At 42.5% G+C, this 288358-nt stretch overlaps 2 protein-coding genes across 7 annotated transcripts; both read left to right on the plus strand.

Moving 5' to 3' along the window:
* The first annotated feature begins 20551 nt into the window (after nt 1–20551).
* pacrg (PARK2 co-regulated) lies at nt 20552–150438 on the plus strand. Its single transcript, XM_073484303.1, has 5 exons — nt 20552–20712; nt 41581–41712; nt 87905–88076; nt 94722–94871; nt 150248–150438. Exons 1-5 carry the CDS (start codon nt 20629–20631, stop codon nt 150412–150414), a joined length of 705 nt encoding a protein of 234 aa, XP_073340404.1. The 5' UTR covers nt 20552–20628; the 3' UTR covers nt 150415–150438.
* A 12694-nt stretch (nt 150439–163132) lies between these two features.
* qkia (QKI, KH domain containing, RNA binding a) lies at nt 163133–236355 on the plus strand. Of its 6 annotated transcripts, none has more exons than XM_073484300.1 (8): nt 163133–163588; nt 189725–189867; nt 201801–201917; nt 209084–209227; nt 229040–229127; nt 230478–230777; nt 232914–232988; nt 234241–236355. In XM_073484300.1, exons 1-8 carry the CDS (start codon nt 163444–163446, stop codon nt 234255–234257), a joined length of 1029 nt encoding a protein of 342 aa, XP_073340401.1. In that variant the 5' UTR covers nt 163133–163443; the 3' UTR covers nt 234258–236355. The 6 variants fall into 6 exon arrangements, with proteins under 6 accessions (XP_073340401.1, XP_073340397.1, XP_073340395.1 ...); XM_073484296.1 differs by having other exon boundaries at nt 163159–163588; nt 230478–230915; XM_073484294.1 differs by lacking the exon at nt 234241–236355 and having other exon boundaries at nt 163161–163588; nt 230478–230915; nt 232914–233126.
* The last annotated feature ends 52003 nt before the right edge of the window (nt 236356–288358 follow it).

A 288358-nucleotide genomic window follows, 5' to 3' on the forward strand; every position in this document is an offset into this window, starting at 1 on the left:
TGATCGGGCCGTATTTCAAGGTAGAACAACATAAGTGATAACCCATTAGCTGAGGTTAGCATTCGGCCACTTCCTTGCTCACATTACCGTTGGATTCACTCCCAGGCTTTAATATATGTTTCCAAACTTTGATATTTTAGAATAGCTTTGAGCCTTGCCTATTGTATTGTGTAACACTATTAAACACTAACATTAGCAAGGAAGTGGTTGAAGGCTAACATTAATTGTCATCTCACATTGACATATGGCCCGACGTCCCTCTGGATTTTCACTATCCATTGTCTTTTCAGTTGCTGATCAGTCAGGAAGTGGTGAAATGATAATAGATTTGTCAGATTCCCTACATGTATAGGACTTGCAAACTGGAACACAGCAGTAAAACATTTGAGCCATGAGGAAAAATGGCTGCTGTGAATATTGTCTAGTGTGGTTTATGTAGGTGTTTTGACAAGGAAGAGGAATATGTGGGGGGGGGGGGGAAGATGTTCCTGATTGTGCTGTATCGACTTTACCTTCTTTAAACTGTCCATCATGAGTCATACAATGTTGTAGGAGTAGAGTGCTAAATCTATGCAGTTCATTTTCAAAGAATCATGTTGTAGTAGTGTTTCCCATTTTTGCGTAAACTCACAAACACAAACACTGATGCAGATGCTCGAAAAAACACAGCTTTATTGACTGTATGACACCGTCACTAAGCACCGTGTTATTTATATTTACATTGCATATGAGATGTTTCGTGTCAGTGGTATGTTGCTCTTTTATCACAGACGCACACGCTGCACGCAGGAGCAAAACAGAGCGAGCCCGTCCCTCTACATTTACAAGCAGAAAATGACAGTTAACGATTACCTCAGCAAGGTTTTTTTATCGAATAAATAAAGACATTCGCATTTTTCTCCTCTCTGCTGGTTGTGGCACCTGGAGCAATGTTTTTTTGTTTTTTTTCTCCACCAACTGCATTCCAACTTTACATATTCATTGCCTTAAGAACAAAATAATTTATTACAACAAACAACCTATTAATAAAAAATCAATATGCGACTCCCAGAAGTGTTTTGCGCAAAACGTTAATGAATTTTTAAAAACCTCTTAGGTGAAACAAATTGAAAAACTGAAGAAAGTAAAGTAAGAGGGTGCTGGATGCCAGATACACTGAGGTAAATGATATGAAACAGGGGGGGAAAAAAAGGCAAAATTAGTTTTTTATATGCATACTGAGTTAATGATGAAACTGCTGTGTGTGTGTGGGTGAGAAAAGAGGGCCCTTCTGGAGGGGCAAAACCATTAAACAGCGTATTTATTGCTCCCCACATATCATTTTAATGTACATTTATGGGGTCGTTGATATGTGTTAAACATGTATTGATGCGTCGGGAGTTTGTGTTTCATATTGCCAGGCTCATTTCCTTTTATTTGACCTCCAAGTGCCTTTTGGCTGCTTCGTGTGTGCATTCTCATTTTTGTTTTTCCCCGTCCTTCATTCTTTCTGAAGCAACATCTCAGGTAGGCACATATTACAGCAATGAATAGGGAATGACTATTTGGATGAGAAGGACAGAAATTGTATGTTATGTTGTTGCAACCAGCACATCTTCCATTACATCAGGTGCATTTTATTGTATTTCAAGATCACGGTATCTTTCTACTGACTCATGCGTCATACCATCTTGATGTTGTGCTTTCTTGCTGTTGAGAATTCTTCAGTCATTTGTATTTTCTTCCAGAGCAGCTGGTCTTTAATGCTCAACAATGGCAAATTTCGGCGACTTTTATAGTCAAACCGTTAACTTGAACAAACAAGCAACCACTCACAGGTGCGACGTACACAAATGGGCACACAGCAGACTGCGAATTAGATGCTGCTGCTTCTGTAAAACCTCTTTGTTTGTACTGCAGGGCATCAGGCTCCATGCAGCCCTGTGTGTCATGTGTGTCTTGGTGGAGACTGAATCGCCCTCTTCCATCTCTCTCTTTCTCTCTCTCCGTACAGAGGCTTGGTACAGAAGGACACGATGAGGTGGCAGCTCCGCTTGGCTGGCCAGGCATAGCCGGAACAGGAAGAGAGATTACCTCCCAGAGGGTCTCCGTTTGTGGGTGTGTGTGTATGTGTGTGTGTGTGTGTGTGTGTGTGTGTGACATCCTTTTCCAATTAGGGACACATTCACCTCTTTGCCACGAGGGTCACTGGTGCATCATCCTCCTTTTGGAAAACAAAGTCATATCTCTGTATAGTTTCTAAGTGTTGGACCAAATCACATGACAGGATGCTGTTGAAGTATATTAAATATTGCATTGTGTACAGTTTGCCAGAACATGATACAGAGGCAATGCACTGAATTTTGTGAGAAACAATCAAAAGATATAAGGGGGTTGAACTCCAACATGCCATCCATTCATCCATTCACTATACAAGCTTGTCATGCAGGAGTCTGAAGAATATTGCTTTGTGCAAGAGGGGGTACAGATTCAATAGGTTGTCAGTATATCAAAGTGGAAAATATATGAATAATAATATTCACAGGGATGAAACGTTACTAAAAACTCACAGTACAATATTATATCACACACATTAAAAGCCAACAATCTTTTCATAAACACAACTAGGCAGTTTATGTCAAATTAATCAACCAGTACAAGCCTGAGAGATTTTTCCAATACTTGTTTTTGTTGCTAAGCCATCCAACTCCACCAGGTTGCTTGAAGTTCTACTTTTAAACTGTGCTGACTCCCTACCTGTTGGGGACCGTTTAAACAAACAGGTAAATTACAGTACCTTATCAGCTTTGCGTCGTGATTTAGTTGCTCACGACATTTGCTAAATTTGTCAGTTCAGTTCAGTTCAGTTCAACCCTTCAATATATGGGCAATATAATCCTGAACATCAAGTCAAGTGAAATAAAAAAAAGACAGGACACTGACAAGCACACGCAGCGTGAGTGTAGGAGTTACGCTTTCATAGGGGATAATAGCTACTCTTTAGGCTACTGTCTCTTTCTATGAAACACCCCCAAGGGTTAGATAGCACGCAACCCATTTCCTACTAACTAGATTTTCATGATCCCGAATATACATCTATGAGCAGCATGTAGACAAACAGACAGAGAGACAGAGAGCGAGGCAGACAGACGGGACATGTATCCGGAGGGGAGAGTGGTATTCTGTGAGGATTGATAGACTCCATATTGTGAGCTAATGATCTCCCTAGGGCGCTGGGGAGAAACGATGAAACCAGCCTGCATGACACTGTCACACTCCCTATGTCGCGCTGCCACCTTCATCTCTCAGTCTTTTCTCTCCCTCTCTCCCCCTCACTCTCTGTCTTCCTCTCAACCTCTCTTTGTCTCTTCCTCGGGGAAATGCATCGATTCACCTTTGTTTGTACTGTCACCCACACATATTCAACTGTCACAGCGAGGCGCGGAGTTCACCGACTGATGGAGCTGATTTAGAGTAAGAGGCATACGCTGTCCCCATTTCCCAAAAATGAAACTCCACAACATCTATTCTCATTTAGTTCAATCTGGATGAAAAATGCCAGAAATGTCTGGGGGAGGTGTACAAAAGTTAGTGGAGGGATGGTTGAGCATAGGTGGGAGATAGCATCGTTTGCAGACATAGGAGGAAAAAGATCTTTTTAAACCAATTGTCAGCATTCGTACAAGCGCAGGCACAATGAATGCATTCAGCGGGTTGTGTTGATGGGAAAGTACAATCATCTCCTGCGATCTGATTCTCATTTCTGTGCCAAGCTATTGCCGCTTCAAGAAAAGACAAGGGAGGAGAGGAGGTAAAGACACAAAAGTATAGGTTTGATGTTGAGTGTAGGTAGAAAGGTTACCACTGAGGCATTGTATCTGCCGGTAAATGGAGCTGTCATTTTGCTGCTCAAACAATATTTTGCAACCAAAGACCAAAGAGAGTGTTTGTGTGTGCCTATAGACAGATTATTAGACAACAGGTCCCCTGGCACAAACATAAAGAGGCCCGCCCACCCCTCTGGCTTAACAGCAAGACACTGAAAGAGACACAATTATAATACTTTGCATCTCTTTGTAGTTCATTTCGAAGTCATTCTGTGTCTCTGAAGTAGTTCCTACTTGTTTTTGTATCTCTTTGTGGTTGCTTTGTGTCTCTATTTAGTTGTTTTGCATGGTTATGTGGTCATTCCAAGTCATTTTGTGCCTCTGTGTTTTTTGTGTTTCTCTTTGCAGTCCTTTCGATCTCTTTATAGTTGTTCTGTGTCTCTTTGTAATTGTATTGCATCACTTCGTAATCAGTTCATGTAGTTAGTCTTTGTGGTGGTTTGATTGACTTTTTAACAAAAATATTAACTTTCGCATCAAGTGGTTCCTTGACCCTGACTAACTAGTGGTTTTGTGTCTTTATGTGGTCCTTCTCAGTCATTTTGTGTCTCTATGTAGTTGTACTGATTCTCTTTGAAGTTGTTTTGTGCCTCTTTGTATTCATTTTGCATCCCTTTGAAGTCATTTTGAAGTCATTGTGTGTCTCTGAAGTAGTTCCTAGTTGTTTTGTGTCTCTCCATGTTTTATTTTTGTTTCTCTATGTAGTTGTTATGTATCTCTTTGTAGTTGTTTTGTGTCTCTATGTAGTTGTTTTGTGTCTTTATGTGGCTGTCCATAGTCATTTTCCACTGCCCGGCACGGGGACTGTGGTGTATGCGCTAACACTATAGTCCAACTTTTTCTAACATCATGTAAACATAGTGTCTGTGTGTTTTTTGTGTTCCTCTATGTAGCCATTTTGTGTCTCTTTGTGGTCATTTAGCATCTCTTTGCATCTCTTGGAAGTTGTTTTGTGTCTTTGTAGTCATTTTCATCTTGGGCACCTGGTCGGGCAGTTCAGAAATCCTTCTATGGCTGTGTCTGTGCTTGAACAGGTTGTAATAAAAATGTTTTTTTTTCTGCCATCACATCATCTTTGCAGTTCTTAACATGTGACTTGCGCTTCTGCCCTCCTCCAGAGCTGAAAACAAATAATCTCCTTTTGATGCTGACACCTTGCCATTTTTGGTTCATTTCCACATTTCCCCTGAGAGGAAGTCTTTGTAGTCTAGAATTACAGTTTTCTCAGCCTCACCTCTCTTCACCTCCCCTCAGTTCTCAATCAAATGTACACAGCGAGGTCTTTGTTTTGATTGCTTTGCCGCCTTCACGTTGTTGACTCGTTTCGTATAGAGATAGATGCTAAGGGAGAGAGATGGAGTAGGTGAGCCACAGCTGGTGAATGGACTGAGATGGGGTTAGATGTGGGCAGAACTATGTGTTAGTTGGCTTTGAAATTGCAAAGACTCATCTGTCTGAATTCCACTGATATTCCAACCTTGTCTGTGCTGCACTGAAGTGTGGACAAGATTGACAAAGACAGTGCATCATTCCAGGATATTTATGCATCTGGGCTACTTCCTCTGTCCTTCTGACTCACACTGCCATTTTCTGATAATGGTTTGATTGCCTGCGTCATTCCCTTTGTTTTTACCTTCATCATGAAAGGGAATCAAGTAACAAGTGCCATTACAAATCTCAGAGGCAAAATAACATTGATTGAAGGCCCAGGGGACTGTGAATCACTTACTGAGGCAGATTCATCCCAGCAGCTTCATCTTGACGCACGCAGACGCCAGCATGCTGTCCTGTTTGTGCCAAGAAAATAATGGCATTTCTGAGTATCTGGAAAACATATTCTGTTTCACTTGGACATTGGGTTATTCTGCACTGCAAAGGGAAATTGAAAATACTTCTAGTAAAACAAAAAAAAAGGTTTAGGATCGCTGTATCAACTATTACATTTTAGCTATAAATGCTATTGAGTGGACAATAAGATTTTTATATGGTTTTTACAGTCACACAATCATCACAGCATAGCATGTCTGCTGGGATTTGACAGGATTATTGATCCAAACCAACTCAGTCATTATTTTGCTTGGCTTTCAAACATGACTTCTCAGATTGCGCTCAAGCTTGTAATAAAACCAGAACCATTAAATCTCCAGCCCACTCATGCTGTCATCTGCCAAAAGATGTAGCCTCTAAGGCCAATAAATTGCTAAAGCAAATGAAAAAGTGATGCTATTATTACAGTATTTAGCATTTTGATACAATCTCTCTTCCCCAATTTAAGGAAGGTTTCTATTAAAACCTCCACTAATAAGATACCTTGGTAAATCGGTTAAGGGAAACTAATCAATACATAGGATGTATCCTACATGGGACATATCCTGTGTGTTAATGCCTATCTAATTTGCTAGCTTTGTCATTTCTCGGCACTCTGTCAGAAGAAATAGCTTCCTGCGATGATGGATGGCAGAGATTCTTCTCGTTAGCAAAACACTGGTGGAAAAATTGATGAACAATTAGCATTTCCAGGTTTTTTTTTAGGATGCATAAAAAGAATACTGCACTTCATCCATCTTGCTTCTTTCTTATCTTTGTTGTGAGCTGCATGTGTGCAGTACCGACCAGGCAGCTGGCAAGTATCTGGCACTGACATGGAAGTCAGTGACAATGTTACAATGGTTCCTTTTTCAAATGTTTTACTTCAGTCTCTCTTTTAAATTCAGTGATGGCTGAACAATATTCTTCTGAAGAGCTTCTGAACGTAGACGGATGGAAAACTATTAACGCGGCAGCATCCTTAACTTCAACGCACATCATGGGGCGAAAATTTGTGTGTCCACCCATGTGTCACGTTTCCATCACAGCCGATCAGAGCTGGAGCCGATCATTTGGTCCGGGAATGAATACTGATTGTACTCTCTCCCACTCAAGGCAAAAGCCAGATGTTTTGTCCAGTGTTAAAGGGGAATAATTAAAGAAGCTTACATACTGTATTTCTTTGCAGAGTTAAACCCTGACCTCCTTCAAATCTGGGACACTGATAAAAACACCTGTTTTGCACTTCCAGAATTCAAATGTACAGTGAGGTGCATTTGTGGTACATTACAGGTGAAACAATTACAGGTAGTTTCCCCACAGTGTTAAGACAGCTCATGAGGTGTGTTCGTTCTATAATTACTGCTCTCATTGTGTGCATATCCCACTGCAGTGGCCCAGACCACCATATCTGCCTCAGCCACTTTGTTCAATGGATGTCGGATCACACCGTGTGGTCTATGTTGAGAGAGACCGTTATATTTAAAACACTGCAGGAACTTCTGAAACAACAGGGACACTCTCTTATAATTTCCTATCTTCCTCCATTTTTGACACTTTCCTTCTTGTGATTTTTTTGTCTTTTGTGCATGGCGACACCTGCTCCTTTTGTTCTCTTTATTTCCTCTTCTCCCACCTCCCCTAGTCTTTTTATATCTCCCCCCACCAATCTTTATGCCTCGCATGCTTTCACACTCCATTTTCCATGCTGGCTCTGGGTATCCCCACTGTGGAGAACTCTGCCTTTTTCATCTGAGTGTGGAAACAGTGTGCTAATATCGCCTGCTTATACCCATTGGGTGGGATAATGGCAGCCATCACTCACTGATGCAGCACAAAAACTGACATTTCGCTCTCCTTGTGCTGACAAACAGCATATACCTCCCGCTGCTCTGTCACTCTCTCTTTTGTTTCTTACAAGTGCTCCTTTTCTGTCTCTTCATTTGTCTCTCTGTCTCCCTTCTGTTGTCACCCTCATTTCACTCTTTCAAACTAGTATTGTACAACAAGGCAAAGGTCATCACCCCTGAAGGATGTCGTTGCAGAAATGGAAATAGCACTTGATTCTAAAAGCCTTACAACTGATCATTTTACTCATGCATAAATTATTCAGTCAAGTCCTAAACAGAGGGACACATTAAGAGTCATGGCTACGATTACAACTCAATCATCCTGCAGGGAATTTGTACTGCAGCTGAGTGAAGGAATTATTGGCAGGACGAACAGCCCAATACGTCTTTATCTCCAGCAATCGTATTACTTTTCTTTCTTTCCTTTCTTTCTTTTCTCTGTCACAATAACTCAGGATTGACGTACCGACCTGCAAACATTTACAGTGCATTTCATCAGAAAGTGAAACACAATTTTCCATTTGAAATTCAAATTCAAAGTCACCTTCACGTCATCTTTTTTGGGTTTATGTTCTCTGTAAATGCTTGAAAAACAAGCCGTTAAAACAACACTGACGTCTCACCTTGTAAAGCTGACATGGTAAACAAATCGAGCAGGGTTTCTGTAGTCTTTGTTTGTTTGTTTGCATTGGCCAAAAAGGTGTTGGTGAAGTTGAGGGCTGCAAAACCAAAAACTATGAGATGAAACAGGCTGAAACATCATTGCAGTTGACGAATCATATTTTTGAAATGTCATAGCTCAACGACGTGGGGGAAAAAGACTGTAAAAATACACATGTGGGAGAAGTTATTCTTTTTAATATGTGTTTGACGGTGTGAAAGGTTGTATTTCAACCCAAACTGTGTCGTCCTAAACCTAAACACGTCTTTTTGTAGCCTAAACCGAAGCAAACAGCGTCAGAAAACTGAAAAGAACCCAAAAATAATATGTGAACTTGAGCAACATTAATTACGATGTTCCAGGAACAACACCAATACAGTGATATCAGATAGACTGTTTATTTCATCAGACAAATTAATTTAACCAGTATTGGACTTGATTACCTTTATAAATAAGTACATATATTTTAAGGTGAGGTAAGGTGTCTGTTATTGTGCTTATTACTAGACTGATTTAAACTATATTTGGTAACAGCAGATTAGAGATTCCTATCACCATGACAGAACAACACATGAACAGCTTTTGACCTCCTTGTTTGTGATTAGACTGCCTTTTCATAAATAGCTAATTAATTACAGAAGTGATGTAAACACTTGACATGAAGGACCAAACAACAGCAGCAACAAACAGCAAACAGCATCCGCTTTTCTGCGACAGGGGCCCCTCGAGTGGGAGGCATTGTTAAGATGTGCGAGTCTGCGAAAAGATTTCTTTCTCTCACTTATAATTGGGAAGGTATCAGGCACGTCTGTTCGTCTCACACAGGAATGAACTGCAGAGGCTTATTTGTGTAATTGCTCTGGCTGTGGTTGGAGCCCAGAGGTGAGCCCAGCTAAACACTGGAATGACCAGTCTGTTCACGCGCCTGAACTCGGAGCAGAGACCAGAAACGAGTTCTTTATTTGATAATGTGTTTTTGCGTATGTCTGCCCTTACTGGCACAGCAAGATATACAAACACCTGTTGTTACTTTAAATGAGACCTATTATGCTTTTTCATCTTTTTGCTTTCCTTCAGTGTTTTGTATAGGTTCTTGTGCATGTAAAACATCTTGAAAGTCAAAAAAGATCAAAGTACTTATCAACGGAAGTTCCTCTCTCCCACAGAAAACACTGTTCTGGAAACGCCTCGTCAGTAGTCCTGCCCTTAATTCTGTGACTTCATGACATCACAGAGTCACACATTTGCGTAATTTATGCCTGGGGCCTGCTGGCTCAGGCGTGTGTGAGCTGACCAATCAGAAGAGGTATTCAGGAGGGGGGCCTTAAAGAGACAGGAGCTAAAACAGAGTGTTACAGACAGAGGGGGATTACAGTGCTGCAACACTGGACAGTATGAGAAAATCGATGAGTTTTTTGAGCATTAAAGCATGTAAACCTTTTCTAGTAGTAACCCAAAATAAAATTAGGAACCTGAATATGTCTCCTTCAAATTTCATCCCCTGTAAATGCTCAACAACCTGAGGCTTTTGATCTTTTTAAGCACTTTGCAAAAACATAATAAAAAATTATTCCCTTCACAATATAATTCAGAATTCCTCATTCCCTTTCCCCACTCGCCTCACCTCCTTTCTTGTTAATATAATGGTGACACAGGGACTTGCTGGGCTAGCAGGGTGCACTGTTGTGGTTGAGAAGCGATTAGAAGACAAAGGTTTGATTCCCACAGCAGTTTAATAATGGCCATCTCTTCTGTTGAAACAGTCTGTTGCCGAACTCTGGATCCCTAAACGCTTTACACATTGTGATTGCTGCAAATTAGCACTTTAGACAAACGTGTAGGAGAGGAGCAGTGAAACACACAAGCCTGCTTCTCCTCTGCCAGAAGTTCAGGTTTAGCATAAAATATAGAGATGTCTTCAATTTGTCACAGTGCACTTTTTGCATAATGCCTGAGGTGGAGTCGCTGCTAAAACACAGCTATTGTGGCAAAGGCTGCAATGAACGCACACAACATCGCTATTTTCACAAAGGCTGACACAAACAGACACAAAGAGGTACTCACTTGTTTGTCTCACAGGAAGCTCAAGTCTGTCACAAAATGTCATCTTCCACAGTGGCAGCATGCACTTTACATTAAAGCATAGCCCTTTCCCATTAACCCGACCGATCCAGGTGCGGTTTCGTCTGCCCTTTCAAATCGCTGTCTCCAGGGTAACTGAAGCAGTAGCTCTTGCACCTGTTAAGTACTGAACAGAGAAAGCAGATGATTCATCTGAAGCCAGACTGCAATCACCTCTTTTCATAGATTAATAACCTCCTGTGGTTCTCAACCTGCAGCATTTCAGTGGGTGTTGGTTGAGAATCTCACTAAACCGCATTCTACTCACTGAGCAATCAGCTTAAAATTATCGCTGATTTTGATGGGAGACGTGCTATTTGGCTGTTTTTGTACACACTTATCCACACATGCCTACACATACAATATCTTGTCTCCCCATGGTGCAGGCAAGAGTTCAATATATAAGGGATGAGCAGAAGGCGGCTGCCAGGCTCCAGAGGTTGCCAGTGGGGTTGCAGAGGGTCAGTGATCTGCAGCCCCACAATCCCGGAGACGGCGGCTGTTGTGTGGCTACAGCAAGACAGCACCACCCGGCTGCAGGGTCAGGGCACCAGAGACTACGGGTGCCCTCCCTTCAAATGTGACAAATACGATGTGACATGTCGCTGCATGAGAGAACATCGCCCCCCTTTCACTCATACTGCTGCACTATTTTTTTTTTTCTTTCTCTGGCACACAAACACCCACGCAGACAGGAACAGACATAAATACAAAAAAAACACACAAAAAAAAACAGTAGCGTTCTCTATTTCGCTCTCACAAAGCCAGACACAAAAACACAAAGACACTCAAACAGAGGAACGCAGTTACTCACTCTTGCATGAACACACACACACATCACTGTACTCCCCCTGTGGCTGTCATCAAAAGCAGCCACTCTGCCCTACACTATGTAAAAGTAACAGCTTGCTCTTATTCTCACTGGTCTCAGTCTTCTCCATTCCTCCCGCTTACTCATTCTCTCCTCTGCGCTGCCCCACAGTCACTCCACGCCATCCCACCTCTCCAACACCTCTCCTACCACCTAACAGTTAAGTGCATCTGCAGACCCTCTCAGATATGCTGCCATATGTATATTTCAAAGACATTTCAGAGAACATTCAGACAGATTGAATGCACATTTACCGAGGGGACACACAGGGCGCACTTTCCTGCTGTGGCTTTTTGGAATCATTCTTCGTACTTGAATAAGACATTTTTTAAATGCAATGCTCTCATACTCACTTTAGCATTAATCGGTACTTAAGACGGTCACAGAGGGTCAATAAAATATTTCACATGTCTTTTAAAGGCTTTAAGGAGATGTCTTACATGACCTGTAAACTGTCAGTCATGCATTCATCACATCCCATTTAGATAGCCGTGACTCACTCTACTCATACTTAAGCAAACACAGCCTTTCCAGACTTCAGTTAATTCAAAATGTTTCTGCCAAACTCCCCATAAATTCTTGAAGAGTACAAATAACCTCAATTTTAGTTTTATTTTACTGGCTACCTCTTCATTTCAGAATAGATTTTCAGATTTGAATTATTAGGCCTAGATTGGATGCGGGCGGGACGGAACCTGAGTATATGAATGATTTTTGAATCCCACCTGAGACTTAAGTGTAGCCTGAGATCAGTGTTGTGCACGTTCACACTAGTTCAGTACAGTACAAACAGATTAAAATGAAAGTCCACAGCCCCTCAAATGAAGTAGCTCACGTTAATTTATTCACTTTTCTTTCCTTTAAAACAACAAAAAAAAAACAACCTCATACCCATCCATCTCCAGCCCCGAATACTGTTGGAGATCACACGTTATAAAAGCAACAACAGCAATTTATCACTTTTAACAGTAAAAAAGTAATATTAAAAACATTATTAAAAGGATTTCGGGGAAATTTTAATTTATAATCCAGCTGGAGGAGATCAGGCAAGTCACATCTCTGTCCTCTTTTAAGTCTCTTACAAAAACACACTTTTTACAATGAGCTTTTACTTGATGAATTCCTTTATTGTTCATTTTATGTCTTAATGTGAAGTGATGTGTCTGCACAGAGCCCAAAGGATACTAAAAGACCACACCCGCCCCGGCCACAGTCTGTTCACCCTGCTGCCATCTGGAAACAGATACAGAAGTATCCGCTGCCGTATCACCAGAGTACGGAGCAGTGCCATCCATGTAGCACTTTGTTACTCAGGTGCTATATAAATAAAGTTCATTATTATTATTACATAGCTCTTGTAACAATTATACATGTTAATTCAACTGATGGAGCTAGTATAAATTTAGCAATAATCAAAATTATGCTATAGATGGGTGTCATTTTTGATACGTGGTTACCATTGTTTTCTATGTTAAATAGTTGAAACCTTCTTTGAAAATACTAATACAGCATACAGTATACACACATACACACATATGGATATAACATGATATGAATAGCGATGTGAAGATGAAATACAAACATGAAAAGGGTGGTTCTGAAAGAAATAAAGCACACACAAATCAAACACACAGACACAGTTTGTATTTCCTCCTTTGATGCTGTAATGGAAACTACGGTAATTTCACCTGCACGTCTGCCAGTCCACACACCCCCACCCAGGATCTTAGGATGCTGGGAAGTGTTAATAATATTTAAAGTTAAACGCCATCTGTTCAGGGGCCCTAACGTGAATACCAATACGGCCGGCAAACGTTGCAATTAACGGAGCCAAGATGTCAGGAACACCGGCAAGGCAGGCTTCGAGCCTCCTGCTCCAGGAAAAGAGAGGCAGATGTGATGTGAGCAGAGATGACTTTCCTCTTCTTGGGGAAAAAAAAATCCTCTTGTCCCCTCCTTTCGCTGCCTCCATCTGCCCATATGTGATAGGATCCCCAGTATCATCTTTACTTAGAGGAATCTGCTTTGAAATATATCGGCTTTATAAATGCCTGTCTCTCTCTATTTGAATGTTTTATACACAGCAGAGAAGCATCAGTCAGGTGAATGAGAGGCATGCTGTTTTTTTACCGGAATGAAAGCAAATTGCATTTGCCCTGCCATACATAGTTTGTCACCGCAGGGATGTTCTGTTTGTGTTTGTGTGTCTTTGCATGTGAGTAAGACGCTAATGCATTTAAATAGCTTGATAAAAAAAAGGTGTACGTAAAAAACAGAGAGACATTCAAACACTGCAAATGACACTCAGTCTGAAACCAATGTGGATCATTTTGAAAATGCAATTTATGAGTGGAAAGTTTTTAAATGCACAGCAGGGTTTTCAGATCCTTATCGAGAAGTTTTCTGTCAACATTGAAATCTTATCGTCTCCATCTCCTTCTTCTTGTTTTTCTTCTTCTCCTTTAATTTAATGGCAGTTGAGTAAACACAAAATGGTGCATTAAAGTTGTGATCTAAAGAATATTCATCTGTGTCTCCTCTGCGTTTCCTTTTTTTTCATTGTCTCCTGTATCTTAAGACTCATCTCTTTTCTTTAGAGTTTTGATAGTCATCATGAAGACATAACCGGTCACACTCCACCATTTTCAATCAAAACTAACTGATTATCTTCCCTTTAAAATTGTGTTTGTTGTTGTCGTCTCTTGCCGTCAACATTAATGTGTGTCTCTAATTTTAAAGCTGAATGATAACAGTAAAAACTGGGCAGTGTATTTTAACAGCCTAATGGCATGCGCATGCTTCATCGCTTTTCAAGAGACATTATATTGGCCGCTGCTCATTTACATAAAGTTGAGGGTTAGGTTACTTTATGCAAATCACAGGCATCGAGCGTGACTCGACACCTCCGGAAGCTCAACTTGTAAACTAATCATTGTCAATCTAAAATGAAGAAAGTGTGATGGTTTGGGTTTTTCTGTTTGATTTTGTAGGTTCTCTCCTCGTGTCAGCGTTTACTTTCCACTTCCTGTCTTTGTCCATTCCCCCGCCCTTTTACATGCTACCTCCTACCTCCAATCAGGTGTAGCCAGGAAGTGTTTGCGTGGTTATAATAGGGACCGGCCTGTGCCATCAGTCAAATCATTGTGCTATGGTTTATATACTTCCATCCACAGCTAATTACATCTGGGGAGCAGTGTTGGGCAGCATGTGCACAAGAACAGGGAATCGAACCCCCAACATTACAACTGATGGTCGACTTGCCCTTCTACCTGATCTGCAGCACTGGCAGCCGTCTGACAACACACATAAAAATCTTTCAATAATAACAAAGCCTAATCTCCTACAAAAATATGTTCATATACTATAAATTAGACATAATGCCTGCCTGGATTACATTAAATTACATCTCCTTAAACTACTGCTGATGCAAATAATTTGTAAATGTATGTAATGTAATGCAATGTAACCCAGAGTTAGACATCACAGAGTAAGATACACATTTCCCCCCCGGCCTTGTGTTCACATTAGGTTCTTTTTCTGACAGCCAATACTGAGCTTTTCAATTGGAGTCCCCTCCTCCAAAGCAGATACTACACATTTTCAAAACACCATTATCCCTTCACACTCACCTTCTCCTCTCTTGTCCTCTCTCTCCTCACTATATCTAACACCATGTCCACAGTGACCAGCTTTTGTGCGCCCCATCGGGATCACTGGTGTCACTGTTCACACATTCAGGTTCATGTGACATTGACCTGTGGGTGACGGGGAGGCTCAATTCTTTGGAGAGTTAGGTGTTGCCAAGGCTGCTGAAAGCACCACCAGTGAGGTCATACAGTGAGGCACGCAGCATTCAATAGATTTACTTTGATGATTCAGACCGAAAAAGGCTGACAGCCCGCAGTGACACAATGGCCTGTAATCTATTTAAGATTAAAGTCTGTAAGCCAGACGGTTTCAAAGAGACATACAATACCCATGAACCGACAGGGGATAAATATAAAGTGTGTCATGTGTAACAAACACGATCATGCAAACAATTATCAACCAGAGTGCAGTAATGTTTGATATATCATCCATATGTTCATCCTCTGGACCTGTGTCTGATTATTGCTGCTATGGTCCAGTGGGCATGTTAGAGTGTATGCTCCGAGGAAGAGCCAGCTATGCTTTCCAATATCAGCTGGCCTCAAAGCTGCTTCTATAATGCATGAAGATCAATACGCTGTGGCTTTGTGAGTGAGGCCTTGCAACTCTGCGCCCATATCAAGTATTCCCGCCAACTGCCCAGCCGTTTGAAGAGATCTATGCCCTGGATTTATCAGGGCTCAGGGGGGAGGCACACTACATTCTGGATACCCAAACTGCTTTTGTTTGAAAAAAAAAGGAAACAAAGCTGGTAGTGCTGCGCTCCTGACATTTGCAGTTTTACGACAGGATTTGATGACGACTTTCAGAGAGAAGTTTTTACAGAGATCAGTATTAAAAAGGCTATTTTCTCCAAGCTTACCTTTAACTGATTGCCCATTAAGGGATTTCGCGGCAGTGTTTATTGCATTACAAGTGTATTTGTCTGGATGTTGTGTTGTGTGCTCTCGCTCTGTGCAATATCAACAAATTCTGATGATTACATCACCACAAGTGTCAGCCAAAGAGTACAGAAAAATAAATTCTCAGAACATGTGGTTTGGGACTCTGCTTCTCTCACACACTCCTAAAGCAGTAGGCCTCACCCCCTGCCCTGGTGCAGTGACAGTTTTTTATTGCATGTAGACAGTCCAGGTTGGGGTGTAGATTACTTAGAGGTACCCTGTGGATTTTTCTATTTGGAAGAAACATGGATTTATTTACATTCAAAATTTCTCACCAAAATGCATTTTGTGTATCCCCCACGAGCCAGCAAAACAAATTTAATGCATAACATGTTTAATGCATAAATGTGTTTGTTGCAAAGCCTTCTGTCGAAAATAAAATTGTGCCTGATGTCTTCTTCTCTTCTTTTTCTACCATCACTGGAAGAAAATGCTACTTTGAAAATAAGTTAAAAATAAAAAGTTTTCTTGCTTCAAAAAAACAAGTGAAAATTGACTAAAACAAGTCATTCATTTGACTGAAATGATTTTTAAAGAAGAAATTGTTGTTGAGTACACTGCATCAAAACATTTATGTGCATCACCACAGGGGTCAAAAACTCTACAGAGCACCTTTAAGTGATTAAAGAATAAGTTTCACCCAAAAATGAAAATTCCCTACCTGATTTCCATCAGCATGGGGGTGACTAGATAATGACTGAATTTATCTGAATATCAATTCAGCGAGTGTCTTATTTATTTATTTATTCATATTCATATTCATACTCTTCCCAGTTCATGGTCAAGAGCTTATGCCTATTCCAGTATGCACAGGAAAGAAGGTCAGACCTGCATGTTGTTGGACTATGGGGAAAAACACCCAGAGGAAACTCACCTGCACACTTGAAGAACATGCAAACTTGACTTGACAGCCCTTGCAAGTGGGACTCAAAACCATATATACTATTACTAAAAACAGGTGAAACTCTCCAGCATTTCATAAGAAAAAAGAGCAAAAATTGTGAGAAAAATGAATAATAGTTTAAAATACTTGTTTAACTTGTTTATTACATAGTGACACTTCAAAATTAATCTCATGACTAGGCTAACCAATGTACCCCTGTGTTAAATTTACCAAACTCACTGTCAAAGGGAATCATAAAATTTCCAACACCTTTGTTTGTCCACGATTGCCAACTTTTGTTGGTTTGGATTTTTTCATATCTCCTTGAACACCCAGAGGAGACCACGTTGTGTTTTATTCAAACCTTTATTGAGCACCAGGTTCTTCCAGACTAGACATTAAACTATTGAAGGCCCTGTGCACCCACACAGGTGTTTTCACTTATTCAGTTTGATTACTGTAGATCAGTGCGGAGGCTGAAGTTGGACGCTGCCATGCAGGGAATTGTGTGTGGTCACTGAAGTCCTTGTGCTAATAAAAGCAGTAATGGCGTAAGTTGTTCAAGGCATAACAGGTGCAAGGAAACTAAACAAAGCGTCAAGCATAGTCTGTGTGAACACAATCCAGAGAATGGTGCTAATCAGGCAAAAGTGAAAACACCTGTCAAGGTGTACCAAGGCCATGTGGGGCCTTTAATTTAAAGTAGTTTAGTATAATCTCAGATCAAATTTGACAAGGTTAAAGAATATTGTTCAGCTTTGTTATCGGTCAGGTGCTGCCTAATATACACTTTGGCTTTACTACGTTCAAGCAACAGTTTAAAAGGCTGTAACACTTTTTACATGTATTGAGACCCCTCATAAGAAATCCCTACAATACTCCAATAATATTCCTTTTGGAGGGACTAGATCATTGTGCTGTTATAGGCACTTTATGAAACTATGGATTTCTAGCTTTAATATTAGGCCTGTATCTCTTCTATAGTGTCCCTACAGAAGAAAAAGATAAAATCTAAGGTTCTATCTTTCTTTTCCCGTTCAAAAGTCATAAAACATGTGGTAGGCAACCACACATACGATGATCCTGATTCACATTTTCCTTTTATGGCATTTATCACAGTCCCACACCTTGCAGAGCACACTTTGTGTGACTTTCACAACCTGACGAACTGTTAAACCCAACAAGCCCCTGGCTGCTCTCCCTGCAGCCTAATGGCCTGGTCTAATGGCTGTTTGTCTTGTTTCATGGTAATTGGGGGGCAACTGACTCTGCAGCAAAGTCTCCGTCGTCCTTTTTCCTGCTGAGAATCTTCTGCCGGTCCCCTCTAGGTCCTTTGCTTTGTAGGTACCGGTTTCCTGCTCTAATGATATCATAATTGCTGTTTTCCCTCACACTGGACAATGGCTGCCAAGCCCGAAAGTGGCCCGGCAAATGAGCTGCAGATCAAACCAGGGACGCCATGATGATGAAGGAACAGTGTAGATGCAGAAAAAATAACACAAATTCATCAAAGCGTGGTGTAGGTGTGGTCCCTTTTCGATGCCATTACTTGTATGTTTTCCCTTGATTCTTTCCCTACCTGCAGAACCACCTAGTTACCCACAGTACATCATTAGCAGCAATAAATGCAAATACATATCTTCACTGTGTATGATGTATGTACAATTTGGACACCGCGCACGTGTCCTTGAAGCGACTGAGATATTAACTTGACCCCTGTTGTGACTGACAGAGCTACAGATATACACACTTATACACACATGTTCAAACAGGAAGACACAGAACTCAAGGGACTGCCAAAACTAATGATACATTTTGTATTTCACACATTATTCCTGCAACGTCTGCTTCTACAATTCACAAAGACCAGCTCCCATCCTCGCCGCACACTCACAGGGGTGAGATAGTGCAGTGCTGTTTGAACAATCATTTCTCAGTCCAGCTGAATTCATGCTGACGCTCCAGTTTGCTCAGTTTGCTTTCTGAAAACTCCCCTCTTCCTCTTTTTAATCCTCTGAGGGGAAGCAGGGAGAGGGAGAGAGAGAGAGAGAGAGAGAGAGAGAGAGAGAGAGAGAGACCAGCATTGAATGCTGACAGGGACATAACTTGCCTTCCCTGCATACCTTGTTTACAGTCTCCCTCCCTGCTGCTATACCCTCCTCTCTCAATGGAGCCATAAAAAACAAATAGGGGCTTTTAGAGAAATTGCCTGTGCACTGAAGATTAATAACAGTTGCACCAGTTCACCCAAGAAAGTCTCCAGAGGCAAAAACGATATTGGAAGATTAAAAGTGCCACATCCCTAAATTGGAATGATTCAGAGCTCAGGCCGGCTCTCTAACCAGCTTATTGAGAGTCAAGGCCTTGGTCTTCCTGCCAGACAAAGAGCATCATTAAGTATTTACTTCTGGATGAGGATCCGCCGCATGAGCATAATGATGAGCTGAGGGTGTGATCGATCCTCTGTGTCTGAGATGGAAGTGTGGTGGCCAGGGAGCTGTCACAGAAGCACAAGACAGGTCACCCTGTGTGAGGGGAGGTCATTGTGCCACTGTTTGTAGCAGCCATTTGTTGAAGTAGCCTGATGGCAATAAGTAAGAAGAGCACCAGTTTGACCCATTACTGTCAAACACGAGAGTAAGGTGTGATACAAATCTTTTGGCCTGCTATGCTATGTTCATATTCCTCGCTCTGAGTGTGGCATTATTGCTCTGTATATATGTACATTTCTTGTATTTTTGTTTTGTTTTTGTTGATATTGATATGATTATTATGATGATTATTATGATTATTATGATTATTATGATTATTATGATTATTATTTCTGCATATTCTGAACTTTGAATGGGAGCAGCTGTAACACAAACAATTTCCCCTCGGGGATAATAAAGTATTTCTGATTCTGATTATAGCTGCACACCTTTACAAACAAAGAAACTGTAGGTCTATATACACCTCATTCCTCATGATGAGTTGGATTGGCTCACAGGATTAAGATATAATAATTGATACGATACAAAGACTGAGCTCATTTTAATTTTAAGTACTTTATATACAGCATCATATTCAATAGGATAATTATATGTTTGTAATGTGTGTAGCTGTCACCAACAGTTGCCTTTTCTATTTCAGCTTTGTGACAATGTATCCTCCAGCTAATCAAAGAGGGTTTATAGATAGCACTGATGGAATGTAACTAAGTACATTTACTCAAGAACTGTACTTAAATACAATTTTGAGGTACATGAACTTTACTGGAGTCTTTCCCTTTTCTGTTACTTTACACTTCCACTCCATTACATTTTTGAGGCAAATATTGTACTGCTTCCACTACATTTATTTGATAACCTTGGTTCGTAGTTACTTTGCATACTGCATGCCGCATCATATCCAGAGTGGAATTTTTAAAAAATTTATATTATTTTATTGCCAATCAGATTAAAAAACAAAGACTTGTTCCAGTAATCAGAATAGAATATCAGATCCGATAATTGACCAGGCCGATAATCAGTCGACCACATAAATATATATATAAATATATGCGTAATTTACTTGTACTTTTGATACTTGAGTACATTTCTTGCCAGAAAGTTACTTTTGATTATGAAGTACATTTAATATCAGAAACTTTAAAAGTAAAAATAATTTGACTCAAGTACAATTCGTATGGGTGGCTTTCACTTTCACCAAAGTAATATATTAACTTTCCTCTTACTCAAGTATCACTTTTGGGAGAAAGGTAAAAAAAAACCTGATGCTCATTGTGAACACTCATGTACCCTCAACTGACTAACCACGACACTTGGCTCCATTTCCAGCATTGCCCTGAAGTTTCTATGGTAACAAGGAAACACAACAAAGCGTCAAGTTACGGTTGCCGTGTTTGGAGACACACACACACACACACACACACACATACTAATTAGTCAGTTAGGATCATTGCGCTTCATTTTCGGGTCGTCCTCATCATTTAACAAGATGACACCTGTGCCTGTGTCGAGGGACACGTCTGAGCTAACAACAACAGGCTTCACAGTGAAGGCCACCATGAAGAACTACACGGTGAGTGAATATCGTCTTATAACGCCTATTTACTGCGTGTTATTGTAGAAGTTGTGACAAAATATAACGTCACAATTGTGATAAAGAAGTTCATATTTGTCGCGCACACGGTTACGTTATTGTCAACTTTTTCCTTTTTAGCTATTCCAGAAAAAATGAAAGTGTGTTTGGCTGCCTTCATCTTAGTTAATGTTAGCTAGCTATGAACCGCTGCTGTAGCCAGGCTTTTATAGACACTGAGGTCATGTACTGGAAGGAGCAGCATTAGCTACATTAAAAAGGAGTTGGGAAATCTTATTCAAATAATCTTGAGCAGCACACTGACCCAGAGGAGACTGACTTATTTATTGCCCTGATATGAGCCCTCATATTGAAGCCCATTTCTAGCAGTTAAAGGCATAAAATTATGAAAGAGATGAGACATAATTATGAGTTAAAAAGTCAAAAGTACGAGTTAACCGTTGACAATTGATCTCACAGTTAAGATTTCTTTTTTTTTGTGAACAACTTTTTTATTGTTTTTAAATGTAAACAAGTACAGCAGTCAGACAACAGTACAGGTGCATTGCAATCAAAAATATAGAAAAAGAAAAGTAGTTAATAGATTTCTTAATTAAGATTTCTGTATCTCAATTTCAATTTTTATCTCATACTTTTGACTTTTTAATCGCATAATTATGATTATTTGACCTTTTGAATTTGTATTTCATAAAGGACCTTTCATCTCATAATGATGACTTCTGTCACATTATTTTGACTTTTTTATCTCATAATTTCTACCTTTTTATCATGATTATGGCTTTAACTCTCATAATAATGACTTAGCACAGGAATATGTTTTTCATCCATCTTAGTTTTCATCTTATCCTCTTCTTTAACTGGTGGAAATGGACCTAAATATTTATCACCGTGAACCTCCCGCAAAGCCTGGCACGGGACACTTTTGCAGTATGTGATAATAACAGACAGCGTGACTGCAGCAGGTAGACTGCTTGTTTATTCATTCGCTTTTGTCATTATGTTTTTCCCACTGTGAATATGTTTGGCACTGAAAATGTCAGAGCAGAAACTTCCAGCAGACTCTGTGCGCAAAGCCTGGACTTGTCATTTTTGAGAAAGGTCCTAGATCCAGACCGATAAAGGGTTTTTAAGGCCGATACTGATACAAATATTTGGTGATTTAAAAATCCGATATATCGGCCGATATATATGTATATATATATATATATATATATATATATATATATATATATATATAAATCCAGAAACTCGTAACAAAACATACAACGATTTCCATAACATTAGTTATTTGTAGTTATTTATGAGTCCTCACTGAAATAATATGACAATGCAGTTTAAAAATACACTTGTTTGTTTTATTGTCACAACAGAACAGAAGAACATCAAAATTACTAGCTAATTCCGTTTCACTCTCGGCTAACACGTAACAGCAGCAAAGCTGGACATGGACTGAGAACTGATGGGGATGTTCTTTTAATTGTTATTCAAGCAATGTATTTCTCGTGACAGTTGCCAACTAACACACTTCACCGATGATCTCAGTCGTGGATAACTGGTTCGCTCTGCCCGACTCTGGCTGGATCAGCTGGTTGTAGGGTTTGTGGCGTTCTAAACACGTGTTGCCAACAGGGACGTTGTAGAGTGTTCTCTGGTGGACAAACTGCAACGCCAACACTCATAACATGGTTGAAGGGTGTTTCGTCCGTTTTTATTTTATTTTTTAAATATTCATTTATCGGCCATTATAAATGCCGATACCGATAGTTTGGAAATTGCCTAATATCGGCTGATAATATCGGCCAGCCGTTACATCGGTCGGGCTCTAGTCAATAGTTTGTTGGCTTAGGTCCTACAGTACAGTAAATGCGGTTGCTGCTTCTGTAACATAATATAACTAGTTGCACATGCAGAGCTGTTCAGCTTTGCTGATGAGAAGATGCCAACCTTTGTTCAAACATGCCATACAACGAATTAGTTTTAGCAATGCAATTCACCGGATTATGCAAACTGTGAATATTTTATTTCCCCACTTCGAGAAAAAAAGTGGCGGAGCAGTGCTCTGGTGCACTCCCGCAGGACTACACCTATACGTAAAAGCTATTTTAAATGGTTGAACCATCTCAGACAAGAGGCTCATATTAGAGCCAATGTCCACAGGTTTTTTTCGGGCAGAAAAGCGGACACAGGGGCTTAGTGTCAGAGGGACACAGAGGCTGAGTTGTGCTTTGTGTGGTAGGTTACATGAACACTGCCTGACTGGACTCCAACATGCTGCTGTCATTGTTGCACCACTATCTAGGTTGCGTTACAATTGATGGAAAAGGCAGCCTCTTACTTGCTGCTTTAAATGATCCTCTTACTGTTTTTTCCCTCTATCATTTGTCTATTGTTATTCAACAGAACTTATCATCTTTCTGCTCATTTTGTGTGGAGCAAAATGTCAACTCACTGAATAGCCCACAGAGATGGGATAGTAGCAGAAAAAGGAAAAAAAAAAACAGAATCCCTGAAGATATTCTCTCCAACCATCATTTTCATGTTCCTCTCTGCATGTGTGCTTGTGTGTAACTCTCTTGGTCGGACAAGCCCGGGCATGTTTCACACAAGTAGGAGGATTTGAGAACTCCAGAATTATCCAATAACTTTTATGGACTAAAATGACACTTTTAGAACCCATTCCGAAGCTATAACACAATGATTAGACACTATGAAACTCAGAGGCCATATGCTAAGAAAAATGCAAATGTCTGTTTTTATAACATCTTGGAGACATCACATTAACATGAGATGAAAATGTTTTATAGGCTAACATTTTTGTGGGGTACTTGGTTTTTGGAAGTGAACTTGATTTTTTACAAGTATAGCGTTGTGTGTTTGTTCTTCTTGCCACCAAAGCTTTTATGTGCTCTTAAGAAACTATTGTGAAATCTTTTGTTGTACTAGTTGCCCTTGGCTTACTCTGGGGCAAACAAACAGAGGCTTCCTGGAAGTGAATGAGCACTCTCCATCATGGACCTTCAGTGTAGTTCAACTGTGTTGAAAGAGTTGTGTTACGACCCCAGAGGTTCTTTTGATGTATGCGCTTTAATTCCTCTGTGCTCTATTGCCCCTCCGTTGTTTTACCTGTGTGAGTGTGTGATTGGCTGCAGGTGTGTTTGGTTAATTGAGTAACCATGTGAGTGTAGGTTGTCCAGGGAGCTAATTGCTAACCAGCTGTTTAAAAGTTGGCTCCTTCCAGTTTCTGTGGGCTCTCCTCTCTCCACTTCAACCAGACTGCCAGCATTTCATTTTCTTTTTAAATAAAACCTTTAAAATGGCTGCAAAAGCTTTTGTCGCTGGTGGCGCTGGGAGCTGGGAAGAGGGGAGTCTCATTTTCATGTTCCGCCAGGGTTCGCCCTAGGCCCTGGTCGTAACAGCTGACTAATTTCCAAAGACAATCACGTCAGGTCTTCCTCTCCTCATTTGCAGCAAATGAAGATGGATCAGGAAAGTGTAATAGGTTTGTATAACAGAGGACATCAGTCTTTATTGATGAACTGTATTGATTGGTCGGTAAAACGAGGTTTTGTGTGGTTAAGATATGGATTATTATTAGAAATCTGGTCTAGTTGTATCTAGGATAGGTCTTCAGTACCTGTATCTGTAAATGGCGAGGTGTGGGTGGGCAATCAGAAATTTATATCACGGTATTTTGTTTTTTGCACAGATGGTATTATATCTTGGTATTACAAAAATAGAAGGGATACTCCACTCCAACATGATTCAATGTAAAGGGATATATCTTAAGAAATACAAATTAAATAAACATTTGTGTTTATTGGCTTCAAATAGAAATAATAATGAGATATTGGCCAGCATGTTTTTTGGGAGGACTGCCCAATCATGTAGGTTAATTAGGTAAATGTAATGTGATTTATTCTCAGATTTAGACAGGGGTTAGGTCTAGGCATCTCAACAGCAATTATTTGGCAGAAAACCCAAAGAATTTATGGAAGTACATTAGTCAGCGTACCACAAGGCTTGCCTATCAAATACATTTACATACAGCAGCAGCAGACACACATACTGGTGAGGAACACGGAGCAGGATTTTTTGTGTAACGTTTGTAGCACAATGAACCATGTAAAATGAACGAGTTCAAACGAGACTTAACGTTCACACAATATCTCTTGACTGTTATTTAATACTGAGTACTCCAATATTGCACAATCCTGCTGGATTAGACGGAAAATGGCAACATTTACAGGTTCCAAGTTTGAACTCAGTAACCACCATCCTTTAGCCTGAGTTTTGAATCACATCCTGCTTTTTACGTTGCTGGCCCTCGTTGAGAAAGTAGTCGGAAGTAAAATGGTGAGCGCGCATAACATATAAGAGTTTTCTTATGTATATTTCCTAATGGCAAGCTTGGCAGCATGTCATCGTTATTGTTGCATTTTTTTTTGTTGTTGTCAGGAATACACTAAAATCTTCTTATTCAGGATGTTCCAGGAAAAAAAAACCCCTATATTTTGATTTCTGTTTTGTTTTGATGCTGTGTATGCTGACAGTTTTGACTTGGTTCACGGTGAAATGAGAGCACTGCATCAGAAGTTGAGGCATCCATGGTCAGCAGTAATTTAATGAATGAATTTAAGGAAAGTGTCAGTTCAATATTTTCTGTCAGCAATCCCCCGGCTCTCCCTTCCATATCTTTTCTACTTCTAAAATGTTGACAGTCCAGTCTTGGGTACTTTGATGCAAACAATATAACTAGGTCTTCCTCTCAGAGCCATTAAGTTTCTTGCTGACAGCTATTGCCTTATTACGTTCACACTGCACTTAAAAGAATTAGGCCTTTTTGATAAATAGAACAGAAATGGCTGCACAGTTCTGATGGCAAAAAACTGCAGCTGTATTTTTTCTATAGTGGAGACTGCCTTGAGATGCAAAAGAGGCAGTCAGAGCTATCATTGACTTCCTCCTCCCTTTTTGAAGGTCATAAACAAATCTCCTGTCAAGAGCCCTCACAAGGAAGGCTCCTGCAAAGCCCTTTAATATTCACAATCTCCCCAGAGGATCTGATACGACAGATATATGAATGATGCTCCTACACTGCCACACCACTGGCTAAATCCTCAACAAAAACCATTACATTTTTCAGAGGCTTGCTTGTGTCTGTTGCCTTCTGTTTTTCCCCCCTCCCCTGTGGTCACTGACATATCGCTCCAGAGAGGGCAGCTTTGCGGAGAGCTGTGATTTGTAGGTAACGACAAGGCCATTCCAAGCCTCGAAAGGGTATGGGGACTTGAAGCATAGGCTTATTATGCTTTAAAGTATTTGTGGTCATAGAAATTGAATCAATAGCACCGGCCTCTGAAACTCTCACCCTTTTTTTCTAATGATTCATACCCAAGCATTTAAAGAGAAAAAAAAAGATGCACTTTACATTCAGGTGGGAGGTCGTCACCTTGTGTTTCAGGCAGAGAGGGGAACAAAGCTGTTATTTTCTCTGTCAGAGGCTTATTCCAGCTTGGTGACAAAAAATAACAGGGGTTAGGGCGAGAGCACAAACACCTGCATAGTGCTGTGACAGGAATGGACATGAATTCACATACTGTACATGTCAACATTGCTGTTCACACAGATAAGGAAGAAGAAGTCTGAGTGAAACAAAAACAAAAAACAAATACCAACCAATAGACCTTTTTTAATGGAGGAGATGCAGAGTTGTCATAGCAGGAAAAGCACATTCCATCGCAATTAAGTGTCTCAGTAAGCCATGCCATTAAGTCACCATGCACAATAATAGAGCCCTGACAGGGTACCTAAATTAAATGCAGTCATCACTAGTGTATTTTAATTACCCCTGTGCTTCTCCTACTATGACATATGAAAAAGCCTGTACAAAAAGAGGTATTCAAGGTATATTATTGGTATGCCAGAATCTCTGATAGCTGTCTTACGCTATGCTTACATTATTTCCTCATATTAATTCTAATACCAATTCTGCAGTGTTTTGTTGCTTATTTCTAGCCTGATAAGCAGACAAAATAGCCATTTTGTTTAAGTATTCATTCATGTAGCCTGACATTCTGTTTATTTATGAGTGAAATATTCATCCCACTGATATTAATTTCAATTAATCTCTATAAACAGATATGATGGATATGAATGTAGTATCCGTAGGCAAGGGATAAGACCTTGGAATGCAATCTCAGAACCTATTGACTATGGTCTGACAATCTAGCTTTTTATTTGCTTTTTGAAAAAGATTTGTCGTCTCTCAACTCCAATTCTGCTTTTGTGTCTCAAGTTGCTAATTAGACTTTAAACCAGACCATAAGCACAGCATTAATATAAGATTGAAAGTTGGAACTACTGTAAAGAAACATTGCAACATAAAGCAATTTACAGTTTCAAGATATCCGTGGTCGCACATAGTCAATGTTTATTCTGGCAGTTGGGTTGGGTTATCCATTATCCTAATATCCGGATATCCCGGGCTACACTGGAAGCCCAGAAACACTGGCCCTTGCAGCCTGAGGCTAAATAGTTGTCAGACAATAGCCAATGTGCTCCGAGATTGATCGGCTGCTCAGGGCAGTTAATTTTAAAATAAAAGTGCTTGGAAGACTTTCTTTGAGTCATCTTAGGCTACAACAACTTATAGAGCTGTATCGATCTCATCCATGACCGTCAAATTTTTGCCATTCCTGATGAAAATTTCCAAAATTGCTTGCTATGCAGTTTTTTTTTAGTTATTTCACCTAGAAAGCTCTGATTTGTTGACAGTTTCTCCAACCAGTGGAAGCAGTCATTTGTGGCACAACACCAGGCCTAGAGTATTTAAACAAATCAGAGATGTGGGAGGCGACAAAAGGTGTGGAGCCAGGCTAGTTTCTTCCATCTCTCTGTTAACACACGCCTCTTAAAGTAAAAACATTTTGTCAATAACTATTGAGCTCAGTCATGTAGATAGGGTACAATTGATTTATAGGCTCTTGAATATGTGGAATATGTGACCTTAGATCATCATCATGCCCTCTAATTGATTTTCGTAGTCTGTTATTTGCTGTATGTTTGCCCTAACACATCCTGTATTATGGCAAACATACTGCTTTTATGCTCTGACAAAAAGTGTCATGAATCCCTTTCTCTCAGTTAAATGCATCTTTATGTCAAGACATGAAAGATGGGAAGGAAGTTTTAAATGTCTCTACACTCTCCTGTGTCCTGCACTACAACCTGAGCAGATGTCTCAGCCCCCCCATGCTGACTTCCTCTCTGTCTTTATCTTTCTCTCTATTTCTCTGCAGAACCTTCATTCAACCAGGCGGGTGCCTGGGTTACAAGACAAATTACTGTTCATTATAATAAAATCTTATGATAAATAATAACAATGATCATTTTCAATGTACTGTACTTCACCTTTAGCCAATAGTATAGAAGCATGTTTTGTTAAGATTGTGTCAGAGATGTGTTGATTAACATCTCAGCTCCTTGCCTTCAACGCTCTAACCACTGAGTGTCATCTTAATAAATTAAGCCATCTGATCAAATTAAACAAGTGACAGTTTGGAATTGATCCTTGATTAGACTTTAAATGAGTCTAGAATTCCAGTGCAACCTGATTAAGTGCAATCTCGCTTTGAATTGCAATATAAACCTGGTTAAAATGGCGTCTAAAATTTCATTTGGTTTAGAATTAATACAGATTTAAAGGTTTGTCTAATAGTCTGTTGTGTATCAGTTAAAGCTTGATTTAAAGCGATTAAATCCTTTCTGCCAATTGACTGAAACACTAAACAAAACATGAACACAACAAGGATAAAAAGTTTGAGACAGAAATAAGCCCCATTGTCAGTTTTATGGATTGCAGGCAGTTGTTGACCAAGATTGAATCCTTGAAAGCTTTTTATGGAGATGAATCTGTCTATTTATTATTTTCACTCGCAGTCAGAATCATTCTTTCCCATCTCTCAAAACACATTTACCTGACACAGGAACTCATAATGTGCACAGCGTGATACATAAATTGGCCATGAAGCCGTCTGGGATGTTTTGCGTATGTTTTGTATTGAAGCGTGCCTATGCAAGTAAAGGCAAATTGAGCAAGTTTCTGCTGTCGGATGCCATGCTGTAGATTCCCTCACCTCTTTGTCAGCCTGCCTCACTTGAACCGCCGCATGGAAGTGTTTTCGAAACCAGTGGTGCTTGTAGACACACAAACCCTCGCTCACACCAAAACTGTTTTTCTGCATCCATTTTTGCTTCCCTCTGCTCCTACACCCTCATCTTATCAGCACCAGAAGCCTGTAGTCCATCCCAGTAAGCAGCAGGGTTATTTGAGGAAGAATTGAGTCATGGTAAAACAGGTTAAATTGGCAATGGACTCCGGAGGCCTGCTGCCGTTTCCATTACTATCGATCAACCACGGAGCCTAAAGGCCTTGAGTGGACGGAGCATTGGCTGACTTGGAAATCTTTTTTCGTTTTCCCCCATAAGTTTTGAGTTTGTTGACTTTGGCTGTCTTGCTTTTTACTTTGAAAGCAGTGAAAAAAGACTGACCCAAATAGAAACACATCTCAAGTATTGTTGGAAGATATTTTTTATCCATGCAATGTTAATGTAATGTAGAAGGCAATAATGTAATGTAAAGGTGCAGTAAGCAATAAAGATAGTGAGAAAGATAATTGAGTCCAAATATCAACACTGGGTTAAAGTGTTGGTATTTGACAACCTGGCCAACACAAAGCGTATTTGACGGCATGAGAACTGACCTCAAATGTCTTTTTTGCAGAATCACTTACTGCACCTTTGTTGTGACCATTAATGGCGACATTGCTTTGATCTACTACAAACCAAAATTTTGCGCTCTGATCACATTAAAAATCTACATTTCAACTACAAATGAATCTGACAGAACTCATGAGAAGTACTCCATATGCACCATCCTCAACCCAGGTATCAACAGATAGATTAGGTTGTAATTGATGGCATACTATCTGAAGTCATGACCGTTGAAATGTCTGTGACCTTTTCCGCAGTTGAGGAAAACAACATCTGGAAACTTCAGTCAGATATGGAAAAGTACTTCCACAGCATTATATCATGACCTTATAGGAAGTGCTCGGTTGATTATGTCTATTATGTTTGCTTTCCTCAGAGCTTGGTTGACAATTACGCTGGCCTCTGTGTTTGTTATGTTCCCCTTCAAGCCCTTGTAGCTTGCATCCTAATTAGATGGCTTTTAATGGAGAATGTTTATTGCTCCTTGCAGGGCCTCTATTTTACGCTCTAGAGTTAATTAGCCCTATGTCATGTGATAACCAATGCAGAGGACATCTAGACCTATGCCTCTTCTATGAGCAGTGTCCTCCCTGAATCAAAATCAAGAACGCAGGGGCGTCGGCTGAATTACGTCCTTGTTTTCACTTAGTCTCAGTCGTATTAAAAGCACAGATAAATATGAGGACATACTTTGATGTTGCCATTAACCTCGGACACATAAACACACAAACACGGTGGTTGATGTTGTTTTTTTTGTCCATTACACACCAATTTTCCTGTAAATGATTAGGACATGAAATCAGTTTGATTATTATGTTGTCAGTTAATGATCTGTAAGCTTGGTGATGGTAAGACTGTTAAGTGTATGTCACCAAAACCAGGCAAATTTGTCCAGCTTCTTAAATGTAAAGATTTGCTGGGTTTTCTTTGTCGTTTATGATAAGAAATGGAGACTCTTGGGGTTTTGTTGGTTGGCCAAAGGAGCAATTTGAAGACCTCACTTTGGACTGAAATTATGATGATTAATCAATAATGAAAATAAACGTTAGTTGTAGCGTTAAGATGGAGTAATTAAAACAACTTTTTATATTGCAATATACAGTGCAGTATATTAGATATTTATAATAAAATATTGGCTGGGAAATGCTGAAAATTAGTTATCATCAGTAGTTAGTCAACAGTTACTTTAAGTAAATTTTCTGGATTTCTAAACCTGTTACTCTTGACTTAATAAATAATTTATATGAAAGTCCTAATAGCCAGACCCCTTTAAGAGCTTACAAATGTTGCTAATTGGCTTTAAAGCTTCAGTGATCTCTTTGTCTTTAATTTAAATTCACTTCCAAGCTAAGTCAGTGTTTACATTATATTGTGTCTATGTTCTTATGTAAATATACCAATTACAATTTGCACATAAAGCCTTTACTATTCATGCTGTGGACATAGAAGTCAGCTTAATATAAACCTTAATGAGGCTATGCTTAAGTGTATCAAACTGACAGGACATTAGTCATTTATTCACCAATTATCCATCAGTATCACCTGCCACACTGACTTGTCCTTGCTGGAGGAGAATAGGCCCTTCTTTGTGTTCGATCTGCCGGTGTTGGGCATGTGTTATCCACTATTCTACAGGGTCACATACTGCTTACATCAACATAATGGGAACCAGTAGCAGAAAATCAATGCATCTGACAATGTTATTCCATTCCAATAATGCCAAATGGTGGCCTTTGTTTCGCTGCCCCCCACTTTGAAAATCTTTTAAAATCACCATCAATGCAATAACACCAGCATGACCTTTTGGATTTTGCTGACCAGCGCAACATTCAAGGACGATGACAAAGTCCATTATGCATTTGTGATACATAGCAAATGCAACCTTGTAATAAATGTTAGAAAACAATTTTACAGTACAAATAATATTTCTCTCAGAATACTTATTAGCAGAATAGTCCCTCTAAAGAGAAGGGGCATGGGATGTCAGAGTAAAAGTGCAGCAGTGCCACCATCTTGCACACTAAATTCAGCTTCAGAAGCACAGCAGCCAACTTCATACCTAGATGCTGCTCCAGGGCTGTGGTGTACTTCACCCAGTGCCAAGAAAGTAAACCTGCAAAACCTTTGAGATTTGAAGTAGCGTGTACGTTCCCTTCTGGATCCCACTGAGGATTACTTTGCTATTTAGCTCATGCCTCGCATCCAGCTGAGTCAAAGTGCTCCCAGTCGAAAGATACGCTGGAGGCAACAGCTCTGCTGCAGCAAGCTGGGGAAGGCAGGGAATAGGGAAAGGCTGGAAGGCAAAAGTACTCTGATACTGTCAGAAATGATCCACATCACGGCCTGGCATCCCTCTGCCCCAGCCACCTCTGCTCATTACCCTCGCCGTTCAGAAACACCGAGCAAATTCTACTAACGAGTGTTTGACCAACACGCCTTGCTGTAGCAAAGGGAGACGGGCAGCCTGTTCATGACTCATTCTCTCTCTCTCCATCTTTTTCTACATCTCTCTCTTCTTCGTTTCTCTCTGTATTTTTCCTTTCTCTCCCTCCCACTCCCTTAAGACAGGGGAGAACAAAGGGAGAGGCAGAAGAAAAGCAATATAACCTCTTGGCCCTTATCTACGGAGCACACCAGAGCATTTGTGGCCTCAGACGCAGCTTTGCCTGTCCTTTGAAGGCCCTCATCTCCCTTTGATTTTGGCCAAATGGTTCAGCACAGTGACAGATGCTCAACTTTCCATCTGTCACTCTGACACTCATCTCTTTAGTGTTGGTGAATCTAACTGACTTTGTTTTGACTGTCTGTCTGAATAAGGTTGTGACATGGATGCTGATGTGAGTGCTAATGTAAGAGATTGTGAATAAGACCTTTTAAGTTGAGACAGATAAAAGAAAACTCCTCACCCTTATTTTTAAGGTCATCTGTACTGTCTTAGCTTAATGAACATTTCAGACATCCAGTTGATACTCTGGGAAATGGATACGGCTCAGGAGGTGGCACAGCTTGTCTGCTGATCACAGGGTTGGCGGTTTGATCCCCACCTCCTCCTGTTTACATGTTGAGGTGTCCTTGGGCAAGACACTGAACCCTCAGCCACTTTGGATGCACAAGCCAGTGCGTTTAAAATCAATGCAAAATCAAATATGACGATTGGCCTAACAGGCCTGGTTGAAAGACGGACAAGTTGATGCTCCGATACTGAGTGGTTTAATGAGGAGTCGAAGGGTCATCATCACATTACCTTGACAACATTCCTCTGAGATGGGTCACAAAAAGACATAAAAATTCAAGCCAAGGAGAGTCGTAGAAGGCAGCCTTTTTATGGGAGGAAATTGGAGTGAGTAGAGGGGGAAGATATTGAAGAGCGAATATGATTCAGGAGGGAGAGGATGACGTAGCACACCTCTTAAATAGATGAGTGCTCATTTTATGATTGAAGATGAAAGGAGTTTTGGCTGCTCAGACAGAACTTGGAAGGTCATCTTTAACTCTTGCCTAAATAATAAGCAGTAATGCACTCTTTTTAATCATTGCTTTGGTGTGTTCTGTTTTCAGTATTTGTTTGTGTCAAATGAAAGCTGTGTTGGAATGGAATTGTTGTTTGCTTCTGAGACTAAAGGAACGCTGGCTGTTATTGTACCCCTGATTCACTATTGCTCATTCACACAGGCTTGATTTATGCTTGTCATCAGCGTTGTGGGATAGAGGAGGTGGCACAGAAAGACTCTAATAGCCTAGACACCTGTTTCACTGTCAGAGCATCAGCGACCTGCAATGCAGAGCAAGAGGTGGAAAAGTGGGAGGGGTGATTGGGTAGATGGTTGGATAGATGAATTGACTGTAGGAGCAAGGGTTGATAAGAATGTTTTTTTTTGGGAATAATCCCAAAGCTTCAGTTTTTTGACGAGTTGGGAGTTGAGACAACTAAACCCTTTTTACAGTGTATGTGTCTTTGTGTGAGCGCCTCCCTGTAGCTCAGCTGAAAGTGTCGCCTCTCTGTCTGAGAGATCTGCTGCAGCAAGCACAGTGTGAGATTTGAGGCATTGGAGATGTTGCCTGTTTTAAAGGTATCCAGGAAGCAATGAATTTTTTTTTTCTTTGTCTCTCGGGCTAATTCAAAGGGTGAACTATCAGTCAGAACGTTATTCTTGCTTCTCTTTTTCATATATATCATTCACTGTTTCCTGTAACAACCTCTGCTGGGAGCCCTTTTCTCCCTTTGTAGTCTGTGGAGTAAACAAAATTTGGATTAAGAAAGCATTTCAGGTTACAATCAAGCAAGTAAAGGAGGGGGTAGATATAGTGTACGTGTGTGTGTTTGTGTGACTGGATGCGTGCACCTGAGTTTGGCTGAGTGTGTCTTGGGAATCTACTAGCAGGGATGTAGCCTTCGGTGTGCTTTCCCTCCCGTTTAATTTATGTAAAGGTCAGAATTCAGACCATGCCAGGCTTTGGTCTCTGCATGGCGTCTCTGTAAGCGAAACTCCCTCATCATTTTTAACAGACGGCCTTACAGGCAGCAAGACTGATTTCCAGGAATGGAAAGTCACACTGGGCGTGTGATAAGACCAAGGGCCTGGGGTTCATTTTGCAATACATACTAATCACCTAGATAATGCTCTTCACTGTTAAACAATATTCCCATATCAGAGGTAGAACCTGTATCTCTTCCCATGTGCAGTATGCTTATCTCCCCATGCCTCCCTCCACTCCTCAGGGATCTGTCAGTGCCAGGCTACCTGTGACACTTGTGAATGTGTGTGTGGCTGTGGGTTGGTGTGGTGAGGGGGGACTGCAGACTGACCTGCTCTCTCCTCTCACATTAGTGCAGCTGTCTGTCTGTGGCTCTGTGGTAAAATCGATGGCCTCCTGCTGCTCTGGGTGTGTCCTTCTCCTATTCCTTCCCCTGTGGGCCTGCTGCTGCCAAATCAAACCTTCCACAGCTCCCCGTGATGCTTCCTCACTAAAGTATGTGACCACAAATACATTGACTTGCTTGCCTGTCTCACTGCCTATCTGCTCATCTCCTCGCCTGCTTCCAGCCTGCTTGCCCATCTCAGCATCTCCTCGTCCGGCTCCCTAGTTTATATCGATGACCACCTCCTTATCTGCGTAGTTGGCTGTCTCCTTACTACCTGCAAGCAAAACTTGCTGTAGATTTCAACATTTGGATGAGTCATGCAGCTATTCTGAGCTGTGGCCAACACCCCATAACCAGTCTAAACCAAAGCATGTTGTTACTGACTTCAGGAACATTAATATTCTATGAGGCGGTTTTCAGTCGGCCATAAATTAAATGCATTTATGAGGATGTTTATTGACAGGAAGATACTTATTTGATGGGTAAAATTGGGAGGACAGTTAAATTCTTCTTTCTCAGCAGCAGAAGTGGCAACTGCAGCAAGTCAGGGATGTAGTTTTCCTTCTGTGTCTCATTAATTTCATGGCCCAGCGCAGTGTTTTAATACCTTCAGGTGTCGTCACTGATTGGGGCTGTAAAGACAAAGCATTGGATCAGTGCGTCCCACACTCTCTTAGCAGCCAGGACTAGAAAGTGTGTTGCTTTGGTCCCTTTGCAGACACTCAGATATACACATATGCTTGCACATGCATACAAAAATTAACCCACAAACAAATTGCACAAATTGAACAGCGGTCAGACATGTTGCTGCACAAGGGCATGTATTACATGGCGTTGTGGTAAACAACTGGAAAGAGAGATTGATAATTCTTTCTAAGAAGGCGTTAGATCAAATTGTAAAGTTTCACACTGGTGCTCAAATTATTAATCTTGAATACTTCAAGAAGTATTTCAATGCTGGAAAGATGGCCCTTGCATAAACTGGGCCGTCTATACAGTAGAAAGATGCAAATATGTTTTAAATTGGTGCTACATTACCAGAGAAAAACATAGAAAAAAAACTGTGGTATTCCCTTCTGCTCAAAGGTTAGAAATGTAAATCTTAGCATCCGACGACCAGTTTGTTCGAAAAAAATAAATAAAAGCTTAATATTCCTGTCTCTGTGAGACTGACCGAATACATGGGTCCAAAATAAAGTTCTATGTAACAGCATTTCAGCTAATTTGGTTGCATATCAATTAATGTATGAAGTAACAGAATTAACATTCCAACACTGATTATCCATTAATTGTGAACTAATCACATAAAGTCAATGATACACCCTGCATTAATATATGTATTAAATCATCACAAGTCATGCATTATTCAAGCATTGCTTGTATATAATTTGTACCCTCATTATAAAGTGTTAGGGATTATTTGAGTTGACCAGTTTGAAATGTTACAATTTGATGTGACAAGAATTAATTACCAATATCTTTGTTCAGTTGTTTAACCCATTGCAATGTAACACATATGAGACAAACCATATGGGTTTAACACAACTTGCACATTTGTTCTGTCCTGTATACATGTGTGTTTAAATGGCTTGAATCATTGTAGATGCACATTGAAACTGAATCTGGGTTTCAGACTTACGTGAGTCAAGCAATGTGCATGTTTAGCCTCATGCGGTCTGTGCATGTGGTTTTCCCGTTCACTTAACAAGTAGTAAGAGCTAGTATATTCTGCCTTTGCCATGCCGGCCGATTCACTCTGAGCCATCATCTCAGCTGTGGTTTGGTGATATGAATCAGCCAATAGGGCTCTGTAAGCACAAGGCTGCCCTGCTGCCTGGCTGATAAGTGGGCCACACAGAGAAGATGGAAAATACTCAGGGCATTCTGACTCCCTCTCTCCCTCCCCTCGCTCTGTCTTCCTCACTCTCTTTTTCTCACTCACACAGAGCCTCTTTCACTTCCACTCCTCCCCTCACACTCCTACCTCAAACTCTTTCTTTCACATCCTGTTAACATTTCCCTGTGTCTATGCTGTTCTTTTAAGTGATGGGGTTAAACTGGAGGAGACAGAAAACAGTGGGGTGCTCTACAACGCTTGAAGCCTCTTTTTGAAGTTCTTCTTTAAAGTTATCCCTCTTACGTGCAGTTCAATAGTGGGTGGCTGTCACCTGTTTCATCCCTGTGTCTTTGTAGTGACACAAGGTGTGTAGTGTTGTCTTTGCCTAGCGCTGTCGTCATTTTTCATTACAAACACTGCCCTGCCTTGTGCCCGTGTGTGTGTGCGCAGTACAGTCGATGCAAAAGCCTCTGACACAGTGACAATTGTAAAGCACACCTCTACGGTCCTGTGAGCTCTGAACAAAAGACTCTGTTACCTTTCATCAGTCTGTGGTTTTCCCGTCCAGTGAGAGCTCTTTACTCATTTGTTCTCATCCGACCTCGTCTCTCAGAACAGAGCTAATTTCTGCACATAATGAAAACCCGCTCGCAGACTGATTGCACTTCTTGCTGTTTGGTCATGAGAAATTAATGGAGTGCTTCACAAATATTGCAGATTTATTCTTCTGAAAGGAATCAGCCTCCCACCAGTCTGTGTTTTGCCCTGCAGAGGGAATGAGTAAGCAAAAATATCCTGTTGAAATGATTGTTTTGACCATATAGAGGAGATTCACTAACAGCTTAAATACCTCCATTATTTTGTTTGTGTCTTGTTCATTTGAATCTAGTTTGAGGGAGAAAAAAAAGCACACCTCTAGCCAGGCTTGTATCCCTGGTGGCTGAAGTGCAGGCAGCAGGCTGGGCTATTGCGGAAAATGCCCTGTAAATAAAGAGAGCTAATTTTGTTGCCTGTGGCAGTGATGTGCAAGCTGACCTTATCAGGAGAGCCTCGGCCTGTCTATTCCATCCTCTGTGACTCACATACCCTGCTCCCTCCCTCAGGAAAGGCGGCCTTCTGTACGGAGCTAGATTTCAATAACCTCTCAACCGAGAACAGCAGTGAAATGCAGAAAAAGCGAGCGAGCGAGCAAACGGGTGCCTACCCCTTTGCTGCCTCAGTAAACTGGTGATGCAATGCACCTATGTGCAGTGGCGCCCTTGTTCCCCTACTAATACAATGCAACCAAATGCATTTTTGGCCCTGACAGACCCTGACAGGCGAGAGGAGATGGATAGACATAGAAAGGGAGATTAAAGAGGGCCTCATTTGAGGAAGTGCAGTCGTGATGGCAATACAGCGTTGACAATGAATTGACAGCCGTTCACCAGACATCTATCAGAGGTATTCAGAGGTGTTTTGGGTGGTGGTACGGAGGCAGAGAGATGAGAGAGTGAGCGTCGGAGCTGGAGGCCCAGGCACGGTGATGGATCACCTACATGCTGCAGCAGCCCCGCCATGCTGAACTCACCCTCAGAATTGATGAGCCACACCTCTTGTCTCCCCTTCTCCCTCTTCCTGTCATATCTATTATTACTCCATCACCCTGCTCCACTCTCCATCTCTTGATTTCGTCACTCTTCGTCTCTCTGTTCTTTCTCACTCCTTTCCAGCTTGTTCCTGTATCTGTCTCTCTCTGGCCGGTCTCACCCTCCACCTCTCTCTTAATTTCTTTCTCTCCGTGTGCCTTTTGACTACTTCTCCCCTCTCTGTGTGTCCAAATCAGGCAAGAGAGCCGTGGAAGTGCCATACCAATAAGGTTAGAGGGAGCATCTCTGTTTCTCGCGGTGACAACTTTATAAATGACAGGAGCACAGGGCCCTGCTGGTGCTCAATCACCTCTGCAGGGGCTTGCCCATGGGGAGCTCAGCATGTGAGGTGTTCGAGCGAGTGTGTGCGTGCATGAGCGCGTGTTTGTGTGTTATTGCCTCCGTGGGTCTTGCAGCAGCCAGGTTTACGATAGAGCTAGTTGGAGCGGACAACAGCATTAGAGAGGAAACAGATTTGGAGGCAGAGTGAAGGCGAAGGAGAGAAATGACAGCCTGGAGCTCATCTGACCAGTACTGCCTTGTTATGACTCCCTGATGTGTGCACCAGGGGCACACAAAACAGACACTTCCTCCCTTTATTGCCTTACACCACCTCTATCTCTGTTCTGTAGGCTGTCGCCTCACAGGCTCGCTTTATGGCCTCCATTGAGGGGCGGGATGTTATCTGCTAGTATAGGTCTACGTTATAGGCTCCTTTTTTCTGTATTTTTCACTGTCTGTGTTTTTATTTATGCCAGTGTTTTAGAAGAGGGATGAATTTTGGATTACACAGGGGGTATGCTGTTCTGTATGGGGCCACTCTTAACCCTTAATATAACAACACAACCAGCTTTGTGGTTACTCACACCAACAAATGCAGGCAGAATAGGGGAAGACAGGAAATTCACATGATGAGTCAGATGTTTTTGGGAGAAGCAAAGCTAAAAACGATGGTGAGCTGACTAACAGTAGACTGGAAACAGCAGTAATACAAATGCATGCTCACCCATACATAACAGAACTTAGGGACATTGAACATGGACACTGTGTGCTTCTTATCTGAAATGTAAGTAAATTCATGTGGCTTCTCAGAAGGCTCCAAAACAGAAGAAACAAACTAATTTCTGTTAAGCTGCTCTTATACAAACTAGGTTAGTGGCTATTATTTTGGGATTCAGTGACAGTGGTTTTCTCTCGGCACGCAGAAGCTTGAGACCCAAATGTCATGATTGGCAGAACAGGAGCAGGCAGATCATTGGAACGGCATCAGGAAGCCGGCAGGTGATAATCTCCCCGCAACGCTGTTCCTATTACAGTTCTCCTTAAGCTGGAGGAGTGGCAGCCCACATCTGTAGCTTGCTTCTGGTTTGGGCTTTTTTGCAGTGTCTGCAGAGTCACAAGAAAGTATGCCGTTGTGTATGCATGCATATGTGCTTCTCTGGCTGTTGGTGTGTGTTGCCTGCCAGTGATGATAATTGGAGAGAAAACGGGGAAATAGCCGTGAAGCTTGCAACACCTCAGCCATGAACACAGGCCATGGAAGTGACTGCAGAGTCATCATTCCTGACCATAAAAGCTGCTCAGCCAGTCAATGCAGTCTGGGTTCATTCTCTCCCTGCTGCCCAGTCTGAGCTATTTTTAGCCTCCCTGTGCAGCGTGGCTCAACCGCCGTCGTAGCTACCTGGATATGAAGGCTTTGTCACTTCTGCTGGCTGGAGCAGCACTGATCTTGCAAGCTTTACAGCTTCCTATTTCCACAGCTGGGGCTGCAAAACAACTCCTGCAGTGATAGGAATGAAAAAAGACAGAGAAAAGGGGGAACACAAACAGATAACAGTGATGCATATTTCACAAGGTCTGAATGAAACAGTAAAGATGTTCTGTACTTGTATTTACTTACCTAGTGCCTGGTGTGAAAAGACAGAAACAGTACTGTAATGAGACAAGCTGACACTTAACTATTCAAGGCAATGCAAAGTTAAAACAACTCAAGCAATTATTGACTGACTGCTTAAAATCTAATGGAAGAAAAGGAAAACTGGGAGCTGTCTTATTTTCAGAAATGCACTGTTTACAAAACAATAAATGAACAATTTTCTGATAGCGTACATGATTAAACACCATTGCAGCTAAAATTGTGCTCAGAATAAAAGACAAGACTTAAAAGACAATAGCAGGCATGCATTTATAATTTGTTGTGATGGATTTCTTTCAGGCTATTACAGTAGTTGGTTCTGAAAAGTGCCTTTTCTTGTGTTTTACATGCATTGTTAGTCACAGACATTTTGTTAAGGTAGCCTTTCTCCTGCAGGTATACAAACCTGCGCCTATTAATTCGGCATAATATTATTCAGTATTCCCTAGCATGGTAAACAAATGCTCCAAACAGATTCATTTGAAATGACTGCGCTGCAATCCCACGGTGCATTAGGGCTGTTTGAATGCAGTGAGTGCTCGGAGACACTCGCTCAGAGTCCCTCATAATATTTTCTCCTCTCTTCTTGTTTCTCTTGAGCCTACAGTAGCTATGCAGGCACAAGCTACACACTGTCACATGTGCAACTTAAACTTTGTTCCATGTTACATCATTCCTTGGTGGCGGGTTTTAGCTACATTTGTGGTTCTAGGCTTTTTCGTATCTATTTGTCTATGAATTATGCAACAAACCGGCAACACTAGTGCATGATGTAACATAAAAAGAAAACTCCTGCTGAGTAACTTCATATTAATTGACTAAAACCCTTTAAAATCTCTCAAGTTGCATACCAATCTTTGGCAGTCCTGCCAAAGATAACACATCCTAGTCTCACTCTGCTCTGCCTGTGGGCTACTGTGGCAAAACTCTGTTTCTCAATGGGTGGTAATCTGAGGATTAATGACAGCAACACATCTGCCAGTCATGTGGCAGCGCGACACAGATGGCAGGGGATACACACGAGGGACACAGACAGGGAAAAGATTTGCTCCAACATTCTGTCATTCGTCCACTACAACATGCTGTAGCAAAGCTCTAATGTTTTCAATCAAATAAATCCAAATTCCTCAAGTACATTAATGGCTCCCACTCGAACAGTCTAACCCGTGGGTCCTCAGCGAGGAGTTGTTGGTGGAGTAGGAGTGTTTCTGTGCAGGTATTTCTGCCGTAATATGTCCCTTCAAGGGTGTTAAAATATGTCAGTATTTATTTCATTGTCTTGGGAGTATCATTCAACATGTTAATAACAACTTTTTTGTGAATTTAAAATAGTAACTCAACTTTTTCTCTTCACTCTCTCCTTTCTACCTCAATATGTTGCATCTACTTACATCTATTGTATGGCTACTGCCACCAATGGCCCCCACAACAAAAGCAGCAGACACTGTGGCTGTCGTGATAGGAGTCCCATTGGCTTTCAGTGGCAGAGTAATAGCACATATCCAAAATGGAGGCAGAGAAAGGATGATCCTAACAATGCTTCTGGCAGTGCCTCTGGCTACAGGGCCAGCGCACACACAAACGCACACACCGGCACACACTATCTGTATTTTTTTTCCTTCCTTAGAGACGCTGAGGAGCAGGCACATGTGTCTGCCTGAATTACTTTTAAGGAAAGGCAGTGGGAGAGATTGTATTCTTGTAAGAGAAAACACAGTCAATTCTGATTTTATAAGACAACATTCTCACTTGCTGTGTATGTCTCGTTCTGTTTATTTCTCTATTTGGCTCCTTTATCTTCATTCCCATTTTCTCCTTTGTGTCTGACCAGGTGGTGGGTCCCCCGCCTACAGGTGTGTTTCAGGAGCGCCCTGTCAAACCGACCACCTTTCGCAAGTTCTACGACCGCGGAGATCTCCCGATCTACCTGGTGCATGGCACCAGACCTACAATTACATGGAAGGTAACTAATGCATGTGGTCTTCACACGCTGTTAATAAAAGGGCTAGGGTACTAAATTTGCCATCAGGGAACGTTGAATGTCAGAATAGGGACTGGGTAGATTCTTTCAATTCCATTAAATAACCTTTTGGAGCGAATCTAAAGCTATTGGGGCCTAATTAAAAGCTTACGAAGATAAAACAGCAACTAGTCCATGTCTAAAATATCTCTCAGAAAATGCCCAAGAATGTTTTTTATTGATAATAACACTCAGCTCTAAGATGTAGAAGTCCTTCTTCACATCGACTGTTGCTGTCAAACAGTTGTGCTGGTTGAAATTGAAGACTTGATAGGTGCTATGCAAACACCATTTATCGTCATCATTATCAACTCGGCTGAAGGTTGTGATGACAGTTTCTCACATATGCCCGGGTCCAGTGTGTGCTGTTATCCTGTAGGAGGCAGTGTAGATTAACACACTTGAAGGCTCCACCTGTCTCACAGCACCAATCACAGAAGCCATCAATCATAAAACTCTATAAGAACTAAGGACAGTCCCAGCTAAACACAGAGAGTAATTGCATTTGTATTTGTTTTTGTGCTGTATGTGCGTGTGTTGCTACACACAAGGCTCCACAGATCCATTAGACTCCTGACTGGCACAGTGTGTGTGGGATGGATGCATTCTTCTAATCACCATGTTACTTTATTTCTGCTCCCACCATGCTGCCAGCTATTCCATAACTTCACAACTGCCATGCAGCAACCACTCTTAATGACATTTATTCATAGTAAGCAATGATAAATGAATCAAACAAATTATACCCTTTTCCTCCCTTTTTTTCCCACTTCAAAGAGAGGAGGAAGGGTGGGTGGGTGAGTGAGCCTTCTCGCTAGTTAGCTGTCTGTCTTCAGGTGAAAACACTGTAAAAGCTCCCTCTGTATGAATTATTTATGTAAAATGTTCAAATGAATCTTTGCATTTGCAAAAAATAATGGATTTCTTTTGTGCTTTGCCCCTGAAAAAGCCCTCGTATGAAAAATTGTTGCTGTCACATCCTATGCAGCTGTTATGCTTATTGATTTTCACCAATACTGATACACATGTTAGTCATTTTAAAACCTCCTCCAAAATAGCAGAGTTTATCACTCAAGCCCCACTGTACAATTGAATGTGAACACTGAACAAGTGCGGAATGTTTTTTATGAAGCAGCATCTGTTTTAGGGGTGGGGGATACATGATTCCTATATGATCGCTTCCTTAAAGTCTTTATCAGCATTCTGCTTGTACAAAACAGTCCAGGTGGAGATGGTTGGCACTCGCTGTGTGCATCTGTTGTGTGGGTTTATATCTGGGAATAGTGTAGCAGAGAGTGTAACCATGATCGGAGTAAGTGGAGAGGGGCTGCTGCATGTTTGCACTGAGCTGCCCTCAGGGCTCAGGTTCAAGACTGCAGCTCAGGATCAATCCCAGTCTGAGAGCTCAGCCCCCTAGCAAATAAAAAAGTCTGGGGAAAGTAAGAAAGAGAGAGAGTCTTTGGGAAAGGAAAATAAATGGCGTGTTGATTTAGTTTTGTCGGCTGAGTACTCAAGCATACAGAGTGTGCGCACATGTGTGCTTGTCTGTATATGTCTGTATACTGTATTTGTATATCTGTCTGACTGTCTGCATTGATTAGTATGTGTATTCAGGTCAGGAGTTCAGCTTCCCTCCTACAAAGATGCTGTCTGTATGTTTGCCTCTGTGCAGCAGCAAACAACATGGCCAATACAACCATGAAGAAGACAAATGGGGCTGATTGAATGTCAGAACTGTGCTCTGTTGCACCTGCCCCCCATAGTCCAAGAGTACTGAGCACACCCTGAATACACATGCAGTAAACCATTGGAAGGTAAACTTGGGAAATGACTGCTTTGTTTGCTGGATGACAGAGAGTTGACCCTAGCATGCAGGAAAAAGCTTGGATACGCTGCATTCACTTATCAAATCTTAAAATTTGTAGCAAATATTTTTATTTTAAATGTCTTTATACATCAAGCAGAAACAAAGCAAGATATGTTTTGTAGTTTATTTCTACCTGTGAAATGTGATATTATGTTATGTGTGTTGGTCTGCAGGTTAATTTGAATACAGACACACTGCCTTGTAACAGCTTCGCTATAACAGTCTTGTTGAAAAAGTGGAGTGCTCTAAAAGAAGTTCAGTGTTGGAATATTTCTTCTAGAAAAGCAACAAAGTCAAGTGTAAATCAAAACGTGTAAATTAAGTTAAAATCAGTAGTACCAGCACTATCATGTACTACATTAAGAACAAGCACTCTGTCTGAGCCATGTCTCTGCCATGTCTGAAAATGACTTGCAGCCAAAGATCACATCGTTTTTAATGGCCGTCAGGCTCAAAAAAGCAAAATTGACATCTCTACTCTTTACATAGTTCTTCTTACGAAGCTCACGTTACATCCAAAATGGAATATGCAACTAAAATATGTAGTACACTGTCTTTTACCCAAACACTGTCAACATTTGTCCTGTTGTAGAGATACATCAACAAATAAATAATACAACACAAGTTCTCATCCACATCACACCTCACACCTGTGAAAGAATCTTTTTGTAATCCTGATCTGCCACTGCTCATCTTCTGCATGTGTGTCCAGACAACCAGCATTTATTGTGTCCAAAAAGGATAAGTGGTCATGTGGCTTATGGTCATAAACTTACAACCTCCTATTAGGAAAAGATTTCATCAATGGGGTTTATGAATGAAGAGTAAGAATGTTTTCACACCTGTAGTTAAGTTAATTTGGTCCAGACCAGGGAAAAATTATACATTGTTGCATGCACCAAGAGAAGTAAACATGAAGGTATACAGACTGACAGGTAACTGGTTGATTAGACAGTTTTTGTGAAAGTATTCCTGCAGCATTAGTGCATCATCATAATCCACGTGGGGAAATCAAACTCCATAGCTGCCTGTACAGCACTTTAATGCTTCTGATGTCTATTTATGTTCTTCGGTGTCACAAAAAGCTCACAAACAAATAGCTAATTATTTGCATTATTAGTATTATTAGACTGTAAGTTGACCGCCTGTTATTAATTAATTAGTTAATTAATTAATAACTAAAAGGTAGAGACAGGACGAAAAGGAGGCTTCGGGTACAGTAATGATTCAGGACTTGTTAGTGTCGGACAGCTGTCACACACTTATTGTGGACTTTAATGAACTGACAAAATACATGAAGCAGGATACGGCACAGCAGTTTTAACAGCTTGACCTATAAATCAGGGGAAATACCTGCACTGACTTGCATACAGTATGTGTTACCATGAAATGATTTTAGATTAATTAACTGCTTGGCTACAAAAATCGATTGTAAGAACGCTTCCTGAACAGTTCACGACTGGAACGCATCACAATCTGTTTTAACTGAACCAAACAGGTTAGGTGTGAAAAAACCCTAAACTGGAAGTAAAGTGACAGCATCCCAGGATGGTCTGTAAACCACTCTATGACTAGAAGGGAATGGTGAATCATTACTGCACCTGTAGTCTATCATCAAGGTCTTCAATGTTATGCATTTTTTAAAAATTATTTTTGGTAATATAAGGTTTTAAACACAACTTTTATGAAATGTTTCATGAAATATGAAAATGAGGCCATTGAATGCGTTTTGGGTGAAAACAATGAAAAGTGATCCACAGTTTCGTCTTCAATGACTTGATGACTGATGTGGTGCTGACTGTGTGAATGCACTATAGAGAAATGTGAGTTAGCAATTATAAAAATAACTGTAACAAGGAGTAATTGAAATCAATGTTACTATCAAAAATATTGCCTAATGTGGTTTTGATTAAGTACATGATTAATTGTGAAAACAGAAAACATCAATTTCTAATTATCTGCAATTATTTGTGCAGCCCTAACCATATTTTATGGTTTCAAACATCCTGTGTTGTACATTAGTGTTGGTGGAAGGAGTCTCCTTGTATTTATTTCAATTTGGATGCAATAAGTAGAGAGCTGGGTCTAGTGTTACTGGATGAATATTTCCCTATCCGCTGTCGGACCAGTCTCTTCCTTTCTTAATAAAACTAATGTAAAGCGAGCCTTTCCTGTTATTGCTGAGTATGACATGCTTCACAGCATAAAAGAACATGTTCAGCTCTGTGATTTCAGTATGATCCTGCCTAAGCAGTGTGTTCAATCCTGCAAACATACAGGATTTGTTGAACACAGAGGCTACTGTAGAGGAAAAAGAAAAACGTGTGAGGTCTAAATGACACCGAATTATCAGCCTGGGGACATGCAACTTTGTGTGTGTGTGTGTGTGTGCACGTGTGCATGCATGTTGGTGGATGTGTGGTTTTACAGTGAGCCTATATGAACAGGGAAAATGCAAGTGAACTAAATGTCAAGGGCAAGTTGAAAAAGGAAAGGTTGTATCTGAAAGGTAATTTGGCTCTCTAGAGGTAAAAGCCTCAGCTGTAATGGCGCGCTCAGGTAAAAGCTTTACACATATGGGGAACATGTGCGGCAGATAGATAAGAGAGAGACGAGCGAGTTCCTATCCCTGTATGTGTATTTGTGTTCCTGCGTGGCTGTGCTCGTGTACATGCATTTGTGTGTGCATGCGCGCGTGCATGTTTGTGCGTGTATTTGGCCCCTGCCATAACGTAGAAGCCAGAGGCCTGGAACAGCACTGTAATCTACTGTGATCCCCAGTGCCAAAAAGAGAGAGAGATAGAGAGAGAGAGAGAGAGAGAGAGAGGGGGAGAGAAAAAGAGGGTGAGAGAGAGAGAGAGAGACAGCTCCACAGGGACACAGCAATCAGGAGACATGGCAGCCGCTTGGCTCTCAGTTATAATGGATGAGTTGAGGTCCTCCTGCGTTCCCTGTGGGGCTTGGTTTGACTCTCCCATCTCTACCCTCTGCTGTGCTCTGCAGGCTTGCAGCCAAACATCATGCTGCACATATACCCACCTCATATGTACTATTCACCGCCTAAACAGCCTTGTTTATTTCATTTCATTGATCGCCTATCTGCTTTATCTTGTCCCTTGATCTCCTGTTCAGCTCCGTGTCTCCTGTACGCTCCAGGTTGTTGTTCTGTCCTCTTTATAAATCCTGCCTGTCTGTTTCTGCAGGCCTCCAACCTTCCATGTTAACTCCCCCTCCTCCTGGCTCAATCTATTCCCCTTTGTCCTTTTACGTGAGTCTGTCTGGGGGCAGAAGGAAAAAGGCATTTTATAAAAATATCAATGCAAACTTGATTTCTGCACACCCTCCGCCACCACACCAGCCTCAGTCGGCAGAGGGGGCACAGAGATGGGGGGGGGGGGGACAATCAATTAATCTGATCAAGCGCTTTAGGAAATGGAGAGCGTAAGCGCTCCTAGGGGACGGATATCCATCTCCTTGGGATGATTGAATTACGCACAGAGTGAGAGTTGGAGAGGAGGGAGGGCTGGAGAAATGAGGTGGTTAGGGTGACCGAGGATGAGGGAGCATGTGCTTGAGAAACGCAGTGGGAGTGTGCACATGATATGAGAGAGAATGAAAGATAGAGAGACACAGAATGAAATGGAGCAAAAGCGAAAGAGTGTGGTAAAAGAGAGATGAGGTCATTGCAGAAACAGCAACGGAGAAGAGCCTTATTCCTCTACTCCCTCCTTTTCCCCCGTCTTACCATTTACATTTTTATGTGTCATACCTTATGTTTGATAACCCTTTCCCTTGACAGATATATTACATGGCATGGGTACATCATATTGCTTTGGAGTCAATTCACAGCTGATTGCTGCTCCTGACAAATTTATCATTTATTTCATGGCGAATGGTCATACAGTGTGCATATGAACCAGCAGTATGAAGGACGTTATTGCAAATTAATGGCATATATAAATTGAATTTATCATATTATCATACTGAAGTGAATGATTGACAAGGGCTTACCGTAACATTGTGCTAATATCAGTTCTATACAGAAACTAACCCATCTAAGAATAGATACTGTACCCAGCCAAAAGTACAGCAGAGTAGCACTTTCACAACAGCTGTTTCATTGAAATGCCTCAGTAAGTGAGCTCTTCCATTGTTTTTCAAGTTGCACAATATGGTGCAACATATTGCTTAGAAATGCTCTGCTCCTTCCGAATGCCACACTTTTTGCAGAAAATGACCATCCCTTCTCCTTCTGTTGAATGCATACCCTACCTTCTCTTCTGCTCGATGTGAATGATCTCTTATCTGCTGTGAGCGCTAGAGCTTTGTCGGGGAACCTTTGAATAGACAGAATAAAATGGGGTTAACCATGCGTTTTCTCCAGCTCCCTGGCTGAAAGCTGGATACTCTGGGGGGATAGTTCTGTGTCATAAGGAAAAAAGATGAAACACAATAAGAGGAGAGAATATGAACAAGCCCCCCTGGGCTTTCTCTGAGAGGAGAGAGAAGAGAGAAGGAGGGAGTTTAGATTAGAGAAGTGGAAAAAGCACCAGGCGTTCTCACTGAAAAAAAAATAGAGAGATGAGAAGAGAAAGAGGAGTAGAGGAGTGGAGGAAGGAGGTGGAAAGCAAAGGCTTCCAAACAAACAACACTGGCTAACCATCAAGGCTTGCATGGACTGCCTCCCCAGAGGGAGAGAATTGTTGGATGACTGCTGGGAAGGAGCCCGATGAGCTGCGCCACTGCCATGCTGCTGGTGTGACTGCAGGAATGGTGGGACTGTTGGAACGGAGACATCCTGCAGAGAGAGCTTGTCTGCAGATCTTGAACTGCCACACCGCCCGCCGCCCACAGCCATTATTCATAGCAGACGAACGCCACATGAAGCTGATGATGGTTGTTTAGCCTGTGGGCCTTCCACTCTTGCTGTGGTATGAGACAATAGCAAAAAATGGATTTCTGGAGAAAATAGAAGATCGTTGGAGGAGCTTTTCCTTTTGAAAACGGCTTAGATTGTGAATCAGTTGCAAACTGTTTACGTCTTTAGTGCTGTCGGTATGGAACAAAGTGACCCAGCTCCTCTCTGTGGCTCAGAGTTACATCCTAAATTTGTTGTCATGACTTCAATTTCCAGCAATAGTGAGTTTTCCACATGCAATGCTTTGACTGGAGGCCTGCTGCTTTCCCAAGATCATCTCTTCTCAAACCAGCATGCCACACCTTCTGAGGTCCTTTCGCCCTTTCAAAAAAAAACCCCTCTAACACCCACTAACATCTGATGTTTGGTTTCCTTGGGAAAGGTACAATTGGCATTCATACCCAGGTCAAATGGCTGCAGTAGTTACAAGTGTTTATCAACTCCAGCTCTGACCGGCAGTGATAGAAACATGACATGACACCTGGTTGGACACGCTAATTTTTGCCCCTTTACCGGCGGGATGATGAGCTTTGAAGTTAAGGATGTTGGCGCGTATAGTTTTTATTCCGTTCCCATCCAAGCAGCGCTTGAACATTGTTCAGATGGTGTTTGAAAGAGAGACTGAAGTAGAAGACATAAAAAAGTAACCACTGCACTCTACTGCTCCTTGTTTTCAGGCACGTCCGAGGTGAAAACAGGAAGGCAAACTTGTCTACTGGCAATAGGAAAGGAGTCAGTCGCCTATTTTTAGGTTTACCCATGTTCAAAAAACCTGATTATATGTGCTTATTGTGGTATAAAATGATGTAATAGACATGTAAAATTAGCTTTTCATACTGTGTTGTAATCTTTGTAACACTGTGCAGTCTCTCATCATGAGGCCCTTGCCTTCTGTCACACTGTTACTTCCTCTCCTGATCCCTGAGCTCACATCATCTATCCCTCTGGACATCCTGTTGATCTCAGCTCCACTACTGCCCGACGCCGTCTCCCACACCTCCAACCCCAGCTGCAACCGCTCACAGCTGGCTCCCCTGTGCAGATGGCGACTAAAACAAATGCACACTCGCTCTCGAAGGGAAACACAGGACTGTGACTCCTTGTAGGCAGATGGGAAAATCCGTGGATAGCTGGGGGTAAAGAAGGGAGAGCGAAGTGATAGATGACATCACGGTGAAGTGCGGGAAGGAGATTGTGGAAGGGGCAGGGTGGCTACCAAATTAGACAGAGACAGAGGACAAGACAGAGAGGGACATGGCTCGTCTGCCAAGGCTACAAATCATGTCCCTGAATGCAGCACCCGTCCTGTCACCCCTCCCTTCCACAAAATAAGCCAGAGATCTATTGATTGGCACTCGTATTTGCTAGCGGGCTCCAGCTCAAAATGGAGCCTTTAATTAACTTAATGGACCGGCTGCAGCTGTGTGTGAGCCAGAGAGGGAGGAATAGAAATAGATAGATAGAGGGAGAGAGAGTGAGAGCCAGCATAAAGAATAAGTGGGGTTAACTGCAGACCCCTTCTACTATCAGTCAGGATGGGCAGGGCAGACACAGGGAGAAGGAGGTGAGATTGAAAGCGGTTGCGTCCTCTCTGTTCTGTACCCAGTAGGGCTGGGCCGGCAGGGCTGACGGTCATCAACTACTGAGCCCTGCACAATCATAACACCACCAGAGAGGACAAAAAAGTAGTGTGTCCCCTCAGAGTTGCCGTAAGGCAGGAGTTGTTTGAAAAGAATTCTGTTGCTGCTCAATGCACTAACATTACATTTCCACACCCCGTTTATTATTTTCGTATTAAACCTGCCCAGTTAGGCAATCCCAAGAGACTCGGGGACATTGGTGGCTGCAGTGTTTCTTTTCTGCTGGCCACTGTAAGTCTGTTTCTCTCAATTGTGCCATTCTTATTTGCATTTTGTAAGCTAAGCTTCCTCAGTATAGATAGCTGGCTAACTTTGTTTCATGCTTTTGAGGGTGAGCACAGCAATGTTATGGACATGTGGTGCAAAGACGTAGACCCTTATTTACCCGTCACAGGGATGTATGTCCGACGCTCGCCAGGCCAGTGAGAGTTGATCTGACGCCCTTCTCTAGAAACGGGAGACAGTTTTCTCAGCTTATCCCCCTTCATCTTTGAAGATATCGCGATGTCTCGCTGTGGATATCATCTTGTGCCAGATCAGTAGACGTCACCCAACCCTTGTACCCATCTTAACTCTTGGTACCCACTATTGTTTCCTTTTTCCCACACAGATCAACAACCAACAGGGATTTGTACCGTGTCTGTGTTGGTATGAATGGGATATCTCTATGATCCCTCTTCAGATGCCTTCACTCCACACGCTCAGTCAGCAGTCACCCCGAAAAGCTACGTCTCTGCCAGCCAGACCCGTTTCTCATACTTCTGCCCGCTCTCCTTCACCTGCCACTTTCTCTCCCCTCCCTTATGCACCATTCTCATTCCTGTCCACTCATCCATTCTGTCAAAGGTTAATTGGTTTGGAAATGATTCGATTCATTCTGGACGTTAATGCTGTTATCATGCTTTTGTTCGAAAAAAAAGAGAAAGAAAAACTACCCCCCACATGCACTTAAGCCTAATTTAAAATAAAGGAGAAAAGAAAAAAATCCAATTTAATCTTTTTTTTTTTTCTTACTCCGGCCCAGGCTTGTCCCCACAAGTCTTTTCCTTTAAATTACGGCAGAATTTCATTACCTTGAAAGCTTTTCTGCCCCCTCCCTCTGCTCCCCTCCCTGTCTCCAATACTTTGAATGGATCAGGACTAATGTCTTTCTTGTAACCTCAAGGTCGGAATATTTGGATCCGTGGAAGCGCTCAAGGGTCCCTGTGATTAATGCACTGTACAAAGTACCTTGGAAAAATGCGGTAGCTGATGGCGGCACAGAGTGATCAGTTGTGCGCGCGCTCCCCCCCCACCACACACACACACACACACACACACACACACACACACACACACACACACACACACACACACAGATACGCAGACACACAACTACATCTGCTGGCTGTAGTTGTAGATAGAGGTGCCCCCGTCAGTGCCCTTGATGTGGATCATGGGAGGCATTCATATTCAAATAGGGTTACCTAGAGGCCCTCTCTCAATTCCCCCCAACAGGGCCATACAGTGCTTCCATCCCCAAAGAGCCTTATGCTTTTCTCTCCTCAGTATGTTACATCTTTACTTACATAGCTTTGTGGGACACAACCAGGTTATCACTTTCCTCAGAGCTGCTTATAGGATGACGGATTTTCATTGGAGCAAATCATTCTCAGTGGAGTTACTGTATGAAGTCCAATTGCACCGGAGTGCAACAATTTATGTTTTCATTTACTTATTAGTATGCCTCATCAGAGAATTAATTTGATTACTTCTAAATGAAAAGAGAGATACTGTTTTCCCCACTCTGGTATCTACAATAAAACAGCCCCCGCCTGATTACTACTGTGCTCTTGATGTTTTTTGTTGACACGGCTGCGATGTCTGATAAAAATGTGATTTTCTCTGTTTCTGTGGCCACCTTGCAGAGGTCCTCGTAGTGGCTGATATGCATGCTGTCCACGCCCTATTGATCAGAGACACAGAGGCCTCTGTATTGAAGTTGTTTGCAGTGCTACAGATGCTATCTGCACTTTTGTTAATTATTTACATTCGGTTCCGCAAATCTGATCAATAGTTAATTGAGCCAGCGGGAGCTGTCTGAGTGAAAAACAAAAACTTTGCAGAACCAAGGGACAAAATCTTCAGCGCTGCCAGGACTATTTTACCGCATACTCCTAAGCACAATTATGTTATATTGAGGTTACTGGTTTAAAGACAAAGGGAGAAAGCCAGGAAGATGCATCGAATGGCCTCATACTCTAGTCAAGTCTTCGCCCTCTTACAGCAGCAATAATTCTAAACGGTAACATTTTAAGGGAGTAGAACTCATGGCTATTCTCCTGATTGAAGTGCCATTTAAAGTGGCAGGTGGCTGACTAGAATACAATAGTGTTTGTCTCTGGTGGGCTGTAGGGAAAGAGAGGTCTGTGAAGTCCAGGGGCTGTATTTATCGAAGCGTGCATAGAATCGAGGTGTATGAGCTGCCCATACGCACAAGATAGTTAATGAAGCATGCGTATAGACCCCTATAAGCAGTAAACAATAATAAATCCCACCTGTTCTACATCTGCTCATGCTTGAACATGCTAATTTACAAATATATTTTCAATGCAGGTTTCCATTGCAGGTTTTCCTGCATTTGAAAATGGACTCACTGAAGGCAAAGATAGCAGCGACCTCATTAAATGTTTTCCAATGTCCAAGTTGTCCTGCATGTCAAAAGTACTTCAATAGCTTGTCAGTAATCAATGAATTCGTTCAGTCCACATCTGCCTGATTATGAAGCCATTTACAGCAATTGTTTGATCTCCTAATTTGACAAAATATGGTCTTCTGTCGGCTACAGCAGCAGGAATGCCTACAACTGGTTCATCAGCTATTCATGAAATATTCATCGGTGTGTGAGATACACAACAGCTGAATTCCTGACACCCGCCATGTGCAATAATGGTGTTAAAAATATATATCAACATGCAGATGATACCATTTTACACATGTTTCTACGACATGTTTCTTTCCACTTAACATTGAGAAATAAAAGTATCATGCACTGTGTTCCATAAGTTAACTTAGTACTTGTTGCAGCTAGAGAAATACATTATGGAAAAAGTAGTTAGAGAAGAATTTTGCATATATCTAGTCGAGTCTTATTATTACAAGGACAAACAAAAAGGAAATACAGTATTTAGGCATCTGACTTGATGAAAAATGTACATCTGAATACAGTATCATATATTTGATTCAACCCAGACCAAAGTTTGGCTTTTTGTGTATGAACAGAAACAGCTTCCCTCTGAGCTGTAGGCAAATAGGCTAAGGTGTGGGGATGTAATTTAAAGACATTTTGCAGCTAGCAATGGGAGAATATAACATGTTTCATCAAAGATTGGGATACAAAAACTCAGGATATGATGATCAAGGTAGATTTCCTTTGTCTGGATAATCGTGATAATGGTGAATATCATTGAAAAAGCTTGACAACGAACAACCCTCTGATTTCCTTTTTTTTTATTGCCTCAGAGGAGAGGATGTCATTGACAAACCCTGCCCACCATTTATTTATCTTTATTTAGGAAGGGAGACCTTATAATTCATGATTACCCTTTTTAAGATTGTTTGATTGTTTTTCACAAAAAAAGAAGATGTCCTGTCTTTGATGCAATAGAAATGCTTGTTTTTCAAAAAAATAAAAAAATAATTACCACATTCGCACCTGGCAAAGGAAATGAAACACAGCTCGGGGCCGGCTGACAAATGCTGTGAGCAGTGTTTCACTTATGATAAGAACTGTGGCAGAGGTGAAGAAAAAATAGCTTGACCTTTTAAAAAAAAAAATCGACAATTTGCAGCACACAGACATTATTGCCACAGATGGGGTGCAGAGTACTTCAGTGTCATCCATTGATGACAAAATAGCAGCAATTATAGGCTGAGCCAACCCTGAAACGCGTCATTCGTGATTGGTGACAACTCTGTCAACCACACAAGAGGCTCGACCAAAGAGGTGAGGAAATTATATACAAAAAACATTAGAGTTCAGCATTAAGTTGGCTTAGAAAAGGAAAGTATACGAGAAGAATATGTAAAAAGATGCACTGCTAGCCTAAAGGAGGCCCTGGAGGAGGTCAGTGTACATTTAAAAGAACAAAATTACACCTTGAAAGCAGCTACCTACAGCATTCCTTGAAATAAACAAAATGCTAGACTCTGCTACTAGGTGTAAATAAAACTTACCTGAAAATGTGGGATTATCCCATGTGTCTTAGCTGCACTAAGTCAACAGAATACCAATCAATCTGTCAATTATGCTGACATGATTGACAATTGTGTTTGAATTTGTAGAAAGATGATGTCTAGAAATGTGTACACAAAAGCTGTCAGTACACTTAAGTACTGAGGCCTCCACTTTCCAGACAGTGGGAGCAGAGGAGTGATGAAGCAGGCCCCGGTGTATTGGACTTTGTATGTATGTGTGCAAATGTGTGCTTGTGTGTCTCTCTGAGTGATTGAGTGACAGAAACTGATTAAGGTATGCAGCACCAGCTCCATTTTAGTAATCTGTGCTGCCACACCTCAGGGGACGAACCGTATGCGCCTGGATTTGGCTGTTAATGCTGCAGGGCCCATAATGCATTATGAGGAGAAATTCATCTCATTGTTTCTGTTGCCATTTACCAGTTTGAACGCCATTGTTAACTGTCCGACGTGTCAATGACTAATCTGCCTGGGTGTTCGACCACCACACCTTGTATTGGCTTAGGCGTTTCCTTATCTCGCTTCTGTTTCCAGCCTGTCAGTGATAAGAGAGAGGGAAGTGAGGGAGGTGTATGTGTGGAGCTGGGGAAATAAGTAAAAGGGTAAGAAAAAGAGAATGGTGGAAAAAAATATTATATATTGAGTGTTAGACTGAAAGAGAGAGAGACAGAAATAGGGCATGATTAAAGAGCGAGGTCTCTGTGGTGACACTCTTCCCCCTTTTTCTGTTTTGTGGTAGGTAGTTTGTTGAACACGCTACATTGTCATTGTCTTATTTCATGGGAGCAGATAAACAGCGTCTCACTTGTCCTCATCTTTGTGGGCCGCAGGCTCGTATAAAGTCTTGAGAGAAAATACAATACATCGGGAGCGCCCATCCATCCTCCAGCATGTTTGGGATAGTCACTTCTGTTTTGATTTGTGTGTGTAAAGAAAGTGCACGCACACACACTCGCACAAGGCACCAGTCTATATTTCACAGCGTAAGGAGGAAGGCTCAGTAATTTGTGTTCAGCTGGATGAGCAATGGAAGAGGCGAGCAGCGTGGTGCCAGCCGTGACTCCAACTTCAATCTGAGTCTGACCTGACCCAGCAGTATTGCTAAATCTGACTTGTTACATGACGGGCGCTCTGGCTCACCTCGCCTCGCTGAGACAACCTCTGGCCGCAATCTGGGTGTCTTTGTCAGCTCAGAGCGGCCCAGCCCCTGGAATCGCTGAGGTGGTGGATTTTCCTCTCCTCCCTCACTCAATCTAAACCCCCCCCCTCCCATCTTCCTTCCCAGCATCCCCCAGATCAGCATTTCTTTCTTTGCTGTCACCCATTCACACTCCCATGGACCTGAAGCTTCTTTCTCAACACCAGGGGACAGTAGTCTAAAGATGGAAAACCGCTGGATCATGTTCTTACTGGCAAGTAGCGGCATATGCACCTCACCGTATCCCGTTCAGTGACCTGACAGAAAAACTGAATAAAAAAAAAAAAGGAAAGAAAAGATAAGTATGACAAAAAAGAGGAGGGGAATGATGAGAAAGAGAGAATAAAACATACACACACAAGAGCTTGATTAAGTGGTCTTTTAAATGCGCGAGTGGGTAGCAATTCAGCAGCTCTTTAGTCTCGGGAGGACCTGTCTCAATTACCCTAATGAGTCAGAGTGACTCTGGCTTCCTAGGACAGTGATGGGAGACAGGGAGCCCTGCAAGGCCATACATGAGAGGCTGGAGGAGCAAGGGCCATAATGTGTGTGTATTTGTGTGTGTGTGTGTGTGTGTGTGTGTGTGTGTGTGTGTGTGTGTGAGAGCAGTGCAGGATGTGGATGCCCTGTGAAGTTAAATGGAGCGTGCCGGGTTCCCAATGAGCCAGTGTTAGCTGGCGGTCTGACACACAGTGACCTCCCACTGTGCACATCACTTTCTCATCTGGGCTGTCAGGGAATTGCAGTTAACCCCAGTGTGCCCTGAACCTTGGCCTCCGCTAAACCAATACATATCTTCAATAAAGGCCTGGCATGGAGAATGCTCATGTTCGGATATTTAGACCTTCCTCTATTCTTATCCTGCCTCGTGAAGAGAGAATTTAATCATTTTGCGTTTGTGACCAGGAAAGTCTGATTGTTGTTATGAGCTATGAGTCAAAAATGGTGCCAGTTTTCTGGTACAATGCATTTGGCTTTCTGCTTCTGACACAAGGTAATAGAAGCAGCCTCTGTGCTGTACATTAACCTTTCCCTCAACAAATGCACAAACATGTCATAACCTGCACTTTTGTGGAAGCTGCTTGCACAGTGTCATCATCACCATTACCCTCATGCACTCCAGCATTCCCCTTCACATGCCATTCCATTAGCAATTCAACACACAGCCACTCAACACCCTGTGGCCTCTCAGGAATACATGTCAGTGTAAGAGCACCGGGCTGTACAATTACTGTGTGTTATTCATACAACCCTTCTCCATATTCACCAGTACATGTTCACTCACCACATACACCCCATAAACATTCAGCATTCTGGTTATTGTTCTAATATTCTATCCGTCTTAAAGTGAAATACAGTGTCTTCTTGGATTTAAAGAGAATGTGTATTCTACATGAAATGGCTTTGTTATTCATACACTTGATTTCTAGTGCTTTTGCCCCGTTGGTAGATGGGCCACAGAATTACAGAATAATAAACAAACAAAATGAAGGCTCGGTTAGTTACAGGTCCGCCACAAAATAGTAAACAAAGTCTAAGAACGTTGGAATTGAGGCTACAAATAGGCATAGGAAAATAAAATACACTATATATCCTAAAATGCTATTAAAGCACACTGGAATCCCTTTATCGTGTATCTTGTTTAAAAAGAAACATTACAATGGAGCTTTCAGTCATGGTGACAGGCTTAGGAGTTTTTGTAAAAACGTGCAAATCAGGAAATCAGAGGACTGTACGGTATTAAGCTTTTTCCAAGTCAATTATCCCAATTATTCTGATTCATGATTATCACAATAAAGGAAATTCACCAAGATCAACTTGTGTGAGTGAGTGTTTTTAACCCAATCTGCGATAAAATCTGATATCCTCCCACCCCAGGGAAGTCATTGTTGTCAGAAAATTATGTAACTATGCTCTTTTTTTCAGTGTTGGTCTACCTATTGTCCAGTCTCTCTCCTTGTCTGTTTGTTTTGACACTTCCGGCTTCATTGCAAGATGTCTTGCAACTTGGTTTCGACCGATTCTACTCTGATGGCTGCATGATATTTTGTCTAATCAGTCAAACTTTCCTCATGACCAGAGTTTAGTCCATGACAAAGTATCACAGACAAAACACAAAAGGCTGTACTTCTGTATCAATGGACCCCAGAGGATTAATCTTAGCTAATCTTGTGCTACTCTTTTCTAAAATCTGCCCTTGCAAACAACACACTTAATGTGATAATCTGACAAGCCAGTGGCACCCTCCTCAAGCTAGAATTTTAACATAAACACAACAATTTTAGGCAATGTAATACGCTCATTGTTTTGTTATACCTTGTTCAGGTCAGACTTTTTTAGCTCCCTCTAGGCTCTAAAGCTAAGTATCATTAATTGTTTATTCTGCTTAACTTTAAACTTTTAGTCTTGTTTTTTTCTCAACCATTGTTTTTATCCCTGTATTTTCTGCTACCCGACAAAGTGTTATTGTGGGGCCAAAGCCCTCACTGATAGCCACGTCACCTTTCACTTTCAATTGCTGCAAAACAACTGAAATCATTTGTCATTCTTTCTGGGCCACTGAGTGAAATATGACTCATAGGCCTCAGAAATGTTGAAATTGAAAAAGCACATTGGCACATAGTGCCTTTGCCTGAAATCTCCTCCCTCTCCTCCTTCTCTCCTCCACACTCTCAGTCATACAGAAGAAATGGCTTCCATTTAGACACTCCTAACGGTCTCTCTTAATAGCTCTTTGTGATAGAAGTTATTTATGACAGGATTAATGTTAATCTGTCAGTCTGGGGAAAAAATTCTGCCCATGAAATGGCCATTCCAAAAGGCTGCTGACTACCAGAATGCTCCTCCTCTTATAAAGGAAATAGAGAAAAGTTGTATGCCAAGGCCAGGGATGATTTAGCTCATTGCAGTTAAGTTGGGGTTTGAATTGCAATACAGCTGGCAGAGCTTGGCTTTAGGTGTGAAAATGTCAATAGCCAAGAGTGCCGCGTCTCCCTTGTCAGCCCTGACGGAAGACCAACGACCAGCCAGGCTGCCATTCGTCTTCCTGAGTGAGATTTCTAATAACCGTAATGGCTGTGGCAATAAATTACCAGCAGCCTGTCACAGAGAACATAGTGCAGCATTTAAATCTAACAAAGAGCACCCGCTCCCGCTCCCCCTCCCTGTTTCAGCCCGATTTTATTCTTAAAACTTAGTGACTCCCTCATTCCCCTAAGGAGCACTTTAAGCTAATAGTGAATAGCCAAACCCCATCGCAGAGCTCAAGTATATCACGTCCTAACTGGACAGAAAATCCTTGGCTCTCCTCTTCCCCAACACTAAAATAGAATATTTAGCACGTCCCTGGTAGATTTTTTAAAATGTAAAGTGGTTCATGCTATATTACCAGATAACTGTTTGAATTATGCAGCAATGTCCTAACTGCATTGGTCACCTGTCTGCTGGACTCCCACTTTAGTGAAATAACAAATTAAGGCTGATGGCTGATTGGAACGAGATGTCATCTTACCCTTGACCCCATCATCATTTGCCCTCACATAAGCCAGTGTTTTTCCATCCCCCTCCCATGGAGTCGACTGCAGCCCCTCTGTGGGATGAGCGTGCTCAGTAATTGGAGCAGTGGGAGGCGATTTGTTCCCGTCCTTTCCTTCGGTAGCAGCAGTTTGCCGGTGGGCAGCCCATGGAGCTATGCCATCCTGCCATTTGTCAGACAGGGTGCAATTTCCCGGTCATCTGTTTCCATCCATATCTGAAGGTGAGGAAGAAAATGGTGAATGATGGAGGCTTTAATATGGCACCTCATACTGTAGGTGCTTACTCCTTGTAGCAACAGGGCAGACTCGCACACTCACACCCTTGTGGCAAATACTGCAGCACAGTGCTCATGGTCTTGAAATGCTCACTATTTACAAGTGACGCATTTCTCAGTAATGTGGGGATCTGCTGTTTTTGTGAGTAGACCTGTGGTGCACAGATGGATAGAGGATACGTGCCTCTGGGAGGGTGTGTCATGTTGAAATGAAAGCTGCCTAACACGAAAGATTTGCCCCTTAGCAACAGGCGAGAGATTCCAGTCATATTTGCCTTAACCTCTCGTCACTGTAGCTCCCCGAAGCAACGTGTATGTGTAAGCTTCTATTTCCACATCTCCCCGTGACCGACCTGAAAGGCGTCGTCCAAGGGTTGGAGAAAAGAATTTACTTTGAAACGGACCTGCTTTGGTGTTGTGTACTTCACAGTGCTCCATGTGTTCAGAGCTGTTTTCAACAGTGGTTTAAAACAAAGTAATCTGCCTCACTAGCAATCAAGGCTCTTCTTAGCGAGGCGCCGTAAAACAAAGAAACCCTGCAGTGTGCAGCTGTGCAGCATGATAAGCATGCAAACTCTGCCTCCCAAACTTGGCCGATCACACACTTCCATCTACCCATTTACCAAAACCAATTATTTTTTCAATCCAAAGGTGCACCTGATACCTCCCCCGTCAGACTGATGCAGCAGGGACGGAGGAGTTCTAAAGAAGAGCACTGGGTGGTATGGGCAGTGCTCCTCTGAATGTGGGGAAAGACGAGCCGTGTTATTTGTAATCACAAATTGATGTCCTTTGTAGCCATGGGTTGGTGTGATATGTGGGTTGGGTGAGGCAGGCGTCATGCGAGGGAAGGCAGCTGCTCTGCCTTTCTTCCTTCCGTGCAGTAAAGGGCTTCCATTCAGAGGAGCCAAATGTATCTCCTTTCAGCGAGGCAGAATGAAGTCACTGTAGTCCATTTGAGACCTCAGATAAGACCAGACAGGTGTTTTGATGTCAGCTGAGCATTCACACTCTCTTTGTCTGGAATTAGAAAATATAAATGAATAAGTTTTTGTGTGTTTTCAGTGTCACTTTGTAAGTTTTTTCCCCTCTTGACTCTGTTCAGGAGCTCCTATTCTTTTGATTATTGTCTTTGTTTATTCTCTTCAGCACACATAGCTCTGAGTGAGTATTTTTGTTTTATTTGTTGATGTCTTAAGGCATTTCTTGAAACAGTTTTTTTTCCTTTTCATTCTAATTGAGGACCGATTTATTGGAGTGAGCATAGCTGCCTCTAAATAAAAAACACACACACACTATTTTAGATGTTTATCAATTTTAATTACCACCATCAAGAGAATTGCATTGTCATTGTTGATTTTTCCCCCTGTTCTGTTTTTCTGTTTGTCTGTTGCCATTATATATTAAAATATTATGAAGCGGCTTTGTAAAAACCTTTTGTTGAATACAAGTTGTTGAGTGTGTCTTGTCACACTGAAAAAAACAGACTGTGTGCCTGTCAACAAATAAAACTGCCTGTTTTTCAGACATGTGCTACTAATGGTAGTAGGGCAACAACTACTGAATGAGGGTAATGCGGATAATGCTCATGGCTTTATGGTGTTGCAGTACTTAGTACTTGCAGTACGTCTATAACTGCTTAAAAGTGTTGAGAAACTGGACTCATAACTCATGTTTAAGCTACATTCAGAAACGTGTTCCGCCCCTGATTTAAAAACAAGAACGTACAAATTTAGCATATCCGTGGTTTGCAGAAACGCACAATGCCAACATTGTATTCTGGTGACTGGGCTGTGATAGGGCATGGTTAATGGTAGATTGCTTGGAAAGTCATAGCATTTACGAGCACCATTTAGTTGACTTTGATTTCAGTGGATCCGCCTGTGCATTACAGATGTAACATATGATAGCTGCTGCATTCATCTATGTACAGACGGACAGTATTGCTGCTTCAGTTTGAAAGTCCTGTTACTACCAGACCAAGTCACCGAACAGCCAGAAGTGAACCTCATATTAGAGTACACTGCCAATAAGGGTGAGAGACTGTTAGAGAGTGCATCTGTGGACAGGGCCAGGGTCTGAAAGGAAAGGCAGTCCCTGCTACTGCTGAAGCTATAACGATGCACTGTGTGCGACCCCCAGACAAGATTGATCAATAAGTCACTGCAATGAAGTGGCACATCGATTACACCAACGACAGGGCATTTACAGGTTTAATCTGTATAATGAGTGTAACCTTTTTCTTTCCGCCACCTGCTTTCTGCCTGGCACGGAGCTGTCCAAGGCCAGCAGGGACCAGGGAGGGGTTGGGAGCAAGATAAGATGAATGTCTGGGTGCACGGATGTTGTGGAGGATGGGGTGGTTTGGGGGGTGTGAGGACATGATGGTGATGCAGAAAACATAGGGAAGGGAAAAGCGAAAAGCCAGAAAGTGGGGAGAGGAGAAGAGAGTGGTTTTATGTGACACCAGGTCCTGTGTTTGTGTCACAGCTGTAGGTAAGATAGTGGTGCAGGGGGAGGATCATCATCATCATGCATTCGTATGCAGTGTGGAGAGGCCACCAATGATTAATGTGTGTCATGGGTAACTCGAGGCTCTGCAGTCTCTTTAGCATTTACAGTGTGTTCTCCTCCTTTTTGCCTTCACAATCCTTCCAGTGTCTGAACAGCTTCTTCTGCTCTTTGTTTCTGTCCTGTCGTAGCAGAAACATCTTCCTCTCTTGGCCCACAGCCGGAGATGTTGCTCACATTAACTAGTTTGCTCAGGACTTGTCTCCTCTTGCCTAAAAGTAGCTGAAAGTACAGTTAACTTGTTATATGTCGCCCATCATTTTCTTTTTTTTTTCGATCTCTTTTGCAACATGACACAAAAACCAATCAACATATAGGACATAACTGCCAATTAACCTTCACGCTTATCAGTGCAACACAGACTTGGTTTGGACTCTCTGAAGCTGAATGTGCTTTTTAGAAACAGCTTGTTCACTTGTGGAACGCGTTAAGCCGTCTTTGCACAGCTGTTGCGGCTGAAAATTCTGTAGCAGACAGGATAGAGGGAAATGATCGATTCCTACAAGTGTTCAACACATTTTGGGTAACTGATCATCTCTATGCTGTCAGAAGAGTATCTGCGCAAACATCGTGATTTGATTTTGATGAAGTGATTTCACCACTGTTTTTTTATTTTAGTTTGCCTGAACACATCAAAGCCAGATGATGATCAAGCTGGCTTTCATGGTTTTTATCAGGATTCCTTCTCAGGTCTTCAACCCTGGATATTTTCAAACACTTCTATCCACTTTTTTCCCCGAGCTTTATATTTTATGTGAATGTACAGTATAAATCTTGTTATAGCAGGCAACAAAAGATCCTTCAAGGGTGGTTCCAGAATGATTCTAGTCTTTGCTCAGTTGATTATCACATGAATATATCTTATGATTGTGTAAAATGGACTTTATTTTGAAGTCACTTTAGTGATCTTAAGTCTTGTTTTTCATGAGTGGGTTTTTCAGTAACAAAGAATGGCTTCTAATTTAACCACAGAGAATGTTAGATACTGTTTAAATATTTATTTTCTTGGGGAAAAAAAAGTGCCCCAGAAAATTAGAGAAGCAGACTGTGGAAAACACTCTCCTCTTGTCTCGCCTAAGCTCGCACTGTTCACAAATCTATGAAATATTACAATGAGATGAATGTGAGCAGGTTTAAAATATGTATAAAACCTTGTCCACAGTGATCGTCTTAGCTTCGGAAGTGAATGTGAGTGAATAAGCCCTTCAAGATTAACTATCTGTAGACAAAACGTGTCAAACAAAACATTATTCATATAAAGGCATGTATGTAAAAATTAGCACAAACAGTAATCACACTGGAATTACTTTATTCTTTAAATGACTAGGCCTCTAAAAGACTGTCTGCTGAAGAAGTCACAGCATGGTAAATGTTCTTCCCCGTGGATGGCTGCAAAAAATGTCTCTGGGGCACAAAGTGCTCCGAGCGTGTTGTCAAGGGAATATTACTGCGGTGTTATGATGTGTTTTTATTCTGTCAGCCTCATCCCCAAGGGCAGGAGCCCCACTCACAACTCTGCTGCCTGCTGGTTCACTTCAGCAGAAATGCTTCGACGTATACAGCACAATAGACAAAGCAGACACAAACGAGCACGGACACAGACATGCAGATACACACAGACACGAGCGCGCACACACATCCACACATACACACACACCATCACCTTCAGAAAGTTGACTGCTTGCAGCCGGAGCCAAGTTAAATGCTGCTTTGCCAGTCCATCTCTGCGTCCCCGTCCCCGTCCCCCCTCCCCGCCTCCGCTCTCCTCCCCTCTCCTCATCTCTTTGACTCCCAAGGACAAGGAGACCCACTGTACAATGGGACACCATTTATCACCGCAGGAACAATTACTGGAGACGTTTCATTGTCAGAAAATTTCAAGCCAATTCTTCCCCCCCATCTCTCTCTCTTTATCTTCCTCCTCTCGCTCCCTCCCTCCGTCTTTCTTTTTCACCCTACTGCCATCCCCTCCTTTTTCTCCCTTCCTCTAGTCTTTGCATGGCTCCCAATGAGCTCCATTGCAGGTCAGACTCCCATTAGCCCAAGCCCATCACTATAGATTACAGCACAGAGGCGGTGGAGCACTGTATTCTATCTCATCTAAAGGCCCTGACAGACTTTTCTCCCTCTGTTTCTAACAATGGGATTCTCTTTTTTCCCAAGGAAAGGCATGGAAAATTGCCTCTGATACTGTATCTCCAGCCCTGTGCTTTAATGAAGCCTTTCAACATGGCGCTGTGTGAAGGGGAGGGAAGAGACTCAGTTGTCCAATCTCCGTTTGATCACACATGCAGGCCCAGCCCCAGTGAGGCACAGCAGAGCAGAGCGGGGAGGGATTTAAATGCCAAAGACGTATTAGCTATGTAATGTGTTGCTTTTGCTCGGGCTTTTTTACTCCACAGTTTTGATTTGCTTTTTAAATGTTGTGTATTCATGAGTCACTTCCATTGCTCCATTCGCCTTTAACCAGCAAGTCTGAAAATACTTGAAGTCAGCCCTTTAGTTGGCTCTCGTCCTTCCTTTATTTTTCACTGCATGTCGCATTTGCTCCAAAGCAATATTTGCTTTCGCGTGTTCACAGATAAGCAGATTCAATCAAGTGTGAAGCAGCACCTCAAGTTGCCTGCATCGCATCCTTGACATCCATCAGCGCAGAATGGAAATGGGCTCTCGGTGTCAAATGTACTCTGATTTATTCGCAAGTGCTGATATGATCTCTATTAGATCGTTTTTAATGACTAATGACATTTGAAAAGTGCTTGGGTCCGTGCTGAGGCACAGAGGGCAAATTACCTCTCCCCGGTGCACTGCTGTGTTTTCCCTGTGGTGAAAGCATCAGGTCTAAGTCAGTTATGGAATCATGTATTGAGTATGTTGGTGTCTATCTGTGTCACCAGAGCAAGCTGGTAGGAGGGAGGACCCCCAAGGCAGTGCCTCAGGGTAATACACACTGTGCACTGCCTTGTGTGTATTACTCACATAATTTAGTATTTGGAGCCAGATCCTGTCTGCAGTATTATTTGCATGTTTGTGAAATTTGATATCAGACTAAATTCATTTAATTTTAGGTCATTTAATCTGTCCTTTATTTGTGTTTTTCTTGTGCTTTGCAGTAATTCTTTAACATCCTGCTCTTCCCTGTTTGGGGAACAGGCCTTGTGCTTTAAACTGGTCCATTAGTAGTCCATTAACTACCTGCGCGTGAAAGCATCTTTTTGTTGTGGTCCACTCCTCCTGAGAGATGTGACTTAGTGGTCACAAACAAGTGGGACAACAAAACTCACTAACATCTGACTTATGTCTTCAAAGGGAAAAGTTACTGCAGGCATTCAGTCCCAGGTGCAATTACTCTGCAGTAGTTTAAGTTAAGAAAGTTGGCATATAAATAGTTTCCATCCATCTCTGTTGAAGCAGTGCTTTAACATTGTTCAGATGGTGTTGAATGTAAAGGTTTCCCAACTCATCAACTTCTGACGCCTTGGATTGGTGGCAGGCCCATCCTACCAACCCAAGGCGTCAATATTTAAAGAGTTAGAAATATGACTCAACAATCAACTATCTTTCAATTTGGACCTTTTAAAAGAGAGATTGAAGTAAAAAACATAAAATGTAACCTCCATAATACTGCCACTGACCTTCATGTGAGTGCTAGATTGGTACTGAACATCTCAGCAGAGATTAGAAAGAAACGAGATGGCCCACTGCTGAGTGACTTCTATCATTAGCTCGGAAAACAATGTTATTGAATAACAAGTTATTGATTAAGACTTTTTTAGAACAATTGTTTCATGTCTTTTATTGTTCCCTATTACATGGTGTGTTTGTGACGTCAAATGTGACACGCCAGTGCACAAAACAAAAAACAGAAAGGGGTCAATTGTCTATTTTTAGCTGCTTTAACAACATTTTAAAAACCCACTTTTACGCACGCAAGTTTTGTGTAAAAATGATATATGTGTGAAGGGCTGCCAAAGGGAGAAAGAGATGGTTGGTAATAAGCAGAGAGGCGAAAAAGATAAGGTGATAGATGGAGAGGACTGTGTGAAAATGGTTGGCAGACAGGAAGAGAAATATTGTGCATCTGTAGCCATGGATTGTCTGTTGGTTTTTGGAGAGGGTCACTTTGCTCTTGGAGCCACAGCTGGTTCCAACAGCAGCCAGACACCCTGGGGAGCTCTCAGACATTCCTACGGGTCTGTCTCTGTAATAACTCTGCACTGACATGGGTTAAAAAGGGCCAGAGAGATAGAGAGAGTTATAGATCTGGCATGCCTGTACAAGTGACTGGAGATATAACTGACCGTTCTCCTGGTGTGTACACTGAATACTGAGATGACAAAATAACATTGAGTACAAGCTGGTACATTCAACGCTGTCTGTTCTGCTTTCAGCATACAGTCCACTGTACTTTAAGTCAAGTGGAAATTTCCAGTACTATTCAGTGAAACTACTTTAACCTTTAGGCAGATTTAATACTCTGAAGTTGCCAGACAGTGGAGGAGTCTTTGGGTGTTGTTGCAGTACTGTCTTCCTCTTAGGTCTTTTAATTTCCATCTCCAGCAACTGAATCCAAGAATAGATACAGACCACAGACAGTCCACACTGAGTTTAATATCACTGAGAGGGCTAGAACAATGATTTAGAACCACTAAATAGATGCTCCACATAATCAACTTTGCATATTTGATGTGAGCCGCTCTCCAGAGTGGGCCGGCTTTCAAATGTAAATTTTGCCTGCAAACTTAAATCATTTAGTACGTTTTACTTGAAGCGTATCTTTGACAACAATAAATCACAAGGTTGCTGCATCCATTAGCAAATTGGCTCTGCAGTAGATAGCAGAGTAAAGGGAGAGAGGGAGAGAGAGAGCGAGAGAGAGAGAGAGAGAGGCAGAGCGAGTGTGTGCGGCAACAGTCTTTTATAATCAACAGTAACAGATTCAGAGCTACAGTAGCCAGACACTGCGGCACACGGACACCCATAAACCTCTGGTCACATACATCACAACAATAGGCCCATTGATTGGCTGGCCAGGACAGTGGGTGGGAGGCTCTGGCAGTAAGTGATGCATGCCACAATCAGCTTTGAAGGGCCTCTGTTCTTTCTGCGGCCCTCACAGCCCTCTGTGTGTGTCCGTGAGGCACCCGCGACAGATCTTTCAATGTGCGTCCTTCATGCCTCACAGTTTGCAGCACACCCTTGCTGCCTGCCTCTGCCCTCCATCTCATCCCCATTCTGTCAGCCTCTCTCACACGCACGCACACTCACTTTTCAAGATACCGGCCTTGTCTTTTCTCTTCGGTTTCGTTTGGGGAGTTTTATTGTATTTGGATAAGTGCAGGCTACAGTATGTCCACCCTTTTCAGAAACATGTATTAAACAGAATAGCCTTTGCTTTCATGAGCACAAAGAGAGAGACAAGAGGAGGAGGAATGGGGCCAATTAAAGGCCTGGAGCTAGCACTGTCTTCTGATATGGCTGCTCTGGGCCAGAGTAGCATGTATGTGTGTGTCTGTGTGTGTGCAGGTGGGTTGTCTGCAGGTTCTACGCAGGAGGTTATGAATGAAAAAGAAAGACCAGGAAGTCCATTATTTCTATTTTGTTGTCCGACATTACCGGAAGCTGGCTGAAGTATGAATTATGGAAATGACTGTGGGGGTTTTCTAGCCCAAAGGCTTCGCTTCAGAACCCCTCTTTTCCTCTAGTGATTGGATATGATACCAAAAGGTGGATTCCGGGGTAGTTCCTGTTTGTCTCCATGTCCGCATGGGCAAAAAAGGGGACTTGAAATGGGCTCTGAGTGCAGTAGCTCTCCATTGTTTAAAACCTCTTTCACACTGGAGATAAAAACCCTCTCAATCCCACTAACATCTAGCTTTTGTTGTCAGTGGGAAGGATACAATCTTCATTAAGTCCCAGGTCAAATGACTTTGTAGAGGTCAAGGTTTTTTTTTCGAAAGATGACACCCGGGTGGACACGCACATTTTTGCTAATTTTAAATGGTTTTCCATTCATCTCTGTTCAAGCAGTGCTCAAACATCGTTTAGTTGGCAATGACTTTAAATGAGAGATTCAAGTAAAAGTTCAGTAAAAGTTTTTTCTTGCTTATTGTGACGCTGAATGTGACACACCAGAAAAAAATACCAAAAGGCAAGAGGAGTGTATTTATTGTCTATTTTTAGTGCATACACGCGTTAATTTTGTGTGATGTCAACACTGACAAAGATACTGAGAGCATATTGTCTGCTTAGACCACCTGGGATGCACCAGAAGCGTATTAAATCATTTCTTTGATGAAGTGGGTGTGGTATAAGACTGCAAAGGAGCAAAGAGAAACCAGTATAGAAAATCATACTGTGGGCCTTTCTTCACACTGTGGTATGTGGTCAAATTGGACTGCCCAACTCTACATTCTGTATGATCAAAGTTAGCAGATCAAACAGCTCAACTGGCAGACAAGTCAGTTACCTATCCTAAGGCTTCAGGAAATGTGGCTCAAACCTTGCAATTACTCAGCCGCAGTGCAGGGAAAATGTCTAACCGCTCACTGGAGAGTTGTTAAGGGGGTTGACCAACAATAATTGTCATCTTTGCTTTGAGTAGAGAAGCTTGTGTGCTGTTACGGCCCTTTGTTGACTTGTTCCTGCATCCTCCCTGAATTCACACACTACGTATCTTTACAGCCCTAACCACATCCCTGCTAATTAACAGGACAATAAACATGCTGGCTCCCATTAACTGTGGCGGCCGCTGCATATTTCCCCAGACAGTGTCTGACTGCTAGATAGGGGCTCTCTGTACTGCACAATATGTTAATCAGCCTCCTTCATCTCAAGCTCTCCATCTTCTCTCTCTTTCTTCAAAGTCAAGTAGGAGACCCTCTTTCCCTCTGGTCCCCAGGCCCTGCCCTATCTCCATCTGCAGGTAGCTTAATCTATCTTCACTGGAGAGCCTTGCCACATTACTGGGGTGCTCGCCAACCAATTACTATCCATTTCGAGCGGAGGGCTCATCAGGTTGGTGTCACAGAGGAAAAATGCCCACGTCCTCTTGACCTTTTGATTGCCCTGATGCATCAAGTGCTAAGGCAAACAAGAGAAGCAGTGAGTGGGTCTATCAGGCTTAGGGTGACGAACTCATCATTATCAGCCGAAGAAGTGGCACAGTGTAGCCATCCTTAAAATCTGTGCTGAAAGTGCAGGGAGTGTGGCTCAGCTCTGACAATACTTTGGGCTTTATGTGGCGTGGAACCTCTTCATTTCGGAGGGGAGCGTATGGCAGTAATCCGACCTGCAGATAATAAGACCCCATGTCATAAATCCTCTCAGTAAACTAAGGCAGTTAGGCTCATATTTGCTCATTCCGTCAGGGCACGCACTGTTTGCTGCTCAGAAGGGGATTGTCTCCATTCCTTTCCTTTTTTTTTATGTGTGTGTGTCTTATAGGACTGAAACTCATAAAAAAGTAAAACTCTTTAAATATCAGCTGGCCTCATATACACAGAGCAGACACCCACCCGGCTTTCAACGTAGCTCAAGTGTGAACTCTGTAAACAGAGACTGTCCCTTAGAGAGTGAGAGTCAGGAGCATTATCATAAGCAACTGTCAAATTTTGTCTTTGCATTGTTAAGTAGCGAGAACAAAGAGCAAACCATGATTTAATTAAAGCTAGACTAAGGGCACAGGAGGAATAAAAATAATATGAAACAAAAAAAAAACCTAGAACTTAATAAAGTAGCATGAGTGAGCGAGCATGTGTGCGTTGTTATTGTCGGGCCAGTTGCAGAATTAATTTTTTACCTTTGGGCAGTTTGAACAGCGGTGGGTGATGTGTGTGCCCAGCTGCTGGTCTGAGACAGGCAGTAGTTAGGCATGCCAATCTGGTGGCCTCTTTCAGCCTGCCAGTCTGCCCAGATCTTCGGGGCTCCCCGCGAGCTCCCTCTGCTTTGCCGTGCTCTGGCAGAAGAGCTAATTAAAACAGGGCTAAATTAACAACACATTCACAGGCTAGCCTGCCTCGCCCGTTCGCCTCCCTCCTCCCGGCTTTTTCTTCTCTTTTACCTCAGTGCACATACAAACACATACGCACACACACACGCAGACACCTCCTCCCTTTCCTCATCACCCTATATCTCGCTGAGGCTGCCTACTGCGGGAACATGTGTTTACCTTAAGGGGTTTTATGGCAATTACACTCCTGTGCTCTTGCTGCCTGTTTTGTTTTCCATTTATGTGTTTATTTAATTGGCATTCAGTGTGCTGTAATTCTATTAGTTCCCGAAAAGGTCAGGGTCATAGGGGATTGGCTTCTGGCAGACTCGCTTGTGAAACACGCAGCACTCAAACTGCTCCATACATACGGAGAGATAATTAAAAGGTGCATGGTTGGACTTACTTACTTCACGACCTTTTAGGAAGACAATTTATAAAAACAAACAAAAAAAAACAAAACACAAAAAAACCCCAGCAAAAATGCAGCAGTACTAACACGGGCACTGGGTTTTCATTTTTTATATTAGAAAATATAGTTGGAATATAAATATTAGCTCCCTCCGTCTACACAGCACTGAAGATCTGGGTTAATTTTTATTCATGATTTCTGTATCAAACTGTAACATAGTTGAATTAAAGATTATTAAACATCTTTACATAACAGAGCGCCTGGAAACTGTCAGAGACATTTTATAATAATTACATTTTCCTGTGAACAACCACCAGCCCTATACGCAGCTTCTGTTTCTTTTTTCTTGGTAACCATTTTGTCCTGATACAATACATTTAATTGTTGGATGGTAATAAGTGACTGTTGCACAGATTGTGAGCCTCAGTGCAAACCTTGCGATATTAGCTGTAACTCTCTCTCTGAGATTGTGTGCAGTGAGGTACCTTTTTTGCTGTCAGGTCATGGTCCAAATTACCCAGGAATTTTGAAGTATTTAAATTTTTAAACCTCCATAAAGTGGCCTACATGGCCTCGGCTGCATACGGCTGTTAATAATGAATGAAGACGAACAGATCAGCATGTGTAATGGGAACTTGGCTGGAGACATGGGCATGAGCTGACTGGGTATTTCAGACGATCTGTCAGCATGTCTGCTGACCTCGATGAACAGTCATTAAAATTATGCAAGACAAGATACAGACACTTGATGGAGCCAAGACTTGACAAGCCCTTCACTGTGTTTGTGTAGCTACAGCAGTGAGGCGTTGGTATGAGTCTCATTAAGTGGTGTAATCGGGAGAGGCATTGCACACACTTTATTTTCATGTCTGGGTTAGAACATATTCTTGTGACAGCAATATAGTGCACTGATAAGTGATTGACCAGTGTGTATAATCTTCGGTGGATTCAGTGATGGTTGGTATTCACAGTAATGTTCTCCAGTTACAAAGACACATTTTCAACCATAATTGTTTGATGGACTTTTTTTAATATAAGCCCGTAAATGTTTTCTGTAGCTCTGCCACCTTCAGTACATTTTTACTGACAGTGTTTTTTTTTTTTCCTCCATCATCCACCTCTCTCTCTGCGGATGGTGCTGATTATGGTTAATTATGTTGATGAATGGTAGTGCTGAGGGTACTCCATCAGCATTTCATAATCTGTCTTCTCTCTCTGCCTTTTTATCACGACTAAGCTGAGAAAGTGGGCAGAACGGATGCACTCTGTGATGCTGCTCGAACACTCAAACATGTCACACTTGAACTTTGACTCGGACAGACCTGAGCCTCTCTGTTAGTGTTGGAGTATGTAAAAGCCTGTCAGTGCATATGCTAGTCTCTGTGTTTGTTAATTGCTACATTTAAAAAAGAAAAACAAAAAAGGTCCTGCAAAACTTTAAATAGTTTGACCCGTAACGTGGCAGTGTTTCCTGTTTCATTTTGTTTAAAGCTGAGTCACTGGGGCCACTTTATTGATGGCGCTACATCTACCCTGTTTTAATTAGAGTTTTTGTGTAGTACAGGCTTCACCATAAAACCTTTCTATATATAAATGTACTACGCTTTAACTGATTATGAAACAATCTCTATGTGGCCGACATAAGCAAACAAGACCATCAGCAAAAGATTGGCTATTTTACATGGCTATTATAGCTATTCATAACGCCTGTCACCAGGTCAGATAAGATGGATTAAAACTGTTAATGGCAGCCTGAGGCAAAAAGCTACAAAGTTTACTTTGTTTTGCCATTAAAGTTATTAATCGTTCATAGCCACAAATAGATATATTACCTCATCACTATGCGTTCTGCAAACAGCTGTCCGTAAAAAAAATAAATAAATAAGAATACGTTGCTTTTTATGTCACTCACTTTCAAAACAAAAGCACGCACTGGCCAGATCAACATAATCAGACACAAGATGGTGGGTTTCGTATCACTTTTGTCCACAGGGGATGCCAGAATCAACAAAAATGAAAAAATCTTTGTAACTGCTTTAAAGAGGATACCTTATTTTGATATTAGCTCCTGTGTTGAACATTCGGGCTTGTTCTGTTTCTGTTTTGTTTTGTTTTTTTGCAGAATTTGGTTGGATTAGATTAGTTCTTGCAGTAACATTTTTCTTGTTGTTGTGTAATGTTACTGCAGAGCAAAAATATGTCGAAAATCTCTTGTGAATGTGGTTAGAACTGTTAAATCTTAATAATCTGTTCTACATTTTGCAACAGCTTCTCCTTTTGTTGTGTCTGTGACAAACCCTAGCAGAAGCTGTTTGTTTTATGTTATGTTCTGTTATTTATTTATTTTGTTGTTGAAACATATAGGTAAATAAATTGCGGGCAAGCCATGCAGCTATTTTAGAGTGGACTGGGTCCTCCTCTGACATTGCTCTTGTGCACTCTAACATTCAAGTAAGGATTATGCCCCATCCCCAACACGCCTCCCGCTTAATTGGCTTAGATGAATATCTAAAGAGCTAAAGCCGGGTGAATGCTGTTATTGAATTTACATGAATGCCATGGATACTGATTGTGTGTCATAAACAACCTTTAAATCACAGCCCATATATGATGGATACTTTACATACTGTAAAATGTTTATTTATAGAAAAGAGGGAGCAAGAAAAAGGCAGTCGGTGTGGGAAAATTGCCCGAAATTCAATATGCTGTGCAATTATCATGTGTAATAGCCTGTAAAATCCTAATATCTATTCAGCCACTTGGAAAGGCACAAGAAATGGCCTGGCCACTTAGCCCACTTTCTCTGGCCCCTTCCTGGCTATGACAGACGGCCCTGTCTGGAAAGCAGAAAGAAATAATATAAGCCATATTTCATTCAAAGGCCCCTCCATGTATCCTCATTCTTTCTGTTTAACTGACTTTCCCCGTCTTTCCTTATCCCTCCGATTTCTCCAGAGAGCCATATTGGTGATTACCTCCAGTGAATCAGCAGAGGTAATGGGGACTGCATCCTGGAGGCAAAATGCACTGTGAGGATGTTGTTGTCTTGTTTTGTTATTGGTTAGTCCTATTTTTAAAAGGGGTTCTGAGTCAGCTGAAAATGAATCTGGGACCTGTTGAACCTAGTTGGTATTGTCTGTTACGCATGAGTATCTACAACTGTAAGACATGTATGGGCCTCAAAACACAGTCACACAAACACACAAAAGACAAAGCATTTACTGCTCCTTTAGATGTCCCCTCTAGTTCTTGCCCCCCCTCTAGTTCTTGCCCCCCCAAATCTATTAAAAATAAATGTGAGACAGCAAGATTCAACTTGTGCACGGCAAGAAAGAGATTACTTGAATTTTTGTTGCTTTGTTATGCACTGTATTACTGCAGTCAATGGCAGTACATCCAGTTAATTTTAGTTTCATCTGTGGCAAAATAATATACAAAGAATCAGATCCAAAAATTCAATAAGTAGAATAATGAGCAGAATTAGAATAAGAATTGATTAAATCATTAGAAAATCTCTCTCATTAACTAAAAAAAGAGTAACAATAAAGAAGAGTATTGGTTGTGAGGTGGCCACACATTGGACATCACATTTACATTTATTAATTCAGCCTCTGATGTTTTTGTCCAAAGTGACATGCACATGAGGCACAATCCAAGCCACAGTAGACCAAGGAGAAGCCTTTATGAATAAGTGCCACAATACTCAGTTCCACCTGACACAAGTGCAACAAGCCTGCAGGTACATTTTTATGAGAATGTGCTAGAGAAGCAGCATATCATGTAAGTAAGTACTCTTCGAAGTGGTTGTGCTCAAGTGATTTTTAAAGACAGAAAGAGACAATACAAGAAGAGTTTAAATTGAGATTTCCTGCCTCATGGTGAAGATTGGACTGGCCATCATTCATTTGCAGATCGGAGTGAGTAGGTGCTGTTCTAGTGGCCACTCTGTAGGCGAGCATTAGTGACTTGAAATATATGCAAGTAGCAAAAGGGAGCCAGTGAAATGTAATGAAAAGCTGACTGACGCAAGCTGTTTTTGGCTGGTTGAAGTCCAGATGTGGACCATTTGCAGAGGTTTTACCGTAGATGCTGGCAGCCCTGCCAGGAGGCTGTTACAGTAGTCAATGCGAGACATGACCAGTGCCTGTAGAATGCATCAAGCAGCATATTCAGTCAGATAAGATCTGAGAATGCTGCAAAAATACACAGATTTCATATGCTTCTTTCTTTTCCTTTGATCCTAAAGTATAACTGCTCTTTTCCTTTTGCATTGCTCGTCCGTGGGAAACATCAGAGGCAGTGTAATCTTGTATTTCCGTGTCCTTGTGCGTGTGCACGCGTGCGTCTTTTGCATATACCTGTGTGTGTGTGTGTGTGTGTGTGTGTGTGTGTGTGTGTGTGTGTGTGTGTGTTAGTGTGTGTGTGTGTGTGTGTGTGTGTGTGTGAATTTGCAGCAGCAGGCAGCATCAAGGCCAAGCAGGCAGCACCTACCTAGAGCTTTCGCAATAAACCTGTCAGAAGCATACCCATCTTCATCTCCTAGCTGTTCACTTTGTCATCTGACAAAGATGCCTGTCAAATCTCTCCACAGGATTTCCTAAAAAACAATATCTGCCCACATCTTTCACACCAATGACAGCAACAAAACAGCAACAGCAGCAGCAAACAAGAGCAGCAATAACTGCTTTATTGTTGGTGCATGTTTATGTTTTTTTTGCAATATGATTGGAAGTCATATAAGCAGTAATATACTGCACATTTGCTGTCCTACCACCAACCATATCTAGTCACCCCTTCTGTATCGTCTTAACTAAGCTCCCTGTATGTGCATGAGGTGACGACTGGACTAATGCTGGTTATCTGCCTCAGTCTTTGGAAGGAAGGACTATTTCCTCATTTGCTGTCCTCCTGACTTGGAGCCAGACCAACACCACCAACACCATCATCTTCCCAACGTTTCACATCTGAAAAAGAGAAAGGCGGACACTTGCCACCTCTACTGGAAGATTTCCCCATTCTGTGGCACCGTGATAAGCTCTGACTTACTTCCTCAATGTGGGTCAGAGAGACTTGGAGATACACGGCTTGTATTGCCTTTTGTAATTACATCTGCTCCACTGCACTGTTTCTGCTCCCCTCACTCTCTCCTTCCTCCGAACGGGGAGTAGATTTGTGGGTGTGTGTGCGTCCTCTGGCACACACACAAGCATGAACAAGCATAATCCCTGTGCACCATCTTCGGGGCTCAAGATATTTTTCTTACGTCCAGACAAACAACATTAAATGGAAGAAAAGCTTTTGTCCTCCCAAGTACATATATCTTTGTATATGCTCTCCATCCAACGTAATGCCACCCACCACCTGCTTCAATGGATCCGTGACTCCACACTCTTCAAGCAGGTGTATTCAGACTGGAAAATGTATTTATCCATTTTGCCATTCGAATAGGAAATGGGGTTATTTAATAATCTCCACACACTGCAGTTGTGTGTGTGTATTTTTGTATTTGTGTGAAAATGCACCCCTGAAAAAGTAAATAAAATAAAATAAAGAAACTTTTTTGGATACGTTTTAAGTGACAGAATGAGTGGTTAGTTCTTTTTTTTACATTACTGAGGGGTGAGATGATTAATGAATCAAAAAGATCTCCCTCGGATTGCAAAATTATGTTAGTTCACTCAATTTTGCCTCTGCAAATTGCAGGGTCACCACTTTGGGTACTACAGCAACAGTTTACTTTAAGTTCTCATTAAATGAAACACTTCAGTGATGCCCAGCATTAGTTCAAACACTCATCCGAGTCTGATCTCAAACTTGGCCTGTGCGAGCCCGATGGCAGCAGCTGACAGCCCCAAAACTGTATCTTAAGCCTCATTTGGATGGGATTTATTGCTCCAGAGAAGGTTGGGTAATTTGAATACTGCACACACTGATTTTCATCCCATCCAGAGTGCCTATTTATATGACTTTCTTGCTGTACTCGGTATCAGTCATAGTTTCAAATACTTGTTTTTCAGCACGCTTGTTTGTCCTCCCATAAGGCCAGTGATTCATAGATCCAGAATCTCTTGATGAAGGAGAAAGAGTAGATGTGCGTCCAACTGCTTTTCAGTTTTTTATGTGGGAAAACCGTGTTAAACAAAATATTAATTTATTTTAATTATTTTAACATGCTTAAAAATATGTCTGGAGGGGACCTGTTAAAAAGAATCTTCAAAGGAAGCTGAAACAAATCGTTTCACTGACTCCTAAAGGATAACTCTGCAGTTGAACTCATTATGGACAGTTTAAAAACATAAATAAAACAAAACAATACAGCATATCACCTTTTTAACCTGGTGCCTTCATTAACCACAATGCAACTGAGTGACATCACTGGAGGCAATTAATCATATTACATCGCAACTTCCCCTTCCCACAAAAGGCTATATCTTTTTTACGGATGCAGTAGAACTCCCCGAGACCTGTAAACACACTTTAGGGAGTTTACCTTTTAGCTCACAGGACGCTCCCATTGTAGACCTGTGCTCCATCTTCTCTGCAGGTGTGTACACACCGTCTGCAACAACTGTTGAACGTACAAGCCGCCCTCTTGTTGCTGTGGTGGGCGCTGTAGAAACATCAACAGCTATCGCACAGAAGAAGAAAGTATAAAAAGCTGTTTGTTTTTCTAAAACATTTGTTTTGTTTTCCACTTGCTTCTCTATTCTTTTTGTATTTATACCTATGATTGTTATCTGATGATCAGTGCGTTATGTAAGGAGGCAGAAGAAGAACTCACTTTGTTGAGGGTACCTTTGACCTTTCTTTGTTGTCCACCTTTTGCCATCTTTATTCATCAGCTGCCCACCATGTGCCTGCTTTTGGATGTTGAACACTGCATTTTACTCTTCCAGCTGTGTTCTGTCTGCATTTGGATTGTTGCCAGTTACTTGACCTGCGACATATGTTGCATTGCATCAGAGGCAACATTGATCTTTCAGTATTTGATCCCCACACCTCAATCCTGGTTATTTTTTCAATGCAGTTTGGAAGACAGGTTGAAAATAAGACAAGCTTCAAGTTTCAGTCGAGCTATGCATCACTTTGCATTCAGTTATTCATCTGATTAACAAAAGATCATGGTCAGACCATACCGAAATATGAATTTTGCAGTAGTAGTAGCAGCAGTTCTGTGCATGAGTGTGTGCTCAGACTCATGCAGCACTACATTTCCCGTGACATTTCAAAAGCTAGCTTTCATCCCACTCATAAGGCCCTGCGTGTAGAGCACATTAGTCAGTTTCCCTGGAACAATCCTCTCCTTTAGATTCAGTCCTTTTGTCAAAGGCCTCGAGTCAAAGTATTGAACCATGGGACCGAAGATGCTATCATCAGCGCTGAGGAAAGACATCTTTCTCCCTGCAGGTGGATGATGGAGCCCTGTGTGTGTGTGTGTGTGTGTGTGTTAGTGTTAGTGTTAGTGTGTGTTAGTGTTAGTGTGTAAATGGCTGCGCAACTGTGTGCTTAAAGCTTTTTTTGGGGGGCGGGGGTTGGCCGGCCCTAACCTTTGCTTTTAGATACTCATCACACCAAACACTTTTCTTATCCTTGGACTATCAAGGTGCTGCACAGCTGGCTGCCACTCATAACTCAAAAGGTCGATTCCGCATCACCTGACAGAAAGCTTTGCCCTGCCATCAGTACTGACCCTTAGCAGAGATGGCTAACGTTCGACCATGTCATCATCAGATGCGAAGATGCCTCTGTTCACCACTTAACCATTTATTGACCCAACACGCATCAAAGAGTCACACCACGCATCTGCCTTGTCTGTGAGATCCCTCTGGAGCAACGTGGAGCAACCTTTTTTGCACCCCTCTTTTCCCTCACCTAAATAGAAGCAGAAGATAGAAGATTGAGCTCTAATCTGCCTGTGAGGGTGAACAGATAAGTGCTCACTGCAAAGCAAGGTTTTTCTTCATTTGCCCTCTCTTTTTGGTTTGATTTCTTACCTGTTTACTTCCAAGCTTCCTTATTTTACCCTTTACTTACCCTTCCTACTCCACTCTGCCTACGTCCTCTCCACCCATGCAGCCGTGGTAGCTCTGTGGAGTCAAGGCCCTCTTTGATCTGTAGTCCAGAACACAGGATGAGAGTTATCCGCTGGCAACAACAAGAACATCCCATTAGGAGCTGGACAGAGCCTTGACAGACACTCTCTTCCTCTGCTGCTGCTGCTGCTGCTGCTGCTAGGCCCTAAGAGCACACTGCCTTCTGCTACTGATGCTGCTGATTCCTTGTGCTTCTCCCCAGCTCAGGGTGGGCATTACTGGCTCTGCACACTTGACACACAAGCTCAGAGTCAGGGTTCACTTGTTGAATTTAAAATATTGTAAACGGTCTCCTTGCGATTTATTTTCCGTTAGCCGTGGCGGTTGTCACCTGTGGTGTTTCTGGCACTGAAAGTCTGGATGGTAGCCACAGTTGGTCAAGTTGCCTCAACAGAATTGGGATCTTTGATTTAAGCAGGCACCATGTGATGCAAAAAATATTTTGTTGGACAAACACTCTCACCTCAAGGTCCAATTAGTAGCCGTTCTCTATTTTCTTCAGCAGATGGAGTTTGCCCAGTTGTCGTGGAATTGCAAATGAATGAATTTTAAACACGTTCAAGAGTCAGTTTTGGCTTCAAGGATCATTCTTGGCCTTTCAGACAGAAGTTGACAAAATAATCTCAACTCAAGGTCCTTTTAGCAGCTCGATGGGGGATTTCGATCATATTACATGGTTTTTTTTTTTAAGCAGATTCCCTGACACATGTGAAGCACAAAATAACTTAGCATTTTGTGTTCTTACATCTGTTCTGCCTAATTCAGGCTTTTATACATCACAGTAGTGAGTGGTGATAGACAGCCTCTGCCAACACAAAACATGCAGTCGTTAGTGCACTGCACTGAGCCACTAAAATCCTACAAACTGGACCTTTAATTAATCATCCCCTATTCAGTTTTCTGTGTAAGAGACAGATAGTCAACTTGGAGAGACGAGAAAGAGACAAGGTCACATTGAAAATAAACTGCCGACTAATTGTTTTTGCATGTTAATGGCCAACAAATGTGCAATATAATTGTATCTGCTGAATTATATCTCGTCTTTGTTTGCTTCATTTTGCCGATCCACACGCTATAGAGACTGTCACACAGCGTGGTGGAGCAGCCTTGTTATCTTAAACAGACCGAGCATTTGTCTTGGTCTCTATTGTTTTAGCGTCACGCACAAAATCAATGGAGCTCATTCATCACATGCTCATTGAGAATGAGCATATTTGTTTGAACATTTGGGAGGATTTTTTCAGTACAGTGTGAGGCAGAGCAGCAAGATTTATCAAAAGTGTGCAGGCAGTCGATGTTCCAGTCATGGTGTTTGCTTGCTGAAAAAGCATTACTCTGTCCCCTTATCTTGACTGTGCATCTGACATGTACAAATCACACACACATACAGACACAGATACACACACATATCTATGCGAGTAATTAATGCATGCATCAACACATGCACGCTTGCACGCTCATACACACACGCACACACACACACAAATACTCTCTGCGGTTTCTGTTTCCGTCACAAACAACCAGTGATGGATTGGCCCTTTCCATTTTAAACAGGGAGAAAACACATGCCCCCGGGGACCCTTGTGTGTGGAAGTACTTTGAAGTGTCCACATTTAATTCTTCTGTATGATAAATGAGAGGCGAGCTGCAGTTGTAGCCTGTGAGGAAAAAGCTCGGCTCGCTCGACGACGAGGGGAGCGGTAACAAATGTAGCGATAGCTGATAAGCTGACTGTGTCTCTTGCTCTTGCTTGTTGTTCTGCTCCCTGCAGACCCCCACAGCCAGATAACAAATCCATCCTATCAATCAAACCCATCAATGGCTGGCTGCAGATTAGAGACAGTGATTTTGGGGCTGATTGGAGGGGAAATGCTGATTACACCTCCCTCTCTCTGACTTGATTACACTCTGCCTGTGTGTTGTCAAGCTCGGCTGCTGAGCTGTAATCACTGGGAGCTAAGAGCAGAGGCCGTGGCTTTTGAATAGACAAGACACAGGCGCAGTCACACCGCTGGCTGGATGTGACTTTGTGACCATTGCTAGGTCATTGGAAAGGCCCATATCTGGCACTGTCAGAGCAACTGTGCATGGTAACTGCACATGGACCAACATATCACAATGGACAGGCACACATTAAACTGAGATAAGGAAAAGTCATGATTTGAAACAGTTTGTCTCACTTTCATTCTTTTTTTCTCCAACTCTTTATTATGTTCATCTCCTCCCGCTTCCCTCCTCCTCCTGCTTCTTTCTGCTGTTCTGGCCTACTTCCATCACAGTGGCAGAGGGTCCCATGCTGGAGTGCACACACACGCGCACACACAAATACACTGAGTAGACAGTGAGTAGAGTCCTAATCTTAGCTTTATTTAGCTGCTTCACCTTTCAAACTGGAGCAGGCTTGAGACAGCCTCTTCCTCGCCCCACCTCAGCGTCTTCCTCTTTCACTCCACGCGCACCTCATTTCAATCACTGCAGCCACAGTGGCCTGCCCAAGACTCAAATTGCCACTTTGAGTCGACTGTGCAGTGGCTAACAGAGGCCAACGTTCATGCTGTGTGCAACCAAAACTGCATGAGCTACTTGGAGAACGTAAACAAACACATTTATTGCCAGATATTAACAACATTCTACTGGCAAGTTTGAACTGTGTGTGGAAAATTAATTGGTTTTTACTCGCTTTGCTTGTTTATAGGAAAATAATTGTGATGGGTTCTCAGCAGGAGGCGAACCAAATTTCTTCTTTGTTTCTTATGTAAACAAGGAAACTGCAGAAGTATAAACTTAATAATGATTTTGATGATGCCAGTTTAAGTACACGTCTGCATGAAAAAGCAGCAAAGTCGGGAGCCTCTAAGTTGTGTTGCGAAATATCTGGTGGCTTGTTGGTTTTTTAATCTCTCTGGAACACTCATTGTGGGATTATTGAGAATGTTTTTTCCGCCATGTGCAATTTCTGACAGGAACATATGCGAGGAATTTTCTGCATCTTTTAACTACAGCGATAACAGAAGCACAGTCTCAACAGGAACACTGTCTACGGGGTCACTGTTTCAATTACTAATGTTTGTTACCCTAATAACACCATCCTGCGTTTAATCCTCAACACACCGTTTGGGACTGGTGGCATGTCTCTGTGCCAAAATAAAAATTCTTTTCATCTCGGTGTATGTGTGTTTTCACATGTTTGGATGGCGTGTGTGTGTGTGTGTGCGTGAGAGGCAGGTTCACATAAAATTCATAACTCCCTGTGTCCTGCTTTTGAACTATCTTTGAAGCCCTAAAATTGTCTCATCCGGCTTGTGTTAGGTATCATTTCAATTGACACCATGCACTCTACTACTAGCTCTTTGAATTGAGCATACTTGCATGCTTGTTAGATGGAAACAGCTGTCAGGGGAGATAGCGAGAGTGACTCACTCCTCTTTCCCTCACTTATCGTTTGCCTATTCCAGTCTTGCTCCTCTTATTGTGACCTCCAAGAAAGTCAAAACATTCGGTTCCTTTTCTCTTTTTTCTCTCTTTTTTTTCCTTTCTGGTATTCACAGTGAGTGCACACACACGGCGACTGGTTTTTGGAAATGTTGTGGCCAGAGGTATGCAGCTCAGTTGGAAAACAGGGTCGGATTAGGATGAATAAATTATTAATGTGTGTTGTGTGTTGTGTGTTTACGACCATTTCTAACAAAAATTTGAGAGGTTTGACCCAAAAAACTTTTCTCAAAAAAGCGCAGCATCTCTGCACACTAATAAATTGTGTGTTGAATCAGCCACAAAGGCTATTTTGGTTTACTTTTCTCGACAACGTGAGAATAAAAAGCAGCATTTATATCCCTGATTGTTTGTCAACGATAATACAATTAAGTCCAAGACTTATTTTGTGACCACTGTGTTAATTTAGCTAATAAAGATCTGTCGGCATGTGTTAACATCTTTTCGAGCAACACTTACGGCTGCAACTAATGTTTATTTTCAGCATCGATTAATCTCCTGATTATTTTAACGCTAAATCAGTTAACTGTTTAGTCTATAAGATGTAAAAAAAACAACCAACAAAAACCACCAGTCCAATAACTGAAATGATAAATCTATTATTAAAATCGCATGACTTCACTATGGTTATTTCTCTGGCCAAGTTGTAACTGTCCATATTGTGATGTTATTGTCCATATCTGCTGCAGCAGATGGAGATGGATAGATGGATAGAGTTGGGCAGGTTTTGCATCCAAAAGACTAATTTAATGGTGGGGCAAACACTATGAGATCTTAATAAGTGGGATATTGTTATCCACATAGTCAATGTCGGCTTCAGTGTGAATTGAGCTCCTGCTTATTGAATTTGGCTCATGGAGTGCTTCCTCTACCTTCATTGTAGGAGTAGGATAATTAACACATCGTTAGACTGCAGCATTTTTTTTTATGTAATTGATCCTTCAATCACAGGAAGTCAGTCTATGTGTCAAACACAACAAACAAGACTGTCAGAAACAAGAACGCCGCCATGCCCTGCGGCTGGAGATTCAACAACAGAAAAGAAAATCACAGTGCAGTGTCAAGTCTTCATTATTCCTCTATCACACAGCAGATGGGGATTTTAGAAACATGGTTTCTCAGAGCAGCAGTGTGCTTAGTTTCTCCATGATGTCAAAATCACACCGATGACTGATGGGAATTTTGTTGTGGTATGTTATGTTATTTTTTAAGCGTTTGTTGCTTCATGCGTGCCTCCTGCGTCCCCATAGCATTAAGAGTGTAAAAATCTTTTAGATACATGCTGCACTGTCTACGTGCTATCATACATGAATCCTGAATTCCTTTTTGGTCTTCCTAGGTACATATTTAGCAGAACTAATGGATGTTTGTTTCGCCATAGTGACTGTGTAATGGATGACTCATAGAGAGAGTGGCACCAATGGGGAGACTGTTCTCCTCTCAAAGCCGAATTGACAGCAGCTCATCTGCCAGCTCATCTAAATACAGAAACCTGTACTTGTGTTAACAGAATCCAGGTCAAACCATTATGCTATCGTCAATTAAAATAGCATCATTGTCAAAAAGCTGGCAACCCTGCCTGTTTTTTCTCGTGTTCTATGAGACCTGCTATTAGCAAGACAGCAAAGGTTAGGTCTGCTAGATAGATTCTGTAATGTGACATACCTCCGACTAAAATGGAATTAGGTGGGCGTAGTATCATTTCGAGACCGATTTGGCGGTGTTGCTTAGGGATTTTAAAAAGTGTCTGTTGAATGCAGAGTTGCCCAAGGATATGGACCTGTATTGGACGGTTGTTCTTCAACCATGAAGGAGGATAGACCTGTCTGGCTGGAACCTCTCAGTTGAGTTTTGTTAGTCTGGTGCCTTTGCCCTGGACGAATTTACAGACTGACCTACAACCAATCAGAGCAGCAAAACGTGTCACAATCACTTTTCAAAACTTGACCACTGATGTCAGATAAACGCTTATTTCTATGAAGAACGTACAAGAGAAGTCTGTCTTGTCTACTAAATTACATAGTCTGGGTTTTTGGATACATGGGGATTTTTAGCTTGTGAGTGACACGCAGGCTCTGCATGCACAGCGAGCCACTAATCACAATCATTCTTGATCACTTTATCAAACAAAGCAGAGTCTACTTTGGTCGTTTGATTAAATGGAGTCCCCTACAAAATCACCCCAATTATTCTCCAATGATTAATCATCATTCCAAATGGAGCTATTCCAGTTCTCTGGCAAAAATATCACAATCTGAGTTTTTTCCGATATTGTGCAGCCCCTAAATGACATCCAAACGCACACAATGTCACTCTGCTAGATACCACAACCCACAAGCTAACAGCCAAGTGTGGTTTTTTATAATGGGGAGAGGTCACATTTGATAAAGTCCAATTAGGAGCTGTCAGGAGCAGACTGAAAACACACACATAAACACACACATGTTCACTCCTTCTTTTCGCTTTCACACTGTATCTTATCCTGCTGTATAGCTTCTGTGTGATTTTGCCCTCAGCCTATTTTAACATAAATGACTCACACAACCTCGGCAAACTGGCCCAATAGCTTAGCACATCTGAGCACACACATGCTCTACATGGAGTCACATGTGAGCGTTCATACACACCGATTTACACACTCATCCATCCACCCACGCATGTATTCACACACACCCCTACACACAATCACGTCCAGCTATTGTGTATTTAAAGTGGCAACCTGCTGTTTCCATTCCTGCTGCTCTCCTGTGCCTGACAGGGGCCTCTGATACTGTTGTTTAATGAGCAGAGGCTCTCCTCAGGCTCGCTCCCAGCCTCGTCTGCCTCTGTTGCTGTGTGTCTGCTGTTGCAGCGCTGACCAGAGGAGACATGCAGGTCTGTGTCCCAGGGCTAATTGCTGCTACTTGGCTGATAGTCTTTCTGTGCTCTACTCTCATTGACTCCCTGGACTCCAGGGGGATTCCCATAGGCACCCAAAGACAAACAAACCTGGGCGGACAATCGATAAAGGATGCAAGAGTTACCACTCGGCGCAGCCGCTGATTAAGATTCCCAGGGAGTGTGCGTGTGTATGTGTGCACTACGTTTGAGCATGAGTGTGTGAAGGTGTTTACTGCTTGTCCACACTCCTTCAGTGCTAACTGGAATCTTCAGCCAGTCCCAAAGTGCTTGTTTATGTGATTCTGATTAAGAGCATCACAGAGTTCAGAGGCATCCTCACAAAAACACCACGTTAATGCTCCCAGGTAATTATTCCCACAACATTTCAGGTTCTCAGCAACAGGGTAGGTGAGAGCGTGCCTCTGCCTAAATACGAGACCTGATCATTTACTGACAGTGTTAAATACGACTGTGTGCTTTTATCAGTAGACTTAGAAATACAGGTTTTATAATCTAATCTCTCTAAGTTTTCCCTTGTTTTATATAATATGTGTCACATCAGTGCACCAGCAACCAAAGTCATTAAACGGCTTTTTAAATCAAACATCTGCCTAATTTGAGAGAGAGAAAACCATGAAAACACAATATACACCCACAGACACAATGGATCACATAATCATGTGAGTGCCCCCAGCGCACCGGAACACTTCACAATAAAGAATGATGCATTTGCTCTTCTGTTTTCAATTTCTTAACCTGCAATTTTAACTTAAAAGTTTTAATTCCACTTAATCTTCTTATTTATGTTTGGTATTAAAAGAGCAGCATTTTCACATGTTTCCCGAAACAATAAACCGACAGACTAATATTATTTCTAATGAAGGCGATCTTTCTGGCATTTAATACGTCATATACCATTAAATATTTACATGACTGCAATCCTGGACACAGATTGATTTCCAGTTTAAGAGAGATCAAGTTAAAAATGTTATATTAGTCAAGTTCTGGGTACGATGTGGCTGCAGCCATTCTACACAATGCTTGTGGTTTCACCAGGCATGCCACAGATTGTTTCAGAAGCATCCCAGAAGAGGAGGAATTGCGCCAAGTCTATTTTTGACGGGAGTGACAGAAGCCACCTTACTGTACACTGCACAGAGCTAATCGAATTAGGCAGGAAGTCAGACACAGGAACGGCATAACCACCCTTAACCTTAAACACACTTAAAACAGACAAAAAAGAGCAACCATTTCACTGTGTTGCCTACTCACCCATGTTAGAAACACAAAATCAAGGAAAATGAACTAAACACAATCTAAGCAAATCAATAATATCAGGCAGGCATGTAGGATGGGAAAAAAAACATGTTGCACCCGCGACTAAAAGAGACGTGCCTTGTTGAATCAGGGCTAGTTGGTTAAGATCATCTGCGATTGTAGATATGTTATATTGTTGTGGCCAAAGAAATTCAAAAAAGCAGAGTGTGTCATGATGCGTCTGTGTGTGTCATCGACTGCCACCGGCTAGCAAGCACTGCTGTGCGTTAGTGTCATCTCCCCTCTCTTCCTCACCCCTCCGTTCCCTCACCCCCTCATCTGTGGGCTCATGTTTGCTTTTGTTCTCCAGCCTGCCTGACTCACAATGATGATCTTGACCAGGCTCAGGGAAAGGTCAAGGTTGGCTGGCAAATTGCCTCTAAGCAATCAGCCTTGTCTCTCTCCGCTAACAGTGTGAGTTCTCTGTTTCTGTCGCCATCTTGCCATCACTCCATCTTTTTCCTTTCTCCTCCTCTCTGTCTCTGTGTTTACCCGGTGGGGGAGATGTGTGTCAGGGAGGATTGGCAGCAGGATCGGAGGGGGGGTCTGCCCTGCTTTGAAGTCTCGGCTCTGACCGGCGGCTGAGCGAGGGCTGGGGACTTGAAAGCACCGAGCGTCACTGCCTGGGTGACATTCAGCACAGACCAGAGTGACCCAGCAGGGTGTGTGTGTGTGTGTATGTATATGTACATGGTGTGTGGACAGTGAGTGAGTGTCTCCTTATGGCTTCAGCTGTCCTCAAGGACTGCTGGCTGCTGGGGGCTATTTGCCTCTGCACCAAAGGGATTACCTTTCATGACATGAAAAACAGAATCACCCATTCGACCTCTAACCCCTTGCTCAACAATGGTGCCATTGGGATGCAGTGCCACAGCTGATACCTCTGTTATAAATACACGCTCAGTAACTAGATCTAGTATGCACAGATAATGCACAGCTAACGTGTAGCATTTTACATGATTTTCAGAACACACACAAGGCTCAAGGACAGCCTCCTACGGGTCAGCTGTTCATTCAAGCCCAGCTAGCCTGAGTGGCTTTACTCTGATGGCTTCACACACATGAAAGACTTCGCTTTAACTCACACACTCCAATAACATCAAAGCCTGCCTGTGACCTGCAGCCGGACGAATGTCTTCATCAACCGCCTCGACTGTGTGTGCGCCTTTCTGTCTGTCCCATAAATGGTGTAAACAGGTGTTAACATGTCAGCCCACAAGATGCCACATGCCGCTGTGTCATGATCTCCTGAACAGCTGTCCCCCACTATTGTGTGTGTGTATGAGGGTTGTGTATGTATGTGTTTAATGCAAGGGTTATAAATGGCTGCCAGAGGGAGCTTTAGCCCCAGATATTGCGCAAAGCCAAGGACAAACAAAGAGAAAGGGCAGAGAATGAAATGGAGCTTTAAGGCAATAACCGATTTCCTCACGAACACGTGGATTTTTCATCTTCTAAATCTCTCACCGCATGCACTTTTGTATGTTTGTATGCAGAGGTACAGGCGGTGATTTGGTAGGTAAGGAGAAAGAGGGCCCAGTAAACAAAAGGTTTATCCTTGCTGCTAGCTAATGTCTCCACCAACAGTCACATGTTCCAACAAATGCCTTTGAGCAAAGGACAGAGAGTCCTCTTTGACTTTGTCGGCGTCTCTGTCTTAAAAACGCAGTTGATAATGTCTCTAATGTACATGTAAATGTCTATCCTCAGGTGGATATTGAGACACTGGACTACAACCACTACCTGCCTCTGTTCTTTGATGGCTTATCTGAGACGGCTCATCCGTACGCGTTCCTTGCCCGTCAGGGAGCCCAGGAATTGCTGGACCACGGAGGCGACAAGATCATTCCCGTCATTCCTCAGCTCATTGTTCCCATCAGGAGTAAGTCTGGGACGGCCTTTACTCTCACGCTTTAGATATCACACACACCTTTCCCGACCCTGTGCGTGCTGATGTCATTCCACCTTCACTCTGCTCCCCCTGCAATTGATGGGAAGATGTGATTACCTCCAGTCCACTGAATGACATTTTTGCATTTAAATTATATGTAATTTGGTGTTACTTTTGTGTGTCACACAGGACCATTATCACAGCAATTTTCTACAATTAAAATACAGCAACTATTCAATTAACTTCCCAGCAAAATAGCTCTACTATCTAATTCATTTGCATACATTTTACAAACCTTTCTATACTGAATATTATTATTATTTTATGAGTGATTGACTTCCAAGTAACCTCATTTAGAGTTTCACTTCAGCCTTCATAAATATTTCATTTTTTCATTATTTACTATTTCGATGACAGCGTCATTACATTTTGGTCGCTGTTTGCTGATCTTAGACACATCCAAAGTCTAGAAATCCCAGTTCCTTGTAGTGTATCTAGCTGTAGTCTTAAATATGTCATAAGATAATAACACATACAGGTTGTGGGCACAGATTAAACACAAGGTCTTGTGGAGGAGTTAGCAGGAAATTAAGTGAACACATGAAGTATCACAAAGAATATCCTTGAACAACTTGAAAATACATAAAAATAACAGTATTATCAGTATTAAATGATTAAATCGATATGAAAATGCAGCACAATCTACATCTTAAATGTATTCACATATTTTTGAAAAATTACACAATTGCACTGTCAAACCACTCGTGGCAGCGTTGAAGTGCAACTAAAATAGAACAACATACTTTACCAGGAATAGACTCACCTGTCTTGACGCACTCGCGCTACAACAGATTCTAACATTACCATACAACCAGTCCTGTGACAAGTCCTAATTTGGTTTCGCAGTCATACTGTTCCTATTATTACATTAACCCTCAGGGCGAAGCGTCCTTGTTTTTGCATTTGCCGGAAGAAGCTGGCTCTAAAAGCGTGCCTGATAATCTGCCATGTGCAATGTGGTGACATGCTGCATTTAACTGTGTCAAGGTGTTGTGCCTCCTTTACCTTTTCTCATGCTGACATGTTTCCACACACAACCACACACACACACCCTCTCACACACACACACAGAAGTTGGCAGATGGAGGTGGGCGGAAAGGTCATGTCTCGGGGCGGAGTGGTCCATGACTTCAAAAATAGACATCAGAATTTACAGTGAAGTGGACACGAATGGTTTCTTGAGTGGCGAGGATAGAGGTACAGAGGAGTTGGAGGAATGCAGAGTGTGGCTTTTGCTGGAAAATTTCAACACACATGCATAGACACAGTCTCACATACACACACACACGCATGCGCGCGCGTGCACACACACACACACAGTCCTTTGTTTGGCGCCGCTGCCAAAGCGGAGTGTCAGTTTCAAAGTGGGAGCCTTTAAGTGGCGCCCAGTGAGCCTGGGATAGTGTTCATGTCATGGGCAGTTGGCTGGTGGTGTGTATGTGTATGTGAAGTGTGTTCCCTGTTTGTGTGTGGGTGTTGGACGTCTGTGGAGGCAGAGGGGCGTAACGGCCAACAATAGGCAGGGCTGTTGGAGACACAGAGACACGGTGACAGACTGACCCTGGCACGAAGTGTGAAACAACAGCGCACTGAGCACACAGTGTAAGAGCTTACCCGTCCTACATTGTGTGGCAGCTACTTTTGTGTTATTTATTTTTACTACAATACTATTTACTCGTCCACTTTATTTTCTAGATAATGGGAAAAGTAATGATTTTGTAAAGTTGAAGCGACAGTTCACCCCCAAATCAAAATACATATTTTTCCTCTCCTGTAGTCATATTTATCCATCTAGATTGTTTTGTTGCGAGTTCCCTTGAGTTTTAAAGGTCTGCCTTGATTCGAATGTAATGGAAGTAGATGGCACTTGGCTTGTGGTGCTCAAAGGGCCAAAAAAAATACATTTGAAAAACTCAACGGCAATGTCTTTTTCCAGAAATCATGACTCGGTTACTCAAGACAATCCACCGACCTTGTTGTGAGCGGTTTCAAGGAAGGAACTGTTTTCTTTCTGCATCACTGCGCAGAAAGAAGCTTCCATCCAATCGTTAGCTTACTTGGCTAGCCTTTTGCACGCTTCATTCTGCGCAGTGATACGGAAAGGAAGTAGTATCTTCAAATCTCTGCAAATCGCACCGAAACAATCTAGATGGATAAGAATGATATGTATCACTGATTTTTGGGTTGAACTTTCCCTTTAAATCCATTGAATACATTTTAAATTTGATAATTTTATGCCATACTGTATCCAATTCAGTGCATGATTTGCCAGCATCTTTTCCCAGATTGTTTAAATATTCGGATGGCCCGATGTCCAATTTGCCCTTCATCAAGTAGCACCCACTTCACACACAACTTGATATTATACATAAAGTGACCGGGCCACTTGCTAACTTAGACAGTAGTTTATAAATTCAAACCCCTCAGCAGTTTGAGCCATTTGCCTTCGGGAGGCCAGACCAAAGGTGATGTCTATGCTCCTCATGAAAATACACACTTTGCACTGATAATGGAATTTTAAATGGCCTGCTCCTTATTAACTTCTTGGTTTATTAAAAATCAGGCCTGTTTCGCCGTCCACAAGGCGAAGCCGCCAGTCCGTGTCTCTGTTGCAGATTAATTACTTTTCTATGGAGCAGGGAAGAAGAAGGGATGGTGGAAAGAGGAAGAAAGTGAAAAGCCGTCTGCAGTCTAAAACGGCAAGATATATATTTTTCTCCTCTGACGTTAATACATCTTCAATGTGGCTGGCAGGCTCTTATCTGCAGAGCGACTGAGTCACGTCAGGCCCTGGTGAATTTTGATGATGACTGCAGGTCACCCAATGAGAATACACAATGAAGGAGGCTCTGGCTGACATTATACTCAGAGGCCCTGTCCTCTGTGACTTTAATACTGAACCCTTTCCCACTGTAAACCCTGTGCCCTTCATGTCATGTTAGAGAGACTTCCTTCTCGGTGAAAAAAGGAAACAAACAACAAAATAAAATACACGTTTATAGTTTTTGAGGTTTTGATGAAGGTGTTTTTTTCCTTGAATATATTTTTGGAAATTACCACATGTAACATAACCAAAAAGATGCATTTGCAGAAAGAATGTGATATATGAAACACTAAAAGCGGCACAAAAGGTCCCGCTCAGCTAAACATGTACATGGAGACTTAAGAGGGGATAATAAAATGTTACTAAATTGCTGTGGTTTGGGTTTTTCTGGCATGCTTAAATAGGGAGGAGGATTCAGAGCCATGCCTCCATTGAGCCTCAGTTGATTGGCATAACATTTGCTCAGCTTTGAGCCAAAATGAGACTTTCGTGATAAGAAGATCCTCAGTCACGCCTCTGCACGGGAACTTCTTCTGATCTGAAAAGTGTATTTATACAATAAGCGAGAACAATTCACCACTAAACAATCCAACGTGTCACCCTACCTTTGACATTTCACAGGAAACGCAAGACAAGGTCACCATTGTTTTATTTTAATACTGAATATGAAACAGGCCCGAGAATGAATAGATTATTACTTTATTCAGATTTGTCCCAACACAGGTTTTTATACCAGCATTAATACATCAGGCCCTCAGCCGCCTCCTTCTCCTCCGCTCTTTTAATTTTTTTTCCTTTCTCTTTTTTTTTTTTTTTTTTGAGCAAGGCGAGAGTGCCGATGAATAATTGAACAGTCCCGCGGTCCAAATGTCACAGCAGGGGAAATTGTTTGCGCTGGCTGGTAATTAGAATTTCATTGTTTGTTATGTAGGTTTGAAATTCCTGTCATTCCACATTCCACCTTATCTCGGTGATGGCAGATATCTCTGCGCTTGTCTATCTGGGGAGACACTAAGGCAGAGATGGAGAGATGGCATAAAGCACAATAGATTTGCTCGTTCAGCATCGTCACCACCGCTTGTCGTCTGTACAGGCCTCACACACCCACACACACACACACACTGGCAAAGACAAAGACGTTCCTTCGTGAGCTCGTCAATGGACACAAAACCATGGATCTGGTTAAGCTGATCATTTTCTCACATGCATGCACAAAATTGCACTAATGCAGTGTGATGAGGGTGTAAAATGTTCCAGCCTCTTGTTGTTGATGTGACTCCTCCACGTTGTATAACTTCATTCATATTTTGCTGCTGCCATGCTCAGAGCTGCCTGTGCTCAAGACTGAGGCTGACATTTTGTCTCATTGCTTTCAATGTGCGTGTTTGTGCGCATGCCCGTGTGATTGTGTGTGTATCAATAGTGTGACTCTCACACGCGAGTGTGTACGCCCGTGACAGCTTTGTATTTGCATATGAGCTGTTTTAACACAGGCTGCTAGTGATGCAAATGCTCTTTCTGAGTGCTCTAACTGTCATACACGATATTTTAGGGTTGCTGCTCTTTTCTCTCTCAGTCAGTTTCAGAGCGCTGCGAGGGAAGGCTATTGTCAGGATGTCATTGAAATCACAACACTTACCAATACTGCTCATCAGTTTGGTACTTTGCAATATTTCCTATTGGTTCTATTGATTTATTTGCTAGAAACGGAAAGGATTTATATAAGAGTAGCTTTATTATTCCCAGTGATAAAGATATTCTCTCTTTAATAGCAAAGTTATTCATTGTGAACACCTACAACTACAGCTTTGGTACAATATGTCTGATGTATTCTTGTACTGACGGTACACTAGTGGGAAATTAGACTACTGATTAATATATTGATATATATATTTTAACATCTCTGTTTTCAAAGTGTAATGTTTTATTGACCACATCTGACTGTTATTCTTTAATTTGTTAACCTGCACATAACTGGCAGTCTACGCCGAGGGACTGCAGATGGAAATGAGCTTTTAGCGGTATCAGGTGTAATGAACGTTTGGCTTATTGTCCCCCTGTTAAATAAACAATATCAGTGAATAAATGTAGGGATGCACCAATCCAATGCTGTGGATCAGTATTGAACAGGCAGTCACTAAGTACTTTTACTCAAGTACTGTGCTTAAGTACTTGTAGTGTACTTGAGTATTTCCATATCTCCATTCTATTTTCTTACATGGAATAAGAAATACTGATTTTATAACAGAAGGACTGTTATTGGGAGTTAACCAAAGCTGAGGTTCTGGAAACCGTATCAGGAGAAAAACGGTTGGATTGGTGAATCCCCAGTAGCATGACTTGCAGTGGCAGAGGAAGATGGATGAAAGATGGACTGTTGCACAGCAGTTGAAGTCATGTGCATTTCTGCGAATTTATGTTTAACAGCCGCTTAACCAAATCAGTAGCATGGCCTCCTAGTGGCTTGTAAAACACTTTATTGCACTTCTGGCAACAAGCTTTGTCTTCATCAGCGTGACTGAAGTGTAAACACATTTCATCATTTTAGTTTTTCCCCATCTTGTTGGCGGCCATTTGTTCTGTGAGAGTTAATGTGACCGCCCCTCTTGCATTGTGTCGGGAGAGAATGAGAGACGAAGAAGAATTGAAGGATGGAGAGACAGAAGTGATTTGTTCGCCTTAAGACCAAACATCAGGTTTGAATAGTGATTTATTGGGTCATTTTCCGATGTCTTTTATATTTCAGGCCATCCGTTTTTAGCTTTTCAGTTTTTGGTGCTAGCTTTTCTCTGTCTGTCACTCACTTTTTTCCTCTCTCAGTCACCTACTAACACATTTCTCCTCCTCTCAATCAACCACAAGCTCTGTGTCTCCGCTCTGTTTTCTTTGTTTCGACTCATTCTCCTGAAATATTGTTTTGTCACGCATTTCATTTTTGTTGTTGCAGGTTCTTACTGGCTAAATAGGCTCTGTTATGCCATTACAATCCTCTTTTTTCCTTCTTTTTTTTTAAGTAGGCATCAAATGACAACTTACGGTTTCATAAAGAGAGACAGCTCAGGTCTATTTTTCTAAAATGGGGTATGATGTTTTTAACTGACAGCCTGAACAAAGGGAATTACCAGCACTCTTACAGAAGCTCAGATGAAAAAAATACTAAAAGAGCACAAATAAAACAAGCACAAAGAACTAGAAAAATATGTCGGTCTTAGTTGCAAATCACAGTTATTTCCTAACCCTTTGCCCTCTGCCTGTCACATCTCTTTATTTGTCTTTCTGACATTTTACTTTTTTCCTCTTCCCTCCATCTCTCTCTCTCTCTGTATTTGTCTCTCTTGATCTCTCCAGCCCTCCATCTCTTCCACCATCATTCTCTTTTGTTCTCTATCAGGGGGAGATGGAGTTAAGTGCAGCTGTAGGCCAAATAGCCCAGTGATTGGCTCTCACTTACGTCTGCCTCCCTAGTGCATTTGAAATCACTGATTGCAGACAAGCCAGTCTAAATCAAAGCCCGACTATAAAGGAAATGCTTTCAAGGGAAAGGGAGTGTGTGGGGGTTACGTTTTATGCGTATTTTGGCCGTGCATGTCTGCTAAGCCCACTCTTATGGACCATATAGTCGCAGTTGTCACTCCACATTTAATGTCCCTCCACCTGCTGAACAAACAACCTGTAAATCGAGTTTATATCCCAAAAGCTGTCCTTGCAGCCCTTTTTGTCCTGACTGACCTCTGCCTTGTCCTCCTTTACAGATGCCCTGAACACGAGGAACCATCAGGTGATGTGCACCACCATGAAAGTCCTGCAGCATCTGGTGAAGTCTGGAGACAAAGTCGGCGAGGCTCTTGTGCCCTACTTCAGACAGATCCTCCACATTTTCGACCTGTTCAAGGACAAGAAAAGTGAGTTCCAGCCTCGCAAATGGTCGAGTGTTAATTCGTGGACAGATGGTGTGTCGGCGTGATGCGTCGCCACACTTTTGTGGAGCAGTCACTGTGTGAGCACGTCTCTTTGTGTTATAAATCATTTTCTGTGCTTGTGCTGCTACTACGGTGTGCTGAAGAACAGCAAAACTTTACGAGGCTGTAAAAGGCAGTGGCAGCTATTCATGTGTAGTGCGTTGCCTGTTGTGAGGTTAAACCAGGTAATTCTTGGAAACGCTCTTTTTGTTTGGCTTTGAGTTGCGCCACATCCAGGCAGAAAGCATTCAGTTTTCTACCTATTATTTTCTCCGTGGACCCAATGTATGCGCCTGTCCCTGAATCCTCTCTTCTTTCCCTCCCTCCACTTAAACATCCACTTGACATAGAAGCTCCATTTTGTCCTTTCTGCTGTCAGTCAGGCTGCATTGTGCCGGGTCTGCTGAGGAGACTTTGTCCTTGCTCTCCCTGAAAGCCTCTACCTGCGTGACACCAGGACCTGGGGAGATTGGCATCAGATAGGCAGGGCTCTTTGTGTGGCTGTGTCAAAGCACTTAGCATGGTGTGACATGATGTGGGCCCATTGAAGGCTCGGAAGGCACGACCAATCCCGAACACCGCTCGCCACACAGTCGGCAGGATGTGGAGAATGACATTGTGAATCAATCATTTAAACACAGGCTTTAACAGGAGAAAACACCAGGCTTTGGTCTCTTAATCAATATCCAATTTGAATCTCTTGTCTCTTTAATTCGCTTACATTATCTGTAACTATTTGCTGAGATCTAAAAAAAAAGGAAGGAGGCAGCCGAAAGAGATAGCGGAGAAAGACAAAGGATGGAAGAGAAAAGCTGCCTTATTAGCGTGTGGCCGTATGCAAATCTCCTCTGTAAATTAGCTGTCAAATCAATCCCCTGAACCAGTTTGAAGCGTGAGTTTCTCCGACACGGCGCAGGCTCAGCAGTTGGCCGGACAACCCCTGCAGGAATAGTTTAGTCCCTGCATGGTAGTTACCATACCGGCCTGTCTACCTGCCTGCCCCGCGTGTCTCTCCTCCTCTGGCGAGCATCGATTAAACCTGAGCCAACCTCTCACCTGGCAGACGTCCCTGTGATTGACCTCACCCAGAGAGACCAGTCTGGGCCGGAGAGGGGTCCACACAGCTGCCAAAGCACAGGAACAAATCTGCTAAACGAGGACAGTGCTTAATGTTCAGCAAATTATGGGCAACCAGTCGAGTTTCTCTCTTTTTAAAGTTGAGGCTGGATGATGATGAGAAAGTTTTTCCAAAGTAAAGTACACAAGCATGTATATTTAAAGTAAGAACTCACTGAAGTTCATAGATAGTCAGAATATTTCCTAGTATTATTTCTCCCTTTTCCATCTGGAGCTTCAGCGTTAGATAAGCTGTCAATTCATGTCCTGCACCACCCACTCCGTGCTAACACATAAAGATACGACTTCAAACACGGAAAATAAACACTTCTCTATTGGGGACAAAACACTGTGTGAACCAGAACTCTGTGTTCTTTCTCTCTAATACACAAATATTTCAGGGTTGTTGTTCTCTCACACTCTTTCTCCCCCTGTGTGTGTGCTTTGTCTCTGTCTCCCTTCTGTTTTATGCTGCTTGTTTATATCAATATCAAAGCTTTCATTGAAGTCCATCTATTATCAAAAAATCGCTTATATACACCTCCAGCTCCATCCCACGCTCGACCGGAGCCAGCGTGCTGCCTCCAGCAGACAGTCACCATCATTGTCTTTAATACACTAGAAGACACAGGAGGACTGTCTAGTAGCGTGTGGTAACATCTCCCTTCGGCTCTCCCACACTGTAACTCACAGAGCTTGCATGGCATCCCTCTCATCTCCTGAGCTACAACCAGGCCACTGTCCAGTATGTGACCAGTGTGTGTGTGTGTGTGTGTGTGTGTGTGTCTACATTTGTGTGCATGTGCATCTGTCATGAATAGATCTGTTGTGTCCCATATGCAGCTGTTGACTTCAGCTCTCTCTCTCGGTCTCTCGCTATTCACTGTTGTTTAGGTCTGCCAGCCTCGGGCACATAATGCTCTACTTGACTTCTATGACATGCTCAAGACACACACATACACATATATATATAATCACACACTGTCCCAGCTGAGGCTCCACAACTGGACTCCTGGTCCCTGTCTCCCCAGTCACTGGAGCTGTGAATCAATAGGCTGACAGCCACTACTGTAGAGTCCGGGTACTGCTGAGATATCACCAGCATCTCATCATGGGACAGATCCCCTAGGCTGTGTTCACACACACCCGCTGTGTCGCTCCCGCTCTGAGACAGGGTTGTGACCTGTTAAATTGGTCCGCACACAGGCCTTTTCTGTGCCGTTTTTCCAGGGTCAGAGCTCGAACTCTACAGACATCTCCAAAATGGACCCTAGGGTACCCTTTCACTCAGACACAGCACTGGACCTCTGACCAGGAGAGCACACTGGTGACCCACATGCTCAGTCTCTCTGGGACCTGGGCCTCTGAAGAAGGACGACTCAGTTGTTCAAGGAGAAAAAAATATGCCTGTTAAACTCCAGGCAGCCGGCTGCCATTCTCACCACTGGCACAGTAATGTGTCATTTTGAAGTGCACAATAATGAGCAATCACATAGTATCACCGTCCTTGATGTACCCCTTTGTCTCCTGAATCAGCTCTCTCAGCTTTTGTTTGCTTTGTGCCGATTCTGAGCTGTGTTTATGTGTGTGTGAGAGACAATGTTGAGGATAGTGTAGGAATTCCTCCAATGCGATTTGCACGGCTCTCTTGTTTGCTTGCTGTGATGAATCTTATCCCTAATGAAATGCAACAACGTTCCTTATGAAGGAGAGATGTGCTCCCTCATCCAGCAAATTCCTCTTCCGAGCTCGAAGGAAAGGAGCTCATCTAGTGTACGTCATCTGAGGAAGAGGGAGAGAGAGTTTGTGGTAGTTTTGGAAGGCAGCAGAGTAAACTACATGGGGACAATATTCTGTGGTCTGGAATAGGGATCGAAGAGGTGTCGATAGTGATTACTGACCTTATTTAGTAGATCAGTAGACCCACATTAAATACAGATTTTTTATACTTCATTGTCATTATCAGTTACATTCATCCGTATATATTACTATAGCTGTGATCCTATCAATTTATTCGAATGCACATTTACAACAAACTTTTTGCATTAGATAAGGTTGATGGATTTGAAAAAACTTCCTCAATTTTGCAAATTCGAAAAAGTTTTTGCACTCACTTTTTTGCCTTTTTGGGAGAAGAGTTAATGCGTTTAATGGGATATGGAAACACCTATTCCGATTAAAGGCAGGGAAGGGGATTTTGGAGAAAGATTTGACGACCTGGGAATGAGACTCAACAATCAACCATCTTTCTCCACAATCGCCTTCCCTACCTTTTTAAGTTCTGACATAGCAAACATTTGATTTTCCAATCAGAGAGAAGAAGAAGAAGCAGTTTTCTATGCTTTCTATGTCTTCCTAGATATCCTTCCTAGATTCATCTTCTTCTTCTTCCTCCTTGAGTTTTATTGGTGGTTGGCAAACAACTTTTTTTTTTTTTTCAGTTAACGACCTCTACTTTGTCTCCTCTGTTTATTAAAGACATGTAAACAGTTTCTTAATCAGTGAAAAGAGGGCACTGGTGCCTGAGCTTATCTGCACTCATTTTCTGATATCATAAATTGATGTATTGAATCGGTATCGGGAAGATAAAAAGCTGATAATTTCTGTTCGCTTGTTGTGTTATTTACCAGCCTATGTGAATGAGACCATTATATGAGGGTAATACAAGGCCGCCACAGGCCACCCAGTGACCAGTACACACTCATTTCTCGTGACTTCTTCAGGCTCTACAGGGCTCTACATTGTGTCTGACTGTAGTTGATGTTTGCCTGCAGGGCTCCTATGATATATATTTAAGCCTTCATTGTAGCATTGTTGTTGTTTTCCTGATGATTTTCTCCGCTTATCTGTAAGGTGTAGGTCCTTAAACTCCTATTCATCACTGACAAACACTCACACACACACACACACTCACACATGTATTGCTCACACAGGCTGCAGTGATCTGGTTCATTTGGCCTCTTTTATCTTCCTGCTAGGAATGTGGCCAGCTATGATAAGGTCTCACCCACATGCGTTGCTGAGCCTACACACACACGAGCACACACACACAAGTACATGTATACACACACACACACACACACACAGGTTGTGATAGCGGCTCTCTGTCTTCTGTTCCTGGGCGACTGGTGAGGTTTTTGTGTTGGTGACAGATGCAGCACCGTGGCTGGCCACTCCATCTTCCCCCTGTGGGCCTGCTTCATCACATGACACGCATGTACACACACACACGTCTCATGTTGGACGTCTTTATGAATACAGCAGATCAGTTACAGCCCATGCTGATCGTTGGAATGGAAATAAACAGGAAGAGCTGGCTGACCTCATAACCCCTCCCACCCCCAGACAGACGAACAGGGGCGGTCAGGAACACGGAGATCAAGGACGCTCCATCAACTGCAGGTGGAGATCATGCACATGTAACTGTCACATATGAATAGCCATGATGAACACACACAGGCAATTTAAATCCAAAGCATTTTCTCAGCTCATTTTAATCTGACAGAAGGCCAAGCGTATGCCAGCTTACTGAGCCACCTGTGCTCTTGTCCACAAGACAACGTTATGCTCTCATCCACTGCCAGGCCGCTGCACTGTTGCGTATATGGTGTTGAAGTTAATTCCTGGGGATTCCCGTTTACAAACATTTGTTTTATTTAATGACCTTTTCCAGCTGCCGTTGTGGAGAATTAATTCACTGCCATGCTTTCATTGTGTACATAGCGACACGGCAGAGGGGACCATGCCCACACACATACATGCACACACATTGACACAAACCGGAGGCCCCCATGTAATCCATCATCCTCCGCAGACACACAGAGCTCCTTGTCCCTGCGGACGACAGAACACACACCTCATCCTCAGCCCCCGTCTCCTCTTCCATGTAGCCCTCTCCAACAGGAGATATCTATCTATCAAGCAATCACAGCCTGCCAAGACCCCTGTGCCATTAAAATACAGAGCGAGTGGAGAGAGAAAAGAACGAGGGATGGAAGGAAAGATAGCGCGCGCGTGATGAAATCCAGGTAATACCGAGCTCGCCTGTTCTTACCTGCGCCACCGTTAGCATGCTTCACAGCACATAATGACTTTTTCCTTCTCTCCTGAAGCTTAAGAAAAGACAGTTGCGGAAAATAGTGGAAATATATTTTGATATTAATGCAGTCCCCACCCCCCCACCCCCCTATCTCCCTCTACGCCATACTTCTGCCGCCTGCGGATATGCCCACCTGGCTCTGTTAATTTCTATTGTCAGCAGGTCTGAGGCGCAGCAGCCAATCAGGTATGAGCGTCAGCCCTTGGGCCTGCAGTCGCTCTGCGGCTCCAATTTAAAGGTCAGCTGATAAGCAGCCCGATTCATGCATAATCTGGGCTGCTCTGCGGGCAGACAGGCAGACTTCTCAGCGAAAACACACACACACACTCAGCAGATATACACATTAACACTTGGTCCATTATGGACCCTCTCAAACATTTTACTTTGCTGTGATGGACAGGTTTCACTCTTCCTTTTTCCAGCTTGAACTTGTTTATGCCTCCTTTCTTCCATCAGGTTAGATAATGTACTTTTACTAATTGCTTGAGAGGAGTGCCTCCGCAAAAACTTGGCTTTGTGTTTGTTGATTTGTTCATTAATTTGTACATAGTGCCTTTTGCAATGTGAAGCACTTAGGGGAATTATGGGATCCACTCTTTAAATGGCACAGAGCCTTGAGGCTGCCAGTGTACTTAAAATGAAATAGAATTTGGCTTCTTCACACAGGCAGTTTGCAACTTTAACAAAGTACCACTTCGATTGCTGCAGTGTGCAGAGGCTGGCCAGCAGAACTGGGCTGGCCTCACTCACTGCTCCCCAAGTCACTGCTGCTGGTCAGCGGTGTTGTGTGATTGCTTTACTTCCTTATTGTCATTTCATTGCCACTTCATCTGGCATGAATGTCTCTCCTTGCTGTACTTGAAAGACCTTTACTGGAATCGTGTGCGGCAATCTCACAGGATGTCTTAAAAGTGAAGTGCTCGATGATATTTTCTTCCCCTGTGAGCTCATACAGTACAACAGAACAGTAGTGGTTCATCACAAACACACATCTACACATAAATACAGTCAGATATGCTATTTGGGTTAGTTTACCTGTCTTTTTGTACTCAACTCCGATTCCTACACTTGGAATTTGAGGTTTTAGATGGCTAGGGTAAGATTTAGCACACACTTACTTCTAATCTATTGATGGCCATTTATGTATTCTTACTATGCAACCAGACGTCCTCAATCTCAGCCGGGGCTCCTCCTTCTTTCCTTCTAATCCAAGTAACACTCAATTACCTAATTGGATGAGTTATGAGGGTCCTTTTCCTCTCTTCATCCCCCCTTCCCCATCTCAATGAGATTAACACACTCTGTAATTAATGAATTTGGGGCACTTTGAAACGATTCACAGTATTGTCCAGGCTCCGGGGGCCTGACATGTGTAACACAATTATCGAGTTGTCGAAATTAGACAATAGAGTGAGATGAATACTGCGAGCAGCTGCTGTGTTTGCTAAAGACAGGTGATCATTCCGGTCCGAACGTGGATCTGGTTGATGGGATGGCTCTGTTGTTATTCTCATCGATCATATAATATCCAGTGAGCGTGCTGCTTTTTGATGTAATTTTACGTGTATTCTTGTGTATGAAACTGTGTCCTTGTCTGTGTCATGACTTCCTTGTAGCGCCGCAGTGAGCTCTCCCGCAGCCTCTCACCACATCATTGTGTTTGACATCTCCGTGGGCAGCCAGCGACAGAATGCTGGTGTGTGTGCAGACATTTGTCCGGCCCGCTTTGGATCAGCATTCGCACCCTGCGCCAGGTTGCCTGTCAGCTTTCATAAGCAGCCACACCTTCACAAACAGGCCCGCTGCTCGAAAGTGAAAAGGGAGAAAAAAAAAGGCACAATTTTGCAAAACAAATAACCAACAGCATTTCGACAGTCCCCCTCACTTGTTGTCCCAGACAAGGACACACAGAGTAAACAACAAAAGGAGTTTTATTAGCAGTGTCAGGATACAGTCCTTCTTCCCTCTACTCGTCAGATGTGGCCAGAGATGTAAACACCTGAAGACAACAGAAAAATAAAATATTTTTAATGTTATATAATCTGAATTGTCATAGTTAGATCTCGGATTTTTACATATTATGAAAATGCTTTCATCTAAAAAGAATTTGGATTCTGTGGACATGATTTTAGACACATCCGTATGTCACTGTTTGAGAATGACTTAAGTTTATCATGTGAGTCCTTGTCACACCTGTCATTTTTGGGAGTCTGTCTCCTGTATGTCTGTCTTTAGAGACCCAACCCCCATTATTGCCCCCTCTCAGCACGTTTCCCTGACAGAGGTAACCTTATCTCCTCCATTCTCACACAGGCACGTCAGCATGCGGCAGTCACAGTCTTCACTATCTCTAATGGATGTAATCGAACCCTATTCTTACATTCTAATGCACACTATTTCTCAAGAACCCCTGAAACCCCCTCACATCACCCAACCCCCCCCCCCCCCCCCCCCCCCCCCCAAACTCACACAAATCCCCATAACGTTGTCCCAGCCAAGTCTTGTCCCACGTCCAGACAACAGTGTTTAGCTGGCTCCCATCTTTAATGTTTCCATCTGGCTCCACGGCTCATATTCCCCTAGCCATCACAAAATATGAGTATACAATACGGTGTATTCAGAGTTTAGTGCAAAATGTGATATCCATTATTTGACAAAGAAGACTGATATACACCCTAACAAAATGACTGCTGCTAAAACTGATTAATGTTTGCTGTCTAAATTACAATTTTCCAATCATTCATTGGGCTCTATTACACCTGCCGCAAAGCGGCGCACAGCGCAGCACAAGTGTTGTTGAGTTTCAGACCGACAGAGTTGTGAATTTCACGCCCAGCGCCCATGTTGTGTAAATAGTAAATGCACCTGTGCGCTCCTGAGCATGTTGGCCTTAAAGTGTTAAAGACAAGTAAGTCCAAAGTAGGGATAATCATGATTAATCACTGATCGACTTATCGCCGTTAATAATTTAACCAACTAAAAATGTATTAAACAACAATCAGGGATGGGTACAAATACATCAAAAAGTGTCATATTATTGCATTTTAGCCCTTTTGTAGCCTCAATATGGGTTGAATAGTGACAGACGGGCACTCTGCAAATAAAATGACGTCATTTTGTTTATCGTGAAAGTAACTTGGTGTTTACTTTATCTGTTCTTTTAACTCCTAATGTAGACCACTTTGATTGTGCATCAAACATAGATCATGTCTGTGGTTAAAAAAGTTTTTTTAATGGGAAAACGTCCAACATATTTCATATATTATTAATAATTAAACAGTAATCGATTGTGTTAAGGCAGACGATCCTCAATCAAGAAACTGCTTAAAATGTGCATCCCTAGTCCAAAGGCCATATAATCACACTTCAATTAAAGGAGCGATTTTTCATGAATTGCAAATGCAAAATTAAATGGGCAAGGGAAATGTATTCACTGTTTATACACGTAGTCATTTATTCATCCCGGTCATATGTATTCATCCCTATAATGTTATACATGCTTTTAGACAGAGAGGTTACTCATATCCAGGTCAGCGACATGGATCAGTGGTTTGTGTTTTCTAAGCAGGGTCATGTTGACCCTATAAAATTACTAAAATGCATGTGTGGACATATTCAGCCACAGGAGTAGGACAGATAATTATTTTTCTTGTTGCTGTTCTTGTCCCGTCACTTTTGATACTTAATTAACCAGTGAAATAATACAACTGGGCTCTTTATCCACACTGCTGTTTTAACACAGGACAATACCTGAGGAGCACAATTTCTACAGCTTCTTGCCTCACTGAACAGGGTCTTTTAGTACATGTGTGGGTGTTTCAGCTGAATGTACGTAGCAAATGAAAGCCAATCCCCTGAACCAGATGTTACCTTATTATGTTCGACCACCCACTAGTAGGACATGGCTTCCATGTTTTACCAGGTGGTCTGTGAGAGATCCTCAGATGCCTTCGGGCAAACAACCAGAACAGCCCAGATAGCCATCTACTCTTTTTTACAGCGGAGCAACATACCCTCCCCTCTCTTCTTCTCACAAGATCACATGAGCCAAAACTCACTTTTAAGTGTCTTATATTCAGTTAAAATCCTGATGAGATTTCAGAAACTTTATTTACACACGTGTCTCTGTTGGTCAGATCACTAATCTGATTGCAATTCACACTGTATTTCCTGGACTACTTGCAAATCAGAATTGGCCCCTTTTTGAGTGTAGAAACTGAAGAAGGAAGTGGTAATGCACCTGAAGCTGTCAGCTGCCCAAAACAACAGAAGAACAGTTAAGTTACAACAATAACAGCTAAGACAATAGCAGCCTAAGGGCTGCATTTTTGTAATGTATCTCTGAACGGTTTGATTAGAAAATCTCTCAACTTTTCAGAGAGGCGCTGGTGACGTCGCCTTTTTTTTCCTGTCCTAGGCCATAATATTCATCGTATTTTTGTCACCTACTAATCATGTCATGCACCCACATCCTCTTTGCTCTGATGTCCCGATGTCAAATAAAAAACAAACGCATAGTAAACCTATTGTTCAATGTCATGGATTGTGTTATGGAATTTGTCATTCTGACACACTCGTCTTTCTGTCAGTCCCAGATGTCAATTGTTGTCCAAAATAATTGTCTGGTCGAGCTGTTATTGGGCTGATAGTGTCTATTTAAGGGTTATGTCTATTTATCTGTACTTGCTTCTGTTCGTGTGCTGCTGCAACATCCAAGTTTCACCTCTTGGGATCAATAGAGGCTTATCATTATTTTAAACGGGGTCTAAGATTGTCTCTGGGTCATACCATTTTTGGGTGTTCCAGTCCATTGTGCCCAAAAGCCATGGTTCCCTATCACAAACAATATGTTCTTTTCCTTCACATTTTTATATATAACACACCATATTTGACACTTTTCACTGGGGATTTTTGTAGAAAAAGCTATTCAATGAATAACCCTGGCTGGAAGCACATTGGGTGTTTTCTCTTCAGGGGCATAATACTTAAATCTGTATTTCTAACTGACCACCTGCTCCAGAAGTCTCTTAAAATCTCTCTTGGCCACCGAATAGCATCTTTGATTGTTATACTCTATAAAAGCTGAAGCTAGCCCTGAAGCTAGAACCTTCAAGCCCCAGATATATGGACACATTTTTACAAACAACTCAACAAGAGCTGAGTCACCTGTGCGCCGCACACGTTTACAAAGCACTGCATTACAAACAAGACAAATCTCAGGAAACACATAGACTCGACTTCATTCAGCTCCAAAACCAGTAACAACCAAACAAATGCAGCTTGAGAATGTTTTTACATGCAAGCTACCAGCTGACAGTGCACTCAGAAATTAGTCACTTGCAATTTTTATCTGCAAAGAATATGCTTCAAGCACTTTCGTTTTTCATTGCTGCAACATTGCTAATGGTTGAAATTCATTTAATAAAGAAAAGATGAATATTTAAATAGGCCCCTGGCAATGCCCAGTATTATAATTTAGAATGCACATTGTACATTGTTTGCATAATTAATTCATTGCTGCTTCATCTGTAAATAATATTGGTTCCACACACTCAGAACCTGTGTGTGACTGTGTATGTGTGTTTGTGTGCACAGTGCGCTGCTTTGCAAACATTGCAAAAATTCCCACCGTACTGTCTTATTTACTCTCAGGATCTGTTCTGTCACACAGGCATTCATGCACGGGTACACACTCTTTCACACACGCATCCACATCGTCCATGCCCTTCAAAATCAATAGGGGGGATATGACGATCAATATGTCCACTTCACACCACCATGTGGAATGTAAAGTATGCCTGCTATGATCTACTCAAGATCATATTCTATGGGTCGTTGGCGTCTCATGTTGTTGAAGAAACACACTACGGTACAAACAGACTGCAACTCTGCAACTTAGCTGTGATGAATGCCAGATTATATTGTGACACTGTTTTTGAAAACATTTGTAATCAATTTAAAAGGTGAAACAGTTGATTTACAATCAGTATAAACAATCTCAATGAAAGTTTCAACAGTAATTCATCAAATGTCAAAATCAAAAGCTGCAGTGCGACGTATAAACATACACGAACCACTGTCAGTGCTGATTATAAACATTTTCATACACTTTCTTTGTTTGTGTCTGTTTCTAACAAAAAATTGTTGCAGCTAACGCAAGAAAACAAATGTTCATGATAACATAAACAAAATCTTGTAGGGTGAAGGAATTTGAATACTTTATGTGGTGGTTTATACACATCAACTTCTTCCTTGTTATTTTTCCGTTGTTGATAGCAGGCCAAGGCAGACCCTTCATGCTCCGTCCTGCAACACGAGCAACATAATTAACTTTACCTGACCTCCGATGGCAACCGAGGCTTTTATATTATCTTTCATCAACCTTGTTTGTTTCCAGTATTCACACTTTTTTCCCCTTTGTATTCTTTGTAGCCCGACCGATATATCAGCTACTATCAGCAGATATCGGTCTATAACAGATATATTGGTATTGGGGTAGTTTATAATTATAAAATCCCCAGTGAAGTTTACTGTTTCGGTGCAATGATGTAATTTGAGACTATAAATGTTATCGTTAAACTTTAAAATATATATATAAAAATAAAAAATGTACTGTCAAATATACTGCCTCCATTACATATATTTGTCACTCTTTCTTTCCACCTTCACCTCTATTTTTGTCTCTTCCACTGAAGCCATGCATGTTTTTTTTGTTTTTTTTTGTCTCTATGTACTAAAAGCCTTGACCTCTTTGTTCTCTACTGGAAGCCACCCATAACGCTGTTTTAATGTCGACCTCAGCAAAATGAATAATTCACCTGGCAGACTGTAGCGACTCTTGTCCCATCCTGATCCCAGCGCCCAGCTCCCTGTGCACCTGGGACACTCTCCACACTCCCGAAGGAGATGCACCCCCTCTCACCTCAGCTCCTCTCCAGCACCTCCTCCCATCAAATATTTAGCCAGTGTGGTTGGAGAGGTGCACATCCCCGGCTCCCTCATGGCTTTCACTCACTGTCTCACCTCATCTCTCTCATACACTACATATCCTGCTGCTTCTCTCAACTCTCTCTTTATGCACGGAGGCAACAGGGAGATGGAACGAGGTGATGAGCACCTGAAACATTTAGGTTTCTGCCCCCCCTCCCTGAGCGGGCCTTGTCAAACATGGTGAAATCTCAGCTCGGTGCTTGGAAGAGAACTGCAATGATGTCCTGCTACTGTCAAGTGGGAAATATGTCCGCTTTAAGGATCAGAATGCTTCAGTACCAGACTCACTTTTCCTTTTATTGTTTGCAGTAACAATACCACTCCTTGGCCTGCAGATGCTCTCAGTGATGGACCAACACAGCCACATATTTCCTGCTGTTTCTCCCACAAAGAAGCACAAAGCCTGAAATATGAGACACTCTCTATTTGAGTGTTTTGTGAGTATCAGGGCTGTGTTGGCGGTCGATATGCTTGTCACTCAGGATGATGTGTAGGATGGTGGCGAATGTGTGGACGCATGTGGATGTATTCCAGTAGGATTGCCACATCCGTGTTAACATCTGAAAGGCCCAGAAAACCACACAGAATTTCTCAATCAGCTTTTAAGGGTACGGTCACAGAAGCAAATTCCCGCCCTTGCTTTGCTTGGAATTCAACTTTAGTGAACTTAAGTGAACTTGCTAGTGAACTGCTCTGACCTGTTTACTTGGATGTCGTATGAAAAGCAAGACGCTTTGCCACAGACAACTGTCGCTCATGCAGTATGTGGGGCGTGTGGATGGGGCGCAACTGTAAGAGGGCCCTACAACAACACACAATTTTCTACCAAAGTTAGAGCAGTTTTGTTTTGTCTTTGCTCTTCTTCCAAGTTTGAAGTGGTTGCTTTCTCCACGAGTTGTACCTTCTGATCACTGCCATCATTACTTCAGTATTTTTAAAATGTGGTTCAAAAACAATCTCCGTCCAGACAAGCATTTTAGCACCGACTAACACACTTGAAAATGCATATTAAATGATTATTCACCTACACTGGGCAGTCTAAACGAGAAGCAGATTGTATACTCTGGTTGCTTAGCTACAGGAAATACATTTTTTTTTTACTGTTACTTCATTTTACTTTTTACAAAAATGAACAACAATGACAAAAAGGCTTAGTCATTTAAAATGTAATGTTTTAGAGAAATGTAAAATAATTTCATGGACTTCAATACATACTGTATATGTCTACAAGCTCAGGTGTACAAGCTCAGAATCTGAGCTTGTGTTATGAGCATGTGCGTCGGCCCCTGAGGGGTCACAATCTCCTGTGTGTGTTTGTCATCACAGCTTTTGTTCCCCCCAGCCCTGCTATTCTGGGCAGAGAAAGGTCAGCTTCGCCTCAGATACTGGCACCTTAAGGAGGCTTAGATCATTACCACACACTGTCTCGGGTTTCTGTATCGTGAGGCACAAGGCTCTGTAATGTTTGCTTTGGTGTCAGTGTTTGGAGTGGATGTAGAGGGTCGATTTTGTGTCAGATTCATGTGATCAGTTAACTACGGCTTTGTATGTGAATGTTTATATTGGGAAATGTGGAGACTTGGCTGTCAGAACAATAGTGCTAGATGGTGATTGTTGTGTTTTCATGTAGGGTGTGGTGTTTGTATGCGTTGGCTTGTCCTGTGGATTCAGTCCACGTCGAAGCAGATGCTAAAGTGTAACTAAAGTTGGATTTAAATCATCTGAGCTTGTTGAGCACTGAGGTATGTGACAGTTGAAGTAAAGCCACTTGCTCCTTTCTCTATTTATGTCTCTGCAACCCCCCTGACATACTAAGGAAAGCTGGTGGGTGGTTCCTGGAAAACTGACCCGTGCAGCATAACATCTGTGCCCCCCTCACCCTGCACATATGACAAAATGACCCAGTATTCTTGTGTGAGGCCTCTACCTCTCTGGAAATATATCAGAGAAAAGCTTCTGTCACTTGACTCCATATGTGCGGAGAGATGGAGCCAACAGCTGCTTTGGAACATCAGCGACACAGATACACACCCAAAGCTTGAGGAGCAGGAGAATAGGGTCGCTGAAGGCTAAGAATCTCTCTCCGCTCCAAGAAAGATGCTCTCAGCTTGAGAATGGTAGTTGAGCTGCTGATATACGCAAGCCGCGGAAAATTGATTGGAGCATTTAAGAGCGCATGTGTCACCTTTACTTGAGAGTCTCCTGATATTTTCAACCCAGCACCCCATCAAAAAGCTGATGCGCATATTGATTAAGCCAGAGGTACTTGAAAAGTCCTCACCAACAGGACTTCTCAGAATGGTTCTAAGTGTACAAATGATGAATGTTGTTGCAACAGCCATAAATGATTGGGATCGAGCTGCCTGCTAGCAAACGATGCTGTGTTCGCTCAATGATGGTGAGTTTTTCCTCTGTGTGTGTGTGTGTGTGTGTGTGTGTAAACAGAGATTTGGTTTCCCATATGGCTGTGTGTGTGTTTATTCTACCCAGAGCTGCAGTCACCGCAGGGTGGGCTTTTATTAAAGAGTTGTAATGAGTGAGAGCCATCATGAGCCAGCTCGCCTATTGATTACCTATAAAGAGCACTCAGTGGAGACGTGCTGTGATCCATAGATAATGCTTTGCACAGGGAGGCTCAACCTAGCCTGGTTTAAACCTCTGAATCACCACCCACATCTCAAGTTTTGTTGACGAATTAAATAGATCTATTGTCGCTCTGGCAAATGGCTGTTTTCAAGGTTGGAGAGTCAACTGAGCCAATCAGAGCCTGTGTGGACAGGACTGAACAGTGAAATGGTGACTTTGGGAAGTTTAGCTATGCTCATTTAACAAGCAATCGCATAAACATGAAACGCTAGAGAATGCCACGCTTTGTAAACTTCAACCTACGCCAACTGTACACGGGGAAATTGCTGACTGAAAATGACGTCAAACAGCCAGACATGCCTTTCAGTAGTGTCTGTTCAGGGCGAAATCAAATCCTCCCACAGAAAGCGTCTAACAAGAAGGCAATCAGACAGAATAATGGAGTGGTAACAAAATGGCCTTTCAATCTGAACATCAAGCTGCCACACCAATAAGACCTCAGCACTGCAGTACCTAAGTAAAGTGTCTGCACACTTCTGCATAGCAACAACGTGACACAGAATCAACATGCACACACAGGTCCAAGAACAACTCATAAAATACATATGTATGTATCAGTGAAAAGTCTACCAGATGCTTTTCCTGAATGCTGCTGTACTGATGTATTGTGCGGCCTACCTCTAACAAGCAGCTGATTAGTTTGTCAGCCCTTGGCATTGAACCGCTCCCTTCATCAGATTGCTCTTTGCTTTGCCTTTCGACACCTTTTAGTGGGTCTTTATTTGCAGAAAGGTAATTGGAAATGAAACAAGCAAAGACGGAAGCAACAGTTTGGGGACGGTTATAAAGAAATCCACCTACATGAATTCCTGCACAGTGACAGAGCCATGCGTACATAGCTTTCATTTTGTACCATACAGGCTGAATAGAGAGAGGCTTTCAGAAAATAATTCATACATCGCCTCAGAAAATGTCTACTTAACAGTAAACATATTCTTGTGTTAATGGAACTCTGCTTGACCCGACTATCTAATATGATTTCTCTGTGGAAGGAGTCATGTTTGTGTACAGTAAAATGGTTACACACAGTATATTTGGTACTTTAATACGTGAGGTGTGCAAGTATGAGGTACTTTCTTTTCATGCCACTTTTTTCTTCTCTGGGTAATTGTAACATTTCAACACTATTTTCCCAGGTTTTACAAATCAGACAATTAATTGGTCAATCGAGAAAATACTAAGCAGATTATTCCATAATTAAAGTATGGTTAGCCCCATCTCATACAACAGCAAAATGCCACTTACACATTAATGCATAAGTAATAATACTCTAATGATATGATATATAATAGTCTGACAGTCACAGTGGCCATTTTCCTGCAAATATTTTTTACTTTAGAAACTTTAAGTTCATTTCTTAATTATACTTTTACGATTTTCAATGCTGTAGTTTTACTTTACTAAGTGAAGGATCCATCTATTTTCTCCACTATGGCTCAAGCTGTATTCCTATTTGCAACCACGTGGACTCAGATTACTCTCTACCATTATATTTGAGTGTCTATATTCCAAGTGTAAAAAACAGGTACAATATAGGTACCAAAATAAACCTTACATGAAACACATGGACACTGCTTTTTCCCAGAAATCTCACAATGCAGTTCTTCAAATTTGCTAGATTGGTAAACAAAGGTTATGCAACAAAATGAGAGTCCCAAATCTCAATTTACCACTCACCATAAAGCAAACTATTGAGTATTTATGAGTAACAAGAGCGTGATATTGTAATAGCCCCAGTGTGACCTGGCAAGATTCAATAACATTTTCTTGGAATATTAGCTTTATAATGTAATGGCTCCGTTAAAATCATAACTCAGTCTCAGGTATCATCTAACCATGCCAGACTCTATTAACTATGACGATGTACCTTAATGGTAAAGCAAAACCCAGGCGTATAACATCTAGGCTGGCTTGTTCAAGGCCACATGTAAGGAAATGTAGGCGTACGTCTCAGTATACAGACTCGCTTAGCTGCTCCTCAGAAGGGTTTTTTTTACTCGAGTGAGCTAGACCTTCTAGCAAGCTTGAGGCTAATGGATTGTAAAAGAGATGGGGGTGAAATATGTGCTGTAATCAGAATATGTCCACACGTGAGAGTTTGTGTTGTTTTATTGGTGGTCGGCTATAAAATGCCACTTAAACGAGGGTGGGAGACATGACAGTTTTGCAGAACAGGGAGTCGTGTCTTCTTGATATACAACATGGCTAAAATGAATTTTGCGCAGTAGGTGACCTCTTACACAGTGAATTCAATAGCAGATTCTAACACAGATTTTCTAAGGTCATGTTGATTTACAATGGCATTGAATCTACTCCGCCTGCCAGCACTGTAGATCATGCTGGATGAGGATGAGAAAGCACTGCAGCAGCACTGGGAATGGACAGAAAACATAGACTATGTGTAAGTACAGCCAGATACAGAGGTCCCCCTGAGGCTGGAGAGCGGCTGGTGAGATTGAGGAGTCACCTCATCACTAGTGATCCATGCAGGTCGACACACAACGCCCCCTTGACAGAACACACACACACAAACACACACACACACACATACACACAAGCATGTTTCAGACAGTTCATTTCAATGCAAATAAGTGTTTGCCCCCTTTTCTGGGAGGAGAGTTTGGTAGACTGCATTTTCTCCTCTCTATCATATGGAGGATCTAGATTGTATAGTGAGCTCTCGGGCAGAACCAAGCAGCCACGAGTACATACAGCCGACGCTTGCTTGAACTGATTTATTGAGTTTTATGTTAAGCGCCGGGCGGTTTTTATCCCGGCTTTTTTTCGTTTGCACTTTGCTCATGCAGGAGGACACACTCATGCTCATAGTGAACGATGTGTATTTACATTTTCTTAAATGCCGCGTGATTTAATTGTTTTGCATCACAGAGTTGAAGCATTGTTAAGCTGATATATAGTCCGCTCAATACTGTATGCCCACAGCGTTACAGATGAGGCGAGATTCTTCCGGCCTCCCAGCGGGCCTTTGTCCTCAAAAGAACGGAGTCTCCTCACTTCATCGGATAGATTACAGCCAATTAAATGTGTCCGTTATCACCCATTAATTACCGCCACCACTCTTGCTAGAAATAGGCCTGACCAAAGCAACAGCCATGGACGTGAAATTGACCCAAATACATCAAGATGAGTTTCCATTTTTTACCTCTCTTTCCCAGCCCTCATCAACAGAGGCCTATCATTGAACCAAGTCGTCTTTCACATTGATTCCCCGTGAGATATGTATGGCTGGGTTAGCATGCATGAGTACAGTATGTTTGTGTATGCATAACTACATAAACTCTTGAAAGTATATATGTAACTGCACATGGATGCTTACAAATGTGTAAGTATACCTATGTGTGTACGCTGCTGCACGCGCATGTGCCGTGTGTGCGTGCTGGGTTATTTGAGGTCAGAGCTGATGGAGTGGGCTCCCTGAGAGACAGGCAGCAGCCCTGAAGGATTGACACTCTGTGACACCTCTTTCCGTCAGCCTGATTAGTCACCTCTTTGATGTAGCAGCCTATATTAAGGCTCTTATGTGGAAGACACTTGCCAGCTGAATAGGCCTGATTGAGACAAATACAAAATCTCAAGTCGTGTGAACAACATAATGCCTTCTCCCATCAGGCGGTCAGATTGCAGCACTTTCTTCCAAATACTGTGCCTTTTGGAGGTGATGCAGATGTGTGTTTGAGCTTGTGCTGTTCAGTTTCTCGTGTTCTCGGTCTTTAGGAAGTGTTGCATTCTTGGCGCTACAGAAATAGAGGGATTTCAGGGAATGTTAGTTAGATCATATGTTCTCCCTGTCTACTTCTTTTTTTTCTCCCTTTCCTCTCTCTTTCCTTCTCTCTTGTACTTTCTCTTTCTTTACAAGGTCCGGGGAGTCGACAGCTGCCCCCTAACCCAGAATCAGGCATTAGAGGAACAGCCTGACAATTAGTCTGCTATTGCCTCACTGGGACGGGATCAGAGAAATAAGACCGACAAAGAGCAAAAAAGAGAAGGAGGTTTAAGATTTGTTTCTACCCTGGGAACGTTTGAGGATATTTAGGTGTGTTTTTGTGGAACTTGAAGTGTCTAAACACATCAGAAAGTGACACGGTCAAACTCAGTAAGTTAACACCATTCATTCATGGGAATGTATTGGTACTAATTGATTGTATATGGTTTTAAGGTTGTATTGAAAGCTAATACGATAGCTTCCATTTTGGACCATCAACTCTCTGTTCTCTCAAAGCTCCACGTTGTCAAGATGGTTTGCAATTGGTCAATGGCCAAAGTGTCAGTATTTGATGAGTTGGGAATGAGACTCAGAAATCAACTTTCAATCAAGTTGGACCTTTCATTTTTTTAAAGACTCACTGTTCTTTCCACACCTCTAAAGCTTAGCTTCCGGTCCAAAGCCCATACAGTGCTGCAACTGGCCAGATTTCCTGGGTTGACATGAAATTTGGCATCGATATCCCCAGAGGATAAGTCAGTATCCCATCTTTTTTCAGGTCGAACTGTTTTTTTTTTTCCAAATGTCAAGACATTTCAAAATATAATGGCCAAGAAAGGTTATTATTTCACTCATGCTCCCAAGGGGATAAACCCATTTGATTTGAATAACCCGATGGCCTTTCCTCCAGCAACAGCTCCAACAGTTTTGTCCACTGCTCCGCGAGAACACAAAAAGACACTTCACTCTTCTTTCAGAGTGAAGGGAGAGATGAGGCAAGTGATGGAGTGGAAAAAGAGGGAAAAAGTTATAACCTGCTGCTGCACATGGTTAGGGGCGTCAGTGAACTTCCTATGCGTATGTGTGTGTGTGTGTGTGTACTTGCACATGTCTGAGAGTCAGACTTCCTCGCAGCTCTGGTAGTTCCATGGTTGTAGAAAACATTTTACAAGATCAAAGCGTTTAACACTCCCGAGGACTGGGAACGAGACAGCTTCCCCCCTACCCATTTCTTCACGCACACACACACGCACACACACATACAGGCCCACATCCGAGTTCATCTAGCCTTTACCCTGCACGTCTCCGGTGATTTTACAACACTGAAGTCGCCCAAACATTCCACCTGGAATGGACCGCCACCAGGTTCTGAGATAAGCCGAGCGGAGTAGAAGCCCCTCAGCTCTCGCATCCTGAGCGGCAGCCTCAGCAGCGGATGTGGTATCAGCTTCGACCACAGCAGCTACGCTTTCTCCCTATCTCTCTCCCCCTCCCCCCCTCAGGTGCTCTTTGACAGAAATAATTGAGGTAGGGAGGTGGTGGGAGGTTAATGAAGCACTCCCAACACACAGCTGACCTTTCCCCAGCCCCTGCGCAAATCATCGCAGCACAGTTTTTTGGACATTTTTAAATGAAAGCCTTTAAATAATTTATCTAACTATAGTTCCCGGAAGGCCCTTCATTAGAGATTGGCCGTGACATTTCCCTCCTCCCCCCTAGCCTCTCATACTTACCGCCTCACATCCAGTCCAAGAATATCACTGTCGATTTCTCTTTCGCCTTTGTCTCTCTTCTGCTGTCATCTCCGTCTCGGTCTCTCTGTCTTTGTCTCGGTGTCGTCGTCACCCCCGCCTCACCCCCGCACACTCTCCCTGTCTCTTGACACACTCTCTCTCTCTCTCACATTAAAGATTGATCTCTTGCGTGTCCCACGCATGGCTGTGAAATGACAGACAGGCGTCAGGGCATGAGATGCGATTTTGCCGTGGTGGGATGCAAATTGAGCTTATTAAACCTGTTGCAGGGTAACTGATCAAATAGATTGCAGGGAGGAAACACTAGGAAACAAGTATCTGATGCATTTCTTCGCAGGTACTAGGCTGTACATTGGCAACTAAATCAACAAGTTCTCTCCTGTCTTATTCTGTGTCATTTGAGTCATAATAGAAATGAAAAATGCTACTAAAACTGTGGTTTCATGATTGAGAATCCAGTATATCTTGTTCATGTTTTAAAATAGCTGGCATCAGGAGAGAGACAGACTCAAACTTTATGCCTACTTGTTACTTTATTATATCTCCACAGGAACCAGGATGCATAATATTGATTTCTGTTTCACGCCTGCTTAATTGTGATGATAAATGATTTATACTGTATCAGACAGGCTTGAATTGGGAATACGTGAAGAGAACGGCTCAGGGAGGAAATCAAAGCTATACTTTAGCAAAACCCTGTGCTAACAGATGGACATATGAGTGCGCCTGTGTAGACATAAATCAAACACAACACAACAAAGTCGCCCCCTCGCTCTGGTGCATAGGTGTGAAAGACAAAACAAACTAGATCAGTTATCTCTCAGGGAAGAGTGCTGTCATGTCACAAGAAACGCAATTCATCAGGCCTGTTTTAATGATGAAAACGAGAAAAATGAGACGTGACAAGTGTGCGAGTTATACAATATTGATATTAGTGGAAATGTTATCAGATGCAGTGTGTGAGGTGCTGCAGAAACCCAGCCTCCCCTGGGGAAGAGCAGTAGTAAGGCAATATCCACTTGTCTCAGACACTCTCATAACTCGAACGGCTTCTGTATAGCTGTAGGGAGTCTCCAAAAAGTCTGGCGAGTCTGTTTAGCAGACCTCAAATGGTAAGTGTGATTTAACCTTCTCTGTATGGTGTTCGACGGAACTTACTAGCACACTAAAAACAAGGCAGAACCCCGAGCAAACAGACAAAGATATCCACCAGTTTGACAGCCAAAACACTGCATTTAAGCAGTGCACTGCATATACAGGAAATAAACAATACATTTATCAGTTTGACAACTTGTGCATTTTGCATTTGGAAATACAAACAGAAACGTCTCCCTGGTTTAAGAGATTTCCATGTGGCAAGAATAGGTAGAGAAATCAATTTGTGGATTTTACTTTAAAACATGAAAACACTATGGTAAAAAAACAATGCTAAATGTAACCATCACATCCTTTTCGTACAGAGTTCAGATAAATACATTGGTTATTCGAAAATAAAGACACTGTAAAGTAGAATTAGCCTGATTAACGGACTTGCTTTTCTCTTCCCCTTGTTCATTCTTGACATTGTGTTCACATCAACTGATTTCTGTTGGTAAGAGAGTTCAATTAGTTTCCTGTGAGCTGACATAAAGGTCCAGTCTGTGTGATTTAATGGGAATTGTTATGTTTCATTGGTGTATAATTGCCTGAAACTAGGAACAGTTGTGCTCTCGTTACCTTAGATTAAGCCCTTTAGATCTAAAGAGGGAGTGGGCGGTGGGGTCTCAGCGGGTAATACTGACAGGGAGTGGTGCTTATCATATCGTTAAATCTATTTCTTTTCTGGTGACAATTTTTGTAAAAAAAAAAAAAAAAAAATGAAACCCAAAAATATCAAATATTGCACCTTTTATATTACATTTACCAAATTTGATTTATGTTTTTTTTTAACCCATTAGAGTAACTGTAAGATGTGATGCAGCACTTGGTAATGTATTTGTTTTATACTGGGTAGCATAAATAATTAAAATGGCACTATTGGTGGCTCTGTTGGCCAGTGTACTGTACATACAGGAGAACTCATAATTCAGTTTGAGTCTGTGAAATTGACACCAGAACGTCTCTACTTGAATCTGACATTTAAGTGGTAAATTTACTTAACTGCTGACTTTGCTGCTACTCTCCAGTGTTTGCTGCAGTATCCAGGACACCCGCCACTATCCCATCATTTTTGTCTCACTTAAAATTGCTTGCGTCATTTGGAATTACATCATACTTTTGTCTGTAATTCACTCGTCATGACCATTATACCACGTGGCATCAGCACCATGAATCTTTTATCCACTTCATTAGTCAGGAAGTTTGTTCTCTCCCTCAATAAATCTGTTTCTTCACCACTGCAGCTCATATTTAGCGCCCCGACACAACCCCTTTCCCTCTCACTCTCTCTCACTCTTTCTTTCTCTCGGCGGCTCTCTTGCTATATCAGAAGTTCTTTATTACCTGGAAACAAGGGCAGATTTATGCCTTTGTCCAGAACAGAGGCAGGTGTGGTTTACAGTGTGCGATGTGAGGGATGAGTTGTGAGCAGGATTAGTTTTCAGGGCAATGGGGAGGACTAAAAGGAGAGGAGAGGAGAGCAGCATTGTCTGGTTGTCTGCTACCTTGTGCTGGAGTGGATGCAGGCAGAGACATTAGAGAAGAACTGCTTCATTAACTCTCAGGGTCCGCGGCCAGGGTCTGTCTGTGGCTGTCTGTGTCGCTCACCTTGGAGGACTGCTGCTATTGCTTTTTCTCTTTCTTTGGCTCTCAGTTTATGTCTGGTCCTTTCTGCTCTTTCATTGCCTACCAAGGCTGGGATTTGTATTAAGACCAGGAGAAAGCATGGGCTTGATGCGTAAATACCACTAACATAAAAGACAGATGGGCTGATTATCTACCACCACGGTCGACTGCAGGAGACATAACTGACTTACTTAAGTTTTACCTTGTCAACTTCACATATAACAATCAGGTTTCAAATGATTAAATAATGTTTACATACATCTTAGGGTGAATGGCCTGTGTTATGTGCCAAGTTCTTGTTTTAGCAGGTTACATTGTCGCTGTTAGCTGTTGCCTCGGACACATTGCTTCACAGTCCCAACCTGTTCACATTCCCAGGTCATGCAGTCCTGTTTGTTTCAATCCCAGATTTTTTCCCAAATAAGGAATTTAGTGGGAGGAGCGCAGAGCAGAAGCAGCTGTGAGACTTTTTTAAGTATGTGTTGTTGTCTACGTACTGTTATTATTTGCATTCCCCCAGGCTAACTTCAGCCTACCGTTGCAGCTTATAGTGATGTGTGATACCACTGATTTCTTTTCCGATACCAATACGATACAGATATCTTGTACAACAGTTTAATAAAACAGCCCTATAGTGGGAATGAGAATGGGTTGACAGTTCTGTCTTCAAGATGAGTGTAGGAGTTTCTGCCTTCCATTTCTGTCCTGCCTGGGAAGCACACGCACACGCACACACACACACACACACACACACACACACACACACACACACACACACACACACACACACACACACACACACACACACACGCTGAAGTATTACAGCAAGTGATTGAATGTTAACCAGTCCAGAATCAAACAGATGGAAGGCTGCGCAACGGCACCAAACACAGGAAATGGGTTGTTTCCACCCACCTCCTCCTGCTCTCCCATAATCCTTTGCTGTTTTCAGTTCTCCTACCTTGATATGATAAACTTCACTCACACCCTTTAAGTCTGAATGGATACGGTCTGCATACGAGAACGGTATCTGTCTAATTAATGCAAAACTAGGCGGCGCCATCATGAAATCTAAATTTATTTTTCTCAAAGAAGAACGCAGGAGAAGTGATTTTGGGAGCAGACGTGTATGCTGTTGCAGACAAAAAAAATGTAATTAATTTTCAGTTTGACTTTCACGATTAGTTTCATCTGCATTCAGCTTCCTCCATTTTTTAAAAAAAAATGCCAGGCATCTTATCGTATTTGAAGATGGCTGACAAGTACGATTAAAATTCTTGAGTATAATCCTGTTGGTACAGCTGTTGTGGGACTTAATCAATGTACCTCGCCTTTCCCGCTGCGCTTTCTGCATATCGCTGCAACTTTCCCAGAACTAATTGCGGAGATATTTAATGGAGATAGGGGCTGTCTGGCTGCCTCAGCCTGTCCACTGCAGCTCGCCACTGACCAGACGGAGATGAGAGGAGAGTGTGATGTTTTCAACTTTTAATAAGCCAGACACAAAAATCTTGACTTTTTTTCTGCATGTCTGTGGTCACTGTGTGCAGTTTCTCTCTCCAGATGACATATTCTCCTCTCCAGCTACTTGTTAATGTAGCACAATGACAGCCTTACATATTACTGCTGTTGCCTTTTTTGTTGTTGTTGCCACTCGCATTAATAATTTGCTTTTTTGTTAACTGACTGATGTAAAGTGGGCTAATCCCTTTTCTGAGAGGAGAGGGTGAGGCTGAATTTGTCAGCGAGTGTTTGTTAATGAATCGTGCTTGTATCATCGGTATGCACAATGTGTTATTGTGTAATGTGGGTGCGGGTGTGTGTGTTTTTTGTCTGGTCGGGAGCGGGGCTAATTTCTACCCTGCTAGGGTCCTGGAGGACTAAGCTGCTTTTGACCTGATAAGCTCATTAGAATTCCACACTAATTACAACAGGCCCTGTTTGGCTGTCACCGGATGAGAAACAACAGGTCCCAACCACATCAGCCTACCTAAGAGGGAAAGTTAAGTGAGGAAACAGCGGAGAGGATGGATAGAAGAGAACAGGAGAAGGGAAGGAATAGCAAAAGGAGCTGTTCAGCTGCACAGATACAGATTGTAAAGTTATAATGATTGGTACAATGAGGTGTAGAAATTACAAATAGAAAATCCTACATCTTTGATGCCGAGAAAGAAAGACAATGACGAGAGGAAGAGGAAGACACAGAGGCGGGAGGGAGGGAACAAGAGTGAGAGAGTGAGATTGTAAATTAGCCGGGCCGCCGCAAAGCGTTTTCTCTGACTTGTCGAGGCTAAACTGAGGGCAGCAGGGAGTGGGGCCCGATATGTCAGAATCTCCCTGGCAACCAATCCTTCAGCCGCCCACACACACACACACACACAAACGCACACTCCACACGCAGCACCCTGTTGAGGCTGGACCGGCGTGTTGTTTGCATCCCTGCTCAGATTAAATCTAAGGCAGGCCCGGGAAAATTTATAACAGGGTCTCTCCTTTTTTTTTTCACGTATCGAAAGCCATCCTGGCTCTCTTACACTCTTACTCTTAGTCTCCTTTTTTTCTCCCTCTTTCATCCTCCGTCCCCTCTCGTGTCTTTCTGTCTCTGCCTTTCATATGTTCCCGTCATGTTGCTCTCTCTCGTGTTTTTTCTCTTGAAACTCGTGCCTGCAGTCAAAAGAATCACTTATTTCCATTCAGTGCTTGTGTGCTGTGTCTATCTGTGTGTATGTGTACAGATGTGTGCTGTGCTGTCTGGGGGGCAGAAGCACTCACAGGGGACCCGTCTACCTCGACCTCTATTATTCCCTTCCATTTGCTGTTTCCTCTCACACCGCCGCAGCATGTGAAAAGGGAATTATTAGAGTATGTTGATTTGTTCTCTATGTCAATATGAAGCATCCGTCTAATCCCGCTGTAGTGCCATCGTCAGTCATTCAGTCACTCCACTCTGCTATAGTCCAAAGCAACCAGAGCCGGCGGCCTCCCTCATTAACCAGGCTTTTCTAAGAAACAGCAAGCCACCTCCAAGGCCACGGCCTGTGTGTGAGACATGTGCTAGATTGTTTACGTGTGTCTCTGTGCTTGTATGTACTCGTGTATATGTGGGCAGATGTGGCACATGTGTGTTTGTATTTGATATCGAGCTAACTCCAGGGCTGTGTGTGTATGTGCTGCCTCTGGGCAGCAGCTGGTGGGTGGGCAGAGCAGAGCAGAGAAGAGATGAGTGGGTTAGCCTCTGGCACGGAATCCGCACCTTGGGACCAGTAGCTGCTGGCGCCAGCCATCTTTGGCACCGATTCGTCCCCGGGTCCTCCAAAGGCTGAGCCCCTCAGGAGATTGCAGATGTGTGCGAATGTCTATTTGTGTGGCAAAACCGTAAAGATCCTGTGAGTTTGTGTGCTCTGATGAAATCGCGTAACCATGTATGTGTTATCTCCTGTACTGAATGTGTGATGACGTTTTGTGCGCCATGAGTCGAGCAGTGTGTCTGTGGAAGCTGAGGCCACATTGCCCTGGCAGGAGAGGATGGGGATGGTTGTCTCCACTGGGATGACACTTAATTGGGCTCCTGTCAGCGTTTGGCTGTCTTTCACTCTACTGGCTTCCCTCGCTCTCTTCTACAGTATCTATATCTCTCTCTCCACCAATCTATTTCTTTTTCTCTCTTCCTATGCTTGTGTACATTTGTTCCTCCTCTGCCTCCACCCCTTCCACACTGAAATGCTCCCTGGCCCCACCCTCCTGTCTCTCTCTTTCTCTTGCCATCCCTCACACTCATCCCTCCCTCTTAATTTGAGAAACAGCAGAGGAATCGATTGGTGGTCGCAGCTTCTCATCTCCCCGCCCTCCTCGAAGTTATTATTCACTCATACACTCACACACTGATGGTCCCCCGGAGGGTTGGGTTGTGCAGCTACCAACACACACACACACACACACACACACACACACACACACACACACACACACGGCAGAGATGTCAAATGTTGATGCATTATCACACCACAGTGCAAGAACACACAAACTAGGGCACACATACACACAATAACATGCACAGTGTCAACTCATACATTATGGATATGCACAGACCAGAGCAAGATGTATTCACGCATTGCACATTAGTTTAAACAAACACGGACATCCTCTGACACAGCAATCAGAGTGAGCTGAGGGACCCCGGTCTGACTCAGCATTTCACATGTATGGTAACATCTCAGCTCGGTGGCCCAGTTTTAGCACAGAGCTGCTCTAAGATGGAACTGTTGGGAAAAAACAACTCTTTTCAGAAATTTGTTTGGCGTAATTGCATACACAGTAAATTGAAAGATGTGAGTGGATGAGGGTTAGATAGGTGACACTAAACAAAGTAAAGAATGAATTGATACTAAGCTTTATTCCAACTTGTGGGACTTCAATCCATGACTGTCAGGAAGAAAAATGAGAGCGTGCAGTAAATTTGTTTTAGTTTTTTGAACAGAGAAATAATAGCCTGAACCAAGGTTGTGATTTCCACAGGGGATGAGAAGGACATGTCCCTTTCACTTTTCAAAATCCTGTTTTTGTCCCCCTCACCTTTATAGTTTTAGGTTTTGGTCTCGCTAAACAGTCTCCCTTTTTTCTGTCGTGCCACCGTTGTGTTGATATGCACATCTTAGCCGCCTTAACTTATCACCCTCAGATCAAAGCAGGATGCTTAAGAAGCAGCAGGGAGTGCTTTATGAACTTTATTCACCCTGGGTTTCGCCTCTGAGACTGAAGTTGAATGCAGCCTGAAAGGAATACCCGCAGACGCAATTCAGGACAGAGAAATAGTGCAAACAGTTTTGGGTTTTGGGTTTGTTTTGGTCTGTTAATATTCCCCTGAAAAGACACTAGAATCAAATTTCAATGCCTACATTATCATATGTATAAGGTATCTATTATAGAGCATTAACGATGCAGAGATTCACAATGCTACATTGATTTAAATGCAAAATTCACTTTGCATTCAGCCTGTTATGTGGGAGCTGAAGATTGTTGTGCTGTTTGCACTCACTGCAAGCCAATTTCGAAATTATAATGTTTTAATACTTATATTTAATATAAATGTAATATATTCAACACTTAAAGGACTGAATTCGAAGGCAGAATTTGAAGTGAGGGTGGTCTCTTTCTTACAACAGTAATAGACAGTAGGGCCACAGTCCATCCTCATATCTTCAGCTGTCTGTCTGGTCTCCCTGTCTGTTGACTCCTCACTGTGCTATTTTACACTTTGGCTTTGGGATTGAGCAGAGTGATGAGATAGTTATTAAGAATGCGTCTCTCATCTACGTGAGGCGGTTGGTCTCCATCAATCCACCAGATCAGGCTGTCGTCCTCCCCTCCCTCCTATTTATGACTGTGCTTTGACTCAGACCCGCAACTTCCAATTTACACACCGTCACAAATCACCCACACTAACTTTGGGAAGTGGAGTTGTCTATGTTGTAAGCAGGTTTGATGGTCTGAGCTAGGCTAATAGGCTGGAAGTAGAAGATGCAGGTAGATATGTTTGCATGATATATAGTACTGAGGAAGTTGTTTTTAAAGGCTGGCTGATGATACAGAAAACTAAAGCCAGATTGGTTGGAGCACACAGTTACACGACTTTGATCCCCCTGATGGATTTCAGTATCGATGCAGAGATTCTTTGTCATATTATGCCACAGTATCCCCTCTATATTTGGTCCATCTGCAGTGGAAAACAAAGCCAAATCATATTGATGAGTTCAGGGCCATCCTCTCCTTGGAAGAAAAATTAAGTCTGAAAAATCGCTGCTCTCTGACAGACTCAAAATGTTTCATTAGCTATTTGAATTGCTCCAGCCAAGTAATTTCCCTCACATTTACCACTGACCATCTTGACTTTACTTTAAGTCTAGATCCTGATAGCTACCTTTCATCCGCTTAAGTCTCCCTCAGATGTCGGCTTCTCAGATGTTAAGTCTGATTGAGGAGCTGCGGTGAATTGTAGATGATAGAAAAATGTCCCGCCTGTGTTGCGTTTGAGTTCTGCAGCTTGGCTCTTGCGAGATATAACCCTGCTGCAGTATCTACCCTGTTAAATTAAGGAGACTAGTTTGAGAAAAACCTGTATGCTAATTAGTCTCAAAAAGCTGGCGTTTTTTCAAGAATCTAGGCAACAGAATCACAGCTACTGTTCGGCCTATTCTGTGGTTTGTAGTTTATAAAGCAATCGTAAACATAATAATCTCGTTCCTGCACAAACATCTTATCATAAAACCACAGCAAACATAAAACATCATAAAAGGACGGAACATAAAAGCAACATAAAAGACGTAAAATAAAATAATTATTAGGGAAGTTTTAAACTCATGCATAAACAAGCATGTAAAAAGGGATTTCAGAAGATTGTGATTATTTTGCCAAATTGCACCAATTAAAGTGCATGGCCGTACACAACAACAACCAAACCACCTTTAGTTTTTTCTTGTCTCCCAGCGAGGGTCCTCACATGTGAATAACAAATCTGCATCTCCCTAACAAAGAGAAGCGGAGATCTGATTTTTCATCTCCATCTTTCATATTTCAGATATTGATTCTCAAAAAGTGAGGACACGCCTTTGTGTGTTCAAAGCAGCTTTTGAAGAGTAAAATGAGAGGAAGTGATTTGTTTGATAGCGACACATGCACGCACACACACGCCCATATCATGCAGTGCCCAAGGATGGCAGGCTTTCACTTTTAAAAGATTGTTATGGAAAGCCCCATTACAGTGCAGGAGGTTTCAACCTCAATTATATGGAGAATATATAGTAGTCAAGCTGCTAATGAAAATGGAGGAGAGTGTCTACTCTAGCAAACAGCTTTCTGTGAAAAATGGGGAAGTAATCTATTCTCTTTACGAGGAGCAGTACTTTTCCCCCTCTGATTGCCACAGCTTTAATGAAGAGCTTACATACCTGGGGGGGGATGATTCAGGAGCAAAGCATCGGGCAACATATTGGATGTGGCTCTAAAATGGATGCCGGGAAAGCTGGACTTTACATTATATGTGTGCCTACGTGTGTGTGTGTTTTGTTGATGACCACCATTTTGACTTACCAAAGGAAAGAGACACGCTGGGAGGTGAAAACATACAGTAAATTCATGCATGGATGCCTCTGCGTCTTGACATCTCGTGGTTGTGTGTGTGCGTGTGTGTGTGTGTGTAAAACCAGTCAAACCAAAGACACGCGTCATGAACACATTCTTGTCAGTGTGTGTTGATGTTTGCTGTCATCCTGCCACAGTGAAACCCTTCAGGCCAAGCTCTTCAGGCCTGGAGGAAACGAAAGAGGTCGCTATTTTGTTTATTGTTGAATAATCTGGCAATTATTTTCATGATTAACCGATTAATCCCATGGTGAGATCTTTAAACATCGTAACTGCTTCTTTTGTCCAACCAATGGTACAAAAACCAAAAGACTCTTCAGTTACTATAATAAATGTAAATAAAGTAAAGCAGCAAATCCCTACATTTAAAGGGGAATCCTGGTATTTTTAATCCTGGACCCTATATTTACATGTTTAGTGATTCATACTTACCAAAGGTTTTAGAATCAGTCCAGTAGATCTCCTCAGCTGGCAGCTGTGACACAGCTGCAATCCCTGCAAAGTAATCCTTTGGGGCAACTCCGACCGACAAAGTCAGGTTTTCGCCACTGACAGGCTGATGTTATTATAGAACTTTATGTTAAATAATAATTTCCTTCATTTATAACCAGAAACACAGGTCTCGCTCAAGGAAAAGTCCAACTCTGAAAGCTCCCGGGAGATGAGTTGCTGTAGGGAGACGATGGTGGAAATGTGAGTCAGGCTTGAAGAAAAGGGTTAAGGACAATCTTGATAAACCACAATTTCTCCTTGACGAGACTTGTATTTCTGGTCACAAAAAAGTATTATATTATCAAACAACCGGGTCTATCTCTGTTGGAATTGTTTCCGTAATGTTGTCAGACACTTGGAATAACAACTTCAGCCTGTCGGTGCCAAAAACAAGCACTTTTAGTTGAGGTAACTTGCCCCGAAGGATTACGTTGCAGCCATTGCATTGCATTGTGATTACAAAACCTTTGGTAAGTGTTCGATTGACTAATCAATTACTAACTTATCGTTGGACATCTATTATCTCTTAAACTGGAGAAATATTTTTAGTCTGTCAATCCATAGCAAGAAAAAATCTGAGAATGAGATTCAAATTTACATTATAGTAAAGCTCGTCTTTGATGGATAAATTAGGGTCATATGTGACACTATGACTACATTCATGGGGTTCATATGCACACAGCTGGTATATACAGTATGTCATGTAGACAGTGTATATACTGAGTATGTCAGGAGTGAATTTGGCTTAAAAGTTGAGTAGAAACAATAAAATGGTAGAACTGTAATTCATAAACTTCATGTGAATAATGCTGAAAGACAGGTCGGAGATTTAAACCAGAAATTGGAACAGAAATGGAACAAAAGCATGTGAGCATTTGAATTAGTTGTAACTAGACGTATATTCACAGAATGATAAGCAGTCTGACTCCAGCGAGTACTGCCACACTCTTTTGAGACGCTAACAGACTGCTCTCGTGTAATTTTAATTTTCCGTACGTCATACTGTTGTTGTAAACTTGGCACACTTAAAATGAGTTATTACTGCTAGATGAGTTAATTGATTCTGTATAACAAAATGAGTTTGAAAACTGGCAAGGTAACAAATTTATATGAACAAAAACATCATGATCTTAGTCAGTAAAACTTATTCTTGGCAGCTGGTGGATTTATTTATTTCATTTTCTGATTTTTATTGTTCACCAGCCCTTGGAGGGTGAAACAAACCCTAATCTTGGACACTAAGTAAGAGTTCCTGCAGACAATGTGCAATCAGTGTTGTTTACACTACAGCTATCCTGCAATCGAATCCAATCAGGGGAACTATGGCTGCATGCCTGTTTTACCTGTGGTCACAAGAACAGCTTGTCGTGTTAATCATTTGTCATAAATATTGGTCTCGGTGGTATCGACTGACGAAAATTCTGTCTAGACTAAAGTCTGTTATTATACAAAAGTCAAGCACTACTCAGAATGAAGAAAGAGAACTGCAGTCGCTTAGGTCTGAGCTGCGAAAGATCATGCCCGGGTTAATACAGCCAGCCAGCAGGAGATAAAGACAAAGAGAGAGACAGGAAGGAGGGAGAGGGAGAAATAAGATTTCATTTAAGAGCGCGTGGCGCTGCCTCGGAGACAGTGCAGTGATGTGAGGCTGACCTCTGGAAGGAAAGCAGCAGCAGGGGTCACGGGGGTTGATCCAATTCTGGGCAGTCAGTGCCAACACTCTGATTAAGAGGTGATGAAGAGGGCAGGCCGACCATCATCTCCGCCGGCGGATTCACTCTGAGCTGCGTGTGGGGTGGGAGAGACGAGCGACGTGGAAAGTTCAAGCACCATAGCTGGAGAGATCATCAACAAAGGCTCTAACATGACTTATTATGAAGTTGTTGTCGAGTCAGGGCGTTTGGTTACTTTTTGTCTGTTTTAATACTTTATGTTGCTAAATTCAATTCGCTCACTGGTTTAGCTGCTACAGCTTTACTTGGTCTGGTATAATTAGTTGCTTACTGTAGCAAACCTTTCAAAAGAAGTTTGATGTTTCCTGCTTGTGGTCCCATTCTACTTGCTCCGGGTCAGGTCGCCTAATAAAAAAGTTTTTAAAGCAATAGACCAGGGATGTTCGCAGAAGTCATGGTTCATTACGAACCTCATGGTTTGGTATGAGTTCAGTACAACGGGGAAAAAAAATACAAAGCCTGTAGTGTATTGAGCAATAAACAGCAAACTCTTGCATGGGTCATATTTTTAGGCAGGGTTGATAAGCAACAAAAGGCAACATAGTCTGATCAATTTTATTTGGCCCTGTCTGCTTCTACATACTGTCTAATATGCATTAGCATGTTCGACGTGTTCCCGCTCACATACAACTTGCGAACACACCACCGACAAACCATCCTCATCCATTCCACCACTTGACATCACACGCAGCTGATTTGACAGAACATCTCATTTGAATTTGCAATAGGACAGTCATGGTGTCTTCCTCTTCATCTTGTTTTATTGTGTCTTCTTCTTCTTCTTCTTCTGTTGCGCTTGGCGAAAAGCTTTGAGCTGCATTAAAGCCACCTTCTGGATTGGAGTGTGGAACAGAACCGCAAACGGTACATAGTCATGCTATATTGCCACGGTCATTGTGAGACATAGTGAAGCCTGGTGCCCATGAGGAAATAATGTATTCTGTTCATATTAGTTACTGTAGTCAAAAATTAAACCAAGAAAATGTTTTGACAGATCTGGACATAACCCGTTATTTTCATTTGAGACGCAGTGGTTAAAAAGGCCTTGATCCTCTTCTTTCTACCCATGTTTCCTGGAGATCCCTTATAATGACCAAAAACTCTTGATGCAATAGAAAATTAAAATGGACTGGAATGGAATGCAAGAATCTAAACAAGGAGCGGAGAGAGCAACAGAGTTAGAGGGTTATGGCAAAAGAGGGATTACAAAAAAGAGAGTCGATGAGGTCAGAGGAAGTGCATTCGGCCTCTCCTTCTAGCCAGTGAGCTGGCCAAAGTACCGGCAAGCATGTGTCAGTTTGTGTGTGTATTTGTGCGTGTGTGCGAAGCAGTGGGGCGTACATGGCACGGAGGCGGTGGTGGTGGCGGAGAGTTCCCCTGCTGGGCCAAAAGCTGGGCGACTGCTCAACTCTAATTAGGCTTGTCTCAGCAGCCTTTCTCTGCCCTGGGTTCCCACACCTCTCTTCATACCTGTCTGTCTGCCAGTGCCGCTCAGCACACACAAACTTTGGACACAGACACACAAATGTGCAGGGAAAGTTTTACTGTGTTTTTCAATCAGGTTGGGAATCTGCCCTTTGTTGTAAAAGACAGACATGAAACCCAGACGGACGCGCACACGGCAAGAGTGACAGCCGTAACACACCAAGATGGAGGGGAGGCGTGCAGAGAGATGAGAGAATGCGTTAATCCACCAGCCGTAGCATTTCCTCTGTGGATCTGTGTGCGTTTGAACTTTTCAAGGGGAGGATGGCGAGGAGCGATCGGCCACTCTGTAAATGTCAGTGGATCTGAGCAGCCCGAGCCCAGACAGCCTCTCGCCGTCGCCTGCCACTCACTTTGTCTCTGTCTGGATGCTGTTTATTTTCTCCTCTCTCGTCCTCCATATCCTGCCCTCTCCCACACTTTTATTATTGTCTTTTTACCTCTGCCTCGCCATTGCCTGCAGGAAAACAGCACATCCTGTAATAGACAAGGCTGGTTTTAGTTTCTGTGTTTCTCTGTCTTTTTCCTTTCGCAGAATCACTGTTGGACCCAAATCCACCTCAGCAGCAACCCCTCTGTCTTACGTTACTCAGTTTGATAGACCATATAGGATTCTGGCTACCCAGCTCTATTTCTTGCTAATTTATTAGCCTTCCATTATTTTGCTCTGCTGGTAATTAGATTTTTTTTCTCTTGTAGAAGGAGTTGTTTTATTTCATTCTTCAAAACCATCTTCAATTTCCTTGGGAATTATCAAGGGAGGGTTCCTTCATTTAATTTGTACGGAAATTAATTTGTCAATGTGAGAAATAGGATACTTGCTAATCTGGTTAGTCCAGCTTGTCCCCCCCTGCATTAGGCCTACACTGACTCTCTCTCCAGCGTTCAGGAGTACGTGATTGAAAAGACAGACAGGGGCTAGGCAGAGTGGGAATTCAAAGACAAATGAAAATAAAATCCGGAGCATTTTGTGGCAAAAGAGACACACAGAGTGGAAGTGAGAAAGAGCGAGAAAGAGTATTAAAATCAAAATGCCGAGAGGCGGGGTCATAAAACGGCTAGCTTTATTGAGCAGGGCACAGTGGGCCAGTTGCAGCCTGCAGGCCTTTTCTGGTCTATCTGCTTGTGCTGCACTGCATCTCACTGTGTCTCGCTCTCACTTCAGCGCAACCAAATGAAGCTGTGTTGCCATGATGTTTTGATCCAAAAAACAAAACATCTTGCGAAAGCATACACATAAACAGAATGATAAGACAATGTGAATATACTGTAACAAATATACATATTTAAGTGTATTTTTCTGGGTTTGTGCGTGATTTGCATATAGTGATATTTAAGTGCTTATAACTTTATGGCAACAGTTTGGGGAGAGACATTTTTGTGTTTCGGCATGATAACGCCCCCATGTGCAATTTGAGGTCATAGCAAAAGTTTGGTGTTGAAGAACTTGGCTGGCCTGCAGAGATCACTGACCTCAGAAAACCTTTGGGATCAACTGACCAACTTCAGGCACGGCCATATCACCCAACATCAGTGCATGAGCTCACTAATGCTGTTGTGGTTGATTGCGGGCAAATTCCCGAGAGTCTTCCGAGAAGAATTAAAGGAGCAAGTTAGCCCTGGCCAGCCCTGTCTCCGAATACCACTTTGTACCGACAAGAAGCGGTACTCCGTTAGACCCCGTGGTTTCAGCTGGCAGATATTTGCCAACTGAACAAAGTAAACTCTCAAACTGCCAAGAAATACTGCAGTTCTCTCCTGTCCCCGCCTGCTGTGTCTTGCCCTTTCCGAACTCAGTCTTGGTCAGAGCCGCTGTAAATCACCTCTGTACTGTGTCCCCTGTTGTCAGACACACCTCAATCGGTCTTGGAGGCTGTGTTCAGTCCTAGTTCGGTGTCCAGCCATGTTTGCGCTCACAGTTACATACAGACACAAGGTTCAGTTGTTCATAGACTTTGTTTGGATGTCCATATACTTTTGGCCATTTAGGGTAGATACAATGGTGTTACAGTGTTTGTTGATAAAAAAAAATATGAAGTCTGAATGAAGTTGGAAGTAAAAATATGGAAATGTATGTGCATTGCAACATCTATCAAAAAGTGAAAAGGGATGACAGAAAGAAGAGGAAAAAAAGTCTAAATGTTTTTGTCCCTCTCCTCAGTCCCTTCCCTCCTGGCCATCTCCTCTTTAGACTCGGGCAGACTCTCTGGCTGTTGTGTGTTTGTCTGAGATATGGACTTGGATGCACACTGAGCGACCGCCCACTCCACACATTCCTCTGTAGTCCGCCCGCTTCTCTTGGACGTTGAACAAATTGATTTGGGCGTTGATTATTCAAGGGGCATATTTCATAACTTTTTGACTGGCTTCTCTCCACATCCCACTCATACTTTCTCCGTTCATCTGCCTCACTCTTACTCACACCCATACCCAGCTGCCGCTCTGCAGGATCCAGCTGTAGGAGGCCCGTGAGTCGTGTCGTTCGAGGCTCTGTCTCCGAGTCTGATTGCGCTGTAGCAGATCAGCGGTGTAACGTTTCTCCTCAGGGAGCTACACAAAGTGCCCGGGCACGGCTGAGAGTCAGAGATACGGAGACAGAGAGGATCCATCGGTAACAGAATCACTATCTTTGTTTGGAATAGTGTCAAACTTTCATATCAGACTGTTAATTTTCTTTGATCGCTCTGGATGATTCAAGTTTTGTCAGTTGTTTTTCAGTACAGTGTGTTATGACGCTAAAGAGTCAAATACTTGCAGCAACATATTACACTTGTGTGTTACTTCAGACAAATGAGTTAACGTTTCAATAAAAATTCAATAATTTTGTGCCACTCAAGTATAGAGTAAAAGGAATTGCTACAGGGAATGAAACCCTCGACTGCATAAAATCCATATATGTATACTAATAATGAATATTCAAGGAAAGATTGGACACCAACCAATAAAGCATTCATCACAGGGACATGAGCTGAGGCACGGCTGCAGGCTCAATCCCGCTTGTTATTAATATAAATGATCTCCATCGCAAATGACTAATCGACTCTGCTCTGTCCGTCTCTCTTTGGCAAGGAAGTCAAACCCTTTCTCCCTGAAGATAAGTGTACTTTAAAAAAAATGGATAATACTAATAAAGCACCAAATCCAGAGTAAAAAAAACTCACAAGTTATTGATTTACGATGTAGTATGATTCATATTTATTCATCACTCCAAATTAAAGCTTTTAGAAGAACCAGACCAGCTGAAAGTAGGGCTGCAACTTATTATTTTCTACTTCAATTGATTGTTTAGTCAATTAAATGTCACAATATAATGAGAAATATCCATAGTGGTGTTTTCAAATTGCGTTTTTGTCCAAGAAAAATCCTAAAACCCAGAGTTATTTAAATTGCAGTGACATTACACAGAGAAAAGCAGAAAGTCGCTGGAATCAGAAATTGTTTGGCTTTTGGGCTTGAAAAAATGACTATTATCAGCGTAGTTGTAGACTTGTTTCTTTCAGGCAAGTTGAAAGAACAGTCCATGTAGAGAGAAAAACAACTGCTGTGACAAAAGTAGCTCTAACTTTCAAAGAGGAGTGTTTTTTTTTAGATTTCAGATTGATCTTGAATGTTTTCTTTCGACACATTTCATTTGGCTTTTTTGCCTATTGAATATCCAACTCTGGACACATACCCCACACTTGATAATTAGCACAAACTCAAAAACGGGTATTCCCACCACATGCATCGATGACATCTGTGGCTCATACTCCTCACTAGACGGTGATTATTGTGTTGCGATATGGCGCACCATTCTGCAACGACAGCCACTCGGACATCCTGGAGGTCACAGGGTGGTGGGTCACGGGCATAGACACGACGCCTCAATTGGTCCCAGAATGACAAGTTGAGACACTTGAAGTTATATAGCAACATCGATTTGCCTACTTCCTATCTGGATACGGGCCAAAGCCAGGTGGCACTCCTCCTCAGTCAGCATATGTTGGTTGACCATGACTTTTTCCAATGGCCACAGTGGACACTATCATTATCCAGTGCCTTTTCTAGCCTCCAAACAACATTTTTTTTCTCAATAACAGCTTCCACTATATTTGTGTGAGTTTTGAGTTTGCCCCAACTGAGCTGAAGCGGTTCCACAAACAAAGAAATTCAGATTTAATAACTCAGATATGCATGACTCTCCATTAGTAAAACCACTGAAGCAACAAATAAACTGTTGAGCAAAATATATGCGGCCATATCCCAATACCCCTCACTAATTTTGAGTAGTGTACATCTATAGTGATCTCAGTTTTATTTCACCCAGAACTTAGGTGTTTTTTTACTAGCGAGGATTTTAGCGAGGTCAGCTATTTCAAAACTGAGAAATGAGATTGCAATTTTGATCGTGGACTGTGACTGCGATTGAAATCGTTTGTGACATTTTTTGGCTTGTTCGCCTACCCCTACTTTCAAATCAACAGTTGAACTGCAGAGAGCAGTTTGAAGATCACAAACAAAACCAGATTCTAAAGTTCATCAGTTCAAATGAGGTCAAATGAGGCTGGCGTCCCCCGTGTAAGTGTCAACAAGAAGTAAGCCAGCAAATTCTACAACTATGTAAAAAACCACCGACAATCACCGCTCCTCTCATCAAACTCCATACAGCCGGTGAGACAAGAGTGACACACAAAAATGAGCCACAGAGTAAATGAGAGTGGTATGAAGAGAAAATGAGACACTAGTGATTAATTAACTGCTCTCTCCTCGACGTCCTCATAAGGCCAGGATAATTTTGTGACTCTGTACGAGGGGCTGCAGTGCTGTGCGCTGCGGCTCACTCTCACACATCCCAGTCTCGGCATGAAACATAGATCAAGAGGAAAGTTTGAGCAAGGAGAGAGTGTGTATTATACCAGCCTATGGTTGATTGCTCTGAAACCAGAGAAGAGTGAGGGGGAGGAATAGCTTTGGTGGACTCACTAATACGTCTGATGTATTTCTTCCTCTTGAATGTAACCCACACACACCTTATGTAATACAAAAGCACTTGCAGACATAAACAGTCCGCCCTAATGTCCAAATCTATCCAGGATAGAAAGTTGCAGCTGCTGCTTCCTATTGCACCCTTGGGCCTTCTCTGTGTGTGTGTAGATTGTGTGTGTGTTCATGCCAACCCATGTGCTTACGTCTTTTTACTGTCCTCCAGCACTGTGCTGTAATCAGGTAAGCCCAGCGGCAGAGTAATCTCAGTCAGGTACTATGAAGCACTAGCTAACTCCTCTGCTGCTCTCCTTTCGTCTTTCATCTCGCTCCCTTCTTTTCTTCCTTCTTCTCCTCCTCAGCAGCCTCCGGGCGCTCTAATCTGCCTTCTCCCTCTGGCTCACCTTCCTCTCCTCCCTCATCCTGCTCCCCTCTGGCACACAGTCACCGCATCACCGGCACCAGGCCTCGGCCCGTTTCTCTCCTCATCTGGTTTCCTGGGATGTGAAGATCTGTGTTGTGTTTTATGTACTGTAAGTGTGTGTGTGGAGTAACATGTTTATCGGGGTTTGGATGCAACATTAGCTCACCCTGTGGTTCAATGTGGTAGTCTGTGTGAGAGATAAGAGATATCATGTGCACAGTCAACACACATGTACTGTATGTAGCAAGGAGCCAGTTGGACTAACAGTTCATTATAACGTCTGTATTTGACAATCTGAGAATGAGGCTCAAAACTATCTTTCTCAAAATCACTCTTGTTCAAGTTTGCCTAAGTTGTGTTGCTTCACCTTAATGCACACACACTGGCTCGCCTCCCATTTCTGGTTCCTCTCTTCCAGTATGTGTCTGCTCTGGTAACTTTCCTCATCAGAAATGCGCACAAAAAAAAAAAACACATCGCATTTTTGATTTTTTTTCCGCCCCAATTCCGTTTTCACAACAGCAGGTGAGCTGCTCACGGAGGCAGCTTGTCGTTAATTATGTAGCTTATCGAGACGATCGAAACCATTGTGGCACCGAATGACATCACGACAACTAGCTGTAGGAGAGGCTGCATCACAGTCAGTGTGTTTACAGGATGCATGTAATACCAGAGAACATCTCTTTCTCCCTGTAGAGCATGTATGAATGTCAGAAGCTTAGAAAAACAAAGGTTTTAATTATCATTCTTAATCATGATTATTATAATCTATGTCTACCAGTAGAAGCCCCTAAATCCTTCACACTGGTCCTTTAATTTTTAATGGAGCTACTGATGGAATCCGGGTTTGCATATATACCTAGAAATGCATCAGTGTTAATGTGCACAAACACAACAGGAATGCTACTTTTCTATTTGACCCGACGCACACGTACGCATGCACACACACCCTCTGTCCTGTGTGTGTTTAGATTGGAAATGAAAGCTCCAGGTGAGAGTGTTTGCCAAGGTGTCTGTTTGGCGGATAGATGATTTAGTGGGTGATTCTATGAGGAGATTCCTCTGCGGTCTCAGCTGGGATGGAGCGAAAGAGATAGTGGGGAGAGACGAGTGGAGGAGACTGCCCTAGTCATTTGATGGAGAGGTGGAGTGGGACAGGAGCCGGGGTAATAAGGCTTTGCTTTCCGTCTATGTGCACACACACACACACACACACACACACATACACACGAACGCAAACCTGAGCGTACACACTGAATCGTCCAGCAGATTAAATGCACTGCAGGTTGTATAAGACCAGAGAGCGAGAGAGAGAGACGAGGAAGAGGGTGTTGAGTCAGTGTGTAAGCCGCAGGGCAGCAAAGTCTTCCTCTACCACTAAGTCAGCCACTGATCTCATTTCTCCACAGATGGACTCCTAACACACTCCCATCAGGGGACAAATATATATTCCCTCTGTCTCTTTTCCTCACACATTCCTGCACCAGCGACCTTTTCTCTTTATTCATCCTCCTACTCTCCTCCTATTTCTCTCTCTCTCTGTGCCTTGCTTTGTTTGCTTCCTCACCTCCTGTCTTCTCTTCACTCTGTCTATATTATCCTCCTCCACCCCAATATCCCTCTCATTCTCTCACACACCATTTTTCCTCAGCGTCTCTGATTTTAACCCTCTCCTCTATCCTGTGTCAGACCACACACCATTACCCTCTCTCCTCTTCCTTTGATCAATCACGGCCAACAGGTGCTGTAAATTGTGTCCTCTGGCGGACCGGCTCCCGCAGCGTCTCTCGTATGCGTTCGTCCCCCGCCCTGCCTCCAACCCTGCTCTTTCTCTTCATTCTGCTCGCCACATACCTCCATCTCTTGCCCCAGTTTGTCAGCGAAGCAAAACTGGCTGTGTCTGGGAGCCCATCATTCATCTACCCCCCTCTCCCCATCCTGTCACATCGGCAGCTTGGCTGGTCTCAGACAAATAGCATCACGGCAGATAATACAGCCACAGCCAGCAAAGAGCCAAATAAATGGTCCCTTCTCCGCCGACCTAATGGTCCTGCTTTCCACTTGGCCAGGGGACAGCGTTCAGCCCAGGGACTACACGGACACAACCATCAGGGTTCTAATGAGGAAAACCTTAGCTTCAACTAGCCATGACATGCATGCATCACAGACACACACACCTCATGAATACCAATCTGTCGACTGCCAACAGTATCCCCAGATAAATATGTTGTTTGTCTGGGGAGATGTTTATTGTGTAGAAATTGCATAGTGATGTATGGATGCAACATGACATGCTGCGGGAGTACATAACAGTGAAGTAATTTGTATCTCAAAGCCCCAATCAAATCACACACATGCATACACATGCATCCCCCTGTATCCGGTAGGGATCAGTGTCAGATGTCAGGATATTACAAAATGCGTGCCTTTGTGGTGGCAAAAGCAAAACACTAATCACACTGTGTCTCTGTCATTTTGTGCTACAGTGTGTGAATATTCTCTACAGGGTGTAAGAACATTACACAATTAAATGATCACAAGTATCTCGTCTGTAAACCTGGTACATCCTGGCATTTAATTCTTGCTTCCCACCTGAGGTGGCGTTTGTTATGAATTCATCTGCTCGGTCATCACACCAGGTGGTGCAGCCTTTTTTTTTAAGCAGTCATGATAATTTGTCCTTTCTGGCATTAGCCAATTCACATCTGATTTTCTTTTTATTAAAAAAAAAAAGATGTCTTTACACATTGTAGACATTTCTTTCTTTTTTTTCTGGCATTACCATTTGGGTGCTTAGGCATAAATTGTAGATGCAGATCAAAAACAGTGGATGGATGGTGGATGATGGAGGCTATCAGCCTGTTGGAGGTGGAGGTTTTCATTCAGATGAGTCTATCCCAAACAAATTGACAGAAATTAACAATCTTCAGCTTCAACTAGAAACGGAATAACTGTTCAACTGAACATCGAAGTTAAAAAAAAAAAAAAAACCTAAATGAATATTTAAATCTTGAACTGAGCATCACACTAACTGTAAAAAAAATCTAGGTCATTTTCCCTCAAAGTCAGTAATTAGAGCTTGGTGCTATACTAGAATAAATAGAGCTTGTCTGCTTTCTCTTCAGGAAGGTGTTCATGATTCTAACGTTTTTGGATCATCGGCAACTATTGGTGCCACGTTCTGACGATACTGATAATTTGTAAAACGTCCTATTGGTGCCAATTAATTAGGCAAACCGATAAATCGTTCAAATGCTACACAAGTGACATGATGCCCAACTGAACAACAAGTCCTTTAAATGAAATGAAAATATGAATGATAGGCTAGATTTCATTAGCTTTAGGCCATAAAGTGACTGGGGTAGGATTAGGGAAAGATTGTGGTTTGAATTAAAAGAAACCATTGTTGACTGCCCGAGTGGTTGGAAACAAACAGTCCAGAATCCTCTTGACCCATCCCTCCACTTTCTCCTTCTCTCCCATGACACAACAGTCATAATCCCGACGGCAGAAAAGAGCTTTGTCACTTGAACCTAAGCTTATGTTGTTTTTAGCTGAAATGACCAATGCTGTTGCTTTTCTTGCGAGGACGGTCTCCAACTCAAATGGGTACATTAGATCAGCAACAAAAACGGAGAGCCCTGCATAAAAATATTTAGTCTGCTGTTTGTATATGGGTACAGTGAAGAGCCACCACCATACAGTAACTGCTGACTGCGTCCTCTCACACTGATGTGCCTCTTCCGTCCTCCTTGATCATGGCTACTGTTGTCATCTCCTCTCCTCCAGCGTAATGAGTCAGTGTGTGATGTTGGATGGCTGCTGACAGTGTGTCCTATGACTCACATTGGGGTGGTACTGCTGTCCCAGCATATCTCAATACTCCCCCCGCCTCCCTCTATCGTCCCATCCCTCCTCTCCTCTCGTCTCTCTCTCTCCCTCTGCTCCTGTTTGGACTGTACCTTCCCCAGTGTGTAGAGACATCTGCTAATAATAAGTAAACACACTGTAAAGGTGACACACAAACATATAAACCTGCCACATGCACAGTTGTGCAGCTAAGCCTCTTTTCCATAGCGCTCATTGTGTTTTCATAAGTCACATGCTTTTTTTTTCTCTGTGGAGAAACAGAACATAAAAAAAAAAAAGCTGGAGAGAGAAGGGAGAGAACTGGCAGAAGGCACAAAGTGTTGGCCAGTGGAAAGTCCGATGGTGATGATGGAGGCCAAATTGACTCTGGAACCCAGTGAGACTATGTGGGTTTAATTGTACGTGCTTGTGCAACAAAGATTTGTGGTATCACAGTTTATACTTTGAGGGCTTTTGTAATGCACTACACCACAGTCATTTTGCAATATTGTAATTTATAAAGGGAGATATGACTCTTCCTGGCCCTGATGACATGTCAGTTTTGTCTTTCCAGCCTGTGAGAAACAGTGAACAGGTTTAAGACAGACACCTCGGCCTGTTTTATGTAAATACCACACTTAAACACTCCTGCTTTAAAGGGCCTGGGCACTCGTAAACCTTGACGGACCCCTGGGCTGTGCCAGGGCCTGTAAAACGCTGACTGTTTATGGATGCCTGTACCTGCACCCATCCACCCATAAAGACTTTTCTTTGGCCTTCTGTGGGAAGAGAAAAGAAAGAGAAAGAGACAATGTCACCTCAACCAGGAAGTGCTTGAGGCCATGTCCACACCAATGTAAAAAAGTAAATAAATAAATGATAGAAGGGTACGTAAATCTCTTTAAACGCACAGTGTGTAATTTCTGCTGCTTGTGGTTTCAATAAAAAAACAGAACAAAAGATGTAAGTAGCAAGGCATCATGGGAGTCGTCTTCATTGTGATCTGACGTGACTCGAAATGTGCACGGACAAGGAAATGTTCTAAAGATGTATTCATGTTATGTTTAGTCACGTTCCACGACTTCCTCCCTCCCTCTCAGACTCTGTCTCGGAAGTTAGCGGCAAGCGGCCAAATGAAATGCACCATTACCTTGATTAAAACTAGAAATTTCTCTCTGTCTGAACACTGTTGGAAACATTTGGGATAATGAAAGTATACAACTTAACAAAATATACAACAAAGGTCTGGTTGTTTTCAGACGTTCTAGTGCAGGAATGTCACATGTTCCATCATTAAGTGAGCATGGAGAGTGTTGTTTGTCACCAGAGCAAGCCTGAAGAATCGAGGGCACCGTCAGGTCAAGGTTCTCAAACCCTTATCACATGACAGTGAAACACCTGAGATCACATGACAGAAATCCGCACATCCAGTTTGACCTGTTAGTCGAGCAATCCTTTTTCAGTGGGTACAAATCTTGATTTTGTGTCTTTTCGCAGAGAGAAAACAATGCACTTTCAGATTTATTCGCATTTGTGTGGACGTGCTCTCATTCTTCCTTATTGTCCGTCGGGAACCGTTGCCCTCAGACTTCCTGTTCTGAATGCAGACAGACTGCAAGCCGTCCTCTTGGTGCCATTGTCATTGTTGAGCCAAAGTTCTTTTAATCACGCCGTCGACCCAACCCACCGTGATTTACTAGCCCCCCGCATCCATAGGCATCCACTCCAGCCAATTGCATTAAAGAGATAAATAACCCGACCAATAAAAGTGATGCGAGGAGACCGAATGGGCCCTGGAAAGCTCATCGTCCATTTGGTGCAGCAAGCAATGGGTGGGGGGTGAGCCGGGAGGGGGGAGGGGTGGGGCTTTTAGTGGAAGGTTTTTTAGGGGTGATATTGTGATTGGTGGCGGAGGTGATGTCATGTCATCCATCTTAGGGAGCCACTTCATTAGGCTAATGGAAGGGCTGGGCCGCTCACCGCTCGTTCCTGTACGTGAATGTGTGTGTGTGTGTGTGTGTGTGTATGTGTGTATGTGTGTGTCTGTCCTTCCATTGATGGCAGCTTCCAAGGCTAAAGTAGTTATGAAGACTAAAGTGATTTTATTAGCCAGGCACATAGCCCATCACCGCGTATGGACATAACTGTGTGCGTGTGTGCGCGTGTGTGTGTGAGAGAGCGTGTGGGCAGAGTTGTGTGCGTGCCAGTATTTTCACACAGCGCAGTAATGACACTGTTTTTGGTGAGGGGAGATAATGCGGCGCGTCTGAGCAGCTAAAGCACACCTTATTCCTTTGATGTTTAAGCTACAGTCGCGTTTCCTTCAATGACCTGCATAAAAAAAGTGAAGTGCAGAGAGGATACTAACCGCGCTTTAGGGTAATATCAGTGATAGACTTTGATTTGTCACTGACTTAAATTAGTATGTCACTTCAAATGTTCCCTCTTGTGACGAGTGAAGAGGACAAATGGAACCTCTCTTTGAATTTGCTGCGCCACTTGGCCTCCTCTGTCTGTCTGTCTGTCACTCCTTCCCTCCTCCTCGTCTCTTCTTACCGCCTCTCCATCTTTGTCAGCTTTTCCACCTGAAGCCCACATGATTTTTTCTGTCTGGACATGTGCTGTCTTTACGAGAGCGATTCCCCCGATTCCATTCCTCCCTTTGTTGCCCAGGTCATTCCACCTTCGGCAGCCTGTTTTATCCATCTCTTCATGTTTTTCAGGTGTCATATGAGGCCTGCCTCTGAATTCTTTTCTTCCCCTCAAACCTCTCCGTTGTCCGGTTGTTAATCCTTTCCCTCTCTTTCCCCTGTTTTTCTCTGTTTTAAATCACACCGCAGTTGTGATTGTTGACTTTGAAGCAGTTGAGCTCTCACTCACGATCTGATGAAGCTCAAGGCCTTGCTGATGATATGCTAGATAAGTCGATAATATTATATCGAGTTATCTCAGTGGACTTGAGGTCAAAATCAGAGAAAGCATTATTTAAGTCAGAGGTTTTCAAAGTGGGAGGCAGGCCTCCCCAGTCACAGGGAAGGCTCAGTGAATGGAAATTAGTCATTGCATTAGTTATCAAACCGAGATCACACGGAATAGACAAAATGTGTGTGATCTGGTTAAAGAGATGGTGGGGAATTTAACTCTTTTTTCTCACATCTGCAGTCAAAAACTAATACATTTCTTAGGACAGGCCTTTTTAATGTATTTTGGTGTCATGTCAAACAGCAATATTATTTTGTTTTTGTACATTAAGGATCAGGAAGAGAACCAGATGCCAAAAACATCGTATTGAATTCATCACACAACACCAGGAAAGTCCCTCCATTAGCAAACTCTTTCAATTTCCCCTCTACTATTTTTGCAGCACTCATGAGAAGTTTCCACAGGACATTAACCTGATATTACATTAATCTGTTTATTCACACTGTTTAGACTATAATGTGAGTATAAATATACTATTTGTGCATCCATACGTTCAGCGGAGGTGTTAATGAAACAGAATAACCGCACATTGTCCAAGCTGTGCTGTAATGTTTCATTTAGAGGCCTCCATTCTCTCAAGGAGAGTAAATCTGAGATGAAAACAACAACAATAAAAAGTAGTAGTGGTAGTGGTATTTTCCTAACTTAGACGTATGGTGTCTGTATCCATGAATTTCTGTAAACGAGAAGACGGGATGCGGAGTATCCTTATCAAGGCGCCGGTTTCCCCCCACATATGGACACCTGCTACCAGAGCAAAGGTACACCAGCCAAGCTGTTTCCTATGAATATTAATTCCTTTGCCGTTAGCTTCTGCTACTGAAGGTCACATGCCACCCGGAATAGGAATAAAAATATTCCCTGCTTTTTATTTATTACTTGTGACAGCCACTAATTTGATGTCTCTTTATGCTCAGATCTGAGAAGCAAATGGTGTTGTGACATTTTCAGACGAACACGCGTAGGGGTGAGATAACTTTGATGGTCTGACGGATTGAAGGATGGAGAAAAAAACACGTGTCAATGCTTATTGGATTCCTGTCAAACACGAAGACAGCTTTTATGATGTCAGCTCTGTGTAAACATTCATCGGCTTGATGTAACAAAGAAACAGCGTTATTAGAGGGCTGCGCGGTTGTCTGACGTAACCTGTGGGTCACAGGTAACAGGCGAGGCACTGCAGAGATATGTCTGATGTGATGGTTTTTATTGTTGGCGTTTCAGGATCTTCGTTCGAGTGATTGCACTGAATACTTTTTTGTTTTGAGATGATGATGAGGGGTCCACCATTATCTGTATGAATAAATCATTTTGTGCCTTAGAAACCTTAAAGACGTTGTGTTAACACGTTAATCTGCACCCATTCCGCCTGGCTCCAGTCCATCACGATGTGCTTTCAGAGCTTTGTGTATATGCGTCACGTGCCTACACATGTATTAACAGGCCTTTGCATTTCAAAGTGCAATGCTTGTTTGGCTTGTGTGGCCTTTAACGCCTGTCCCTGGTGCAGATCGATTTTGTGCCTAGCCAGCAGCCCACTGCTAACCTTGAGGTAAGCTGGCGTAATGAGATCGCATCTGACGGCATTGACTCACACCTGACAGCACTGACACTCTCCTCCCAGCGAGGGAGAGACACAGACAGGCAGAGTGGGAAAGGCTAGGTCCTCTGTGGGGAGAGACTGCTGTTAAAAGCTTTCTCTTCACTGTAATGTACGCTTCTACCTTCGATAAATGTTGGGGTTTTGAATGCCTAAATGGTGGAAACGTGATTAAAAACAAACATTTTTTTCAGCAAAAGTTAAATTAGCATTAAAATAATTAACTGGCAAGTGTGTGCCAAGATTTCAGGCTGACCCTCCGTTTTATTGAAACTTGAGCAGCCGCATCTTCTTGGTGTGCAGCACCTGAATTCAGAGTGTAGACTGTGGTGTACGTCTGCAGGCCCTCTGTCTGGCCATAGCTGCGATAAGGAGCACCCTGTCTGCACAGTCTGACAGGCTGTGAGAATCATTCGTCACCAGCGACAAACACGCACTTGTGCACCCTGAAAAATGTTTAATCTAATTTGGAAATAATTAAAAAGTTGCTGCCCATCCGCGCCGTCAGTGTGATGTACCTGTGAACATAACACGAGATGACTCTTTTCTTTAGAGCTGTGACAGGCATACTGAAGCCGATTCACAGATGCATGTATCAGGCTACAATTGGATGAGATGGGACTGGGATAACCATTATCTGAGTGGTGGTAATTGAAACAATAATGGACATGGTAACAGCTCGGAAAATAGCATTGATCCATCATCTAAGATGAGCCCTCTTTGTGCATTAAAACCATGACTAAATGGCGCAAACTGATATTGCTCTCGGTCATGACTAGGTCTAGTTGGCTAATTGAAAAAGAAATGAGCAAGAGGAGGGTTTTGTGAGGTGTAGCAGAGTGATTCTCCCTCCTCGCCTCAGCGGGACTGTGAATCCCTCCCACAGCCAGGGATTTCTAAGGAAAGATTAGCCAAAGACATGGCACGATTTTGGCGGAAGTGTGGAATTGGAATTCAATTCCTGTATACCTATGTACAGATGTAGACTCGTAAGCCAGTGGGAGCCAGATCGATAGGAATCTAACAGCTTTAGCTCCCGTGCAGCTCGGGAGCATCCTCAGCAGGTTACGTCTTTGTCTCAACCTTGTCTACACGCTCCTCTGGTCCTACTTTCTGCTGTGCAATCTGACCTTGACACGTTTTCCTCCGCCTTTGCTGATGTCCAACTTTCACCGGGTTGAAATGGCAGTGAGATTCAGCCAGCCTATAGACTGAGCAGTGCTGGGCTGGATGAACACATGGAAAATGAGATCACTGACCTACAGCAAAGGTTAGACTTCAGTAAGCATGAGCAGTCAGATGATGTCTGCTGTTGGGGATGGGGGTTTAATAAACTCCTGCTGGCCACAAGCAAATTCTTTTCGTACTTCTCTACTCACAACCTGACGTGGATATCCGTGACTGTGTGTGTGTGTGTGTGTGTGTGTGTGTGTATTGTGATGTGTCTGAAGCTGCAGTCCTCATTGTGGCTAACTGTGTTAAGCTGAAACGCTGTTATTGATTACACACAAAGGTTGAGATGGAAAAGCAACAGAATGGGAATGGGCCGAGCTCCAGGTGTGCGTGCGTGCATGTGTGCGTGTGTGTGTGTGTGTGTGTAAGCATGATTGTGTATGTGAGCCACAGCTGTGCTGTCTGTCAGCCTCTGGCTTATCCATTAGGGGAAAAGGGGGCTGGGGAGTTTGGGAGAGGGAAATACCAGTGTGAGTGAAAGAAGAGCGAATGAGGCTGCGGTGGAAAGTAACAAAGCTATTGTCCTGCACTGATGTACTCGTACTTTACTTGAGTATTTCCATTTTGTGAGACTTCTACTCCGTAAGTGCACGTGTCCCTATTGTGGTTTTCCAGGCAGAAAAGTGCTGGTCAGTTGCAGGGGAGTGCTGGGATGAAGCTAGCTAACTTGTTAACTGCTAACTAGTACAATTTTAGTATTTGTACTTTACTTGATTTATTATTATATTCTAGTATATTATTATTATTTATTTGAATTACATTGACATTTCTGCTAATTTATACTTTGTCTCGACTGCATTTTTGAGGCATATACCGTTATTTTCACTTCACTACATTTATTTGATAACCTTAGTTTCTGGTTACTTTTCAGATTTCATGCTCAAAATTAAACAAACACATTTTTAAATGAATTTATTGCAGCAGCAATTGTTGAAAAAAAACAACAACACTGTTTCTGATAATCAGTTAGACTCAAAGTATACAGTTTATACATACATGTAAATATATGGATAATTTACTTTTAATTGTGCTTCAGATACCTGAAGTACATTTATTGCCAGAAAATTACCTTTGATACTTAAATACATTTGATATCAGATACTTTTTTACTTTTATACTTTTTAATTTTTACTCAAGTACTTTTTTGTATGGATGACTTTCACTTTTGCTCAAATAATATTTTAACACAACATCTTTACTTACCCTCAAGTATGACTTGACGGCCAGACAAAAAAGGTGGAGCGTGCTGAAAAATGACACTGGTTGCAGTGCTTTTTGGGATTTTTTTCTCATTGGGAACAACTGAATAAAAACGCTGACCCTCGGGGGAAAAAACGCCATATGGACGAGGGCCTAAAACATCAGAGGGAGATATTGTTTGTACTTTTCTGCATCTCTTTTTTTTTTTTAACTCTTTCCTGTTAATCAATTAAGTATAATAAGTTTAGAAATAATGATGCATTGCTGTAGTTCAGAGTGCCTTACAGTGTATGGAATAATCAGACCAAATAACACCTGCACCGACCAACAAAACACTGTTATGTAACACACTGATGCGTTATTGTTACTTCTACGGCTCCCTTTGACTCACTCTGTCTGTCCTTGTCACATGTACTTAAGCACACACTCTCTGCGTGTGTGTGTGCATCTCAACATGTATGTGCCGGTATGTACGCCCACTAGAATACATAACAACCTGTGCCTGCACATACACACATACTGCTGGAAGTTCTCTCTCACTCTGTTTTGCTGTCTTTCCTTCGCAGACACCTGTGGTTAGGCTCACACACGTAAACAAGCTCTCTACCCTCTCTCTCACACACACACACCTGGTCTCTCTCTCTCACCTCTCTGCCAGAGTGTGTCTCTTTATGAGGGGCCTGCCTGGCGCCCAACTGCGAGGCCCTTTTAATTAGAGCCCTGCTGTTAAGCACAGGCCACCTCCAGTGGTCCCATCCACTCCCTCACACCTACACACCCTCTGTCACACACTCACCACCGCTCTGCTCCTCTCCCTCCTTCCCTCTGGTATCCACACACAATACATCCATATTGTATTCACTGTAGATCAAATTGGAGTGTAATACATAACGCGCCAAGAGTCCATGTCGAATATGCACTTTAAAGGCAGCACTTGAGAGCAGATTTTGCTCACCAGCTTAAATTTGATTTTATTTATGAGAAACTAGTTCAAAAGAAAAAAAACATGCATACTAGAGTTCATACATATAGAGAAGAGAATTACCGCACAGAAAGTCTGAATAAGAAAGGGAAAAAAAGTATGAACGTGACCCTCTGTTCTGGTGTATTTATCTTCCATTTTGGAGCAGAATATTAGAAAGTATAATATTTTAATTTTAGCCTTTTTAAAGCCTGAACAAACATGATAGTATGAATGAAATTAATTAAGTCTTGAGGGAAAACATTTGCCTCAGCTGACACAGAAGAAAAATCATCTACTTAGACTTTTAGGATTAAGATTAATGGTAATAATATATCACTTTTATACAGGATAGGAAACGAGACAAAAATAGAACGGTTTTCAGGGGAAACAGCAGTTTTTAAAAATGAAATTTAACATATTTTCCACTCTCCCTCGACACAAAATATTTCAAGTATGTTGATTCAAAAGATTATGTAGATATTCTTATGCTGGTTGGTGGTTGGTGAAAGAAACACATCGACTCACATAACACTCTCAGCTGTGCAGCCACACTCAACTCCTGCTGAAAGTATTCCTGGAACCCGCGCTGCTCCGTCGCACTCATAACCTGCATTCCTCCATTTCCCTTCTCAAGCAAGCCCAAAGCCCTCGTTTAAAAAGCCCAGGTCTAACGCGCATTGATCCTCTCCTGCATCTGGCTGCTGTGATCAAAGAGCTATTGTTGTTGGGGGGCCTCCTGCCTAAGCTGCTTTCATAAGGAACCTCCACCGTAAGTTGATTAGAAACAATGGCGGGTGGGTTGATATTATGTCGAATCAGCTCTGGAATTTCGAGGCTAAACTTCCCAAAGCTGCTGCAGCATGTGTGTCACCCGGTCCTTGCGTGGGAAGGGATTACAACCGTACAACATACGTACACATAATGCACACCGACCCCGGTCATAAATCTTGAGATGGAGGTTACAGTAGAGCTCTGTTACAGCCTGCTAATCACCATCAGGCTCCAGTTCCCAACCTGAAAATCTACCGTCTATTATTTGAAATTAGTTTGGAGGAACCGCCTGGCGCTGCCCCGCATCTGTGACTGCTCGTCTTCAGCTTGATGTGGGAAGACAGGTTCTTTAGGACCATGGGGAATGAGGGATGGAGAAAGAGCAGGGTGGAGGAGGAGGGGGAGGACTGCAGCTGTTGTTGTGTGGAGTTTAGTGTTGGTCTGGTGTGGCTTGGCAGATATCACAGCAGAGCCCGAGAGAGGCAGAAAGAAAGACTGATGGATGCTTACAGTCGCCCCTTGGCCTGGTGCGTCAGGACCCTTAAAAGTAACGATTGACATAGAATCAAAAGTTTTGATGCATCAAGATTCATTAATAATCATTTTATAATTGTATATTACATAGCCCTCTGAAGTGGAGTCCCCATTCACCCCTTCCTTCCATCCTCCTCACCTCTGTGCTTAGGACTCCTCCAATCTCAGGGATTTAGCATGAAAATCAGAAGCACCTCCTCCGTGCCACCTCCCTTTACTTCCCCCCTCTTTTGCGTAGCAAATGTCGCCGCGCTGAGAATCCTCCTCTGTCTGCGTCCGTATCGACCCCTCCTCTTCCTCGGAGAAGCAGACAGCCAACTCCTGCTAGGCCCCCTTTTCCTCCTGTTCACAGGGCGGGAGTTTTTATTATGATTGTTTTTAAAGATTTTTTTTTCTCTGTATGCACAGGGCTGCTGATATTGCTGCAAGCACAGAGAGAGAGGGAGAGGGAGAGAGGGAAAAAATACAGGGAGGGGAGAGAAGAAGAAGAAGAAGAGGAGAAAGAGAAGTTATTTTGCTGAAGGACATTTGCAGTGGCAGCTTTTAACACCCCCCCTCCGCTCTCCCTTCCTCTCCCTCCATCCCCCCTTAAACACACTTCTCTCTTTTTCTGCTCTTTAAATATTGAGAATCGTTGCAAATTCCTCTGGCCTCCTCCTTTTGATGCTCCTGGCCTCTCAACAGCTCAGCACAAGAAATGCACATGGAAGGGCTGAAATGCTCGGTCTAGCAGCATCAACAATTCCCCCCTTGCAGGACCTCCTTGCTCCCCCCCCTCCAGGCCCCAGTAAACGGGTGTGAGCTTTGCCGGTTCCCAAGCCGCACCTCTTCCCCGGCTCCCCGCGTTCTCCGGTCTGAAGGCCAAGCTCTCCCTCTGGGCTGGCTTTGGCTGCTCATTTTCACTCTAACAGGGGGTGGCTCTCCACAGGCCTGGCTTTTTAACCTACACCAACATGCAGGCACGCACACACACACACACACACGCACAAACACGAGCACACACAGCTGAAACAGACTGCAGAGTGACCCGACTTGCTCCTGTCACTTTATTCTTTACTTTCCTCCGCTCTCTACACACATCACAGCATTTTGCATTCCTCATTCCTCCCTGATTGCTTTGCCTTTTTTCTTTTATTGCTTACATGGCTGCGTTTTAGATGCTATTTAAGATTTTGCTAACTAGTAGGGCGCAGGCGGCTGTGTTGTGGGGAGCTCAGGAATAAAAAGCAGCCTGGGTTTAGACACAGAACAAGGCTGCATGCCTGAGCATATGCAGCTATCTTTGTTGTTTCTCTGTAGGGGAAAAAAACTGTAAAAAGCTGTAAAATAGAGCCAAAGCTGTTAAAGTCGCATCGGCTAACTGACGGTCAAAACCCGGCTGGAGACCCCCCCCCCCGTCAATTTCATGTAAAACAGGACTGGACTCCCGAGCAGAAAGCAAGTGCAGCAGACTGAGATCATAGACGTGTTGCTGCTTAACAGCCCTCTTTATGGGACTGGCTCTCTTTGTGTTTTAATGAGGAGGCCATGGATGGGTGGAAAGGCAAGGAGAGGGAGAGGGAAGGTTGGGTCTGTCGGGGAAGATGTGAGATCACAAAAGATTGAGAAAGAATAAAGGACGGCGTGTTGCGAAGAAGTGCGCGAAAGGTTTAATGTGTCCTTCTCTCGTCAGGTCTAATTAGGAGTTAAAGATGGGGCTGAAGGGTCCCCGTTAAAGTGCCCCCCGTTAATTTTTATTCTCCTTCTGGTCAAATGTCGCTTTCTTTCTTTTGTTTCATTTTATTGCCTGAAGAAATAAATCCACAGCTTCTCTCCAGGATATTTTAGTTGACCTGGACATTTTCTGCAAACAAACTTGGAGGTCTTTGTGTGTGTAGTGTGTGTGTGTGCGTGCGTGCGTGTGTGTGTGTGCCTCATTCCTCTCTATATTTACCTTCCTCTGAAAAGTGTTTTGAGCCCCCCAGTGCAGTGGCATGAGATTGGCAGTTTGCTGTGTGCTGATAAAGTCACGATCCGTGTGTGTGTGTGTGTGTGTGTGTGTGTGTTTGTGTGTGTGTGTGCGCACGCAGTTTAAGTGTGCCTGCTGGTGAAAGAGAGAAAGAAGGCTGGACACCTCAGGAATGTTTTTTCGATAACAAGTTCCCCCAGCTCGCTCCAGCTCTGTTGTACAATTTTGTGTGTTTTACTGCACTGTGTGTGTGTGTGTGTGTGTGTGTGTGTGTGTGTGTGTTTGGGTAGGGGAGCTTCTGCAGCTCTCTTGCTGTATTGCGATTGGCCATGAGTGTATTATGCTCTCTGGGTCTATTTGTATTTCACCACACATGTGCGCAAACACCTGAAAAATACAACACACACAAGACTCGTTTGTACTTTGGAGATGTTTTTAGTGTTTGTTCCGTTTCATTTTAAATCCAGTGCGAAACCACACTCACACATTCCCACCTGTGGAGCATGTCCAGGTCACTGCCCAATGCGCCGTGCGCATCAACGCAGCGTTGCGCAACAGCAGAGCCGTCACTAACTCGGTCGTCCTTTACGCTGCGCTCCTCTCTGCAGGCTGCCTCATTAAACTTTCAGCTGAACAGTTAAAAACTCTTCTGCCGTTCAGTCCCAACTGGCTGCGGCGTAAGAGGAGTAAATTAAATTCAGTCCGTGCGTTGGGTTTGAAGTCAGATGGAAGGATGGCATTTGCCGACTCAGTCCTCGGCAAAGCAGTGCGGCGTGGCCACAGGTGGTGCTCTGCGAGCCCTGACATCAATCTCACAGTCTGAAGATGACCCCGACTGAGCCGAAAAATAACTTATCTCTGGGTTTGTTGTCTCATTCTGTCTGTCTGTCTGTCTGTGTTTCCTTGTCCACAGCCAAACCTTCTGGCGTCATCCGAAGCCACCTGCAGAAGCCTGAAAACATTGGGGAGCTGATCCCGGAGACTCTGGAGCTGTTGGAGCGCACCGGAGGAAACGACGCCTTCGTGCATATAAAGATCATGGTGCCCACCTACCAGTCCTGTGTGGCTTATTCACCCTGACGTTGAACAGATTTGTTTTTTATTGTTATGAAATATACACTTTCAATATATTACCCTTGCATTGTTATTGTTTTATTACTTTAGTGGCTTATTCCACTCGCTGGCAAGGAATGCTTGATGCAAAGTGACTTTTATTTCAAACAGACATATACATCAACAAGGCCATATTAAAGTACTATGAGCCCCTGGGCGACTGTTCAAAGGCCTTCCCCCACCACTCCAAGCAACATCCTGACTGAACTGTTACACCATCCAACCTGCACAAACATTTGGACACAATAATGCATCATCTCATCACTCAAAAGTTTAATTCAAAACTGTTGTGGCACCAAACATGTCATATAATCTATATTTAAAGCTCACAAACACTGGCAGATGAAAGCGAGCACAACTAATCAGTTCAAGTGCCGTAAAGTCTGAATGGCCGCAATAAAAGGGAGCACAAATGTGCACCGACAAAACTCACGCAAGCTCATACAAGCCTGCATGCATCCCTCAGCTGTAACAGTGTTGTTTGAATCAATCAATAATGGCCACAGGTATTTAAGTCTTCTTAAATGTCTTCCTCCTATTTCCAAGGATATAAATGTTAAGTGGCTGAGTCTGTCTTGTCCCATTATAGAGCGCAGGCTCTCGTTAAGTCCAAGTTTTGAAATGGAGCGCTCTCTAAAGGCTAGAAATGGTTAAATTAAATGGCTAGCTAGCTAATGTTAATGTCGCTGTAAGCTATCAGAGGAAAATGTATATCTTACAGTGCATGGAAGAAAAAAGAAAGCGAGGAGAAAAAGAGAGTTACTGGAAACGCAAATCGCTAAATTGGTGAAACATTTGGCAGGAAAGTGTTATGAGGATCAATTTAGAAAAATCTGTCAACTGAAATTTGAATTACACAAAATATATAATAAAAAGGCAGAATACACATTATTTAGGCTCAAAACCAATTTCTATGGAAATGGTATAAAGACAGGGAAAAGATTGCTGGCAAAACAGCCCAGGCATCAGGATGCAAATAACACTATTGTAGCAATTAGAAAAGATGATTAAAAAAAATCACATCATCCAAAAAGATTACTACCAGTTTTCAAAAAACTTTTGTACACATCTATTGGTACAACTAGCTCTGAGGGTAAAATACCAACACTCTCCCAAAAAGAAAAAGATAGTCTGGATGTCTCTACAACAGAAGCTTTTAGGTCTAGGCATATATGGGGATGACAATCAACTCCTGTTCCCCTTTAAAAAGCGGTTAATTTATTATATTATGGTTTATTTAAAATTATCAGTACCTATGAATCAGTAGTCTAATCAGTAGTTAGAGAGCCATCATTTCAGTGTCCACTCTCTAGCTTGCCATTGCGTGAGCCCCTTCATGTGATGCCTGAATGTTCAAGTTTTCTTTGCTCCTTTGCAGAGAACAGCAGCCAGCTTGAATTAACGTCAGCTGCAGTAGAGTCTAGATTTTAAGGCAGATAAAGTTTCAACAGGTCCAACTTCTCAAACCACTCCTGCAACATTTTCTGTTTTTACAGCCACCTTCCAAGCCTGCAGGGTGTTAGCGCCGCTGAGAACATGTATGTTATTTAAGCATACAAACTCTGTTAAGTGTTTTGTTTTCCTCTGTTAAAACGGTAAACATCTGAAAGCCGTTATCTCTACTGTGCGAATCCTTTTAATTAAAAAGGTGCTAATGCAGCTGGAGGGGAGTGTAGGGAGATTTGCAGTGATGCCGGTCTTTCCGGTCCGTGCCGTACATCTGCACCGTGTTTTGTCCCGCTCTAGAGCTGCTTCTGTTCAAAGCTGCATGGCTGTTTTGTATTGCATTGTACCACTGTACCCATTCTGTCACAAGCCCAGCTGGAGACAGAGCCTGTCTAAACACGCAGAGAACGACACACAGGAATGACGGTCGACAGCATTCCTCCAGACAAACACACACTCATACACACATAGGTTTGTTTAACATCCTTTGAACTCAAATACCCCACAGTGATCTTAGTGTTTCGTGTGTGCATCTCGGTGTGCATGCGGGCTTGTTTGTGACTGTTTTTGTGCCTGACAGCATACATGCTTTTGTTGTTTTATCCAGCCCAGCCAGTAACCAACTTTGTGTTCTCACTGTGTAGACTGAAAAGAGGTCTCCACTGCATTAAACTCACAGTGGAAACTTCATCCCAGATACAATGGAAGTTTTAGCAACCGCATTTCCCACACACACACACGCAGAGAGACACACACTTGCACATATACATATACAATCCTGCGACCCACAGGGGAAACATAGCGTAATTGATTTCTGACACTCACAAGGACACTTGCACTGTCTCTTATTGTAAGTCATGTCTCCGGCAAAGGCAACTTTACAGGCCTGCGGAGGAATCTATTCTCAACTAGAAGACAGGTTCATAATGCTCATATTTCAACCTCAGCACATCTTGAAAAGAACGTTACTGAATAGCTGTTCCACACTGCTGAATCCGACCGCGCTGCACTCTGCCTGCTGCTTGATCTGTGCAGTGGAAGACGAAAAGGAGCTTCAGTGTGGTCCTTTTTCAACACAAAACACATATTTCTTCCGAGTAAGTGTGGCTGCATAATGAAACAAATACAGCAATGCTACAAGCACATGAACCGCTTTTAAAAGGAGGGGGCTGCGATTTCTCTGTTCTCGCTTGATGAGCCGATCGAACTCTCAACAGCCTGCGGTTCTGTCGAACTGTATCAGTGACGCCCCGCTGTCCCGCTTCACCTGTCCAATTTTACTGAGCCACAGGCTAGCAGCTAGCCAGCAAAGGAAGCTGAGTTTAGAGATGGAGAGGGCAGCTAGAAAAAAAAGGACGAAGTGAAACATGGTGAATGTGTTTGTTAAAGGGTAAGTTTAGCCAAAAAGGAAAATTCAGTCATTGTCTACCCACTCCCATGCTGATGGAAAGTCAGGTGGTCCACAAAACCTTTCTGGATCTTCACAGCAAAACGGTGTTGCAGCATTCTCCTAAACAACTGAAGTACTGTAGATGGGGACTTGTTTTCAAATGTAAAATACTAATTTCTGGGTGAATTTATCCTTTGAGCTTTTATTTCAGGACTCATACAATCCTTGCCATTCGCATACAATGTCATCTAAGCCATAACACACTGAAAACACCCAGAGTTCACTTCTTCACACTTAAAGGGCCAGGCAATCAGATTTCTTTGGCTCAATTAGGTCACATCAAAGGGGGCTAATGGGCATTTAATGCTAAATGGTGTCCATTTCGACCTCCTCATGAACCCACTGAAGCTTATTAAGAAAGGTGACAGTCTGGAAAGGAACATCGCAGGTTACGGTCTCCATTCAAGAGCTGCACACACACATACAGTGGCCTTAACAGGCAGACACACACACGCATAATAATGGCAAACAATGCTAAACATCAACACCAAGCTGTAATTGCTCATGCAAGTAATAGAGTGAACTGTGAAATGAACAGGAATGGAGGCAGCCAACAAGGTTATTTGGCCTATCAAAGGCATCAACGCTTGACTGATCCAGACCTACAGGCCGGAAAGACCAAGCATGACATTACTTGAATTTCTCCCTTATCTCGCCTCGTGCTCGGACATGAAAAAAAGGCCTCGGAAGCAAATGTAGCATAGAGGAGAAATCGTCCTGATCATCATATTCTAACCTTTTTCCCCTTAGTCATAATGAGCAATTGATCATTTTGTGACTGCGGGTGCCCCAACATACACAAGGAAATAAATTGCTTCCCATTCAGAGTATTTCCTCCAGTCATAGAGCACAGGTTATAACATCATGCTCTACTTCCCTACAGCAGATCGTATCTGTCACAGATAAAGCCACATTATTATTTTCAGCTGAGAGGATTTCCGATTTTCTCTCCCCCTTGATTCGTTGTCTATTGTGAAAGATCTGCCTGATGGCACGTGGGGGCGATGGTATTGATCTGACATGTTATTCAGACATTTTGGAACATCTTTGTTCTTGTCTGTTTGTCTTTTGTTGATTCCTGCTCAACCCAGAGGGGACTGATGAGATTAAGCAACTTCTGGCTATGCTGAACATGCCTCAGAATTCAAGGTAAAGAGCCTGCTGATCCTGTTTATGCTATGTTTCACTGCCTCCGTGTGTGTATTTCAGTTTGTTCATGTATAACACTCACTGTTAGAGCTGGGTATCCCCACTGATTTCCCAAATCAATTCAATTTGATTCAATATCGATTTGTTAAGGGATATTTCAGCCACAATACAATTGTGCTCGGATATGAAAGAGGTTCAGGGAGAACTAAAGCAGTAAATTGTACAAGGAACCCTCTAACCTGTTGCATTATCAAAAATATTCATGTCTACATTCAAGAATAAGTTGATTCATATGTTTATATCTTCTCACCCCCACGCCGATGGAAGTGAAGTTTCGTGGTCCATAAACCTTTTCTGAATCAATATTGAACCATTCAAATGAAGATCGGAAAGGAAAATCAACCTTTATAAACTCAAGACTATAAGTACCACAAGGTGAACAAACGTGTTTTCCACAGGCTTCCAAAGTGGTGCGTTTAAAGTGTTACAACTCCAGCGTCAACCACTGAGTGTGTAGCATTCCTGCACACCTGCCCTTGGGCTTACAAGGGTGAAATGACATTCTCTAATCGACCTGGCCTAACCCTCACTCTCCGCTGCAACTGGACTCCGGGGGTCAACCCAAGACGATGTGGGGCCCGCGGGCACTCACTCAGCCCCCGGGGTTATTATTAGCCTAGCTAGCTCAGCCCCTTGCAACAGCTGCCACAGCCCCCCAGACAGCCAATAACACCCTCTGAGGGACACATGCAAGAAGCCATTTCACTGACGGAAACTCTAAGCATTGTAGGTACATGAGACAGTTTATGTACAGACTTCATACAGGCGGCCACGCAGACAACTGTTTACATCTGTGTCTGGCTCGCACCCCACCAGCAGTTCCGGCCTTCGTGTTGAGCCGTTATCTCGGAATGAACAGTGACTTTCTGAAAGCCGGCTCCACGGAGCTCAAGTTTGTCCTTGTGCATCTCGATCTCGCCACATCAGTGGTGGCAGGCCAACAAAGGCTTTTGTGTTGCGGTGAGCTGTGCAACAAAAGCTACACAAACACGCCGATAGCGTTCTGTTGACGGAGGGGGAAAAAGAGATTTCGGAAAGTAGAGAGGAAACTGAGGAGGGAATCAAAAGGCAATTATGGGAGAGGAAAGGCGGCGTGAAAATGTTGGCGTTGTGTGTGAGTACATGTTGAATCAAGAGGGAGACAGCGAGATACATAGGCCCGAGCCCTGAGACAGAGCGGCGGTCCAAGATGAATCCAGCGCCGAGAGAAATGAAGGGAAGGAGAGGCTGTGTGGGCCGCGACGCGATGGATGGATGGAGGGAAGTGGGATGTTGTGTCACCTGGTAGAGAGAGCTGTCTAGCTCCGGCCAGACCCGAGATTTAGGAGCAGTCAGCTGCAGAGAGAAGGGAATGAGAGACCAAAGAAGAAGAAGAAGAAGAAGAAGAGGAGGAGGTGGTGGTGGTGGTGGTGGTAGGGGGGCCACATGCTCCACTACTTGGTTATCTGTTTTTCCCTCACGTGTGAGAAACAGAAGAAAATCGAGGCGACAACTGGCGCTTAACGGCATCACCACGCTCCCTTATCTGAACAAACAAGCCGAATGTGAATGCCCCGCTCTGTGTGTTGAAAATCAAATCATTCATCCATGTGGTTCACGCTTAATATGATCAAAGTTGGGGTTGAGTGTTGCATGTTGTAACCCCGTGTGCAGAGGGAGGATTTATTAAGCACTCAGGATGTCTTCATCTGTCTTCCCCTTTTATCACTTCCTTCCCTCTTTTTCCTCGTGTCCCTCTTTCTTCTGCTGAGCTGTCTCTCTTATGCCGATGTTATAGTCTCAACAGGCAGATTGTTAGGACCAGCAATGAGGGAGATGGTGCCGTGCAACAGAAATAAATGCCCCCCTGGGAATGATTCGTCTTGTTCACGTCTGCCCGGCGGACACCGCGCTCATCCTGGGACCTACTGAGCATGTGCGAGACAGGACAGCACAATGGAGATTTATCTCTCTGCCTCTCCATATGCCCGGTGTCTGATTCACAGGCTTAATTCAACGGTGGAGGAATAATGTAAACAGTTTGAAACAGGAGATCATATTCTGTTCTCCTTGTGTGGAGACCCTTTAAAATTCTAATAAACTGCTTAAAACCTTACATCCTGATTCACTGTTTAGGTTCGTGAGCGATTCTCTTATCTGTGATTCTATGTGTGTTTAGATCCGGCAGTGGACCTCCGGATCAATTCTCCTCTGAACAGATTTGATCAATGAGGATTCTCTCCGTCACTCTCCCCTCTCCCACATTCTCTGTTCTTCCTTCACCTCTTCCTCTCCTACAGGTCTTATCACTCACAAACACTCATTTCTTCCCCTGCTACGGGCTGACAGGCGTGCACAAACAGGCGAACAAGCGAGTAAACAAATACGGGCATCTTCAGTAGGAGCAGGAATGGATCCACGCTGTTAACAATTGGCGAGGACAGATGTAGCATCGGCAGGACTTCTTTAAGCCGTATTGACACCGGTGTGCTCTCCACAAGGGGAGGAATGAGGAAGGACGAGTGGGTGAAACTTGTTTATCCTCGGCCTGTTTAAGTGCCACCTTACTGTAAAATGCTAACGTGTCATTTCCTGCTGTTGATTGATGATTAGCAGGTTCGAGGTGAGAGTTTGGAGGTGATGTTTTCCCATCAGAGCTTTCTATCACAAGTGGCTCCAGCTGTCCCACTTCCCCACCCCTCCGAATCCCTCTCTCCCCCTTGTCTGGGCGACAACAGGCATGCCAACAGGCATTTCCATCACCAGATTGCCAAACCACTGGAGCATCTAGCCTACAACACCCAAGGTGACCTTTAACAAAATACTGAATGGTGAAGAGTAGAATGGGTTATTTGAGATGCAGGAACGTTGCAGCTTCAGATTGAATTGTGATAGATTTTTCTCATTGTAACACTCCTCCAGCTGACACTTAAAGTATAGTAGTGTGTGAATAGTATACACTCTTTCTCAAAACAAGCCTGTCATAGCGTAATTCTTCTCTCCTGTCGAGGTTACTGCCTGTATCTTTTCTGTTCCACTTAGTAACCATAAATAAGTCAATAGCCTGTGAAAGAAACCCTAGATTGGCTCAAGCTGGGTCCAAGCTATGCAACCTAGGTTTGAAAATCCTTCTTTTTGTATCCGTTTGGGTCTTCCATAACCCTACAATCCAGTCAGCAGGTAGGTGTCAAATATAACATGATGGCTAGAGGTCTACCTACCTCCGACACCAGACAGGCCCCTAACTCACAGCTGCAGTGGCGCCCAAGGGACACATGGATGCTTTTGGTCTTGTAGAACAAGTTATGCCCTGCTTGGCACGACAGGTACTTTTTTAAGGTATCACCTGGATCGAGGTTCCAAGTGAGCTGATCCAATCCATCCCTTCGTTATCCTCCATCGTGCCTGTCTTTGTGTCGCACTGACGATGATGGTGCAGGGCGTAGGGCGCAGGGCACGGACATGTTTGTCGAAGTTGTTGATGTTCTACACAAGAAGTTTCTGAAAAAACCTTCAATTTCTTGAATTGTTGTGGCAACCAACAACGGCACATGTTGTACCTGAGCTCATTTAAAAACAATTTAGCATTTATGACATAACGCTAGTTGTTTTGGGCTAGCTTGGCGGCGGCGGTCAGCCATGCAGTTGCAGGGCACCCGGAAACAGAAAACCGCCGGCGAAAGTAGTTATCTGTCATGGCAGCACCCATAGGCTTCTGAAGAAACGGGTGAATACTCACACCAAGACTGAGATTACATCCACTCTAGAGCCCCTTTCACACATGCACTGCTACCCTGAAATAGTACATTAATAACAGTTCTGTAAATGTGCCAGTTTAGTCATCCTGGCTCATTTTCAACTGCAGTCCTTGAGCAGGTGCAATAACAGCTACAATAGATACATAAAATACAATAAAACAGAGTAGATGCCCTCATGTATTTGTGTGAATACACATGTCCAAATCAGTTGGCCTGGACATTAAACAGAGTTTACCCTGCCAGCTCCCTAGTACAAAGTCTGTGTAATATGTGACTCAGCCCATGTGCAGGTCATTGTCCGGAGTATTCACAGTGGGCGAGTTGCTTTGTACTCCTCTGTGCTTGCATGTATATTGATTTCCACTGTTTTGTTGATATTGTGGATAGTTCCAAAAACATGTACTATTGATATCAATGCAAAACAGTCATAATTACAGACACCCTAGTGCCACCCCTCATCTATTTCTAGGAGTCTTTCCAGTATGTGAGAACGTGTCTATATCTGAATCAGGTAGTTCTTCATCCACACTAAATCTCCTGAACCATTGAGAAAAGTGCTAAATCTCCTCTTTTTGTTTTGCTCTCTTTTTGTTGGCAAATAACACAATTACACATTACAAACAATATTTAGTCAGGGGCGTGGCAGACACAGTGTCAGTTCTATCACTTCCTGCCTTCTTGATCACCTATAATGTGTTTAATACTGCCAAAGACATGATTTAGTTGTTCTAACTGACATACTGCTGTTTATTGTCAGACAACCGAACGCACATAAAATAGTAATTTGATCTCGGCTCATAAGTGCTACCTGTTAGCCTCTGTGAACAATAAGTCCTACATTGCCGCACTGGGACTTTGTTTAATTGTTGGATTTTATGATCCCAAAATTGTCTGCAATGTGTGATCAATATATTGACATTGAAAATTTGATCTCTACACCACTAAAGTAAAACAACGAGGGGAAAGTGGTTGATTTCATGTCATCCCAACATGTACCACCATTGCTTTTACTCACTCATCCACCCATTTCATCCTTATTGTCTACGATTCTTATTTCGGGTGATTTCAAGACAGATAAATAATGTTCAGTCACTGACTGTAACAAATGCACACACACTATTCAGTACAAGCAACAGTGCATGGACACATGAGCACAAGTAGGGCATTTGTCATGTCATGCTTATGATACGAGTTAAAATGAATAATAGGTACATTATGTATTTCTCTGTATATTCTCTGTATATGCTGTGGTTGCTAGAAGGACATTTATTTCTGTTGCGCTGTGCTCACACCTTCCTCAAAATGTAAATGACCCAGATTCTGCCAGCACTTTTTCCCCACAGTCCCCAAACTAGTAAGTCAAAAGAAAAAGGGAAAGATGTTGTTCTTGTTTGTATGTATGCCTGTTATCAGAGCCTAAGGGCCTCTGTTCACCTCCTCCAGAGCTACGGCCCTTATCGCACACAGCCTCACCTCGAAAGTCTCCCACTCGCTTTCCTGCGGCTGTGGCCCCCGAGGCAGGCTACAACTAGCTACAGGGCCCCTACCAAGGGCCCCATTGTCTTCATCAAGCGTACTTTCAGCTGAAAACCCAGGGCGCTCTCCAAGCTCATTGTGAGCGAGCTAACAGCCTCTCTTCAAAAGGGGCTAAACGCATGTTCATTAATTATCTGGATCCTTGTTAATTGGATTAATTGTTGAATAGAAACCGTGTTATTAAAAATGACGAAAACACAAGGGCAGGGGGAGCAAAAGGGGGGATTAATATCGTTCCTGTTTACTCTCGGGCTGTCAGAAGACATGCACAGGCTCACACACACACACTCTCACAAATTTAGGTATGCTCTGCCTGTCTCTCTCTCTTTCTCTTGTTTCCTCTAAATCTGCGTTTCTATTTCTCACACATATCCACGCACACACCGACGCAGTATGTGACCCAACTCAGAAGAATGAGCGCTAGGCAAGGTGCAAATTACCATGCGCACCGCTGAGATAAGAACTAAACCCATTTTCAAAGCTCAGAATAAATGCCAGATTCTTTTTGATGCAGGAAGTCTGTGACTTTTTCCATCGCTTATATTCAAAGATTAAGGGAAGAAATAAAAGAGAAACATAAAGTCAACACCATGAACAATTTAGCTATCTCCAACGCGTATAAAAAATGGGGTTTCTCATTCCTTCTGCCTTTCTGCATGCTCTTATCCACCAAAATCACTTATCAGTGTTTGACTTCAAGGGATGTTTTATCAGTCCGGCTTCAAGATAGCACACTGATATTGCAGACCATTCGGATGACAGGACTAATATTACATGTCTTGTGTAATTGGCAGAGGTGCAAATGACAAGCCATTATGCAAAAACCTCACTATCTGTGTTTTCCTATGGTCACTGATTGAAAGTATGATAAAGAAATGGTAAATATCAGACACTCCAGAAGGCAATGGATATGCTAGTGTGGCACTTCAGATATGAAGCTGTTAAATCCAACCAAGGGATAACATTTTCAGTTTGATGTGCAGTTCAAAATAAAAGTCCAAATTGAAATACAGGTTTAGGACATTTCTTGAATGATCACTTCTTGTACATTTTAATAAATTGATTCCAACACAGATAAGGACAATAAGTAATGATCTGCATCCTTGCCTTGGTATGGGTGTGTCTGCAACTTTCCCCAGCTCCGATGATTAATATAATCTGGCTTATCAGACCTGCAGAAGCCTTCATTTTTGAGCACCAGACTTGGTTTGTTTGGAACTCAGCTGGAGCTCAACAATAATTATAGAAATAACATACTGTTGCATACTGTGTAGATGCTGGCTGAAGGGCAGGGAAGTGGGATCCAGTACATGATGTGAACTGGTTGTTAAGGCAACTGTATCCGTCTTTCTGCTTTAATGCTGTCCCCTGCTGTACTCCCAAATACTGTTTTCTGGGGTTGTATGACTGATTGCAAATATTTTGGAGGTGATGTGTGTGATTTGTGCAAGCAGGTTTACAGTTTGTATATATGTTCTAAGTGTATGACATGTGTCTCAGAGAGATTGTCTCAATTAAACTTGTCCAAACACATCACCAGAGTTAGTTTTGTTATCTGTTTATTGGACACACTTATACAAAGAGTTTGGACTTGGCGTTAGCAACATGGCTACCCCTAATGGCCTGGCTACTGTCCAAAGCAAAAACCAACCTTAAGATTCCCAATTTGACCAAGAAACCGGTTTTGATAAGAGGAAACACATATCAGCGGGGGGACAGTTTTTGTCACAACGGTGTGCTCTATGTTGAGTAAATGCCCGTCCATTCACTCATGTTTTACCTCCCTCTTCATCTTCTTTGCCTCCTCCATCAGCTGGTTTCTTTTACTTTTGTGGTGTAGAGTTTCCACAGTGATTCCAGTTGTTTCACCGTTACCTGGCGATAGTTACTGGGGAAAACAATGACTCTTCATGGTTTGGTTGTGATATGGCAGACAGACAGCAGACATTTACTATCATTTGTACCAACGCAGTGATGACAAACTGCAGCCAGAGGGTCATAGTGCAGCTGTTTGAGCATTCATATACCCAGCTTGGGGACTACTTTTTTACAAAGACATGAGTGGGTGAGCAGTAAGCGGACAAATTGAATGAGGGCCAAGGTCAGGGCTCAGATTTAGCTGGGGCCTCTTTCAGCCAACAGCTGTTAAAATCAAACCGGACCAGTTGTGGTTTATTTTCACACTGAGCGGGATGTGAGAAACTGGAGGTAGCTGGTTTGTGTGTGTTCCATTGATCAGGGATGTTAATCTTCGGGGGATATGTAGAAAGGTCCTCTCAAGGACAGGACAATAAAAAGGCTCTATTGATCACTGGAGCGTTGATCAATCGGTCCCAAGACAGATAACAAGACGTACAAGTCTTGAGTAACAAAAGGCATCGTGTAGGATATGGACTGCACAGGTTAATCATTTTTTCATATTTTGACATCCTAAAGTGAAGCCTATACGTTATGTCTACAACCAGCCTGATCCGAAGGCTGGTCTTGGCAAGTATACTACCTCTGTCACACACAAACTCTAGATGAAGTGGGTGAGCACTCATGCAGCCCACGTGTGAGTATTCAAATTGTGAGTATTCAAATTAGATCACTAGTTCACACCAGATTAGTAGGCTCATACTCGGCAGTGCTGAACCATAGAATTACGCCAGTCCTTGTGAAATCAACATGACAAATGGGGCTGCTGTGCTTTCAAGTAATCAAAGGAATGTTGTTTTCACACTGGATCAGCGACATGAAGGGTAACACAGACTTCACTTTCTTCACAAAGCAACATAAAACCAGTTGGAATCTGCAAAAAGAGGTTATTTAGTGGTGGGAGCAGATCTTTTTTTGGCAAAGGTATAATAAAGAAAAGATCCGAGCTACAAAGAGGCCTGTGGGTGTTAAGTCATCAAGAACAAATATACCACAAAGAGGACTCGTGACCCGAAAGACAGAAAACCTTTAGCTGACTCCACTTCTCATTCACAGTAATGTCACAGGTTGGTGCCGAAGTTATGAAACACAACTACTGTTCCAGTCTGGAAATGTTTAACTGCTGTAATGTTGCTATTAGTGGGCAAAGGGAGAAATAAGTAAATGTGTGCTATTCTGTGTTGACAACACTTCAGGGGCAGTGGATTCCTGCGCACTGCACGCCATTGGCCCGAATTTCCGTCCATCATCCCACCAACCATTCCGCCCCGCCCTCCAGGCTCGGTTGTGAGAGCTCATTGGTTTTCCCATTAGTCCCCCGAAAGCCCCGCTGGCCAATAGACGCTGAGGAGGACGGAGCCTTTCCGGTAGAACAGTCGCTCGCGCCTACAGTGGTGGAATCGAACGTCCCCGAGCGCACACGGCGTAGAGGAGAGTACGGCGCACGAGTCTCTGGAAGGAAGATAACGGTCTCTTTTTTTGCCCCCTCTCCACTCAAACAGCAAGAACAAACCAAGCCTGAATTTTTTTTGGGGGGGTTTACAGAGTCTTCTCATCACAAGGAGGAGGGAAGCGAGGGATTGGAGCCGCAAGTTTTTTTTGTTTTTTTTCTTTTTTCATTTTTTTTCTTCTTCTCCTTTTCCCCCCCTAAAAGAGGATTCTGTGCGTCGCGGTGGTTTGTTCTCCGCTCTCGCCGCAAAGATGATGGTCGGAGAGGTCGAAGTGAAGGAGCGACCGAGGCCGAGTCCCGACTATTTGATGCAATTATTAAACGAGAAGAAGCTCATGACCAGCTTGCCGAATCTCTGCGGCATCTTCACACACCTGGAAAGGCTTCTCGATGAAGGTAAGCGGCGGTCTGGGGCGATGGGGTTGAGGTGGGGGGGGAGATACGTGTGTGTGTGTGTGTGTGTGGGGAGGGGGTGCGTGACCACGGCGCAGTCCGGTCTCCGAACGGCTTCGCTGGGCGTCCCTGCTGCAGAGCGCCCTAGCATTGTAGCATCGCAACACTAAACAGTCTTAACTTCCCCCCGATGTGCAGCTCGCGTCGGGGCGTCCCTGTCCTAGCACGCCCTAACTGTATAGCATGGCAACGCTAAGGTCCTAAAAACAGTCCCGAGTGAGTTTGTTTCACCTCAGACCACAGCGGGACGTGGATCTACGGAGTCCCGTCGCTAATGTCGGGCTTGCGCGGAGTTTGTCCCTGCACTCCTGACTTGGAGGCGACGAGACGAAAACTTTCTCTCGCTCACTTAGAGAGAGAGAGAGAGGAAAAAAAAGCCCGAGCTGTCTGTCAGTGTCAGCGTGTTAACAAAGGGGCGTTCGCGGAGAAGTTTCTGAGCACACTTTTTATTTGGGGAGGGGGGTTCGTCAAATACGAGTGTCGATTAAAAATTTTTTAGACGGGGCCCGATTCCCACATGTTCCACAGCAATTTAGCTCGGGTTAGCCACATTTTCAGCTAGCGAGCCTCGGGTGTCTGCGTTCCGCTGAACTCTTCAGGAATCAAAGTGATACTCAGCCGAGCTACGCATTTGTAAAATAAACACTTAACCTGGCGTTTTTCGGTAAATCGCGAGGAAGTGTTGGAAAACTTTCGCTTTCTGTGTTAGTGTCGGAGCTGTTGTGTTAGTTGTTGCCCAGCGGCCGAGCTTAAAAGCACGGAGGAATGTGTCTGCTTGTTGCCCAAACAATGGCCAGTGAGTTGCTGCCGGGAGGGGGGGAGTGCACGAAGATTATCACGGCCGTCTAACTTTTTCATTAAAAGGGGGGCACCGTTTTTGTTTGTCTCCCTTCGCTCGGACACTACAATATTTGTCCTCAAGCCGAGGGTATGTTTCTCTCGAATATATCCCCTTCCCCTGCTGCTGCAGTCGTCGTGTTTTTTTTGCCAGTCAAGCGTGCTGCTCTACCAAAATTGCGTCGCCTTTTGTCGGCGGCGCCGTCCAGACGGGGTTGTCCGTCTACATGTATTTTCTAGGCTTCGTCTCAGATTTTTTTCAGTACGAGCGGCGGCGCTGATAAACAAAGATTATTCGCCCGTTCATGTTGATAGTATCAATAACATAAGCTGGTCTAAGCGGAAGGTTGGACCTATGGTTTATGTAACTGAGCTGGGGACACTAGAGAGCGCCACAGCCCCCCTAGCAAGACTGTCCCCTTGTTGTGCTGTGTGTTGTGTCGGGCTGGACACCATGACACTGAGATGCTTAAAAATAATAGGCACCCTGACTACCTTCTTCACGGACATGGGAAGTGAAGAGCAGGGCAAACCTCATAGTTTCGGTCGCATGCCTGGATGAGTAGGCTCTGTAGTATGTAGCTGTTAAACCGGTCTGCAAAGATTTCCTTGCTTCCTTGATGGGAGATAAACAAGACACTTAAAACTTAAAGTGGATTGTTTGCTCCCCATCTCTCTAGAAAATTACAGCAATGAAGAAATAAATGTGTATGACATTTAATAAAAGTAGAGTAAGGTCAGACGCAGGCGATATTACAGTCAATGAAAATGCCACTTCAGTTTCTGGAGATGCAAAAATCTAAGCAGTTAATCAACATATCAATGTGTTTTGTCAAACAGCACGGCCACACATCTCCCAGCATGTGTGAAAATCTTTGCTTCCAGTGTTTAATTACGCTCCACACCCCATAAAAGCCTCACAAAAGAGGTATTATGGAGTTTTATTTTTAATTCCAAAAAGAGTCTGTCGGGAATAATGGGTGCGTTGATGTGTTCATTGAGGGGCGAGTCAGGAAGCGGACCTGTTTCCTTTTTTAATCCCTGCTCCCCTTTGCCGTCTCCCTGCCCCCACAGTCAGAGACACTAATAATCATCTGAACAGTAAAGAAAAGGGATCATGCACATGCTCATGTCTGTGTACCTCTCGCTTACTCCCAACAGCTCAGCCGTGCTGTTGTTGGCAAACAGTACGAGCTAACGAACTGAAAGCAGGGAAAGAAACAGATTTTTTTAGCTTGTGTGTGGTCAGCAGTGATTTTTATTTTTTTTACTGAACTACTATAATTCATCTTCCGCTTAGTGGCTTTTACTTTGTGGGGCCAATTAACAAAAATTCAGTTTGCAACCCAGAAAGACCAAAGTGCTGCATTGATGTTTTTTTTTTTTTAAAGATAGACCGTTAACCATAGAAAACCACTAAACTTAGTTTAATCACAATAAAAATGTTTAAAGTTTCTTTGTGTGTCTAGTGTTCTGGACTGTTTTTAACACGGCTGAGACATTGCACTATTTTTAGTTTTTCCGGAGATGAATTGTCTGACATTGTCACTACATGTAAAAAATGCGAAGAAAGGTAACAATAGGTCTTGTCACCTTTCTTCGCATTTTGTATTTGTTCCTTGTTCATATAACCCACCAAAGCTGTGCATTAAGTGCAGGACTTGGGAGCTGGGGAGTAAAGACGTGTGTTGAATGTAGCAGAAGTTAATTTAAACACATGAATAGACGCATTGTAAATTTTGCAACACTGATCCTAATTTTACAATCACAGATTTAATATTTTGATTCATTTGCTTCATGTCATCTAAAGGTCATTGAGCTGATGTCATCAATAAAGTGGTGCAACTGATTCTTACATCACTCTTCCTTTTTTTTTTTTTTTTTAAATAAAAGCTTTTCCAACATGTCTTTTGGTGTTTTGCACCATTTGGCTTTGGAGCAACTGGTTTGGTAGGGGTTCAGAAATCAATCCTGCAATGCCAGGCTGGTCCGTCGCCTCTATGCAGCCTTAAAATGTCCCCACCTCTGATGTTTAAGAAATCATGGCTAGGACACTCGCAAACCCCCAGCTTCAGTCTCACTCCTCTAAAACCTCACATGTCTGAGGTTTACAAGGGTTTCCACAGCACCAGCCCAAACTTTACCCTGCCGCCAGAAATTGCGTGTGTGTGTGATGAAAGCCGCCCCAGTGCAGAGGAGGCCTGTCTGACTGTCTGGTTCCTGTTAGGGGCTGTTTGCTTTGCCTTCCCCTTTGGACGGGGCTGAAGCTCAGATGCGATATATTTGAGGTCAGCCTACTCCCACTCCCTGTACCCGTACTGTTGTAAGCTGACCCCACCCAGAGTAAAACCGAGTGGACAATCTGTTCTTTTCCAATTGTTCCTAACATAAAAAAGAGAAGAAAACAGCAATGGTGTTCGTAAGGTTGTTCTCCAGTGTGCTTTATTGTTAATGTGTTACATTAGGTTGCCTGTGCAGTTCCAGAGAGCTCAGAAAAAATATTTAATTGTTTACTTTGTGCTTATTTTTTGTTAGATACTTGTGTAATAGGAAATTTCACGAGGACGAGGAACACGTTTTTTTGAGCTTGATATTTGACAGCAGTAAAGATAAACATCACACTTGGCGGCAGTTTCCAGTCAGACAGGAACGACCCCAGAAGGGAATCTTTAACTTGTGGCATTGTGGTGCGAGTTACGTTTGATCTAATAGTTATTTTGTTCGATGTGTGTTTGTGAAGTGTTCTCCTCGGAGTCTGTCGTGGGTACAAGAGGCTTCAGTTAATTCTGTCTCATTGACAGTGGGTGTCTTGTCAAGGCCACAAGAAGAGCCAAGGTGCTATATAAAAGGCTATTGATGCTCAAGCAGACGTAGAAACATAACCAGTCAGTGAAGAAAAAATGAAAAGGAAATACAACAAAGAGAAAGTTAAGGACTCCTAATCTGTCAACAATGCATCAGCCGCGTTGTGTCCTAGGGGACAAAAGCTTTTGTGTATTGTTGATTAAATTACAATGACAGCACTTCTCTTCTGAGAAAGTACCATTTCACAGTCTTAAATGTCATGAACATCTTAAATCCCTTCCCTTGTCAGACTTTAGTGTACCTAATAATAAGAGCAAAAATCTAACCAGTTACAGTTGAATTCCCTAAACTCTTTCTCAAATTGTCCATCTCACGATAAAATACCCCTCCGACAGCTGCACGTCTCCCTCACCCACCCAGTGCTTTGTGCATGTCTACACAGCTGTTTCCACGGCTGAAGAAAGCTGACACCACCCTGCTTTGGCTGCGTGGACGTCCCCGTAACGTTCCCAATATGTGTGTAGTCCCTCAAGGTCACTCTGGCCGACTGACAGCCCCCTTTTGAAATCCCCTTGCACTGCAGTTGTTCATCTCCCTGAGGTGACACCTGCTATGGAGTTTTTTTATTTCTCTTTACGATCTGCCAGCCAACAAGCTGCTTCAAATTGCTATATTTTCTCTTGGCAGGAGGAGACAGCCCATATAACATCTAGAGATGTAGCCTAGTAGTGAAGTGCTGGCGCTGTTGTAAGGTAGCGGAGCATAGGAGAAAGGGAGGTTTTTTATATTTTTGTTGTGATGAAGTGTGGCGAGGATTTCTATGGGGAACAGAATAGTCAGATTGATCTTAAAATATTTACTCCAAGCTCCCCTTAACTTTCCTTACAGGCTCATTTTTGAGTTTTGTTTGTATAATAGATTAAATGGTCTGTTGTTCCATCGCACATCGTGCATCATACCACTTGTACCCAGCTACAGAGCCCCCTTTGCCTGTACAGTTTTGTGTCTGCTTGTTTGTCTGTGTGCCGTGGTTTAACAGGACCTTCCCAGGAGAGCTGTCAGCGTTCGGAGGACAAACTGTCTGCTGTCCACTGTGGTGCCTGTGTGGAGAACTGGTCCTTTGGGAACAGCTGTTTAGAGAACAGATTTTGATAAATGGGAGAATGCGTTTGGTTTTGTACCTGGTGTCCCATATTTCTGTCAATCTGTCCAAACGGTTCTCCCCCTGTTTTCTTTGTCTGTCTGTGTCTGGTTGTTACAGCACTGTACTCTCCCGCTGTAGTTTGACCCTCAGCACAGGGCTAAACCTACACTAACCTCTGACATGCAATCAATTTAGCAGCTAACAAGATTGAGCACCGCGTACAAAGTAAGATACAGCTCAGAGCCGTGAGAGCGGCGATAGAGACTGACAGGAAGAGAGAATTGGGGGTGTTAGGCCAGGACTGTTGTCGCAAGCAGAAACCGGTTATACACCTCTCACCCCAACCCCTTTCTCTTCTCCCCACATTCTCTCCCAAAGCACCACTTATAAGCTGGAATTTAATTAACCACAAGCCATTCTGTGAGCTGGTTTACTGAGCCATCGCCACCAGTGAGAAAGCAGAATTGGAGGCTTTGTGCTCTCTTTCTCTGTCTGCCTCTCTCTTGCCCTCTTACAATCCCTCTTTCACAGTCTCTCCTCCCTGGTAATAAATTAGGTAGTGGCATAAGTTTGACAGGGTGAGGTGTAGGGGTTGCGACAGGACCCGGCATTGCCTTGCCTGTCTTCCTGCTGACGCGTCTCTGCATAGCCCCACCACAGTGCCTTTGTGATATTCCGTCCCTGTTCTAACTCCAACACCGGACCTGTCTTGCTCCCCTGGCCCCAGTCCAGCCCCAGCAACGCCACCCCCCAGCGGGTGCTGTGTGATAAAGTCGTCCAGCGACAGCTCTGGGCTCTTATCTCAGGCCTCAATCCCATGAGTGCTGGGGCCTCCTTATCACTGCTGCCTCTGCCTGGCCTCCTGTCTCCGTGCCCTGCTCTGCCTGCCTGGCTGCCTATCTGGCTTGCTGTCGCCAAAACTAAGTGTCTGCCCTTCTATTACTGCTGGCTGTTAGACAACACATTGCTGGGTGAAGTTTATCTCTCTTTGTTATTCCTGAAGCAGAGCAATCCCGCTAAAATGAACAGTGATAAGTTGAGCAGATGCACAGTGAATTTTACTGAAGAAGTTTCATTAAGAGGTTTCTGTCAAAGCGAGAGTCATAGTTCTGTGTGCTGATAAAAAGCAGTGTTAAAGAGGAAGATGACTTAAGTTATGTTGTAATAATTATGTCTTAACAGCTCCCTGACACAAACTTGTTCATTAAATTTGGTTGTTTATTCCTTTTTTTCCATAACCATGCCTTGACCCAAGATATATGAACTTTCACCCTTTTTTTCCTTCTTTTTTTGTGTCTCATGAAAAAAATTTGCGGGAAGTAACGCCCGTCTCAGACAGGAAAGGACTATGGGGAAGGCGAGTCAGTGGTTTGTTTTTCCCTCAGACAGACGGGGAGAAGGAGGGGGGCTGTTTTCTTGCTGTGGTGACAAGAGAAGCCTGCTCTTCTTTTGCCCTCTCCCACAGAGGTGGTTCTGTCTCCCATCTTTCTTTTGACTAATTTAGATTACACCATGAATCATTGCTCCTGTCCCTCCTCCGCACATTTGTGTGGATACTCAACACATACACTATTTCTCAGTATATTCCTCAGTTAGTGTATGTGTGCGTGTGTGGGGCCCCACCCTGTTGCATTTTTGGAGTGCTTCAAATAGCTTTCCCACCTCCCTCGCTCATAGTAGTTCCCTTTAATGCCTCACTCTTTCTCTTTCTATCTTCGTTTTTAAGTCTCTGAACAGTCACAACAGATATTGTGTATTTTCGGGAATCGTACCAGAAATATTTGTCACCGTTTTCTCTTCCCTTCCCCATTTTTTTTAATCATAGAAAGGAGGTGAAAAAAAATCTGAATGCCCACTCTGTTCCTCTCTAACTCGCCCACCCCACTGCATTCATTTTCTCTCTCCTTTCACAGGAGGAATGGCAGCCGAGCGTTGGCAGCCGGCTCAGGAATTTTACCGGGAGCACAGTCAGAGCACTTAACCTCCAGCCTGGTGTTTGTTTTCCCCACACACTCTCGCATAGTGTGTTTTAGCTCTGCGTAATGTGAGGCATAGGAACTTCTACTTTGCTGCATATATCTTTAAATGTTGAATGGATAATTCGCTGTAATGTGAAGAGTATTTTCTTCACGGCTGGCACTAGCAAGCTCTTTTCCACTGAGTAATGTAGAGCAATTGGTAAGTTAGTAACCCAGTAATGTTTTCTTAAACCGTCTCTTATTTTCAACCACCTCCAAACCCACTGGGCCACAGTCACTAGCCCCTTCTTCTTTCAGAACACCCCAGTGGCTCAGTCAGTCTGTGGTCTGCAGCCTTTACCTTGGTTTCACTAGTTGCAGGCTGGCCGATAAATCAAAGATGAATAATTTACCTGTCCCTCAGCAGCCTGTGTTGTTTCTGTAAGGCTTGGCAAGAGCAGGCGGTGCTGCCATAACCTTCCCTGAGGGCCACAGAAAGTGAGGTGGCAAGAGGAGAGAGAGATTCCTCTGTAGCTTTCTGCCTTCAATTATCAAGTGCTGGGAACTCCAACCTTTACCAGTCTCAGCTGCTTCTCTGTCTCTTCAGCTTTAACACATTTGCAGTCCTTAGCTCTCAAATCCATGTTGTAGTATTCATAGTACTCCTGTTGCTCTTTTCTGATCTCTTGATATTGTTTAAAAAACAGTAAAAATGTTCAGTTTAACCACAAAAAGCTAATGCATATTTTGTTAAAAGTGGTTTCTTTGCATTAAATTGTAGCTAAAACTGAACTTATGGAAGTGTAACCTTGTCTTTGATACATCTGTTAACAAGCCTTCATGGGTCTGGGTTTCACGAAAGAAAGTGATATTGTTTGGTCTGTCCTTAACATTTATGCTAAAGAAATGGTTTGAAAAGGGCTGCTCTCACAATAACGCTTCAGTTTGCCAATCATGTTTTGTTTGTAGTTTACCTAAGGCAGTCGCTGTGCAACTGGCTCTGTATCTTGAATGCTGATGATGTCTTGTAAAGATGTTTACTACTCCATTTTTAGATTGTGCTGTCCCTTAAGATTTCCCCGGTCTTACTTTGAATGAAATTGACGTATTGTGTGAAAATCTGTTTAGCATATGTTGTTTTTTTAGCACTGATGAGAAGACATTATTGTCAGCATTGTTACAAACATCTGTAAATGTTTTAGTTTGATGTCAAGGTAGTAGCAGTAACAATAACCCCAACAGGACAGTTATTTTAGTGTCTATAGGATCAAACATTAGAAAACATTAGATGGTACTTAAACACCCTTTGTACTCTACTTTATAATGCCTTTGTCTCTTGCACTTTATTGCGCCTAATTGCTAAATCTGTTTTAAAGACTGTGACAGGTGTGATCACATGTCAAGTGTGTTAAGTGTAAATGAGGAGCTTGGCAGTAGGGGCAAAGTGAGTGGCCTCAGTGCAATCACACTGCAAGTTTTTCTGTGAGAAAAGACCTCGTTCCACACTGCAGCTATTCAGGTCCATTTTGACCCCCTGTGTCAGCCTACGTGACTCTGAATCACCCTTGTCTGATCAAACTGTCTAAACTTGTCGCTGCTTATAAACGATTACCCAGATTCTGTTACTACACTACATATTTTAGCGTATTAGCTGTCAATGAGAAACATGGTGAACAGAAAGGCACCGCCACATTGTTCCTGTGCTGTGAAAATGGAGGCTGAAAAAACAAGGATGTACCGATTACATATGAACCACAATCCTGTCCGCTGTCCATTTCTCTAAAATGTTTCCAAAAATATTTTAGTGTGCTGTCTAGCTGTAATATGATATTGTTTGTTAGTAGCTAAAAATGGACTCCTAGCCAAACCAAGCACTGCCCAACTCACAGTACAGTCACCCATCAGCGGGAGTGTTTATTGGTCCGTTGTGGCGCAGTGCGTTCTGGTTGATGGAGGTTTTCTTCCTTTTGCGCAAAAGGTAATGCCACAGCCTTTTTTCTTATGTAGCACCAATTTCAAAAATATTTGTTTCTTTCTACTGCAGACACAGCCCAGTTTTTATGTGGTGAAATACTTCTTTAAGTCATCACATCAGACAGAGGTTGCAAGTAGCAAACCTTGTTTTGCTATCTGCTTGTAGTGATTGAATTTATGCTGGGGGAAGTTTTCACAGATTTCCTATATGGAGCTGTCACTTATATTCACATAGGTTTTTAATCCACTGTCCCCTCTATGTATTCAGCAATGTTTCAATTGCTTGAACATGGTCCTCTCTTTCTCACTGATGTGTCACACATAGTGAGTGTCTAGCCTAACTGGAATTACATGTGTTGCACAGTTGTGTTTTACAGTGGCTGTCTGCCCTGCAGCCTTGTGCTGTAATGTAAAACATGATTTGCTTAGCATAATTTATGCCCATGTGCTACACCCAAAGTATCAGCACATAAATGAAGTCAGAATTGTACAAGTGCAAATGGAACAGTTTTGTGTTTGTTCTGTTTGGTTAGAGTTTGTCACTGCTTGTCTGTTTGTGATGAGGCTTAAGTCTGTCTGTCCTTATCAGTTCAGTGGTTGGGAGGAGATTACAGAGCAGAAACAATGGGTGGTTTTGTATGATTAGGCTTTAATTGGTGAAACAAAGAGGCTCTTTAGCACCGTGTGTAACATAGGAAAGACTGGCATAAAAGCCCACAGATAGCTGGCAGGAAAGAATGTGCTGTGTGTATGAAAGGGTTAGCGAGCATGAGCCTCATCCCTGCTCAGTTGATTGATTGTGTTCGCTGAAAGGAAAAAGGCGAGCAAGGCTGTCGAGAGCGAGGGGAGGATGGTGAATGTGATAAAGAACAGTGGGGGGAGACAGAGGATTCCTATGCGCTGCGAATGAGGTCATCTGGTTGGTTGTGAGGAAGGTCACTGACCCCTCCCTTAGCTCCACACTCCACCCCTCTGTCTCTCCATTCCTCCCCCTCAGCTAATGATACACAATGGCTTTTTGTGCTTTAATGGGCCAGGCGCACACATTGGGTCATTCCTACCAGTTCACATAGAGGAATGCACACAAGTGCTGTCTGTCAAACAAGCCCCATACATTGCAATGCATTTATCACTTGTTTTATTGTCTTAGCTGAATGTACAGTACTAAATAAACTGTTCTCAGAGCAGCTGAGTGATGTGGTTTATGCAATCCAGATCCGCCTGTTTATACTGTTGCTCTCACAGTTGAATAGTGATAGTGGAGACAACTTGGAGCATGTTGAAGAGATCTTTTGTAATCTTTGTCTTATATTGTTGTTGTCTAGAAAAGGTATTTGCAGTGTAAAGCTTCAAGCCAAATGAACAACTGAATGTTGTTGGGGTATATTGTGTGCGTGTGTGGGTGCCTATTTCCTTTTGTATTTTGTCCTTGCAGATGTTGCCCTTTATTACTGTACAGCTAATGAAACAACATACACATCATTATATGGAGTATATGATGAATGCACCACATGTGTTTTGGTGGTGCTACAATCAATCAAAGTCTTAGGTTGTTAACCTATAAAATCTCTACACCAGAGGCATTTACATCCAGATTGCAAGAACACCTCCATTAAGAATCCAGTTTTATTTGACTTCAATTTGATGTTGTTTATCAATTTATTTTATCAACGAACGGACACCAAAAACACAGATACCGATAATCAGCCCATCTTAACACCAAATGCAGGATTGGTCCTGGATCGTGCTTTCAGATAACAAACCTTTTTAAAAAGCAAGATATGGAAAAATGAAAAATAAAGTTTTATTTTTATTTATATATATATATTTATTTATTTATTTATTTATTTATTTATTTAAATATATATAATATAAAAAGCAAGATATGGCCTTTTTTTGTAGACCTGCTCAAGACCATCCCTAACCACACGACCTCAACATTTTTCCCTATGGAACTATGGTCCTAAATACTGGGGCTTGAACTCCGGATGCATCTGACATGAGAAGTCTTGATCGTATCAATGACTAAAATGTAGCTCACAAGTAGTAAATTAAAGTGACACTGTCGGTAACTTACAGCTGTGCAGAGACATTCCTGCTGCCATGTTTGACAGGTTACACAACAACTGATTTTAGGTTAAAAAACGTTATTATAGAATGCACAACCAGCTGGCATAGTTGACCTGTTTCTCTCTAACACGGAGGTGCTGCTCCCGTACACCTCAGCCTTAACTTCTGCCATCTCAGCCCAGCGTTGTAGGAATGTTGCTCATAAACAACTTACAAGGTGCTTCTTTATTGGTGTCTCAGATAAGATTACAGCTGCTCCTGTCTGGTGCATATATTTACTTGCAGGACGTGCCTGGACAAGCACACTGACATGAAACGTAGTGGTAAAAACAAATTGCCATAATTTGGATTTTGAATATGTTTGTGATTGCATGCATTGTGTTGGTTGGTTAAATGATTTATTGTTAACGTTAGTGGTCTCCCAGGGAAGGTTAAAGGCAGCTGTGGGTGGACAGTGTGTAGGCACAGCAGGTGAGACAGGTGTGGGCATGAGCAAGGTGCCAAGGTGCCAGCTGTTGTTGACACCTTAAGGTGAAGAATAGTCTGCCAGGAGATGGACTTGTCTGTCTCTGTCCCCTCTAATCCTTCTCTCCTTTTCCGTGTTCCACCCCTACGCCATTTCTTTGAGAGTATTTGTCTGACATGATTGTAGGTTGTTTGGGATGGGAGCTCTTCCTGCAACCTTATTTCTATTGAGTGTCTGACACGTTTGATGAACCAGACCTTGGTTATATCCCCGCTCCTCCTCCCTCATCACCATGTGTATAATCCCACTCTTCCTGTCGGCACACTTGCATACACGGTTTGATTTCTCCCTCTTACTTCAGTCTTTCTGTCTTAAACATATACTTGTATCCCTCTGATCTGTCTCTTGTTGTTTTCCAAAGGAGAAAAACAGTATCTGTTCTCTCAAGGGGGAATGACTCATTTTTCCTGGCTTTTCCTTTTTACCTATTTATTTTAGCAGTGTGACTCTACAGTTCCCGTCACCCTCTGCCTTTCAATCCCTTCTCTCATCTCCAGATTTTTCTTCATTCGCTCCGTCCTTCCATTTGTTTTCTCTATTGCAGCTTCCCTCTCTACTCGTATGTGTGGCAAAAATCCAGCCTTGGGGCTACATTGCCTCTTTCATGTGAGGACCAGTGGTGACATTAAAGGCCCGCTACGTGGTCTGTCGGTTTGCATCAGCTCAGCTCTCACCGTCTGCGCTCAGGAGGACCCTAGTATGCACTTGGCGCGCCACTCGATCACTCCCAGGCTCAAAACCTCGGTTGGTAGAGAACAACATGCCTGCACCCGTTGGATGTAATTGTGCACATGTATATGCACTCGTAGATTTTGTTAAGCTCTCACACCCAAGCGCTTTGAGGCAGATCAATGTTAAAGGCTTAAGCGTAGTGGAAGCTTGGTTAATGACAGTCGAGTCTGTGACTCTCCCTCTCTTCCCTTTATGACACTCTGACCCAGTTGTTACAGCCCCTCCAATGTTTGTTTTTTAAGTGCTCTAAATAGTACATTCAGCATGACTTGGCAGACAAAACAGATCAAACAGATGATCTCCAGGACCAGACAACCAGACCAAACACAGCTAAAGAGCAGATCTGAAGATCAGAAGGGTGTAGGTCAGGGGGAGTCTTTTCCTCTTCCTTTCATTGTCAATCTTAATATCTGGAAGTGCATCAGACACTCAGAGAGGTCTTCAGCTGTTTGTTCTTTATAGAGAATCAGTATGCACTACTGTTCACAATCCATCCATGGATACTTGGCCCACAACAATTGACGTTCTGGCACAAGACCATGCATATCCATCCAGATATTTAACACATTGCTTGTATGTCTAATTTGTATTTTACAAGAGTAGGTGTTTGAAGTGGTAAGATTCGGATCCTGGAAACATGGTATGTCAGACTGTGAGGACAATGAAGAGCCAGCACAAAGACACAACAACAGCTGTGATGTGAGTCTATGTGTTGTCACACCCAGGGACAGACTTAGTGGCTGTTGGACTTGATCTTAAGAAGGTAGCTGCAAGTCCCAGCAGGCCCTGTGCCTGGAGATGAAACAACAGCTGACACACACACACACATACACTTTGTGATGTAACCTGTTTGACTGTGTGTTTAAAACTCATGTCCAGCCCAGGGATTTTCTGCATTGAGTATTTAAGCCTAGCTCAAAGATGGATCAGTCGGCTGTAATGCCACCTGCAAAAAAAACTTTGGGGTGTAATGAGAGGGGAACATAGTTAACAGTAAACAGGATACACTACCAAAGTAGCACTAATTCTCACTTAAATATTGCCAAGAAATTTCGGGAAAGTAGAAAGGGGTTGATTCAACTCTATGGTCACATGACAGGCTTTAGTTTGTGGTGATGCTGAATTGTTTTGCATTATACTGAGTGGTGTTTAAGGCTGCATCTCACAATTATGTGCATTGTCGATTATTTGGTCAATTAAACAATTAGTTGTTTTGTCTATAAAATGTCCGAAAATGAAGTGTTTCCCAGCGCCCAAAATTACATCCTCAGATAACTTGTTTAGTGCACAACCCAAAGATATTCGGGGTTTTTTTTTTTTGTCATAGAGAATCTGAGAATTTTGACTCTTTTTGAGGAGTGCAGAAACGAGAAAATATTAATGTTTAAGAAGCTGAAATCAGAGAATCTACTCAAACCGAGTAATTGTTGCAGCTCTGGCAAGGTTCCAAATGTTCTCCACTTCATATATATTACTAAGGGTAGACTGCATTATTTTTTTGCCAGGTCTACCTAGCTGTTAGCTAGCAACCAGTGAGGGTAAATTGAAAATGAAAGATGACATTGAGCTGTCTTCATCAAAGCATTTTCATTGAAATGCAATCCAATACACCAAGAACACAACAGCATGTGTAGCACCATGGAGTTGAATCAATGCCTCTCTGGCACACTCTTATCAACACCTGAATATAAGGCGCATAAAGGTATGGAGATATTGCAGGGCTGTATTTTATTGCATCAGATTATAACAATGTTTTCTTTGTAATAGTTTAACTACAGCCTATTTAAACTGAAGCATGTGTTAACACAGAACAACTCACTTTTGTTACTGATAGTAATTAAGATTATTGAAGATTATTGAATTGAAGCTGCCGTGCTACCTGGGGAAGTTGAGGCTAACAAGGCCTTGCACATCTGCCTGTTTCCATTTATTGTCCCTCTTGAATAAATCAAGTTTCAGTAGCTGACAAAGTCTTTGACGTACCATCTTTGTCTCAGGAACACCCCCTTGCTCTAGGTCAGTGTTCAGTTTTAATTTTGCCGTCTGGATAAATGATGAGCTAGTGTATGACTGACACTTGGTCACAGAAAATAGGATTGAAGACAGATTGCTAACGAACAAGTTCTCACTCAGTTTCTCTCCCTGTTTAGTGACATCGGTGCTTTCTTGTTGTAATCAAGAGACATCATTCCCTGATAATGAGAGAGGGGAAGGAATGTGGTGGTTCCTCATTCTGTCACACCCCCACCTACCAAACACATATTAAATAAGAGATTTTTTTTGCCCAGTCTGTTTGTTGACATACTCAATACTACACTTCTGGCAGGCTCCTGCTGCTCCCATCTGTTCCAAGCCAAAAATCACTAGAGTCCCAGTTGATTTTGAAGGTTTACTGTTAAAATGCAGCCCATGTCGTATCCTTTTTCTGTTTTGCCAGTAAAACTAGGGCTGCAACGAGCGATTATTTTCATTATTGATTAATCTGCCAAAAATACTTTTCACGACTAATCGAGCCCAAAGTGACTAGAAATTGCTTCTCCTGTCCAGCTAACATTCCAAAGACTTTGGTAACGTGGGTAAAAATTACCCATTGTATCAGAGGTGAGAAATCAAGTTTAGATCACATGTAGTCATGAAGTCAAAAATCTTTTTTTGAACCGATAGTTGGGAGTATGAGAAATTCCCTTCTTCCCTATTGGTTGTGATCACTGTGGTCTCCTTAGTTACAGGGGTGGGGACAGGAAGCACATTGCATGTTATCTCCTCCTGTCACACTGACAGCCAGAGCCTTTCCTTCCGCCCTCTTCTCTCTTGTTTCCTCTCCTGACAGCTGGACCTTTCCTGGCATTGTTGCATGACGGACGAGGCAGCTGTGTGTCGGAGTAGACGCAGTTAAGATGTGCTTAATAGATTAATAGTGTTCAGTGCTTTTTGATCCTCTGATTTATGGTCTACAGTTTAAGCTAACCGCTATTCGGCATAGCTCTTTGGTCACCCTTTGCGGGATAGTTTTTCCTCTTATCCAGCAACTGATATGAAATGTCAAACTTTCAAGCCCCATCTAAGCAGTGGGCAAAGGAAAGGGATTACCCCCTTTCCATAGGCCAGAGGAAGTCAACAGAAACTGGGTACAAGGACTGCTCTTCAGTCCGCAGTCATACACCCCATCAGCATGCATCCTGACTCTTCATCCTGTTATTCTTCCCATTCCTTATCTCGTATTCTCACATCTTGTCGAGCTCACAGCATGCATCCTGTGCTTCATTTTCCACAGCAACCCCTGCATTGTTGTGGGTGTGTGAGTACGCCTATGCAAGTGCGGAAGGATGCATGTTTGAATAAGTGTGCCTGAGGTCTCAGTGGATAAAAGGGATGTGTTTCTAGATGCCTTGGTAGCATGTGTACATCCACCAAAACGCTGACAGTAGAGTTAAACAGGTTAAAGCAGAGTGAGAGAGGGATTCTTGAGTAGCACCTAATAGCACTGCTCAGGTCTCGCTTTTGTTTATCTGCCTGATTTTACTGGCAGGTAAGGTCTGTGAAATGAGGTCCCATGAGATGCAGAAGAACCAACAATCTGTTTGGTTGTTTTCTCACACGCTTTGTTCATGCTTTGAGCGTGTGTTTGTGTTCATACTAATTAATCCACCAGTTTTGACGGCTCCTGTCATAAATAAGCTTTTTACTATGCGTGGAACCGTACAGAAACATGTTTATATCTCAAGGAAGTAAGAGTTTGGCTTCTTCCTTGTATTGTAGCCCAGATGAGGCAAGCTGTTTCTTTTTTCTGGCAAGATTTGTGAAAACCATTTTCAGCTCATAAGGCCAACTCTTAAAGCCAGCCTGTTAAATGACTATTGCTGTGGCTTCCAATTTAACGCTACATATCCCCCCCCCCCCTTTCAGATGGTAAAAGCAGCAGTAAAATAGCCTATCTTTGCTTGGTATTTTAGAAGGAGTCTGAGTCTGCATTTGTGTGCATTAGGTTGGCTGTTTCAGCTGAGCTAGGGTATTGGGCTGCTTTAAAAAGGTGAAGCGTGGAGAGCGAGAGAGGAAGTATTAGCACAGAAGTCTTGCTTCTGCTGTGCTGGATTAGAACATTTTTTCGCAATCGCTGAATAATTAGAAATATTATGAAACTACCCTGAGAAGGAGCTTTTAGCATTCTGTTAACTACCACACTTACATTCCACGGTGCTTCCTGTAAGGGAATGGCATTGGTGGGAGTGTGTAAAGGAAAGAAAACTGTTTCTGCATCTTTCTGCCTTCCTCACTCACCCTGGGGTGCCTCCCTCAAGTTTGAATGTGTGCAAGTGTGCACGCACTCACACGTTTCACCCCAGGATCCTGTTGGAAGTCCCCCCATGCAGAGAGTAATGAACGTTGGCCCCTTGCGGCAACCATTAAGAGTAAGCCATTATGGTTCAGTATCGAGCCAGCCCTCCCTGCCAGTTTCACCTCACTCTATGGTAGACCCCACTGAGTGCACAAAACTGGCACTCCTATGGCTCATTGAGCTGCCAGCGTGCCCCCCCACCAGCACACAGTCCCATAAAGCAGTTCCACATCATCAAATGTGATGATCCCCTGTTCTAATTTTAGTCTGAAGTCTTAATAGCTCAGCAGATACTGTCTCATTTAACTGTAGTGCTGTGAGTGAGGAGGAGAAGATGGGTTTTTGCTGCAACTTTTTAGGAATCATGTCACTTATTTACTGCAGTATTTTAGCTACTGTGGCTGAAAGGCTAAATGTGACTGATTGGCTATGATTTTAGACTTTAGAATGATTAAATATCCAGTGAAGTTTACTGTGTTTGGACACTTATGTCATACAATATTGATAACCACATTTGAGAGATCATTGCAAAAATTATGTGTATATCAGCCAATATATTTGTTGTTATTGTTATTTTTGTTGTTATTTCTCTGGGCATTCTCTAACACTGTAATTCTTGGCCACTTGACAGTTGTTTAATGATTTTGCTTCGCTGATTATCATGATCTCAAAATTGGCATCATAATGCATTCTCAAGCTACAGTTAACTGGCCTACTTTTGAGTTGAATCACTGCACCTGTTCATCGATCACTGCTGGTGCTGGAGTTGTCAAATGGTCCCTCAAGTCTAGAGATGTAACAATCCGATTAATTGATATTTTTTTATACAAAAATTAGTTGCCACATATTTTGATAATACATTTTTTATTTCAGTTACTTTTAAGTCACAAATCTCAAACATTTGCTTGTTCTAGCTTCTTAAATGTGAGGACTTGCTGCTCTTCTTTGTCATTTATGATGGTAAATGAAAAGTCTTTGGGTTTTGGACTGTTGGTTTGACAAAAAGGCAATTTGAAGATGAGGCTCTGTGAAATTGTGATCACCATTTTTTCCACTTTTTTTTTTTTTTTTTTTTTTTTTTTTTTTACAAAATGACTAATCATGGAAATAATCTGTAGTTGAATTGCTAATGAAAAGAGGTTAAGACATTTCATCAAATGTGAGACAACCTTTTTCAAATAATTTTTTCAATCTAGATGTTTTTTATAGTAACAATATATGGAAAAGACATTCTCTTCACTTCCCAGTGTATTCAGTCCCTTTTGTTCCACTCTATCACTATTTCTGCCTTTTTTCCTGCCTCCCCTCAGCTCTGCGTTTCTTGTGGCCCCTCTCTGCTTGTCTACACTGTCTGTTTGCTTTGTTTAATCACCAAACTAACGCGCTATGACACGTTCCTATAGCACACCGTCACCGTTGCTGCCAGCAGCCACAGAAAGCCACATTCAACCTGGCACTTCTTCCCCTTCCTGCATGCAGTCACAGTGACGGACCCAGAAAACATTGCATTTGCCACCGGTTATGATTAATGGCTTCGCTGATTGCTGTGCTTGGCCATTACCACACCTACACATTCTGCTTTTAGCATACTTATTCTCAGGGGTTCAGCCAGAATGCAGGAGGAGGTAAACTGTGTGTCCAACTTCTCATGCTTCTGACGTAATAAGGATTGGAAGGAAGATTGACATAGACGAAATTTAGTACAAACTTGGAAGATACTTTATAATTAACACTAATTTGGCAGTGTTCAGCAAATGAACATGGTATGATAATACAAACATTCATACCATGTTATAACTCTGCATATGTAGTTTAAATAATCCCAATATGAGTTTACTTTATTCTGTATTTTAAGGTGAAAGAGAGAATATGCCCATTTTTCTCTGCCATCTACAAACTACATCTTTGTGGCACCAGTTTCCATTGCTGTCGGTCATCTTGGTAAAATATTTAACCAGTAAGAGTCGAGGGAGAATGTGGAGTTGATGTGTAATAGAGAGCAAATTGAGTTTTTCCTCCATCTATTTGTCAGTGGAATAAATATGTGGCAGTGGCTAGTAAAGCAAGGTGGAGGAGAGATGTAGCACTATTTCCTGCTTGTTTCCTGCTGTATTTGTTTAGCAGATTTTTCTCTAAGGCAGTTTCCCCTCCTCCTTCCGTGTGGAGTGTTATTTTTGTGGGTTCTCTTCTCTCAGGAGAGCCTCGCCTGCAAACACACAAAAGCTCATTAGCTTGTGCGTGTGTGGGTGTTTTAATGTCTCGTTGGGTGTTTGTTTTTATATGTACGATATGTGTTTAACTTTGTGTCAGGGCACACACATTCCTGTGCATTGTTGGACCATAGCTAGATGTTATGCAAGTTGTTATTTACGTGTGTGTTTTCAGGTAGCTTCAGCTCATTATTGATGATCAGAGAGCGGAACGTGCCGCTTTCAGGGACGTAGTCGTCTTGGATATAAACACACGTGTGTACATCGACGTGTACACTTTCTGAAATTTCTGCACTGTAGTGTTTGCCTCAGAAAAAGATCGTGTGTGTGTGTGTGTGTGTGTGTGTGTGTGTGTGTGTGAGCGTTTTATTGGTGTAGAATGCATCAACTGGCCGTTTCCAATTTGGATGAAAGCATCTCTCCTCTGTGTCCTGGCTTGCTGTTTACCCATGAGATGAGTAAGCATGTGTGTATGGGAGTGTAACTCTGTAATTTAATTTTTTTTTTTTTTACCTGGCAAAGGGAGAAGAGAATCCAGAAACCTTGTTACTCCACTCGTTTATTTAGTGGCCTATCTCCTTAAAGACCTGACGCTGGAGCTTTTTTCCCAGCCTGCTTTAGGAGAATCCCTGACACACAACATAAATCTCCCCCTCTTGCTGCCAGCAAACCGCACCGTCATTTCTGTCTCGAGCCATTTAGACCCTTCAGCCTGTGGGGGCCAGGGCTGATATCCACATCGTGTCAGAGTAGAGGAACAGTGTGGAGGAGTCACTGTGAAGCAAAGTGATGATTGATATTTTTCAGTACTATTTTGAAAGTTTAGATTTAATGAATAGGTTCATGCTTTTCCAAGTCTGTCTCACAATACTCACATGTCATATGTACATTAAAGAAGTTAGGCGGCTGCAATTGCATATTTCTCCTGTCTGCACTGGTTGTCAGGTGAATCCATTATTAGTGCAACTCCTATGTAAGAGATGGGCAATAAAATCTACTGTCCTTGTTCTGTGCCAAATGTTCATCCAAGGCTAATATGAATCAGCTGTCTGGTTTAGTGAATCAACTGTGTATCTTCCAGATTTTTTTTCCCTTACAAAACTGCCTCTTTGTGTCACTATCCCTCAGCAAGGAAACGCTTAAAGGGGAAACACAAAAGGGGAATTTTGTGCGTGTAACTTTGGAAGATACCCAATAAGTAATCTAATGAAAACAAAAGACAAAATGCCTGTTTTGCTCAAACTTAATTACAAAGCTATTGGAATGTGAATGAACATTATCACGGGGCGCTCATGCACTTTGTGTTTTCTACGACTGCATATAGTCACATCTCCACAGCAATAAACACTCCTATGTTGTTCATTATGGCCTCTTCTCTCTCTGAAAAAGGGGCTGCTGGGATGCCATGGGGAACATGACTTGCACCCCGGTGTGTTTTAGACTACTGCAAGTAATAGACACACTTTGGTAATGCTATTGCAAATGAGTTGGAGTGTTTTGATGTAGCCTTTTCTAGAGACATAACATTGCCTTAATTGGGTTGAACAGTGTTGAACCACAGTTCTCGTCTGAAGTACTGCATGTCCAGTGTTGCTATTATTTACTGAGAACCATAGTCTTCCTTGTCTCCTCATTCCTTGGTTCATCAGGTCAGCAAAAACTGAATCAAGCCACATGCTGAACAGAGCATCCTGTACTGAGCATTTTGTGTTTAATGTGTACACTGCCGCACTCCTACTGTCCATAATCAGTAAACAATGGCAAGTGAAGTGCTGACCCTTTGGCTACAGGATGTTGACTTTTCAGTCCCCTAAGGCAAACCCTTAAGGACAGGATATTTCAGACTTAAACCTTGTATTTTCGTTGTAAGAACTGAACTACACATGCTGTTCTTAACTATGCTGATAGCAAAGCAAACTCATTAACAGCACTGGAATAGTTTGTGCACGAACATCAAAGGGTTGTGCAGTGTAGGCCTACCCTTAAATCAAAGATTAGGAAGTAAAAATAAGACAGAAGCATGAGGAAACATTTTTTTTCTCCTCCAGAAAGAGGGGGAGAGAGAGGCAGCTGTGAGTTGACGATAAGACCCAGAAATGCATACGTTTTCATGGCTCAGTCACCCCCACCAATGCACACTACACTTCTGCTCTCTGCTTTAAAAGAAACCTCCGTCTTTCATATGCTTGGCCTGCCAAACCCCTAAACTGTTGAAGTGGAGTGTCGTCTTGGATAAAGTCGTCTGTGCCGTGAATAAAGGGCAGGAATGCATTAAACGCCCAAATCCTTTCGCTTGCAACGGGTACCCAGGCTTTGTGATTGCTAAAGTGCACAGCTTTAAAGTGAAAAGGCTTGTTCCTCGCGTCGGTCTTGTTTCACTCAGCACCGGCACATTAAGGTGTATCTGTGATTGCTGTAGCTCTCTTGGACACGACCACCACATTTTCATGTCTATATTTATCTCGGCTTCCTAGTTTTTTTTTTGTTTCTTTTTACCTGTTAAATCATGAATTGAGCAAGCATGCATGTATAAGCAGGAAAAGATGGAGTGATTTTGCACAGCACAGGTTTTTTCATCCTAAATCCTCCTGAACAGGGAGGACTCATTCAGTCGCTCTGCAGAGTCGAACATTTGATCATTTTGGCTTGAAGATTAATTGGTGTTAAACTCAATCTGTTTCAGGTGCCAGATATTATCAGCCTAATACCAGGCATCACAAGGCATCTAAAGCTGCTTTCCTCAGGCAAAGCTGATCACACTGATTACTCGCCCATTACATTTCTTTTGCTCTCCTTTCTCTCTCACACACACACACATACACACTACACATATATGGACAGATGTGCTCAGCGTGGTCAGAGGACGTTTTGCTCTGAGCTACAGGGTGAGGACGAGGCAGTTATGGAGCAGCAGGTCTATTTTTGGGCTCTTAATGGACTTGTTCCCATTCTCCACTGGAGCAGGTCTGGCTGAATGATCTTCATCAGGCTTAAACCTGATTGCAGTATCTCCTCCTTTGTTTTCAATTTTACTCTACCCCCCGCTGATCTCTTTGCTCCATCTTTGATCTCTCCTCCACTCCACCCTCTCATGTTTGTCCTCATGCTGTGTTTACATTCATTAGATAATGTCAGCCTAGATAGGAGGGGCCGCAACACTAGAAAATATTCATATCTCAAGTGGCTATTCTATCGCCTATCACCTTTCCTCTCCCATCTCACCTTCGCCTGAACTGCTTCCCTTGATTCCGCCAGTGCTGTTTCTGTGTGATCATGTTTTGGCATCAGGCTGGGTAAATAAATGAGAAGCTTCCCTCTCCCATGGCGCTGAGTTCACGGTGGCTGATTCTGTCAAATATCACTCTTTCAGATGAGTAGATACACTTAATTTTGTTTTTCCGTGTCCCTTCTAGCTTTTCCTCCTGTGTGCACATGACTCTGCAGTCTAGGCCAAGTTCTGCTTTGCCTATTTAAGGGTAATAGTCTCAGTGTGGGTAAAATTCTAACCATATGCAACTTAGTGTTGTTTTCACTGGTGACTTTTGATACAGCAGGGATGATCTGCCTGCTGGAGAGGCATCTGTGACTGTGGAGCAAAATGGCTAACTGTGAAGAGTCTTTGTCATGCATGCTGCTCTGACATCACAAAACATTAACAGCATGAGGTTTTTGATAAATAATCATCAGTAATGTGGATGAGGTTATTCTTGTTCTAAGTATTGAAACAAAAACAGTCTGCTGAGTTCAGAAAATGACATCACTTTACTGTAATGCAGCCTTTAAAACCAGGAAAAGAAAACTCTTTTGCCATATCATGATATTAAAAATTGTCTTAGTTTTCAGATCATTATGTCAAGTTTCCTATCACAATAACTATATAATATCCATAATTTACTCAGCCCCACTTAAAAAGACAAAACAAAACAACCTGAAGATTTGGTTACTATTTTTTCCTAGAGCTTTTTCAACATCATTTCAAAGTCTTCCTCAGATGGAATTGACTGACAACCAACCATTAAGGGTCAAGTGGTTGAAAACTCTATTTTTAAAAGTTGGTAAGTGGACCTATAGTTTGGGTTTTTTTAAACCACTTTTCTCAAGGTCTTAAATGAACATTCACACGTAAAATCCATCCATCCACCCACCACACCACACTTTCATCTTAACTTGCAGCCACTTCCTTCCCCATATTCCTCAGTCCACTTCTTCTCAAACACCTTCAACTGCAGTTCACCTCTCCCACATCCTTCCCTTTTTGGGTGCATATCTCTCCCCATTGCCAAGATCACCAAAGAAGATGAAGAGAAAGTGTCTTTTTACTTGAGCTTACAAAGGGCAGATGTATCCGCAGCCACAGCCTGTGACATTTTATTTTTTCGCCGCAGATTTGAGAAGAAAGGGCAGACAGCGAGAGAAACAAAAAAAGAGAAGGTGAAATGAAATGTATATTAACTTAGATTGAGGCAGAAAAGAGCAGCGCAAGTCAAGAGGAGTACAACTGAACTCTGCTTGCTCAGCACTGTGTCTATAATTCTCTCTCTTCTCTCCGTCTTTGTCTCATCAAACCTTCTTCCGATCTGCCCCCCCCATCTACTCTCAAGGTTGATTATTGTCTCCTCCTGACAGATGTCTGGGCAAAACACTAAATAGTGATATTATGATCTCTCTTCCTGTGTCTGTCGGTGTGTGTGCAACCAGCCCCCCACCAGTAAATAGACAGCTCTGACAGAAAGTGCTGTTTATGTGTGTGGTGTGCTGAGTCAGGCTGTGGATGACACACTGAGCTGAGAGATGCTTTAAGGGGAGTAACAGGGGATCTGTTATTGCTCTTCATTAAGCTGTTAAACACGTACATATTCAAGTTTTTTTCCCCAATGTAATGCCAAAGTTCAAGAAAAGTTCTGATTTGATAGCCAACCATTCTCCTACTCCAGTTGATTGTGTTCTTTTTCTTGCTTTGTCTGTCCTCCTTTCCTTGCGTCTTTCTCACAAAATCAGCCTTTTCTGCCGGGGTGGACAGCTAGACAAATGATTTTGTCGGCCGTGCAAGGCAGGGGGTAATTTTTAGGTGAGCACAGCGCTTCAGAAAAGACTTGCCGCACTGAAATTAGAGGTTGTCAAATGCCGCACGTCTCCACTGATGGCCCAGCACGGCCCCCTTATGTTAATGTGGCATTTCAGCGAGAGGAAATTAGAAGGCGGGCTGCTGCTGCTGCTGGTTGTTGGGTAGCATTGTCACATGTGCACACTTCCTCTTTTTATTTTTTTATTTTGTTATCTGAAGGACGAATGTTCTTGGATGCAGATATAAAATATATGTGCTTTTGTTGGAAGCTATGTGTACAGAACTGATTTTCTAGCCTACAGAACATTGGCTCCTCTTTACCCATCATTGATGGCTCCTCCACACACACTTAGCCCACCAGTGGTCTGTTAAATAGCTCTTCTGTGTTTTTAATGTTAGCTTGAATAGCCAGATGCAGCAAGAAAGGTTCTTAGATTTATAGTAAGTAGGGGTATTTCATTTTTATAGGATGCAGTTTAGTTGTGATCTTATTTTCCATATCTCCTATGTGTGATCCAGCCGTGGATAGTTTTGCTTATCCGTCAAGAAGTTACGGAGATTAGACTAATGACTACATGGTTGAAATCCTCTCCCTCTGTACTTGAGGGTTCTTTTGGACACACAACACACAATCATCTGTAATTAACTGTCCTGTTTTTCATATTCCCATTACTCGCTGTGCTGTCCTGGCCTCCTCCCTGTATGATGTGTCACTGCCAAGCCTCTCTGTTCATACACAAAGCCTGAATGTGGCCTAAAGCTGGTGTCGGTTAGGACTGATGTAATCTGTCCTCTGGGCTGGATACCGTGAGGATGAATTCATCTTTAGGGAGGACTGGGAGTGTGTGATCTGCTGAGTGCTGAGGTCATGTTTGTGAAGGAGTCGCTCCGGGCCGAGTTTCCCGACTTGTTTGTACGATTCAAATCTGTCCCGCCGGTGTTGTCCACACAGCTGCGGGCCAGATGTTGATGTGTATCCTTGTCGGTGTCCGTGAGCACATCAATCACACATTTGTCAGTCTGTCATTGACACAGTATCCAGAGACAACACTTGAATCTTTAACAGGAATTCCCCACAAACTGATTCCATGGCTAAATCCAAGCTTCTTTTTTTTTTAAACCTGACCTCTTTTTGTATTCTGTAAAAGTGTACAGTTATTCTAATGTAAAACAAAGGCAAGAGCTTTACTCAAACCTAATTATGGAATTGTGACCCATCTTCTAATTTTGCTTCAGTGTAAGGTTAAGGCCTAGAGGTCAGGCATGCTCCACTAAGGGCATCTGAGTTGAGTGTCAGGTTCCCCAGCTAGAGTTTAATATAGAGCTCCCAACTGCTTGAAAGTCTCATGAGAGATGGAAATGGTGCCTAACTAACACCCGCCCCCACGCACATCATTCCTCGAGGCCTCACCAGCCTGACCATTTTGGTACAGCTGCTTCAAACTCAAACTTAAAAACATGTTTTTGTAGATGGGTCTCTCCTCCCCTTTACTGCCAGTTAACATTTTGGTTCGGCAGCGGCATGAGTGTCTGTATAGTGATGGCTAACAGGCGAAGTTAGTGTGACAAGAGTGCATCCCCCTATTAACAGGTGTTACAACTGCAGTCGTCGATCCTCATCCAACTGTGACACTCAAGCGTACTGTACACACAACACAAGATGGAACAGAATGAATGAAGGCTTTTTTCAACCTGCATAGCACAGAATTCCTCTGTGTGAGAGTTTGTGTGAGCTACAGAGGCAGTCAAAGTGGGGTGCGCAAGTGTGAATTAGAGGCGAATGTGTGCGAGAGAGTTGGAGCAGTCTCTGCTGGCAGTGTGTGTGTGAGGGAGAGAGGTCCATTAGTTTTATCTGACAGAAGGATCAGATCTGAAGGCATGTACCTGAGTCTGAGCGATTCTCCGCGTCTCCTCTCCCCACCTGCCCAGCTGCTCGCACAGGCTACTCTATTAGACAACAGCCACAGGGGAGTACCAGGCAGAAAGGAAAGATGGTGGCCTTAACCCCTAAATAATGCAGCGCTTAACTTTTGTCTCTGGCATATAAGATAACTTGCACAGAAATACACATTCACCGTTGTTAGTCAGAGTAGCTGAAAAATTGTTGCCTCCTTAAGGTATAAAGAGGCATCTGTGCTCAGCTATCATACTTTTCCACACTCACAGGCTATGATAATTTTTATGTACTCCCGGAAAACAAACGTACACAGTTGTTTGTCTGTAAATGACAAACAATACTAACGGCAATTGACAGATTTCTGTTGTTTTTCTTTCCTTTTTTTCCTGAACAAAGATTTATATGCTACATTAGGCCTTTGCCCTGAAGTCAAAATCAATATGACAGTGATGTATCAAATACAAAGGAAAATAAATGTTTGATTGTGCTGTTGCTTACCACAGTGTACACGTTTGTGTGTTTCAGAGATCAACAGAGTACGTAAAGACATGTACAGCGACACAGTGAATGGCCTTGTGGACAGACACCCTCTGGAGCTGCCGGAGCCTATGGGACCCATCGTCCACCTGCAGGAAAAACTGTTTGTGCCTGTCAAAGAGTACCCTGATGTAAGTAGCTGCTTTACACATCTCACACGACAGCAGCTGTATCACAGTGCTAATATTATTGGTGCGTTTGCATTAATTGTTTTAGGACTAAAATTTACAGAGGAACCAGTAGACAAATGCTGTTTTGAGCACAATACAAAAAAGAAAATAATTGTGACATAGAAAAAAACGTATGGTGTAGTATGTCTTTAGGAATATGTTGTTTGCTTTTTACTCCAAAATGTACCAACATCTGTATCAGCAACTATAATAGATAAAAAATTCTTATGTCTGCTGACATGCTCTTGCCTGAGGCCATGCGTCTTTGCATTGTGTCATCACTGGAATGTCAGCTGCCAATAGTTCAGTAGTCTGTTTTTGTTGCACACTTTGCTCACTCCTTAGTGCATTTCTCTTTGTGCTTTCTTTTTGCTTCTTTTTCCATGTATTTATGTCAATAAACACCCTAGACTGTCCTGGCTGTTTTGTTTGTTAAATGATAGTTGCTGGACTCAGAAGGTGTACCAAGCTGTTAATGGACTACTGTTATAGCTACATCAGGTGGCTGTCTAAAATTGGACCCGGTCTCACGAAAACATGGCATGCTGTGGTGTTTATGGGCCAGCTCAGCGGTAGATTAGTTCTGAGAGGGAGAGAAGGAGGGGATTGAGAGGAGGAGTGTCATGGAAAGCAAACTGCAATTCCATAAATATTCAGTTGAAGGAGATGGAAATCTTTTGGACTTATCACTTGCATTGGTTAGAGTGGTGGTAGAGACTGCTTTTCTCAAATGGAAAGACACACATTTGAATGCAGACACGCACCACACACACACACTGGGATGAAAGTTAAACGATGGCGCTATCATACTGGTTGTAGAGATGGGGAGTCTGGACTGAGGAGGCTGGTGGTGACACTGAAGAGGCTGTGTCTGAATAATGACAGGTGTGTTTGTGTGTATGTATGTGTAAGGTCGTGACCACAGTCAGTCAGCCACCATCCTGTCCTCATAGTAATCTTAGGCACACACATGAATGGTCATGTCACGTCTTGTGGAGCAGCATTTCTCTTGGTAATCCCAGCAGCTTGCAGTGAGGAAATGAATGGAGGGAGGTGACGAAGGATAAGACACACTGTAGAGCAGGGCAAGGCCTAGCCAGGCGTGGATTGTATTTTCCCCCTGACAGAATTGATAAAGGGCACCAGGGACTGGCTGGGATCGGCTCAGCTGCGGCTGACCCTAAGACCAGACCCAGCCTCTGGGTTATGGGTGGTTTATTTAGCTTGAGCTCAGCCTTTCACCCTTCATCTCAAGCGACAGGATATCAGGTCCTTGGGTTGTCCTCTAATTAGTTGTGATAATCAATTAATTGCACTTGGTGCCACTATTTTTTGCATTAATTAAGTGGCGATGAATCAGTGGCTGATTATCAGGGCCGATATTCAGCAAATTTCCGTTTATCGGTATCAGTGTTTTTTCTCCTACTGCTGATTTAAAAATGCTACCTTTGCTCTGATGCAGCATCCTCTGTCTGTGGTCATATATATCTACTCCAAATATCAGTTAGCTGTCTACTTCACAACTAATAATCAGTATCAGCTCTGAAAAAACCCTATTGGTCAATCTCTAAAAGGGGTTTATGTTGCAGCTGTTTTATTTTATTTTGAAGGGCATGTCTCATATATTCAGAAATGAACATGCTATTTAAAGATATAAGGCCGAAACCTTTACCTTTTTGCTGTGATATCCCCTGTAGTTATGCTATTCAAAACAAATTAAATCACTGTATAGTCTCTCTCTCTCTCTGTCTCTGTCTCTGTCTCTGTCTCTGTCTCTGTGTGTGTGTGTGTGTGTGTGTGTGTGTGTGTGTGTGTGTGTGTGTGTGTGTGTGTGTGTGTGTCTGTGTGTCTGTGTGTGTGTGTGTGTGTGTGTGTGTGTGTGTGTGTGTGTGTCCATGTTCGTGGGTGGGTTCCGTGTTAACCCTGTGAGGACATGTTTTATGGAAGAGTGAGGGAGGTCTGTGGAACTGTGGTTGCCACCTATGGCTGTAAAGACTCTCACACAAACACACAGGCACACACACAAACTATTAAAAGTGGGGCATCCTCAGATGACCCCTGTCTTCCCTTTGCTCGATTTGCCATGCTGCTGTGTGCAGGGCAGGGCTATAACTCAGTATTGTGTTTACGAGCTGCCGTGAAAGCTACAAAATTAATTAGGCTTCCCCCTGGTGGCCGAGATGACTCACTGATGACCTTAAGCAGACACAATTTACACACACACTAATATGCACATGTGCAAGCAGAGACAAATACACTTTCACTGTGATGCATTAAAGGCCAATATTTTCCTTGGACAATTTTTCACTCTATTTTGGTACACACACCCTCCACCAAATGTGGTCATTAAGTGTGCAGACAAACTGGAAAATGCCAGATAGCTTTGTTTTATTTATATGTGATGATCAGGGGAAATCAGCAGCAGGTAAAAAATTTACTATTTTCTCTATTCCTACCTTTCCTGTTCTCAGAAAATATCCAGGTTTTTGTGCAAAAACTGTTAAATTAGTTATACTAAATTTTATGTCTTGGCAAGTCCAACTAATGACCACAGCAATACTGGCCTTTAAGAAATCAGGCACACAGAGTACATTTTAAAAGATTTAAAAGTATTTGAATGGTACCAGTGTGACTTAATAATAAGTTACACTGGTGATCCTTTTGTCTATACTCCTTTGTTTTCACTGCTGTTCTTACTTCCTTTTGCAATTTCAGGCTGTTGGGGTGGAGAGAGGGGGAATGAAATCTAGAATTTCATTATTCGAACAGCAGAAAACAATAGATAAAGTGTTACTGTGTGTTCATCTGACTTCCACGTAGTAGTGAGCTTCTCTTGGGACTAGTTTTCGAATTGTTGTCCAAACACAGTGCTACAGTATCTCTATATTGCGGTAGTGTTTTCAATGAGGATAAAAAGTGGAATAATTTCGTTGTGGGGTAAGAGCTGGGATGATGAAGGATCATTTTGAAAAGGAAGAGAAGAAAGAAATGATGAAGGAAAGGAAGAAAATGTCACTTCCTATCCCCATCTGCCCACTGCTAAAGGAAAGGAAACTGTAATGATGATTATTAGACTGGGGAATATTTTCCTCCCTCTCACATTTCCGTCTGATTTCCCAGATTCCCGCCATCAAAAAGGCATGTGTGTGTGCACGCTTCTGTGTGTACGTGTGTCTCGCTGATGCAATTCTACATTCTCCCAAGAAAGCAGGCAATGGTGTTCTTGGCATCAGCTCACCTGCTATGGAAGATTTGTCATCGTTCATGATATTTCCCCATCTTTCCTTCTTTCCACTCTTTCTCTTGTCATTTTGGGACACTTGCCATCCGCTTGCCTTCCATTTGGTTTCCACTTTGATTTAAAAACATAACTCCCACTTACCTTTATCCGCCATATTCTTATGTCAAGGCCACGCTGGCTCGGTGGGGCTTTTTCTGTCTAACCTACGTGTCCCCTGCTCTCGTTTCACCAGTAGATAATTAGATTGTCCTGGTGCCTGGATGCAGTGCAGCATGTCAATTCTACCAAAATAACTTGCCTTGCCAGCATGCTCCTACTCTAATTCCCTTAAGTGTGTCCCTCTCCTGGCCTGTGTGTGTGTGTGTGAGTGCTTGCCTGCCACATCTGTCTGTAAACGTGTGTCTGTATGTGTGTGCGCGCTAGGCCTGCATCTCTATCATTCTGCCTGCCTTTGTGTGTCTGTCTAGCCACTCCCTCACCGTTCTTCAAAGTCAGCCATTTCCCGATGTCGTCAGTGGTGCAGAGCGCTGTGAAGCGTCACCGTGGTGACTGCATCTTGACTGACAGCTGAGTCGCAGGCTATCTGATAACTTCAACCTTCAATTAAATGCTATCTGTGGCTCTGCTTTTCTCCCGAGCACACACTCACACACACATTGATAGGCAGCTGACTGACAGCTCAGCATGTCATTTCCGTTGACCTTCAGGCATCTGATAGGATGTGTGACATGTCTTTTAAGTTTGTCTCTGTCTCCACTTTATTCCCTGTGTGTTTGTATTTGCCAACTGTTCGATGGGTTGCGGGCAGGTCACTGGATAGTAAGAAATGCTCAGGAGTGAAAACACAGACATGCACACGCGGACACCACCTTTACTGTGCTGACGCTATGAAATGGGACCCTCTGTTAGACATATGCTGTTGAGCAACTGCAAAACAGGACTGTGTGAACTCCTAGCCTGCTAGAACAGCTCTGAAAGAAAAGAGTTATATTCATACTGTAGGTCTATAAAAACAGCTGTGTGTTACAGCTCTGCTGTTGGTGTTTCTAGTGTTTGTCTGATGTTTAGGAGGTTGTTATGGTACTTAAGTTTGTTTACCTCAGTAATGGAATCCTTTTAACCCCCTCCACCTTCAATTTCCCCTCTTCTGCTCCACCTGTCGTCTCCAAAATAAAGATGCTCAGTGGAACAGATGTTTGATCTTGAAAGTCAACATTTTTTGGTTATTAGTCTGTGTTTCGAAGGCAAATGAAAGTAACTGAACACTGCAAATTACTTTTGTATAGGTTCTATACACTTACTAGAGGAAATGTATTTGTCAACTCTATGCTTTTTCACAAATTTGAAACTTTAAATGGTACAAAATGAACTGCAGAATTAAACACAGGCAATTAAAACAGACAAATAAATGAAGAGTAAATATTTAGGATACAAATATGAGTAGGTTAGCTACGAATATTATGAATTAATGTTAAATATTCCATTAAACCACCATAAGCTTGTAACACTGTAACAACAACAATATGTTTTTGTACTGAACATGCTTATGTCTTAAAGTCTTACGCCTTGGCATCCATCTTGGCAATGCCCCCAGGCAGTTGTTTTGGGCTAAAAAGAGGAGAGAGCCATACATTTGCTTTCAATGGTCACTGGGACTTAAAAACATGTATAGAATCAGCAGTTAAATCGACTTAAAAAAAAATGCTTAAAAAGTTCAGTGGCTTTGCCCCAAAATAAGGTTCAACATGCTTTTTCCCCCACAGGTTATACTCCTACAGTTTCACGACACCAACTTCTTCTACGGCTCAATCCATAGTGCCGTGACGCTGTCAGCTCATCCCATCAGAGCACTTGAACAAATGCGAGCTTAATGTCTTGTTTGACCCGTTTAATTTTTACCTCACCTTTTTTGGTAATCCTGTGCATTAGCGTGATATCCTCCTCTTACATGCCTACTAAAAGTCCATCTGCAGCTGCACCAAATCGGTTGAAACTGTCGTGAATCTTATCTGCACAAATGTGCGATACTAAAAAGAAAAAGAGGCTCTAATGATTTGAGCAGACAGGATGTCCTGGACCTTTCTGTTTCACTGCAGTAAAATCGCCCGGCCCAAACCAGCCAGTTCCCTGCGCAGGGAAAGTCATTAAGCTTGTTCCCATGAGGGTGTCATCACTTATCATGCCAGCTCCTGATATCCTTCTGACCCCCTTAAGTCATTACCAGTCCTGGAAATGTACCGCCCCACACCTCAGCTCACCTCACTGATAGAGCGGTAGAGTGGAGGATTTTGATATCTCTAGCTAGCCAGCCATGCATGATGATGATAATTTGATGAACGGATGGTTTTCTAGTTAGCTATTTGATGAGAAGGGTAATTACAATGATAATTTAAACAGAGGACTCTATTTGTTGTAGTCAGTTAACATGACGAAGGGCAACAGTGTAAGCAGTTAGATGTGTATTTATAACTACGCTAATGCCACTGATTGGCTTTCATATTACCAACTTATGCTTGTACTGTAAGTGGACGGTGTTTAGTGCTTCACTGGCCTGTTGGTCTCTGCAGTCATTAAGCTGAGAGGCAGAGAGGTGAAAGCAGAGAATGAAGGACAAATGAAGCAGGTTGACCACACAGGCGAGTGAATCACCGTATAAAGTGCAATGTGCAAAGACCAGATCCTACTGATACAGGATTTTTGAGACCAATGTTTTTGGTTTTAAAATAGTTGCATGAGCTACATTATACAGAATAAATTCTAATATTCATTAAGCATATTTGGCAATGACTTTTACCATCTGAACCATTAGGTGTGAGGTTTGTCCTCTTCCGCAATGGAGAGGATGTTGTACAGCACAGGTGCCTCTTAGCGACACCACAAGTTGCTCAGTTGTCCTCATGGAAGCACATTCTTCAAATATATTTTATTATCTACATGTATAGTCTGTGATTTTGTCTGTCTATTCTGTACATGGCAACATGTATGATATGTCTTTCCGTCCTGGGAGAGGGACCCCTCCTATGTGGCTATTTTCCATTTTTTTTCCTTGCTAAAATCAAGGTTTAAAGTAGAGGGTCCTTGTCCCCCGAGGCAATATGAGCTATTTAAATACAATTGACTGCACTTGACAATGTTATTAAAGAGCTGTGACAAAGGCATGTGCAGAAGTAGGATATTTCACGGTTGATGATGATGCACACATCTAATGTACTGGATTGGAATCGGTTCCTCAACAAATTGACCATTTATTGTAAATAGTTGAGCGCCAAAGACTTAGCTGGCAGAACTAATCCACCAGTATAAACACTTCACTCTGGTTTACACAATTCAGAGGTAGTTGTAAACATGCATAAACATTGGATGTTTGTGTAGACGGCAACACTAAAATGATGATGAAGCGTGAATGAAATTTGCTGACGGCTGATCAGCCAGTGCTAGCGCAACTTTAGTTCTTTGCCTAAACTAACACAGTTCTCTGTTTAGAGGATTTTGATATTGGCCAGAAGTGACCACTCTAAAGTAGATGCTGTTTCCCTTCCTCGGCTGGATGGGAGGTTTGCAGATAAGATAGCACTGCCTGGCTAGCATTAGTTCACAGCTTTCTCAGCTCTGCCAAAGAGTACTCTTCAGTTTACTTGTTGTGATCAACTAACACGCAGATGAACACTGAGAGAGAGATGGAATATTATTTAGGCTCTTCCTACTTATTATTTTTCACTCTGTGTCTGCTAGTCGCTTATCTAAAAGTGCACAAACTTTGCTCTCTGCTTCCTTCGCTCGACTCCCAAAACTTCCAGCTGACATCAATCTTTACGCTTCCATCTCTCCGTCTTCCCTCCTCTGTATTTCCAGCCTGCCTGCAACCCCAAAATAAACCCAAACAGAATTATCAAAGGAGCCATGGATTAGGCTGCTAAATGCTGGATGTGCTGAATAGAGAGCTTTGAAGTCTATAGGGCTTTGAGGCGCAAATGTCACCACTGGAATCTAAGTCTAATTTTCACCTTTCATTGCCCCAGCATCACCTCCGCTGTCCGTCCTGTAGATCAACCATGTAACCTGCTGTAGGTTAAGCACCTGCATGTTCCCCATGTCCATTTTCCTTTCCTCTTGCTGTTTTACTGTGTGGAAAAGATATGCAGAGCTGCTGCATGCTCATATGTGTGGTGATCAGACCACAAAGCAAAGGCCACGATGGATTAATTAAATGATGGAGCATTTCTGCACAAAGATGAATGAGTGATGAAAGGCAGCCGGCTGGTGGTTAGTAAGGAAAGTGAGAGAAACATTGATTTGTGCTGTGAGAGACCCCTGCACCATGGGAGGATGACAGATATGCAGAACAGGAAAGAAAAGATCCTGTGTACTAGGACAAAGAGGAAAAGGAAGCCTGCTCCGTTTCCAGAAATGAAAAGAGGAAGTCTGGAAGCAGAAGGGAGGTGTTTAAGCAACCAGTGCTCAGCTATGTACCCTTCAAATACTGTAACTTGAAGTGAAATGAGATGGAAGATATCTTGGGTATGAGGACAAGGGGAGTTTTCGCAGATGAAAGATTGGGAAAAAGGGAGGGTTATAATCAACTGACTGAGCGTAGAAGATGGAGAGCAGGGGAGAGATGACAGTGCCTGGTGTAACAACCGCAGATTCCACCTTGCTTTGATACATCACACTGAATGAACTGTTCCTCATTTCCATAAGCCCAGCGAGGCCGGCTAATAAGTGATTGGTATTCTCCTCCCGGCCTGGCCCTGCTCTCCGATAAGCTCTGCGCGCACACAGCCAGAGCCCTCAGCATGATCTCATTTCCTGTCTCCCCACCACCACAAACAAACGCCGTCAAAGGCACAATTGTTCTGCTTCTCTGAGCATTGTTGGTGGAACCGCTGTTGTTTCTCAGTTGTTCACACAAAAAAACGAACCAAAAGGCATGTGCACACAAACCCAAGTGACAGGCAGCTCAGGGCGCGGAGGGTGTCTGCAAGAGTTCACTCCATACATTGTGGTTTCACAAACTCGCGCTCATAAAACACACAGCGGCGTAGACGTAGATATGCTCACAACATAACCCGCCTGTGGAGTAGCGATAACTGGGGCTAAACAAAGGCCCTTTAATGTCAGTGTAAGCCCTTGTCCTGAAGGGGGCTTTGTGTGTTTGTGTGTGTGTGCACGCGTGTGCGTGTCTGTTTTTCCGTGTTTACACACGAGCTGTGTTTGTATATGCTGTATGTGCTTCTCTGTATTTGTGTGTTTGTTTGAAAAACTTGGCGAAAAACGGAGATAAAATGAGACTGAAATAGAGGAGAAAAAGAGATTGTCCACCAAAAGATCCCAGTGTCTCTAATCTTCTAATGCTGTAAATGAGTGCAGCAAAGGGAAAAAGAGACTGTTGAGAGTTTACAAGTCAGCAAAACACAGTTTATGCATGTGTTCTGTTCACCAGATGGGTGCTGACAGTACCCATACTTTTTTTGTGGTTGTAATGTTATACCCAAGAATGGCTTATGGCTTTTCACTACTATTCATGGGGAAGACACTTTTTGTATTTGTATTAATTATTATCTATTTACTAATGACTGTTTCAAGGTCTCGTAGAGGGTGCAGAGATTTGGAAAGCAAGCCATGGTGTTCCCCAGACATGATTTTTCTAAAGACCTCAGTCTGATGTTACAGGATGAAAACTAGCATTTTTTTAGTAGTTGCGGAGGAGGCTGGATAGTTTAGCACGAGGATGTTGAAGAGCGGATAGTGTTGTTGGTAGTGAGGGGCACTGTATCCATCCTACTCCTCTGGCTGTACTGAGTGAAGTTCCTGGCAGGCTCAATGGCCCTGCAACCTTCTGATAACTCACCCGCTCGGCTTTTCATTGTCTCTACATTCCTGTGGCTTAAAATGGAGGTCGCCTTTTCGAACAGCATATCAACATCCACGAGAAGAATGTCAAACCCTCAGTGCAGAGTGGGAAGCCAGGGAGCAGAGAGAGCAATCCACTACAGTTAACATCACCGTGAGGCTTTTGGCAACATTTTTATTTACAGTAGAGTCACACTTCTAATTGCGAGATTATATTAATATGAGGCTGTATCGTTTCCTGCTACATTGCCAGATTGTGGTGAGATGTTTGAAGCTGAAACACAGTCATTTGATGTGTGTTTGCATTTAAAATGTTCCTTGAGTGATGTGTGTGAGTGCGGTAACTGCTTGGCCAGACCTGACGCCTACACCGTGCCGTGCCCCCACCCATATGTTGTTGCGACTTTGTGCACATGCCTCTGTCATCATTAAAAGACATCTGACACTAATACGCCAGCCTTCACCCACAAGCCTTTGCTCCGGGGAAGGGGGTTGCCATAAAATCCAAGCCACATGCATGTAATGGCCTGCTCTAACCCTTTATCCCCGAGCGCCCTATCAGATAGAGTTTCACATCTAGAGTGAGAATGTGGTGGCATGTTGGCTCTTCTTGCTCTCCCCTCACACTGGCGTCCATGACTTTTCCCTTTTGCCCTTGTGTCATCATCTCTTGAACCTTTTCTCTCTTTATTTCTCCCAGCTTTCCTCTGACAGGCCCTGGTCTCTGTCAAGTCTAATTATCATCAACATATTCATGTCCACAGAGAAGTACCTTCCACTGTTACAAAGTGAGAGAAGGGGAGTGAATAAAATATTAAATGCTCTTTCTTTATGAACAAGCCTCATAGTTTGAATCACATATACCTTTTCCCCCTTCTCATGTCTATTTCACATCTGGATCATGCTCTGTAATTCAACCACTTGATGTATTTAATATATTTATAGTGTGTAAATCTAATGGGATATGGACTGATGGAAGATATTGTAGCCTGTGAGGCTGGTGGGAAATGTCATTTCAGATATGGTGCTGCAGTTGCTAGCAGGGTAGGCTGTATATCAACACCCAGGACACTGTCACTGTAGCTTCTGTGTAATGGGTAAGAGGCCATGTCTGTTTATGTCTGCACCACCGCCATGTCCAGAGCTTGGGGTTCACCCTTGTCTGCAGCCAGTACTGTGATGCAGACAGACAGCTCTCTCCTGTGCTCCTTGAGGCTGTGTGCGTGTGTTCTTCTGTGTGTGTTTACGTACCAGTCTGACGCAGGCCACCGTGCATCGTTGGTGGCTGACCTCCGAGGACAGGTGCCTCTACATTCTTCAGTAGGCGCACACACTCTCACAAACAGCCCCTCCACCAGTTTCCTTGATTCGAGTGAACCGAACAGACAGTTGCCTTGCAACATAGAAACATAAAGCCTGTGTAGCTGCATGCTAGTATCATCCGCAGGGACTTTAGCATCTCAGGGTGTGTCTTTCCTGACAAAGACACGCAGACAGGCGACGGTTGCAGGCAAGCCCAGTGACGGGGACACAGACAACAACATCCTGGAGGTTTTCACTGTCCTCAACAGTGTTTGTTTACGTAGTTCAGGAGAAATACACCAGCATCGCGTTAAATTTGTAATCCCTCTGTAATTAAATGTGACTTCTCTGATGGTCTTTTGGATTTCGCTGAGGCATTGGTGCGTTGGAGTGCATAAGCAGATGTGACTGTGTTTAAGAATTTAATGCGGCAGTGTCACGGCTCATTGTAACAGCTCAAGAGACGAACAGTTGCGCTTCTCATTGTCAAGGAAAGCTACTCACTATTCCAGTGAGCGTTTGAATATTTCAGGTTTGGACATTTTTATCCTGTTTTAATAGTGCCAGAGATCTTACCCATCATGCACTCCACCAGCCACTGCGCACACTGTTTAAACATGGGTGGTTTGTTTACCTCTTTATGCGTCACTGTGCTCCCCACTCTCCCCCATCTCTCCCCCTTTCCTTCTGTTTTTATTTTGGCTGAAAATTGCGCTGGATTATTTCAACACATTTTCCCTTTATCCCGTTGGAAGCCAGTTTCAAGTGGAGGGGATTACGTTGTTAAATACGTTTCCTTTTGGTACAAAGCTCCAAAGCCACACAAAAGTGAAAAGGGGGTCCTTGATAAGAAAATTGTGTCAGGTACTCTACATCACCTCGCAACTCGCCTTCCCGTCAGCATCCTCCCACTCCATTTCCCCCTTGTCTACTACCCACCATTCTATAATTCCTTGTAGTTAATTTTCTATTTTCTATTTGGCACCATTTTGACATCTAGCGGGGGTACTAAATGTCGGGGCAAGCCTACCCCGCTGCGGCTTATGGTTGGAAATCCCGCCAGGTAGAAAAACATTCAACTGCAAAATTAATTAAATTAATCTTACCCTTTTAACACTAATCTTCCTTGGTATTATTGGTAAAGACTTACTTCTAGCAGTGTTGCAACCATAGTAAGGAGAAAACCTTACTATGGCGGCCATAGCAATGTTGCAAGAGAGACAACATGGGCAGAAAGTAGTCGATTTGGTGTGGTGGGTGAAGGCGTGGCAGCAGAGGCGTGAAATCCTCTCTAGACGTTTGCTGAAAGTGACATCTGTATGCCTGTTTGTCTGTTTGATATAATCCTGCCTGTTGCATATTTAAGAAGAACTTGACCGTTTGCATTCAGCCGTTGTTATTGATAGATTTTAATTGCCAGTTAAATCTTTTAAGGAAATTTAATATCCGTAATCTCTCCCGCTCTATACTCACTTGTATATTTCTCTCTCTGTTTCTGCAGTATAACTTTGTGGGGAGAATCCTCGGCCCTCGAGGACTCACAGCCAAACAGTTGGAAGCAGAGACGGGATGCAAAATCATGGTGCGAGGCAAGAGCTCCATGAGAGACAAGAAGAAGGTAAATTCATGTTTTCTTTCTCTTGATAACAGTGTTTGTCATTAGATAATATTCTACTCATACGCTTTGTCGCCCCTTTGTCTCAACAAAGATTCATCATCTGTCTTGAGATATTACACAATAATGTGAAAATATCTGGGACCCCTGTCACACAAAAACATCCTACTATCCCTGTAGAAACACGAGGCAGACATGAGCTCAATGGATGCCTGGTGACTGCATTCTGACATCCGATAGGGCTGTTTGCAAAACGCTGTGCAGTGGAAAGTACAGGCTGCAGTAGTAAAGCACACGACTAAGGCCAGGGGCTACCTCTATTTCTGGACCTACTGAGCTGAGGTTGAAGACATAAAAGGCTAATGTTCCCCGTCTATATATCCTGAGACCCAGGGTATGAACGTGGTAAAAACACTTTTGTGTTAATTTACCTTCAAATTGGATATTGGCACAAAATTTTGCACACTGTGTTTTGGCCTTAAACAGCAACATCAAAGCATTTGATAGTCCAGACTGATTGTTGCAAAGAAGTGTTGTTTGGTTGTCCTGTACTGCACCAACCGGGTCGACCTTGCAGTAGTATGTTGTTTTAAGCCAACAAAGTTGACTCATATTATAGCTGCCTACATATCAAATTTTGATACATCATACCCTTCAGCCAAAGCAGACGATTAAACAATGAAAATCTAAACTTTGAATGCTACAGCAACTTAGATTCATCCCTGAGGGCTTCCAAAGTGTGTCAGATCAGATTTGCTGATGTACTTTGAAGTTCCTGTGAGGACAAATTGACAGTTTTGAAAACTGTGGTATTTCAAGCATCTGTGCATGTTTTACCCATGGGTCTTAGCTGTGCTATAATGGCTGCTTTTGGCTGTTTTTCTGTTTCTGTTTTTCTTCACTGAGTGACACCTTTTGCATTTGCATCCTGTTTTTTTTTTTTTTAATCTCCCTCTTCTCTCTTTTTGTCTGTAGCTCCTAGTTGCTGTGATTTTCCAGGCAGTGGTGCTATATTACGATGCATTTACATAAATCAGTAATAAGTTTATTTCATCCCTCTTCATATGGGAATCTCCTTCTTCACACACACACACACACACACACACACACACACACACACACAGTCCACGATGCATCGTATTAGAAATGGGGTTCATACACGCAGATGCACGCAGATTTTCAGCTGAGTCATAATCTTAGAAGCTCCAGTTTGCTGCAGGGCCAACATTTTCTTCCCTCCTTTTTTTTTTTTTATGACTCCTCCATTCGTATTTTAATTTCTATCTCTTCTCTTCTCATTTCCCTTGGAGTGTGTTCATTATTACAGAACAAGATGAAGACACTCTGCCATGGTTCTTTCTTTGGAATTAGATCCTGAAGTAGTTAAATGAGCGCGGACACGCTCGGGCATGCACATACTCATGTGCACGCGTTTGTCTTAGCTCATCACATAAATATATGATGGCCTTCATAATCTCATATCATTTTAAAACTTAATGTGTGCCACTTTGTTTGGAGGGACCTGTCAAAAATCCTGTACTAATCTAACAAAAGCCCAGAGCAGTTAAATATTTATGCAACAATACAGATGAGCTGGATAATTTCTTTACTCAGTGTTTTGATTTGTGATGAACTTGGAGCATAACTCAATATTTAAAATCTTTCAGAAATAGTTCTTGTTGTTACTCCGGTTAAATTATTGTGTCAAATCTCTATGTAAGCCTTTATTTTCTAAATTGCTCTCATTAAAATTACATTTCCCTTTCTCACTACCTTTTTCTGTCTAATCTTAGATATTAAAAGTAAGTTAGGCTGGAGAAATGATAATCAAAAAATACCTAATTTCTGTCCAGTTTTCATTTCCTTGCTGCATCCACTGTCAATAAATTGCAAGAAACGCCAACAGATTAGCCCCCTGTTCACCAGAATCCTTTGGATGGCCCTTGCGTGTCATAACTGTGGCTCGGGCCCAAACAAAGCCTCAGCCGTAGCCTCCAGTCACTGCGTCCTCAACCTCAGTATTTTCAGCTTGATGCCCTGTGGCAGCAGAGGAAGCCGCGGGAGCAGCTTAGCCAGTGTGTTTATTCAGGATCCATTAGCGGCAGCGTTTTTATGCTCTCAATAATTCAGCTGGTTGCTCCCTCCTGGGCCGCACTGCCTGGCGGGGAGTCGGCTCACTGGAGCTATGCAGTGGGAGAGAGTCGGGTAGACACTGAGGGGAGAGGGAGAGAGAGAGACGCAGGGTGAAATGAAGAACAATGGTGAGAGAAGAAAAGCAGATCAAGTAGAAAATAAGGAGGAAAGAGGCAGGTGGGGAGAAAAATGTGGCAAAGCACACTCTTATCAAATAACACCCAATATAATGTTTATAATTAGGCATGTCATGATCAATATTTGTTGCTATTTTATACATCTTATATTGCACACCTTACCTTCACTTACCCAGCGTTACAGATTTCCCTTGATTGTTTCCTGTAATATTTTGTGTGCAAATTATTTTGGCTGCTCACATTTAATTCTGCCCATAAGTACTGCCTGCTGTCACTGAATACTAATATCCCCCATCCTTTTTAAGCTAGCTGTTGCTTCTGAAACCACAGCCACACATTGTTTCTGTTTTTAATTCTAGATTAACTGTTCATATTTCAAGATAAGTGAGCATCTACTTGTGCTCGTAAAATATGAGCACATTGTCATTTTAACCAAGACAAACAACCGTAATTATGTTACCATTTTCATAACAAATCTTAGCCACTGTAGTGCTATCAAACGAACTGTTGTTACATGGCAACAAACTAATGTTTTTAGCTTAATTCATAATAAAACAAGTTTTTCTAGTAGTAAATACCTTTTTTTTTTTTACTCAGAATATGTAGAGAGAACCCTTCAGAAATATATTGATCATGTATTTAAGTCATAATCACAGTATGAAAATGGTGAAATCATTAAACCCACTTGTGAATGGCTGTGAACGAGACTTGACGTTCAGCTCAAATAATAGGAGACAGAAGAAACTAACGCAGGATAATTATCTGTCCCGAGACTGAGCTTCACGCTTTGATCAAACGAGACCAAATATAAGGTGTCTGTGACAGCGACATTTGTTCTTTACTCTTTAGTTACTGCCTACAGGGATGAAACTTGTATCTGATGTCCGTTCTGATGATTATTGTATAAATGGTTGGAAAGTAAAAGGCTCCTAGAGTTGTATTCCAATCAAGCTTTCATCAAATGTGGCAGCTCGAGTCCCTCTGGTTTTCACTCTTGCAGTCATGCTTAATGCAGATCAACAGCAGGAATATAAGGAGTTAAATTACAGGTACTTTGTATCGACCATTGCTGAAAGTAGAATAGGGATTTTCCTCCATTTTAGAAAAATAATTCCCTAATTCTATTTTGGCTACCACACAATGTGAGATTACAGTTAGCACTATGGACAGCTATGTAGTTTGAGCCACAGACTTATTATCTGTCAAATGCATTTCTTTTTTTGATTAGTTTTTTTTGCTGACTGGATACATAAGAGCTTAATTGTTGTAGCTGCATGGTCACTGGCAGAGCAGAATAGGCCTCAAGCTTGGACCTTCAACTTCTGCCAGCCAGTAGACAGCGCCACAGCACAGCTCCCAAACTTTATTGCTTGAGAGCTAATGTGTGACATTGGCAATCGATACGTTAAAGTTGATTGGCCTGTTGGCGCAGCAGCAAGCACACTTGTTTTGTTTAAAGTTTAAGCTGACTTGTTTCTTTTTCTCATCTCCTGATGTCTAAATACTTGGCCCAATGCAACTGAAAGCTTGTTTCTGTTTTATTAAGAGTTTACAGGGAGCTATTGTGTTGATGAGAAAAGCAGAGCAATGTCCAGGTGTTTCTTTTGGTGCATTGGGGATTATTGACTGAAAATGGCATTGAGAGGAGACGATGGCAAATAGCACGAGGTGTAGCGGCGCCTGCAACATGGTTTGCTGGAGCTATTTACGTTATTTTTCCGGTTGAAGTGTGCTGTAGTATGGTTACTTGAGCTAGTGATTTTGACATTTAGGTGACCTATTCTGGAACGCCCTCTGTTGTCCTTAATCTGACCTGTTTGTCCTTTAATGTTTCATATATTATTATATAAAGAAACCTAATTGGAGTACACCAAAATCATCAAGCATTAGTAAGTCTTACCATATTTCCACTCCATTCTTAAGTCAATCTTTTTTTGGTATTTGAAAGCAGCCTGTCACCTTAACAGCCCTGCCTGCCCTCGCTTGTCTCTCCTGCAGCTCCCTACTGCACCTGTTTGACCTGCTGGCATTTAGCCTCAGTTGCATTGACCCCAGTTGGGAATGTCCTTTTAGGATCAAAGGATAAGGGACTATTCCGAGTGGAAGAGATGAAACAGTGCAAATAGTTTCATTTGTGCAGGTTAAAGTACAACGCTTTAACATGCTCGTGTGGTGTATTAAGCAGGACTTACCTTCAACCACAACACCAAGGATTGAAAACTTTGTGTGTGCAAATGTGTAACCTGTTATGCGTCCTTGAGCAATTCGATAAATCGCTTCCAGCTTCAGAGATGTACCGGACCCAGCACTGTAGCTTTCCTGTGGAAGGGGGGCATGCGAAATGATGGTACCAACAAGATCAATTGACAAGTGACATGTGAGCAACCAGATTGCACTGCCACTCTTGTTGTTTTTAGTGCAACCTAAAAAAATGGACGGGAGTGTCTGAAGAAAAAGACTTCTATTTCTGTAAGCATGTGGTGTCATCCATGTTAAGAATTGAGGCCTAAGTTTATTGGGCTCAAGCTGAGAGGTGTGAAAGCCAGCAGGCAAACAGGTGCTGTACAGACGATGCAAGTCAGGCAATAAAACTGACGAGCAGTCTCTCCCTCTGATCCTATTCTTAGATGTTGCTTCTAGATGCAGTGTCCGTGCTATTTATTAATGCCACATGTTTTGCCAAAACCGATTACCCTCTGGTACGTGGTTATTGCCATGGCATTTGATGTCGGCCAGTGCAGACTATTCTATTCAAAGGTCTTCCCAGTATTCACTTTTGCGTTCACCTCACCCTCCCCCTTTTCTCACTCTGTCTCCCCCTCCAACCCCCTCTCCTCCTCGTGTTTGTCATGCTGTCACTTTCTCTCAGAGGGCACACAGTGACCTTGTTCACAGGCAGTCATGCTGGTGTGTGTGTGTGTGTGTGTGTGTGTGTGTGTGTGTGTGTGTGTGTGTGTGTGTGTGTGTGTGTGTGTGTGTGTGTGTGTGTGTGTGTGTGTGTGTGTGTGTGTGTGTGTGTGTGTGTGTGTGTTCTCTTTCCGCAGCCACATACTCATGCACACGCAGACATGTGTTCGACTTACTTTGTTGGATCCAACTTGAGCAACAATCCGTCAATAAATGTGCATTTATGTACCTGCCATGTGCTTTCATACAGTGCCCTGCATACACAGGCAGCCTTCGTGGCCTGTCTGTCTGTCTTTGTCCCCTCTAGAAAATGCTGAGTCACCTTCTAGTCCCCATGTCCCCTAATAGGCCATAAGCAAACAGCCATAGTGAAATAATGGCCTGACTGCTGAAACTAGGCCCTCCCCCCTGTGTGGAAAAGGGGAAAACGAGAGTGGAATATTGAACTTTCTTGTTTGTGCGTGTGTGTGTGTGTGCGTGTGTGTGTGTGTCGTAAAGAGCAGTGCCATGGCAACAGGTCTCTGTGGAGTAGAAAGCAGGTGGGTGGCACTCAGCTGAAGCTTTAAGCTTGTGTGCGTGCGTGCGTGCAACACTCACTTTGTGGTGCTCGTTGAGTGTGTTGAAATCATGTCAGGGGGACCCCTGCAGAGCACCGCAATGCATTGTTTATAATCAGGCACCGCCACAGTGGCTCACTACTCACAGATGAGCTGTGGCGTGAATTTGTGGTGGTTTGTATGTGCGAGGGTTAAACGGCAGTGTTCATCAACAGTCTGTACAAACCTGAACCAGCATGGGGGAAGAAAGCTTGGATGCATCCGACTGCTTGAGACTCTGACCTCCTTCAGGAAAGAAATTCTGACTTAGAGATGTTTTTGAGTTACATTCCTTTTGACATTTCCTGTTTTGTCTTCACAAAATCAAATAATACCGTTGTGACATTCTAATCCACGTTTTGATGTTTTAATGTGGTGTCACACATCAAAGAATCTGAGGTTGCATCTTTTTCCGACAACCTAGACCTCAACTCCTCACCTCAAGGGGAAGTAGTCAGCTTTCAAACCGCCGACTTTCATGGTTGTACAGTGACATCGATGCAACCTCAAAAGCTTTTTAGAGCGCTCTCAGTGTCTGCTCGCTGCACTTACTGTCAGTGGGGCAACCAGAAGAGGGAGGAAAGTAGCTACACTGAATGGAGAATGGTGGTTCTTCTACAAATGTGTGGTTACACCATAGTTGTCTCTACATATCCCATTTTACCTTTTCAAAAAGAGTCGGGCATGACTGGACTTTTCACAGAGGCACCTGAAAAACGTAAAACGTCATGCACGATTTCCCAACCCGAGCCTCCCAAATTTAAATCTTGAAACGTCTTCCTATTTAACAGTGTTGAAAGGCTATCGAGCAGTGGTGTTGGTTTTGAATACAGCCCATTGTGCCTTTCAGGTACTGCTAGTGCTACAATTTGGCGCCCTCTGAGTGCTTTGGCACTGCCTTTTCAGGAGGGAAAATGACTCCCTCAGAGAGCTATTGTTACCTGGACAGCATTGTCCATGCAAACACAAGTCGGAAACAGAGGCACACACGTACTCCTTCACACACAATCCTGTGGCACTTTGAACTATACCCCATGTATCACAATTGCATTCCTACTAGTTAAGTTGGTGTGGCTTAAAAAACTCTCTCTGATCCATCCACCCATCCATCTTTCACTGATATTAATTGCTGCAGGGCTAGCTGTCGTCTTTGTCTCTCTGAAGCGAGGGATCTATTAAAGAAGAGTGTCCTTTCAAAGTTAAAGCTAAATAGCTGACTAAAGGGCCGCTCCTGTCATCCTGCTTCTCTTCACAGGACTCCGTCGTCCTCTGTGTATGCCTGCCTCTCGCCTCCGCTTCCTCTGATATGCCATGTTACTGCACTGGTGCTCCAGCACACCCACACTGTCACATTTGCTCACCGTCTTTCTATCACTTTCCCTCTATCTCTGTCCAGGAGGAGCAGAACAGAGGGAAGCCAAACTGGGAACACCTAAACGAAGACCTTCATGTCCTGATCACAGTGGAAGATTCACAGGCCAGAGCTGAGATCAAGATGAGGAGAGCAGTGGAGGAGGTCAAGAAGCTCCTCGTACCTGCCGTGAGTACATACCACACACAAGCTTATACACACACGGTAGCTGCCTATGGCCTCATAGGCTATTTAATGCTCTCCACAAGTTGCGTGAGTTTTCAGGGAAGTTGACACTAAAGACATGGTTTAGCTCTGGTTTAGGAGTGCTGAAAGGGGCCTTTCCTAATGATCTCAGTCCAAACAGCAGGATAGTGAGGCTACATATGGCATACCACCTCTACCCCACTGTTTGCATCCTGTTTACTTCCATATATAGACCATGGGAACAGGTTGGCTGTACACCCAGTGGAATGAAAAAACATAGCTAGCTGCACATACCCCCTGTGACTGTCACATTTCATCTCCGCTTCCCCTCTGCCCCAACTTCCTCATACACTGTGGCACTGGTGATGGCTGCTGGTAGTTTTTTGGCATGCGCTGTTTATTTTCCCTGTTAACTGTGGTGACCAGGTGGACGAGGCAGCTGAAGGCCCAGGTTTTCCATCAGGTGGCGATGCACGGGTCTCGGTGGTCTGCGGAAATGGGGCCAGCCAATTCCAGGCTAAACAAGAGATGCACTTGGGTTTTAATGTTGTTAAGCTGCTTTCCGTCCTGCACTTTATCCTGTAAATGCAGAATTATGTTGACACGTGTGCTTCATTTATATTCTTTTAGTTTGGGAGAAACAGATGCCGCAAGGACAATGTTTGCCCTAGATATAGCTAAAGTATCAGCTTTTTTCTGTAGGCAAATTATGATGCCTTCTGGAACCAGTGCACAAGGGACACCCCAAGGAAGATTATTTTGACAGATATTATGAATGCAATCCTACAGTAGATATGATTCAAGATTTGAGGGAGTGATTTTTGCATCATGGCTTTCATTTTCACCGAGAAAGTTATTAATATGTGACATGATGAGACATTTGTTGGGGTCCGTACCGAACTAGAGCACCTCTGTAGCCCTACAGTGCTTCATTATAATGCTGTCTTGTCACACATTTTTCGATAATGTTTAAATTAATTATGCAGCCCTAATTATATACAAAGAGCAAGGGGAGTAAGGGCAGAAAGACTGACCAGCCATGTGGAAGTATAGCACATCCACAGGATATGCACACGAAGAGTTTAATCTGAAAAAACATGCCTGAAAACTGTATCTGATCACATAAAAATTATATCTAACACCATGCACTAACTTTTTGTTCAGCACCTGTTAAGGATGTAATGGAGGTGCCAGTATGCCGGTGTCCCCTGTCTAGTATGATGGTTTCCTCCCCATCTGTCTTAGTTGGTCCTCAGCCCAACCTGACAACGTGGAAAGCACTTCAATTCATGTCCTCTTGTTTGAGGATTTGCTTGTCTCTATTCAGCCTGCCTGTCACTTCTGTAGGCACTTGTTTTGTTTCTGAGTGCAGGAGTGTTTCAGATCTCCACCGCCTGTATGAACACACAGCATGTTGACACACTTCTTCAGGCACATACAAACCTGAAAATGAAGCAATCTATGGAAGCAGCAATGTTTCAAAGAGTGATGCAGATTGAGTCACTGTTAACACACATGTGTAGACACATACACAACAAAAAACCCCTTTGGCGTCCTTTTAAGTCAATGACAGCTCTCGGCAGCCAACACTCATCTGAATGGAGTGCCACGAAAATAGATTCCTCGCTCTTCTTGAAATCTCTTTGCATTTCGCAGCCAGACAAGTGCATTAAAGATGGTCTGCTAATTCAGTACCTGAACCATTTATTGGGTTAAGGAGAAGCTCTCTTCTTTTATTTCTCAAACACAAAAAAAGCAGCTCGGAGCTCTTTTGAGACACTAATAAAATCTGGCTCATAAAAAGTTTCACTCTAACCTTAATTCAAATAACAGTTTAACGGAGCTAATTAATGACCGTTTGCAGTCCACCGGAGGCCATTTTTCCTTCAAGCAAGGCATCTTTGTTCATTTAAAAGTAATGAAAAGATCCTTCCATCAGATAGACATGGTATGTTTTGTGTTTATCTTGGCCTATCAAATTCACCTATAAATGCTTTTATTCTTGAGGCATAAAATGTTCCTGCCTTGTTTCGTAATATAAGAATTCACATGGCCCTTTTTCATTCTCTGTTTGGATGTATTCTAAATATTAAAGCTTTGTACTCCAAGGTTTACTTTCAGTTAATATTTGCTTTCAAACATATTATGACACAGATTAATACTTACTGATCAGAGAAAGAAACCAAGCCTATGTTTCTTTTGTAGATCTGACCTTTTTGTACTGCTTACAGCAAGGGCCAGACTTAATGCACTTACCTCAGTGGTCTGACACTAGCCTTAGGTATGACAAATTTAAATGTCAATAGAAGTGACGTAGTTTGAGTATGGTAGAATAAACCTCCAGTACTCCTGACCCTGAATGTTAGGTTGGTGCATTATCTACCCATGAACCCTGCGGGATGCTATATTCTCTTTATGTCGCTGTCTGCAAGTGCATGCACACATCATGAGTGGGTGGGCAGTTGGGCTGTCTGGCAGTAATGCCCTTTATCATGCTAAACTAGATTGGATTAAAGTATGGACACGCAGGGTACGCATTGTTCTAATGAAGGGCATCTTTTCCACATTTGGCAGCGTAAAATCGCCTTTATTAAATCGCGCAGGAAACAGAATGAGGTCATGGTTTTTTATTTCCCTTCAAGGAACAGGCTCAACTTGTCATTGGAGAGGAACCAGCTGCAGAGCTGCAACAAAGAGGGAGAACAGACTGATAACCACAAGGTTGTTTTGTCTGCGAACCTGATAGGAAAGGCTTTAATATGATAGTTTTGCTTTTAAATTAATCTCAAAATTGACACATTTGGGATTAGGAGTGAGGATGTCTAGCATGGACAAACCTATACTTAACCGACCAAGCAAAGTTCGCAGTTAGTAGCAGTAAGGCTTATAGTGTATGTGTACATGTGTGTATTTATGTAATGAGAATATTGTTCAGCAGTAACTACATTTTTCAGAAAGTTGTGAGACCAACCAAGTTTGACTCACCATAGAGGAATATGACAGCATGTAACACTGTTAAAGTGTTTTGTCCGTGTCTGAATCCATTGTCAACATTTCATTGGTTGACGTGTTAACATGGCAAATATTGACAATTGTGTAACGCCCTGTCAATAACTGCTCCTCATTCAGATTGATTGACAGTTGGAAGAGGGTACTGATGGGTTAAAAGGTTTCACACTTGCTCCACTTTGCCCTCAGTAGTGCTCTTTTGGTCCCTAGTTCTGTGAACTCTTCAACTCTCCATGAACTGGGACCAGGGGAACATTGGCGAGATGAGAGAGACAGAGGCAGGGAGAGAGGGGAGAGAGGGGAGAGAAAGCTGGGTGGGAGAGCTTGATTGAGCTACTCTTTCAAGTGTGGATTTACTCCACTGATCCTGCCCTAGTATACACACAAAATAGCGCAGACACTCTCTCTCTCTCACACACACACACATACATGGTTACACATGCCCAGAAAAATACTTCCACATGCATATACATACACACCGACTGAAATGCTCCTCTCATCCTTTGAGTCCTTGGTTAAGGCCCTCAAACGGAGCAGGCAGGAGAGCCCCACTGCACTTTAGGTAACCTCCACTCAAATACTTGCAGAGCTGTATGCATAAACCCTGACTGGCCTATTCCATTTCACCCTTCTGTCCCTAGAAGAGCTGGAGAGCGATAATGATTGACCTGTAGGCGGGTATTGCAGCAGACCCTGGCCAATTGCGAAAGAGACCTGACTTGTGTTTATGCCATGATTATGTTGAATAATGTTGCCATCACAAATAAGAAACGGCTCTCAGCTAAACAGACTCCCGCCCAAGTTCAGATCCATCTGAATTACCTCCGTATGTTATTAACGATCTTCAGCTGTGCTCTGCAGGTCAAACAACGCTTGTATGGCAAATGCAGAATTTCTACTGTTGTGTGACAAGACTTGGCCTGATAACTGTGTGCACACAGGGAGCCACATAACTTTAACACTGTATAAATAAAGCCTTGTTTAATCCTTATTAAAAGGCCAAACATGTAACATGGCAAACACGTTTAATTGGGTAGATCAGCCCAGACTCACTTGGGATGGACGACAACAACCCCCGCTGTGCTCCTCTATATGAGCTATAACCTTTAAGAATGTTGCGTCTTTGTGCAGCATGCAGCAGCACATGTCTCCGAGTGATTTACTTTCTAATCAACAGTTAGCCGAAAGATGCATTGAAATATTAAAACGCATTTAATGCACAGAAGGTTATACGAAGTAGGAAAGGGGTGGAGATAGGAATATAGACAAAGTGAGCATCTTCTACATCTTTGCAGCCTTTTGGGTTCTGATAAGAACCCGACAAGCTGGTTTCATTTACTGGTTAACAGGAATAACCACAATTAAACTCTGCTGCAGCCACAGCAGTTAAAGATCTCCTTGGTCTTTTCTTGTTGATCACTTATTTATATTTATCACCTTTCTGCAGGAAGGCATTGGCAGATGTGACGATAGATATGTGACTCAGAGCATTCGTCAGGATTTTTTTCACATTTTATGGACTAAACAATTGATCGATTAGTTGTGAAAATAAATGGCAGATTAATCGATAATAAAAATAATCATTACTTATAGCCCTACTGTGCTTGTTTGCGTCTGCACACACATTTAGCTCTGTTTGGAGCCTTTGTGTATTGATTTGTGTACTTCACACATACTCATTTGTGTGATTGACAGGTGTGTGTGTGCGCCGGACATTTTTATGGGTATCATAAATTCTTATTGGTCACCTCAGGTCACAGCACTGTTTGAAGGGCCTATGGGAAAATGACAGTCAGGCAGACGATTGGACAAGGCCATCTGAGAGCAGACAAAGGCCATGTCCTTGGGTAACCCTGAGCGCTTTAGCCTAAAGACACTGCTAGAAATGTCTTGGTGTTTATATTTTGCTCTTTGGTACTTATGGTGAATATCACCCAAGCTGGATGCAGTGTTACTTTTTGGAGTAATGAAGGAGTACTTAGGTTTTTATCATGCTGAGATTTGCACAAACGACACAGACTCATATTCTGTCATGGATTACAACACATCTAAATGCTTCATGTGGAAATCTATCGCACTTCCACTGTGATAGAATTGTCAGGTTGCAATGGCTTTTACCTTTGCATTATTTTTAGTTATAATGCTGTTGATCTAAAGTTGAAGCATATGCTGTACTTCATGTTACATTGAACTGTAAGATGCACTGTAGAAATCCTGTCCCGAAAGTCCTGAAATGTAAATATAAACACGTTACCCTGGAAACATCCCCCAGTAGAGCACCTCATACTTTCTGAGAGATCAAATTGTTATGCTGTGAAGTGGTAAGTCAGCTACATACAGACTTTTTACTCTGGTGGTGAAGTCTGTGGATTCTGTTCTTTTGCGAATATTAGTATTTGATCTGCAGGGACTGATCTGGTTGGATTTCATAAGAATCCTTTTAGAGGAAGTTCATATGGGGACGATTCTCCACATGTGACAGCAAGAACTGATGTAACACCATGCCATTTAAGTTGTGTGAGAATGCCTAATAAAGCAAGCTGCAGACAATGCTATCCACACTGCTCTACATTTGATTCAGTGCAGTGATGGCAAGCACTCGCCGCAAGCTACCTATAGCACATTAAGAGGGGGTAGCAGGCTTGCCTTGAATCACACACACACACACACACACACACACACACACACACACACACACACACACACACACACACACACACACACACACACACACACACACACACACACATGCCTATAGAGCACCCGAGAAGCAGGAAGGGTAAGGTCTGAAAGGAGAACAGCACACAGAAAGAAAGAGCTCATTGGCACAGAGGCACTCTGGCCCTGGAGAGCCAAGTGCACGTCTCCCTGAATGAAACTGTCATTGCAGAGAACAAAGTGAGCAGCAGCCTGAGAAGACCAGCGGCCTCAAGCGCTACTCTCTGTTTGAAACACGGTGGGAACCCAGTCCTGCTCTTGTGCTCCAACTCTCCATTTTCCCCTCCATCCTTCTCTTGCCCCCTTTTTATTAAGTTCTATTTTTGGTATTTTTTCACTTGTGTAGCTCTAGTCCACATCATGGAAATTAGGAGATGGTTTCATTGCTCTACTTTTCTTTCAAAAAAATGCCTTGAAAGTGGATAGCTAACTGAGAGGTCTCCGACAGTTGCCATATTTGGCTCACCAGGCTCATTGTGGCCCTTCTAGGCCAAGACTAAGTTTCACTTTTGCACAGAACCCGTACTCCTGTTCCTTTGTTCTTATTCCTGTCTTCTGTTCCCCTGAGCCTTCTGTCGCTCCTAATCTCTCCGTCTCTTCTGTTTTCTCTCTCATCTTTCTATCTCGACTGTGGAGCACCTTTTGAGGAAGAACATACAGTAGATGGTGTTTTTGTAAAAGCCAGACAGATGGACCTTAATGGACGCCAAGTTTGGCGATCTGCGGGGTGTTGTGTCTGTACTCACCAGTATGCATCCGGCTTGGCAGAGCGCTACAGTGGCAGCGCCATCAGAACCACTCAGACAGGAAAGGCACAGGCACAGAGAGAAAGATGATGCAGAACAGGCCGAGCTAGATTTAAACAGCGCAAGTCTGTTCCAGGCAGCAGTGTACGGACTTTGCAATCAATAAACACCTCTTTTTGTTTTTCTTTCTGTCTTTCTCGCTCTCAGTCTCTCCTCCTCTCTCTCCTCCCCTCTCTCTCTGTCTCTCTCTCTGTCAGCAGTGTCTGACAAATGAGTACAAAACACCATCTGGCTGCATCCATCCATGTGTGCCTCTCCAATTAATGATGTTTATTCTCTGTTAGGCCTACCTATCACTACCATTCTCCTCTTATTTACTCTTAATCTACCCTTCCACACACACACACACACACACACTCTCACACACACCTGCCATCATGCATGATATCCAGCCATATCCATAACAGATATTTCTCATTTCCCATTGAGCCTGACTGATTGTCTTGGGTGTTGCATGCCTTTGACTGTGCTTGATGCACATTACGTTAGTGCCTCTTAAGGCAGGACTCTGCAACAGGTGCTGTGTCTACCATAGTGTAAATACTTTAAAACTGCAACTTAGAAGGGAACTTTGCCAATTTCCAACCAGATTTGTATCAACAAGAACCAACAAATGAACAATGGTAAACTCCCTTCCATGTTGCCTACACCCACAGCTCCCTGCTCAAGCTGACTTTTTCGCTGGCTGTAGGGATTTGAACTACAGATTGTGCTTCTACATTTTTGTACACCCCCATCCATGGTGCTGATCAAATATGAGACAAGGTTCCCTTACTGAATTTATGTTTTCGTTTTCTGAACTATATTTTAGTGCACAGTTTATCTGTAATATTAAGATCCTTTGTTACCAACATTAGAACTCGCAGCACGTTACTCGCCAGACAAAATGTTTATTACTGTGATGTATAGCTGCACAATTCCAACTACACTCAAAATCGCAATATGCTAAGTGCAATATCGAGATCACAGAAGCTGCAGTTTTTTTCAAAAAGGAAAATGTGTGACAAAACAGCATTATAATGAAGCACTTTGGTGCTGCACAGATGCACTGACCATAAATCTTGTTCTCCAGATGTAAGAAAACACGTTTGTCTGTTACAGACCCTAACAAATGTCACATCATGATTTTTTCATTGAAAAATCATAATATCTGTCAAAATAATTGCAATACATGTCATAACCATATCTTGCAGCTGTAGTCCAGTGCAGAGCTCGGATTCTTGTTGATGTTGGTTTTTTACCTTAGAGCAAAAAGAAAAACACAGCTCGTTTTCTCAGGTCATGTAGAGATGTAGCACCAATTTCAAAAATAATGCCCCTCTCTATGGTGTAAACAGCACATTTTATGAAAAGGCCATCTTTCCAGCGGTGAAATGCTTCTTTGATGGTCACACAATGTGTGAGATTGTGTCTTTTGGTTCTTTAAAGAACAAACACTTAGGTGTTATGAAACTACTTTGTGTTTCTACCATCTCATCCTAGTACAGCTGCATAGTAAAGGCCATCACAGACACCACACAGTGCGATAAAGGCTTTAATATTACCGCTTGTCCTGCTTCTTCTAAGTTTGTGTGCATGTAAATGCAATGACAAAAGTAGCTACTCTCTCACTCCGCCATTCAGCTCAAGTAGGCTTAGGGGCATTACAGGCCCGTAGTAGGTGGATAGTTTTAGCCAACCTGGCAGCCCCACTGTCCCAGTAGGCTGTTATTACCTTCATCAGGCTAATGAAGGAGCTGGATTGGATCATATTAACCTCCTGATCTCCACCTCCCAGGACACCACAGTTACAACAAGCTGGACCACACTGTTCGCTGCTCTCATTATATGTGTGTGTGTGCGAGAGAATGGTGAGCCCATCCCACCGTCGCGTTGACGCTGCATCTCCCACATGAATGTTAATCATCTTTTTAATTGGCTTCCTTGACCTGGTGACCTCTGCTTGAGACGGCAGGACTGCATCACTGTTCTCCTCTTTCAGTGCTGTTTTCTGACTGTGTGTGTGTGTGTGTGTGTGTGTGTGTGTGTGTCGTCTTTTTAGCTTCCATTCACTCTCAAACAGTAGAGACTGGAGCAGGCCTGGAGGCAGCGTGACCTTTGACTCCCAGCCATCCTCCACTTTCATCATTATCCCTCTTCACATCCTCACACTCTGTGTACTCATTCATCCAGCCTTTTGGTCGTCATATGCCCTGCTAATACGTTTGAGACAAGTACTTCACAGACACCTATTGAAACTCTGTAACCAGGAGAGCAGAGGAGGGCAAACACTAAAATCGTGTGCAGTATAAATCACCTCTGATTAATGATCTAGAGGTGATAAGTGGGTAATTGGAATTGACCACTTAAACTGTTTAACCAAAGGAAACAGATGTGGCTCTTCCGACACTTATGCCAATAATGATTACTACTGCGTGTCATGTGATTGGTTAGTGTGTGAGAAGTGACTGTGATCAGCCATGTCAGGTGAAAGCGTATCTACTCAAGCATGCACGCAGAACTTCTCGGTTACACATATAACCGACAAGCGGAGGTCCAGCTTCCGCTCTTCAACTGCACCCCAGGCACCAAAACAACAATAAAATGCTTCAATCCTCCAGCCTGAATGTTGACATTGGACTTCAAACATCTGAAAACAGGCTCAGGCAGACTGGGTTGAAAATGAACACACGCAGTCAGGTTTCATCACACAGAAGACCCACATACAAAAACACAAAATTATTGGCCGGCGAATCCTTGAGATATTTTTACCTTGGCCTTACCTCTGTAGCTCTGAGAGAGGAAGAGCGGACAAAAGAGAATATTTTTATATTTAACAGCTCATGTGCAAGAAGGCGAACTACCATCATATTCATATTCTTACCCTGTAAGTCATGTTAGAAGACCATTGGCATATATGTTTTATTTCACAATTTTATTTTTATTTTGTTTGCATACTTTCCTCTTTTCCAAGCACACAAAAGACTTCCTTCTTATTTATCTTTGCCTCATTGTCACCTCCAGCATCGAGCCAAGTGAAGGTTCACTCGTATTTTCTTGTACTACTTTCTCTCTTCTATTTTACTTCCTTCCTTCCACCCCATGCCCCCGTTTCCCTCTGTGTTTGTGTCCGTCGTCCTTATTCTTATTCGTCGTGTATTTGCCCTCTCTCTAGCTGCCCACTGCTCCCTTTCTCTCTCTGGGTGATTGAGGGGACAAGCCATTCACCACTCTCTCTTCCATTATCCTATCTGCAGTGGCCTGAAGGCCCCCCACATCCTGTTAACAACACACCGGTTACAAAGCACAGAACAGGCTGGAGCTGTCTGTCTTGACTGCGTTAGCCACAAAGAAAAAGCATGACAGAGTCACTGAAGCATTATAAACTATATAAAGATGTTTTTTCCAATTGATTGCATGGCGAGGATATGCCACAAAAAGCCTCTGTTACTTGTTTGGACCTAATTTTAATGATTCCCAAGCTGCACACATTCTTCCAGTCTAAGCTTTTTATTGCTGTACTACATACGGTAACCACTGAGTGTCTTTCCATGTGTGCCAGGTCCCTCCTGTCAGCTCAAACCCGACAGGAGGGACTTGGTCTGGTCTTGGCCCAAAGGTTCCTCCCCTGCCGTCCCTTCCCATCTCTTCTCCATCTGCCCATCCCTCCTCATCTCCTGCTCTATGGCTCTCCTGAGGGGCGGACAGGTGGTTCTAACCCTAAAGAAACTGTACCCCTGCAGGGAACAACCTGCCCAAGCCTGGCCACCTTCCCTAGTCTTGTCCTCATCCTCTTTAATTTCCTGGCCCTGCTGAAAGGCAGGCACACTCCCTCAGCCAGTCTCAGTCTGGAGAGCCGAAAGATGCCAACTATTATCACATAAATTCCAACAATTTGAAGCGTTCCAACAAAGAAACAGTTGATTGCGGCAGCTTTGTGATCATGAGAGTTATTGTGTTTAATTGAGAAAAGCAGAATTTCTTGTGTATGTACATCACCCCAGAGGCAGACCTATAACATGCTCATTAGCTGTTGTAAGGGGTTGTGTTCAAGAAACCTGTGCTCGCCTGCACATGGTGACATAAGAACAAGGAAAGAGGCAGTGTGACTTTGAATTCCACTCTGCCTGCTGTTTCCTCCATCATCAGGAGTCTGCTCACGGAGCCAGCCACAGGAAATGGTGAAAACTCTAAAGCGGGGGGAAAGATTCAGATTGCAATAACATTTGTGCTGAATGGCATCTTTCATCCTCCTTCCTCACCTTTCCTCGCTTGTTTTAGCAATCTGCCGCTCACAACTCACTGGGGTGGACAATCGGGAACAAAAGAGAAGGCACAGTAACATGCATGTGCATTAATTGTCATGTACAATCTATAATAAAGAAGTAAATTATATGTAATTTATCACTGTAAGCTTCACCTCTCCACGCTGAAAATATCTGCATATATGGAACCAGTTTAGTATAGATGGATATATTTTGAATCCATCAAATTCTTAACAGTGATTCATCAGTCAACAATTAATCATGAATTCAAACAAACATAGAAAAGTCTTTCTAGTTGAACAAGCCTAAATATAAGTCTAAAATGAGGAAGACTGGTGCCAAGTCATTCGTGTCCTCAGGTCTGGAAACTTGTCATCCACAGTCCTGATCCAAACCTCAGCCTCATCACGCCACAATTAGCACTTTCTCTCTTACACTCTCTCGTGAGCTCTTCCTTCCCTTTTTTTCTCCTTGAAACATCATCCTGTTGCTAATCCATCTCTTTCATTTCTCCCCTCTGAGGGGAATTAGTCCTGTTTCTTCTCTTGTCTCGTTCATTTAGATTTTTAAGGCGGCCAAGATCCCCAGTGAAAGTGCATTCTATGTACACAGGCCCTCTGCACCACTTACAAAATTGCCTTGCCCACTTGAACTGTCCTTTTAATTTCAGTTCGCACACATACACATGCACTCGGGTCCCTAACCACCCAGGACTCTCACATCATTGTAAAATAACCTCCTTCCTAATCCACCTGGTTGCGCTAGGCTCCTCCAGGGGTTTTTTCCAAGTGTCCTAATACAGTGCGCAGACAGAGGAGGCGGGTAACAAGGCAGGCTGAGAGGCCCGGGCAGTTTTTAATCTGCCCTGGTCCTCCAGTGCCAAGTAGAGGGACCCTACAAGCCCCTAGCCAATCTCTGTGCCTCTCTTTGAAGGTCTCCTTAATCCCCTTATAGAGAGGCAAGGAAATGCAGATGTGTGCGGATGTTTTCATGTGTGCATGTGCCTGTGGTTGGAGTGGAGCTGTGGTTAGGACCCTGCATCTCCAAAGCTCCAATGCTGATTGAGACTTGTGTGCTTTGTGTCTCTGCCTCTTTGTCTCTGTCACACACACTCGACTTTATACATTGTCCACCCACAGTTTCTGACTTTCCCCAGGGGCCTTAGCAGGGCCAAGTTTCAACATCTGCAAAGTGGGAACCACACACACACACACACACACACACACACACACACACACTGCTTTCATCTCTGCCTCTCCAGTGACTGTGTCCCTGCGTTTAGGCAGGAAAATGGGATTGTGTAGAGCTCAGCGTTTAGAGAGCCCAAAGGCCGCCCGTCAAATTCAGCTCCTACAGTCTGTGATTCCTCGCTTTGCCAGCCATCGGTCAACTCATTTCAAACTCCATTCTCTCAGTCCCACCAGCCAACTCTTGACTGATGGCTTTCTTTGCCTCCTCCATTGTGTCTGGAGTGTAGAAGCTTTGCCTCTATTTTTTTTTTTTAATCTCACTTGGGTTTATTTGCTTTGTTTATCTCAGTCCTCTTCTTTTCTCTTTCACACTGTTATTGTTTGTTAGCGGTGATGTTTGCAGTGCTTCACTCGCTGTCTCTCACACTGCCTAGTTTTCCCATGGTGAAATTTGGGGTGTGTTGAGTCGAGCACAGCAAAACTAAAACCAAAACATTCCCTTTTTTTCTGTTCAAAAAGCTCTGTTGAAATCCCAATGTTTTTTTTCTTTCTTGGCAGAGAAGGAACACAACATCTGTAACTCAGTTAGACCAAGAAAATGGAATATCCTTTTTAGCAATATATTGTAGGGGATTTACACAGTACTGACTTGGCTCTGCAAGGTAGTCAGTGATCCAAAGCGGAGTAAATGTAGTAAATGTTGTCTTTTTGGTAAAATTGTGACACATGTTTGCGTTACAGAGAAGATTCAGTTTCTTGTGAATAAATTGAACACCCAGATGTGCACATGTCCAGGTAGATTCATCCAAAGGGTTCAGGTTTAATCCACACCTTGCATGAGGCTCCTAGAGCCCTGTTTTATGAGACGACTCTAGTGATCAGCTCTGAGTCAGGATCTCTGAATGATGCAAATCCCCCTAGCAGTATTTAAAGCTCCCAAATCATCCCTGGCCAAATCCCTTCAAGATATTCCCTGCTCGATTGGATGGCATTAAAGGATCGCAGCGACAGAACAATACACCGTCTGGCAGCCCCGGTGGAATGAGGGATATAGGGACGGTCGGAGAGGGAAGGTGGAAGAAGAAATAGAATAGCGGATGGATAAGGTAGAGATTGTGGGTGCAAAGTGGGAATAAGGGCTGGGAGAAGGATGGAAAGAGAGGGAATTTTATTAGTAGGAAGGAAACGGATCACGATGGTGAAAGGGGGCAGGAGAAATGGACAGCTGTTTGCTCGGCTGTACAACATAGTGGGGACTGAGTGATCCCTCCTGCTCTTAGTCTGTAACCTCATCTGTTTGTCAAAGCAGTTACAGGCCAGGAAGCTTTAATAATATATCTAAATCTTGTTGTTAAATCTGTATATATTTTTCTAGGTTATTTATATGAAGTTTAATCCGCTCTTAAGGCTGTTATGTTACATGGAATACCAGCCGAGTTTCTGAGGATAAACAAGATCACTCAGAATTTCCGCACAGCTTTTTCCCTTGTACTATTGGAAATGCTTTTGAGGGGAGAGAAAAACTGTGCTTGCGGAAAAATATATTTTCTTTCCTCCTTTCTTTATTCCTCTCCTTTCTCCTGTCCGTGGCACTGAGTCTGCAAATGTGTGTCAGTTGATATTGATGGGGCGAGCACACAACACCAAGGCTGCCCACTTCACTCTCCTCCAGCGCAATAAAAGGCTGTTATAAGCCCCATAGATCCAGAAACCAGTGCCAATGCCAGGGCCCAGACTGTGTTGCCACCCGTACTAACTGTGGGGGTAAACTACCAATTTAATTACAAACCCTGAGTAGCTACTATGCTACTTCATACAGAACAGAGGCAGCACTTCAAACTCTCAGGCCTTGGCACTTATGAGCTTTGTTATGATGCAGAAAGTGAAGTATTAACAGAAGAGTTAGTTCCTGACTTTGTAATGTGCCACAACTGTATCCCAGTAAGCTGTGTGATTGACAGTAATGGGGCGGAGCAGCCGTGATGTGTTTGTAATAATCTGACTGGAGTCAGGTTCACTTCTATGCTAATGAGCTAGTGTGTTGGTGGTTTAGCATGACTAATGGCGCACGTCGCTAACAGAGCTGTCTGGGAGTGAGGAGGGGAGCAAAGGAGAAATAAAGAGGCTTTACGGCAGTGCTGTGAAGGTAGAAGACAGTCAGAGAGGAGAGTTGCGGGAGATTGCGTTGTTAGTCTTTGGGGGGAAAGGAAAATACAGTTGAGGCCTGATTCCCTTGGCAGATACGTTCACAAAAGCCGAGGAGCAAGGCAGAGGAAAGAAAATTGCCTTTGAAAATGCAGCAGTGAATTTGAGAAAGGACATGGAGCACTTACCCCAGCACGCTCTAAAAGATGCTTTTTATGACAGAGAGAAGGAAGAAGGTTAGATGTGTTTGTCTAGCACTTTGTGTTTTATTTTTCCTGATTGATACACGGTCCTGACATTGAAAAGTGAAAAGGCTTTAATGTGTTTATATGTGTTTTTTTTTTTTTTTTTTACTTGTGCTGGAGCAGTTGTTTGATTGATAGTCTTGTCTCTGAAAACATGGGAACCTTGTTTGCTGCACATGTGTTTTCATTTCTTACCCCAATCCAGCTTCCAAGTTGTCTTTAGTCGACTTGAATCGATTAAACTTTCTCTCCACTTATTTATTTAGTGTGGCGATGTTTTGAAGCTCGCTACAAGTGCTCATTCCTTCCTCTTCTCTAGCCGTCCGCTTTCTGGAGAGTGTGGAATTGTTGATAAGTCGTCTTGGCAGCGTGGCGAGAGTAATCATTTTCCTCCAGATGTTAGAGTTTGGGAAGGAACCAAAAGGGAGGCGGAACGGGAGAAAAAACAGCTGCCGCCACTACCAGTTCCACCCCTCTACATGAAGTCATCCGCTCCTCCCTCCCTGAGGCTCCCAATACCACCTCCTTCACTCCACTCGGCTGGATTTTTTTTCTCCCCCTCCCCACTCATTCTCAGTTCTACACATTCTGCCTCTCCCTGTATCCCAGGAGGCAGCCAGGGGCAGGCTGTGTTTACTGCTGAGGTAATTGGAGTAGTTTGGAGAGAGCCTGACCCCGGCCCTGCTAAGGCCTAGGATATGTGTGTGCGGTTGTGCGTGTGTGTCTACGCCTGTTTGTGATGACTGGCAGAGAGGCCAGGGAAGGAAAGCAGGCCTTAGCCAGTGTCAGCCCACTGGGGAACAGACAAATTGGTTTTCACTACGCTGTCTGTCTTTTCTTGTCTCATATTCTCCAGCTATCCCTTTCTTCTTCCTGTGTATCTCTCCATCTCTCCACCAACTCAAAGACAATCATTCACGCTTTCTCTTGTACTTGCTCTGCAGCGCTTTTTCTCCTCCTGGTACGCTTTTGTTCCACCTCCCTTTTTCTCTCTCTCTCTCTCTGCTCATCATTTCATCTCTCCGAATCGAGCTGTTAGCTGAGTTGAGCTGCGTAGATGGTGACTCTTGCCAGATATGAGCAAAAACTCCCCCTCAGTTGCAGCCACAGATGTGAACAAATTCATCTATCCTAATCCAGGCGCCTGTTATGTTTATCTCTGGGTGGGATGGATAGGAAAGGGTGTGGTGTTGGGCTGTCAGGGAGGAGAGTGAAGGTGCAGCCCTATAAACTCAGTCAGCCACTCATCTGTTGCTTATTGTCTTCCACATGCACAGACAGTAAATGGCGTTAATTATGAGCTCTGTTGTCTGTAACAATTGGCATTAGCTGCAGCTTGTGTTCATCAACATATGAACACAAGCTTTGATCAGGAGAGCGGCCCAAAAGAGTGAAGCATGACAGTGATTTAGCATGCATCGAGTGACCTCATCGCAGGGTTGTCAGGTAGTGGCAGTGGGACACGGCTCACCTACTTTAGCTCATCGCGCTCCCTTCTCCCTTTTCCTCCCTCCTCCTCGTTTTCCCTCCCTCCCTCTTGCTCCTCCCTGATAGCTTTTACCGCTCTGCTGATTTCACAAATAGGCCTCATTGATTGAATCTGATTCTTGTGGATAGAGCAGCTTTATTGAGTGGCTTTTTCGCTGATGGACAGGAGCGTGTGTGTGTTTGTTACGTGCATGCATGCGTGCATGTTAGAGGTGATAAAGGAAAACTTCCTTTCCTCATCCCTCTCGTTCTATAATCCAGCAGCTATTCCTCTCCCGGGAATTCCAGCAGCCAGATCGTTACAGACACACACACGCAGCATGCTTACACACACGGCCAGAGCGATCGCTGCATCTGAGTGAATGTTTTATTATGGGTGGAGCATGCTGACTGAGGAGTCTGTTAATTGTGGAGACACCTTGAGCAAGGCAACATTAAACTGCTCTCCCTGGCGCTGTTCATCAAACATTCATCTAAGCTGTGCTGCTGCGGTAGAAAGCTGGCCCAGTACACCCAAGGCTGCACGATTATAGTCGATCCAACTCCACTCCAGCGGTGTAACCAGCGTTATCTTTTTGGTTTTTGCAGCTCCTGTCTGCAGCCATTTTGGATCTGCCATCTTACTTGTTGTGTGGCTCAAATCAGGGCTGCCAGTGCTTCCCAAGCATCCACATTACACAGGACAAAAGCAGAGAAAAATATGGAAATGTTGCACTAGGGGATTCGTATTTTGATGGGGGAAAATGAGCTTGTTTCAGATGTAAAACAGAAATGATCTGTTGGGGTTTAGACGCTTTAGCTAACAAACTGTGTTAGCGAGAAGATGGAGCTATATCAGCAGCACTCCACTGGGGATACACACATTTCACACACAGCAGCGCACACCTCATCCTAGCAGCAGCATCTGTGCTCTTCCCCTCTCGCTGCCCTCTATTTTGTCTCTTTCCTCTCAATAGGCAGTGTGCCACCTATGCAGAGTTGGATGGATGGTGGCACCCTCTTACCCTGCGCCCATTTAACCCTCGCAACCACACAGATCCATCATCGTCCGACACACACAAACATACATAAGCAGCCGTAACACTCATATCCCAGCATGTGTTTGTCCTGAGCCTTGCAGCCGGCTGCTGAGCTGGCCCCCTCTTGTACTCCTTCTCATCTCTAACAACCCCCCAAATGTGCTCATTATTTTGTCTGAAATTTAAAAGGTTAGGCTTGTCAAGGTATTTAAGTGTTGCCACAAAGACACAGAGGATCTGTGCTTTTCCAGGTTGCACTTATACTGCTGGGATTCAACTTCCTCATGAGAGCCTCCCCCACTTGATTTGAGACAAAAGACTTAGGAGCCATTTAAGTCCTTGTTGGGAGGCAGCAGGCCTGTGCGTTAGGGATGGATTGTGACAAGTTTGGTCACAGCAGAGTGGATAGTGTTTATACAGCTCTCCATACAGTGACTATAAAGTCAGAGACAAATGTTTGATTTATTGTTGTCACAGACGTGTTGAGCTTTGAAAGCGTAACATATTCGGCCCCCTCCATGATTGACATCTGGTGAAGTTCCTTTTTTGTCTCTTTCCTTCCCTCATTTCTCTATTTTGTCTCGCAAGTCGGCTTGGCCCGCATCCAAAGAACCACTGACCGAGTTTTTGGGGAGACACGTACGCACACACACAAAACGAAGGCGAAAACAGCTGTTTTGATTCGTGAGAAGTGTAGCAGACTTGTATTTTTGCTTTTTTATTTTTTATGATGAGGTTAAAGAGGTCAAAGTCTGATTTAATTTGTGATGTAAATAACACAGAAGAGGAAGTAACAGAGATAACAATGAGAAGCTGACAATGTTTACTTTGCACTCTTAGGTGTGATAGTCAGCTATTTCAGGGTTTGTTCATTCATGTGTGCAAGTGTTTACATAGTGATCGCAGCACCTAATTAGTAGTGATTTTGTCTGTCCATTGAGGAGGGTTTACTTGCTCATATTAGCCATGCTAGCCATTGACCTGGGCCATGTTCAATTATCCTAATCTGGTTATCATTGTTGACACTGCTTGTCAAATTGGCCTTTTTTCACCTCCATAGCTGTAAGTGAAGAGAAATACAGGGCTTGGCAAATATTTCAGAGCGATGTGGGTGTGTGTATGTTATAGCTTTTATAGCTTATGATTTAGTTTAATTTAAGGTACTAGGTTCACATTTGTACATTACTATGTAATTATTAATGAAATGAACAATAGATTGTAATCATTTGCAACATTTGTTGCATGGTTTGAATCAGAATTGACCCCATTGTCTTTTGGTGCGGATCAAGGAATTATTTTTCTCACTTTGTTTAACATTTATGATCAAGGGTTTTGGGCCTTAGAGAAGATGTGAGCTTTACTGAGTGCCACTCTAGTTCAGCTCTGTGATGCACATCATCAACATTTGATATAAAAAATAAAAACTTGAATCATGTCTGTTGCATCACTATTGTTTGCTTTGCTTGCCTTTTGTCTGTCTTTGCAGGGAAAAGTGATGTAGCTGGGAAAATTTGGTGTCATTTTCTGTGCTTCAAGACTTCCCCATTAAAAGAAAAGGGAGCACAGTGGAGGTAGCCAAGGAGAGAAAGTAGTAGGGAGAATTTCCTTGCTTCGTTAATTGGCAGCTCTGTGGTACACTAAACATTGCACAGGCGCACACACACACACACACACACACACACACATACACAGCTGAATACTGCGACTGCTCTGAAGCCACTGCCTTATATTTAGTCAAGGGAGACCAGCCTCTGTCACTTTTTCTCTTGCTTAACCTCGCTCCTTTCTCTTCCTCTCTCTGTGGCTGTGTTGAAGAGGAGTCTCAGGGGAGGGCTTAACTCTGAGCCCTCGTTCTTTTTTTCTTCCCTTTCTTTCTCTCTCCCCTTCCACGTCTTTCTTTCCTTATCGTCCCTTGAATAGAGCGGCAGACTGTTGTTAAACTTAGTCCAGGAGACAGACTCCACGCAGAGATATAATAGAGAAACGGAGGAGGTTCGGTGTCTGCCTTCCTGCTTTTATCACTGCCGCCACTAACAGGCTGGTCTTCTTCACTCTGTGATGCGTTTACATGCAGATGCAGAGTGTAGGTGCATGAGCCACCGTTCTGTCGTAAACAATTTCAGCTTTTAGCAGCAAAAGGCATGAAATCGATGGTTCACTTAGGTGGATTTGAGGTCAGCAAGACTTCACATGCCTGTCTTTGCACCCTTCATCTTGGAGAGTAAATCACGTAAGGCCCTGCTTAAATTATGATGTACAACCTGGAAAATCACAGGGGCTTTTGTGTTGTCATGGTTATTGAGTGTTCGGTAGCTTCAGGGGAAATGGAGTTTGGGGGTGGAGGTGGAGGGGGGGGGGTTGCAGAAAGGAAAGGGGGGGGGTTGGTGGATGGGTGTGAGTGGGAGGAGGGGTGCTATCTTAATTGCTTTCCGTGAATAATTTCAGTCCCCTAATTTGGCGATAATGACAGCGGCTGCAGCTTTTGTATTTATTTATCCAAACATTAATTGACAGGACTGACATTAGCCAGGGCGGTTATTGCGCATTTGATTGCGCACAAGGGAGCAAAGAAAATTACAGTAATTATCATTCTGATATGGATTATGAATATGCATTCCCACACTTAATGTCTCTGTCAGCATTTTAGTAACAACAAGGCACTCTGCCATGACAACAGCACTTTAGCCTATCGCCATCTCTGTTTCCCTGAACCCAATCCAACCGGTGCTTGTGGAGAACAGATGACATGTAGTGTCAAAATGATTTAGCCGCCCCGCTGTAGCTTTTTAACAACACCCAGGCACGCTGTTAGGTGAAATGGTCGTCTTGTGGATTGTTTCAATCGGCCTGCAAATGGGCCTCAGCTTGTGTGGAATTAGTGAGTGGTGTGTGTTATTGTGATTGGACATTAACGGTTCTGTTTTTCACAGGCGGAGGGAGAAGACAATTTGAAGAAGATGCAGCTGATGGAGCTAGCGATTCTCAATGGGACATACAGAGACAACAACATCAAAACACGTAAGCGAGCTGCCATGAACACACATCCACAATTAAGGCAATCCATCTATTTTTCAGCATACATGACTAATCTTTTTAACCGCATAGACCATATTTAATCATAGAAAACAAAACATTTTTTCTGTAATTCTCATTAACTAATCCTGTTTACCTTCATTAAATTAATGTGTAGTCAGATCTCCTGTGTACATACCATCATGTTATCTCTGACCACAAACAGACCTCTCTTTCTCAAGCTCTCCAAACAATTCATGTTTACCTACCCGACCATGAGTAGGACAACTTCCATTCTGTACTCCATATTTCTTTCCTCTTCATCCACCCCCCCCCTCCATCCTCCCTGCAATCCAGATGCGATCGCTTTAAATCACTTGCTGTTGGCGGACTCTCTTTCAGCACATTGCTCAACTCTGCATGTCAGTCACTAGCTCACACATGTACAGTCTTTGCTCCTTAAGCACCAAATGCCACATATTATTCCAGAACCTTTGCATTGACTCCCTGTTTGGTTATGTGCTTAATTATCAATCAAAAATGAATTTCAACATGATCAGAAACTGGGTTCTTTTAAATGCTTGGGCTCAAATGTATTAAATGAACTCAAAGTGAAACAATTTACTGTTTAATTGCCCTTATTTAACATGATGATGAACTGGCCCACCACCTTACCATAGTTACCGCTTGATTTAATCGACATGCCTATGGGGAAGCTTGTGTCGCACGGCTCACAGCACATGCTAATGCAGAACCACTTGAAAAATTATTTTTGTGTGTTCATTTGTATGTTATCCAACTTAAATGGACTGCTGACTGTGTTGGGGGAACAACTAGTGGAGTATGTTCCTTCTGGTGCTCAGAGGTCTTCACACTCAGGACAAAATTCCCAATCAGTCTCCGTGAAACCTTCATTGAGTCTCTCCTCAACATTAAGTCAACAGCTCCATTTCTGTTGTTGTGTGTGTGTTGTTTTACCCTCACCTGTGCCATTTCTAGTAGATGAATGTGTAGCTGCCATGGTGATTTGTACGCTTTGAATGCACTGGGATGAGCATTGTGTGCTTTTTGTTTTTGGTGTGACGGGTTATTTTTTGTTTTGTTTGGCTATGTTTTTTCTTTGCAGCAAATTGTGGCTTTTGTGGTTCACCACCATGATCATTGCATGGACTAATTTTCCCTTTTGCCCCTCCCCCTCCTCTCTCCACTCTACCTGCCACTTTCTGTACCCTCTTCTTTTCCTGCTTTTGTATTTTCACCCCTCACTGTTCATCTGTGATTTATGATCAACCACACAACACTTTTATCCTCTTTCTTTCTTTCTGATCCTGTCCTTTGCTCTCTTGCTTATGGCAGCCACCCTTGCATTCTCTCTTGCAGCGGCGGCAGCAGCCGCTCAGGGCCCCCGCCTCATAGCGGCCCCCACGGGTCAGGTGTTGCCTCCCCCGTCACTCCGGCCCCCAACACCAGCTGGGGCGCCCATCATGAACCTCATCCGGCCCACTCAGATGGCTGCCATGCTGCCCAATGGCACCCCCACCCTGGTGCCTCCCACACCGGATGGCGGGCTCATCTACACCACCCCTTACGAGTACCCTTACGCCCTGGCACCCACCTCCCTGCTGGAGTACCCCATCGAGCACAGTGGGGTTCTAGGTAAGCGAGCCTGGGGAAGCATGGGTGCGGCAGGTACAGCGCTCAGCTTTAGCCAGCCTGGACAGGAGGGCAGCTTGTTTTACCCCGGAGGGGTGCTGGACGCGGCTTCCATGAGCCACAGTCAGGACTTGTTGAAAGGTAAATATGTCGTGTCCACCTGAAGATCAAAAACAAACTCACAGAGTGGATGTGCTGGTGAAGCTCTAGGTAATGGGATGACCAGCTATGTGGCTCATATGGACACTGTATTCAAATGGCAAAGGGGGACAGAGATGACTTTGTGAGGGCTAGGCTCTTGGAATTTTATAATTTAGACTTTATAGTTATGCTCTCGCCAAACAGTCCTGCTCTCAGGTTTACATCGCTTCTTTTCTGCAAGGTTTATATAGGAGGGCTTGCCTCGGTGTGAGACGAGGCACGCTGACAGAAACACGCTCCCATCCATGCAGCCTGCTCTCTAACCCTTTCATGCACTGGCCTGGAGGCATATTCAGTCTGGCGGCAGATCCCTTCGGATTTCTGCAGCTTTTGAAATCATTTCTCTGTGCTGTTCTCTGCAGGCAGGCCTTGATGCCTGTAGATAGTCCCTCTCTCACTCCCACTGGGGATGTTCATTAAATTCCTCCAGTCTTCCCTTTATTCTTCGCCTTCCCCTCTCTCCATTGTGTTAGCCTCACCCCTGTTGAACCTGAGCTCTGTGCTAATACCTGACGCTCCCCTTCATTTCTGTGTCAGGAGTACAGTTCAATATGAGGGTCTATATACTATATACTCAGTGGTGCTTTAAGCTTGACACATCTGCTGCCAAAGAGACAACTGTACATCCATTGATGGAATAGAGTCTGATATGAACAACATATGTTATATTGATGCTGCACTTAACAAAAGCAAAGCTGTTTTTTCCGCATTAAGACAGAGGGAGCCTCTGTTATTTTCTTCCCAGCTTTGATTTGACACTCTTAATGTTGTCCGTGGCATCATCTGGCAGCAGCAGACACGAGTGTGATTTTTAGCTGACCTGTGTAGTTGAGGTGCCTCTGGGAGTCATGTGTAGAACAGACAGGGGCAGCTGACTGGCTTTTCTCTCTTTAACTTGCAGGGTTACACCAGCTTAGTGCATTTTATTTACTCACACTATCGATCGGTGCCTTCAGCAACGCGGGGCCCTGTGGAACACACTCACTCCCATACTCACACACACATTCATGCACTTGGCTCAGCTGCCCGCGCTACTGTATCTAGCCACCATTGGCTTGTCTTAGAATAAGGAAATGTCAGGCCATCTGCTTCTTCAGAATAGTGTAGGTGGTGAGGTAGTTATAAGCCAAAACTCACTCTCAGCTTGACAATGCTAGAACAAAATCCTTGCAGATTTTTTTTTATAACTTATATCACATGTCTCCTCCTCCTCTGGGAGAGCTTGATTTATTTCTTAATTCCCATACGCGTTTCATTTTTGCAATACTTGAACATACACTGACATGCTTGTTTGTGTCATGTACACGAGGCAGTATCAAGCACTGCAGTGGGAAGAAATCATTTGTGACAAATATAGGAAGAAAGTGACAGCCTCTGCCGCCAGTGAACAGATTGACCTGGAGAGAAACGGTGAAAGAGGGAGAGAGAAAATGAAAGAGAGAGGGAAAGGCAGGTGGTGTCTGGCACTATTCAATTACCATCAGAGCTGTATTGGATTTCCCCACCTTTCAAAATAAAGAGACAAATTTCTCTCAATCCCCCTCTGGATCCCAGAGGAAGAATCACATTATTTTTTTTCCTCCTCCAGACAGCCCAGGAGCCTGTCCCCTTTTCTAAGAGTCCTCCTTAGAAATCTGAGCACTGTGGAATTTTATTACTTAAGTTATGCATTTTTAGAGTTAAACTCCAAAAAAGGTGTATTATGTTTTTTCTACTGCATTTTTCTACACGTAAAAAAAAAAAGAGAGAGAGATGATATGTGTGGCGTGTGTATATGTACTATAACCTGTATTATGTTGCTATTCTGTGTATTGTTGTATTATCCAAGCATTATAATGATAATGGTTAAAAATGTGAATGTTATTACTGTAAAAGATGACTGTTTTTCCCCTGCTCAAAGTGAATGGTTTCTAACCTTGTGGACCTGTTACAATCTAGGTGCAATGGCTACTAAAGTGAGACGGCATGACACGCGGGTCCATCCTTACCAAAGGATTGTGACCGCTGACAGAGGTCAGTTTAGTCTCCTTAGCTACACTCTGCTATTGACTGATGAATTTCAATGATTATTATGCCTATTATGCCTCGATGCCTTAGTTGAATTTGTATATTGTCTGTATTTTTTGTTATCCTCCCCCCCCCCACCCACGTTTTTTAGCCCATACATCCACACACCAGCTAAATGGTTGCTTGTGGTCTGCACATTTTGTTTACATTTAGTACTTAACATATATACGTAGACTGTGTATATGTCAAAGCTCAGGCAAAAGTGATCGCAACAGCTTTTTGGTTCATGCAGCTGTGAAGCCAGGACAGGTAGTACTTTGCAGGCAGTGTTGAAGGTGTATAATGACATTCCTCTGATGTGAGATTAGAGCCTAAAATGGGGCAGGCTTGTTCCCATACATGATTTATCTCCTCGGCTCATAAGGAGCAGAGAAAAAAAAAGGAGAAACATTTCTATACTGTATCTGAGAGAGCTAGCAGGCGGAAGACAAGTAGCCATGCTGCTACCAGGCACCATTTCACCTTGAGATTTAAATTTATTTTGCATTTTTTTATTTTTCTATGGAAGATAGACACGCACAGACATAAGCTGAGGTAGCTTGCATTCTCTCCAGTGTTTTGCAAATAGACTGAAATAAAGCTAAAATACATTTTTAATATTTCAGTTGTACGTGAGGTACTGTCATTTTATATTTGAGCATTTTATATCAAATGTATTTATGGTTCTTGTGTATATTTATATTCTATAAAAATATACTGCTAAATAAAGAGAAAGAATCGGAAAACATCGATTCATCTATTCATTGCACATTTACCACTAGTCACAGTTACCCCTCACATAACATTAGTTATTGTAAGTCTCCTGACCACTAATCACACCGTTTGTAACTTGCACTTCAACTTGACAGACACTAAAACACTAGATTTTTGTTTTTCTTATTGTGTTTGTCTGTTCGACCTCTCTTTGCTTCTGTTTTTTGGTTTTGGGGGCAATGTGCGCTTAAATTAAACCACCAAGCTACCTGATTCAGGGGTGGGGGCTTTAGTAGTTTGGATCATGACGTGAGAGCGTCATGATTAAAATGAGATTAGCTGGGTTCATCTCACATTGGCAAGGGATTTAGGAGGGGTGGGGCGACATAAGAGATTGCATTCATTTTATTGTTAAAATGATGTCATTCCAGTCTCTTCTTGCTGACACTAATATCCTTTCTATCTTTTTTTTCTGTTTGTTTTGTTTTTGTTTCTAACCACCTAGCCGCCACCGGCAACTAACACATGACCTTCTGACCTCTGAACTCTTCACCCAATGACGAGCCGCCCCAAGCCTGCCTGCTGATCAGTTAACTGGTAATTGCCTTTTGCTAGCCTCTCGGACGCAAGTGAGAGAGAGAGAGGCGCCTGCCCGTACAGTTACCCTAACACGTTCTGACAAACAAAAATAGAAACCAACGCAGAATCTTCACAGAAACACAACAAACCCAACAACAAAGTTGTGTAATATTCATTTTTTCCCTCTGTTCATTGAGTTCAATTCCCATTCTTTCTCTTTCTTTTTCTTCATGAATCATACACTGGGTGGATGTGTTTGTGGTATTACTCATAAATCTGCACTGAATTATATAGCAATAAAGACCCCCACCCCGACCTGCCCACCCACCCTCCTGTAATCGCTCTAATTTGGTGACCTCACTTGTATGAATCAAAAGTTCAATATCTATTCGACGCAAACCATTTGGTTTCAGAGTAATGACATAATCCCCCGCCCCCTCAAATATAAGAGGCCTCCCCCCACCCGCTCCCCATCCTGCTCCAACCCACCCACCTACCGGGAGAGAAAAAGAAATAGAAGGAAAGAGAACATACACTCACATTAACTTGTTTAATTTCTGTCATTTTTCACATGTAGTGCAGTTTGTTGAGCTCTAAGATGTAATTATGAGCTGACACATTCTGGGTGTGCACCTCCAAACAGCTTTCTGTCTGTTTTTAAAAAAGCATGGCTGAAATGATTGCAAAAAGAGCTTTTTATGATTTATGTGTTTTTTCTTCTGTCTTGTTTTTTTTTTTTTCCTTTTTACGTTTGAGTCATTTTCTCCACTTGGTTTTGGTTTCTCTGTTGTTTATATTTGACTAATTAGCGTTTCTTAAATTTAGCCAAAATAAGGCAGGTGGTTATCTCTGGAAAACAAAACACAATCTGATGTGTGATGCAGGCTGCAGAAAGAGAGAGAGAAAGAAAGAAAGAAAGAAAGACGTGATGAAAGGCAAGATGGGAAGGTTACTATTTGGGATGATGGGTTTCTGTGTGTGTGTGTGCGTGTTTTTAATTAATACTACAATGAAAGTAGGGTGTGCTGAGGCTTCGGGGACATTGGCGCAGTGCTTATTAGCGACTGACCATTGCTACGCCCCCCATCCACACTACATCCATTATCCAGTGCCTGATGTATTTAGAGAAATATCTCGATGAGCTAGCTGAGCTGTGATCAAAAAGACAAAAAAAAGTATTAAGTGTGCATATTTAGCCAAAGGGTTTTCCAATGAATTATATATCTGCAATTATGCATCTGTCTCATAGAGGGCTCTCTTTGTGATTTTAGAGTTTGGAAAGGTGTGAATTTGTGGTGCCTGCCTTCAGCTGGATCAGACAGCCAGTCAGTTAGATGATTTTTCACCCATTAGTATTTTTTCTGAGGTGAATACAGACAATTAACACTAAATCAACACGCTACTCAATGACAGTCCATTGCTAGGGGGAAGGGCACTTTGAAGTTCTGTACATAAATGCTTTTGTCATGATGCCTGGCTTCCATATTGAGTTGTCTCATCAGCCACATTGCCAAAAGAGTGTTTATTTGTTTAGTTTTGCATCTCAACATTTGGCCATTTTTCTTTCGTTTGAGTCTATTTTTTTATTTTTAACCCCAGTTAAATTTAAGTTGTGACATCAGGTGGGTATAATCTTGAGCCTTCCTGCAAATTAGCAAAAGCATTTTTTAAAAATGATGAAACGTTTATTTTGAACACATGACTAACCATCCAAAAGCGCATCCACAATGTGTCACACCTCCCCGTGATCGTAGTCAAGCTCCTGAGCCCACAATCTTTTGTTCAACTCTCTCAAGAAAAAATAGGATGTGAAAGCCATGCCTGCCTGTTCAAATTGCTTTATACATACGTCTTATATATATATAAATATATATATAAATATATAAAAATGTAGATATCTGTCATTGCATATACAAATACAGAAGAGAACAAAACATAGATAATTTTACAGGGTGCTGGAGAAGAGAAAAAAATTGAAAAATCTATTTTTGGCAATTTTAGCTTTTGATACTTTACTTGCAGTTACAAAATCAGAAAAAATAAACTAAAAAAAAAAAAAGTTAAACAGTATCGGGGGAGAAAAACAGAAAAACCTGAGTGGGAGAGGAAAAAAGTGCTGTTACCTTTTTTTGGATATGATTGGAAAAAGGAAGACGAAGACCAAAACAGTCGTAAACCCTTGAAAAAGCTAGCGAGGATCAGAAACGAGACAGACGCCTAGAGAGTTTTCAAAGGATCAAATAAAAGTGCCTTATCAACAGTGGTTTCTGTTTTCTGAGTATTCCAGTTGTGTTCAATAATATCCAGCACCCACCAAGATGGCGCAGAGAGGAATGGCTAGTGTTACACGCTCTGAATAGTCGAGCAGGGTAGCTCCCACCGTATCGTGGTGTTACCGAAGTTATTCTATGCAAAAAGAATAGCAGTCGTTTTGACCAGCTAAAATATGTGCCATGGTTTTGTCTTCCTGAAATTATTTTCTTCTTTTTTCCTTGACTTGATGGCCCTTTACTCTGCTGTATGTGCAGGTTTTGTTCTCTTTTTATTTAGAATTTAAATGATCATATGAAATATTGTCTTGATTTATTTTTTTGGTGACTGTGACTTAACTTCCTCGAACAAATTGAACTGCCAATAGCAAATGCAGTAGTCTGCCTGCCAGAACATGTTTTGATCATGAGCTGAGAAAAATACATAACATGCAAGGGAACGGATATGAAACAAAAGAGGGGGGAGTCGTCCCCGTTGGCGCTTGTTTCAACAGCTGCAAACTGAAAGCATCCAGTCCACGTCTCTCGATGTCAAATTGACAACAAACTATCAATACAATCACGAGATTTATAATGGACAAGATAGGATGCTGTATAATGAAACAAGCAACTCTATTTCACAGCCAAATAGTTTTCAGTTATTGAAACAGCTGACAGTTTGTTGCTGGAAGGTGAAATCAACTCATAATATTAAATCGAGGAATTCTCAGATCCAGATATTACCCTTGGCAGTTTGTTTCTCTATTCATAGCTCTTTCATCATGCTGTTACACCGAAAGGTCAATGAATCTTTATTTTCTTTCCTTTTTCAGTGTTATTATTTTAAATTGAAATGCAATATTAAAGTGGAGCAAGAGATGGCTATTCAGCATTTGACAGTATTAAGAAAATTCCCTCTGCAATGTTACAACTTTGCTGTGTCATTGTGAAAGGCTGGATAAGTCCATCAGGTGAAAGGCTAACTCTATACCTACCGTATTCTCTCTGGCCTGCCTACTACATGTATGATAATGTAATTAACAGCAGCCATTGTTACAGGTTTATAATGTATTTTTCTAATCTCATTTTATATGTATATTAATCATGTTTCTGAGTGCTTTTTTTTAATGAAACCCACTGCAACTCCCCCCTCCCCCTCCTTCTCTTTTACATCTTGAAAACTGTCTCTTGTGGGGAGTGTTGCCTTTTTTTCCCTGTTATATTTTGTTTTCTTGCCAATTCCCAGCTTGTTTAACTCATTAGCTACTTTATTAGTTTTTCTTGTCATAAGTATTTTTACATGCTTGCATTTAGTTTTCATGGTGTATGCTGTTATTTTTCTTATTAACCTCTTGGCATTTATTTTAATAAAACATTCTTAGTAAGAATTTTACTAACTTGCTGATATTTTGTCTTGTGTTTTTAACCAGTTTCATGAATGTATTACCTTGGTCTGGTTCACGGACTAACACGATTAAAACTGGTGTCTGGCCACCACTTACACTGACTTGACTGACGCTACATGAACACACAACCACACACACACACACACACACACACACACACACTCTCACACTCTCACTCACTCTCCAAGCCAACTGTGCACATACATGCAATTTACTCCGCACACACAACCTAACTGGAAACTGCACGAGTTGATAAGCGTCCCCCCCTCTCACTCCCGCTCACGCACTCTCACCTCTGTGCTGGAGAAAATCTGCTGACACTCTTCATACTTGCCCTCCCCGCTCAGTTCCAACACTGCTGCTGTGTCCGTCGCCTCTGTTATTAGAGACATCTCTCTTGTTAGTTGTCCTGTCCTTCTGTGTCACTGACTGGACAGGAAGTGTCAGTGGGGGGGCTGGGGTGTAAGCTGCACGTTACTTGAGGTCACTGGTTAACTTCTGGGTGAGCTGTTCCCTCTGGTGATCTGTCTGCACACAATGTTTAATCCCTCAAGATAAAAGTCCCACTTTCCTCTTTTGTCTAACCATTAGGTAATCTGTGCTAAAATACTGCGTGTTAGTCATCTCAAAAGGATTAATCTTACTGTGAATTATGCAGAGCAGGACATCTCATCTCGGCACACATTATAGACGTAGAGAGTTATTTACAACAGACACTCGGGGTGAATTTATAGATGGCAGTTGTGTGATAGTCTAAAGCTGTCCCCGCTCTTTTTATTCCTCCATTGCTTCCACGGCTTGTTATGCCTGGATAGCAGCATTACAGTTATCACCAGCTGTTGCCTGTTTGGTGAACACTTCTCCCCATTCGGCTTATTGATATAATAGCTAATACTGGGCCATTTGGGAGCATCCATAATGCTTAGACACACACCACTACACCATGCCAATATGAAGTACTTTGGGATCAAAACAACCTTACTATTCCTTCCAGTGGAAAATGCTGATATGGCTCTCAGCTAGCCAATATTTATTGTTTTTTAGGGGATTTTTTTTTTTTTTGTCTGAAACACTGCCAGTGTGTGTTGTTCATTCTACTTCTTGTCAGTGCACTCGTCCCTGAGTTCATTCAGCTGCTCTTCTCTCTATTCAGCTTCCTTCCTCCACTAATTCAAGGTGTTGACACTGACACACAAGCAAAAAGATTAACTTCATTAATCCTGATTATTACTTTAACCCACTGAGTGATGCCTCCAGAATCTTTTTTTTTCTTCTCTCCTCTGCACAACAAAAGCAACTTGGCCTTAAATGTTTGCAAATTCTCTTCATGTCTCGGCAAGCAAAAGAACAAGGATTAAAAGTGTCTAACATCAAAACTTAACATTTCTCTCCTCTCTGGAATTAACATTTTTTTGTCCTTGATCTGAAAATGGGTGTTTATTCGCCTATAACACCTGCTTGTACACCAGCAAGTAGAGACGGAGATTGGATTACTGGCAGCGAGCCTAAATTGTTTTCCCTCCTTTTATACATTCAAGCCATAAGCTGTTTTTATTTATAAATGTAGGATTGGCCTTTTTAATGTTTTTGATGGGCTCCTTTTTTTACCGTAATGAGCAACTTGAGCTACAATCCGTCCAGTCGATGTATTTATGCCGTCACTTTTATCTGATTTTCAACCGCCAAGCCGATGAAAAAAGACATTAAGTGGAAAGTTATTTTTCCACAGCACAATATTAAACAATCACTGCCTAAAAATATTGCATCTGTGAATCCAAAAAGTGCCTTTTTTCTCAAGATATTTTTGTACTCTATCCTTCAAGTGCCAATTTCCTGTCTCCCTTTATCTCGCCAAAAGCTTCTTTTTTTGTTGAGCACAAAAAACTAAATGCCCACGCTTTTTTTGTGTACATACTGGAAAAAGTTTGACCAAAGATTGGGAATTTGGTCACGTTTCCCACCATTAAACTTCGGTTTAATGTTAACGAATTTGATCAACCGAGAACTTGTGATTGGACCACAGTATGTTCACATACTGCTGCCATCTCTGGCCGAGTTCTCGGTGCCTTTTCAAATCTGTCGCAGGGCATTCAGTGTATTTATCTACTAACTACCTTTTCACCTGTCAATCCTTTTATTTTTTCTTCTGTTCTGTTTAACAAACATTCCTCCAATGAGTTAAACGGCAGGTTAACCAATCAGTATTGGTCTCAGCGATGTAGCACTCAGGTGGTTAAAGGGCAAATGCTACCAAAATACAGAATGAGAAAAATTTAAGCCCCACTGGATTTTTTTTTTCTTCTTTTATTTTTTCACTGTGATAAAACTATATAACTTTTTTTTTCCTAAAATCATACTAGTATGGTATATACTGTAAGTTCCTCATCCATATAGTGGTGCACTAAAATCTGTGAGATTTTTTTTTTGTGGAGTTGTAAGTTTTTATGTGAAGTAGCCTTTATTTTGTTTTGTGTTACCTTGTTTTTATAGCAGGTTAGACTGAGAATTTTGAATAGGGTGTAAAACATGTAATGCCAGTTTTTGTTGCTCACACCAAAAAAAAGAAAAAGGAAAACAAATGTCATGTGTGCAATAAAGAACCATATTTACAAGCTTCCCTCTGACTGCTCTACCTGGACTGGTCCTTTTGCTTCTGCGCTTCTTTATCGGTGACATCATTTCTGTGGATTTGAGGTGACTTTTTGAAGTTTTAAAGGTAGGTGTGCCGCATTCGCAGGAAATAAAATGTTAAAAGTTCAACGCGGGCAAAATAACTCGCTTAAGCCCTTAAAGTGAGATCAAGCCCTCTGTTGGATTTTAGTGTGATGTTGGTGAAACGTTGGAAGTGCTGACCTTCTGCGAGGGTCGGAGCAAAAGCTTTCTCTCCGGAGATGGTATTTAGCGGTCAAATCCATTTCGGGCTGAAGTGATTTTTTTTTTTTTAACTGACTTATAAAGTCTGAACATAAATCGCCAGTATTTCAATCCATTGTAGTCTGATTGTTCTGCACCTCCAGCGACAGATGACATGAAGTCGTGTGGCTTCAGGTTAAACTTTCTTTTACTGCAAACTGAACACACACTATTTAGAGATGAATTTATTTGAATAAAGACGGACTTTACACAGTTGGTGTTGTCATTCCTTCAGTAAACACACCCCAGAAGTCAAGCCCTCACAAAAAGCAACTAAGTGCATTTTTTTTCCAAGTACAATTTTGAGGTACTTGTGCTTTACTTGAGTATTTTCATTACCTGCTACTTCATACATCCACTCCAGTACATTTTGGAGGTAAATATTGTACTTTTTTTACTCCACTACTTTTACTCAGGTATGACTTTGTGGTACCTTTTACAACACTTACTAAATGAGACTACAAGCATTAAATGTAATGCGTCAGTCAAAACTTCCAACACTGAGATTCTCCTAAAAGGTATTTAAAATTCTGCGTGTGAAGCCTCCACCAGCATAATAAAAGTGGTCAATCAATCTCAGACTCTGAATCTGATTTATCCCTCCACTCACAAAATATGTGTGCTGTCACTGCAATACCTCCAGATAATAAACAAGAAATGATGTCAACATGACCGGTAACGATGTTACTTCTGTTTGGCGTCAATATACAATGAATTTCTGTATGCTCTATATCTGGGATTGATGTTTAAATAAAACTTTCTATCATTAGAGCTTCAATTTCTTCATTAGGAATGGAGTTTGACCTTTCTGGGGTCTAACTGACCCTAAACATCACTATCTATGATAACACACTGTACGTGTCTTTGTCTGTACATGATTCAGGCGAATAAACTGGAGGCATAGCATCATATAACACATGAGACAGCAGGGAATTATGGTCATTAACACATTTGTCGCCTTCGTCAAATGTGTAAGCTCACTTTGTGGCAAAGGAATGGTTTACCACTTCAGTACTTTTTCCTACATGTTGTGTCATAATAAAGTCAGAAGAACATTTTAAAAAGGTATTTAAAGGTCCCATATTATGCATATTTTCAGGTTCATACTTTATTTGGGGTGTCAACAAGAAAATATCAAATGCCTTAAAGATGCACTATGTAGTTTGGGGGAGAAAATGTAATCGGAAGAGGAATACCTTAAAAATGAATGCATTAACTCAATAAACAAACTTTTTACAGAGCATCACAATTTCATATTGTTTTACTTATAAACATTATTTTTCTTATACTATTAATTGCTGCAGCACCTGTATTCATCCCCTGTCTGAGTGCTCCGTTTTAGTGCCTGTCTCTTTAAGAACCCCTGAAGAGCCCAGTCTGCTCTGATTGGTTAGCTGAGCAGTTATCCTCACCGTGTTTCTACATCAGCTCTGCCGGTGTTTTTGCAACCATGACAGCGCCTAGGGCGGTGACTGTACTGAAGCACTGATGACTCGTTTGAAGGCGAAGTTTCTGAATATGGGCTGTGTGCATTTTGATACTCATACAATATTTATTTAACACGTAGACCTGCTTTATTGTATAATCAATAACACATGTAAATCTGACTTCCTGCAATGTGGGACCTTTAAAGGATGCAGATATGGCAGGTTTCATGTCTGTGGGATCCCAAACAATGAAGAAAAAACAAGGGTTAATAATCACATCTTACACGCGTAGTTGTGGTCAAATAAGTGGATTAGTCTCCTGTCAGTTCTCACAATTACAACTGCTACAGCTAATGTGCTGCTGTCATCTGAACACAGTATTCATTATATTAAGGCTTTGAACGGTAGCATAAATTAAATTCATCAAAACAAGCACAGCGCTTCATTTTTCTCCTCGTATTCGACGGTGTCGGTGTGAGCTGTTCGCTGTAGGCTAGCGCGCATCCTCGCAGACATTCGCCCTGATTATCAAACACACCGTGTCATCTCTGGGTTACTGGGGGAGTCGGATGCATGTAAATGTGCCCTACAGAAGCAGCAGAATTCCTAATCCTGCAATGAAAGTAATGGCAACCTGCTGCTTGAGTGGGTGATTATCACTTTCTTGCTTGTCAAAGTGATGAGTCAGTGCTGCGTTTACCAATTCACCAGTATGCAGCTCCTATCGGCCTGCTGATGATCTGTGAGGAGGTGAATCGAGCCAGCTGTTGTCACACACTGTATATATTTATTTATTTACTACCTGTTATATCACAGTATATTTATTTATAAGTGCAGTGCCTGTCTATTCATTTGATCTTATTCATCTATTCGTTTAACTTCTGCACAATTTAGATCCTCATTTTTACTCGTTTTTCACTGCCAACGACTGCTTTGCTGTAATTGTTGTGCACATGAAAATAAAGCACTTGAACTACAACAGTGCAGATGTGCAGCCACACTCAGATCCCCACTCCTTTCTTTTATGCAGTAATAAAAAAACAAAGGACTTTGAAGTGGACGTCTCATTACGCCTCAACTCTGCAGGAACAAAAAAAACTCAAACGACAGGGACAAATCTTCCTCTCTTTTCTCTCTCATCCTCTTGCTGGAGGACAGAGCTGCTAATGCTGCTGCTGCTGCTGCTGTTGCTGCTGCCGCCGCCATCGCCGCCACTGAATAGGACAGCGGGGAGTAACGGTTCACAAGGGGGCTGCTGGAAGTGACTTTAATGTCATGCAGGAAGCGAGAAAAGAGCGGAGAAAGTGGAAGGGAGGAGGTGGTGGAGGGTGCTGATGGTGGCTTTGGCCCCCGGGAAGATGCATCAAAGGAGCATTTGTGGCAGAGACCAGCTGGGAGACTAATCAGAGAAAGAGAACTGGGATTTGTGTGTGTGTGTGTGTGTGTGTGTGTGTGTGTGTGTGTGTGTGTGTGTGTGTGTGTGTGTGTGTGTGTGTGTGTGTGTGTTTCGAGGGGCTAGAGTGGAAGGGTTGCATCAGTAGTGACAGATGAACTAGCTTCCTGTGGAATGAATATAGGGCATTCATCAGAGTGCAGCTGTTTCTCTCTTTCTGTCTTGCTGTCTGTGTGTGTGTGTGAGTGTGTGTGTGTGTGTGTGAGTAAGTTGTTTTAGCGTGCACAGTTGTTGCAGGTTTCAAGCTTCAGATTGATGAATGAAACGCAATAGTTCTTTGGGCACCTGTGTCAAGTGACACAGTCCAGCAGCTGGATTTGTGAGTGTGTTAGAAAGAATGAGAGAGTGAGACAGAGGGGCAGACAGCAGAGGGAAGAGCGGCAGTTTTATTTATTGTGTGGCTAGAGAGGGTTTTTCCTCCTACAGAGACATTCTGTGGCTCCTCCTGAAATTCATCACTCTGTATTGTAAAGCACCGGCGATTACGTCCCCTAAAGAGTATCTATCTTTCCAAGAAAAGCTCTTGAGAACTTTTCCCGCATCTATTCGAGAGCTGCAAATAATATGTCAAGGTTGGCAGCAGATATGTCATAGGAAACCTCCCATTTCCTCCATAAAGGAGACATACTATGCTAATTAGCAGGTTCATGATTTTATTTTAGGTAACTACTAGAATAGGTTTACATGCTTTAATGCTCAAAAAACTAAAGTTCTCATACTGCTCAGTGCTATTCCCCCTCTGTCTGATACGCTCCGTTACCCAGTCTTCTCTGATTGGTCAGCTCGCACACGCCTGAGCCAGCACCGCTAACAACAACAGAGGAGCAATTCTTGCATGACAAACTAGCCATAAATTCTGCAAATGTGTGATATGGCGACGTAGCGTGATGTCACAAAGTCACTGAATTAAAGGCGGGACTGCTGACGAGGCGTTTCAGGAGCAGTGTTTTCTGTAGGAAAGAGGAGCTTCCACTGGCTTTTTAACTTTCAAGACTTTACATGCTCAAGACCCTATTTAAAAAAACAAAAAAGCATAATATGTCTCCTTTAAACATTTTTGTTGTTGTTTCTCCATAACTACATCTAATCAGACAGGTATGTTGACATTTCCCTTGTCCGTCATGTCCTCGCGGACACACAAGTGTCACTGTAAGAAGTCAAATCGTCCTCCCATCAGTCACATCACACCAGCTCAGACAAAGCGATGAATCTTCCTCGCCTGTCCCGCTGTCTTTGCGCTGTTTTTGTATTGATGGATCTAGACAGGTGTGGGTACTGCAGGCCTGTTGTGTCGCCTAATGCTGACAGAGAATGTCTAACAGGTGTGTGTGTGTGTGTGTGTGTGATGTCTTATGTCAGCTCTTTCTGTGCCCAGTTTCTGCATGTCAGCCACTCACACCAGTTGTAAAAAAATAAAAATAAACCGTGACAAAGTTGAATTCAATCTAAATGTAAGCTGTAGTTGTGGAGGAAATTACAGGTTATGTCAGCTACAGTACAGTGTAGTAAATACATACGAGGGTGTTTTGGTGGCAGGAACATTTCTGTCAGCACGTTGAACCGACTGACTTCAAGAGTGTGCGGTAATAAAAATTGGAGTCAGTTTTAAGTGTCAGCAGGTGAAATGTCATCTTGTCCAAAACTCTCTTCCCTCACACAAAATGACTCCCCCATCTGGAGCTGTTTACAAGAGGCAGCCACCACAGCTGAATGATGCACATCTTAAATTTTCCTGATTGCTCCGAGAAAATGCCTTAACTATTAAAGGCCACAAACCCAACTATGCTCTAATTTTTCATTAGAGACATTCATTTTATTTATATATTTATGCATATTTATGTTATATTTAAGAGTTTACCCTCTTATTGCACTTTGAGATGACACTGACATACACATAATGAAATGAAAGTTCTGCTTCATGCTACACAAATGTAGAACATATATACAGGTATTTATCTACATATAAACAGGTAGTGCAACTTTTAAATGTGTGTCAGGGTATTTGTAACCAGCAGCAAAATGATGGTGATGATAATATGGTCGGCATCTTCACATCAAAAGTTCAACATCAGAGTCCACCTCTCCTTGTCTCGCTGTAGTCTTGCGCTTTTTCAGCTCTGAACTGGTCCGCTTCGAGTGCAACAGCTTGATCCGGGATGACCTCATTTCACGTTGTTTGGCCAGCTGAGCCCAATTTATCAATTTCTTAAATCTAAACTGAATTAGCATGACTCCCATCCTTGATTTGGGCCTCATTTTTGGGGGTGGCCCAGCTCGTCAGGTTGGATGGAGGAAAGACGCTGTGGAAGCTGGTCGTTGAAAGTCTGCTGCTCTCAATCCAAAACCGTTTCTTCCTTAATGCTGATGAATGTATTTCTGCCATAGGTTATACTTGTTTCAGGAATAAAGCCGAAAAAAACTGTAGCTGTCTTTGTACTTCACATTTTAAATGTTCCACAAAGCTGCTTTGTGGTGCAAAATCAAACTCTAGGCTAATGTAGCACTGCTAGCTTTCTACTAGTAGAAAATGTCCTGCAGGCCTAGCAGCATTCAAGCTAACTAGTTTGCTTTTTCCTTGTTCTGTCTCTTGTGAAGCCTGACTGTGCTGTGTGTTATTGCTGCTTGCTGCTATTGTTGTTGCTAGAACAGAACAGCTTTCATGATGTCGAAATAGACTTCCAGTAATTTGATGGTGAACATCAGGAAAGGTGGTCACCCAAAAGTTAGACACACACACACGCAAGGGCGAAAAGTTCAAACTTTATTCTTACAGAAGCTCAGGAAGGGAGTTGACCTTCCTCTGACCCCACTCTCCTGTGGTTTAAAGCCTGGACATGGCAGCTGTACAGCATCATTTCCACATACTCGTGCATAAACACCACCACAAAGTCACAAAAGGAAATATAAAAAACAACTTCCCTCAATTTTCTTGTGTCTGACTCAGGCTGAGATTCTCCTAATCCTACTTATCTTGGATGTATTAATGTGTGTGTGTGTGTGTGTGCATGCGTGCGTGTATATGCATACTATATGAGCGTGGGTGTATTCTTCTGCATAGCGTGTGCAGGTGTGTTTGGGTTCACTTAGAAATAGCGCAATTCTGTTAGTGTGTGTCTGTGCGTGTGTGTGCTCACCCTGGGAAATGAAAACGCTGACCCAATTTAATACACCTGTGTCTCGCTGCACTCTGGCCCAGCACTCAATCACACACACACACACACACACACACACACACACACACACACACACACACACACACACACACACACACACACACACACACACACACACACACACCTCAACCTGACTCCAGTAGAGTACAGCTCTCCAACACCACATAATCTGAGAACGGTGCCTCGGCTATACAGATAAGTTCAGCCAATTCAAATAATGGAGGTGTTTTTTTCCCACTTTTTTCAATTTTTTCACTTCAGAGTCAGAAAATAATAAAGCTCCAGCGGGAAGACGGAGTTATAGCTTGTTGGTAGACTTTTATTAGTTTCACTCTTCTTCGTGTGCATCATTAAGGCGCTGTGCAGATGCTGGAGTTAAGCAGATTCAGAGGTAGATTTACAGTTTTAATAATTAGAAAAACAAAGCTGTTTGAATCCAATCATTTCAAGTCATTCGAACAAAAATTTTCATCTGTAGTTGCACCTGAGCACAGCAGAGATATTTAATAATGCAGCGAGTATTAATAATGTATACAAATATACAGAGGAAACAGCAGGTATACGTTAGTCTGGGATTATTTGTTTTCATATTTACGCTTTCATGTTATATCTCTGCCTCCAAACGGGGTGTGTTTCCCCTCAGGCTGAGCTCCCAGCATGCTGTTGAGGTTCCAGCGAGCCGCTCTGTGGCGGGTGGCCTCACACTGAGCGGTAAGGTGGTAATGAACTTCCTGCTATATAATTTCCACACACACACGCACACACAGACATAATCTCATCCACATCCCCTAGGCATGGAGAGATGTCACATTAGCACGGTGCTATCTTTTCTTGAGTGTGTGTGTGTGTGTGTGTGTCAGTGGGGGATGTGTGTATGAGTGTGTATTTTCAGGGAGACAAATGGCTTCATTGTTCCTGGGTGTGTATTTCCTGTGCGTGTCTGTAATTAATCTGGGCACACGGCGGGTGTAAACATTAGAAAGGACAGTTTTTTTGTTCCCCTCTCTTTTTTCTCTCAGATTAATCTGTCTTGTCAGATCTGCATCTGCACTAAATCTCAACACACTGGCCTGGCAGGGGACTCGGTACTATACCAGCACACACACACACACACACACACACACACACACACACTCGCGCACACATGCATGCTCAATAAAACTGAGATTTACTCTGTTTGCTCTGCACAGTTTTGTACATCTGTTCATCATGGACAGCGATAGAGAGCGTGGTCTCAGATTTTGGGGAGCTTGTCTGTTGGAGTGGAGGCATTTAACAGTGAGTGGCAGGATGACGTAAATGTTGTTTACAGTAAAGAGAAGCAGAGAAAGGGGTTTATTCGAAAAAATCTGTTTCCATCATCTTTTCTTTTGAGATATGCCAACTTTCCCACCTCAGCCGAGCTAAAACTGACAAAACAACCTCACTTCGCAGTCAACTTCATCTGTGTTCTGGATGGATGGATTTTGTCAACTGCTGATTCCAAGGTCAAGAATAAACTTTTGAAGCTCAACATTTACTTTCAAAACTTTGTGGTTTTTTTATGTGCAGAACATGTGGGTGGGTTTCAAAAGATGTCGAAGAAGCTGACCTTTTTGGGAAGATTTAAGTTTTGACTACTCTTCTTCTCTCATCTGAGAAGCGAAAAAAAATGGATGGACATGGATGGATTTTATTTATTATAAACAATGTCGATGTCAAATTTTACAAACACAGTAAACAGTAACTATTATATGATACTTCTCTGAGGCCCGTGAAGAAAATTGCCAGACTTCCTTAAAAAATCTGTACATTTTGTGAGTTGTTGTGTTAGGAGAAACTTTACAAACTTCGTGAAACACTTTCTGCAACAAATCCTTAACTATATGGGCCTTCTTGTTAATTCGGTCAATGTTATACATGGAGATGATTTTTATTTGTGTAAAGAAAAAGAAAATTGTAAGGGTTTGTTCCATTGATGTACGTGATTATTTGCATATATAGAAGGGAAGTGAGATACGATCACAAGTGGTCACTGACGGATGTTGATACCAAATGTAGGCAGCCTCCATGACCCTCAGTTTTTCTTTTTTTTTTTATCGGTAATGAAGCACATCTCCCTAAACGTTCATCCACCAGCTCCTCTCGTGACCTCCTCACACCAGCTCTCACCCTCTGGCCTCTTCTTCCCCCTCAGCTTCTGCCCTTCAGTCTGCGGGTCACCACAGTTCCTCCCATTCTTCCTTTGCCCCATCCCTGGGCTTGGCCCTTGAAGCTGACAGCTAAATCCATTTTCTAGCCTAACGTAGAGCCACGCTGTCACTGCTACAGGTGAAACCCCAACCTTGTGAGCACATGGCAAGCCATAATATTGCCCTATTAATTATTAGGGTGGCACATCTGGGGTCTTCATCAATACGGCTGTAATTGGCACAGGAGGGAGAAATAATTGTGCAGTAATTAGCAAAACGAGGGAATTTGAAGCTTCTTACCTCTCGCTGCTTTGGTATTTAGAAGGAACTGCGTGATTTTGTTTTGATGTTTTGATTGCTAATGATGCCTCCACGTAGGCAGTGGCATTACATGTCTGTGACATCTGCATGAGACTTTCAGCTATAGGACACAAAGGCATTCAGGCATACATAAAAGATGTGGGAGATGATGTTCACATACAGAGGTGAAGGATGAGCGCTGATAAGGCAAGGCAGGGAGAGGAAATCATTCGTCCCTGTATAGTAGAGACTCTAAATCTACTCTATATTGAGTGGTAATTTGAGATTTCGAACACTTGTGAGTCATTTTCATTTTGTGTCATCACAGGTGTGCTTTTGGGTCAATTAAAGGAGACCCACTATGCTTTTTTTTCCCCCTTCCCTTCAGTTTTTTATATAGATTCTTGTGCATGTAAAAAATCTTAAAAGTTAACAAGGTCAAAATCTGCACCAACAGAAGCTCCTCTTTCCCACAGAAAACACTGCTCTTGAATCGCCTTGTCAGTAGCCCCGCCTTTAATTCTGTGACTTTGTGACATCACACTGTATCAGAGTCACACATTTGCATAATTTATGCCTAGTAGCTAGCTTGGCATGCAAGAATTGCTTTAGCACAGCTGCTCTGTTGTTGTTAGCGGTGCTGGCTCAGGCATGTGTGAGCTGACCAATCAGATCAGACTGGGTATTTAAGAGAGGGGCCTTAAAGAGACAGGAGCTTAAACAGAGCGTTTCAGATGGAGGGAAGACAACTACAGCATGTAAACCTATTCTAGCAGTAACCCAAAATAAAATTATGAACCTGAAAATGATCATAATAAAAGATGATCATAATAAAAGAGTCAATGTGTTTCAATGTGTTGAATTGCACTGTGGGATTCTTAGCAAAAAGGAACATTTTGGATGAATAATAAATGAAACGCCTCCACAAAGTTCTAAAATAACAAATCCTAAAAGAGAAAATAACCTTTAAACCAATTAAGAAATGTTCTCAAAATGTTCTGGACATCCACCTGCTCTCTGTGTATGCTTTAATTAATACACGTGTTAATTTATTTGGTAATTTAATTCATTCATTGTATTTTTTGTTTTGTTTTGTTTTAGTTGTTGGTCTCACAGGTGCAGGTATTTGTTTAGAAGCGCAGGTGTAATTGAGAACATTATAAACCTGCGTCCTGTTGATGTGTGTGCTGGCTCACTGGCACAGTTTAGTGATGGAACTGAGCCATCTTTAACATTTGTTTCACCTGCTCTTTTCCCGCTGTGACAAGTAGTCAAAATGCCTGCTGTGAAAAAGGTTTAATGCGGAATGACTCCTATGAGAGATCCACCATATATGCAAGGAACAGTTCTGTTCATTATCTATCACTTTGTTTTTTAATCTGATCATTTTTTGATTAATCGTTTAGTTTGTGAGAAGCCAAACAATATTGGAAATGTTCCCTGAGCCCAAGGTGACATCTTCAGATTGCCAACACTCCAGAACTCAAAGATACTTGAATACAAAATTATAAAACTGAGAAAAATGGCGGATGCTCATATTCGAGAAAGCTGGAGCCAACAATGTTCTGGCCCTTTTCCAACTAATCACTACAGCACCACTTCATGCTGAAATTCATCAGCAGAGTTGTTCAGCCATTAGTTGTAAATAGAGCGATCAAAGCATGAGGTGACATTTCCACTTTTTTCTACCACTGAAGTGTTGCCTTCTTTGATTTAGGACACACGTATGCAGATCTTTCAGGAAAGTCTCAGTTTTAGTGAGGTTTGCGTGTGAAACATTAACTGTTTAAAACATGAACATTCTGCTTTCTTTCTAACAGACTGTGGCATAAACCAGTGGCGACTCCACTGGTTTATGCCACATTCGAAAAGAAGCCTGATTGTATGTAAGCTTGTGAGAAAATGACTCTTACTTCTACTTATTACCTCAGTAAACGGTTTCTTTTTGAGTCTGTGGTCTCAATTGCAGGTTTCAACTCTTCTTCAATGCAGCAGGTGGTTCATTTTGTAAATGATGAACGATTGTGTGAATACAACGAATGAATGATTGTGATTGTCAAGTCGCTACCAAGGGGTTTCCTTGGGTTCTTACTCCAAAAAAAAAAAAACAAGATGGACAAACGACAGAATTCCAAAATCAAGGCGTTGAAAATGATAAGTGACGTCACCGTTGGGTCGACATGATTGTGAACAAAAGGCCACAACACAGAGGAAAAGGTTGATGAAGGTTCTCAGTCATCCAGGTCATGGTAATTCTGAGTGCTGTATCGTAGGCAACTGGACTGGTTTCAGTTTCATCTCTCATCCAAGAGACTTCATCAGTTCTAACTAACTGGAGAGGAGACGCAGGCTTTTAAACCCTGTGTGGGAGTGTCCTTACAGAGTCGTTAAGGACGCGTGTGAACTCTGAGTTTCAGAGTCGTTAGGGCCACTTCTGGGTCGTTGAACCAACCGGCCTTCATGTGGGTCATTAGGGCTAGGTGAGTCTAGTTGTGAATGGTTAAGCTGTCCAGTTAGTTAGAACTGAAGAAGCCCTGTGGATGAGAGATGAAACATTTTCATTTTCAAGTCCAGTCGCCTACGATACAGCGCTTAGAGCAGAGGAAAAGGGTTTTTTTTTCTCATCCCCCTTTTCGTAAGGACTGATATCCAGCGCAGGAGACTTGCACACGTTACATCATCATGATTGTTGGAGGTAAGTCTTGTTTCTGTGGGAGGCTGTGGCCACAGAGGACCTTGTACATGTCTGCTCTTATCACTGTCTGTATCTCTCTCTCTCTGTGTCTCACATTTTGCCAATATCTGCCTATCCAGCTTTTTTTTCTATACCAGCCTGTACAGCAGCGCTCTCTCTCTGCTCTCTTGACTGTTTCTTTCACGTTTCTTTCCTCCTCTTCACTTTGTTTGGCGGGAAAAAAGTACAGACACAGGGACCACTTTTAATATGTCTTTGCTGTCTGTGGTTACTTATTCAAATACCAAGGTTGAGATGTTTCTCCTTTGATAAATTAGCCCTGCTCTGCTTTAAAAGAGTGGCAGCGAGTGCGTGTGCATGTAAACTGGTCTTTAGAGACCAAGGTTGGCTGATTTTTACATTACAAAGACAAGGGCAATCTTTGCGATTTAAAGGATGAGTCAACCTTGTTCACATTTTTCTTATAATTCTCTACAACAGTGCACCAGTTGACCTCTTGACATACCAAAGTTGTCTGTACTTTGTGCAGTCCCTTTGGTTTAGCTAAAAATGAGCACGACAAAGGTTTCTTTTTGTTTTTTTATTCATGATGTTAGCCACTCCTTCCCATATATGGCTGAGTAAATTAGCTGTACCCTGCAGGGATTCCCTCTGAAGCTTTATCTGACATAGCAATAAGGCTGCATTTTAATAATAAAAAACCTACAGATGTGGGGAGTTTTATCAGCAAAGTGGAGAAGGGCTTTTGCAAAAACAACTCAACAATGACTGTTTGGGAAGGCAAGTTTGGGAAATATTTGCATTTATTGAGCTGAACGAGATCAAAAGTGCTTCCAAGGTCATTAGAAACTTTCTGAGATGCGGCCCTGCTCATGCAGATAAACCGGCAAACATAAAAGCCTTTAATTAAATGTGTTATTCTATACTCCTGCTTTAAGTGTCTTTGAACAAACCGGAGGAGAAAATGTAAATTTAAGTTTGAATATATACATATATAAGCAGACTTTAACAACAGTCTGTGTTTGGCGGATGGAGCCTGCTAGGCACACGTATGAGCATTCCAGCACACACACAAACACACACATGTAATCACGAATAAATGCTAAAAATAAACCACGACATATGGATGCGACTGAATAGCGTGACATAAAAAACAACAGAAGACAATAACATCCGCTCTCACAATGGCTGGGCCTTTTCAATGAGCTATGTTAAGTACAGCTTATCGGCCAATCTGCTTTCTCTCTCTGTCTCTTACACACATGCACACACACACACACACTTCCCCACCCAATCATGTAGGCCCGGGGCAACTTTTCATTAGCGTTGTGGTATTACTTCAAACCCATTAAAATAGGCTCCTCCTAATCTAAATCCAATAATTTGTGCACTTCTCCCTCCCGTCACTGGCATCATGCTTTCCTCTATCTAACCCAATACTAAAAGAGAAGATTCATTATCTCTTGTTTGGACAGGGATTATGCTGATCGGGGCAGCTTAAGGCAGAAGATATAAAGACTCTTAATAAAATTCTTCAGCCGTTGCAGCAATGTGCCATCTAATTTAAAGCCTTCAGACCCCTTAACATTCACACACACGGACACACACTCAAACACACTCACGTGCCTTCCATTACCTTTCTCTTCTTACCTAAATCTCAACATGCCTTCTTTTCATCTCCATTTCCATTCCTCTCAGATCAGCCCCGATTTCCTGGTCTTTTGTAATTAAAACCTACATGGAAATGTTAGCCGAGGGCAGATTTAGTATCATTCTTTTACGAAATAAAAGTATCTGCTCCCATTTAACTGGGACTAGATCCACAAAACCAAAGCAAAGTCTAACATGAAAGTTTGTTACCTGTTTGCATCTTCCTACGCACATGCTAGAGTCTATAATTGATATTGAATGGCGCTTGACTGTAAAGGCTCATATACTTGACAGGTGTGTAGGAGGACATCCATAGGCTGTAAATAAACTTGCAATAAACTTTAGTAAAGATACCTATCTTAGATCTTAGATCTTAGACTTCAATCAGGTAAAGCTGAGGAACAAAAACATCTCCACCTCAAAACAGAGAAAATTAAATATTATATATAATAATATACATTTAATATTAAATTAAATAATAAATATTAAACAAGTCACCCCATATTATTTTTGTCATTGTGGTAGAAATGATTTTGGATAAATTGATTTTAATTGTGTTTATATTAATCATGTTTACACATAAAACTAGAATGGTACTCAGAAGAGCACATGTATAGTCAGTAAAGTGAAACATAATACTGAGTAGTTACGAAGTAGTATAATTAATTACTTATTACCTAATCATTAGTTACTCTTTTTGTGCTTATAATACTGAGCAGTTACGACATAGACTCATTAATTACTAATTATTTAGTCATTAAATACTCTTTTTGTGCCCCCTGAAGTAAAGTTAAACATAATACTGAGTAGTTACCAAGTATACTCATTAATTACTAATTACTTAATCATTAGTTACTCTTTTTGTGCTCATAATACTTACTAAGTCCATCATAACATCATGACTATGACAATTACCTACTGAGTTTTTCCTGGGGCTTCACAATTATTTTTAAATAACAAACCAGAGGCAGCAGGATTCCCCAAAAATAAACTGCTCATATATTAATATTCACATCCAAGTCGTATTCAAGTGATGCTCAGTGATCTTCCAGACTGTCCTCTTGTAATTTTCTGATTTGAATAACAGTTATTCAGGGATTACTCGGTAACAATTAATTAGTTATCAATGTTTTCCTCATTTATTCCTTACTTTCTCCTTAGTAACAACTGACATAATTGTTTATCTTATTTTAAAGTGTAACCAAATGTTCTATGTTCTGCATCTTTACCTGACGAAGGTCTCAGAAACCTTAACATTCTTTCTTTAATGAAGTTTATCGCAAGTAAAAGGACAGTATGTGGAGTTCTCTCTTCTCCTGCGGCTCAATGTAGAAAAGCAAAAGAAGTATTTTCTCTTTCTCGTGTCATTACTGTAGTTCCGGAGCAGATGGAGTGCCTTTTTATTAGTTTCCATCCACTCAGGCACCGGGGTAAAAGTGTGTGGAATTCAAATGAAGAGTTCATTTCCAAAAAGAATCATATCCTTCAGCACCTGAACTTCATCATTCAACACTTAATCACTCAACACTTGAAAATGTAGAGCGTTCTGTTTTATCAACACTTTTCCCACTCTCTCAGCAAGAGACACAAGCTTCTAAAGTGCCATAATTGTATTTCATGTAATCGGTCATATTTTAAGGTTAGCTGTCAGTATTTTTTCATAAAGCAGGTGCAGAACAAAACAATTTTTGTTATTTTACACCTGTCGGAAGCAGAGCCCTGGAGGATAACTGCGTTGCATTTAGACGCAGCAGATTAAGTCGTGAGAGTCCGCGTGGATTAACCTACAGAGAGCCATTAACCGGCAGCTCTGCAAATGTTTTCACGGTCAACTCATATACATGCAGAGAGGAGTCTGGGGAGATGCAAAATACTTGATTAGGCGTGTGGACGGTTCGAAGAGGCACAGAAGCAGTTCACTCGTCCATCCATCCTCTTCCTCCTCCTCCTCCTCCTCAGCGACTTAATGATCATGGACCTCAGTGCATCGCAGTCCTTTGCAATTCAAACTCCAGTTCATTTCCTGCTCCTGTTTATGTGGCACTGAAGGCAGCCTTTATGAAGGTATCTGTCTTCTTGATGTCAGCGCCATTTGACAATTCATTGTCAGCTGAATTGGCTGGAAGAGTGACTGTTAGACGCGGCGCTCCACGAAAATGATATCAGAGGCTATTTTTTTCTGGCTCACTTTGCCCTTGCCTTTGTTTATTTGTTATTTACTTGTATGCCATTATGGTAAATAATCGGCCTCATAGTATCCGAACGCAATTGAGTTGATGCATCTATTTGGATTTCCTGTGCATTTGAATTTTAATGATGGGAGGAAAATGGAGATGTGAGTAAACAAAAGTTATTATGTGCAGAGACAGCTCAACTAGAGTGGCTGCTGCAAGATGACATAAAGCACACAGACACACACACACACTGCAGGGTCAAAATGGGAACATGGATAACGCCACACAGTCCAGGCAGCAGTCAACACGCACACGCATGCACACACATATACATACACATACACACACACACACTAATCCAATTAAGATTGATTAAGTGGCCATGTTTCAGAGGTGACCAGGCTGTGAGAGTATGTCTACTTCAGTCATCATTAATGTTAATTTACAGGCGTAACTCCCCCTCTCCCAAACCTGAGGAGCACAATATCAAAATCTTTAAAACAAATACATAAAATATGACCTGTTCCGAAAGAGAATCAATATTGCATGTTTGTCTGGAGGAAAGCTGCTGATGCATTTGCTGTGCTGACTTTTCCAATTTCTACATCTGAGATTACCATCGCTTTCGAGTATGCTGCTCATTTTGAAAAACAGAATTTCATTCAGTCGCGGCTCTAGCTGTATGCCCCGAGGCTCTGTGAGAGAGGGAAAGTGTATTAATGAAATGAGAGACAGACAGTGTTATTTAAATCACCTCAACAGCATAACCTGAGGCCTAACACGGGCTCTCTGCTGCTTTCCAGACCTGTTTTCATACCTCAGCCAACCAAACCAAACTTAATCATATCCACATAACTCAGCAACAGACAACCAGACTGAAACACTGTACCGAGCCGATCTTAACCACACTGAATCGAATCAGTGTATTGCGTCTTCAACTTAAATCAAATCAAAATGAGTCATAATAAACAGAATCAACCGTACTGCTGACACACCGTACACCAAAACTCATAAAGCCAAATGCAAAATTACTGAACAAAAACCAAATTAACATAGAAACTTAATGATTTCTCAAGCATACATCATAGGAGTAGATGTTTTGTGTTTAGCAATGTTATCGCACAGTTTGATGAGACAACACTCATGTCTGTATGCCATCTTAGCATAGCACAAAGACTGACAAGTTCACAGACAAGGTGAAGTATTAATGTTTCATTCATGTTATGTTTAGTAATGTTGGCTGAATTGATGTAACACCTGATGTTTCCCTGTAAATGATGCTGCATTCAATTGCTCCTTGGACGGTCCAACTTCCCAAGCTGGGAAGTCACTTTTTCCCGACTTTGGTGTGTTCATGTACGACAAGTTTCGAACTAATCTAGGTCACTCTATGTGGATGGCTACAACCTAAAATACCATATTATAGATCACACGTGAGCCAAAGCTCGACATGCAATACATGACTTGAAGTATTTAACCCTCACGCTTCTAAAAGCTCTAATGGTTTATACGTAATAGTCATAACATTTCTACCTCGTTATCTATTTATTTTAAATTATGATTACTAAATTGAATGCGTTGAAATTAGCATATGATAACTCACTACATGCATGACTTGTGTCCCCGTGTTTAATCACACAGGGGATTAATAATAAGTATTGAGTTTAAATATCAACTATTTTTAACCTTGTTAGCTTGTTCTACAGCTGAATGAACCCACTCTGTAAACACTTTTCACAACAACTCAACTGTGGACTGAGAATCCTGTTTGTGCCTCCAACAGGAAATCTCAAAGAACTCATTTGGTAAAAGCAATGTGTATGTATGTGTTTGAATGTGTGTGTGTGTGTGTGTGTGTGTGTGTGCCTGTAGTGCTTTGCTTTTTGCATGCCAAGGCTTCAGAAGCTACCTGTTCTCCCAGAACAATTAAGCCAAGCCTCTTTACAGTATCTCCGCTCCAATTAATTTTAATATTTAAACAGCCATGCAGAGACTTCTGAACCCACTAACGCAAGATTAGAGTAAACCCAATTAAATATTGATGGCCATAAATAAACATTCTAATTTGGAGAGCCGCCATGGTGCGCAGTAAATCAAGAGAAAAAATGGTTTCAGCTGAAATGCTATGCTTATTAGCTGAGCAAATGTTGAACTGGGGAGTCAGGAGAGGAGGTGAGAGGAAGGACAGAGGATTAATGTGGAAGGGCGACGTAGGGGGTAAGAGGGAGAAAAACAAGCGGACGAAGTGCAGGTATTTCTGTCCTCACTGAAACGTTACATCAGCTGTGAACATGACTATACTACTTTCTTCACAAAATACTAATCCGTGGTCTCATTTCTAAAACGGATTTACAATAAGTGTTGACCTTAAGTGTGACTTGAGCAGGAAACTATATACGTAATTGTCATGCTCGTGTTTAACTTCGTATCCCAACAAATGGGAATCTTAGAAACTACTTAAGCAAATTATTTGATGAATCAAACGTGAGCACACTTTGAAATGATCTTAAGACTGGGCTCAAGTATAAATCCAAGTACATTTATTATGAATGAGGCCCCAGGAATAAACTCTACAGTTTGAAACAACAGATTATGTTGGTAGACAGCTTGGTCAGTCGCCCCACGCTTTAAACTATGACACTGTAGGTGTCATTTCTGGAGGCGCCCCCAAGCAAAATGTCTTTATGTGCCGTCGAACTCAGGTGACACAGTAAGAGTATGGGTCAAACACCGAACTTTGACCCATGACACCTGTTTCCTGTGACAAACCAATAATGCCAACACTAGTCAAGGCTTTTCCTAAACCTAATCAAGTAGTTCTGGTGCCTCAACTGCAACCTTTTTCACAATCTTAACTACATGTCACCACGACGAAGAAGGTCACCTGACTGAGGTGCAAAGTGTTGTATCAGTAAAGTAGGTTTTTAGTATTTCACTACACTTGAAGTGGTGAAAAAGTCTCAATAGTTTAATAGGTTTGACTATTAAGGATGTCTTTCGATGTCTTTCTGTCACCACTCCACTGCTGATTGAACTATAACCATGCATCTTATGACAGCTTCTTGCACCCTGGTATCTATTAGCAGGTCTTTCTTGTTAAACTGATGCATGGGAAGAGATTTACAATATACTTCAGGGAAATCATCAGCAGCATTTTGATTAGAATAAATTCAAATACTGGTTATTTTGATGGTAAATGCACTTTTCTATTCTATTGACCACTCAAAGCGCCTTGTCACATTCACCCATTCACACACACATCCATACACTGATGGCAGGCGCTGCCATGCAAGGTGCTGAGCTGCTCATATAGCGCTTCCTATCCGAAATGCGTCACAATATTTTTATACTTAATGCTTAATTCAACATGCAACTGGAGGATCCAGGGACTGAACGACGGGCCTCCGATTAGTGGACAACCCGCTCTACCTCCTACATAGCACTATTTTAAAGCTCCCTATAAGACAAAGAAATATAGAAAGTGATACCTACATCAAGAAGATCAACATCTTGTTGTCAAATTACTTTCTGTCACCCTTAATACAGTCATGATGTGTGTGTCTCTGAAAAACAGACACAGAAAATCCAAGCCAAACTTTAAGGGGATTTAACAGCAGAGCTCTGGCCTCGTTCAAGCGTCATTGACCTGCAGAGCACCACTGTTGTGAAGGTTTATCAAAGAATAGTCTTCTGTGACATTATAACATTTCGACTTCATCCCTCGAGCCACAGGAATAATTTTGTTTTATCTAAAATGGCTGGAAGATGTTACAGATCTCAAAGATAGAAAACAAGTCTTTGAGAGGCTGTCCACGTGCTTGGCTCTGACTGACAGTGAATCATTCATGGAGCGCAGGAAACATGATGAGAGCTTGATTAAGGACAGGGAGAGATGGGCTCCAATGTTAAATCAGTCTAGACTGAAGGCTGATTGGACAAGAACTTTTACATAAAACTGGAGCTGAAAGATCTTCAGACAGGTCAGAGAATCTCCACAAATTTGGCAATTTTTCAGGTCATAACATGCACATATTTATACACCATTGCACTAATTTAAGTCAAAATTATACAAACTTGAGAAGATTATCTCTCATCATTGCCCTTATTAATTTTTTGCGGTGTTACATTTATGCAACATGTCTTCACAACTGTGCCACCTGCATGCAAATGTGGAATCAAAGAAAAACATGTACACACAGACAGAGACACGCACAAATTTATAGAGATTTTTCATCTTCAAGCTCATGAATTTATAAGACAGTGTGTATACCGAGCAGCGCAGGCTAACATGACAGCCTCCTGACAGTTCCCGTACACAGGCAGCCTGCTCTGTGTTTTAGATATACAGTATATTTTGAAAGTTATTCAAGAGCAAGGGGGTGGGGGGAGCAGACACGCCACATGAATAAATAGAAATCAAACATTCAGCGCCGGCAGTTTTGGCACTTTGAGCGGAGATATGGGGGAAGGTGTCAAGGGGTATGGCAACAGGGTTTGACAAGGGGGCCACGACGGGCAGCAGCCGCTGTCAGAGCGCCAGGTGGTGATGCGTGAATTGGGGGAAAGGAGACGTGACGCAAAGGATTCCTGTGCTGGTCGCTGGAGAGGACCAGAGGCTGTGGGAGGGGTCCCTGAACACACCGTCCACCTGTCAGAGCTCTGGCCGGCCTCACACACACTCACATGCATGATAGCAGACATGCAAGTACCTCTTCATGTGGATGCAAAAGGCACTACGTCATTTGACAGGCTGTGGTTAGAAAGCAGAGGGAAACCATGAGAGTGGAAGTCATATTCAGACTTTATAAATGGACATAGGAATTAAAAGGGACAGTTCACCCCAAAATCAAAAATGAATGTTTTTACGCTAATCTGTAGTGCTGCTCATCCATCTAGATTGTTTTGGTGAGATGGATAAATTGCGCTACAGGTAAGAGAAAAAACATGGTGATCATCACCCAGCATAATCTGGCCCACAGATAAGGCAAAGTTATGCTTGAAAAAACTGGTTAGTAATAAATTGTAAATCTGCTCTGTGTTTGGCTGTATATATTTAAAACAAGTGAAGACAGAGAAGATGAGGCAACAGAGTTGCTGCACATGACTGTAACATGGCAGGCAAAAGCACAGGACTTCCTCCTGTAATTTGAAGATTTATCCGCCCTGGAAATTGTTTTTGGAAAAGCAGTTAAATAAATTGTACGTTTTTGAAAATTGTGGCCCCCTCCTGATGAAAAGGTGTGGAGGAAGGGGGTTTCAGAAAGTGCTTGATGATTTGAGAAGCAATTCTTTTGATGATGACTTCAGCCGATAGATTTTTCTTCTGGTTCTTTGATTCAATCATTAAAGCTATTAAGGGGGAAAAAAAAAAACCAACAGGTTTTATTAGCACTCATATTATATGCATGCCAGATGAAAGCATCCGTGTCCTTGTTTTTCGACCAATTTGTCCTCTTTTTCTCAATATTGATGTGTGTTTTTGCTCTTGATGCAGCATTAATGTGTTATGTTTTTCAATACAGTAGTTTTAATTAGCATGAAGATAGGGGGAGAGCATAAAGCGCCTTCAGAATAAACACATTCAGGTTTTAGATGTCATTTTAAGAGCAGTTTTTTGTTTTCAGTTTTTAATTGCAACTTCCTTTCCTCCCTCTTTTTGTCCATGACTCTTTTTCTTAATACACTTTATGGTTATTATGTACTGTATGTTGGTGTGTATACAGTTGTATTTGGTACCCTTAACTTATTTTTTTTCATGTTTCATTTGCTTGTAGTAGATGTTAACGTCCTTTTTCAAGTTACTTATTTGAGGAAATCTGGCCCTAAACTAGCCGACCCACCCTGTGATGAATTATTCCTAAAATGCAGTTAACAAAATATTTACAATAAAGGATTGGCTTCATGTTCAGATTACAAATCCCCTTGTTTTTTTTTTTTGTTTTTTTTTATTGTAAATCAATATAATGCCACAAATTGTAATGGCCTTCAAATTCTGAATATAAGCTTTTATTTGATGTTGCTCCCAGCGCTCTCTCTCTGTCTTACTGTCTCTCTCTCCCTCCATCTGTCTCTTTGAATTTCCTGAGGGAAAAGCCGGACAGTGGGCAGAATGTTTTTTGGAGCCGGCATGGGAAGCAAAGGCAAAAGGCAGCGAGGGGGGAAAAAGGCTTCCATTCACAGCCCCATAATACTCTATTCATGAAGCCCCATGTGCTTTTATTATTTAAAGCATTCTCCCAGCACACAGAGCTCCATCCTGTCTCATTGTGAAGCCATCATCTGAGGAGCTATTTCCACAGAAGCAAAAAATAGTCCTATTTGTGAAATACTGATTATCTAAAATGGGACCGCAGGGCCTCGATGGGGAGGGAATACCGGATTCCACAGGCGTCCACGTCCCACTGGCGGATTATCATTTTTTTCCCTCCTCCTTTCCCTCATCTTAACTCTGCTTGATATCATTACACAAGTCCTGGATACCAACTGTCAGAAAATGCAGACTGTAATGCATCACTTGTCAGCGTGAAAATATATAATTATGCTTATCTAACAAGTTTTCAAGGCCAAATGGAGGTAATATCTCTTGTGTGAAACAATAATCTGGCTATGCATCAGTGTAATTGAAAAAAAAAAAAGAGAGCTACATTTGCTTATTTGTCACAATGCAGGAAATGTGTTGTGTTGACAGCTGGGGAAAAAAATGGCTGAAAGGATGCCAGTAATTAGCCTTGTGTGGGTGTAGATGATGCACGTGGGTGTGTGTGGTTTTGTGTTTTTGTCCCTTTCATTTGTATTATATCATATTGTCTTACCTGCCTGTATTGTTTGTTTACTGAATGGTGCCATTGTTGCATGGAGCTTGACATCCAGGCCTATTGTTGCCACAGACAAATCACCTGAAAGCCAGACTAATTGAACATGTATTGATGGAAATGCAGTGTTCTGACTGTCCCCTTTGGCAACCTTGGAGCTGACAGCTTCGCCGTCACACACGGAGCGTGTTGCCGCAGGAGGACGAGACACATCGAGAGACGAAGACAGACAGAGACCTCTGCAGAGAGAGATGAAGTTAGAGCTCAGACAGACAGACATATATTGTAAGATAAAGACCTGAAAGGATTAACAGCTACCTGTCACATGAACTGTATGCGTGCAATCAGGACGATGGTGTTAAATAGTGGCAATCAGGGCAAATTCATCAGAGCCTTCTTTTTCTGCCAAGGAAGGCAGCGCACTGTAATTATGTAGGCATCAGCGTCTGCGACAGCCACCCGCGCTAGTTGTAATTTCGCCCAATTTACGTTCAAAGGCTTCAAAGGGCCTATAATTTGAATCCCTTCAGCTTTATGGTAATGTGTTAGCATTGACTGTCATACCTTTTGTGCTCACAATAAAATAAGCACATGTGTTAAAAGATGTGCTGGAGGGAATTTGTTTTTTGTGACGGCCATTTTGACTTCAGGGGAGTGGCTGCGGTGACAGAGAGATCGAAGGCTCTTTCACACCTGTTGTTCAGTTCAGACCGAGAAAAAGAGAAAAGATTGCTGCCTTTTTACATCTGGTTCAAATTAACACTGGCTATTTTTTCTTTGTTATGACGATGGATAGTTAGGGAGGATAGTTACTGTGTGTTTGCTCCAGTCAGTTTTACTCCTTTCACACCTTTTTTTTTTTTAACTGTGAATCGCAATACTCTTCCGATTTTAACTTCTTTTCATGATCTGATCCATTGGAGAAATTTCCTGCACTCATGTGAACAACGACTGAATAGGTTGATTGCCGCTGACTCCCAAAACTACTTATATCACCGTTCCCAAAACAACACGACTGTTTGATTAGGTTTAGGCACTAAAAGTTTTTGATTAAGTCAAGGGAATCATTGCGGTTTGGTGACTTCAGTTACAAACGTACAGAGGTTACATACATAACTTCAGTTACATTATATATGTGATGTGACTTAACCACATTAGGAAGTTAAGTTAAGTTATGTTAAGTTAAGTTATAACTCACCTTTGACTTACACACTGGACATGAACAGTGGTCTCCTGGCTGAAAGTCCTGTGCTTGTTTAACTACAACATCTTCCCTGACCTTCTCCCTGTGCAGACTTTCTTGTTCCATATACTACTTCGTCTGCCATCCTCCTTTGCTGCCGTAATAATTACTATGGCCACTAGAGGTCACCGCCTAACCAGCAACGTAAATATGGGTCATAATAAACTGCTTTCAGAGTCGACCTAAGTGGTAGTTCTTCTGATGAGGATGGGCTATATGGATTGTTTGTGTACTGTGCAAAACCTAAAGTCATTGTGACTTAGTGGATGACTCAGCCTGGACGTCCAATAAACGCTTTCTTAATTTGTGTTTTGTTATGATTACATGACTTATCTTAACCCTAACCATGATCTTTTCCTAAACCTAACCAAGCAGTGTCGTTAGCTTATTTTCTAGTTAGCTAGTTGTTGTACGTATACCTTAACCAACCTGCCAGTGTTTCACAACGTTAACCACGTGACCATGCAGTTTTGGTCTGGTTCGCCTATCTCTGGTAGTTTTCATGTTGTTGTAGAAACATCGTCGATGTAGTTTTGGGAGTGACTGGCCACCCACTTATTCAGTTGTGGAGGTGAGGACATTTTGAAATGATTTATCATACATATAAATGTAGACTTTATTGCTCATACAGATTGGAAGAGATCGTTTTCATCAAAGTTTACTAAGTACAGATGGATTTAATAGCAGTTTAACTTCTGAATGTTTGTCACAACTATCCTCTCGCACGGTACTGTGGTTGTTCTGCTTGAAAGTAGACAGAGACCCTCCTTTTTGGACAGTCTTGGTTTAGTTGTTCAGTAGCCCACGCCAGAGTTGGATTGACAGCTTTCAAAAACAGCCCAAATAAAAGTTAATTTCGCACCTAAAGAAAAAAAGGTGTGAAAACAGAGAGAGGTGTAGGTTCTGGACACATATATACAGTACACACAGGAATGAAGACATGAATCCTATAAAACCTCTATTCCTCTGCTCTGTGCGCAACACTTTTCTGTCCATATGGTCAATTACAGGGTGTTAAAGGCAATGACAGCACCAGAACACTATTAGTTGAGGTCTCCAAAGGTCATTTGGTCAATGGGAACCAGTAAGGGACTCTTCTTTGAATTACGCACAATGTGTTATATGTTAAAACAAGCAACTGGGGTCAAAGTTTGCTGTGCTGTCCCACCACGGTTAATAACAAGTCTACTCTGCTTCATCTCGTACTCTTTGCTCGCTTCCTCGTCCTTCCTCCTCCCCTCCTGCTGCTCCGTCTCTTCCTACTCTCTGAGGGCTTCTTAATGACTAACCTGTCAGGATTAGCATCTCTCCCTATTTCACACTGTGGTATCCAGCTTCCTCCTCATCCTCTAATGAACAGCCGCGGCTCCAAGGACAGAGGAGACAGGGGTGAAGACAGATGAAAAACTCAAAAGCGCACATCACCGCCCCAGCTTCACATTTCAGGAGTCCACACCACCCGCGTCGAGCCAAGTCGGCTTTTTTTCTCTCTTCTCACCCCTTTTTAACGTCCGCTGACGGTCCCGGCTTCCGATGGTTAGGACAACTTAATTAATCACAGTACAGCTCTAATGAATTGACCAGCCGGGGCGTATTGATCCCTGGGGTATCAACGGCTCGCCTTTGTGAAGTCTAATACCCTCTTCTGAGCTCAGAGATCAAACATCTCGAGAAAAAGTGGGAAGGAATATCACACTGAAGGCTTTTTTTTTTTTCTTGAAGAGCAGGAAGAGGTCAGCTCAAAAGACACTGGCTGAAGCCACTTCAGCAAATATGTGCATTAGACAGAAAGCAAATCCTCATCTTCACCCCCCCACACACGCTCCCCTTCTCTCCTACTCTTGCCTCAGCTTGTGTTACATGTGTCACATTTATAGAAATAACATTCCTTTCATCAGGGGAATTAGTGTTATATTTCAGGTTGTCTTAAATCAGTAGAGGAGCTTACAGCTTATTAAAGTGTCGTCACGGCACCAACACTAAGGATGCTGGGGGATTTGGCAGCCGTCTTCGAGGCTGGATCGCTCAGATCTTTTTCTGGGCCGAGGTTAGATTAGGCATTGATCTGAAAGGCTAATTTGATGCCACATTACAGCTGTGAAATTACAGCACTGTATGCCTCCCATTTAGGAATATGAGCCGGACAACTCCCTCTCCACTTCTCAGAAATCAGTTATGTAAATGTGCGCTGAGTAGCAGTGAAAGCTCGGCCATGTGCAATCACATCACCGAAATGGAGGAGCGGCCGAAGATTTTAATTATCGGTTGTCAAATTTAAACCAAAACATGTTCCGCACCTTCATCCATACTGCATACAGCTATACTTGATAAAGTCATCCAGGTAATAGCGTCCAATGTCCGCAAACAATGTGTTAATCAGTGCGTTCAGTAGGTTTGGTAAGGCTGTAATTCACTGCTGATGCCACTGTAACAATCAGGTGTTGCCCTCTTCACCTGTTGATTAATGCCCTTTTACCATACGCCTGCCCACTGGGAGATTTAAACGCACACAAACAACTTTTCACTTTCTTTGATAAGGAATTTATTTCCCTGATTGGCTGTACGCACAAACGTGAAACACTGTGTGTCGAATTAGAGGTAAGCCATGAACGATGTAGTCTGTTATTATCATCAGGCAAACAAACTAACACGGGAGCAGAAAAGCATGAATTCACGCCTTTTCCTTCAAATACCTCAAATTAGTGGTGATTCACATGTACCATGCAGTGAACTCGGCGGATTTATTTTTAACATCATTAAGTATTTACATCAGAAATACTTGAAAAGGTGAAGTCTGTTCTACTTACAATGAGGGGGCTGTAGCAGCAGAGGTTTTATGGACTTGTCTGTAATTGTTACCATGTTGGTTCACATTATGAAGGGCTAAATGAAAGCTAATGTCTTCATTGCATAATAAATGACTAATGAGCCATTAAAAACAACAGCTTGGGAGGTTTCCAGGTTGTGAGTGTATGTCCTTCCCCGGCACAATTTATTTTGCATATTTTTTTAATTCATAAGGGTTAGGGTTAGGCCACTTACTTACCAAAAACCACATATTAACATTTACAACTCATCTATAAAACACTGATAAATAGCTTATAGCATCACTAATGCCTTAGATTACATGTGTGCCATTGAATAACCTAAAACAGTTCAGTTTCATACTGCCTGTGTGCATGTGGTCATGTTGCCCCCTGTCTGCTCCTTGTATTTTGTGTGAGGCTTTTCAGGCATTATTTCACTGCACGGCCGTGTTGCGCTGTGACTGAGTGAATGACTGCCTGGCTGGAGATGCCGGCAGATTTAAGAGGAGAGGACACTCTCTCCGTCTCTGATCCACACACCACAGAGCACCGGCACAATGGAGTTAGTCAGTGAAGTCTATCTGCCATAAACTAAATCCCTCTCACTCTCTGCAACTCCCTCCATCCTCTCTCAACTGCCCTGTCCCCCTCCTCTCTCTCTCTCTCTCTCTTTCTCTGTCACACACACACACACACACACACACACACACACACACACACACACACACACACACACACACAATGAAATGCTCTTTAACTTTGCTGAATGCCCAAGCGTAACAACCACCCTCCCCTCTCCCCCTCTTCCTCTCATGCTCTCATGCTGATGCACTGGGTGGGATTATGCGCGAAGGCTGTGCGCCGTGCAGTCCCCCTGCCGCGCCGGGCCGTGCGCCGCCGGGCCGTGTCTGCATGGCTGACTGTATTAAACATAAGCAGCTTTACTTGATAGGGCTCTATCCAGCTTTAATTACCACAAACTCACAAAGTCTGTGGACAGCACTCCTCGCTCCCTCCACTCTGTAGAACAAACATGGCAAAAGCCACTCATCTGTAATGCTGCGAACAGAGGAAGAAGAAGAAGAAGAGAGAGGGGTGTGACAGCCATGTGACAATGACAGTAAAACACATGCAAGTCACATTTACCACCACTGTAACACTGACTGTGATGATGATGATATGACACGATTCATTATCACAGTCATTCGAACAGTGGTGCTGCCTGGAGGTGAGGGTGCCCGGGTTTTGTTCATTACATCTGCCATGTAAATACTGAATCTCATAATGTGTGCACAGCATGTTAGAGCAGCAGCAGACGCTGTAATATACAGCAGAACTGTGTAACTCTCTGTAGTCAAATTTAATTTGTTTCAGTATGCTGGAAGTCAGGATTTTGACCAAAGAGTGTAAGGATAATTTGACAATATTTCACAGTGAGTTTAGTTCAGGTTTTCTACAACAACTGACAGCCAAGCCTGGATCTACCAACAGAGCGCCGTGGGTACTAAGCATATATGATGGAAATAGCGATCCAGCATAACAAAACACCTGCAATTATATCTTATTTTACACTGAACGCTCACACAGGTGTTTTCATTCTTCTTGATTAGGCCTCCGCTCAGGTTGAAGTAGCCCAGCTTCCCCTGAGTTACAGGTTTTTTTTTTTTATGCCTATCAAACTTTGCAATCTGGCACTGCACATACAGAATAGAGGCATTTTTCTGTCAGAGCCCTACCAAGTCTGACGCAGTTAATGTAAGCTGAGGCACTGAGTTTGTGTAACCTTGTCACACAGAGTGCCACGTGAATGTTTGCTGCCCGGAAAGCAACAAATAGCTTCCGTGTTGCGTTCAAAGCCTCGTCACGTGAATAACAAACCCTAAGAGGATGTATAGCTCCAACACAGACTCCATCACTTATTATCAGTTATAACTTAAAGTGATATTATGTAACTTTTTTACCTTAAAATAACAGCTTCAAAATCATTTTGATGGTACAGTTTCTTGTAACAGGGTGAATGGTGTCTCTGTCTCCACCCCATCACTTGTTTCTACACTGTGTAACTTCAGTGAGAGGGTAGGATCACAGTGTTACATACATGTTTACTTCAAGATACAAGTTTTCGACATATAACATTGTCTGTAGTTAGCACCTCACAACACAGACCTGGGATTTGTAATCACGATAGTGATGTTGCACAAAATGCCAATTTCTTCATAATGTTGCTTCAATATAACTTTTTTTTACTATATTTATTTATTTTCACACTTTATTTTCACTTGAAGAACTTGAAAGCACTGTGTAAATTGACAGAAGCAAACCCAACCTGAACCCAGACAATATTTCTAAACTTTTGTCTCAAACTGGCCCTTTTTTATACTCTTTATTTACCATTTTTGGAAAAGAAAAGAAATAAGCAAAACAGACCACAACAGCAACAACAACAAAAAAAAAATAACAAAAATGTTTTTGTTATTTTTGGTCCTTGATTTTGCCAGGTGCTTATATGTCCAGCTGTAACTGGTTTATTTCACCTGTTAGTGTTCTGCTCTGAGCTACCTTTCAGATGGGTAAAAAGGAAATTTGTGGTAACAAAGAATTGTCCTCTGAGCAGAACTGGCAAAAGAAAATATAAAAAGTAAAATGATAGACGAGGCATGGCATGACGACTGCAGCAAACCAGAAGCTTTACATATAAAGGAAGAGGAGTTATGAGGCTGCTCACAGTGAATATGAACTGAATAAGCTGCAGTAAAGTTGACTGGAAAAAACAGAGGTAGCAGCAGGAACAAAGCTGGTCATGAAGCTGGATATTGAGGATTTGAGAAACCCAGGAGCTGCTAAAGGAAAGGATCAACTCTCTGTTTACGGCTTGTGGGTTTGTGTGACAAATAATTCATTGCTAAGATTAAAATTTCATTGATATGCAGCTGCGATGCATCGATGTGTTTTCTGTTTGCCAAAGAGTATTGTCAGTGTTTGTCCCCTTAATTTTTATAGACACATGATGACTGTCTTGTGATGTTGACTGTCGCTTCACATGATATTAACTTTGAAGCTCTATAACGCGTTTGCTGTGTGACGCTTAAGTGTCAGCAGACGTGTTTGGACACGGTGGGCGGACCTCTGACCCTAAACACCCAGGAGCCCATGGAAGTTTTAATGCAGCCATGCTGACAGCCTGTCTGTTCTGAATGTCCATGTAAAGCCACTTTTCAGAAAGAATTAAGGACATTTAACTCCGGCCTCTGACAAGAAGACACGTTGACCACACACTGTAATTGCTCAAAGAGGACTTTAGGATGTCACAGTGCTGTGCCATAAATTAATTATCCTAAAGCGCTTAGTGAAAGTCATTATAATGGCTTATACTGAAGGAGACAGGGTGAGTGGAGGTGAGCGTGCAGCCGTGAGTACAAGGGGAAAAACTTGAGCGACCGTAAATTCATCTCGTAGTTATGAGTCTCATCAAGGCAGCGTGACTGAGTTATGGCGTGCAATGAAAATAGTGTTTGTGTCCTTACTGTGGCCTGCGTTATCTCCCTGAACGCCTTAAGAAAGAGGTCAGAGAACCATTGTCTCATTTTATAGAGAAAAATTACTCCCATTCAAAGGCAGAAGGGTTTGAAGTGTGGTGCATGTTGTGTGTGTGTGTGTGTGTGTGTGTGTTTGTGTGTGTGAACGGTGTCACAGCAGCCCGGCAGCCCCATGGGAATGACCTGGCTGCCTGCTGTCAATGGTTATCATTCATCTTTCCTCTTTTCTCTGCCTCTCATTTATTCAGTCTTTGATCTCCTCTTTCTCCTCATAATATATCTCTTTTGAATGAATACACAAGTGTCTAGATTGATTATTTTAGCCTACTTAGAAGACATAGAAGACAAAATTATTCATGTAAACACAACCTGCAGGAAAAATGTGAAATGCAGCATCTGCATATTAAATATTCAACCTGAAATTCATGTCAAAAACTGATTTTGTGATCAGTATTTTGCAAAAAAACCCCACTTGAGGTTGTTTTAGAGGCGAAACCATTGACTTGTCAGTCACATGACAATCACTGTGACCACGTTTTTCAGTGGCGGTCGGTACCAAAACCTGGAATCAAACAGGCTAGTTCACTAGTTTTCACTTTGTTGCAACCAAATAAAGAAATTATGTGTAGTATACAAGGCCTATACAAGTACAACACGCTAACTTTGCTAACAGTGGATTGTTACAGAAAGGGAGATGAAGAGACAGAGAAAGTCACATTTTTCACGCCACGTTACAATCCGCTCACATACGGCCAATAAAAAAGTGATAATACATGTAAACTGCTGCAAACTGTAACACAGAGCTCCTTCAAAATTTGGCAAATTCTTGTAAAGTTAGCTGCTGTCTGAGAAAAACCATCCCCTCCTCCCTCTACCAGCAGTACCAGAAGGGAGTGAACCACATCAGCAGAGGGAGGAGGACTGATACTGACTGATGTCTGTGTTTTTCATTCTTTCTAAATATCTCTCAGTATGTTGATGTCAGGAATATTATTTATTTTGCTGCCATTTTAGGTTTGTTTCCAGTGAGATGTTATTGAGTTTATGCGATTTTGCTGTTGTAAACGTTACTGCCATTGCTCTAGGTAATATATTTTTCGAAAAGCAGTTGTTTCGTAATGAAAAAGAACCAATAAGGGTATTGATAAAGGAACAGAACCAATGAGGAGTATCAATAAGACGAGCAGTGTCAGTAAAGTACTAACCACACTCTTCCTTAAGTTCTGGAAGTGTTGGCATCTCCTCCTGTGCAGATCTAAGATGCTTCTGCTTTTCAAGGCTGTTGCTTTAATTTGGCTTCATGCAGAGGACTGTGGGGCCGTGAGAGTGTTTGTGCTGTTTGATGTAACAAGCTGACCTAATTACCCACTAACAAGTTACATCGAGGCACAGCTGAGGACCAACATCCACTCCAACATCATTGGTCCTGCTCGCTCAACTCTGAGTCTGCTCTGTGATTGGCTGTTGCTAGGTTACCCCTAATTGCAATTAAAGTCTTTTCAGTTCAGTTCAAAATTGTCGTTGCCTAATTAGGGAAAATGGTTTTCAAACCCAGCTCTCAGTTGAAGCCTTTTCTAAACTGAAGTGATGACCTCCACAAACACCAAATGTTTGATGTAATTTATCACATTGCTTGCTGTTGTTTGAACGTGTTGTTTGTATAAACTCTAATCAGCAGAACCAAAAGTATGAGATAATTATGTCTATTACTGCACGCAAATGTTTGACGGATAAAAGAATTGGAAGACTTGACTTTTTGCTTGATTATTTGTGGCTTCCCCCTGCAACACTTTTGGACACATCCCCAGGCATGTTTTGATGTCTAAATGTTATTTTAATCACTTGTAATTCAATATTTTATCAGCTCGCTTTTCTTTTGCATTGTGGGTAAAACATGGCACCGGTTCAGGCTCCATGAGCCAGCAAAATTAACGTCATGGCTCATACTGGGATTTTAAAATAAACGTTTCCCACAATAGTTGTTTTTACACCACAAATGTATTAAAAACCACTCAATACATTTTCTGATGAAAAGCCAGGGCCCTCTGTAGGTTTGATAAAACGTATTTAAAAGAATAATTATCCACATTAAATTATCTTCTTCCTGCTTCAACAGTGCAACATCTTTCTCTGCTACTGAACGTCCGTCCTCGTGACGTGTCAAATATGCTGGAATTCTCCGGTTGACCACATGTGAAGATTCAGCTCAGAAAAAGAGAAAAACTTGTAAGAACAGAGGGAGAGGAAAAGATTTTCCATCACATCTCAGTTATTGATGAGCCTCGGAGTGAAGCATGCTAGCTCATGCGGAGGATTCAGATGCTCTCTCTATTTACCTCCCCCATTCAGTCTCAATTTTGCTCCCATCCCTTCCCCTCTATGTCATTTGCCCATGACAGTTTTATCTTTATGTTGTCCATCAGTGTACTCTCCCAGGTCTTACGCACTCCCCATTTTTACAAGAGGGGGCAGATGTCGTCTTTGCCGCAATCAAACTGATATGTGTTCATTTATTACACCTCGTCATCAGGAAACTTTAGAGACCGGAAGAAGAAAAAAATCATGTTTTGGACGACCTCTTGTTAAAAATATGCATTTTAAGTGGTTCTTTCACTTAGCAGCGGTCTAGCCTAGGTGTCGATAAAGAAAGGCCATCTCAAGAGCCAGTGGTTGGTTTTTTCCATTCTGGGCTACTAGAAACAAGGCGGTACAACATGGCGAACTCTGTGGAAGTGGATCTCTTTAGATTTAAAAGACTTGTTCTAAGGCAAAGAGTACATTATACACTTATCAAAACAATTATGAATATTTTATTACATGTCTGCCAATAGATCCTCCTCAATTCCCCAGGTTTTAACTCACTGGACCTTTAAGGGCATTTCTACATCCACTGATGGACACTTGAGGGAGTGAAAATGAGGCTTTGGCCTTTGCGCCTGTTTACGCAATGATTGAGATTAATAAATGAGAATCAGACGTACACACAGCTTTGTAAATATGCTGAAAAGAATGCACAGTAATAGTCGTAAATCTACACAGAGTTTTATGGATCTGGCCCCAGGTCTCCGGGGTGTGAAGCCCAGCGCAGTGGAGCTCATCCCACTTTTCCCTCTCACTCTCATTCCTCATCTCCCTTGAGATTTCCTGACCCCGTCATTCTCCAACTCCTCTCTCCACTTCCCAGTCAGGAGGCTCCATCTCTCTGTTTTCTACCTCGTCATTCAGAATCAATACCGAGAAATACTTATATCCTAAGTCTTTCCTCCTCCTTTCTCCAGCAAGATCCCGCCGCCACCTCTCTCCTACCCGGGGCTTTTGTTCTTGATGAACTGCCTGCCTCACAACTGTTTGCATCCTGCCCTCCGATGCCTCATCCTCATCACCTTCAGAGAATAGAGAAATTCAATATGAATTGCTGTCATTATTGCAAGGACAGGCTGAGAGAGAGAGAGAGGGAAAGAGAGAGATGGGAAGAGATAAATAGACCAGAAAGCAAAAAGAGAAAAAGAGAAAAAAAAAAGGTGGGAGGTGAAAACGGATAAAATCTATATTCACTCCCTCTAACGTGCCAGCGATAACCACAGAGGCCAAGCTCCTCTTTACAAAGCCGTCTAAACGAGGGCGCGACTAAAAGCCCTGAGAGCCTTTCAGCCAGGCCTCGCCACAGCTAGCCTGTCAATACAGCATGGCCACAGGCTCCGTGAAGATAAAAACTACAACGATAAAGGGAAGAAAAAAACCTGTGCACCCCGAGGCCAAGCATAAGTCGACATACAGTTCCTGTATTGTCTTGTCTCTAACAGCATGCGAGTATCCAGTCTGCATCCATCATTGATTACTCAATTACATGAGCTTGAAACAGAAGAAATACAGGAGCGTTTAGAGGGCAGTTTATTCCTGAAATTACACACAGACAGGAGGGGAAATGGGCTGAGGCAGACACTGAAATGATGGGGGGATCTGGCGGGATCTCAGGCTGTGAGAAAACAGGCAGGAGAGGTGAAGTGGAAACTATCACCATGCATGGAAAATAGTGCTTCATTGCCTCATAGTCAAAGAGATTATGTCCTGTCTAGTCTTTATAAATGAGTTTTTCAGAGAGGAACAAGCTGTTTGTCACACACATGAAATCCTGCCTCTCTGTAGCCTCACAGTATTGAATTAACTGTGTGTCCAGAACTTAAATTATGCATTATAACTTTAATATTGTATTTCTTTTTATTTTAAGTCATTAATATTGTGCCAGGGGATGGGTTTCCAACACTGTCCAGCTACATTATGTACATGAAAAATGTCTTTTCTTTGCACTTTGCACTCTTTTTATTTGTCTGGAGATGAATCAGCTCTCAGAACAGTTGACAGAAGGGTGCGTGATCTCAATAAATAGACCAAGTGTGCCAATGACAAGTGAGTTGTGACTAAGCTGGCAGCAGCATTGTCATAATCAAACTATTTATATGATTGGTAATAAAAAAAGATAGACAGTAAGACACTTTTTTTCTGAACATGCTAGAAAAACAATTGCTACATAGATGATTCATAAAGCATTTTCTTGTTTGTTAACAGTGAAATAACTATTAACTAAAGTGAAATTAACTATACATTTACGATACATTAATAATGAATAAATAAGTGTGAACATACATTCAGTATATACATTCAACATGATGTACTATGAATATGTATTTCGAAACATATGAAGTTGACACTAATTTCAAATATGAGCTTCAGTGTAACATGTAATTACAAGGTGGACATGTTGTCAAAACACACGATATACAATAATAAAACAAACGTGGCATTTAATATATAAAAACCTACATATATGGAAGATATATTTCCCTTGTGTAAGGGTAGATACCAGATTTACATGAACGTTTATCCAAAAAAGGGAACATGGATATATCAGTGCAGCCCCAAAAAATGAGCATGTAGAATATTATGTAAAAAGACTGATGACAGCTTGCAGGTGCTTTGAGTTATGGCCCGCTCACAAAAGCCTCTGATTAAATTGTCAGACCAGGAGCATTTCCTTTTCTCCTTCTTCATTTGATTATCCCACAAAACAAATTCAAGGTTTTGCGGCAGCGCTCGAGATTCACAAGGACATAATTTATTCAGCGTCTTGATGAACTGCATTTTGGAATATGCAAATATTTTGAGTTGTTAATATTATTAATGGTCATATCAAGTGAATACAGCTGAAATGCGATCATAGATGACTCCGTGCTTGGAGGCCCGATCATACATCCCACACAACATATAAAAATGAGCCAAGTGTAATCGCTGGGGAGCCGAGCCGATCAATAACAAGTAAATAATGAACTCCAGACCTGCTTTTAGCTTGAGGATTGCTGTATATTAACTATCGGCATTACACTGAGAATATCTTGTTCAAGCGCCAATGGCAATAAGGTGCAGATGGCTGCTGTGGTATACCTTAAAAAACAATATTGTGACAGGGCAGCTGCAGTATGGGTCAGTGCCTCTGTGACGCTGCTTCGATCCACAACAGATGGGCCCTGCAGCAGCGCTGGAAATCCCCTGGTATTTTCCACCAAAAAAAAACAAAAAAACACTGAACTCTCTGCCTCCATTTTACATCCAGGAACTGTGTTTATTTGAATAACTCCTCCAAACCCATTATCTAATGACATGACTCAATGAGTCACTATCCCCCAGATACTGCTGTGGGAGAAACATCAGGTTTTTGGCAGAGAGCGACTCGAAATGCAGTGGAAAAGGAAGAGTTTCAAATGAATTTCAGAAGAACAGAATATTGGAATGATTACAGCACATCAAATCTGCATAACTACAGGGAATATATGTGACTTCGACAGAATTACCTTGACACACTTACTAACTGCCGAAGCTTTAACAGTGCTCATTTTTCTGCAGGAGGATTTAGAAAAGTTCACAGACTTTCACCAAAATCTTATCAACACGAATGCGTCATGCTCGCCAGACCCTGACCACATCCGCTTGGAGTTTACCTTGAACTCACCAGAGAGAGAGAAACTGTTCAACACAGCCCTCTGGGGGCCCATGAAGAAGCAGATGTGTCTGAGGAAGGGCCTAATGGGAAAACAAGATTTAAACAATGGACCAAGTGTGACGAAGATTTGTATTCTATGTGTGTTTGTGAGTGAGACGATTTTGTAAAAACATTTAATGAAAAAAAGATGAATGTTGCTGTATTTTTTAAACAAGTTATCTCACATTTAGGAGACTAAAACTACTTGGTGAAGATGTTGAAAACTGTTGAAGACTGACAGTTAAGGTCAGGGAAAAGATTGTCTTCACGACTAAAATAAATCAACGCTTTGCTGGAGACGAGACATGAAAACACAGTCTGGTGCTGAAATCATCATCCACCTTGACCTCATTCCACGTCTTTGCAGCTGAGAAATGTCACGCTTTTGTCTACCGTTGCTGATGTGTTTCCCTGCTGTATAATTACATGATGGCAGGATAGAAATGTGGATTATTCAAAGTCAGACAGTGTATCATTTTCACATTAAAAAGACTAGACCATTGTCAAGCATTTTGTTGAGTTTTGTACTTACATTACCCAAAATGTAAGTACAAAACAAATTTGGAGGAATATGTAATTTTATTAAAGGTAAGTAACGGTACATTTCATCTGGTCGCCATGAGGAAGGAAGTTGGCGAACGTGACCCAACATACACTTCTCCATGAACATTTCTGCCTGAGTCACATTGGTAGATTTTTGTCGGCGATGGTAGTTGTTTAACGATGAAGACAGCAACTCCCATAATCCCACACTGTTTTGATTGAGAGACCTCTAGTGGCAGAAATGACATATGGTACATTTAACAGAATATTTGTTTCAAATGACCAAAGCAATGAATCTTGAACATGTTCATTTTAACAATCAGAAAATCTGTATGTGGTGAGCACATACAGTCAGCAGGGGCATTGTGCCAGATTGTGCTTTCTTGTGCTTTTACTTGGGTAGGTAAAGATTTCAGGGTGGCCTTTAGACTACTCTTTGTGCCATTTGTGTGGTTTCCATGGATACAAAGTGATGGATTACTTTCCATTGAATTGGCTTTTCCTTCATCCCCAATTATTCCACAGGTGGACAAGGTTGCAGCCGCTGTGTCCAGTCTACCTCAACTCTAAGATAAAGAAGAGAAGGTAGAGTAATATATTAGTTTAAGCAGTAACAGAGTAATATAACGTGTTGCTGACAGGATTTGCTGTTATATTATTACAGTTACTACATCCAGTAACACATTAGCAACCATGGTTAAGTTGGTTAGACCAGCGACTTGTTGAGACCAGTTCAAAGCAGCTCATGATATTCAATATTGACATGCGATACATGGATCAGTTAGATTTCTTCACAAGTTTAGTTGTTCAGTTAATTTAACAGAAACCATGAGAACCAAAGAATTGTCATTCAGACTTGCCGGCATGGAAAGCAAAATAGACTGGAAAGAAAAGTGTCAACACTATATATTGTCCTTTGAAGTCCATCGCTCAGTGCCTGCCAACTTTGTTTGTCAAACAAAAACATAACTTCTTTAAACAGGAGACATATTTTCTATTCCTCCTGACGGGAGTTGGCTGTGTTTGTTTCCGTTGCTGCCTACATGAAAGTGTCCCCACATTTTTCTTTTTAGTTTTCACTGCGGGACAGCCACCGGAGTATTGCAAGCGCTCTCTGTCTATTGACTATGAACAAATCAATTACACATCAAAAATCACTTTCCCTTTCCAGCGGTGTATGGATGGGTAGCTGGGTTGCATTGGAGCCAAGATATTTCAGTGGGTTACGGTGCAAAGTCCCACCTCACAGACCACTTTCTTTTGGGCCTGGACCAACCAGACCGAGCACAGTTTTTGCAGTAAGAGGCATCTTTCTCCTGTTGTTTTCTAATGCAGCGCAACTCAGAACAGAAGGAAAATGCTGATAAACAATAAGGTTTTATAGTCAACAGAGACCAGGTTAATCTGAGGCTGTAGTAGTGAAACAATATTACCCTCTTTCTTTGAATTTTAGTATGCCTAGCGGTGGAGATAGTTGTTCGATAAAGTGAATGCTTTTTTTATTGCTCTTATGTTCAATCATTACAGGAAAAAATTGGTGTCAAATTCCTGATATGTGTACAGTTACTTACAAAAGATAGCTGATTCTGATTTCTGTATTTTTGCAGGCATGGTTGTATGTGTCATTTTATATCTTACTTCAGACTTTAAAGAAAATATTTATAATTCGATACACATGTTGGACAGGCAAAAAATCCAGTCCAAAAGGGCATTTTGACCCATTTGAGGCTCTGATTGGGCTATTATGGTATCAAATCTGGCAACCCTGATCAAGGCTGCTCACCAGAAACGTTTTGTAAGCTGATACATAAGATAGATAACCCAAAGTAAGGACCGCAAACCTTGGATCCATGAAAAACAAAACACAAAAAAGAAAGAAATGTGGTCTACTGAGTCTCATTTCTAGCTCACTGGAATGAGTTGATGTATGCAGAAAGCCTATCAATGCTCTTGCCCGCAATGTCTTTTGCCATCTGCTAAACATGGAGGATCGGAATGGGCACCGCCTGCTGTGTTCTTGCAGCAATTAGGTCCATTGATCACTCTGCAGGGTCGCATAACGGCAAGCAGTTTGAGGACCAGATGCACCCCATGGTGCCAACACTGTTCCTCCATGATGTTCCCCATATTCCAAGATGATAATGACTCCATACACGCTGCACAACACACACCCGCACACACACAAAGGATAAAGGAAACACATCACATTGCCCCCGAATCGCCAAATCAATCCATTAGTGAACCTTCAGAAAAGCAGATATCTGTCTTCTTAAACTTTCCAAGGAATAAAGGTTTTCCTCCTGTGTTTCATCAAGGAGCCCCATCTAACACAGTTAAGGTCAGGAATGAATAAGTAGGTTTGAGCTGAGTTTTTATGAAACGGTTTGCATTTGAATAGTGAGAGAGAAAGACTCGGCTGATAAGGTCGTCTTTTTTGGTAATCTCTGACATTTAAAACTACTTGATGATGCATGAAAACTGTCCCTTTTTTCCTATGCAGTCACATCTCGTTGGCCATTTTGTGAAAAGAACAACAAACAGCTGATACTTGAGATTTTTTTTCCCCTGTATTCCTCCCCTTTTTATTCTTTATTTTCAGTTCAGTTGGGGGCAAGATTGAAAAATTCATGTCGGGATAAAACTGAGAATTCATCTCGAGTCCAACATGTTGTGTGGACATGGCACCTTGACCTCCCAAGAACAAAACTGCGACCACAAGTCCTGAGATTAGTCATTTTCAGCGGGAAGGGGGGGCAGTACATGTTTCAATCGATGAAAATGTCATCAGGGACAAACCTATTTTCCTCAGCTCTGTTGTAGATAAATATTGTCCAATCCTGCACTGTCAATCCCCCTCTGCTATCAAACGGAGACCACGCCACCCCCCTCCCCCTCACTCTGCTACACACATGGATACACTCGCATACACACACATATCGCATCAAAGATTTCATCAGGAGTGAAACACAAAGAATCCAAGGAAGGTGTAGTGGCTGGTGATGGTGTTTGTGTCAGATATGGATTTGTCAAGTGCTGATAAATTACATGTTTTGAAACGATAACCCCTATCAATCTTCTCGGTGCTGCTTTTGGCTAACGCAACGGACCCGACGCACGCTGAAACACACAAAATCGATGACACAAAACTCATGTACGCACACACATCAGAGAGAGGGGTGACAGAAATGGATAGAAAGGGAGAACGAGATATGATTTATAATTCCTGCCTAGCCCCATACAGCAACCTATCTTATAATAACTGTGATCAGCGGTGGTGTTTTTCGACACCCTCTTGCGCGCACCAAAAAGAGCAGGCGGGGGGTATATTAGCAGATGATTTCAGGGCTCTGAAGCATACAAACAACTTGACATTTTCGCGCTGAATGAAAATTAGGACTCTGTACATGGCACCACAGCTACTCATTGGAGTAATGCGCGATTAGCGATCACAGATGAATAGAAGGAATGAGGGCTGCGAAATGGAGGCACTTCTTCCACAGTTCTCTGGCCGAGAGCGGCGACGTCGGGGCTCGTCTGACTTCCTGGCTGTGGAATCTTCTAATCAAAGATGGCTGTTGCATCAGATTAAGACGCTTTTTCCTCAAGCGTTACTGAGGAAACAGAAAAAGTCGAGGCTTTCAATCAAATGAGTTTTCATAGTTTGCACCGTCAGATTTATTGGAAATAAAAATAAGTTGCCGTATGTGTGTGTGTGATGAAGTTATCCTGATTTAGACTGCTGGTGCATTGTGAGGGCGCACATCTGTCCTTCAGTGACATAAATGCAGGACCTCAGCTGCAGCAACAGTCCCATCTATCGCTCACACTGGTATCATGGACCAGGGCCCTGCGTGTGTGTGTGTGTGAGGCCAAAAAGGGACATCAATTGAGAAAGTAAAAAACGAGTTAGGCATGGATGTGTGTGTGGCTTGCATGATTCTCTATGCATTCATGTTTGTGTGTGTGTAAATCGGGCAGGTGGCCATCACTGGCAGAGCCCATCTCCGAGGATATGTGTCTGAATACAGAGGGCCGTTGATAATGAAGGGTCTGTCTCTCTGTTTTCCACATCTGAGGGTCCATACAGACCTCCACAGGCGCCCGCTTCACAGTGTGTGTTGGCAAGACATTCAGTCCCATCACACTGGGACTCTCTTCCTGTCGAACACCAGGGTGTCGGGGCTTTTCACACCACAGATCAGAGCCCAAGCCAAAAGGAAGAATGGGAGAAGGTCAGAGGGGTGTGTAGACGGAGGAAATGGTATCAGGATAATGGCTGCATGGCTGAACAAAACATCAGAGTTTTCAGGCAGGGCTATGGTACCAGGGGAAGGAGCAAATTGGCCAATCTAACGCTGACTGTCCTTTGTTTTAACAATTACATTGTGTCTTTTGACTGTGGAATGGACCACAGATTAACATAAATTTTAATATGTTGTTTATTGTTGTTGCTTCAGATCACCATGAATTTTAACGAGGGTAGGGTCAGATATATTTTAAATGTACTGAATACAAATAAAACAGCGACTTTTAAAGTAATGTAATACACTGGATTACAAAAAGAGAAAGGGCAACAGTTTACAAACTGTGGGTTGTTACGAAGGAGCATGTAAGGAACGGATTAATAATGACTTGAATTTTTGACGGTTCACAATAGTTTCCTTTTGTGTCATGATTTGGCGCTGAAATTCTGTCAAGGTTTGGATTCCAGTAATAACTGCCACGTGTCTTTTCTCTTCTTCCAGTCAGACTTCAACTTCAACTGTTGAACTCAAACTAAAATAAAATAAGAACTTTTCGCTGTGAGACACAATAACTCACCAATTCCCCCGCAAGAGCATAAAAGACATTAAAAATGATGAAAAAGAATAGAAAAATGTGGAAATATTGTGCAAACTGGGAGGTGAGCTGTGGTGAATCAGCACTGATTATCCCTTACAGCTTGTTACCCCCCACTGCTACAGAATGAAGCGCAGGCTGTCTTTAGCTGGAGGAGTGGACCTTTCTGAATCACAGAGGTATATTGGAAAGTAAACAGTAAGTCACAGCACAGAGAGCATCAAAAAACTTGCAATAGATGTTTTCAAGTATTCTGTGAGTCAGTTCAAGTAAGCTCCAGAAGGGTGAGACCAGAGAAATGCAGTAATTCTTAGTTGTCTCCATATGTGTCTGAATACTCATCTCTTCCACTTCACTGGCTTCATCGAGTGTGTCACTGCTACCGTTCTCATCACATCTTGTTGATCTTTTAGTTCAAAACGCCAGAGTCTTTTATAAATTGGCAGGATACCAGTTTTGAGTAGCTCTATTTCAAATCTCATGACATGAAACAATTTCAAAGCTGGTATCCTGAAATGAAGTGGCGCTGTATGTGCTATTACTCAAATATTCAAAGCAACACCTAACGGTGCACTGTGGGTAGTCTGGCCAGGGAGGCTATACAGAAAAGTATTTGAATATTAACAATGGCAGCCACATGGTACCTCAATTTGTAAGCTTGTAAGCAAGTTAACTTCCCAGACCACACAGGAAAAAAAAAACTGCTCTCTCAGGCCAGATTTTTAATTAAGAAGCTAGCCAGAGGGGTTATTGTTTTCACTGTGTGGCTGCAAACAAGTTGAAACTTTTCCATGTTTCCTTCATTATGCCAGCCTTCTGGACCAGTTTGTAAATGTCTGTGCAACACGTTTTCCTTTTTTTGCAGTCATTCTGGACCATCAGATTGAATTACCCAACATGCCCGAAAGATTTGGCACAGAGGGTTTGAGTTCCTGAGCGGGATGATAAAAGCTCTGTATGATCCAGGAGGCTGACGTGGTCTCTGAACATAGCCTATTATTTACGGAGACTGGTAGTTATGAGATTACAATTCATTATTGATAGGCAATCAACTGCGTACTTACAATCAAAGTTATTAGACGAGTTTAACATCTGCATGTAATATAATGTTATTCGTACTATCACTTCAACACCAAAGGCTACACAGGCAGTTAATCATCTAAATGGCTGAAGATGTGAGCCGTTGCTTAGCCCCATCTGTGATTTAAAGCACTCCCTAATGTACAAAGAGCTGAGGTTATGGGATGGGACAAGTTGGGAGCTTATTTTTGAGTTTTGACAGTCTGGTCATTTGCCATCTCCACATCTGGACCGTTTAAAAGTGACAGCTAATGCTAGCTGGACCCAGTCCTTTGTATTATGCAGGATGAAAACAACATTAAGCGGTGGCTGTTTTAAGGGCAGGGGTGAAAGAAAGCGGCAGCGGCGACATGCTGTGAAGCACCAGCATGCAAACAGCTGTAATGCATTTATGGTGAAACAACTCCAAACCCTGGTTAAGATTAATATGATTTTATTATGGGACTGTTTTTTTTATGTAATGATATGTTTTAGAGGTACAACTACTCCACCTACAATCACACAGGGACTGTTAACTATTAAACCATTTACAGGCACATAGAAGCCAACTGACTGCATCATGTTTTCTTCACTGGAAGGGTATCGAGTGTGGCTTTTCTACTGGCTCTTTGGGGCATGCCAAGTTGAACCGCTCAGCCCTGGATGGACCCTCTCTGGAGTAGGGCCAATGTGTCCGCCACTCCTCCACGCCGGCTGCAGTGAGACTCATGTCTTTGCAGGAGACCAAGACGTTTTTAAGAGTCTGTGTTCAGCTTTTGTATTGTAATGAACCTCTTTAGTGTTTCTCCTGCGACCCTGTTTGTACCTTCAGATATTTATTTTAGTGTTTCATCGTGTTTGTTTCAGCTGTTTTGGGAGTTGTGTTCAGCTCCTGCCAGTGAAAACACAACATTTCCTAATTTTGCTGCTTACTAATAAAAGCTTTAATGAACTAAATAACGACACCAAATTAGCTGAGCGGGCTTTAGCAGGGATTCTATGCAACCCAATTGCGAGAATAAATGTTAACCAAGTACGTTTCTGTAAAACTACAGACAAGTTAAATTTTCTATTTCTCCCTTGTTGAAACACTGTGCTGTGCCCATGCTCTGATTAGGTTTACACACAAAAACAACTTGGTCAGGGTTAGAAAAAAAAAATGGTCTGACTTCCTGTGAAAAATAGCCACAAAAACAGCTGGAAATGTCAGCAGGTCCCCTTCAAAAACACTGTGAAATACAAACTTAACAGCAGGGAGACTCCTCAAATAAAGGGACAGACTTCTTGAATTTCCAATGAAACATAATAAATGCTTGGTGATGGGAAGGAAAAAAAGGGGGAAAGTGCTCAGAGCACCACAGAAGTCGACAGCCTGCCTCTGAACAACACCACCTCACAGATGTCAGTCAGCTCCTGCCATGGGAAACATCCACCCAGACGCTTGAGGCTTAGAAGCTGTTTCTACAAATGTGTTCTGTTCAATATGTTCTTTTGAAAAATGGCAACATTTTCTCAATACGAGATATAGTTTTCACAAAAAGTGAGGAGAAATCGAATTTCCGCTTGACTTTAAAGCATTTAAGTTTGACTTGGGTCTGTTTGTTGTGTCTGACATCTTTGGAGGTAAATATCAGTTTTGTGCAGAACCACATATCACCAGGTAATAAAGTATCATCCTTATAATAGCTTCAACTTCCTGCACGAAGAGCCCTCTAACTCTGATAATTTGATCATCTCACTTCTTTTTGTTGATGCACTTCTCTCTTTGTGTGTGTGTAGTTTTGTAAAACCCAGTCTCACCTCACTTCTAGCCTCCTTTGACCATTTCTCCTCATTAAACGTCCCTCCCATCTCACTGACAGTTTGTTGTGCACTTGTCTGACTAATCAGAATCTCCTGCTGTTTGAATGAGGTTTAACAGTGTTATGCAACATTGTTTCATAACACTAATCATTAAGTTCAATTGATTGGCACATTAATCAGAGGAGTTAATTGGACAAGCACATGAATGCTAATAAGTGTCTGATTTGACAGAAGCAGAAATCTGTTATGAGATCGTACATCATCATTACCCACAAACCACTGTAACCCGCGCAAAAGTGTGAATATGCAATTTCATGTGCATGTCTCAGATAGATGGAGTTCCTTATAATTACGCTTTAATTGGATGTGTATCACTGAGAATTAGGGGTGGGAGTAAGTGGGGCAAAGTTAATCTCTGAGACTATAAAATTGGATTGAGTTGAAGGGTAGAAGAAGGTGTGAGGTCTTGTTGTTTTTTTTTTTTATTCCTTCCTTTTGGTCTGAGTCAGCACTTTCTCCAGCCAGCTTTATTCAGGCAGTTAGCGACATCATTAGCGAGAGTCTTGGACAGTGTCTGACCTTTTCGCCTCTCAGCAATCACACCCTGCATCATTTCCTGCAGACTACCAAGTTTGGTCAAGTCCCTGTGGTGTTCTATAAGTTCATTAGCGAGGTGACGTGACAGCGCAGCAAATAGCTTTTTTTCCACGACAGTTAAAAAACTAGAATCCCACAGGAAGTAGTTTTCTGTACTTTGATGACAACTTTTACAACTCCTCAGCAAATAAAGTCCTCCAAAACCACAACTGAATAAAGTGTAAGAGATATTTATACTGAAGTTATAGCAAGAGGTCAGTCAGTCCACCAGACTAATAGTTAGACTACCATTATGCCCTCTTCAGGATGAGCTCTGTTCATTTTGGTGGTCCCTTAGTCTCGCAAAGCCAGGCCTACTGTATCTCCACAGCACTGTGTCAGCAGTCTAGCGACACCCATTATCATTCGGCTATAGGGGACAGTAAGCTCTAGCTTGTTTGTATTTGCTCAAACCAATCACAATTGTCTTGGGAGGTGCAAAGCCAAGGATGCAGCAGCGGTGCCCCTGCAAAAATAATGGGGTCTTTAAGCAGCGACGGACGAAGGGATGGCTACTGCGTTCAAGAAAAAAGAAAGTTCCACTCGTCAATCTCAACACTTCCTGACATTGTAGCCCAGCTGTCTACAAAGGGGGAAAGCCTGGTTTGCGGTAAACGTCACACCTGCTTAGCATCAGCTGTTGGCTATAAAACTTTGAGCATGTTAGCACTTAGCTTGAAACATTACTGTGCCTGGGTATGATACTCTATGCATATGTCAAAATGCTGGCTAGGCCGTCATCCAAAGCGACAGACTTGTGGTCTCATGTTTGGATTGATCATCTCTCCTCTCCAGAGGGCTGGCACGCTGCCCGGTGGTAAACTCCATGCCCTGCAGAAAATAGCTGGATCGATTGATAGATTGTCAGCGTACGCTGCTGCAGAGATTTGAACTACATTAGGTGCAGATCAAACATGTGCCACCCTCATGAATAAGTCTAATTGATCCATTGGTCAGTGGCGCCTTCTATTACTGTGCTAATAGTCCATGTGTACAAACAAATAACCTGTAACCAGAGCTCTGACAGTGGACGTACAGTTGATTCATTTATAAACAGAAAACTTAAAATTGTGAAAGGCACTGATTAAAAGCAACATTAAAAAATAGAAAATACAGGCTGCACAGCATCTAGTGACAAGTTTGCCACCTGCTCGTCTGGCACTAAGGTGTCTCCGCATGCGCTGACTGACTGATAATGTAGAAAACAAGCGCACATTTAAATTTAGCAGCACTATTGGTATGTTAAGTTATCAGGTATCTTCGGGAGACTACTGTGCTCCTTTGATATGGAGTATCTAACACATCAGTGCTCTATTCCTTCATTTATTGATCCGAATAGACAACCTGTGGAAGTGAAGACAAATACGCGATGAGCAAAAGTCCTCAGACACTAAACTAATCCTTCAGCCAGGTTTTGTGTTTATGTGCATGTCACACTTTATTTCAGTCTCCGCACAAAGATCTGGGGAATGTAGGTCTGTTTTCGTCAGTCTCATTTGGCTTCTCTGTTGTCGCGTTCCCTGGTGATGCAGCCGCGTCTGTGCGAGAGTATCAGTGTCAGCCGGCTGATTTCTCAGCGCAGCGTGGCCAACATGACTGTTTATTTATGGCAACAAAACATTATTCTCATGCCAACGAAAAGGCCAAATGCTTTGAAAGGTGTGGCAGCTGCATCCACACTCCCTCTACCTGAGACTGTTATCAACGAGAGCACATGTTGGAAGAAGGAGAGGAGGGAGACTTCCAGACAGTCTGGTAGACCACATGTAAACAGCATTTAGCGTAAAGACAGGTCTGCTGTTAGACTGATTGTTTAATTCAGCTGTTGTCTGGCTGGAACAACGCACAGATATAAAGTACAGTGCACATCCAGACGTAACTGCAGGTGCTTTAATTAGAAACTAAATAATGAAACAGAATGGACGAGTGAACCTAAAGCAGGAAAAAAGGACTGGTGGCCAGACTGAGGGGGGAAAAAATGTTTCTTAATCATAGCTTTGTGCCTTGGAGCATGGTAAGTTTTAATGAATGATTGAAAACCAATCATAAATGGTGGTACATTAATACTGCAGGAGGCTGACTGACCTTTTCCTTTGAACTGAGTGAAAAATGGCATTCCAGCTGAAAAATTTGATGGATTTTTTTTTTCCTCTGTCACCTATTACGTGTTTCCCCCCTCCTTGTACAGCCACCCAATCCCTTAAGAGATTTCAATTAAATTGTCCCACTGAGTTCTTCACTTACTTTCCTTAATCTCTCTCTTGGCTTGTGGCGAAGTGTGATTTTGTTTTTTCCCCCCGATGTCATTTCCAATTTAATAGAAGTGCATTTTTTGTTCGCCTGTGTTATGAATTAAAATGGAGTTCTTTATGGGCGGAGGTGCATGCTGCCATGGTTGAGCACCCCTTCATTCAAACTCTCTGTACCTTGAAGGTGAATAGTGCATTGCCAATGTGAACTCCATAAATCGAGTTGTAAGAGTTCTCCTTTTGGTGCTGTTGAGGGTAAGGCTCCAGACTCGCCCTTGAGAAGGTGTTTTGCTCCTGGTGAATTATAGATGCAGTCAGTCCGGGTAAGTCGGTTCACTCAGAGGGTTATATTTTCTCGGGAGACATGAGACTCGCCGTGATGATGAGTATTATCTCCATTAAGAGGGACAATGTCATGGCCGTTTATATGATTCATTATTGAAAAATCCAAATTAAAACCGGCCGTTTGATGCAACTGCTCTGGTAATCTTATAAACAAAATAACACAATCATCCCTCATACATTTCATGACTCAAGTATGACTCATGGCAGCTGACAGATCACAAATCTTTCAAAAATTTTCTCAGCTAGGCCTTGCGGTTCTGGGCTTCAGATTCAGAGGCATTAGAGGCTCTAATGAGGACAGCCCAGAGATCTGTGGACCGTGCAGCCCATCCTCTCATTTCTCCACAACATGAAAAGACAAGCAGAGAACCGCCCACAAGCCATCCTCGAATAAATGATGAAGCTTTTTGTGCCTGTAACACTTTTTTGGAACGACCCAGCATTCCCTGGGAGACAAGGCAATCTTTCACATCAAAACTAAAAGACGTTTTGTTCAAGCAGCTCCTAAAATTACTCCCAGCTGACAC

The sequence above is a fragment of the Pagrus major genome, chromosome 16 (genome assembly GCF_040436345.1).
Source record: "Pagrus major chromosome 16, Pma_NU_1.0".
Lineage (NCBI taxonomy): Eukaryota > Metazoa > Chordata > Actinopteri > Spariformes > Sparidae > Pagrus > Pagrus major.

Excerpts from the sequence above, each read along its gene's own strand:
- pacrg (XM_073484303.1), top strand. The coding sequence starts at position 20,629 with ATGACACCTGTGCCTGTGTCGAGGGACACGTCTGAGCTAACAACAACA. Across the intron at positions 88,077-94,721 it reads GCTCATTGTTCCCATCAGGA|ATGCCCTGAACACGAGGAAC; the intron begins GTAAGTCTGGGA and ends CCTCCTTTACAG. Across the intron at positions 94,872-150,247 it reads CCTGTTCAAGGACAAGAAAA|CCAAACCTTCTGGCGTCATC; the intron begins GTGAGTTCCAGC and ends CCTTGTCCACAG.
- qkia (XM_073484294.1), top strand. The coding sequence starts at position 163,444 with ATGATGGTCGGAGAGGTCGAAGTGAAGGAGCGACCGAGGCCGAGTCCC. Across the intron at positions 163,589-189,724 it reads GGAAAGGCTTCTCGATGAAG|AGATCAACAGAGTACGTAAA; the intron begins GTAAGCGGCGGT and ends TGTGTGTTTCAG. Across the intron at positions 201,918-209,083 it reads CCATGAGAGACAAGAAGAAG|GAGGAGCAGAACAGAGGGAA; the intron begins GTAAATTCATGT and ends ATCTCTGTCCAG.